Consider the following 288,358-nt stretch of genomic DNA (forward strand, 5'->3'; position numbering starts at 1 on the left):
TGATGCCTGACTGGCATCCTCTCTACTTTTCCTGCTTTGTACCGAACTGGGGTCCAGATCAGTATTTCCTAATGCCGAAACGACGGGGAAGGAGTGCTGCTGGGGCTCATGGCACCCAGAACCTGCGACTTTGGGTTCAATAGAGAGTTTTTTTAGAAGGCTACAAATGGAAATGTCATTGGAGAGCATTCTTCTGGAGACGCTGGCATGGAGTGGAGGCTTGGCTGAGCTCCCTGGGATGGACACCACACTCAGCCCCGACTATAGAGCTTCTCCCCCTCAGCCTCAGTCTCTGGACTGATCAGGACCTGGACCTGTTGTTAATTTCCAGTACAAGGTTTTTCAATACAAGATTTTATCCTAATTATTTGGATCCTTCTCTATGAAGTAAACATTTCTCAGAAAGAAAAGAGAACTGAGAAATATCTACTTCATAGAAAAGCATCCAAAAATGTATTTTTTAAAAATTTTATGTTTGCTCCCTGCAGCATGATCAGGATGCACTCAAGTTTGTGGAAGCCCCTGATCCAGAGGCCCAAGTTAAATCATCTGCGGGTTTGGATTTTATCCGCTTGGGGGACATTTTATCTATGGAATCTGAGAAGTTTCAAACATCCTTGAGGGAGTTGGTAGACTCCACTGGAGATATTTGGGAAGATCCGCAGCTTGGTGAGCAGACTAAGGGTTAGATTCATTGAGCCCATCAATCAAGTCCCGACCACTTAGCAACCCCTTTGTGACCCAATTTTCCTCTGACCCAATTCATTAACCTCTGTCCCGATCATTCTCTGATCCGCGCTTGCAAATGAGGGGGAATGGCATTCAAATATAGGCAGGCAGAGATTCACTAAAAAAAATGAGGGACTGGGCTGACCGATCAAAAATAAGCGACTGCTGAGGACCAGTCACTTAGGTCCTTTCCGACTGCCCTGCTCTTTGCCCCGATCTCCTGCGCTCTGCCCTGACACTGCTGCCCTTCCCCGTAGTGCAGGTCCGTGGTTTTAACCCGCGGGTTAAAACCACGGGCTCAAAAGTGCAGTTAAAAGGAAAACAAATTGCTGCTTTTGTAAGCATGCGCAGACCATCTACAGGCAAAGAAGATGGCCTGCGCATGCTTCAGGTTGCTCACTAGCGATCCTTGTGGTTGGAGGGGGGGAGCGTTCCTCCGATCGCCCCCATTTAAATACTGACCTATTGTGGATCAGTCGGCCTGCTGCGGATCGGGCACGATCGGCAGATTAGTGAATCTAGCCCTATAACTTTACAATTGCCAAAATTTTCCTTGACTAAAGCTTCAGAAGTAACACTAGACTCATTATGGAATTTAGTTGCAAATCTGGGGAAATCTTTGTGTCGCCAAATTCAATGTCTGGAGGAAAGAACAAAAAAGTGTGAAGAAGAATTTAAAGTAATGAAAGTTTAAAATCCCAATTTGATAAATTTAATAAAGATTTAAGTAAGATATGGCAAATGCAAGAGGTTATGATAAGATAATGTTAAATTGAGGAGAAAAATTGAATCTTTAGAAAATAACTCATAATAATAATCTATGTTTCTTGAATTTCTCTCAGGTGTTTTCAGTAACACAGAGAGATGTTGAAAAGATATTTTGTGGAAATACTTTTATTACCAGAAGACACAATTTCTCTTTTCTCTCAAGTTTATTACATACCAATTTTAAAAAAATCAAAAGGAGCAACAAAATCTTAATCAAGATGAAGCATTTCCAGATAGTTCAACTATTTTAGAAACCTAAGATAGAGAGGCAGCTAAATCTTCAACATTAGTGGCTTCGGTGGCACTGTGACTGGATAAGATGTGGATCTTAAAAGGGTTCTTTAAAAACAGACAGAATTTTGGGGCTTTAAGATCCTGATATTCCCAGATGTTTCTTGGGATACACAAAAGCGAAGCCATCAGTTTTTGCTTTTGAAACCAGGGGCTCCTTTTACAAAGGCGCGCTAAGCGTTTTAGCGTACACTTAGCGCGCACTACAATACTGCACATGCTAAATGCTAACGCCTCCATAGAGCTTGCATTCGTATTTTTCATTTAGCGTGTGCTAAAAATGGTAGCGCACCTTAGTAAAAGGAGCCCCAGGACTTACTCTTATCGGCGGAACTTTCTATTTAAAATATCCATGCAAATGTATAGGGAGATATCAATCACTGAAATATGTTTTCTTTGAACCTTCTCCCCTAACTGTTTTTCTGTCCACGAAAACGCCTTGAAGGAGTATGAAGTTTTGAGCTCTTAGAAATTAATATCTCTGTTTCCAGGCATTAGATGATGTATGTTGCTTTTTTCCTACGTACTCTAGTAATTTCCAGAAATACTCTACTTTGTGTAATCTTGGATCCAAATGGTGGACTTGAGAATGATTAGTCTATTGCTTTCCTTATTTTTTTCCTTGATATGAATTAGACTATATTATTCTTTTCTGCGCAAGTGTATTGTTTGATATAAAGAATGAAAATTGATAAATGAATTTAAAAAAAAGCAAAAAAACTTGCACTGAAAGGATAACTATGGCAAATTGTAACCTGTGATCTGTATATTAGTATGTTGTTAGGATAAAAACTTGTACTGTAATTATGGCAAATCATAACCTGTTAACTATATAATATGTATGTTTAACCTGTAACTGGTTCTGAGCTTTTTGGGGACAACAGGATAGAAAACAAAATACATTTTTTTAAAAAAATATATCGTTATTGTATTTAAAAAAAATTGTTTAGAATCTAAATGATGTCATTTATGCATTTAATGGTGAATATGCAAATAAAGAGCCTGCCTGCTTTTCTTCAGCCCCATACCTTGCTTAGCCCCTGACTTTAGAACAGAGCTTGGCTATAAAGCCAAACGTCTTGCATTGAATCAAGGCTACATTGAAGTTCTGATAGAAGTTTGTCATAATGCTGTTAATTGGACTGATTAAAGACCCGTCTTCAAAAGCTGGCCCAGACTGAGGTGTCCAGTAAACTGTGCAAAATGCAGCGTCTCCCCTCTCACATGTTCACTTAGAGATGAGACTTCTCAATGGGAAGAAAATCACACCTTAGGAGTTCATTATCCTGGCACCCTGCTCTCCTTTGAACTCTTCCCCCTCTAGCACTTCTCTTGCTCCATAAAAGGGTTCCCTCTCTTTCGAAGGCATCAGATTTGGAGAGTTCTCACTCTTGACTGCAAGGTCGCTGCAATGGCTAAGTTGCATCCACCTGTCACCGACTGCATGCTGGACTCTGATCCCGACGCTCTTTTCTCCACCTGGAAATGGAAATTCAATCCGGAGACCTGTGTGTTAAGCTTAGTCTCCTCTCCCCAGAGCCTGTCTCCCTTGTCGGATGCTTCCTTGGAATCCAGCTCTTCCCCCTCTTGCTCGGCAGTGGCGGAGGTGCCCTGCGGTAACCGGCTGGGCTACGGCTTTGTGGATTTTCCTCCCGGCCATCTGCAGAGCTCTGGTCACGACAAAAGGCACCAGAGGAGCCCCAAGCGCAGGATGTCGGTGCAGCGGAGGAGGAAAGCCAGCGAGAGGGAGAAGCTCCGGATGAGGAACCTGGCGGAAGCTCTGCTCACCCTTCGCAACTTCCTGCCTCCCATCTACAGCCAAGGAGGCAGGCCTCTCACCAAAATCCAGACTCTGAAATACACCATCAGATACATCCGGGAACTGTCAGAACTGGTGAACACCCTCAAAGAATAAGCTTCAGCAAGCCTTCATTGGACCTTGAAAACTCTTCCCCCCCCCAGGCCAAACACAATAGAAGACTTACAAAATCGCTGATTTAGTGTCTCAACAAGAAGGCTTTTTTTTTTTTCCTGTGTACTGTACAGTGACTCAAATTTTTACCTTCAGTCAAGAGAGGAGTCCTGCAAATATCAAAGCATCCTTAAGGGAAACTTTTGGACAGACTTGCACTTGTTTTACCCTTAGATTCAAACGAATATGAATTAAATCAGCTGGCCCTTTCTGTTAAGAGAAATTGCTTGGTTAATGCTCCAATGTCTTCATTGCAGAAATGGTCTGATCTCAAAGCATATTTGATGTTGAACTCTGACTCTTGTAAAAATCAATCTGTTTCTTGAGTAACTTGGTTCATGTCTGTATGTCCTTTCTTACCGTTGTATGAAAAAAAAAAAAAAATCAATCAATAAATCAGCTGGCCCAGAGACAAAATCTCAAGGAGCCAATAGTCAATTATCTGAGAAGCAGGAGAAAGTGGGGTGACGCTGCTCGAATTCCGTTCATAGCACCCCTGTGATAAACTGTGTGTGATCCTTCCTTGCCTCGGTATTAACTGCTTGTACTTTTGTGTGTAACCTGAACTGATGTGAAATATCAAAAGGATGGAATGAAAAGGATCCAACTTTTTCTGTGTAGTTTGATATTTACATATTTGCAACTGAAATAACGCAGGTTAGAAAATCTGGCCTTATTTTAAGTGACAATATCGGGTTAGTTCATTTAAGATATTATACAGTAACAAATGCCCAGGCTGACTTCTCTTAAAAGCCATGTAACAAATCTGCTGAAGTGCTTTTGACGTTCCGTTTGATAAATGTCATAGGTCCAGTTGTTCCCCGGCGGAAAGTAAGACGTTGTGTTGTAAATTTCATTACAGATTGTTTTGCCTGGATTTTATTTGACATTTAGAGGCAGTGCGGCAGAAACAACCACAGAACGTGATGTGCTGCACCAGAGAGACCACCCTTGGGGGGGCGTTATTTTTGGAAGGGAGTAAAACCAAAAAGGAGAATGATTAAGGTGGTCAGGCAAAATTTAGTGGTGTCAGTGGTCCTCCAGCTGTCAGTATTGAATGCTCACTGTTTTAGAACAGAGCTAAGGTAACAGGGAAAAAGCAGCCAAGTGCCCTGCAGGATGGAGCAGTTCTGTTGATTTCTAATTTTTTAACCTTTACATATTTAGCATGAAACCACTTCACCTTATTCATATTTTTTTTTTAAACTGACCCTTGGCTACACAAAAACAGATATGTGGTGTGCAGAAGTGTTTGAAAATGAACATTCAGTTTATTAAGAAATATTTTAGTAACACATGGACCAAATGTTTCATGCTAATATATTTTTAAATATATGAATGTTCCAACCTATATGTTAGAAAGCACAGTGAAAATTATCTTGTTAAATTGGCTGAAAATCCACGTTTGTTTTCTACTACCAGAAATAGCTGTTTAATTATATGTATGTGTGTGGGTATGTATAGATCTGTAGATATGTATTGTACTGTATATTGGTAAAAGGTTGCCTTGAAGTATGAACTTTGTATATAATTTGAAGTTTCCTTAGTCAACCAATCAATTAATTTAGCCAATAAACTTGGACCATATGAAACTACTTTTTACTTTTTTTTTGCTTGCCTTAAATGTCAGTTAAAAATGATGGGTTGCATTTAAGTCTTAAAATTTCAATTGGTGGATCAGCCCAGTGTGGTCTTTCGCTGCACTAGGTGAATTGGGACCGAGGATGCAATGGGGGGGGGGGGGGGAGGAGAGAAACTGCTTAAGGGTTTCATCCATGACAAATGATTGGAAAACTGCAGAATCCAACCTAGTGCAAGCAACCTTCCACCAACCCTTACAGCACTAGTGTTAAAGGGGCAGGTGGATAAAATGATAAGGGGAAAAATGCACTGGTGACTGTAATTACCGTTCTCTCTAAACCAGTGGTCTCAAACTCAAACCCTTTGCAGGACCACATTTTGGAGTTGTAGGTACTTGGAGGGCCTCAGAAAAAAATAGCTAAATGTCTTATTAAAGAAATGACAATTTTGCATGAGGTAAAACTCTATTGTTTATAAATCTTTCCTTTTGGCTGTCAATAATAATATTGAAATTTATAACTGGACATATGATCAAGAAACTGTTTTATTTTACTTGTGTGATTATGATAAACATACCGAGAGCCTCAGAATAGTACATGGCAGGCCGCGAGTTTGAGACCACTGCTCTAAACTGAGCATTTTGCATGCTTCCTTCTTCAGGAGAATACCCGATACAAAATAAAAGGAAAAGAAATCAAATTCCCTTTCCTTCCTTCCAACCCTCCCCCTACAGGTGCTTCTCTCTCCCTCCAACCCCTGTGGGTACTGCTCCCGCTCTCCACAACCCCCTCTCCTGCAGGTTCTTCTCTCTATCCCTCCCTCCAATTGCCCCTAGGGTGCTTCTCTCTCACCACAACAAACCCCGTTCACCCCAAGTTCTTCTCTCTATCCCTTTCTCCACAACTCCCCTCCCTTGCAGGTTCTTCTCTCCCTCCCCCAGGTACTCCTCTTTTCCTCTCTCCAACCCTCACCCTCCCCTCCAAGATAGTGCTTTTGTCACATCCCTGTTCCCCACCTACCTCCTTGCCAAAATTGAAGCTTCAAGCCAAGCAGCAGCAACAGCAAGATGAGCCTACTGCTGTTAGCCAGTGCCTGCAGCCACCTTGCTGGCGTGACTTCCTGTTCCTGGATAGGCAGACTTCTACGCCAGGCAAGCTTCTGCAGCAGACTGATGGTGTTATGTGCACCTTGCTGCTGCTGCCAGTTAGCCTGAAGCTTCAATTTCAGCAGAGGAAGGAGGTACATGGGGGAAATGGCAGCAAGTTAGGGCTTCAGCAGCATGACACTTTCTCTCTGCACATGGGAGAAAGTCATCCACCAGACTGTTCTCTAAGAAAAGGACATGTCGAGGTAAATCCAAACAGCTGGTAACCCTAGGAAAAGGCAATTAAAGTTACAGAAGTTGTTTAGAGTGCCATCCACTGGCAAATTAAACCAACTACCTGTATTTGTCTTTGCAACTTAACATATGTAAAACACCTACCCCACCCACTACCAGCAATGACAGATACATGCACCCTTATCCCCCCCCCCCACCCCACACACACACACAGGATAAACAGATTACATAAGACTCCTGCTACCTCTAGCTTTACCCCACAACTAGCAGTGGAATGTTTTTATATTTCACTCATACATTCTGCTATTACATTATTTTACTCATACTGTCATGATCTGAGAGATGTGGGTTTGACATTCAAAGTTTAGTCAAAAAAAGCACTTGCGATTCACCTAGCACTGTTGAGGTACTAGCAAGATCTATGAGCTAGATGTAATGGGCAGTGTTAGACAAGCAAAGTGGTATAGTTTATTATAATTTAATATACAGGGAGACACCAGGGTAATCTGCTATATTACTAACATTAGCTGAGCACCTGCAGATGGGATTTCTGTAAATGGGTTGGGGGTGGAGAAGAGATAAAGGCTATGTTCACAAAGCTGCCAGATCAGGTCTGGTCTGATGAATTCAGAAAACTGCAATATGCAGATGGGGGCTATCAGAGGAACACCCCCATCTGCCTGCTCGGATTGCTCTATAGCAATCCCAGCGCATGTGCAGACCATTTGTAGATTGTCTGTGCATATGCTGTCACTCTGGGGCTGGACTAGTTATCCCCCCCCCCCTTTTTCTTCTTTTTTTTTTTTTTTGAGCCCATGGTTTTAACCTGCTTCAGGTTAAAACCACAGGCTGGCACAGGGGTGGGCAGGCAGGCACAATCAAGGAGATCAGCTAGGGCTGGTGGCAAGACATGCAGCCCTGCTTGTAACCCACAGGTTAAAAACATGAGCTCACTGCAGGGCATGGCCAAAGAGAGCATGGTGAAGGAAGGAGAGTTGCAGAGCTGGGCACTTTTTGGATAGTTTCCAGGTTGGAATTTCAGGCAGAGAGCAGGACAGTCTCCCCAGCAGTCACTTCTTTTGATCAGCCAGCCCAGTCAGTGTTCCTGAAGTTTTCTTTTGTGAATCGCTTCCTTCCAATATTTGCATGCACATCCCCCCCCCCCTCATTTGCATGTGCAAATCAGTTCTGGGAGGAGTAAGGTTAGGTAATGGGAGTAGGGGTCACCAAGTGATCGGCCAGCCTGTCGGTATGTCAGGAAAAAGGGTAGTGAATCGTGTCCTTGCTGCTCTGCATGCTGATTCCCCTTGTTTGCATGCATGGACTGGATCAGATCGCTACTCAGGTCAGAGGGAAATCAGGTCACATAGGGCTCACAAACCAATCCGCAGCAGATGTAGGCTCTGAACAAGCTTGTTCACTGCCTGGGCTGCCAGGGCTCCCCTCTGCTACATCAATGGCAGAGGGAAGCAACTAAGGCAGGGGTAGGGAACTCCAGTCCTTGAAAGCCATATTCCAGTCAGGTTTTCCCCAGTGAATATGCATTGAAAGCAGTGCATGCAAATGGATCTCATGCATATTCATTGGGGAAAACATGACTGGAATACAGCTCTTGAGGACTGGAGTTCCCTACCCTTGCACTAAGGGCTAGATTCACTAAGCAAACTGATCAGTTTGCAGGCCCTATGCAACCTAATTTCCCTCTGACCTGAGTCACTAACCTGTGTAGCGATCCGATCCCAATCCATGCATGCAAATGAGGGGGAATCAGCCTGCAGCACAGGAAGGACCCGATTCACTAACCTTGTTTCCTGACACACCGACTGACTGGCTGGCTGATTCAAGACCAAGTGACTGGCGAGGACCAGTTGGTTGTGCTAAGAAACTGCTCTCTGCCCTAATTCTCCTGCTCTAGCTGCCCTGCTAAAGGTGCTATTTTTTTCCATGTCTGAGGCTCCATTCTAAGTACTGCCTGCCCTGACTTCTCTCTAGCACCCCAGCTTTCCTGCTCTTTGCCTGCCTCAACTCTCTGGTATGCCTGCCTCAACTCTCTGGTACTCCTGACTCTCCTGCCACAATCTGCTTTCTCCCTGCCTAGTGTGACCATATGGCTCTAGAAAAAAGGGGACGGATTAAGACATCTGGGTTTTACTTCCATTGAAAGCAACCAAGATGTCTGTAATGAAAGGATAGATTTTCTGTCTCTGTCTATGAAAGGACACATTTTAAGTTTTCTGTCTCTGTCCATGCTGGAAGTAATCAAATGTAGAATGTTGGGTGTTTACTCTCTTAAATGGTTTGGGAAGAGGTCATTTAATTTATGTTAACTAGGTTAGTTGTCTGAGACATGAAGGCTCAACCCCCCACAGCTCTTAACACCTTTAAGATTTAAACAATGAAGTACATATCCTGCTCACACACCCTCTCCCCTCTCTTGTCCATCCCCCTTTTCTTGTGATGGTTACCATTGATATGTAACAGATATATAAATGTTTTGCAGACTCATAATAAACCAGGCAAAAATCTCTTCAGAATACTGGCTATCTATCTTTCTTTCTGGGGGGAATTGCCTCCAGATGACAGAATGTTATTTCGGGACCTAGAAACGAATCTTGTCCGTTTCAATTTGGGGGCTACGTCCGGGATGGACTTGACATTACCAATATTTTGTGAGTATTTCTGAATTTTGAATTCTGTTCTTTAATACTCACAGGTATTGGCATCATGTTCCAACCCTTTATTTAAATTGTAGGGTTTTCGGTAAACCCGCCGCGGTTATTGTCCTTTTGGCAAGGACAAATATTAATGTGGAGTTTTCGGTAAATTCCTGCCGCGAAAATAAGCAGCTGCCATTCTTTCGGGAAGAATGAAATTAAGTGAAGACTTTTGGAAAGTCTCTATTGTGGATTTATAGAAACGTCTGCGCATTCTGTCATCTGTGCTATTCTTTGCATGCACTTTCTCGTCTATTGCTTAGATAAGATTTTATAGAGTATAAGATTATATTGTATATTATTAATGTACCTCGCTTATAAGGTAAGGTAAGCGAAAATTTCTGCATTGTTACATTGTTTGTTTTATTGAAAAAATTCCTGCATTGTGATATTGTTTTTCTAATGGGTCATAAAGACACTTAGGATTTTCCACCTCCTAGACAGATGAGACTTTGTTCGCTTCAGTAATAATAATAATAATAATAATAATAATAATAATAATAATGGTAATGGCTTTGTTCTTCTATACCACCACAATCTTGCGACTCTGGGCGGTTTGCATTTAAGAGAGCTGAACATTCAGCGATTTACAATATGTGGAGGGAGTACAGAGTACAGAGACTATTAGGAATCAAAATTACAAAATATAATGTTTGCTAAGAATTTCGGAGCTGACCTGTAAAGAAAAATCACAGCTTTCCTGGAAAAAAAAAAAAAAAAAAAAAAGGGAAAAAATTACAATGTACAGTTTGTTTAGAGATTCAGAAACAGCAAGAATTAGGATTTCAGAGAGCAATGTGAAAAAAAAACAAAAAAAAAAAAAACAAGAGTACTTGGTGAGGTTCTGTTTAGGTGACGTATCTGTCCAATAGGGTAGTTTTTATGAGTTTTCTAAAGGCATTGTAGGTCAGTTCGGCTTTATTAATGTGACTGTCTAGCCAATGTTGTGGTTTATTTGCTTGGAGCATGAAGGTTCTGTCCAGAAAGGTTTTGTATTTACAATTGGTTATGCTTGGGTTTGTAGAAACATATGCAGGAGAACTTGAATAATATTCTTGCCTCGACTGACAGCCAGTGCAGTGGTTTGTGGTGGGGATGACATGGTCATTCTTTTTTTAATCCATATATCAAGCGGACAGCTGAGTTCTGAATGATACCCAAATAAACGATATTACAATAGTCCAGGGTAGAAAGCACTAGTGATTGCACTAGTAATCTAAACGAAGGTCTTTTATATGTAGCGTTGAATTGGTAATTTTATCCGTTGGGCTTGCAAGGAAGATTTTTGTTTTTTCTGTGTTAAGTTTCAGTTTGAAGTTGCTTGTCCAATGTTCTATTTCAGTCATTATATGAGTAATGTATTTTGAGATTTCATTTGTTATGCTGTTAGGATGGAGATGTCGTCTGCATATATTGTGGCGGGGCCGGGGTTAAGCCTAGCGCTGGCAACCCAGCTCCCGCCCCAGGCGTAAGGACCAAGCGCTTCCAGGAGGATTCCCACTGGGAAACAATGAAATAATTAGTGGAGGCTGCGTTAGTGGTAAAGTTCAGCTTTTCTTTTATTTCCCTCAGTTTGCAGCACTGGGGTTCCAGCAGTCCCTCTGTGTTGAGGAGACTTGGACAAAAGCATACTTTCATACAGTCCAGCCTGCTGTCCAGGCAGAAAAGCCAAAAAATAAAACCAAAAACGTTTTCTCCTGATTTTGCTTTTTCTGTTTGAAAGATCTTTGGGAAGCTTTGGCACTGTCCCACCTGAAGCCCAGTGCCCCCGCTGCCCCGGGCTCCCAGGGTGGGGTTGGGGAGCTTTGTTACCCAGCCGTTTCGGACTGCTCTTGGTCCCCTCCCAGAGTTTCTGCTTCAGGGTTGGGAATTCTCGGGACTCTGGGTTCCGTGCGGGCTTTCGGGAGAGGTTAATTACAGGTTCTCACCTCCTTACCTATCTTCACAGGCTTTCCTCTCAGGCTCTAAGTAATTTATTCATACTAGTTCACAGTTAGACTAAAGGAGAAAGAACGCTATGGTTTCTGTCCTTGCCTCTCTGCCTTGCCCTGCCTGTTGGCTCTTAGTGATGGGCACAGGGTTACTGGGCAGTTTCCTGGGCTTAGGAATAGGGACAGCCCTTTGCAAGGCAGGGTTTAAAACCGGGTTTAAACTGCTGACAGGCACTTCCCTGTCACAATATGTATTGGATCAGGTTTGGTTTTTGCAGTGGGTGTCCTAGAGCTGATTCTGTGGCAGTCCTTGTCCTTTGTTGTAGTGACAAGCAGGCTGACTAGTTTTCAGCACTGTCTGTAGGCCAGTAGGTTTCAGGTTTGTTTGGGGAACTTACAGAAACAAAATGAAAAAGGGTAGAAATACATTTGTGTAATTATTAAAACAGACAGTCAGAAAGGCATATATTTAAAAACAAAGCAAAACAAATTATAATGAAAAAGAAAGAGAAGGATGAAAACAAAAGGGAGGAAACAAAAAATAAATGATCTAGCACTTTGTAGAGGAGATTAAGGTGAGTGAGAAAAGCAGGGAGCAAGGTCCCATTGCAGTCCTTAAGGGGACTATTGTACTCCAGATGCGTCTTTGAAAGGAAAGGCCTTCAAGCTAGTTTTAAATTTATCAAGTGATGAACTTTATTAGTATGCACGGTGCCAAGGTGTTTTAAAGAGGGAATGGATAACAGGTTTTGATAAGAAGAATGTAATGTGCGATGCAGGTTGTGGGAGATTAATAACCTGTTGATGAAATCAGGTAGACCGGAAGCTATGGTTTTATGTATCAGTAACATTATTTTATAAGTAAATCAATGATCTATGGGAAGCCAATGGGAGTTAATCAAAAGTGGTGTGACATGATCAAATTTTTGAGCTTTTAAGGTGAAATAATTTTAATGGCAGTATTCTGAATAATTTGGAGGCAATTGTCTTAAAGAGGGTCAGGATAAATTAACTTTAATTAATACAGGTGCCAGAATTAGTTTTACAGATAGAGCAAGAAAGATATGGAAATTTGTGAGATTCAAGTTTCAAGTTTATTTTTAACTTATTGAATAGCTTAATTTAATTTGCTAAGCGATTTACAAATCAAGTTTCAAGTTTCAGGTTTATTATTTTTCTTGATTAATCGCTTAATCAAATTCTAAGCGATGAACATATTAAAATATAATCAAATAAGGACAATACAATACAAAAACAAACTTTAAATAATAACATTGGGTAAAATAAATTTTCCTAAATCCTGCTCATTCCGCAGATAAATGGGAAGATCATTCCAAGTTTGAGGAGCAGTTACAGAAAAAAAATAAATTGACGTCTAGTGTTAATAATTTTAAGTGATAGAATGGTTAATAAGTTTTGCTCATTAGACCTCAGGGTTCTGTTTGAATGATAAGGAATTAAATGTTTAAATATGAATGCTGGGGTCTTATGAAGAAGAGATTTAAAAACAAGCAGACAGAGTTTGTACGTTATCCGAAATTAACTGGAAGCCAATGTGCATCTATCAAAAGGGGTGTAACATGGTCATATTTTCTAGACTTAGTGATGAGTTTAATGGATATGTTCTGACATAGGAATTTTGCAATAGATCGTATCCTACGTAATCTGTAAAATGTAGATTTAATTATAGTGCTAATATGATCATAAAAAACAAAAGGTGTACACATATGCTTATTTATAGTAAATTACATAAGCCTGACATATTGACATACAAACTAACAGATGCATAAGGAAGAAAGGGCAGAACTACAATTGTATTAATAGAGCACAAGGGAAGACGTGAATGGTGAGGGCAATAGGAATAGGGAATAAATAAATTAAAGGCGTCTTTAAAAAGGAAGCTCTTCAGATTGCTTTTAAAATGGTTTAGGTCATTTTCTTCTTCAATAATTTTTTATAATTGTTTCTAATCCTACAAGTTTATATCTTGGTGAGAAAAGTGGCACACTCACCCCTGAGATAGAAGGGAAGTCCAGAAACTAAACAGAAATTTTCCTACAGACCAAAGTGCCAGGTGCCAAGAGCTAATTCAGTGGGAGAACTAATTCAGAATGAATTTACCTACCTATTTTACTTTCAGTGATGGAATTGTTAAGTTTTTGATTAATGGATCTTAAAGAACGTGATATACTATGGGGAGTAAATAGTTATTAATGAATTGGGGTTCGTTCAAAGACAGTGTTTTAAAAAAACTAAAAGTAGGATTTTAAAGGTAATGCGATGAGTAACAGGAATCCAATGTGATTCGATTAGGACTGCAGACAGAGCTTGATAGGTGTGGAAGAGGCTTAATGAGTCTTAGTGCCCATGCAAATATGGATTCCCTACTTATTCAGACTTTCCTTTCTAACCTCCGTTCTCCTTTGCAGATTCTGGTCAAACAAATGATTTCAGAATGGCCCACTAGTTCTCGTGCATAATTTCAGATTGAAAAAAGGAGCAGTGCGGGGTTTGAACCCCCAAGCCTCAGGTTCCTTAGGCTGTAGCGCTAACCACTACGCAACACTCTCCTACGCTTTGAGATCTCTAAGCCTTGGGAAATCCTGCATTATTAGGGCCAGCTACCTACCTGGGGACCGCGCCTGTCCGCTCCTCGCGGAAGAGGGGGTCACGGGTTTTGTAGCAGGCGGGCCCCTGTCTCCGATTGAGATGGTAATAATCCATCTAGAAGTACTGGATGTTTTAATTGCGGAGACCCTGGTCACTGGCTTAATCAATGCCCATCTGGCCGGTGCCCAAAGCCGCCCTTCGGACGGACTTTGGTGCAAAGAGGGGAAACCCTGTATACCAGCTGCCCTTGTTATTGTTGACATGTTCTCCCGATAACCTGAAGTTTTTTCCCACTACAAATGAAACTGCTCAGACTATGGTGAACATTTTACTTGATGTCCCACACACATCAACAGATAATGGTCCTGCTTTCACTGCCAGAGTATGCAAAGATTTAGCTATCGCATTCCGCATTGAGTGGAAATTTCATCTCCCATATCACCCACAGAGTTTCGGCATTGTCGAACGCATGAACAGGACTATTAAAGATAAAATCTGGAAAGCCACAGCTGGCACATTTGTGATTTGGAAAAAAATTCCTTCCTATTGTTTTAGCTGAAATTAGGATGTTGCAAAATTAGAATGTGTTTTTCTTTTCTTTTTCTTAGCAGCGGTTCGGATATATGCATGCCCATCCCAGTTTTGGCACTAGGATATTTCTGGTGTTTTCCAGGGATCCTCTTTGTCACTGCAGAGATAAAGACGATCCAAAGAGACATTAGCTTTTCTAAATATGAGATGGTTATGATATGCATTTCATCTCTGTTTTGTTTTTCTATAACAATGTGTTTATTTGCAGAGTTAAATTCAGCCCTGAACACTTGACAGATGGAAGAATAATGCCGACACCTCAAAATTTGTGTTTTATGTTGTCTGTGCTATGTGGTCTGTCTCTTGTCTATTTGTTTTAGTTTAGGGGGTACCCCAGGATATATAATATTGGCCATTTCTAAAGCTAGCTCTTTTCCCCAATTTTTTAACTAGCCAAATTGCGCAATGTTCTTTTTTCCCTATAATTTGCATATGCTAAATGTAGCTTAGTTAGGGGTTATATTTTAAGAAAAGGTTTTATTCTATATCTATATTCTATGGTGCTCACTTGATATGAACCATTCAGTACACATTTCTGACATAATTTTTTAAATACATTCAGTACAGAATTATGGTCTCTCTGAATTGCCATAATAGTTATATGCAGCACACAAAAAACATATCTTTTTGAAATGTCTGATTAAGAACCTTAAGTACCTGATTATTGTCTGTCTTTTGCCATAACTATAAATGCATTAATATTGTTACATGTTGCCACATTCAGTACAGGCAACTAGTCTCTCTCTCTCTCTCTCTATGCATTCAGTACAGGCAACCTGGTTTCTCTCTCTCTACATTCAGTACAGGCAACATGGTTTCTCCTCCATTTTCTATCACACTGGAGTACAGCTGCTGAATGATATCGGGACTCTTTTCAAATCCCTCCCTGTATGCACAGACATCATTTCATCTCAAGGGTGAACACCACTAATTTCCAGTGATCCTGTGCAAACAACAGATCCTGTACAAACATCATTTCATCCCAAGTGTGCATCTCACCAGTTTAAAGAGACTGCCGGTTCCTGCTAGACTGTAATTCATCTTCCTGCACCCTGACTGCAAAGACTTTTCCACACATGCTGTACACAATGTTTCCTGTTCATCGGAGAAAGCCACCTTCCTAAGAACGCTTTGCTGTACAATTCCTCCTATTTAACCTATTCTATGGACATTTCAGACTTTACTTCATATGCTGTACATCCACTACCTCTTGGAATGGGGAATGAGACATTCCAAAAGCTGCTGAACTTTACTGAACTCCATACTTACATTGAACAACTTAAGAAAACCTCCAAAGAAGTGAATCATACTATCACTTTTGAAAATGGACAGATTGCACAAAATTTGCTCCAAGATGCTCATGTCTCAAGCTTTGGAACTTTTCTTTGAGTATTCGCCCACTGCAAACCATGTATTTAATGTTTTAATTCATCCTATCTTAACTATTCTACAAATTTTGCTATGTATTGTTATGATTCTCCTTTGCTGTAGAGTGAAACACGTGTACATTTCTTTTCTCACAAAGTTCCCTCTAGCTTTTAAGGCAGTTATACATGAATTTCCAGTATCTTCTCTGACAACTTGCTAATTTGGTTCTAATTTGGTTTTAATTTGGCATGGCCTATTGCATTACCATTACCAGGGTCAGAGATAATATTATCCCATACTTACATACTCTCTTATGACATCTTTGTATCTTTTTGCCTGGGCCTCCTGAGAAAGTTTCCTACAACCCTTATGCATGTTCACTCGCTCAACGACGGGTAAGATATGGGCATACTGGGATCCCCGCCCAGATTATGGCCTATACGACCTAAGACAGAGGTTTGAACTCATAATGGGAACTGTTCATCTTCATAGCTTGGAGGACAGCTATGATATACTGTTAGAGATTGGCAAGGCATAAGCGAGGCAAGCTGGCTAAGGGTACCACAAGTTTGCTTTCATTTCAAAGAATATGGAAGATGTCAGCATAGCCGTTGCAGGCGTTCAGCATTTTCGGTTGGCATAGCTGGTGTCACCAAAAGCCTATGGGAAATTGTATCAATCTGACTCTGGCATGGGGATGCAGATAGACCCTGAGGGCAGGAAGACGGTTTCAAGTAGTCCTGATTAAATCATGATTAGCTAAAATGTGTTAATGTATTAATCAGAAACTATTGTCCGAGGCATACTGGAAATTTAACTACAGCCTATTATTCTTTTTTGGAAATTATAGGTATGCTTCACTGTTGCAGCATTAGATTTTGCTTTAGGTGATATTTACTGGCTCTGTGGAGACCTCCGGCTCCGTATTAAACTACTCAGCCAGTAGATAGGCCAGTGCACTTTAGCTATACATAGATGAGATAGGGGTCCCAGATGAATTCAAGGCCCGAGACCAGGTTAAGGCTAGGTTTGAGTCCCTTATTACTATCAATAAGAATGTTGAACTTAGACCTTCTTATTGTTATAATCTTTATTATTATCTGCACTCTTGTTGCTTATATAATTTTTAGACTGTTCCTGTGCTGTTTGACTCATTGCAGCCCCTAAAACCCCTCCTCAAGAGACATATCTAGAATATCTCTCCCTCCACGCTCATGCTGTGCATTTATGACGTCATTTTCATGACGTAAGAGGGGATTGTAATGAAAGGATAGATTTTCTGTCTCTGTCTATGAAAGGACACATTTTAAGTTTTCTGTCTCTGTCCATGCTGGAAGTAATCAAATGTAGAATGTTGGGTGTTTACTCTCTTAAATGGTTTGGGAAGAGGTCATTTAATTTATGTTAACTAGGTTAGTTGTCTGAGACATGAAGGCTCAACCCCCCACAGCTCTTAACACCTTTAAGATTTAAACAATGAAGTACATATCCTGCTCACACACCCTCTCCCCTCTCTTGTCCATCCCCCTTTTCTTGTGATGGTTACCATTGATATGTAACAGATATATAAATGTTTTGCAGACTCATAATAAACCAGGCAAAAATCTCTTCAGAATACTGGCTATCTATCTTTCTTTCTGGGGGGAATTGCCTCCAGATGACAGAATGTTATTTCGGGACCTAGAAACGAATCTTGTCCGTTTCAATGTCTCAATCTGTTCTCCTTACTTCCATTGCTTTCAATGGAAGTAAAACCCGGATCTCAATCTGTCCCCTTTTTTCTGGACTATTAACATATAAAGGAACAAAAACTACTTCAAACGTCTTTTAACATTCAATGGTGCTCAGATTCCAAGATGGAGGTTTAAAGTACTCAATAGGGGCATACAGCCCGTGAGAAACTTTTTTCTGGAGCCATATGGTCACACTATCCCTGCTCCAACTCTCTGGCTCCCCAGCTCTCTGCTGTGACTTGTTCTCTCTGGCTCCACCACTACCTGCTCTCTTGCTACCCTTTCCTGCATCATGAACCTGTGGTTTGAACCCATGGGTTAAAATCATGGACTCACCTGGGGGGGAAGGGCATCAGAGAGCAAGAGTCAGGGCCAGTAAACAAACAAAAATCAAGCTAGACAGCAAACATGTGCAGACCATCTACAAGCAAAATAGATGGTCTGTGCATGAGTCAGGATTGCTACTTAGCAATCCAGGTCAGCAGATGGGGCGTGCCTCTGATCACCCCCATTTGAATGTTCTTGGGTTCCTGAATCAATTGGATCGGACACAGATCAGTCACAATTGGGCAAGTTAGTGAATCTAGCCCTAAGTGTCTGCACAGTAGTCAAAACAAGATCATAAAATAGGCCAAATTAAGAGGTAGTTGTAGATTAAGACAGTTCTTGTTTCAACCCTGTCCTCTAACTTCACCAAGCCTGTCAGATTTTTAGGATATACACAAGTTATATATGAAAGATTAACACACAAAGGAGGCACTTAATGCACATTTCTCAGCTGCATAGTTGTGGGTAGCCTGAAAATGCAACTGGATAAGGATGCCTCAAGGACTGTCTTCAGGCAACACTTGGCTCTTTTTATAGGATAGCAGCTGACAGACTAATGCTACATCAAAGGAGTTGCTAAGAATTTAGCACACACTTACTTTCCATTGATCAATACTCTTCCTGGGCTTTCAAAGCACAAATAAGAAAAACAATCACGATTTGCACCCATCTTCTATTAAAACAGAAGTATCCAACTTTAATTGTGGAAGGCCAGAACTCTGGTCATCAGTGCAGGATTTCTCCAGTGAAGATGCTCTGTGTGTGCATGTATTGTCACAATTGTATACAGACCATAAGGAGGTGCTCCCAGCCTTGGAGTCATGGTCTGCAAACTTTCCCTTCTGGCAGTGCTGAGGTTGGGCCTTCCTTTCTGCCAGCCAGGTTGATGGAATTGATGTACCTCCCCATGATGGCTACCTCCAAAAACAGCCACAGCAGTGCGATTGAGTTGTTAGAAGCAGCGCTCTGAACAGATTGCCTGTATCCTGATGACAGAAATGCCCTGGGAAAGTAGGCCAGACAGCCTGTTCACAGCAACTGCTTCTAACAGCCCTGCTGCAGTGGTGGGGGTGGGAGAGCTGGCATTAGGTGTGGCCAAACAGGACAGCTACTTAGGCCTTAAGGCTCAGGGGGCCCTGTGGCCCAGTAGGTCTTCCCCCTTCTCTCCACCGTGGTCCATTGTCACCCTAAGTCTGCTAAAAAAAAATGTACCAGTCTCAGTGATTCAGAAACATTGCACAAGGCTACCCTTCTTCTGCTGCAATCCACGTAGCTGGAACTAGGACATTACATCATTGGAAATGGACCACAGCAGCCAAAGCAGGGAGATCCATGGGCAATGTTTCTGAATCATTGCTAAGGCCAGCTGATTGTGCAGCAAAGCAGAAGGTGAGGGTGACATCAGACAGGTGAGGAGAGAAGGGGAGATATACTGGGCCTTGGAATCTTCCTGGACTAACTTTTTGTTATTTAAAGGATAAAGGGGGGGGATGATATTAAAAGAAGTGCCAGATTTGGGCTTGCGGGGAGAGCTTATGGGGCTGGAAAGAGATGGTGGGGAATGATCTGAAGGGAAAGAAGTTAGACCTGAGGTGGGGGGATATGGATACTTAAAGGGAGAACAGTTGGAAAAGGAGAGAAGTTGGACCTGGGGCTGGGATGCAGCATCTCTTTTTTTCCCCCTCCATCTCAGTGCTCAGCAACATGCTGAGAGGAACAACAGAAGAGAGCAACATGTTGGACCATGGAGAGAGATGGACCCATGGGAGAGCTGTGAAAAGAAGATGCTAGAGGATAGAGAGAAATGGACAGGGAGATATAGCCTGACCACTGGAGAGAGGGGGAGTCTGAAAGTGGTGAGCCTTGTGGACGAGCTCAAAAGGGAAAAAAGATGAGTGAGAGAACAGCGAGTATAGTGGTAGAAATGTGGTAATGGGGAGTTGATGGATGGGAAATAGGAGAGCTAGGGACTGAGAGAGATGGAGAATTGAGAGGCAGTTCAAAATTTAAAAAGAAGGGTGAGAAAGGGCATGAATGAGTGGACAGAGGCAAAAAAGAAAAAGGTCAAGAAAGCTGAAAGGGAACAATCAATACATTGGAGACAGGCATAAGTAACTAATAATAATAACTATTTTTTCTATACCGCCATAGTAGGGAATAGAACAAGAGACGAGGAGAAAAAAAATGGACAGCAGACACAGGAAAAAGAATTAGAAGATAGACAAAAATCAGAAAACAAAACTGGGATCAAGATGGAGAAACAATGTCCAGACAAGGTAGAAAAAATTTTCTTTTGAATTTGACTGGAATGTTAGCTTCACAATTAATTTTGTATTGTATTCAGTGACAGTCATATACAGCTGATTTGGGGAGGAACTGGAGCCCCAAATTAGTGGATGGGCACCAAAGTTTCTCTCCATCTGAGTGCAATATAAATATACTTGAACTAATGGAGATTCCCAAGTGAGAGACCAGAAATGTTGGATAATGCAGTGGAAGGGAAGGTACAGAGATTGAAGATGGTGAGAAAGAAAGTCAAATGGACAGGAGACCCAAATAGAAACCAGTGGATTATCACCAAAGTTTCTCCACACCCGAGTGCAATATAAATATACTTGAGCTAATAGGGATTCCCAAGTGAGACAGGTAACAAATGTTGGATAATGTAGTGGAAGGAAGGTAAATTTCTCCTGCCGCGATCCCCTAAACCCTCTGCAATGTTCTCTGGCAGGAGGGATGCCTAGTCCCTCCTGCTGACTTCCCCCCCCCCCCCCGAGTGTTCACCCACACCTGGACCCCCCCCAACCCCATCTGGAACCTCACCCCACCCCCACTAAGCTGGTTTAGTTGGCTGGCCGGCCCACCTTCAAAGGAATGGTTGGATGCACCAGGGAGGAGGCTAAGGGCCTCATTGGCCCTAGCCAAGGTGCTTAAGGCTCCTCCTGTAGGGGGCTGCTGGAATGTTAGACCCATTTCCCAGTACATTCTGGGATGCACTGGGAGTGATTTAAGATTCCAATTGGCCAGATCCCATAGGCCACCCCCCATAAGACTGACTTAAAATTATTCTTTAAAAAATAAATAAATTATGCCCGTGATCATTGTGGGGGTGGGATGGTTCCACGATTCTCTAACCAGTGTTAGACAGATGCCGGTTAGAGAATTGTGCTTTTAGGCAAAGGACTTGTCCCTCCCATGTCTAAAAGGTCTTGTTTTGAGCATTTGGGGTCTGGGCGATTAAAATCCTGAATGTACAGAAGGCAATCCTCAAAACACACACACACACACATGGGGGCCTAGGGCCTTAGGCCAAAAAAGGGGGGACTTTTTTTTAATGCCCCTCTAAGTGTTCAAAATATCTCCACAGACAAGCTATCCAAACCACTTAATGCTAGGTGGCACTGGACATTTAGGTGAAACCATTGCAAGAAGCCCTAAAAGGATTCAAGACAAAGTTAGACAAGTTCCTGCTAAACCAGAACGTACATGGGTAAGGCTAGACTCAGTTAGGGCACTGGTCTTTGACCTGGGGGCCGCCATGGGAGCTGACTCCTGGGCATGATGGACCACTGGTCTGACCCAGCAGCAGCAATTCTTATATTCTTATGAATGCTGTAGCAAAATTCTTTATAATTATTTCACCATTTCTAAAGTAGTATGGTCCAGTTGGTTTAAAGCATGATCCTAAAGATTAATCTCCTATTAGCTCAGAAGGCAAGCAGGTAAAATTTTTCATTGTAAAATTAATCTATTGCTTTTTATATTTAGATACAGGATTATACATTTGCATCCTATTCAGCAAATCCAAGTTGGGTTTACCTCTAACAATTGTCATTGAAGAAAATAAAAAGTAGTTATCAGTACCCATATACATACCCATAGCCTTAAGCCAAGAGACCCTCAACCTGCCTCATGTTCAAAACATTTGAACTACCACATTTACTCCAATGGAATTTGGTTCAAACTAATTTGAGAGAAAAGATGCAAGCAATCCCCATTGTAACTTAAATCTTTTATTGCTGCCGATTATACATATGTTTTGTTAAAATAGAGGCTGCTTTTCTGGATCAGGTTTTCAGTCAACTGCAAAACAGAATATATAAAAGTTAAAAAAAAAAAAAAAGTTAACTTGCATAACAGTTTCTCAAAAATTTCCTCCTCCTCCTAGTACCTGATTTGGTTATCCTATCATTTTGCTCTGTTCCATCCACCACTAGTAAGATGGCACCAGATGATACATGGCCAGACAAATAATGCATTTCAGTGCTGCGACCTAAAGGAGGTAAACATCCATGATAAAACAGACAAGCATATTTACCTAGCAGGTCAAGAATATTAAAAAAAACCTGAGTAAATGCTATTTCAGTTTGCGAGCATAATTCGTTCCAGAAGCATGCTTGTAATCCAAAATGCTTGTATATCAAAGCAAAGTTCCACTGACTATACATCTCTCCTCCCTCCCCCCCCCCCCCCCGACAACCCAAATCCCTTCCAAAACTTCTCCCACTGCTGTCCTCCACTTTGATACCCCACCCCCAGGCCACAGGCGCTACTCTTTCCCTTTGCAACCATCAGTACAGCTGTCCACCTTCTCCCCTGTGTGCCGGTGCTGAAAGTGCCTGCCGCTGGTTCCATGCTGGGCTGCTGCAGGGCCTTGAGCATCTGCACATGCTCAAGGCCTTCTGGCTCTCACCTGGGGGGGGAGGGGAGGGGGACAGCAGTACCGATGGTTGTGAAGGGAGGGAGCAGTGCTGGTAGCCTCAGGGGAGAAGCAAAGCCGGTTTCTGGAGTGGCAGCTTGCTTAGTCAATGCTCGGTTTGCAAGTTAGTTTGCTTGAGTGTTTTGCTTGTCTTGGAAACACTTGCAAACCATGTTAACTTGCAAACGAGATTCGACTACTTTTGTACCCCATTCCTCCCAATGAACTATTTTGAATTTTGATAAGTTACGTCTAGGCGCTTGCTAGGTTTTCATGCTGATGGAAATAAAATGCGCTACACTTGAGAAATTGCACATCTCTTGAAAGCCAGAATTTTGTGAGGTGTTTTAGTCAAACAAATTTTCTAGGCTCCTAATAAAATGCAAGCCTTACCAAATCTCTGCTTGTCAGGAATACATATTCTTGTACAGAGCAGGTCCATCGATGGGTCTCTGCCATCACATATCACCACACTGCAGTGGAAGTATATCTACAAAGATAGGCAACTTGCTACTTAAGTTTTACAAGCATTTGCATTCATCCAATTGTAAAAACAAACCACTTACAAAATAGAGCTAAAAAATGCCACTTAACCAGTTTGCTCTAGAGCTGTTTCCTTACCACCACCTGCACCACTAATATGCACTAAAATTTAGTCTTAAGTAGATCTCAGCTCATAATTTCAAAGCATAATTAAGCTAGTTATATTAAAATAAACCATCATCCAAAAGTGATCCTCCAACTGCTTAAAGATTTAATCTTTGTAAAGTGATTTATGAAATTCTGGATATTTCAAGAAAAGAATTTGAATGAAGGACATGATTGAAGTAAAGACTTCTTCCTAAGCTTTAACTGAAAAAGGGATCTGCTCCCTCCAATGAGAACATGGACATGTCATACATACCTTGCCTGATAGTGCCTTTGCATCATGCATAAATGTAAACATTTTCACTTCAAATCTCTTTACATGGTTAGCAAACCTTATCCTTGAATTATTTGTTACAGGATGAAAGATGGTTTCATGGGTATCTTCAGCATTTTCACAGCTTTCAGGGAAAGACAAAAAAAAAAAAGTTACATTGACAAAGTGGAAGTATTTTATACAATGACCAGCACAGAGGGACAGAGCACATCAAATACAGAAAAATCCACACAAAGAGCTTCAATGAACAGGGACCTGTCTATTGACTCAATACGAGTCATGTTTTGGCACACACCACCTGTTATCAGGGTTTGGCCAATAAACAAAATGACTAAATTTCAGGAATCAGAATCAGTCCTAAAGCCCAAGAACAGAGAGCACTCAATCCTGTGTTGCACGTCTATATAAAATTAGAAGATGGACCATGCAACTGTGAAGATGCACATTATAAAACCACCTACAAGTCTGAATGTTTTAAATTAAGCAAGCTACCTCAGATTTAGTACAGATCAAGAAAATCAATTGGAGATTAGTGTTGGACAGACCCAATGTTAACAAATTTATGAAATTCCTGAAGCGTAGAACAGTTTGGCTTGCACAGTAACAGGAAGGGAGAGATTTAAAAGCCTCACCTGCCAGTCTGATAGTTTAGCGCTGTGTTCAACTGCTGGTCCATGAAGTATTAGTGTCCCCTGCAAGTGCGTGCCCGTCTTCCTTCCGGCTTGGCCGTTCCTTATCTTCAGTGCTAGCTGCACTCGTTTGCTAGGACAGCGCACAATGGCTCTTGCATGCTGCACGTGGCTGACCCAGAACCGGGATAGCAGCATGCAAGAGCTGCTGCGCACTGTTCCGGCAAACAACTGCAGCTGCCGCTGAAGATAAGCAGCCAGGCTGGAAGGAAGACAGTGTTCCCTGCAAGAGTGTGTCCAATTCTGCTTTGGCAGATGATGGCATGCCCAGCAATAGCCCAGAACAAGGGAGAGAAGGGATAATGTGGGACAAAGGGAGAAGGGGGGGGTTCACAAACTCGGGACGAGGCATGAACTTGGGACACAAGGGAGGGGATAGAAAGGGAGAATTGTTGGGGATGTGTGTGTAAGTGAGGGAAAGATGGTGCATGTGGGGAAAGAAGAAAGAGGAAAATTGTTGAGCATAGAGAGGAGTGAGGTAGAGCTACATGGAGAAGAGAAGGATGAGAGAGAAATGTTGGATATGGTGATGGAGTGAACAGATAAAGATTGAAGGGATGCAAGGGGGAGTAATGTTAGGACATAGTGATGGAGGGAGAGGCATGGTATGGTGCTGGAGAGGGGCGATAGGAAAAATGTTGGGCATGGGGATGGTAGAATAGTGAAAATGCTGCACATGATCTGGGGGAAGAGGGAAAAGTATTGGATATGGCAGTAGAAGGAGTGGGAGAGATGCATCATGGCTCTCTTCCCTCACTCCCTGTACACGGGATGGAGCCAGGGATGGTTTTTTTAAAATTTCAGTCTTAATAGTTAGCTAGTCCATGCAATAATTCTTTTATTTCTGCCGGTCCAAAGGTGTACAAAGGTTGAACACTGGTTTAGCAGACCCCACAACTCTCCCCTGCTGTGCTTGTTGAAAAGCAGGGGTAATGCCTACTTGCTCTTACCTTTGCCCCACCATATTCTAAAAACATCATAGAAGCAGGAATGAGTGGGCATCACCCCTGCCTTAAGATATGTGGGGGTAGGTTTCACTAGACTAATTTTTTGGTGTATGATATGAATGGTGGTGATGGGGGATTATCTTTGGTCAATACACAGAAAATTGAAATACTATGCCTGGAGGTGGAGTGAATGCTCCTTCCTTATGTTCAGCCTAAGTCTTCTGTGTGGTTCTCTACATGGGGGAGGGGGCAGAATAGCAAGAGCTCAGTCTATACAAGTTTGAATGGAAAAATTTCCACTTCACACAAAACCATCCAAATTATAGCACATCACATAATGGCTATAAGTCAGATAAGTTAAATTTATAATACAGAGCCAAATAAAGACATTGGTGTCTGAAGGGGTGCCAAAATCACTTAACCTCCATAAACTTGCCTCAACTCAGCATTGAGTCACATCCTTGATCAGAGAAACTCCATATACTGTCTATCATTCAATAACCATGCAATATCCTTCTGTAATGCTTTGTTTCACATGCAGAAAAATCATCACACACAAAAAACATGTTATCTATTTGAAGTCCAGTATACTGTGGCACTAAGCAGAGGAAACCCGAGTTCTTATAGCTTGGAATGTATATACAATCTTCACAGCTAACAGCCGCCACTGCCAATAACAAAAAGTCACTCCATAAGATTTAAGGATGTGTCTCCTTGTTTAATGTTGAGTTCAGACAAGTTTATGTGGAGGTTAAGTGATTTTTGGCACCTCTTAGGACACCAATGTCTTTTCTCCATTTGGCTCTGCATTAGAAGGTTCAGCTTATCTGACTTGTATCCATTGAATCATGTGCTATAATTTGGATGGTTTTGTGTGAATAGCAATAGCATTTCAATATGTTGTGCTCTCATGTCCCATATATGAATTTCTGCAACATCTTGTAATTCTAAAGCTGTGCAATGTAGAAGCATTTCTCCTAGAAGCTGCACCAACTCCAGCCTAACATCTAAGCTTTCTGCATTGTCCCTTAAATACCTACTGTAACTCACTCATCTTGGAGTGACAACTGAAAAAGGTGCAAGCCAAATTAAAAATACAAGAATAACCAGAGACACTGTACTGTATATAGCATTCATAGGACCCCCCCCCCCCGAGAAAGACAGTTTTGTTGAAACAGACCGTGTTTGGTCCATAGTCCCAGGTATCTCTTCATGTGGATTATTGGACTGTACTTTCAATAAAGCCTGCATCTTGATAATCATCTTCTCCTCAGTGTTTGTTCCTGTATATAGCACTTGCCATATGTACTTATAAGCCACTATGAACGTTGCAAATGGTTTTCAGATCAACTGCCTAAAAGCAGTACATTGGAGCAACCTCCTACTGCACTCACAAAAGGCATTTTTGCTTGTAATTGTTACATTTCTTCTGTCTCTTGCAATGATGTCCACAATTGAATCATGTACCTGTTTATCACAACATCCCACTGTGGACTGCTCCTTTGGTCAGAGGAAGTGGTTGACCAACAGTCTACTAAAAATAATTCAAGTTGGGGATCTTCACTACGCAGGAGTTCAACTTCAAAATACAAAGACTCTCTTAAACATCTTACTACAGGGTATTCCGCATCCTCATAGAATTTAGAATAGGTGGAGTCTAAAAACAAACATACAAAACCTCAGTGTCATTCAACATTCAGATACAGTAGAAGAACTGGTAATAAAGTTAAGCTTTAGAGCAGTGTCTCAAACTCTCTCGAGCCGGTAGTGGCCATGGCTTGAGGCACCCGGAAGTGCTTGGATGTTACCGTGATGACATGCACATGTGACATGTCGACATCCACGCATGCACAGAGGCCCTACTGGCATTTCAGGGCCGTCGAGGGCCTCTGCGCATGTGTGGATGTCAACATGTCACATGTGCATGTCATGGTGACATCCAATTAGTAAAGGGGGCGTGCATCTCTTCCTCTCCCCATGTCCAGCAGTACCCTTTCTCCCTACCATCCTCTCCCTTCCTCCTGCCCAGCAATACCCCTTCTCCCTTCCATCCTCCCTTGTCCAGCAGAACTTTTCCTGTCTCTAGCAGCAATTCACTGTGCGCTTTTTAACTTGGTCACCCAGCTGCCGCTAGGATTAATTTAGACACCGTTTCATCCAGGAGCCTCGGGGCCTTTGCTAGGCCGGCCCGCATCATTGAAACGGGCCGGCCTAGCAAAGGCCCTGAGGCTCCTGGATGAAACGGTGTCTAAATTAATTCTAGCGGCAGCTGGGTGACCAAGTTAAAAAGCAAGGAGCTTTTGTGGGGGGGTGTGCAGAGAGAAACGCGACTGCAGCAGGAAGATGCTGCCTGTAAGGTGGTGCGCACATGCAGAGAGAAATGGGATGAGGTGCCTCAGTGAGAGGCAAGTCAGCTGGCCGGCACTTCCCTTCCTCCTCTGAGCCGTGGCACACCTGGAATCTCAGGAGGCACACTGGTGTGGTCGTGGCACACAGTTTACAATACACGGCTTTGAGGAATAACACTTAATCTTTATCATTTGTAGAGGCAAGGCTATCTTGAAGCATAAAATTAACACAAAAGCAATCAATTGCTGCAGATATACTTTTATGAATTATTTTACAATGGGAATGGTCAGCGACGAGTCTGCTTCTTGTTTAAAAGGACAGATGTAAAACAAATGAAGCCATTAGAATCTGTAGTAACATCTGTTACTAAGCCCAATATTGTGTCATTTAACACAGACCTTCCAAGAAGGTAACTGAAAGATTTGCCAAGATACTACCTGTTCAGCTTTTACCTTTATATAATCTCATGAAAAGATCAAGTGGTCCAAATCCTGGTTGGACAGAAGGTGCTGGGTTATTTTCAACTCCATATGGAACAACAATGGTCTCATTTGTGGTGTACCAACATGCAACTTTCAGTCTAAAGAAGTAAAAAGAAAGAAAAGGGGGTGGGGTAAGGAAAAAAGATTGCTCTTTTGTAAGTCACAATATGGATACCCTTAGAATAATTCTAGGGGTATCTAAAATGGCGAAAACCCAACGTGTCAAACATAGTTTAAGAATTTTGTTAAAAAATATGGTGTATAGGGGGTATTTGATACAGTGCAAATTAGATTAGGAAAAGTGCACATGAGTTTTTGTTGAGGGTGTGTAAGGACCCAATCCCTTATGACAAGAATTTTTAGTTTATAGAAGGGCAGGAGGTGATTTGGGCACTGTGGTGGAATGTATGGAGAAGTTGTAAGCTAGTTTTCTTGTTGCTGGTGTGGTGTCATTTTAAGGTAAAAAATAAAGGGGATAGGACTTGATATACTGCTTTTTCTGTGTAGTTACACAATCAAGATGGTGTATATATATATACTTTTGCTGGGGCAATGAAGGGACTTGCCCAGAATCACAAGGCACGGCAGTGGGAACTAAACATTAGGGTGCCAAGGCAGCTGCTCTAACCACACCTCTACTCCCATTTCATCAGTGAAATGTTCATTTCACTGTGCCATTTACCGGGTGGACAATTTAGCTGCTGTGACCTGGCAGTAGTGTTTCTCTGGCTCGGTTTGGCAATTGTTCTTCAGTTACGGCAGGCCCAAAATGCTGTGTCAACCTCCAGAGCTGACCAAGTTTTTCTCCCAGTTTCAGAGGCCTGTGGAGCATCAGGGAAAATTTTCAAAACAATCAGTGTTCCTGTTGGTTTGAAAAATTTCCCCGACGCAGCCATTTTCTGGCAAAACAAGGGCTTTGTCAGAGGCTTTAATTCAGCTTGTGGGGTTTCTCCATTAAGGCATTGCAGTACTGGAGAGCTGAGGCTTACTGTTTAAAAAGGGTCACTTATGAGGGAGTCAACGCCCTTTAGCCAAGTAAAAGATTTTCTACTGTTCTGTTTAAACCCTGTGCACAGTGGTAGGCTTAGTCCTTATTTGAGAGGCATATTATTGTGTGAAGTTTATTGCCTATGATAAGCAGCGAGTGGCTTGAAATCATTGTTCATTGCTGTTAAGAGTGCTTGAGGCATTTTCTCCACTTTTTGTTAAAGAAACATTTTTCTGTGGGCAAATCCATTGCTCGATGGCAACATGATATTGTGTATGATAAATTGTTGCCAATTTACGAATACTTGCGAGTTGAAATGTTATATCAATTAGGGCCTGGCGTGGTCATTGCAAAGGCAGATATTGAGTCTGCCTTCCCATCTTTCACCAGCGAGTCCTGATGCCGTCTGCTGGGCTTCTATTTGATAGCCAGTATTTTAATCACTGAACATCCCGTTATGAGTAGCCTGCAATCTTTGCGATTAGTGGTACCTTGGTTTTTGCTGACAATTCGTTCCACAACCCAAAAGGTGCCGAGGAACTGAAGTGGTGAGAGGTGGGCCAGGGGTGTGTACCTGTTGGGTGCTGCAGTGCCGCCTCAAGGAAACGCCTCCTCCGTCTTCCAGCCACTGGAGAACCCTTGAACCCACACAGTGCCACTTCAGGGGGGATGCCTCTTCCGTCCGCTGGCTAGCCTTCCACACCGGGTGCCTTCTGCACCATTTTGGAGAGCCTGAGCCCACGCAGACGAGTGCCGTCCCACCTGCACGTTGCGTATGATCACACAATGTTGATGATTGACATTGTGTGTGATCATACATAATGTGCAGGCGGGACGGCACTCGGCTGCATGGGCTCAGAGGCTCTTCAACATGGCACGGAAGGCTGACCGACTGAAGAGGCATCCCCCTGAAGTGACGTTGCCCGCAGCTGTAAGTGCTCGTTTATCAGGACGGTGCTCAGTTTGCGAGACAAATCTGCTGAGTGTTTCACTGTACAGTGGTACCTCGGTTTGCGAGTGTTTTGCAAGACGAGCAAAACATTTGCAAAATTGGTGCCTCAGAAACCGAGCATGGCTCGATTTACGAGCACCCCCCCTGCGATCCGGCACCCCCCCACCCCCCGACGCTTCTTACCCTCATCTGGGCACTCTTGAAAATCGGCCTTCTCCTCTGCTGGGCCTTGAGCATCTTGCTCAAGGCCCAGCAGAGGAGGAGGCCGATTTTCAAGAGTGCCCAGATGAGGGTAAGAAGCAGCGGGGGGGGGGGTGCCCAATTGTGTCGGGGGGGGGGGATGTCTGATCGTGTCGGGGGGTGCCCAATCATGGCGGGGGGGTCACCGGTTCGCGGGGGGGCCTTTGAGGGGAGCAATGATGGTTCTCGGGGGGGGGGGAATGCCTCAAAGCGAGTTTCCATTATTTCCTATGGGGAAACTCCCTTTGATAAACGAGCATTTTGGATTACGAGCATGATCCTGGAACGGATTATGCTCGTAATCCAAGGTACCACTGTATTTTGAAACCTTTTTGTTAACTGGGTAGTTAACAAAACTGAGTAGTTAAACATCCAAGATGAGTGCTCTTGTGCGTTATCTCTATTTCCTTTTTTTGCAGGGTGGGCTGGCTGGCAGTTCCCAGTGTGCCAATTTGGTAGCTACTTTCTGCAGGTATTTTGCTGAAGAAAAGGTTTGAGGGCTCTTGTTTTAAGCCAAGAATGGAGAAGGACTCTGCCTATGGAATTTCAAATTCTGTTAGATGCAGCCTCAACTGTATTTAACAAATCAGACTTATCTTCTCACACAAAATGTTGAGTCTGCTAGAGAGCCAAACGCTGGGAGATTTCAATTTTGCTGCCTGGGAAATGCCAGTGGCTTGAGTTTTTGTCCCATTATTTGGTTTTGCTATCACAGGTTATGTAAAAATTTTGTAGCACACTTGAAATCAGGGAGTCTGGCAGTAGTTGCCATTTCCAGTGCTACCAGAAATTTTTCAGATGGTGGTAAATTGGGGGGGGGGGAGGGTAAGAGCGGGAAAGAACCTCAGGTGGGGATGGCAAATTTTCAAGAATCCTGGTGTACACAACCTTGACCTAATTGGTGGTGACCTAGGCTGGTGTAACAGAAGCTTTTTTCAGCGTCAATTTTTCTATGATAATGCTAAAAGTGATTTTGCCACTTGAATCAGCACATTGTCCTTTATTAGAAGGCCTGGTCCCGGTGGGATTAGGCAGAGGACTTGGGAGGGGGTAGGAGTGGGGTGGCAAGAGAGCTAGATTCATGTGACCAAGAGTTGGTTGATACTCGTGTATGCTACTGCCCTGAGTGAGAGCACAACCCTGTGACACCACAGGTCATGCATTTATACCGTAATGAGATGTGAAAGGTTTGAGACAAGTGGATAGTTCATGACAATTCAGCTAGTTGGTAATGGGCATATGAGATCTTGACAATTCATAAGTTATTGCTCATTGTGTTATGAATAAAGTTGTGACCAATATCTTGGCCAGTTATCACATTTTGTTAACAGTATTTTTGGTATTAAGATTGTTATTGAATGTTTTAACTTTGAATAGAGGTGGTACGCGTTACTCAAGAGCGCTTACTGGTATGCTGGGACTGTCATTCCTGGTCTGAAGTATAGCACATCATTCTCATAGATCATTGCTGTTTGTTTGAACTAAATTTAAAAAAACAAACAAAAAAACCGAACATAAGCAGGCTTTGACACAGAACATTAAAGTCCTCCCTAACTCAAGTTTAGCCTTAAACATTAAACAATTTTATGGACAGATTTGGGCTTTAGCTCACATCATACCAATGTATATCTGAAAGAACGGTGGGCAAGTGACTTAGGTGGTTACTACAAGCTTCAGTGACATTTTAACCCCAATGTCCCTCCTCAGACCACCCTCCTTACCCGATGGAGCACAGCCTTTGAAAGCCAAATAAAAAAATGTATCCCCTCCAACTCATTTGAGTTTTCCTATGTATCCAATTAGAACAGTACAACCTACTTTATGTGTAACCAGAAAACACAATATATTACCTTTCTAACTGTTCCACAGCTATTGACATTAAACATAAATGTTGCCCGGTCTTCTGTTGCTAGAATAGGTCTGCAATTTTTGTCTCTTAGAACTAGTTGGCTGGGATCCATATCTGGGACACCTACTAGTTTCACAGCTGTAACAATCATTGTTCCATTAGGTAGACACTCTACAGAAGAAAAATTAAGACATATAAAGGCAATGCCATTGGCAAATGACTGAATTTCCTGTTTCCAGAACACAGCTGCAAGTACATTCTTAAACTGCTCCAGAAGATTAAGATAGGCATCCTAGGTCAAAACAATTTAAAGAGAATTATGCTAATTTTAGATATTCTGAATGGGACACTTGCCTATGAGATCTTTGGAGGAATAACTGCAGGAAATTGAGAAATCCCTCTTCGTAATCCCAGAGCGGTCCCTCATGTCTAGAGGAAGTGTAATCATGATGCTTGAGCTCTGGAGACTCTAGAATGGTAAAAAAAAAAATAAAAAAAGTATAACAAAAATCGATTTTTATACCACATAAGTTTAAAGTTTTATGCGGTTAACAAAATAGGAATCGACAGTAAAGTAAAAATATCTGTATCCTAAAATTTAGAAACAAATAAGTTTAATTGCTTCCTAAAATGTTGGTAGAACAAAGTTGAATATCATGGGCTTTAAGTCTTTATCCCAGGAAGCTGCTTGAAAGGCAAAAAGGTGTTGATGTTTTTAAAACTGGCAAACTAACTGATGGAAAAAGTGAAAAGCGCACGAGAACTATGTTCGAGGGACCAGTCAATATTCATTTAATCTTTCTATAGAACCTTACAAACAAAGCTAGTTCCTGGGTTACCTCATTTGACAAAAAGTACAATTCAAAACACCTTTTACAAGTGCTTACCTACCTAGGGAAAAAAAAAAAATCCAGATTCTAAGTAGATTCTTCTCACACACCATATTGTAAAAAAAACAAGCATGCATTAAAATAGATGTTCACCCCCTTTGACTACCTCTAAGTCCCACAGGTGTCAAATAAACCCGAGTCCTCAGTATGGGCACCAAAGTGATGAACTGGGTCAGGAATCACTGAGGAAAGGGAAGTTACCAGTGGTTTACCTCAAGGTTTGGTTCCTGAACCTGCTCTTAACATTTTTGTAAGCGATATTGTTGAAGGGTAGACATAAAAATTTGCCTCATTGTGGATACCAAAATCTACAATGAGTAGATACCCTTGATTGTGTGAACATCATGAGGAAGGACCTAGCAAAAAACTTAAGAATGGTCTGAAATTTGGCAGCTAACTGGTTGGGGAAGGGAATGAGGTCTGGAGGAGAGAAAGCGTGCAGGAGGCAGAAAAAGAAATATTGGATGCACAGTCAGAAGGAAGTGCAACCAGAGACTCATGAAATCAGACAAAGGAAAAATGATTATTTTCAATTTAGTGATTGAAATTTGTTAGTTTTGCAAATTTACATCTGCGCCTATATTTTGCACTATATTTGTCTATTTTTCTATAGCTGTTACTGAGATGACATTGCATATTTTAAGTCATCTGCCTTGACCTCTCAAAAAGAACCCGAATATAAATCATTTTCTCTGCGTACAGTGTTTTTTTTTTTTTAAAGTTTTGTGGTTATCATATATTAAGAGTATATTGTGTGTATATGAAAAATGGATGGAAGAAGTTGCATTATTATGGTACTATTATGGGGGTGGGGTCTGGGGTGGAGCTTGGGCGGGGTACTCTGCTTGAAGAAGCTGAGAAACACTGGTTTACATCAAGGTGTATGAGGACAAACTTAAGATCTCAATATGTATATTCTTTGGAGGAAAGTCAGGAGGAGGATATATGACAGAATGAGAGGGCATTGGATGAAACTAAGAGGCAACAGGTTCAGAAGTAATTTAAAGGATTTTTTTTTTTTTTAACAGACAAGGTGGTAGATGTGTGGAATAGTCGAGGTGAAGACCAATACTATATGGGATAGGCACGTGAGATCTTAGGGAAAGGAGGAGGAGATAGTGGATACTGCAGATGGGCAGAATGGATGGACCATTTGGCCTTTATCTGCCATCATGTTTCTATATTTCTGTGTTTCATTCAGGAAGGTGTGGCTTGAACTGTTCAGTTCATAATTGAATTTTGTTGAGTATTCAAACATAACAAATAAATGAATATGGCAAAATCTCTTTCCAGGTTATTTTAAACTGCTGTAGGACCTTGAACTACAGATTGAGGAATGTTTTATAAGTTTAAGGAATTTTCTTGAAGTCTTGCCTTATGGCAGCCAATTATGGCAGAAATTGATGTTGTCTACCAAATCTAAGTTGAATTGACCTTTCAAGAGCCTGAGCATGGAGTTATAATGCACAGGAAGTTAATATATACAGTTTTACTTTAGTTACTACTTTTAGACCATTGCAAAACAAGTTCTATACAACTTAGACAACTATAGCAATTCAAGCCTGATGTCGTGAAGAGTGGCAAGAAAAATTAATGCATGGTGCTTAAGCTACAAAAATGTTTTGTTTCAGCAGTTGTGCTAACTTGACAAAACTTGTTATATCTCTTTAACCCAGCTAGTTGGGCATCAGGCTCTTCTCATACCAGCCAAAGGTGCCCACATTGTGTTCACTCCTTGTCCTTCCCCCAAACTGCATCTCTCATATCAGCATTCAACAGCCCTTACCTCATACTGAAGCAGAGATGAGTGCCTAGACACCTGAAGCAGGAAATGTGTTCCATTATCATGCAGCACATAGTCAGAACGTCGTGATGTTGTCAGTAGTATGTTGGAAAGGAAAGGGAGCCAGTCCTCATCTACATTGCCATGAGTAACCATTAAGGAAAGATGCTCTTTATCACAGTATCCAATTGCGTCAGGTAGGACTGCAATATTAAAAATGTTGATAATGTTCTGTAAGAGGCCCTTGTCCATATTTTTAGATGCTTTAAATGTTGCTAGCATTCTATGAGTGCCATCTTACACAGCAGGATATTAACATTGCGTTTTAACATTTGATATGGGAAATGAATAAAAATGGCCGACATCCTAGATGGGGAAGCACCATGGGACACTATGGATATCAACTATGTAATATTAGGCAGGCATAGGATTTATATCCCAGTCATGGTGCATGTGCTTGCATGCATCTGAGAAGCTGAAGCTATGCTGTTAATAGTTTTACTACCAGCAAGGCCTCCCACAGCGGACAGGTTTCAGTAGAGATAGACTAATGATGTACGACCCATCTGGGCAGCAGCAGATGAGCAGTGGTGAGGCAGAGAATCGCATTTCATGCAACGGTGACGTTGAATTTATACTGCGCAGAAGAAAGGCCCAGAAATCTACTTCTGTATTCTGCCACAAAAACTTGATGTTTCGAAGTTGCTATAACTTGAACACAAGTTGATGGCACCCATTGTAGGATTTATCTCAGCTTTTTGTAGACAGCAGTAAAAGTAACCAAACTGGAGTTTTTAGCTGGAAAATCTAAAGCACTAAACTTTTTTTAAGATCAGTTCTCAATTGTAGCTAACAGATAGACATCCCAAGTCCAAGAACCTGTCTTATAGCAGTAGTTACATTATCTATAAAACCACTCCAAGGGGGGGGAGGGGGAGGTCTTACCCGCATCAGGGACAGGGCATGAGATGACAGCTGTTTCAGTAAACCCCTGGTTCTCTGGAATAACTTGGAATTTAAAGGTAATATTCAGAGTATATATTCTGTCAATACCAGTGCCATACTAAAAGAAAAAATACATATTTTAAATACACACACAAGAGACCACAAGGGTTGTGAACTTGTGATTTTGTAGCGCCTACCGTTTTCTCAACATTAGGAGCATCAAAGGGGACAGTTACTATGTAACTTGTGCTCCCATTGGGATGCTTCATTTCAGAGACATTGTATCCCCGCTTGTTTGCTTTGGTGACAGTTAAAGTTTCAGAACCAATAGTCAGGCTCACTAGTTTGGTATCTGTGAGGAATGTCCCAATGGTCACATTGAAGAGCTTCCTACTTGGAATTGTATCTAAAACAAAAACAGATTTAAAAAAATGACAAGTAAGACAGGTGTAGTACTGCAATCTAATGTACAGCCATTAGGTGGCATGATTTGATTTCCAGGACTGAAGATTGAACAAAATACCAGTTCCTGACTCGGGCAAAAAAGTGTGCGGATACGAAGGCAGAACAAGAGTATAAACTAAAGGGTTTTTCCCCAACATTTGCTTCAGATGCCAGTCATCTTATTTCTCCACCTCCTAAAAGCTACTGCAATGCAGGGTTAATAGACATCCAGATTTGCCCAGACATGTCCTCTTTTTAGGAAGACATTCAGGTATCCAGATGGCTTTTTGAAACCCAGCATTTTGTCCAAGTTTTGAAAAGCTTCTAGCTTGGGGTGTGGGATCTGTACATGCAATGTGATGTCATCACCTCCCAACAAGGCTCTGAGCAAGAGAACAGGTTGAGGGCAGGGCATTGGGAAGTGGCGTACCTAGCATGTGCGACACCCAGGGCCCTCATTTGACACCCCCCCATCTGTATGAAAAACATGATTTTTAGTAACAATCCACATGTCACACAAGAGTGTACCTATGAAAAGCAGCATCTTACATACTGCAATGAGCAGTACATCAATACACCCATTGTAAAACTAAACAAGCCAGACTAGTATATATCAATCCTACAATCAATCCTAACAGAAAACTGTCTTTTCAAACACAGAATCAAACTAACCCCTCCCCTTTTATAAAACTGTATTGTGGTTTTTAGCCACCGTGGTAACAGCTCAGATGCCAACGCTAAAAAAATGCTGTACAGTTTTGTAAATGGAGAAATAGAATAAAAATACGTAGCCAAAGGTTAAACTGAAGCACCAAGAAGCTGGACTCTGCATACAATGCAACACCACAAACAGTGATGCATCGCCCCTAAAGCAAAAAAAAAAAAAAAAAAGAATTCTACCTTGTCTTCTCTGGTTTCCGATTTCCTCATCTTCTTGTCACTCTCTTCCTTTCATCCATTGTATACCCTCTCTCTGCCCCTTCTATATGGCATCTTCCCTCCTATTCCCCCTCCAGAAACTTTGCCTCCCCCTTCCATCTCTCCCTTCACCCCCATTGGTCTGGCATCCATCTTCTTCCCTTCCCTCATCCAATGGTCTGGCATCTCTCCTCTCCCACACCCCCATGGTCTGGAATTTCACTCTCCTCTCCCTTCCCACCCCACTTCCATCAGCATCTGCCCCTTTCTCTCCTTCCACCATGCTTCCATACCACCCTGACCCTTTCTCACCCTCCATATCCTTCCATACCACCCTGACCTCCTTTCTCTCCTTCCACCACCCTGCTATGCTCCTTTCTCTCTCCATCCAAATCAGCAAGGTCTCGATGATTACTTCTGCTGCCTCTGCTCTGGAAGAGGCAAGTGATGTCAGACGGCGGGTGGGCTGGCAGACGCAGGGAGTTGCGGCATGGTCCCGCGATGACTGCAGCTGCCGGTCCACCCCCATCCGACATCACTTACCACTTCTGGAGCAAAAGCAGTAGATGCAGTCATCGCGGGATCTTTCTGTACTTCAGCGTGGTTGCCGAGACTGCTCTGGAATAAGTACGGCAACTGAGCTGAGGTGCCGTTTAGAGTAGCGCAGGAGGTTCTGGACCCGGCCAGCTGCGCACACCCTTGGAGTGTGCACCTGGGCTGGACACCCCCCCCCCCCCCACGCCACTGGCACTGGGTCTGGATTTTACAATCTGGTAACCCTATCTCAATGCATTTTAGTTTTGCATCCCTACCCAATCTCCAAAATTCCCCTCATTGTCAATCCATTTCCATCTCAGTTAAAAAAACAAACTTAGAATGTTACAAGCAAGCCTCTTACAAGTGTATAATGGAACTTGTACAAAATGAATACTTACTGTTGTTTATAATAGGAGGCATGTGTCTGAAAGGTGTGGTTATTTCCTTTATTATAGTATGTTTCGTAGTTCCCCACCTGTTGTCATTCCACTGATGCTCCAAGAACACATTAATGCTATATGTTATTCCATGTTTTCCCTCTCTCACGTGACTCTAAAATGAGGGACAAGACAAAAATTACAGCAGCTATGTAACTGTTTCATGCAATTATGTTGGCCCTGTTAATATTTACACTATAAGAACAGTTTAGCTTTTAACATTTTTAGAACAGTTAAAAAAGGTAGATTTGTTAGCATTTGTGGTAAAATTCATAAGCAGATTAAATTAGCACTCTTAACATGTAAGCAGCAGCTTCCCATGGGAATTCAGGAGGAGGGGATTTATTCTTCACTCCCTCCCCCCTTAGACAAGTGTTGGGTATAGCTAGTGAGCAACAGTGCCTGGAGCAAAAAGGACTCACTAGATGGATCTACTCAGGTGGCTCAGCCTTTTTCCTATTCACATACTGTATTTTTTGCTCCATAAGAGATTTTCCCCCAAAAAGTGGGTGGAAAAAAGGGTGCGTCCTACAGAGAGAATACTCAAACCCCTCCCCCTCACCTCCGTTACTATATCAGGGTTTCTCACCCGCTGCTGCAAGTAGAGGAAGGGAAAGGCCAAGCGATTGCAAGGATTATATTCTACTGGCCCAGAAGCCTTACCTCCCCCCCACCGTCAATTCTGACAGAGGTAAGGTTTCTGGGCCTGCAGTGTGCAATCGCTGTACCTGCCTGGCCCTTCCAAGCAATTCATTCTGTGCCAGCTCCCCGCTCATCCCAGAGTGAGGCCATGGCTTGCAGTGCCATGCTGATGAGTTTGACCAGCTGCTGAGACAAGTGTTCCCCCCCCCCCCCACGCTGCTTCTTCGTCCGGCCTGGAACACTCGCCTGGTGACGTCTTCACAGCAGTAAGTAATTAAAGGTTTCAAGGTTTCAAGGTTTATTTAAATTTGATGGTTCGCTTAATATTTCTAAGCGAATTACATAAATATATAATTGGGATAAAACATTAAATTTAGATTAACATTAATACATTAGATAAGTAAACAGGGGAATATTAAACTGACAATACAGACATTAAGGACAAAACTGGAATACATTGGTAAAAACGTAAGGGAAAAAAGTTGCAATATTTTATATCTTAAAAGAAGAAAAGAGAACGTAGGTAGGGGAGGGGTAAAACACTAGGGTTGGGTTAAAATACTGACGTTGTAAGTGATCTTGAAGAAGGAAAAATTTTAGAGGCTAAATGAAGCTTTAAAGAGGAATGTTTTTAAGTTGGTTTTGAATAGGTTAAGATCTTTAATGTTTCTAATATATAAAGGGAGGGTATTCCATATAAGTGGAGCCTTAACTGAGAAGATATCATGGCGTCTGGTCCCTATTATTTTTAAAGATGGGACCATTAATAATTCTTGAGCATTAGACCGGAGAGAACGATTTGAAGTAAGTGGAATTAGAAGACGATTAATAAATTGTGGTTCATTAGAAATAATTGTTTTAAATACAAGTAAGGCTATTTTGTAAGTTACTCTTTGATTGATAGGTAGCCAGTGTGAGTCTATAAGATAAGGCGTTACGTGATCGTATTTCTTTCCGTGATGAATTAATTTAATAGCAATGTTTTGTATTATTTGTAGTCGTCTTTGTTCCTTGCATGTAATATTTAATAATAGTGAGTTACAGTAATCTAATCTAGAAATAATGAGAGAATGAACTAAAATATTCAAGGATTTTGGCTCTAGGTGTTTAGACATGGAGCGTATTAAGCGTAAACGATAGAAACAACTTTTAACAATATTATTGATGTGCTCATAAGACAATTTTGCATCAATTGTTACTCCTAAGATCTTAAGTGATGTTACAAGTTCAATTGGAGTATTTTCAATTGAGAAAGGGGTAGAAAGTTTTATATCTTGTCTAAAAGGAAAAAATAATGCCCTTGTCTTGGATATATTTAGAGCTAATTTATTTTGAGTAAGCCAGTTTTTAATTTTTTCCAGTTTTAGATTGATTTGATTTGTATCATTAGGATTTTCTGGGTTGAAAGCATGAATTAATTGGATGTCATCTGCATATGCATAGGTGGTAAAACCTATGGATTGACTTAAGTTAAGTAATGGAGCTAGAAAAATATTGAATAATAAGGGGGATAAAATTGAGCCCTGAGGAATTCCGTAATTGTGAGAAAAAGGTTTAGAAACAGTGTTATTGAAACGTACAGTAGAAGTTCGGTCTGATAGAAAAGAAGTAAACCATTGAAGTGATACTTCGCCAACGCCTATGGATTGCAGTCTGTTTAGAAGAAGAGAATGATCAATGGTATCAAATGCGGCTGAAAGATCTAGTGAGAAAAGAATCACAGAATTATGATGGTCGAGATTGTATATGATATTGGTTGTAAGTCCAATTAATGAATATTCAGTGTTATGGTGTTTCCTGAAACCCGTTTGGTTGGGGTGCAATATATTAAAAGTGAGTGAGCGGACAGGCTTGTGGGGAGAAAAATAAAAAAGAAACTAAAACCATACCAGAGGGGGGGGACAGGGTGCAGACCCTGGCAGGGAGAATTTGGTTCAGAATGTTTTTCCTCCTCTAGATCTAGGGTGCGTCTTATGGAACGAAAAATATGTAATACTCAAAGGGGAAGTTTAGGAGGGACTTTTGTTACAGCTTTTAGAAGGGGCCCTAAGCCCACTGTCTTTCTAGAGCATTTTAGGAAACACATTTAGTGTTTTATATTTTACTATGCTGAAGTGTTCAATGCAATGCTCAGACACAGGGGGTTTTAACTTCAGGTTCAGATGTTATTCAGTTTTCAAATTTATAAGGGCAGAGAAGACACAAGGGCAACATATGCATCCGTTAGTAGCTCTTACAATACAGAGTTGTACTGCCAAGAGAAAAACTATACTAACTGTACAACACTATAAATATTAGACATGTTCATGAATTTTCCAAGTCCTGGGTCCTCGTGCAGGTTCATTATTTCGGCGATGTGGTTCAAGAAGAGCCTGAAGCGGGGGCTGTGGTGCTGCTGCACGAGCCGGGCGTAGGCATTCTTCTGGGGAGGGGGCGGCGTATCCATGGGGGAGGAGCGCCCATCACACTCACACCAATGAGGCCATTTTCCTCGGGGCGCTTGACCTGAACCTGTCGGCCTCCTGGGCCGGAACCTGCCCGTTGTTGGCTGCTCACTGTTCAATCTTCTGCTCTGCTGCAACTTCCTGTTTCCGGTTACATCAGAGCAGAAGATTGAACACTGAGCAACCGCGTGTGCGCGGCTCTTTGAAAGCGTGCAGGTCGCCGAAAATAAAAACCTGCAGACTAAGGTGAGGTGAAGGGAGGGAGCTGGCTAAGATCCATTGGGCAGGCAGGGACCGCGCGATCCTTGATGCCTCACTGTGGAGACAAGACCATTCACCACTCCACGGGGCGGTGAATGGCCTTGTCCCCGTCCCCGCAGCGACTGCTATTTTTTCTTTCCCCGTTTTGGTGGGTTACCCACGGCTAAACGCGGCTAGCCGTGGGTAACCGCCACTGTGTCATTCTCTAACCTGGGGCAATGGAGAGGTAAGTGACTTGCTGTAGATCAGGAGTTGCAGTTCCCAGTTGAACCCAGTTACCACACTAACCACTCCTCTAATTAGTCCACTAATTAAATCCATTCTAATCCTCTAATGAAGGGAAAAAGCAGGGGTGGTGGCAATAAGCAGGGAAGATGACAAAGCAGTAACATTTTAAAGGCTTATAACATTGTTTGGGCTGTTAAGCTAGTTAAGATATACATTGATGGGAAAATTCTAAATATGGTGTCTTGAGGCACTTCTCTCCTGCCAATCACACTTAAGTGCCTATTATAGAATCACACCTAACTTGGGTCACCTATAATGCAGGCCAGGGTTTTAAAGGTCTATATTATAGGCACTTAAGTCCTATAGGTAATTGCACTTAGTGGCCCAAGTCCTTCTCCATTCCTAAAACATGCCTACTTTGGAATTATATCACAAAAACATTCAAGAACTTGCAGTGTGATCTATACTTTCATGTCTTCAAAGGATTATATTCTACTCATAATCCTAATAAAGTTTTAGGAGAGTTTTAAGATTGCCCTTCAAGGTGCATAACTAGCTCCAAACCTCATTGATCCTCTTCCAATTTACATTTAGATTTGATCCAAGTTTTCAATTTTTTTTTCAAAAATTGTATTGTGCAAATAAGCCAAGTTACTATAACACAAATTAGTGCAGCAACACTTCTTCCGATGCGTTTCACCGACTTCAGAGTCGAGGTGTAATGAATCAACCAGCATTTGGTGCTTAACCCTTCCAGTTTAATATTTGCCGCATAAAGTTTAAACACATTAAAAACTGGAAGGGTTAAGCACCAAATGCTGGTTGATTCATTACACCTCGACTCTGAAGTCGGTGAAACGCATCGGAAGAAGTATTGCTGCACTAATTTGTGTTAAGTAACTTGGCTTATTTGCCTAATACAATTTTGAAAAAATTGGAACCCCCAACAGAAAACCCCCCAAAACAAAACAAACACAAAAAACATGTTGTGCTAGTGGACGCTTTGCTTCCTTTTCATCTAGTTGCCCATTACGCAGCCTTGTAGGTCAAACATGCCATGTAGGGCTTTGCGATTTCTCATGCAATTAAAGCTTTTGTTTACCATTGGTTTACTCAGTGCCACTATTAGGCTGCACATATTTCATAACCACTTGAAACAGTGTATTATGTGTTCCTAATCATTAAACATATTGGTTTTAAGAAGACATGTTAATACTGACCTTGAAATAGCCACCTTTGGCACCTACCGGTATCTGGATAGTAATGGCCACATGATCATGGGAAAATACATAATTCCTCTTACTAATGTCTGCAGATGTCATTTCGTGAAGGTTTACACCCATTACAACTCGAACATCATTAAAGTCATTTGCACCAATCAGAAGTGGACCAATATTTTTTGGAATGCTCCATATAATGGTATCCATTGTGAACTTTATATCATCTAAGAATTGAGATATAATGTGCATAGTATATAGTTCAAGACAGATTAAGAGACTTGTTATACTTCAAGGTGCAGGGATGCATGAACATTATGCAAATATTTCAGGCTAAGCCCATTATGATAATCTAAGTTCCTTAATCACTCTCTTGACTTGTGTTTGTAATATCCATCATTTAAGGGTATAAAATATAAAAATTTACTCTGCTAGCTTAGTTTTTTTATTTTTATTTTTTTTTAAATAAAGTTCAATGTTGAATTCCCTTACAGAGAACCAAGACAGACTTTTTGCTTTTTGAAATTTTGCCAACTTTTTAAAGTTTCCTTTTCAAGAATATTTGATATAATTTATGTAAATTTTGCTGGTAATTAACTAGCTTGAAAATTCTGTAAAAAAAAAAGTAAGGGTGGTAGAGGTGGTGGGAGACGGACTGTCTGAATTAAAGAAAGTGTGGGACAGGCACACGAGATCTCAGGAAGAGATAGTGGATGCTATGGATAGGCCATTTGGCCTTTATCCACCATCATGTTTCTATGTTTCTAATCTACACTGATCCAAAACCTTTGGTATGTAGTGGCAAATACAGTAATTGCATGCAAAAAGGTCATGCAAGTTACACCACTATATTAAAGGATAGCCTACCTCAGAAGAGGTATACAAAGGAATTGACTTATCTCCTCCAAACATTAGAAAATGGGAAACCCACTCAACATAACTCAATAAGTATACAATACCCCCAAAAAACTCCTGGTGTAATACAGAACCCCCCCATCCCCATCCGCAAGAATCAGACAATTTAAAATCTGGCTTCTTGCTCTATGTGAAAGACATTAGATATGCATCTTAAAAAGCAAATTTTCTAAAAATGTGTAAAAAAAGGCTGTGTGTTCTCCAACCGCATGAGTTAATGGAGACAATTCCCCCACACCCAATAAGAGGGAATAGAATCATTGACTCAAATACCCAAGATAGCAGGATTAGTGGTTATAAAACTTAGGAAAAGATGAGCTATTACAAAAATATGAAAGACTTCATTTATCCAAGAGTCCCATTGGTGACAATGGAATAGTACAACCTAAATATGTGCTCTGCATATTATAATACAAAGTGTCAAAAGCTCAGGATCTTTGGGCAGGTCCAAAAAGCATGGAAAAATGAATTACTCTCCTGAGCACATTTCCCCACAAATAGAAGATATCCTACCAGATTTAAAGACAGTTGCTTCTAGGTGAAAAATATGTCCAATGCCAAAGTTGAAATTGGCATTTACAAAATCAGCATTTTTTGTATAGTCAAGAAATTAAGTGAATCATCCTGTTAATATCAATGTCCTCTGCTAGGCTACCCAACTCTGCACTCCCATTTTTGCCTCAGAATCTCCCATGATTGAACTACAGAATGGTGCTAATCTAGAGAAACTGAAAGACCATCTTCCATAATCTTTGTGAAAAATGTTCTAGGTACCCCCCAAGGAAAAAGCCAAATCCTCAGGGTCCAATGAGCTAATATAATGCTGTAACCATTTAAAGCTAGAAAATCCAATGGTTTCAAGAGCCCCTTTCTTTGTATATCTGCCCTCACCCTGAAGAACATGGTGGGAAAGTGTCACTCCATTCTGCCCCTAAGAGCCAAAGCTAGGATTCTCCATACCAGGAGAAAAATGTATATTACATTGTATAGGCAACTGATCAGACCGATGGAATACCACCCTTAAGCTTCACTAAAAAATGGCAAGCACCATGAAGAGGTACAAGTAAAATTACTCCTCCATAGATAAGACAGCAATGAGACCATCTAGGCAAGCACAGGAGAAAATTCCTTCTCACACAAGAAAGAGCACAGTGAAGGCGACCTCTGGGTTCTAAAATCTGTCATTTATTCCAATAGAGACTTGATATGTCCATGTTTCGGCTAAGTGGCCTGCATCAGGAGTCTCAGCCAAAGAGAACTTCTGGGTCCTGAAGTCAAGGAGTATGCTGGCCCTACATCTTCCTTCTACTCTCCTGGGCTTGGCATCAGGGTGTAATGTCATCAACAATGTACCACCACAGAGTGGCTTGGACAATTATGGGCAAAGAGTTTTATATTGTTAAATTAAGCCTGAGGGGAAGTTCTTTAGGCTTTACAAAAATAGCCAAGGCCTAAACTCCCCTGGGGCTCAGCTTATATTACCAGCTGAAATTGCACAGATAACAGGCAAAACGTATCTGGGTCCCATTGATACACAGGTATGAATTAAGAACTTCTGAAGATTCGCACTAAGCATCAATGTTGAAGTAACAGGCAGATGATGGGGAAGATGTAAAATGACTGGCACTGGTAAAGCCAGGTTTCACAACTTCAACCTCTTACCAGGCAGGGTACTGGGGGTGTAAAGCAGATCTGCCAAATAGAAAGGTTAGAACATAATCTGTTCGGTTGTGTCAGACTGCCATCTTTAAGTCATCTCTCTTTCTCTCCACAGGGGTTTTGCTTACATAGCCAAAACTGCACACCATATAGTGGTTTCCCCTCTGAATAAGGAAAATCTGATGAAAGGGAGAGGTTTTGCAGTCTTACCATTTTTCAATAAATGCCTGGGAGCTTGTCTCACCTACACCTGCTCTTTAGCATAGCATCATGTGACGACCTCAGTTCATGGCCATTTTAGATTTTCTAAAGTCACTATACCAGAATTTCCCAGAGGGTGCATCAGGACACCAAATGGGGGGTCACAAAAAAGCCCACATTTGGGGTGGGCTCTCCTTAGGTAGAACATTCTGCACCTCTGATCAGAATTATTTGGCTATGTTGGATGGGGCAGACTGGATTGCATCATGTTTCTATCAAGGGTTCACAGCTACAAAAAGATAAAAGAACCACACTACACCCTGTATATAGTTTATGTAAATGATACCTGATCTTTCTAAAATGATTTAGCTTTTGGTTTTAATACTTAAATTAATATTGATCACATCTCTACTCTTGACTATGTGTCAACTCACCCACAGGGCATGCCACTGCAGTGTCTACCAGCAGAATCATCCATCGCTGCTTGTAGAATGTACTTGATCGCAAAACAGAAAAAGTTACCCCTTGAACCTACAATAGAATTTAAATTTAAGAGGTACTTTAAAAATAATAAAAAAAAGGTACAAATCATTTTGTTACTAGACACTTTAGAGAACCATGATGTACTTGCATTTGTTTCCTGAGCTTCACTTGCATTGAAGGGCGCTCTCAGCAAAATCCTGGAATCTGTTGTATTGATGCCATAGCCGACACTCTGAGCTTCACTCACTAGCATTGCTCTTTTTGCAGAAGGGAGATGGAACACCACTTGCCAAACTGATGCAGCACCTGAGACTGCCTGGAAAATCAAAAAATGCAAAGTACTTCTATAGCAGAGACTGCTTCAATTAAAGATAAATAGGAATCAAGGCTTTAGAGACCTACATCCTAACTTCAGTGTTCCTGAACATGTGTAGCTTGAATCGGACCATGGCCTGATAAGACTTTTAAACAATTTTGTAAATTAGCCAATCAGAATGCGTAGGTCACTAAACTATAAGTATCAGATATACTTCATGTGTCCCAGAAACAGCTACAAGCTGCAGAGTTATTACAAGACTTAAGCAAATATAACAGTCAGAACATTGAGGGACTTAAGCCATGTGAAAAATTCCATTCTTATCCTATTGGATTTGACTATTAAGAACATAAGAATTGCTGCTGCTGGGTCAGACCTGTGGTCCATCATGCCCAGCAGCCCGCTCATGCGGCAGCCCTCTGGTCAAAGACCAGCGCCCTAACTTAGACGAGTCCTACTTGCGTACGTTCTGGTTCAGCAGGAACTTGTCTTAACTTTGTCTTGAATCCCTGGAGGGTGTTTTCCCCTATGACAGATTCTGGAAGAGCATTCCAGTTTCCTACCACTCTGGGTAAAGAACTTCCTTATGTTCTTATGGAATCTATCCCCTTTCAATTTTAGAGAGTGCCCTCTTGTTCTCCTGTCCTTATCTACTAAGTCTATCCCCTTTAGTACCTTGAATGTTTCGATCATGTCCCCTCTCAATCTCCTCTGTTCGAGGGAGAAGAGGCCCAGTTTCTCTAATCTTTTGCTGTATGGCAACTCCTCCAGCCCCTTAAACCATCTTAGTCGCTCTTCTCTGGACCCTTTTTGAGTAGTACCGATTTATTGAAATTACATGTTGGGACTTCTGACTGGACGCATGGATACATAATTATACTGTATAGAGATACGTATAAGCTTTGAACATGTTTTGCAATTCATTTTGATGTTATTTGTTCAGTTAAATACAAAAACTGCAGTGATATAGCATGCTAGTGAGGGTTTGAAATGTCTTTCCCATTATACAGCAAGAACTAATTAGTTAATGGCAGTACAGTGTTCAAAAATTCAAAGAAAAGAATCCAAAACTGCAGTAGATGGGACAGGATTCAAAAGAAAATGCTGCCAAAGCAATCCCTTCTCTTGTGCCCAAGCTTTAACTCTTTTTAAGTGTTAGAAATTTTTAAAAAGTCTCATTTTAGGTCATTTTCTGACTCAGCATTTAACTACTTAATTCTTCAGACTGGTTCATTCCTGAAAGGTGCATACATGTCAAGAAATAAAAGGGGGAATTAAGGACTATGGAAAGCGACTTCTAAAGCAGCTAGTCAAAAAAACCACATACCCTTACTGTTTTCTGTGATAAGTTTTGCCCTATATTATTTACATCTCATGATCTCATGTTATTGGGGGATGTCTGAGAACCCAGATGTTTTACTGCTCAGTGGTGCACATTAAAGATCAGCAAAATCTGCATTAACAAGACTCCTTAGGATTTTCCTTTCAAACCAGTAACCTTTCCTTTACCATTATTCCCAAATGAATATGTTTCCAGACTAGTAACCTATTTGAATTTTAACAAATCTAAACAGAGCTTGGGGAGGTGATATTAGGGGACAGGACACCCACCCAAACCTTACCTCAGGAAACACTTCAGTCCAGTCATCTGGTTCATCTTGAATGAAGTCCTGAATCTGTGGAATTTCTCTCCACACAGATACCTTTGAAGTCAAGAAAAGCAGTCACACCCTCACATTCATCATCTCTCAATGGACACTATGGGGCTCATAATCGAAAGAGAAAAATGTCCAAAAACCGGTCTAAGTCAGCACTTGGACGAACATTTCTCAAAAACGTCCAAGCGCCGATAATAAAACCGGATTTTGGACGTATTTAACGACCTAGGCCTTTATAGTGCCACTCAACGTCCAAAGCTAAATGGGGCATTTCGGGAGGTGTGTTGAGGGCGGGAGTTGGGCGGGACGTGGGCCGGCTTAGACTTAGTCAAACTTTCGGTTTTACAACAGAGCCTAGACGAACTTGGACGTTGTGACTCAGATCATGTAAAACATGGTCTGTCACAAAAACCCACTTAAACTCACCAGATAAACACTGAAAACACATAAGACCCCACACACTACCCCAGTGATCACCAACACCCCCCAACCCCCATAAAAATTTTATTCACAACTTTTAAATTTCAGCCTCCAGACCATCATCACCTGGCTGCCTGGCATAGGAAAGTCTAATCATCCAGCCCAGAGGCAGCTTAAGTCATCTTGGGGGTGGGTTAGGGACCCATAGAGAGGAGGACCCATGCCCATAAGCCCCTGTAATCACTGCATTGATCCTTAAACATGTGCATTCCCCTATACACCCCAAAACTCTTTTGTACTGGCATATAAGTAGCTCCTGCAGCCATAAGGGCTTGGTAGATAAGTGGGTCTAGGGGATTCTGGAGGTGGTTTGAGGGGCTCACTGTCACCTATAAGGGAGCTGTAGTGAGGAGAAGCCATGGTACCCTTTTTGTGAAGTTCATAGCAGTGCTCTGCAAGGTATCCCACTATTTAGGTGCCATGTCTGGGTGTGCAGTCCATCACTTTGCAGACCCCTCCCACATCCAACAGGGCTTGTTCTAGGCGTTTTGGACTTAGACGGAAATGTGGTATAAAGATGGACGATTTAGTGGCTTGGATGATCAGATCGGCAGGACATATTAGACAATTTTCGAAAGTACAAAAAAGTTGGACATATCTTTCGAAAATGTATCTTAAGCTCTTTTTAACTTTGGATGGCTTGCGAGATGGACGTAAACGGACTTAGACGTCCCTTTTGATTATGCCCCTCCATGGGTTTAAGTTTAGGCATTAAAAAATCATTTTCAAATTAGAAAGCTAAATTTGGCTAGGTGCATATTTATCCTCAAGACCACTGTGGCCTTGTAGACCACTCTGAGTCATATCCTCATCATGTATGATTAAATATTTAAAAAGTAGTAGTTACATTTTTGATGTTAGAACATTTTGAAACGGGAGAGGAAGCACACCGAGCCTACTCTGACCTAATAATGAAACCAAATACTGGCTTCCTGTAGACTCTCAGCATCAGAACTTATAAGGAAAAGAATATACCACCATCATTTCTAGGGCAGTTAACTTGTCTTTGTTTCCCCAAAAGCCCTCAAACTATCTTAACCCCTTTACATCTGCATTCTGTTAACTGTATCTTTAGATCCTTCGTAGAATAGAGCACATTTAGAATAGGATACAGAATACAATAGGTCAAGGATTAAAATGCAATGGCGTTATATAGCCATCCAGATGCATCCATAGAATTAAGTACATTTCCGGGAGCTTAGTCAGGACCAATGCCTACACTATCATTTCACATGCACATCCTATGCACTCAGTATAGATGTCAGTTGTCCAAATAGAGGTCAGAGAGCATACAAGATAAGGGAACACAGTAACAGAATGTGTGTGGGGGAGGGGGGAGAGACTCCTAGTGGCAGAGAGCTGGAGGGATAGGTTATGTTTTTAAAAAAACACACACCCTACCCATCTACAAAATCTAGGCGGCTTACAAATTCATATACATACATAAAACTTGCCACAATAAAGAGCACATTACAAACTACTGTAATATACATACAATATATGGCAGAAGTAAAAGCTTGGTGAAATAAGTTTTTTAGCTATTTACTTTTCAGTGAATCTCTGCTCATTTTTCATAAAGTTGATAGTAATGAGTTTCATAATAAATTGGCCAGGAACTGAAGATTCCTATATGCTTTGAATCTAAAATGCCCGAAACTGGCAACTTCCCAAAAGGAGGTACCAAATACTAGATCTCAAAAATACAGGTTAGCACATGGATCCTTAAAGTGGCAAGACAAGGATGGTTCAGTGTTGCTAGCAACTCATGTTTCTCCTCAAAAAGCAAAGAGGCCAAGGGGAAAGGATACCCGACTTATTTTGTTTATATGCTTATCAATAGTTCAAAGCAGTTGCATTCAAGTATAGCAGGCATTTTCCTGTCCAGAGAGGGTTACTATTAGATACCTGAGGTAACACAGGGTTAATCGACTTGCCCACAAATCACACAAGTCGATGAGATTTTAAACCAGGGTTACCTGGTTATTAAAGTTTCTTAACTATTAGGGCTACTCTTCCTGTCCCAAAACTTTCAGAAAGTGAACCAAAGAGGAAGTGATCTCCCTTAAACTTCAATGAAACAAGCCCAATAATGGACAGAGGTCACAAGGAGACTAGCCTCTTCCCCCCTCAGCCCACTGTACCTTTAACAAGGTCATAGGGCTTCTCAGGGAAGACAAGGCCATAGCAGAGAGATTAAATGTTAAAGTTACCAGTGTTATTTTATATTGGAAGAGCAATACAACTTTCTAATTGTTGGATCTAATCATTCCTTCTTTACCAGATTAGAATAATGATGCTTTACCTCCATATAGTTTGTTTCACACAGAATCTCTCTCGGCCTCCAGGAGAAATAAGAGCATGACAAAGATTTCAAGTAGCTCAAAGCATCTTTCATGTCAGGTGTAGTAGCTACATCGATTTGCACCATTATAGTAAAGTTCCGGTCATCCTAAAAGGGAGTGAAAGATATTTCATTTTACACTCTATTGTACATCAAGCATTACTGTCTGGAGAAAAAATGGCTTTTGCTATTTACTAAAGAGCAACATTGCTGAAAGACTGTCAAAGAGTCAATGTAGACCAGTGGTCTCAAACTCAAACCCTTTGCAGGGCCACATTTTGGATATGTAGGTACTTGGAGGGCCGTAAAAAAAAGTTAATATCTTATTAGAGAAATTACAATTTTGCATGAGGTAGTTCATAGCCAACCAGGGCCGCCATCAGGGCAGTACCACCAGTCCTGCATTCAGGGGCCCGGGCTCCCCCAGGGTCCTAGGCCACAGTCTAGGGGGAGGGGCGGTCCGCCCCACGTGGACAGGAGAGAGCTGGATGGGGGACCCGCGGAGTTCAATACATCTCGAGCCGCGAGGCTCGTCTTCTGTTCCTGCCTGCCCTGCCGCTCACATATAGCCGATCGCAAGTGTTCCCCGATGTCAGCGCTGACGGAGGGAGGGCTTAAGCAAAGCCTGCCCTCCGACGTCAGCGCTGACGTCGGAGAATACTTCCGGTCGGCTATTTGTGTGCGGCAGAGCAGGCAGGAACAGAAGACGAGCCTCGCGGCTCGAGATGTATTGAACTCCGCGGGTCCCCCGTCCAGCTCTCTCCTGTCCACGTGGGGCGGACCGCCCCTTCCCCTAGACTGTGGCCTAGGATCCTGGGGGAGCCCGGGCCCCCTGTCAGCTCCGGGCAGGAAACAGAAAACAAGCCTCGCGGCTTGAGCTTCGTTTTGCTGAGAAAGTTGCAAAGATGGGTTGGGAGGCAAACGCGGAACACAAAAGGGGGGAAGGAGTGCATTTTGGAAACAGAAGGCATGGACTTGGGAGAGAGGAAGGGAGGGAAAGAGATGGTTGTGTACACGGAATAGAAGAAAGGAGAATTTTTGGTCATAGGGAGGGAGTGAGGTACAGAAAGTGGCATACCAGGGTGGGGGGGCGGTCCGCCCCGCCCCGGGTTTACGTCCCAAGGGGATGCACAGCTGGCCACACTCCAGTGTTCTCCCTAGGCCGGCAAACTGCGTCTCTTTAGTCACTTGAGTGCCACCGCCGCCATCGGGAACAGGCCGGCGCCAAGTTCTCCCTGCTTTTCCCTGTGGGGCCAGCCAACTCTCACCACTCGCGTCAATTCTGACGTCGGAGAGGACGTTCTGGGCCAGCCAATCGCTGCCTGGCTGGCCTAGAACGTCCTCTCCGAAAGAAGGGAAGAAATATTGGATGCACAGTCAAAAGAATAAAGTGCAACCAGAGACTGATGAAATTACCAAAGGTAGGAAAAATGGTTTTATTTTCAATTTAGTGATCAAAATGTGTCTGCTTTGAGAATTTATATATGCTGCCTATATTTTGCACTATGGCCCCCTTTTACTAAACCGCAATAGCGTTTTTTAGCGCAGGGAGCCTATGAGCGTTGAGAGCAGCGTGGGGCATTCAACGTAGCTCCCTGCGCTAAAAACCGCTATCGCGTTTTAGTAAAAAGGGAGGGGGAATATTTGTCTATTTTTGTATAGTTGTTACTGAGGTGACATTGCATAAAGTCATCTGCCTTGACCTCTTTGAAAACCCGCGGAATATAAATGATAATTAACATTTTCTCTGCGTACAGTGTGCTTTGTGTTTTTAAAATTTTATTGTTGGTAGATCATTTTGACTTGGCCACAAAGGTAAGGGGGAGGGAGGGAGGGGAACTGCTGAAAGACATCTAGTAATCCTTGAAGGCTTGACTGTACAGGGAATTTAATCATGTTTTGTTATGTGACTGGCATTATTTAGACTTTAATTTCTATGAATGAATAGAATGAAAATGATATAAATTACTTGCTTGTTTTTATGTGCATGTGCTGAAGGAAAGTGGAGAGAGAGTGGGCTGAGGACGCTGAAGGGAAATGGGGAAGAGAGAATGGGGAGAAGACGCTGATTTATAAATTGACAATTGTACAGAATATTGTTTCTTTTTTATATTCATCCATAGCTGCATGTTAATGATGTGCTCATATGCACTTATTTATCATCATAACATATACATCATCATTAACATGCAGCTGTGGATGTGTAAGGACAGGCTGAGGAGGATGGATGGGAAGGAAGGAAGGTGCACATATCAACATATCGTAAATTTTTAACATGCATGATGCAGCTATAAGCAAGCAGAGGAGGATGGGATCATACAGATGTGTATGTTCAGATATGCGCTCAGATGTGTAGTTTTTTCTGATATATTTATTAAACTTACAGTATTTATAAAAACACATTTAATACTTGTTACAAAAAATATTGTGCAATTGTGATCTACAAAGGTCAAAAGAAATCCTTAACTGAGATTTTACATTCAAAAGTGAATTATAGCTACTAGCACTATTATTTATTAGTTATTTATTATGCAGATGTTTGTTAGTTTGTTATTAGTTCAGTATTAGACATGTTAGTTTAGAATAGATAGGTATAGATTAGTTTAACTTAGGTTAGGGCCCTGCTGAAAGAGTCTACCTTGACGTGGTTGCAGGCTTACAAATCTTTTGGTCAAAGAGTGCGGCAACAGAGAAAAGTATGTGTGTATTCGGCCCATGGAAGGAGGGGGGGTCGGGGGGGGAAGGGGTGCATGGGGGGCCCAATAGGATTGCTCAGTAAGGGGCCCAGAAATTTCTGATGGCGGCCCTGTAGCCAATTACATACCTGTCTCAAAGCCAGAAGAACAGCCAAGTGTGTGGATCGTTTTCAGAGTTTAGCCCACTACAGCCCTCCGTGCTCCTCTCTCCCATGGCTGAGGCTGTGGTAGGCTCTTGCCAAAGCGAAAGCTGCTCTAGTCACAGCCAAAGGAGGGGCTGAACTGCAAGGGCTATGGGGGAAGCAGATCTCATGGGATCTTTGGGGAGAATCAGTGGAACTAGCAAGTAGTCTGGAGTGGGGGTTGTTGAAGAGGATTAGGGCCAAAGAGTGGAAGGGGGGGGGGGCAATGTGGATGGTTTGCTGTCAGCTGGAGGAAAAGAAATGGCAGTAAATACTAGTGTGGGGGCACTGGCTAATGGAGAATGAGCAACATGATGGCACTAGAAGAGTGCATATACTTGTTTAGGTTGGTGTCTCTGGAGAGAGAAAACAAAGTCTTGTATACTGTGGATGGGCTGACTAGATGGGCCATTTGACCTTTACCTGCTGTCATGTTTCTCTTTAAAAGTCTTGGTTGGAATGAAGAGGTTCATTAGAACATGTGCACATATTACGTGCAAGGGAAGTTTCAGTTCAAGGAATTTGGACAAATTCCTTAAAACAATGTTCTAATACTGCCTATAGCCTTCCAGAAACATTAAAAAAAAAAAGCCAACCAAAAACGACCACTCACACAACTAAATATTTTTTTGTTTTCCCATTTGTGAACTTTTCCACTTGTATGAAATCTTGTACACATTGGCCTTAATCCCACCCTTGGAATCTCTGGTTTGTACCAGAAGCGATGGAGAATGAAAATGACTTGCCCCAGCTTCCCCAATTCTCAGCTCACTGCTACAGAGCTACTAAGTTACCCAGCTCCAGGAGAGACTTTGGTCAGTGTTTTTGAATATCCCTTCTGTTTGTAGTTCCCAATAAGACCTATTGAAAAAAATAAATTAATTAAAAAAAAACCCCAGCCCTTCAGGTCTCATACAATACCAGGACAGGGTTTCAGAAATTCAGGACTAAAATTTCCCTTATGAATTAGTTTAACTTGGCTGCTTTCCAGCTTTACCTATTAAGCTTTTCCATTCAAAAGAATGTGCTTGATGTACTTGGCAGACCAGGAACCTGGAGCGGAGTACTCCATTCTACAGCCAGATCACCCCTTTCCTCCAGGTAGCAGGAAGGTGCATGGATCAGTCACAGGATGCCTGCACACAACTTTTGGCTATGCTTGTTCTGGAACAGGAAGTTGATGTCAGAGGGGGTAAGGTAAGCAGACCCCAGAACCTTGACTGCTCCAGCACCCTCAATCTCCCTTGTACTTATGAAGGAGGGGATCCCTGGTGAGGGGGGGGCTACAAATGTGTTTGCCACTGGCCCAATAGTGTTAATCTGGCCCCGTTTTATCTCCAGAATATATTCTTCAGAAGACATGACTATCTGAGCATTATACTCAGATCAAACAAAGATTAAGTGACACTATCTGGACCGGCAGTCCCAGGGAGGTGCCAGAAGCTTTAGCAAAAGCTGCATTTAATTTTATTGCCACTGCTGCTAGTTTGGGAAAGCAGCAGCAGCAGCAGAGAAGGGTGAGAAGTCCTGGTGTGCTGGCTGAGTACCCTCATAGTGCTTGCATCTGAGGCAGACTTTCACCATGCCTTCCCTTTGGTACACTACGAGGGCTATGTTGCATTTGCTGTGCAGGATTCGCTATTGCAGTTTTGTAAAAGGAGAATAAAGTTTAATTCACTAGCAAATTGAGTACAGCTCCTCTGAAGCCCCATGACCCATTAGTGCAGATAGTAGATTTGAGCATTGACCACATGGGCTTGCTCCTCAAAAAAAAAAAATATAAAATGATATCAGCTGCCTTCTGTGTGCAGACCCTTACAAGAAATACTATTTTGGGATCACTTTTTTTGAAGTTAGAGCCTGTTGACATGTACTGTACTAGTACAATAGAGTTAAATTAGAAAGAAGTACTGAATTTGTTGTTGCTGCTGGTCTGATGGTCATCCTACAGTCTGAATTGCCTAAAAGTTAAATAAGCAGCAGTAAGTTTTCTAGATCAATGTCTCTCAACTCTGTCCTGGATACCCCCTTGCCAGTGAGGTTTTCAGGATATCTATAATGAATATGCATGAAAGATCTGCCTCCATTATATGCAAATCAAGTTTATGCATATTCATTGTGCATGTCCTGAAAACCTGACTGGCTTACATCAAATAAATTGAAAATTCTCATAAATTGAAAATTCTCAAAAATAACTGCAGTGTTACTTTCTCTTCAAGTACCCCATTTCAAAATCCACCAAGTTTCGTTATGAAAGGTGCTAACATTTTCAACAAAAACCCAAGATCTTAGGAATTAGATAATGCTTTATCTTTTTTACTCTCGTATTTCAAAGGTGGTTTCTGTTTTGTTTATTTCTTCAACCCAGTGGTGTACCTAGCATGTGTGACATCTGGGGCCCATCATTTGACACCCCCCCCATCTGTATGATTTTTAGTAAATCTACACGTCGCACAAGAGTACCTAGGAAAAGGCAGCATCTTACATACTGCAGTGAGTAGTACAACATCAATACACCCATTGTAAAACTAAACAAGCCAGACCAGTACAGATCAATCCTAACAGAAAACCATTTCTTTCGAACACACCTTTGCCTAGTATGGAATATGTAATCAACGAATCCCTCCCCCTTTTACAAAACTATAGTGTGGTTTTTAGCCATGGTGTTAGCAGCTCAGATGCTCATAGAATTCTGAGCAGAGCTGTTACCACCATGGTCAGCGCTAAAAAAATGCTCTACAGTTTTGTAAAAAGGGGATAAAATAGAAATAAATAAGAACATAAGCATTGCCCCTGCCGGGTCAGACCAGGAGTCCATCGCACCCAGCAGTCCGCTCCCACGGCGGCCCCCAGGTCCATGACCTGTAAGTGCTCTTTACCTAAAACGTTTATACCCTATTTAATGTCCTGTAAGTAACCTTCTCTCTGTACCCTGCAATCCCCTTCTCTTTCAGGAAGTCATCCAGTCCCTTTTTGAACCCCAACATTGTACTCTGTCCTATCACCTCTCCTGGAAGTGCATTCCAGGTGTCCACCACCCTCTGAGTGAAGAAGAACTTCCTAGCATTCGTTTTGAATCCGTCTCCTCTCAATTTTTCTGAATGACCTCTTGTTTTTGTTGTCCCTGCTAGTCTGAAGAATCTATCCCTCTCCACCTTCTCTATGCCTTTCATGATTTTATAAGTCTCTATCATGTCCCCTCTAAGTCTCCACTTTTCCCAAGGTAAAGAGCCCCAGCTTGTCCAACCTTTCGGCCTATGAAAGGTTCTCCATGCCCTTTATCATCCTTGTTGCTCTCCTCTATACCCTCTTGAGTATTGCCATATCCTTCTTAAGGTACGACGACCAGTATTGGACGCAGTACTACAGATGCGGGCACACCATCGCTCGATAAAGCGGCAGGATAACTTCCTTCGTTCTGATAGCGATACCTTTTTTGATAATGCCCAACATTCTGGTTTGCTTTCTTTGAAGCCGCTGCATATTGTGCTACCGGCTTCATTGTTTTATCCACCAATACCCCCAGGTCTTTTTCTAGGTTGCCTTCCCCCAGTGCCCTCCCTCCCATTGTATAGCTCCCTCCCATTGTACATGGGGTTCCCTTTCTCTATGTGCAAGACCTTACATTTCTCTACATTGAAGCTCATCTGCCATCTATTTGCCCACTCAATTTGTTCAGGTCTCTGAAGTTCTTTGCAATCCTCAACAGTTCTGACCCTGCTGGAGAGTTTTGTGTCGTCCCCATTTCCAGGTCATTAATGAATATATTAAACAGCAGCAGTCCCAGCACTGACCCCTGTGGGAAGCCACTAGTGACCCCTTTCCAGTCAGAGTAGCGTACCTTTACTCCTACCCTCTGCTTCCTGTCTGCCAGCCAATTTGATACATCTGTGCATGTCCCCTTCCACCCCCGTGGCTCCAGTTTCTTCAGTAGGTGCTCATGGGGTACCTTGAAGGCTTTCTGGAAATCCAGATATACAATGTCTATGGGGTCACCTTTGTCCAATTGTTCTCTTATCCCCTCAAAGAAGTGCAGAAGGTTCGTTTGGCATGATCTTCCTTTACAGAAACCATGCTGGCTTGTTCTCAGATTATTTTTTTCTATATGCTCATCGATACTTTCCTTGATCAGTGCTTCGGCCATCTTCCCCGGAACTGAGGTTAAGCTCACCGGTCTGAAGTTCCCCGGGTCGCCTCTCGATCCTTTTTTGAAGATAGGTGTAACATTTCACTATCCTCCAGTCCTCCGGGATTACCCCTGTTCAAGGATAGGTTTCAAATATGCCACAGTAACTCCGCTGTTTCGTCTGAGCTCTTTCAGTATTCTTGGGTGGATTCCATCTGGGCCCTGAGATTTGTCAGTTTTTAATCTGCCTGTTAAGTCTTTGAGGCTTACCTCCATGCATGATAATTTTCCCTCTTGATCCCCCTTGAAGATTTTCTCCGGTTCCGGCATGTTAGATGTCTTATTGTGTAAAGACCGAGGAGAAGAACATGTTTGTCTATCAGCCACCTCTTTTTCCTTCTTCACCACTCCCTTCCTGTCCCCCCTCATCCAGAGGTCCAACCTCCTCCCTCGCAGGCTGCTTTCCTTTCACATATTGGAAGAATAGTTTAAAATTTCATGCTTCCTTGGCTAGTCTCTTTGTATTCTTTCTTGGCTTTTCTGACCACTTCGTGACATTCTTTTTGATGCTTCCTGTGCTCTTTCCAATTTTCTTCGGTTTTGTCCTTTTTCCACTCGAAACTATTTTTTTCTTGTCTCCTATCATTTAACTTCATTGGTTATCCATGCCGGATCTTTTGTTTGATTCTTTTTGCATCCTTTCCTAAATCTGGGTATATACAAGTTTTGCGCCTCATTTACCATGTCTTTGAATAAGGACCAGGCTTGCTCCAGTCTGAGCTTTCTTGAATCACCCAAGAAGCTGGACTCTTAATACCATGCAACACTACAGAAACAGCACGATGCATGTCGCTTAAAGTAAATAGATAGAAAATTTTTCTGCCTTTGTCTTCCCTGGTTTCTGCTTTCCTCATCTTCTTGCCCCTTCTATTTGGCATCTTCTCTCCTATCCCCCTTCCATCTCTCCCTTCACCCCCATTGGTCTGGCATCCATCTTCTTCCCTTCCCTCCTCCAATGGTCTGGCATCTCACCTCTTCCCTTTTCCACACCCCCATGGTCTAGCATTTCACTCTCCTCTCCCTTTCCCCCACTTCCATCAGCATCTGACCCCTTTCTCTCCCTCCACTACCCTTCTATGTTCTTTTTCTCTCAAGTCCTGCGATGACTGCTGCTGCCGGCTCTGAGGGGGCAGACCGACAGACATAGGGAGTTGCGGCAAAGTATCACAATGACTGCAGCTGCCAGTCCACCCCCTCTGCCATCACTTCTTCCAGAGTAGAGCCAGCAGACGCAGTCATCACATGACATTCCTGCACTTCAGCGCGGTTGCTGACTCTACTCCGGAAGAGTGGCAGCCATGCTGAGGTGCAGATCCTGTTGAAGAGTAGGGCGAGAGGTTCCAGACCTGGCCGGCTGTGCACCTCCCAGGGCATGTACTTGGCTGTCCTACCCACCCCTAGCCCTTTGTACGCCACTGCTTCAGCCCTCCTCTATTCATGTACTCACATAGAAACATAGAAACATAGAAGATGACGGCAGAAAAGGGCTACAGCCCATCAAGTCTGCCCACTCTGCTTACCCACCCCCTGTCCCAATGACCCAATTTCCTTATCTTGACCCTCATAGGGATCCCACATGGGTATCCCATTTATTCTTAAAGTCTGGCATGCTGTCTGCCTCGATCACCTGCACTGGAAGCTTGTTCCAATGATCAACCACTCTCTCTGTGAAGAAATACTTTCTGGTGTCGCCATGAAATTTTCTGCCCCTGAGTTTGAGCGGGTGCCCTCTTGTGGCCGAGGGTCCCTTGTTTTCTCAAAGCTCGATTACTGCAATTCCATTTTACTTGGTCACCCATATTATCAACTTCATTGGTTAGTTAGTTCAAAACACTGCAGTTCGGTTACTTTCATTGCTCTAAGTTTGACCATGGTCACTCCTCTTAAAAGCTGAGCATATTCTTCCAGTTTATCAGATTTCATTTACATATATTCTAATTTTTCAAATTCTTTCCAGCAGTCTTCCTTCTTATGTTCTTATTTAGTTTAATATTCCCCTCAGAACTTTATGATCTTCATCTCAACCCTTGACTGTTCCTTCATTTAGACAGTTACTTTTGGATATTCATAGAAATTCTGCCTTTTCAGTCATGGCTCCCGCTCTCTGGAACTCCCTTTCTTTATATCTTCGTACATAAACTTTTTGTGACATTTAAAGTTCAATTAAAGCCTACTAGTTTGCAAGGACTTAACACATAGCACAGGGGTGTCCAATGTCGGTCCTCGAGGGCCGCAGTCCAGTCGGGTTTTCAGGATTTCCCCAATGAATATGCATGAGATCTATTTGCATGCACTGCTTTCAATGCATATTCATTGGGGAAATCCTGAAAACCCGACTGGATTGCAGCCCTCGAGGACCGACATTGGACACCCCTGCACCTTAAATTGATCACGGACGTTTTTATTCCATTCCCTTCTTCCTTATGTTCCTATTCTTGTTTGTAATTACAAAACTGCAAGAGTGGTTTTTAGTTCAGCTGGCATGCCGACTGCTCTGTGCTGCTCCCGACACTCGGTTCCTATGAACATCGGAACCAACAGAGCATTCAGCATGCTGGCCTGTGCTAACTGCTTGGGCAGGAGTGTTTGTAGTTTTTTTGGCTTTTATTCCCTTGCCTCAGGTTTTTATTGTAAACCGCTTACATTTTAACCTCTGTTTTATATTGGTGGTATATCAAATATATAACTTGATCTTGGCACTCCAGGTAGTGGTATAGCAAGGTAAGAGGCACCCAGGGTGGTGGTTCCCCCTTGCGCCCTCCTCTCCACTTTCCCTGCTCCTTCCACAACCTCCCCCCCCCCTCCTCCTGGCACCTTCACTTCTCACCTCCATACATCTAAATCTTCACCTGCATGAGCAGCTTCTCTGGCCTGCTGCTCATGCTGTCGTTCCCTCCGATGTCACTTCTGGGCCCCACGATGTGGAAGCCATTTCAGAGGGAGCCAGGCCGGTGCGAGTGGCAGGTTAGAAAAAAGTGGTAGGTGGGGAGGCGGTGTAGGGAGAACACGAGCATGGCATGAGGGGGCAGAGGTACCGGCGCCTAGGGCGGTCCACTCTCCCACTACCCCCATACTACACCAACGACTCCGACAGTCGAGAAACACTGATTGTTTCTTTTTAGCCTAAATATCCTCTCACATTTATCTAGAGCAGGGGCTCTCAACCCAGTCAGGTTTTCAGATCTCCATGATTAGCAGGCATGAAATTTGCCTACAGTGAAAAACAGTGCATGTAGATCTTCTCATGCATAGTCATTGTGGAGATCCTGAAAACCTGGATTAGCTGATTATATTCCAAAGACTGGATTGAAAGCGAGAGTCCTGCTTATACCTAAACTACAGGTAATTTTGAAGACAAGTTTTCCAGGGAAAAAAAGGGGGGGGGGAAGGGAAGGTACAAAGATGGAAGATAGATGTTGAGTATGGAAAAAGAAAAATGTCAAATGGGCAGGAGACCCTGGTGAGCGAGTTTAACAGAAGATAAACAGAAACCAGAGCCTGGTACCAACATGATTTTGAATAAAATACTAACAAAAAAATAATTTTGATTACAATGTCAGATTTGAAATATGTATCAATAGCTTTCCAGAGCTAGTGAGCGTGAGCTAGGACCTAACAGTGTTTGTGTACACATGACAGTGCCAGCATGGGGTTGGAGAGGGCAAAATTGGTGGGAAGGGTGAACTCACCAGCTAAATTTTAAAAGCTATAGTATATCATAGAAAATGAATCAAAACTGTAAATAGAAAAATTGACTCAATTGGCAAAAATCAAAATTTTTTTCCCTGAATTGAACAGCTCTGTTCTAAACCAAGTGTTCAGTCCAGTCCTTGTTTAAGGAATCTGCAGTGAATATGCATAACAACTTTTGAGTACAACTAAGGCAGTGCACATAATCTGTGTTTGTACATTTTTGTTATGGACATGCTGAAAATCTGACCAGTTGTCAGGAGGATTGGGTTGAGGAGAACCACTTTAGAGGTTCTTATGGTCTCTCAATCTGAGGACCAATTCAGGCAGAAAAACCTCCAGATGAGGGCTACTTTATTTATAGTTAACTATTTAACCCTCAATACTTTGACTCTTAGAATTTCAAAGGAAAAACAGGTGTGAAGCTTTTGCTCTCTTAACCTAAGGATATCATTTCTATGAACATTCATGAAAGTAAACTTGGACTTACCACAATCTGAGAGTAGCAGCTTATAAGGGAAGCCCGAAATTCAATGTTGCCCCTAAAATCACTTGAGATAGTGTAACCGCACTGTGTGGCCACAGCCCTGTCGATTTCATGAACTCTTCCATGTTGATCTGGAAGTTGTGTTGGGAGGTTGAGAGAGAGAGAGAGAGAGAGAGAGAGAGAGAAAAAAAAATTCAGATAGTGCTCCCCTGTGAATTCACTGCTGGTGGTTCGCAGTCCCGGTCATATGCGGTATTTTCTGACCATGAATGACCGAGCAGGAGAGTGCAGCTGGAGCGCCAGCGAGTGAAGGAAATCACTCGCTGTATGCTCCAACTGCTTCTTCCTGTACTGAAGTCAGGCCTTACCAATCAGGAGCTGTGTGTCGAAGCAGCTCCTGATTGGTGAGACCCGACTTTAGTACAGGAAGAGGCGGTCGGAGCATACAGCAAATGATTTCCTTCACTCGCCGGGACTCTGGCTGCCCTCTCCTGTCTCCCCTGCCTAAAAACTGTATTCGCGGTTTTTCAAAATTTGCGGGGGGTTCCTGGAACGTAACCCCCGTGAATGTCAGCGGAGTACTGTAGATATAAGATCTTGAACAATGAACTTACCCCTCCTTTTACAAAACATAACGCAGTTTAGCGCCTGCAGTGGTGGTAATAGCTCCAACACTCAGAATTCCTACGAGTGTCTGAGCTGTTACCGCTGGCGCTAAAAAGTAAAAGGAGGAATTAATTTGGTTAACCCAAGATAGAATGAAAGGTATATCGGCTGTGCTCCAATTCACCTAACCGTACAAACGAGACGTTTCATGGCAGCTTCCTACCTTATCAAAGGACTTTCAAATGCGCCGATTTTGAGTTTCTCATTCATTGTATTTGTTTATATTTGGTCTTTTTACTACTTCTGTGCTGTTAAATTATAAGTTTTATGTTGAATTGTACTTGCTTTACACCACATTGTATGAATCTCTTCATAAAGGTGGTTAATAAATCCCAATAAAATTTTGATAGGCCCAAATTTTGTTAAGGGCTAGAAACACTTGCAAAAACTATGAGACACATCTAGAAAAGGACTGCATGCAAATTCTGTTTGTTTTACAGGATCCCCAAACCTCCCCCCCCCAAAAAAAAAAACCCCAAAACAAAAACCCACACCTACAGCACAATTTTTCCAAAAGTCAGAAGTCAGATCAACTAGCAAATATTTTTGCCATTCAGGTATCTCTACTTTGATTAGCTATCAGAATGTTAAGGGAAACTAAAATAAGAATCCAAACAGCTAATCAGTTAGTTATATATGGATTCTGCACATTTCTAGCCCACTGAACTGTAAAGAAATTAACACTAGGTCAGTTTTAATACTAGGCAAGGCTTATCCCCCAACACTGCCTGAGATTTGCTGCAGTTGTGAAGCACCTGTTTACAGTAAGTCAAACTGTATTTCCTGTCTAGGTGTAAAGGGTTAAATTGAGGGGGAAAAAAAGTTAACCATAACACATTGATCATTAAGGGCTCCTTTTTATCAAGGCGTGCTACGGGGTTTAGCACGCCTGACATTTCATCACACGCTAACCCCCGCGGCAGCCTAAAATCCTAATGCCTCCTCAATGGAGGCGTTAGGTACTAGCGCGGCAGGCAGTTTAACGCGCAGTATTCCGTGCGTTAAACCGCTACCGCGCCTTTTTAAAAGGACTCCCCCCAAGTCTTGACGTTAAACCTCAGTACTTAACACTTAAAATTCCAGCATCATCTCCCATACCGTTTACAGCTTTCCTTAAAGGTCATAAGATTATCTATTTGACAAATCACTTATTAAGTGGTAACACAGGTCTCCTTCCATATTCATGGGTTCGGCATTCATGCCTTTCGGTTATTTGCAAGTTAAGAGTTTTGCTATCGGTATTTTCTTTTACCATTCCAATAGGCTGAAATTTGCTATGGTCTGCTTGCTATGAATTTATTCTCCGTGAATCAGCCCAACATGGTCGAGCCTCAGACAGAGCTGACTTTGTGCTCTCCCCCCGTCATCATGACTAATGATAAGAGATTAATTGCAATACTTACTGCTTTTGCGAGTTACACTATTTTGAAAATATGGAAAAATGCATCCCTGCAATCGTTTCAATTTTGGTGGAACTCAAGTTTGCTTAATTGGGAAATATGAGGCAGTCGTAATGGAAAGAGAGGCAAGAAGGCTAAATTTAAAAGGTTGTGGTCACCTATACAAGAATAAGTGGACAATGGTTGAATGTTGAAAGAATGGATATGTACAGTATGTCGTATATATGGATGCTGATATGATTTTTCACTCTCTACATATGGGGGATGGGTATCTTGTCTTAGAAACCATGACTATCCATATGTTTATGGTACAAAATTTTGGAACTATAAAATAAACAAAACCCCAACTTTTAATACCAGTTATAATTTAATGATATTGAAAAGGTCTTTAGCTTAACTGCGACTTAAGTACAATATATCCCTGAACAAACAGGCTATAATAGAAAAAGTACCCCCCCAACATCCCAAGAACTAAGATACTAAATATCACTAACCTAAAGATAAACATTAAGGTAGTTCAATAGAAGCCTGTACAACTATTGATCATTTTTTAGACTATTAAGATAACATAGTACCTTTTCTAGCCAAGATTTAGCCTTTCAGTCTTAACACCATTGTATAGGCAGCTACCCACTGAACAGCTAGGCAGGCTTAGACCTCACATGGAAAGCTTTAACTCTAATCGAGAGTGTAAAAGAAGACTTCATTCCCTCTATTTATTCTTACCAACTGCGGAAAATCTCACATGTTTGTTCAGGAAGTATCCGGCAGGCAAATAAATCCGTGCAAGGGACAGTGTAGGTACACACTCCAGCGTTATGAGCTCTAAAAGCACAACCCATAAAAAAAAAAAGTGGTCAGTTTTTGCAAACACGGCCCACAAGCTGGACTCAAGACTAGGGTGTCAGTTTACCTGGGGCTACCTCGCGTGTCCATACTTCAGAAGCAAATACGCCTATAAAAAAACATAGTCTGGAGGGGGGGGGGGGGGGAAGGGGAGAGAGGGAAGAAAGCAAACACAGAACAGGTTTCTTAAGTCTCAGGAATTTCCGTCTACACGCCCTCCAAAGACCTCCTGTTCCCCCCCTCTAGGTTCCATTTCACGAAGTTAACATTTTAATGTACCTAGGCAAACGCCACTAGCCAAGTCGATTGTAAGCTCTTCAGAGCAGGGACGGTCTAGTGTATGTTAAAATGTACAGAACTTTAAAAATAGTCGTAGTAATGAGCATGGTGCTAATGGAACTAAATGAATGCGTACTGAACAAAGCGAGTCAAAGGAGTCAACTGAAGATCCCTGCCACCTTTTAATTTAGCGGAAATAAACTAGGGAAGCCGTCTACAATACATTTGTTCACATTTTTAGCCAGCAGTTCCCCAAACCCCCATTACCTAAAGAAAAGATTGCCCGCCATAGCTCAACTGCATGCCAAGAGTCAGGCTGGGTTATTTTACCAACTCTACAGCGGAGCTCAGAAACGCACGGAACTTAAACCCAAAAACGCTGCTAAAGAAACGGAGGAGCCCCGCAGCCAAGCCCTTTATCTCTTCAGGAAAACAGCAGGCAAGCGATGAAGCCCAACCCTCCGCCCCGCCCCATTACTTGTGATCCCTACAATCAGCCCTTCGCACCCGGCACCCAATTTCGTCTAATTTATTCATCGTGCTCTCACAAATTTCCCTCCTAGGCAATTAACCTTTTCTTCACCCAGTGATGGATATGTTTTCAGTCCTACTTAATACCGTTTATCCTGATCCCAGCAGGAAGCCTGCAAAACATTTATAAAATAACAAGATGTTTGGGATTTAATTTTTTTTTATTATTATTACAAGGGATGAACAATAAACCCCAATATTTAAATTTATACGTTATCTGTCTATAAAACTGGATGAATAGAATTGATGATTGCATTTGCATAATAATACTTTAACAGATAAATAAGCTGTGCTAGTTAATCCTTTCAATAATATGATTCTTCAAACGTGATTATTTGTTCAGCTCTCATATCAATGGATGTGCAACACCAGACATAATTGATGCAGGCATACTATTTTGCCAGCACTAACCCGTTTTTTTTGAAAGCTGCCAAGTTACCCTGATCTGGTTATGTGATTTAAAGCAAGTTGTGGGCGTTAGATAGCCTCATCCTAATGCGAGGCCCAGTTCAATGGGTAAATTCAGGGACTGCAAAATCACCCTGTTTTGGGGGGGGGGGGGGGAGGAGGGGAATGTAAATTCAAAGCCAGGACTGGCCAAAAATGATCCCTCCTGCAACTGGGTGGCTTGGTAGTATACTTTGCAATTGCATTGTTACCCATCCTAATCCATAAATTTACAACTTCACCCCAAGTCAATGAACTAGAGGTGAAGAGGAGGAAAAGCACAATGCACTGGGTTCATCATATCCCAGAAGTGATGAAACATGTCCTTCCAGAAACCAGAGTTTCAAAGTTACCCAGTTCCAAGAGGGCAGGGCTACTCAGTTCTTCTTCTTGAGGTCCACGGGCAAAGCCAGGTTTTCAGGATATCCATGAGAAAGACTTGCATATCAAGAAGGCAGTGCATGTGCTTTTTTTTCTCATGTATATTCATTATAGGTAGATATCCTGAAACCCCAGCCACCTTGAGGACTGGAATTGAGTGGCCCTGTTTTAGAGCAACAGTCCTGGCTTGCTGTCAAGATGCATTATGGGACCTACAGCAGGATTTCAATGGTAGAATCTGGGAGTATAAATCCCACGCAGCTTTGGAAGGTAATTTCAAAGCCATGATTGGCCAAAAGGTTCCCTCCTGGAGCTGGGAAACAGCAGCTTTGGTGCAGAAAGGGGCTCATGGTGCCTGAGCCAATCAGGGCCTTTGGCCCCTCCTGCTGCATTCCAGGATACACTGGGAAGGGGAAGGCCTACCTTGTCAAAGAGGTGGACCTGCAGACAGGAGGGACTAGGCATCCCTCCTGCTGTCATCTTCTTTTTAAGGTACTGGGGAAGGTTGGGGAGCATGGGGGAGCCAAGTGACAGAGGCAGGAGGGAATGGGCATCTCTCCTGCTGAGGATTTTCATGGGGAGGTGTCCAGGTGGCCACGGGAGAGGGAGGGGAGTGTTCGGGTGGCTGCGATCTTTGCGTGTGGGGGGTGGGGGGTGTCTGGGTCAAGCGATCTTCATGGAGGGGTTCAGGTGGCTGAGGCAGGAGGGAGTGGGCATCTCTCCTGCAGAGGATCTTCACTGGAGGGGGAGGGTCTGGGTCATGAAATCTTAGGCCCAATTTTTACAAAAGATTCATACTAGTTAAAAATGTCAGCACTTTCTTGGAGGTTATATTTTTCTCTCTGAAGTTAATATGTGTATGAAATGTGCAGTTTGACTCATTTAGGGGGGTCTTTTACTAAAGATTAGCATGTTATCTACATCAGGACCCATAGGAATAAAATGGGTCCTTAGGCAGATAACACACATTAATCTTTAGTAAAAGACCACCTTAATGTCTTCATTATTGGGGTATTTAATAATTCAGGGTGTTGCTATCCTGTTTGTCAGCAGAAATTTTGGATAAAGTGATGTGGTAGTCCACTTTTAAAAGCGATAAATAGAAATAAAACAAAACAAAGAAAAAAAAGGACTAACTTAATATTTATAATTATTCATTTGTTTTCTATCTTTTTACTAGCATTCATTACCTTCAACAGAATCCAAATTGAGATTGATCTATTACATAAAAGTATGGGCAGAATCATTTTAAGGCCTGTGCTCAGAACTGACCAGTGCATACTTAGGGCTCCTTTTACTAAGCCGCATTAGGGCTTTAATGCACGGAATAGCACGCGTTAAATTGCCCCCCTGCGCTAGACCTTAATGCCAGTATTGAGCTGGCATTAGTTCTAGCCACATAGCGGGGGGTTTAGCGCACGTTAAAATACTGCGTGCGCTAAAAACACTAGCGCAGCTTAGCGAAAGGAGCTTCTGCCTTCTGAGATGCATGTACACACGAGTCTTTGCCATATCCAGCACAAAGCTGAAAAACAGGCTATAAAGATGCAGAATGAGCCCTGCAGTAGTGATGCTAGCTGCAGAAGAGATGAGTCCCAGGGTAGGGGCTGAAATCCAGCCAACCACAAAAACGTAAGAGAAATTCAAGAACTTCTGACGAGATGAGCTCACCAATGAGAGAACTTCTACTGGTTGGCAATGAGTTGTGGGAAGAGTAAGTAAAGGAAATACTGACTTTGGGAAGCATAGAAATTCCCCTTGTATATTGGTGGGCAGAAGGTGAATGAGGCAGCCTATATCAGTGGTTCCCAACCCTGTCCTGGAGGACCACCAGGCCAGTCGGGTTTTCAGGATAACCCTAATGAATATGCTTGAGAGAGATCTGCATATAATGGAGGTGCCAGGCATATTCATTAGGGTTATCCTGAAAACCCGACTGGCCTAGTGGTCCTCCAGGACAGGGTTGGGAACCACTGGTCTATATAACCTGGTGGTCCAAAAGCTAAACACTGATCAATGCCCTCACAGGCAGGAAGGACATGGAAGGCTCTGCAGTTACCCCGAAAAGGAATGAAATTTAGGGTTATCAGACGTCCAAATTTCCCCGTGACCTCCATTTCAGGACATATCCAGGGTTCTGGATGGCTTTTCAAAGCCCGACACTTTGTCCGGGTTTTGAAAAGCCTCCTCAAATTGCATCGGGCAAACAAAACAAAAAACCATGAAAAAATCCTTAGTATACTGCCATGGTAAATCCTGGATTAGTGCATGGAAAAGTCCCACAATTAGAATATGCTAAGCCCAGATTTTGCCACGGTTTAGTAAAAGGGCTGCTAAGTAAATAGTTGGATCAGAGTAGAGAATGACACGGGGACAAATTTATCCCTGTCCCCGCGAGCTCTGTCCCTGCCCTGTTGTTCATCTGCGCAAGCCTCCAACACACTAAAATCAAGGCTTGTGCAGTTAAGGCAGAGTTTGCAAGAATGGGACAGGGACAGGGACAGAACTCATGAGGCAGAGATATAGAGACCTTGTGGGCATAAATTTGTTCCCGTATCATTCTCTAATTCAGAACTAATATCTTTGGAGTTAGCTGAGTTATTGAGTGAGTGGATTATCTGAAAAGTCTGAAGCTGTTTATTTGGCCTTCCAATATACACCAGGTCCAGCCCTGGTTCCAATCAAAAATACATTCTTTTTTCCTGCTGGCTTCCCACTACTCAGTGCATGTACTAGGTAACCACTTAGGTAGTATACAAACCCAGAGTTACATAGGGTTTTTGTGTGTTTTTTTTTACTCTTTAGCAAGCTTCTTTCCTTTCTTATTAACACATTACATCTAACTTGTCATTCAGGGGTGTTTATGCTTTAACCAATTTTTTTTTCATTTGGATCTGTTTTCCATTTTTTGAACACCATTGTTATGACTGTCTATAATAGCTCTTTCAACTTTAAACCATGTCAGCAGTCATTTGACATTCCATCTTCATTGTTAATGCATGGAATACATTTAGTCTGGACTAATTTTATCAAGTCTTCCTTGTGAAAGTTAAATGCTAATGCAGTAGATTTCCTTGGTGTCCTCCCTCCAGTTAAGTCACATTTGATCACATTAGGATTACTATTGCCAGATAGCCCCAACACCTTTACCCCTTGCACCAAATCCTGGGTTCCAGTAAGGACTAGTCTAAAATAGCTTCCCTCAGTTCCTGAAACAACTGCTCTAGGAAGCAGTCATTTATTTCCTCTGCAAGATTTCCCTCCTAGCATGTGACATTTATACAGTCTAGCGGCATAGCTATGGGGGCCTGGGCCCCCTCACATTCAGCGCAAGCCCCATCTGCCTCACTAACTGAAGAAGTCTCCTGTGTGTGTCACACCTGCACTGCCTGAGCAGCACTTCATTCGGGAGGTGTGCCTAAGCCCCCGATGCTGGCTCTCCTTCTGTTAAAATAAAGCTCCACTCCTCCACCAATTTGATCCATTGTACCATCCTCTATAATAAAACCCTAAGCGCACATGCACACTTAGGAGGCCGTGATCCCTGCTGCCGTGCAGTGTTCTTCTGTGGCTGTGTTTGATTTGCGTCGTGTGTGGCCTGGATGAAGCGGACAAGGTGCGGGTGCTGCGAGGCGTCCGGCTGCTACTGCTGCACAGGGAAGTGGACAGGGAGAGGGAAAGGGGGATGCTTTGGGGGGAGGGGTGTGGTGGGGGGCAGGCAGCAATCTTGGTTTGCTTGGGGGGAGACAGAGGGGGGCCATGGAGAGACAGGCAGGCATGGCTCAACAGAGAGATAGGCAGGCAGGGGGCCAGGGAGAGAGACAGAAAGAAAGACAGACAGGGACGTGGAGGGGGAGAGGGAAAGGGGGCTGCTTTGGCAGGAAGGGTATGCTGGGGGGCAGGCAGCAATCTTGGTTTGCTCGGGGGGAGAGGGGTTAGAGACAGAAGGGGCCCACGGACAGACAGGCAGGCATGGCACAACAGTAACAGAGAGAGATAGGCGGGGGGGGGGGGCAGGGAGAGAGACAGACAGACAGACAGAAAGACAGACAGATAGACATATCTATTCTAGCACCCGTTAATGTAATGAGCTTAGAGACTAGTTACAATATAATTTATATGGCAGCATTGCAGTGTCCTGTTGGTTCTCCTTCTTTCATCAGGTCTCTGAAATGCCTGTTATATCTACCTAGACATAAAGAAAGAACTGTTTTCACAAAAACACAATCAGGAGTAGCAGAGACAGCAAACAACTGGAAAGAATCATATAGGATCAATGAAATAAATGATTGAGGTCTTTGTTGAAAAGACCTTAATCATCGATCCTGCCATTCTTTCTGCTCTTTGGCTGAGCTCCTGCTCTTGTTCTTGTTTTAGCTACCTCTTCAACAAGTCCTCTTAAATGCACCAATATATTATTAAGACTTCAGAACTCTGCCACCCTATTGGGTCTTGCTCATGAAATGAGGAGCATTTATTAGAATTGCACCATAGAGGCTGAAATTTACCACTTGATTTCAACTGAAACCCAAGCTGCAAGCCTGTCTCCACAGGTCATCTTTCCCCTCAAGAGAAAACCCATCCCCCTGGGCAACCACCAACTCTGCCCTCCACCCACCGCCTAACATAAGCCCTTCCTGGGTCTATCTTCAAAAAGCCCTGGTGGCTTAGTTTACGCTTTAGTGCAGGAGCGATCCCAAGTTGCTCTTGCCCCACTCAAAGCATAGTGAAAATGGCAGCCATGAATTCCAGCCGACATTTTTGAGATTGGAAATGACATGAGCAGGAGCGACTAGGGATTGCTCCTGTACATGCCAGTTCTAATCCCACAATTGTGGCTATGGCCACCCAAAGCAGTCTTGTGAGGCTGCAATGGGAAGTCAAGGCCATTATTTTCACTACGCAGTAGGTGGGGGCAGAAGTGACTTGGGATTGCTCCTGCTCTAACAAGGCTACTAGACCACCAGGGCTTTTAGAAGGGCCTGTAGGTGAGGGATGGGGAAGGCAAAATTTGTGGGTGGCCTGGGAGGATGGGGTTACTGGATTGGGCTTGCAGAGGCAGCACAGATTAGTCAAGGGGGTGGGGACAGGGAGTTTTGGTTTCAGTCAAAAATGCACTGGCATTTTTGGCCACAACCCAAACCTGAATTTTGGGCTAGTTTCGGTACCAAATCTGAAACCAAAAGCAAAATTTGGACGACCTCTACTGAAGGATCTGGATTTCAGTTTTTCATTTATATTTTTATAACAGCATGAGTTTGGGTAGACCTGGAGCTGTGCCCCTCATACGATAGTGTGCTGAAAAGTTCTCAGCCCAACCCAATTTCCTAAATTCTGAGCGTTATTTTGCCACTGTAGCTGAAAAGAGTGTTATCTTATTTCGTTAAGTGCCAATTTGCATAAACAAAGTTCTATGTTTTTGACATTGTTCCAGATCATTGTTTGAACCATATCCACATCATTCTCGTCTTGGTTGGGCTGAGAACTTTTCAGCATCCCCTCGTATTAATTCACTGGGGACTATAGGGGTCAAATGAATTGTTACCGTGTTGTTGAACTTTTCACTTCCAGGTCAAGAGTTCAAATTTCAACTCAGGGGAGACTTATGAAAGCTGGGCTATGTGAAATCAGTTAGTGGTCTCAGTCCAGAAGCGTTCAGGTAGCTCCTGCCAGCTCCTTAGGAACTGGCGAATTCTGCTGCACACCTTGTCATTGATTTGAGAGAACTCGAAAGATTATTTATTCATGGTGTACTGCTCTGCATGCTGAGAAGATACAAAGCAGCCTTTAGCAAAATCAATATCCAAAGGTTACGGTACTTAAAAGCATTTTAGCTTGTAGTTATTAAAGTAATCCTCATGAGGGAGACTGTGACTCTTCCACCAGTCCTCTTTTCTCTTTTTCAGTAGTTTGAATCCAGCACTAAGATAAAAACAATCTTATAGAAGGCAGAATAACCTAAGACAGATAATATTATCTGGTGAAAGCACATCTAGAGAGATCAGGGGGCGTGGGGATGACGGTGCATCAGTAACTTCATCTTTGAATACTTTTTTTCCTTGCCCAATAAAAAGTATTACAAACTGCTAAGAGAAATCTAATCTGATTTTTTTTTTTTTACATTAAATAATAATAATAATAACTTTATTCTTATATACCGCCAACAATCTTGCGACTTCTAGGCGGTTTACAATAAAGAGAAGTCAATATAGAGAAACTGTTTACAATATAGAGAAACTGTAGATACAATAAAGAGAAACTGTACATACAGCGAATTAAAGGGTATAGCATTGTACATCCGGTAATTCCAACATTTCTAATCTAATCTAATTTAATCTATTTATATATAGCCTGCTTGATCCCAATCCCCCTCCTTTTATGAAGACGTGCTAGGCTTTTTTATCGCTAGCCGCAGCGGTAAAAGCTCTGACGCTCATAGAATTTCTATGAGCGTTGGAGTTAATACTGCCATGGCTGGCGACAAAAAAAGCCTAACGTAGCTTCATAAAAGGGGGCCAACATTTGGTCCAAAGCGGTTTACAAAAGAGAGAGAATTACCTAAGGAAAAAAAAAATTAAAAGGCTAAATGACCCCCCCCCTTTTTTTACAAAACCATAACGCTGTCTTTAGCGCCAGTCGCGGCGGTAACAGCTCCTAGGAGTTGTGTAAGCATCGGAGCTGTTACCACCATGGCCGGCGCTAAAAACTGTGCTACGATTTTGTAAAAAAGCAAGCCCGAGAGCTAGTCTCGACGGGCGACCCTAACGCGGGGCTGGGTGGCCCGCTGAGTCGCTCGTCGGGCTAGTTAGTTGTGAGGGAGTCGTGGATAGGCAGGAAATGAGAGAGCGGGGGGGGGGGCGGAAGGGGGTGCGGTCCGTGGTCGCGGGATCTCTTCCCCTCCTCTCCTCGGGGCGTCGCAGCCGAGGGGGATTGTGGGTGGGAGGGGTTATAAGGGGAGCATGCTCGGAGGACTTAAACGGTTTGGTCCTCCGAGACAGCGTTCCCACCCGCCCGCCCTTTAATCTTTGGGGTGCCTGGGGATTGGATGGGGTTGCGGTATCCCGAGCTACTGGCTACTGGGGCTCATCAAGGGATGAGCGGTGGGCCGGCTGGGAGCCGTGCCTGGTGGGTCGGTTGACCCTGGAGAATGGGGCATGTGTGGGACATGCCACCCCTCAGACACTAGCTTGGATGGCGGGGTCGGGGGCCAATTACTTCGGAGGGTAGCTCGGGATCAGGTAACAATGGTGATACCATTGTTAGGGGGGTTTTGTTAATGTTTTGGTTTTGCTGTTAACTTATGTATATTTAATTGTGTTGCATTTCTTGAATATGTTATTATTCAATAAACAGGGCTACGGCCAGGCATTTACCAACCAAGGTGTGTTTGTCTTCTTGGGATTGGTAAGAGGTATACAGGGACGGGGAGGGGTGTCAAGTAACAGGAAGCGGGCCACTCCAGGTGCCGCTGTTAACAAGGGGTAAATATTTTTGAAACAAATGTTTTTAATTGTTTATGAAAAATAGCATAAGAAAGTGCCCGAGTTAGAAAAGGCGGTAAAGCATTCCAAATATGAACCACTTGATAGAAAAAAAGAAAAAAAAATACCTTTCATAAATTCCTCTGTGTACTGAATAGATTTAGATGATGGAAAATGTAAAATAGAATCTTTCAGTCTAGACGAATGTCTAACAGAGTGATGGAAAATCAGATTAGAAAGAAACTGAGGAGCTGCATCATCCTGAATCTTAATAACAAAACAAGATAATTTAAACTCCACGTGGGCTTTCAGTGGCAGTCAATGAAGAGAACTCAAAAGAGATGTAATGTAATCCTAACTTTTTTTTAATCTAAAGATTAAACTAGCCACTGTGTTTTGTAGCAGTTGGAGCCTTTTCATTAAAGTAACAGAAATACTAGTACGGAGAGCATTGCAATAACAATTTGCAACAAATTTTAACTTTTTTTTCTGGGGCAAGAAGAAAATGAGGTTTACTTTATAGAATTTGACCTCCTGTGTATGAAAATAACCTCAGTTTTCTCCTATCACATATAGTTTTTGAGCAAATCGCAAATATTTATAGCATGAGACGTCATAAAACAAGTTTACAAGTTTATTTAAAATTTGATAAATCGCCTATACATAGGGCTCATTTTACTACGGTGCGCTACCGTTTTTAGCGTGCGCTAAAGATTAGCACGTGCTAACCATGCGCTAAACAAAAAAATACTAACACAAGCTTTATGGAGGCGTTAGCGTTTAGCGCATGCAGTATTGTAGCGCTCGCTGAAACCACTAGCGCACCTTAGTAAAAGGAGCCCATAGTTTCTAATGTAACGCATTGCGCCGATTTAAGAGTTCCTATAAATATTCTTTTCTAGAATCGTTTTGCTGTTGAAGTGCATTTATAAACGCGATTAGGAGCATCTCTAATGAAAGTCCAACAGTCAGCCAGCATTGATGAATTCCATCTGCCCTGATATTGTTTCTCCATTGTAGCAATGTCCTGGTGCTTAAAAATCTAATTTGGGGCAAACTGTTTAAATATTTCAGAAATTGTTATAACATTTATTCTAATCATTAGAAAATATAGCGAAAAAGTTAATCTTTGCATTATAATGCTCTTTTGCTAAAAATCAGAGGGTTATACCGAAAAATTAAGGTCAGGTTTGAATTCAGCGACCCCAAATCATTAAAGAACACTCACTACAATTCATGTCCCAAAACCTCTGTTGCACGGTGTTAATTCAACTGAACTTAGATCAGAGCCTGGATAACCGCGGGAAACCATCTTATGGTCCTTCTACACCAGCATTCTTCAATGCAAGGCTTGAGGGTCAGTGGCTGTGCCCCATTCATACTCTGATTCTTCCTTATCTCCTTAAAGAATGACACGTGGATGGTTTCCCGTGGTTAACTGCAGGGACGAGGATGGGGCCAAATTCTGTCCCCGTGTCATTCTCTAGGGCCCTGCACCAATTTGACAAACTGATTATCAAAAAGTATGATTAAATAGCTTTCAATTGTTTAATTTTAATGAAACATCTTTTATATAAATTCTTAACCTGAGAATCAAAAGACAGGAAGGAGTCCACAGTGACCCCTAGGACTTTGGAAGAAAGTTCAATTTTCACCTAATCATTAATGTTCAATGGCAGAGTATCAGGAATTAGCCTGGGGGTTTTGGGGTGTTTTAGGGGAGCTCACCATGACCTGCAGGGAAGTTCTGGTGAGATGGTTATGTGGCACCCTTTTTGTGAAGTTCACAGCCGTGCCCTGTAAGGTGCTCCACTGCTGTGTTGCCATGTCTGGGTGGCCAGTCCATCACTTTACTGGCCCCTCCCACATCCAAAAGGTCTTGTTCTAGGCGTTTGGGACTTGGACAATTTTTTGGACAAGAATGTTATATAAAGATAGATGTACTAGCGGTCTGGACGATCAAACGGCTGGACATAGAAGTAGACAATTTTCACAAAAAAAATATTTTGGACGTACTTTACGAGAATGGACATGTTGCCACTGCCAACTTTTGACGTCCAAATTGAACTTAGATGTTTCTTTTGATTATGCCCCTCCACATCAACTGGGCATAACATTGGCTACCCTCCAATCTTCAGGTACTATGGATGATTTTAATGACAGATCAGAAATTTCATGTTTGAGTTCTTTTAGTACCTTAGGGTATTTACTATCCAGGCCAGGTGATTTATCACTCTTTATCTTGAAGTACCTGAGCCTCTTTTTATCAGTAAGGAGACTGATCTTACCAGAGTCTGAGGAGTGAACAATCAGTCCTAGAAAATCAAAGCTTAAAGCTTAAAGGGTAGATTCAAGAAAGAGCCAAAATTTAGGAGTCAGGATGATGGCACTATGCACAAATTCTATAACTGCAGTTCCATGTGGATTTGACATTATAGAGTATTAGCATAGGTCGGCAAGTTTGCACCTAACTTTAGGTGTGAGCACTAATGCAAGGTCAAAGGCTGGTGTAAGTGCTTGACCCAACTTGGCAGTTAGGGACATAACTCCTAGTATTCCATAGCCTAACTCCTTGGCATGCCCTAGATCCATCAATATCCTTTCTATGCCCACACTCCCTACAAGTTGCACATGACGGACTGGGCACACGCAGCTTCTAGAATAGTAATATTTTATCATTTTCTTTTCTCTGCAATATTGTTGTTCTTTTCTTCCTTGTATATTATTATTTTACTAGTCATTAAGCCCGTTACATAAACGGGTGCTAGAATATATGTATGTATGTCTGTCTTTCTGTCTCTTTCCCTCCCACTGTCTCTCTCTCTCTCCCTGGCCCCCTTTCTCTGTCTTTCTGTCCCTCTCCCTGTGTCTTTCCTCCAGGTATTTCCCTTCCCCTCCAAATCCCTGTGCAGCAGTATCAGCATTTTCCCCCACCCCCCTTCCCTACTCTTAGCACGATGTGGCCTGCTCCTTTTGGCCCCTCCCCCTTCCCTCCCGCAGTGTAGCCTGCTCCAAGGGCCCCCCCTTCCCTTATCGTGTTTCCCGCAGGCAGGCCCAGCTTCTCCCTGCACGTACCCTTTTTTGTTTCTGTTTCCCTCCTTCGCGTGGCTGCCCGCCTGGTCCCACTGAGCGGCTTGCAGCTGGAGTCTCTTTCGGCGCTTCCCTGCCCGGCCCGCGGTCTGGCCTGCTCTGGGCGAGTGTCGCAGGGCTCCTCTCGATCCCCGCCAGCGTCGGAAGCCTTCTCCGACGCTGGTGCGGCTCATGAGAGGAGCCGACACCGCGATCTGGAGAGCAGGGAGTCCAACGCTGGTGGCTGGGAAGCAGTAATAATAATAATAATTTATTTCTTATATACCGCTATAAGTAAGGCTGGGGACTCGCGCATGCGCACTCCTGAGGCCACGGACCTACATCTCACAGATCAGAGATCACGGAAGCATGCAGTTGAGTGTGCATGCGCGGCTAGGGGTTTTATTATTTCAGATTGTGAAACATTTAGATCAGTGTATCTCAAACTGTGTGCCGAGGCACACTAGTGTGCCTCCTGAGATTCCAAGTGTGCCGCGGCACACTGAGGAGGAAGAGGGGCGTCTGCCAGCTGACTTCCCTACGCGGTACAGCGCCAGCTCTGCCCGATTCACCGAAGGCCTGCATGTTTCTCCAAAGAAAGTATTGAGAAAATTGAGAATAGTGCAGAATACGACTGTCTGACTGATATTTGGATTGAAGAAAAATGACCATATTGGTCCTTACTATCATTTGTTGCATTGGCTGCCGGTGGAGGCGCGAGTACTAGTGAAATTTTCTTGTATCTGTTTTAAGTTGATTTGAGGATTGGCCCCCAACTTATTTTTTATTTCATTTCGTGTTGTACAGCCCAACGAGGAAAACTAGGAGTTTACATTTATTCGCTTATCCAAAAATTACTGGCTGCAGATACAAGACTTTTTTGGATGACTCTCGCATTTCAAGCAGGTAAACAGCAGTCCTGGCTGGGTAAATACATTGGTGAAGCTATGTTGTCTTATGGTACATTTCGAAAAGAAATTAAGTCAGTGCTATTTGACAAATTCATTTCCTAAATGTGGGTACTATTGTTAACAAAACTATACTGAGTATATTTTAAGAAACTTGTATTTTTAACTACAGTATTTGTAATTTCACTGTGTAAATCGCCTAGAAATCGTTTGGTTATGGCGGTATAGAAGAATAAAGTTATGTTATGTTCTCTCTAGCATCCTCTGGCTTCCCCCCTGGTCTCCCGGTCTCACCTTTAAAGCTAATTACAGCAGCCTGCAGAGAATTGCCGGTAGGTAAAATGATTTTATTTTCAATATAGTGATTGAAATGTGTCAGTTTTGAGAATTTATATCTGCTGTGTATATGAAAAATGAATGGAAAAAATTGCATTACAATTAGCAAAGGGGATGGGATCTGGGGCAGAGCTTAGGTGGGCCTAGGGAGGAGGTCTGTGGTTGGGATACTCACTTGATATTTGATTTCTCCTCCAAGATTTTGGGAATCCTTTTCGATTCCTCTTTCACCTTTAAGGATCAAATAAATTCTTTGGTCAAGAAATGCCTTTTCAGTTTACGAATGCTGAGGAAGGTTAGATCTCTTTTCCATCAATGCCATTTCTCAGTTTTGCTTCAATCTATTATATTATTTCGGCTAGATTATTGTAATGCTATTTATCTTGGTGTTACAAAGACCTGTCTCGGAAGATTACAGTTGATTCAGAGTACCGCTGTGAAGCTGATTTTTAGAAAAAACAAGTTTGACCATGTGACTCCATTGCTATTGAGCCTTCATTGGCTCCCGGTTTATCTCAGGATTCAATTTAAATGTGCATACATTACTTTTGAAATTTTACATGGTGTTTTCACTCCTCTTGTCCCTCTGCTATGGAACATTTATAGATTTTCCTATGCTAGAAGTGCTCAACAATTCAAACTTTCTCTTCCATCTAGAAAAGGAATTAAAGAAATCAAGAACTTCAGCCTTTCTTTGCTTTTTACATTTTTTCAATTATGGAACAAACTCCCTTTAGCTTTGAGAAGCCCTAGCTCTTCCCTAGTGGCAACATGTCCATTCTCGTAAAGTATGTCCAAAATATTTTTTTTGCGAAAATTGTCTACTTCTATGTCCATCCGTTTGATCGTCCAGACCGCTAGTACATCTATCTTTATATAACATTCTTGTCCAAAAAATTGTCCAAGTCCCAAACGCCTAGAACAAGACCTTTTGGATGTGGGAGGGGCCAACAAAGTGATCTTTAAAATCTTTTTTATTCGCCAAACATTTCGGAAATTAATCCTTTTTTAATTCTTGTTGTTCTCTTTTAGTGTATCTTTTCTATAATTATTATTAACCGAGTCGAGCTTCCTCTGGTTGATGACCCGGTATATAAAGCTAAGTTTTAGTTCAGTTTAGAAACACTGCTGTAGGCAATCAGCTGGCGCCAGTGCCTCTCTTTCTCTCCGGCCCTCTTCCCTGCTGACACCCCCTACTGGCCTCTCAGGGCCCATCTGGAGGGCCTCTGCACATGCATGGATGTCAATGTGATGATGTCAACATATGTGTGATGTCATCATGACAACGTCCGCGCACTTTTGGGTGCCTCAAGCTGTGGCCACTACCTTTAGTGTGCCCCGGCTCGAGAAAGTTTGAGAGACACTGATTTAGATGGTACTTGCCAATGTGTGGTATATCAAGTTCAGAATAAACTTGAAACTCGATTAAGATTAGTTGCATACAGAAATGCTAACCACTACCAATTAACAGCGATTCATGCCAATAATTGGCTGTTGATGCCAATTAAAAGCCAATTATTAAATTAAGGCTTAGACAAGTTTCTGGAGGAATAGTCTATAGTCTGTTATTGAGACAGACATGGGGAAAGCCACTGTTTGCTCTAGGATTGGTAGCATGGAATGTTGCTACTATCTGGGTTTCTGTCGGGTATATGTGACATGGATTAGCCACTGTGGAAACAGGATACTGGGCTAGATGGACCATTGTTCTGACCCAGCATGGCTGTTTTTATGATCTGCCCTTATTCTATAAGTGTGCATGCAAAGCTGAGTTATGCATAAATTTGGGCACAGATGTTTATAGAATCTGGAGATTATGTGCTAATTCTTGCACAATACTCAGAACTGTATGTATAGAGAGACCCTATGGAGAATTTGCTGCCTCCATATTATCCATTATCCATGTGTAGACAGGGTTACCAGATGTCCGGGAAAACCCGGACATGTCCTCTTGTTTAGAGGACTGTCCAGATTCCTGGACGGACTTTCCCCAAAATCCGGCTGTTTGTTTGGGTTTTGAAAAGCCCCGATGAGCTCTGGCAGCATCTGGAGTTCTGAGCAGGCGTGAATGACGTTACATACATCCACACATGCTCCAGGCCCTTTAGACGTGGCTGGAGCTTGTCGGGGAAGAGAGGAGGCAGTGTGGGGGGCGTAGCTGGGGGCAGAATGGGGCATGGCTGGAGACGGAACTGAGTGGGACTGGGGTGGAACAGGGTAGGGCGGGAGGTGGAACAGGGTGTAATTATGTGTCCGAGGTTTTGCGGAAGAAAATATGTATACTTGCTAAAGGGAGCAAGGGTAACCCCAGAGACATTACACTAAAGGAAAAGACACTAGCACTTTAAAAACAGGGGATATAGTAGTAACTCTTATATGCAATACAGTAAAAGCGTTATGGTAGAACAGAGGAGCCAAAACTTCAAGGACTCAGCTGGTGAATAAAAATGCAAAATTTATTTAAAAAAAAAAAATCATCTTTATTGATTTTCAAACTTTGACAGTGCAATACAATTAATTGAATATAAAATAAACGCACAATTAACTACACAAATAATACATAAAACAATCATTTTCTCTCATCCTTCTCCCAATTATTAATATAATAAGACATATGATGTGATTACAATATTATAATTAAGTAATTTTAATCCTCAAAATACATTTCCCTCCCCCCACCCACCCACCCTGGATGTGTAAGGAAATCTAAGAAAAGGAGAGATACATGACCCTTATTGCGAGGTAACAAATGTAGTCAATGGGCTCCACACTTTATTAAATGAACTACTAAACCCCATACATTCCGCATTCATTCTCTCATATTTAGAACGGAGGAGCCAAAACTTCAAGGACTCAGCTGGTGAATAAAAATGCAAAATTTCAAAAAGAACACTTGGGCATCAAGGTTATCATTAGATAAAAACATCTTTACTGATGATCCCCTACATATAATGCAAAATAGGGTAAAAATAATATGAAAACCACACCTGCAATGTCAATCAAAATCCTGAAAAGAATCAACAGTTAAAGTGCTAAAACATGCAACAGTTCCTGCGATTCCCTCTTCCTCGCTCTTTTGAGTCCTGGGCTCTGCTCCTCAAAATGTCCTCAGTCTCTGCAAGAGAGGTGCAAAGAAAAATAGAACCTCCACACTCTTGTCCATTAAGAATGCACTTTTGTTACAGAGGACTCTGGGAAACGGAAATTCAATGTTGGGATCTGCACTTCAATATCATTCACACAAAATACATCACTAGAATTCTCTTTGGTATCAGGAATTTATTCTACCAAACTATCAGACAATTACATTAAGTTATGAATTATTACAACGGTTGTGATGATAGAAAGCCACACAAACACTCTTCATACATAAAATTTGAAATTCACTTCACACTATTAGAACACTGTACATATCTTACAAATGCAAAGTTAATAACCTTGTATTTATAAAGCAGGTGGCATAGGCCTAAAAGTAAGAACATAAGAATAGCCTTACTGGATCAGACCAATGGTCCATCTAGCCCGGTATCCCGTCTTCATGGAGGCTAATCCAAGTCAGAAGTATCTGGCAAAAAGCCAAATTAGGCAATGGCGATCCAGGGCAAGCAGTGGCTTCTCCCATGTCTTTCTCAACAGCAGATTATGGACTTTTCCTCCAGGAATTTGCCCAAACTTTTTTTAAAACCAGCTACATTAACCACTTTTACCACATCCTCTGGCAAAACATTCCAGAGCTTAACTATTCTCTGAGTAAAAAAATATTTCCTCCTATTGGTTTTAAAAGTATTACTCTGTAACTTTATCGAGTGTCCCCCTAGTCTTTGTAAATCTTGATGCAGTAAAAAATTGATCCACGTACCCGTCCTATACCACTCAGGATTTTGTAGACTTCAATCATATCTCCTCTCAGCCATCTCTTTTCCAATCTGAAGAGTCCTAACCTCTTTAGTCTTTCCTCATATGATAGGAGTTCCATCCCCTTTATCATCTTGGTTGCTCTCCTTTGAACCTTTTCTAGCACCGCTATATCTTTTTTAAGATAAGGAGACCAGAACTGAATACGTCTTGTTTGCTATTTTGGCTGACGCCACATATTGGGCAGAAAGTTTCAGTGTATTATCTACGATGACACCCAGATTTTTTTCTTGAGTGCTGATCCCTAAGGTGGGCCCTAGTATCCGGTAACTATGATTTTGATTATTCTTCCCAATGTGCATCATAAGAACATAAGAACATAAGAAATGCCTCTGCTGGGTCAGACCCGAGGTCCATCGTGCCCAGCAGTTCACTAACGCGGCGGCCCAACAGGTCCAGGACCTGTGCAGTAATCTTCTATCTATACCCCTCTATCCCCATTTCCAGTAGGAATTTGTCCAATCCTTTCTTGAACCCCAGTACTGTACTCTGCCTTATAACGTCCTCTGGAAGTGCATTCCAGGTGTCCACCACACGTTGGGTAAAGAAGAACTTCCTAGCATTTGTTTTGAATCTGTCCCCTTTCAACTTTTCCGAATGCCCTCTTGTTCTCTTATTTTTCGAAAGTTTGAAGAATCTGTCCCTCTCTACTCTCTCTATGCCCTTCATGATCTTGTAAGTCTCTATCATATCCCCTCTAAGTCTCCTCTTCTCCAGGGAAAAGAGACCCAGCTTCTCCAATCTCTCAGAATATGACAGGTTTTCCATACCTATTATCAGACGTGTTGCTCTCCTTTGAACCCTCTCGACTAACGCCATATCCTTCTTAAGATACGGCGACCAATATTGGACGCAGTACTCCAAATGCGGGCGCACCATCGCCCGATACAACGGCAGGATAACTTCTTTCGTTCTGGCTGTAATACCCTTTTTGATTATACCAAGCATTCTATTCGCTCTCTTAGCGGCCGCTGCACACTGTGCATTTGTCCACATTAAATTTCAACTGCCATTTGGATGCCCAGTTTTCTCATTTCCTAAGGTCTTCCTGCAGTTTTTCACAGTTAGCATGCATTTTAAAAATTATGAAGAGTTTAGTGTCATCTACAAATTTAATCACCTCACTCATAGTTTCAATTTCCAGGTAATATATAAATAGGTTAAATAGCACCAGTCCCAGTACAGATCCCTGTGGCATACCACTGTTTACCCTCCTCCTTTGTGAAAAATGGCCATTTAACCCTGCCCTTTGTTTTCTATATGATAACCAATTCTTAATCCACAATTCAACATTGCCTCCTATCCCATGACTCTTTTCTCAGGAGCCTCTCATGAGGAACTTTGTCAAATGTTTTCTGGAAATCTAGATACACTACTCAACTGGCTCGCCTTTATCCACATGTTTATTCACACCTTCAAAAAGACAAGACCTCCCTCGGCTGAACCAATGCTGACTCTGTCTGTTTGCCTACATGTTCCACAATTTTATTTTTTATAATTGTTTTCACTATTTTGCCCGGCACTGAGGTCAGGCTTACCCAGGGATCTCAAAGTCCCTCCTTGAGGGCTGCAATCCAGTCGGGTTTTCAGGATTTCCCCGATGAATATGCATTGAAAGAGTGCATGCAAATAGATATCATGCATATTCATCGGGGAAATCCTGAAAACCCGACTGGATTGTGGCCCTCAAGGAGGGACTTTGAGACCCCTGGGCTTACCGGTCTATAATTCCCTGGATCGCCCCTGGAACCCTTTTTAAAAATCAGCATAACATTGACCACCCTCCAATCTTTAGGTACTACAAACGATTTTAACGACATGTTACAGATCACTAACAACAGATCAGCAATTTCATGTTTGAGTTCTTTCAGTATCCTGGGATGTATACCATCTGGTCCAGGTGATTTATCACTCTTTAACTTGTCGATTTGGCTTAGAACATCTTAAGGTTCACCGAGATTTCTTTCAATTCCCCCGCCTCATCACCCTTGAAAACCATTTCCAGTTCAGGAAGATTTCTTACATCTTTATCCATAAAGCCCAAAGCAAAAAATGTAATCAGTTTCTCCACTATGGCCTTATCCTCCCTGAGCACACCTTTTACTCCTTGATCATCCAATGGTTCCATGGATTCCCTCACAGGTTTTCTGCTTTTGATGTACCTAAAAAAATTGTTACTATGAGTTTTTGCCTCCGACATGTTCTTCATAATGTTGTTTCAATGCTTTCCATTTCTATATCAATGCTATGCATCTAACTTGCTAGTGCTTATGCCTCTTCCTATTTTCTTCATTCAGATGCACTGGGCCCTGCATGTTTAACACCAAGGACTCCTTTTACAAAGCTGCGATAGCGTTTTTAGCGCACGCAGAATTTTAGCACACGCTAAACCCATGTTATGCGGCTAGAACTAATGCCAGCTCAATGCTGGCATTAGCATCTAGCGCGCGTGGCAATTTAGCGTGCGTTAAGCGTGTGCTAAAACCGCTATCGCAGCTTTGTAAAAGGAGCCCTAACTCTGGTATAGAGAATGGCACAAAAAAAGTTAATGTCTCAGTCTCTGAAAACTGTATAAACACCATAAAATTAGCAGTTAGACAAAAAAAATAAAAAAAAAATCACTGGCAGGGTGACCATTGCAGAATTATGGAGATAAAAATATCGTGATAACCTGGACCATTCACATTCCCACAGATAAAAAGATCAATGCACTAAAATTGACCTTTGTGGTAAAAGAGAAATGCACGAGAATGTCATTATTAATAAATGTGTTGGTATCTTGGAGCTATTCTGTGCTAAATGTGAAGAAAGAAGATCATCAAATCAGAGACCAAAAATATGTAGTAGAAAGATAGAAAAATTGTCCCAGTTGTATCGGTACTATGAGTCTGAGTGAAAAGAATTTCCAAGGTCATTGCAGTAATGTATGCTGCCCGTGCTCACAGAACTGAAGTTCCTTTAATCTTCTGGCCAATTTGGGAGGGTCATCAGTAAGAAAGGAAGCAGGGGAAGGCTCTAGCACGTGCCTGAGCTGTGCTACTGCTTCCCCAGTTCTACCATCCTCAGTGGCCACCTAGTTTGCCCGGACAAAATGACGGGTTTTGAAAAGCCTTCTGGAGCCCCGGACATGTCCTCAAAAGGAGGTCATGTCTGAAGAAATCCGGACGTCTGGTAACCCTATATAGAGTCTTTGGTGAGAATTAGTGGAACTAGTGAGTGGTCTGAGGATGGGGTTTATTGAAAATGACTGGGACTGAAAAATGGGGAAATGTGAAGGGTTTGCTGAATTTATGCCTGAATTTATATGATGGTGGGCAAACTTGGTGGGGGCAATGTCTGAAAGAGCATATAAGCAACAGAACAGGACTAGAAAAGCGAGCTAGAGTACATGCACTTGTTAATGTTTCTGTGTCTCTGGAGAGAACAGTCATATAAATGAAGGTTCCATTTGAAAATCTGGGCTGGAATGGAGAGGTTCATTGGTGCCTCTGCACATATCAAGTGGAGGGAAGTTTTAAGCCCAAAGAATTTACTCCATGAATTATTCCTTAAACACTATCCTAATACTGCCTCCACTCTGCCATCCTTTCAGAAGCTTAAAAAAAAATCAACTATTTATTTTATTTTGCATTTTCTCTTTGTGAACCTTTATTCACTTGTAAAACTTTGCAAATTTATATCTTTTTTTTTTTAAATATATGTTTCTTAAATGAACAAAGCACAAGAGAAATGTACATCGGCCAAGCCGAAAGCACCACAAGATAAATAGCAATACAGAGGAACAATTCAACCATTCAAAAATCAGATAATCAAACAAAGAACTCCCATGCGAAGTCCAAGGTTTTATACAGAAATACAGAAATCCCCCCCCACATCCATTCCCCCTCAAAGCCTTCCCCCAACCCCCCCATTTCTTGGAATGCTCTTTTGTGGGATCTTTGTGAGTGCAGGTGCTTCGGGAGCTGGAGGATGTTCTGGGGCGGTCTTTGGAGTGGTCTTATAAGACTGCTGCTTGGTGTCACAGGTCCCCTAGGTGAGGCGGGTATTTCAGAGCCTTCGCGACGCTTTGTGTTAATAGCTCTGGGGATTACTAAAAAGCTTATTTTGCAACACTGGGTGGGAGAGGTGCGTCCTACGTTCCAGCAGTGGAGAGCTAGTATGTCCCAGATGGCGACTTGGGAGCGCCAGTGCAAGAGGGGTGCCACTAGTTGGCAGTCGGTGGCTTATTTGGAGTGTTGGACTTCTTTCTCAACTGGGTCTGATTTCTAGGATGCAAATTTATATCTTGCATACATCTTTTGAGTAGTCAACCCTTAGAATCTCTGGTTTGTACCAGAGGCAATGGAGAGTGAAAACAACTTACCCAGCTTCCTTGATTCTCAGCCCACTGCTGCAGTTGCCAAGTTACCCAGCTCCAGGAGGGAGATTTTTTGGCCAGTCCTGTTTTTGAACTTGCATCCCAATTAGATGTTTTGTATGTAGTCCTTGATACCACCAATTAAAATCAGTGCTTTGGGTCCCATAATGTACCAGGATAGGGTTGCAGAAATCCAGGACTAAGTTTACGAGCCTTTTCCTACCCCAATCCGATTCACTAACCTTCTGCCTGATCCGATCCGCACATGCAAATGAGGGGAAATGGCATGCATAAGTAGGAAGGCAGCGATTCACTAAACAGAAGATGGAACACCGATTGGGCTTGCTGATCCAAAATTTAGCGACTGCTGAGGACCAGTCACTCACATCCTTGCCGACTGTCCTGCTCCTGAAATCCCAGTATCAAAAAGTAAAACCATCAAAATAAAACATCTCCCTTGTGCGAAAAGCGCCCTGATCTCTGCCGTCCTGTGAGCCCGTAGTTTTAACCTGCAGGTTTAAAGCGGGGGCTGCACTATTATGGTGTGTTGTGTTCTGTTTCAATTATTCTCAAGGGGCCGAGTGCAGCCACCCCTCCCCCTTTCGTTTTGACCTCAAGCTTGTGCGGAGAGCAGGCGCATGTGCGGATCACATCTGCAGGCAAAGAGGATGGTCTGCGCATGCGTCTGGATCACTCTGCAGCAATCCATGGGGGTTGGTAAGGTGCGTGTGTCCGATCACTTCGTTTGCATGAGGACGCTGTAGTGAATCGGTCGCTCACCAAGACTCGGCCACGGATTGCCCAGATCGGTGAGCTTTAGTGAATCTGGGCCATAGTGTTAATCTGGCCCTGGTAATCCCACTTTCTCAGCTCCTGGTGCTGATCTGCCTTAGGTATGAGTGCATGTACATTCTTACAGGACTACTGCTGAATTTTTTAGCAGCTGCACCTTTCCCTGCACAGGAGCTATACCAGTGTGGCAGGAAAAGTAACACCTTTCTCCACACAACAGTGTCGCTGATTTGGCTGAGCCTGACCGCAGTGCCACTGCTTTTTCATCTTGTTTGCAGGTACTAGTGGCCCAAGGCCACAGCGGAGTCTTGCTCTGTTTCCACTGTTAAGGACATTTTCATAGGTATTTTAGGCAGGTGTGCCAATGGTTTGGCCCAAAGTTGCCAATGACTTTGCTTTGTTTACTGTCACTCCTATGAGAGTATGACTTGAAGAAGGACTGGGCGACAAGGCAAAGCTTATTTTATTTTGTTGCAGGCAGCCTGGAGCTCACGTGTCTGCTGCTTTCTGCTTTTGCATCTTTTTGGTGAGTACACCAAAACTTACTGCTTCAGCCTCAGAATATCACAGAAAGTCTTTGGGAAACGTAAATTTGATCACGTGACTCCATTGCTCCAGAGTCTCCATTAGAGTTCAATTTAAATGTGTTTGTGTTGTTTTAAAAATCCTTTATGGTATCTTTACTCCTCTCCTTCCTTTATCTTGGAATGCTTACAGACTTTCTTTTGCAAGAGGTAACCAACAATTTAAATTATCTCTTCCTTCCAAAAAAGGGATTAAAGGAGTCAAGATTTTTAGTCAATCTTGATTTTTAAGTGTTCTCAACTTTGGAATGATCTTCCATTTTTTTTTAATGTGTTTCGGCTCACTTCAATATTTTCGCAAATCTTTAAAAACTACTTTATTTGCTAAACACTTTGAAAATTAATTTCCTGAAATTTGGTCTTACTTTTTATGGTTTTTATTTGTTAAGTTAATTATTGTAAACCGAGTCGAGCTTTCTTAGAATGATGACTCGGTATATAAAGCCAAGCCTAGATTAGATTAGTTTTTGATGGAACGTGCAGCTCTACACCCCATAAAGCTAGTCCACGTAAAGCTCTGAAAAATACATTTTGGAAAGGTGGTGGTGATACAGAACTTCTGTTTCTTCTTATCAAAACAGAAGCCAAAAGAAGAAGTGGCAAATATGGGGGACTCTCAGAAAGAGACCAAGATGTGACATCGTCCAGCACAAACAATATACAGTATTAATCTTGGTTAAGGTTAAGCACATCTACTGAATCCCCTGCTATAGATGTCACTGCCTTATTCTGTATTTGGTAAGAATCTGTTGGTGTCATTTTTTATTTAGGTGAAGTATCTGGGTGTAGTTTCTGTGTAGAGAGATCTCTAGCAGTTCTGTTGTCTATGTTTTGAAGCTGTGATAGGGTCAGTGCATCCCTCTGTGTCCCCTCACCCCCAACTTCCTCTGCACCTTGTAGGTGGGTAAAAAAAAAATGGGAAAAGCATGGTCACTAGCAGTAAATCTGAGAGCTTCAGATCACTCGAATATGCTCTGGTTTAGGAATGAGGTTATTTATTATGGCATGCACAACTCATTTGGAGACATTATTCTGACATAGCCCCCCCCTCCTTCCACAATCCATCATCAGCACTGCAGGGCACAAGATCTGTGTTTTTTTCTCTCGTGTAACTGTAGCAGCAGTTTGAATTGAATTGCACCATACAAAATGGCATGCAGTCCCAAAGTCTACATGCTTTGAAAACATTTTCCATATTTGCGCTATCAGTTGTGGGAAAAGGAAAAAAGTTTATGCAAATTTAGTTTTGTCTCATTTATTTTAAGCCGAGTTCCAAAAGGATTCGACTGAGAAAAAAATATATTTTATGCTAGATTTTCTAATCCTCTTTCTAACACACGGCAGACAACCTATACCCCCCTCCCCCTTAAACTTGGAAATCATGGTTAATATTTTTTCCCAAAATCTTGTAGAACGGTACCTGATGATATTAGGGAGTAGATGTGCTCAGGAGAATTGTTAGCATATCCTTAGCCATTCATTTTTATCACTGATTTTCCCCATTTAGGTTTCAAATTTCTGGTGTCCCTCATGTTTTAATGTTTGTGAATGTTTGATGGGGGAGGGGATTTCTTTTCTTCATTTCTGTAACTTCTCTTACAGTGCATATATATATATATATAAATTTTTTTTTTTTTAATTCTTTATTCATTTTGAGACTTACAATAAGTGTGACAATATGTCTAAACAAATTAACAATAAATATATCACTTAATAATCATCAATGGTACAAGTAATATGCTCTTATCTCCTACCCTTCCCTGTCATATAATCAAATACCTTGTACAATATGTAATAATAAAATTACCCCTCCTCTCCCCTTCACAATTGAACTTGTAAATTTAAGGGAAACAATGTCATCTAATCAGTACAATACTTCGTTAATGGCTCCCACACATCTTATTCTTATTGTGGCATGCTGTGTTTCCAGTCAGGAAGAGTAAAGTTCCTTGTTCAGCCAGCCTTCAGCTTCTGTAGCTGCCTGTGCCCTGGAGTTTATCTGCAGTGAAAGACACTCTGCATCGGGTCAGCTCAGGCTGGGGGGAGGACGGCCCACCCGCTGGCCGACCAATAGACACATTGGGAGGATCGGGAGCCCGCCCCTCCTCCCACAGCATCTTGCCGGCTCGTGCCAGGCGAGCGGAGAGAGGGCTGCGGACTAGGGAGCTTTCACTGCAGGTACGTATTCTGCACGTTCAATTACTCTGCTCTAAAGGATAAAGCAGAACTTTTCGGCTACTTTCACAACAAGGTAAAAGCTTTTTTCTAAGGGTCCAGGAGAGTTGAGAGAGCTCAGCTAGTTTCGTGTTTTTTCGTGGCAGCTTTTGTTACAGAGAAGATAAAGCATGCTGGAAAACCTGTGATAAATATGGACCTTCAATGCATGATGAGTGTCTAAAGGACTCTTGAGCAACAGATGCTGCTTTATTTTGTGCATGAAATGTGTGTTTATTTCACTGAATGGGTTTGTGGGAGATGGGGCTGGGAAAGAAGGCAGGACAGACCGGTAAGCAGTTTAAGAAGGTAGGCAGCTTACCATACCATAGCATACCATAGCATACCATACCATAGCAAACCATAGCAATAGAAATGCCAGCTTCATTTTGGAGTCCAAAGCAGGGGAAGGGGTAAAACACGGACCTCGCGGATCTAAATGGCACGGACCTCAGATTTTTAAGGACGCACGGTTTTAGGTCCGCGAGGTCCGTATGGTCCTTGAGGTCTGCGTTTTACCCCTTCCCTGTCAGAGCCAGAAACTACAAGTGGCACGGACCTCAGATTTTTAAAGATGTGCGGTTTTAGATCCGCGAGGTCTGTAAAGTCCGTGTTTTACCCCTTCCCCTGTCAGAGCCAGAAACTACAAGTGGCACGGACCTCAGATTTTTAAAGATGTGCGGTTTTAGATCCGCGAGGTCTGTAAAGTCCGCGTTTTACCCCTTCCCCTGTCAGAGCCAGAAACTACAAGTGGCACGGACCTCAGATTTTTAATGACGTGCAGTTATAGATCCACAAGGTCCGTAAGGTCCGCGTTTTACCCCTTCCCCCAAAGCAGTTCTATCATGCCTTGCAACCAGATAGTCAGCCTTAGGTTCTGAATTTTCTGCCTCTGTAGACCTCCTCCAGTCTCTGGGAGGAGATTCAGGCTGGGAGGTTTAGGCGCTGTGGAGGGAGTCTGAGCAGCTGAACGACTCAGGGGCTGATGTTCAGAATTTGTGCTAAAGCCAACAGCGCCCACCCCATACTGCCTGAATAGCACAAAATAACTAACTCCCCAGTGCTCAAAGGCAATGGCATTCGAATTATATGTGCGCTGTAAAGACGAAAGAAAAGGTGGGGAGAAATGTGCTTTGTGCACGCACAGAAGTGTTTCACAGTGAGCTTTTCCATTTTTATATTTTTTTTAATTGGAAGGCTTATATTTTAGTGCAGTAAACAGGCACCAATGTGTACTTTCAGTGGCGTACTAAGGGGGGGTGCAGTCCACCCAGGGCGCAGTCTTCCTAAGGGTGTGGCGGCACATTTCCCGTTCGCTTTCTTGCTCGCCCGCCCGCTCGCTCCTCTCCTTGCCGCGTGCGCCCCTTGCCTTCCCCCGTACCTTATCAGCGCTCTCTCTGATGTCACTTCCAGGACCTGCGCCTTGGAAGTGACATCATAGCGGACCCGACACCGACGTGGGTAGCATGTTGCTCACGCCGGAGAAGTTTAACAGGTAACGGGAAGGGGGCGTGTGCGCGGTGGTGATGGGGTCAGGGAAGAAGGCACCACCGCCCCCCCCTTACTACGCCACGGTGTACTTTCACTTTCGGACTTGGACTTATGCACGTTTCTTTCTCAGTGCCAGTGCTATCCGGCTTCCCAAAGAAATGAAACCAGGCAGATTTTAAACTGAAAAATCAAATGAAATCCTTTCGTCAGGTCCCCCAACGCCAGCTTTGAGCTGGTGGTAGGTAGGTTTCCAGGGGCTGGTTTGTACACTGTTGCCGGAGCATTGGGAGGGCATAGCAAATGAGCTCATTAACATCCACTTGACTACATTTAAATCAGGGGTCTCAAAGTCCTTCCTTGAGGGCCGTAATCCAGTCGTCTTTTCAGGATTTCTCCAATAAATATGCATGAGATCTGTGTGCATGCACTGCTTTCAATGCATATTCATTGGGGAAATCCTGAAAACCCGACTGGATTACAGCCCTCAAGGAGGGACTTTGAGATCCCTGATTTAAATAGAGTTTGCAGTCTTCTCTGGTGTGCACATTGCTCTCTGCGCTAAAGCCCTGTTAGCATTCTGCGCATGCTATTCTGGTGCTGACTGGCCTTTACACTGGTGTAGGTTTTGAGATTCAGTCCTTCAGTTTGTGAGAGAAGGAATAGCCTAATGGTGATTGCAGTGGCCTGAGAATCTGGCGAGCCAGGTTCAGTTCCCACTGCAACTCCTTGTAAATCTGGTCAAGTCACTTAACAAAATAAGTATGTATGGGACTTGCTATACTGCTTTTTCTGTGTAGTGTACACAATCAAAGAGATTTACATGAGGCAATCCCAAGGAGCTGCAGTAGGAATCAAACTTACAACCTCTGGGTGCAGAGGCAGCTGCTCTAACCACTAGGCCAGGGGTCAGCAACCATTTTAAAGCAAAGAGCCAATTTATCCTAAAAATTTGACCCAAAGATTTACAAAAAGCCGCAATGGGTAGAGAAGAGAGTTTGAGATATTCCAGGTTTTTCACTCTCCTCTTCCCTCCCCAAGGTCTAGCTCTTTTTTCCCTTCAGCCACTCGCAGGTCTAGGCAATTCTGTTCCCTGCCTCCCTCCGCTGCCCCTGTCTGTCCCCCTCCCTCCCCAACCTATAGCAAGGGTTCTCTCCCTTCTCCAGGTCCCAACCCTTTAATCTCCCTCCCAGCCCTGTGATCCCTCCCAGGCCTACCAAGGTACCTGGTGGTCCATTTTGGCAAAAGCATGGCCCTCTTGCTCCTGACTCCATGCAGCTGCCTTCTAAAATGGCTGCCTTTTGCAGCTACTCACGGCATTTCCTGAAGTATCGCAAGCTGCCACAAGAGGTTGCGGCAGCCAATGTAGAAGGCAGCCACAAAGAGGCAGGAGCAAGAGGGCCGCACTCCTGCCACAAAGACCTCTGCAGGACCACCAGGTACCTTGGTAGGCCTGGGTTGAGGGGAAGATTAAAGGGTCTGGGCCTGGAGATCCGCAGCCACCTAGCAGAAGAGCCTCATGTGGCTCATGAGCTGCAGGTTGCCAACCTTTCTAGTAGGCCATTCCTCCACTTTGACTATAACCACAGAAAGGCGGTATATCAAATCCCATCCCCTTTCCCTTAAGCTCCAGTGTCCTCCTTAGAACTGGGTCTGTGATAGAGCCTTAAATGGCAACTCTATCACTGCTCACCCACAATATGCATATATGCAGAGGTAATTAGTACTTGCATGCTGTTCTGTAAGGGCATACGTAAGTACTATAGTCCATAACTTCAATGGGCAGAGCAAAGGCAACCACGTATGTGAGAACTGATGCAGCCATTCAGAAAGCGGGGCGGGCCCAGGCAGCTGCGCAGAAAGCACGCTGGACCACCAGGCTTAAGAGGCGTTTAAAAAGGTACGACGGGGGGGTGTTTTGAAAGGAAGGGCTGGCTGGCGGGCGGGGGTGTTTTAAAAGGAAGGGCCGGTAGGCAGGCTGTGTTTTTAAAGGGCGGACGGTGTTTTAAAAATGTACCGGGAGGAGAGGGGGAGGGGAGGGGGCATCTTTGCTCCATAAGACACACCCACTTTTCCACCCCTTTTTGGAGGATGGAAAAAGTGCATCTTCTGAAGCAAAAAATACGGTATACTGATATTTGTCGACATTTGCTTTTTTTCTGATCTGAAGAAGAAGGGTTACCTTTGGAAGCTCATCATAAAATGCATTCAGTCAGTCCAATAAAAAGGTCTCACCTTATTTCCTTTGTTTTATTTCTTTATATTGCTTTTGGAAAGTGGACTAACACGGCCGCCGCACCATTTCACTAACAAAGGCTATAATTCAGTGTCACAGGCTTGAACCCTGTTATATGCCCTCCTCCCTTTTAGGTCGTTAGTCTGTGTTAGTCGTAGCTGGAATGTGGTTGTCCTCTGGCAGAAAGACCTTGGTTGGTGAGCTGCGTGACATTTCTTGATTCAGTATTACCTGCAGAGTGAGTTTTCTTGTATAGTCAAAACCAGGCTCCACAGTCCTACTTGAAAGTCTCTGCCTGTTCCCAGTTAGGGCTCCTTCAAAACATTTATTATTAATTTAGAAATGTAGTTAGTGGCCTGGTACCTAATGCTTCTTCCGTGTAAAAATCTCATGTCCATTAGTTTCTGTTTGCAAGAGGGGACTCTTAGGTGAGCTCTTAACAATTTTCTCATCTGAGCTCATTGTGAACAGCTCACAGCTCTTATTCCCTTCTAATTTCATGGCTATTTGTTCACATTTAGCAGCCAGTGCTGAGGACACATCAGAAAAACTTTCCACAGGCTGATCCACAGTTTCTGTTACCTCTACCAAGAGTTGATAACACCACTACCTTTGGGGCTAGATTTAAATATAATGCACTTTTAGGCCACAGGGCCTTTGGCAGCTTTCTCTCCCTCCCTCATATAGCAGCAAATGAACTCAGAGCAGGATGCACAAAGCTCCGGGCAACCTGGCAATGAAAGCTGGGATGGGAGCAATTTCTTTTTGCTGGGCTATGCTCAGCACAATAGCATGCAAATCATATATGCATGCTAATTGTGTTGAGTAACCTGGTAAAAGAGGGCAGGAACTGTGCCTGGCACCTGAAAGCAAAGCGGCAGGCATTGCTCTCCCCTCCCATTCCAATCAGATGAGCAGGCAGGGGAGAGCAGGGCTACCCAAAGCCTCAGAAGGACTCTTCTTTTGTTTTCAAATCAGCATGAAATGAAACAAACCCTAGGCTGTGCTGAGCAGGGCTGCTGGCTCTGCTTCAGTCTTTTTTTTTTTTTTTAAGCTGCTGTTTTGCGTGTGTTGTGTGTATGTGTGTTTGTTCTGTGCTTGTGTTAAGAGCATTGCATACATTCATGCAACACATGCACAAGAACTATGGCAGCTCCAAACCTACCATACAAAATTTCCTGGTAAGAGGTGGTTGTTCCCTCCTTGTCCCTTTTGAGTATTATAAGGAGTGCTCATTTAAATACTAATGAGCTCCTTGTAATGCTTTTGCATAGAGATCATGGTGGCTGCTACCAGTATTGATAGAAACCCTGGAGAACCCATTCGAACACAGAAAGTGGAGCCTCCTGGCAAGTAAGACTGGTTTTAACTACTCTTACTTGCAAGGAAAACCTTTGAGCAGGGCAGGATTAAAGCATAGGCAAACTAGGCATGGGTTTAGGGCCCAACTATTTAGGAGGGGCTCTCTCAAATGTGTAAGTCAAGGCAGAGTTTGGCCTTGGTATGTTAGCTGCTGCCACAGAGAAGAGAATCAGAAGGGTTCAGAGCCATTGTTCACCACAGAGGTCTGTCTATTCTTCCTTACTCCCTGTATACTGCCTTCTAGTCAGCAGGGGGAGCCAGCGAGCAAGGCCTCTTATCTGCTGTTTCCTCATCTGCCAGTTTTCCTCTGCAATGAACAAAACAGACTGACTCAGTAACAGTATCACAACCCTGGAGGAGGACCCGTTGCAAAAAAATTTAGCTCAGAGATATAAAACTCTGAAGAGGGAGAGGTAACCCCCTCTTAGGAAAAGAGTTTATCTTCCAATCATTGCTTCATAATATGTAACAAGCGAGTCCAGCTCAAAGGTATAAAAGGTTCAGCTGTGTATATATCTTAATGATGATGCAATATGCATTCCAAAAGCTTTCAAAAAACAGGTAAATTTTGCATTCAGGTAGGCACTGGAATATTCAGCATTCATATAAATAAGTTTCAAAAAATACTTATCAGGGTCCCGACACGGCCCCGTTTCGGTGTCTACTTCAGGAGACCCCGTCCAACTAATTGAATTCTGCCATAGGTTAATAGCTATAAGAAATTCAAGAACAAGTTCTGAAATGCAAAAACAAAGAGTCAGATTGCAATAGATATGGGCTAATGCATTCAAATAGCCACAAACCCATGCAAAATGTAACAAAACTTCCAGCTAGCTTAAAGGACAGGAGCACAAAGATGTACATACCGTTTTGCAGTTGAAAAATCTCCGTGCTACAAAAGTCGCCCGCCCCCACTTCGGCATTTAAACCGGAGAAAGGCGGGAAAACGAACGTAGCAGGCGTGATGACGTCACTGTAGCGCTGAAAAGTCAATACAGAGCAAAAACAGAGCAGAAAAACTTCCATACGGAGCAAATAACTTCAGATATGCCTAGCGAGTGCCAGACATGATCAGAGGAACGCTACCCACTCGATTTCATTGTTGAGGCCATAAGGATGAAGGGTGTTGAGATCATAAATCCATTTTTGTTCCTTTCTCCACAGCATACGGGCTATGTCACCTCCCCTGGTGGTGTAATAACAATCCAGTACTGTAAATCTTAAGTCTGTTATGGCATGATCATTTCTCTGCCAATGCTGCACCAGAGGGGCCTCTTGCACTGCGGTACGTATGCGACTCATGTGTTCTCCAATGCGATGTTTCAAACTTCGGGTAGTTTTCCCCACATAAACAAGCTGGCACGGGCATGATATAGCGTAAATAACGTGATGAGTGTTGCAGTTAGTCACATGCTGGGTATATTTACATCGAGAAGGTAATGACATTTGTGAAGTTGTGACACTGAACTGGCAATATTTGCAATGGCAATATTTACTGGCAATATTTACCTTCTCGATGTAAATACACCCAGCATGTGACTAACTGCAACACTCATCACGTTATTTACGCTATATCATGCCCGTGCCAGCTTGTTTATGTGGGGAAAACTACCCGAAGTTTGAAACATCGCATTGGAGAACACATGAGTCGCATACGTACCGCAGTGCAAGAGGCCCCTCTGGTGCAGCATTGGCAGAGAAATGATCATGCCATAACAGACTTAAGATTTACAGTACTGGATTGTTATTACACCACCAGGGGAGGTGACATAGCCCGTATGCTGTGGAGAAAGGAACAAAAATGGATTTATGATCTCAACACCCTTCATCCTTATGGCCTCAACAATGAAATCGAGTGGGTAGCGTTCCTCTGATCATGTCTGGCACTCGCTAGGCATATCTGAAGTTATTTGCTCCGTATGGAAGTTTTTCTGCTCTGTTTTTGCTCTGTATTGACTTTTCAGCGCTACAGTGACGTCATCACGCCTGCTACGTTCGTTTTCCCGCCTTTCTCCGGTTTAAATGCCGAAGTGGGGGCGGGCGACTTGTGTAGCACGGAGATTTTTCAACTGCAAAACGGTATGTACATCTTTGTGCTCCTGTCCTTTAAGCTAGCTGGAAGTTTTGTTACATTTTGCATGGGTTTGTGGCTATTTGAATGCATTAGCCCATATCTATTGCAACTTGACTCTTTGTTTTTGCATTTCAGAACTTGTTCTTGAATTTCTTATAGCTATTAACCTATGGCAGAATTCAATTAGTTGGACGGGGTCTCCTGAAGTAGACACCGAAACGGGGCTGCGTCGGGACCCTGATAAGTATTTTTTGAAACTTATTTATATGAATGCTGAATATTTCAGTGCCTACCTGAATGCAAAATTTACCTGTTTTTTGAAAGCTCTTGGAATGCATATTGCATCATCATTAAGATATATACACAGCTGAACCTTTTATACCTTTGAGCTGGACTCGCTTGTTACATATTATGAAGCAATGATTGGAAGATAAACTCTTTTCCTAAGAGGGGGTTACCTCTCCCTCTTCAGAGTTTTATATCTCTGAGCTAAATTTTTTTGCAACGGGTCCTCCTCCGGGGTTGTGATACTGTTACTGAGTCAGTCTGTTTTGTTCATAGCATAGTGCTTTTTCTGACTCTTGGTTATACTTTTCCTGTTTATAGTAGAAACATAGTTTTCCTCTGCAGTCAGAATCATGTAAGGCTCCATTTGTGGGAGCTTTAAAATATATTTAAATTACAATGAGCGTCCACAACATACCTGTTTGCCTAGGGCCCAACAAAGAGTTAATCCTACCCTGCCCTTGAGTATCTGGGCCTCAATACCCTCCTTCCCTAATCACTATAGGAATGATGAGACTCTTTGGCTCCAACATAACACCCTCACAAGAAAAGCAACAGGAGTTTTGTGGCAGTGGCAGAGTGAGGGTAGGAGGTGTCTGGGGTGGTGGCCCCCCTCCCCCCATCTCCACCCCACCACCACATGAATGCCTTTCTTTGCTCCCCATACCTCTTTAACTCTTCACTGGCACAAGCAGCATCTCCAACCTGCTGCCTGCGCTGGCCTCGGCTCTCCCTCTGAGGTCATTTCCTGACCCCCAAGGTGGGCCTTAGTATCTGATAACTAAGATTTGGGTTATTCTTCCCAATGTGCATCACGTTCCATTTGTCCATATTAAATTTCATCTGCCATTTGGATGCCCAGTCTTCCAGTTTCCTAAGATTTGCCTGCAGATTTTCAGTCTGCATGCTTATTAACAACTTTGAACAGTTTAGTGTCATCTGCAAATTTAATCACCTTACTTGTCATCCCAATTTCCAGATGATTTATGTATGTCAGCCTTGTTACACATTCTGAGCTCATTGGGGAGGACAAGATAAAAAAAACTAATCAAATAAATTATAAATAAGTTAAATAACACCGGTCCCAGAACAGATTCCTGTGTCACTCCACTATTTACCCTCCTCCATTGAGAAAAATGGCCTTTTAACCCTACCCTCTATTTTCTATTCGATAACCAGTTACTTATCCACAACTGAACTTTGCCACCTATCCCATGACTCTTTAATTTTTTCAGGAGCCTCTCATGAGGAATTTTGTCAAAAGCTTTCAGAAAATGTAGAAACACTACATCAAACGGCTCACCTTTATCCACATGTTTATTCACACCCTCACAGAAGTCGAGCAAATTAATTGATTAATGATTTATTTTGATTTCTATCCCGTCCTCCCAGAAGCTCAGAACGGGTTACAAGGAAAATATTCACAATAAAATTAAACAATCACAGAAAATCAGGGACATGAGTGGACAAAGACATGGAGAGCGGAGACTTAGAGGAGACATGATAGAAACCTTCAAAATCCTGAGGGGCATAGACAGGGACAGATTCTTCAGACTGTGGGGAACCACAAGTACAAGGGGTCACTCGGAGAAATTGAGAGGGGACAGGTTTAGGACAAATGCGAGGAAGTTCTTTTTTACCCAAAGGGTGGTGGACACATGGAACGCGCTTCCGGAGGTTGTGATAGGCCAGAGCACACTACAGGGTTTCAAGGAAGGTTTAGATAGGTTCCTGAAGGATGAGGGGATTGAGGGTTACAGATAGATGTAGAGGTAGGTTACAGAAATGGTCAGGAACCACTTCACAGGTCACAGACCTGATGGGCCGCCGCGGGAGCGGACCGCTGGGCATGATGGACCTCTGGTCTGACCCAGTGGTGGCAACTTCTTATGTTCTTATGAGGGATTATACAAAGAGGGGTCTGTCTTCTGGTGTCCGTTTAGTTGAAGGGGAGGGTCTTTTCTGCTTTTCGGAATGCCATTAATTGAGTTCTGTAATCTTATCTGTTCAGGCAGCTGTTTCCAAAGCTGAGGGATAAAGTGGCTGTAGGAGCGCTTATGTGCCATTTCCATCTGGAGAGATCTTCCTGGGGGGTTTCTTAGTCAGCTCTTTGCTTCTGAGCGAAGGGGGTGGTTGAGGGTTTACTGGTGTAGTTTGGATGTAATGTAGGTAGAGGTTATGTTGTGGAACCTTTTGTGAGCTATTCTTGAAGTACCTGTAAACCACTTTGAGTGTGGTTGTAAAAACTACAAAGAGGTGGTATACAGATCCCTTTCCCTCCCTCAAACTGGTGAGGAAAGACCTCACCAATATAACCCATATCCTCTCCTCTTTCTCCCTCTCTCTCCTCACCCAGCAGATGCCTAGGAACTCCAGTCTTGCTTTACCTAACACTGGTGTTGTCTCCTTAGCATTGTGCCCTCTGGAATCTGGCAGCTTTAGACATGACTTCTCTCCAGCACACAGCAAGATTGCTGGGTTTTCAGCTCCAGCATGTACCACTATAGGCGGCTAGAAAATCCAGCACCAACTACAGTAGAATTTGGATTTGATTTAATTATTCATCTTTCTAGTTTGGGATCAGAGTAAGGTATTTTTAAGCGCAGTCGGCGTTTCTGTACTCCAGAGGGGCTTATACTCTAGATTTGTACCAGAGGTAATGAATAGATAGTGAAGTGACTTTCCAAAGCCACAAAGAGAAATTGAACTTGGCTTCCCTGGTTAACCTAGGCTACTTTTCCACTCCCTAAATTTATGCCCAGGATAGAAGAAATCCATGAGGCTTAGACTCTTCTTTTTTTCAAAATATCCCATCCATATTGGGGTGTGGACATAATGTAGCACTAGAAGTTTAAATATCTTGGGTGTAAGCAATTATCTTTCATCTGTGTTTAGTACCCATTTTGTTCCAAATTCTCTATATAGCATCCTAAGTTGCATGCGCAGATCAGTGCTGATTTACTTGCACAGCTTAATTGTTTAACAAGCCAATTGGCACGATAATTGACAATTAACATGTAATAATTGACGCTAATTTGCACTCATTGGAAGTTCTGTGCACGACTTTGTAGGCACATCCTATAATATTATGCGAGTCACTTCTTTTTTTTTTTCCATTAAATTTTATTGAAATTTTTATCAAATTACAGAAGTGCGTGAATCTCAAAAGGGAGTATGACCCTGATTAATTTAGATGCCATATAAAGAGTTTGGGCCTTTTTGGACTTCTCTTATAAAAACAGGAAGTCAAGAATCATTAAATAAATAATAATTCTGCCTGTCCATGCATAATCACCTGCAGACACAGGTTGTTTATTAATTCATACTGGGGAGCCACTGGGTAGAGAATGACATGGGGACAAATTTTTCCCCATCCCCGCGGGAATTCATTTTCCCATCCCACCCTTGTGAGTTATTTTCCTGTCCCTGCCCCATTCCTGCAAGCTCTGTCCTCATCTGCACAAGCCTCAAACACTTTAAAATCATAAGTGTTCGAGGCTTCCGCGGTTAAGGCAGAGCTTGCAAGAATGGGGCAGGGACAACGACAAAACTCGTGGGGACCGGATGGAGAAATTGAGTTCCTGTGGGAACAGGGTCAAATTTGTCCCCATGTCATTCTCTACCACTAAGCCCTATGTACCATGAAGGGTACTTTTTAATCTACTGTCTGCTGGTAAACCTTGTTGAACATAGGGATTTTTAAAAAAAATTCTTTATTGATTTTCAAAACTAATAAAAAGTGCAAACAAATATACATTCATTATATAGAATTACAGCACTTATATTTTTACGAACAGTTAAAACATCTTAACCCCACACATCCCCTCCCCGTTCCCTCCCTCCCTACCTGAATGTGTGCAGAAATCAAAGAAAAACCAGAAATTAAGGAATCAATCTATTGTCTGACAAAAACCTCTAATGGACTCCATATCTCCTTAAATCTAGTTCCCAATTGTTCTGAAATCATCCTTTCATATTGACAAAGAGTTTCCCACCAAAACGTAAATTTCAATTTGTCCCAGTTCTTCCAATTTCTCGTTATTAACTGCATGGCCACCCCCGTCATAATCAAAAGTCTACTTTTATGTATGTCGATTGGATTCTTGGATTTCGACAATGTCACAAATAGAACTACATCATAAGACATTGGTTTTGAGACACCGAGTACCATATTAATTTTCCCCATATTGATTTCCAAAAATTGAGTATCAACGGACAATAGAATAAAAGATGATCCAATGTCCTTACATCAAGATGACGGTGCCAGCATCTATTAGACTTTAAATTATCCAACTTTTGTAAACGAACAGGGTCCCAAAAATTCTATATAAAAGAAGAACCAGGTTTGTCTCATAGATGCTGACGCTCATTCTCCAGAACATAGGGATTAATGTAGCAAATTATTGGAGATCATGGACATTTTCTGTTCCAAAGGAGTCAGTTCTCTCATTTTTTCAGACTATTTATTTATTTATTCATTCATTCAGTTTTCGATACCATTCTCCCAGGGGAGCTCAGAACAGTTTACACGAATTTATTCAGGTACTCAAGCATTTTTGTATGGTCTTTTAGACATTTCTTCCTCCTTTTTATTTATTTATGTAATTTCAACTAAATGCAAAGCATTATACTTTGAAAGGAAAACAAGAAACTAATACAACCAATTTTCCATTGGATTTTAAATTTAAACATAAAAAGAAATTACTATAACTTAATACATAGTCCTCAAAAAAAGAAAGGAGGCAAGAAAGAACACTCTTCCAGGACAAGAGATTAATACAATCAATTTAAAGAAGCAATAGAGGACTTTTCTCCCTCCTTGGCTTCCTGGAACAGCAAGCAGTCAAATACCCTATAGACCTAAAGGGAAAAACCTAGCCAAGAGCCACAACTTTGACCTTCTTGGAGAAAGGAAGAATGGAGAAAAAAAATGGAGATTTTTTTTTTTTTGCCAATAGGATTTGGTTTTTCCTGAGCTAAGGAAAAGTCCCAGGCATTTGGCCCTGGGATTTGTTTTCAACTGCATGCCTTAGGGAGATGGGAAGAACCTGTCCATGTTCTCACTTTGGCTCTTCTCAGGCTCTTTTAACTCTGTGCGTTTGTTATGCTCTTCCAGCAGGAAAGCAACATGTATGCTATGTCACATCAAAGTACATCGTGAATGGGAAAGCAGTGGGGTGGGGGCTGAACTCAGACACATGTATGTAATTTTGTTCTGAACAAGGAATTGGTAATATAAGTGACTCTCCTTAATGCTGATATCTCCTAGATGCAGAGTGGAACATAAGAATAGCCTTACTATGTGGACTCTGATTAGTCATATATGTGGAATTATTATATATAATTTAATGTAATTATTTTCCTTTTCAATTGTTAATTTCTTTAGATTGTTGTTAAACAATTTGTGAAAATTATTAAAAAAAAAAAAAAAAAAAAAGAATAGCCTTACTGGGTCATATCAAAGGTCCATTGAGCCCAGTAACCCATTCTCACGGTGGCCAATCCAGGTCACTAGTACCTGGCCAAACACCCAAAGAGTAGCAACATTCCATGCTACCGATCCAGGAATTTGGTAAAAATATGTATTAGCCAAAGGACTGGCTTGTACTGGGCTAAATCTGTAAGTAGGTGGCTGATAACAACCTATTCTGCAAAAGCACTTTCTTTCCTTTATACTAGAGCAGTGGTTTCCAACCCTGTCCTGGAGGAACACCAGGCCAATTGGGTTTTCAGGCTAGCCCTAATGAATATGCATGAAGCAAATTTGCATGCCTATCACTTCCATCATATGCAAATCTCTCTCATGCATATTCATTAGGGCTAGCCTGAAAACCCGATTGGCCTGGTGTTCCTCCAGGACAGGGTTGGGAATCACTGTTCTAGAGTAACAGAGAAAATACACTCCTATATATGAGGCACAATAATTTGGGCCAGCCAAAGAGCTGGAGTCAGTATATGTGCCTAAATTCCAGTAATATGCACATAAATTATAGTACTCTGTAAGTTACAGGTGTGTGTCTTGCCCCTAATTTTGCCCTGATACTGCTTGTAAAAATAAGTACTGCTTAAGATATGTAGGCATTTGACAGAATAGGTGGCATTTTGGCTGATTGTACATAGGTCTCCAAATCTTTATTGAATTTTCAGATCTTACAAAAAGTGCAGCATAACATACATGTCATAACCATAAACAATTAAGCACTTATAAACATTCAGAGTCAGTTCATCAATACCCATATGTACACTGCCGTGGGGAGATTCCACCACGGGGAAATCTCTTCTTCTTTATTTTTTTTTCCATATCTTTATTCATTTTTAAAAATCAACATCAAGTGCAACATATTATCGAACAATGTACAAAATAAACAGCACTTAATTCTATCATATGATATAATAAATGCATATCCTTCCCCCCCTCCCACCCAGCCATCCTTTCATATATTATAAAGATAAGCAAAAGTAATACAAATGATCAAGACCAAACAAATTACAATCTCTTCATAAAGGAGGAGGGGATGCTGGCCACAGGTGAAGATAAGGGTACTGATCAAAAGGATGAAGGCAGAGAGAGGGTGAGATGCTGGACAGGAGAACAGAATTCATATTCCGGGAGAGCCGCTTTACTCATGTTACTCCTCTCCGAAAGTCACTTCATTGGCTTCCCATCCATTTCCAAATACAAACTCTACTTACTGACCTGCAAATGCACTCAGTCAGCTGCCCCTCACTATCTCTCTTCACTTATCTCCCCCCCCCCCCCCATGAGCTCTGCTCAGCTGGTAAGTCCCTTCTATCTGTGCCCTTCTCTTTAACTGCCAACTTCAGACTCTGTCCCTTCTGCCTTGCTGTACCATATGCTTGGAACAAGCTGCTCGAATCCCTACGGTGGGCTCCATCTCTGGCAGTATTCAAGGCCCGTTTAAAAGCCCTCCTCTTTGAGAGTGCTTTTGACTCCTAACTCCTCTCACCTTGGGTTCTGCATCCCCTACCCTCTATGTCATGTCTGTCTGTCTGTTCAAGTTAGATTGTAAGCTCTTCTGAGCAGGGACCATCTATAAATGTCAAAATGTACAGCACTGCATACACCTTTCAGTGCTATATAAGTGATTAGTAGTAGTATAAAGCTGGATACAACACTGACAAGAGAGAGGTACCTTTTAGATGAGAACATGGGGATGTGAAGGAGTAGCCTATTGGCTAAGACAGCCTGCTGTGAACCAGAGTAGAGAACAAGGGGCAAACATAAAGGTAGTTAATTGAATAAATAAATTTGTTCACAAACACTTATGTAAATGCCATTTTTCTAATAATGGAAGAAACATTGCAAACGGAAGAAACATTCCCAACTTCGCTAAAGGAGACCCTCATGATTCAGCTGTTCTCGGTGAAACATGAATTCATGTTGGGGTTAAAAATGTCTCCAACTTTTTATTTCAATTTGAATTGAACTGGAAAAGAAAAGATAAGTATATGTACTTTTCATTGAGTTTTCTTTTGTAATAGAAAATTGTAAAGTTAATGAAAAATTGACCTAATGAAGATGTTGATAAACTCCTTCAAGAGTTAGCATTCTTGCTCTAAAAGCTTAAAGGTTATATCGCAGAAGGTTGAAGATAAATAAAAAAAAGTTTTTCTGATTTATATTAGGGTATGTTTATGAGTTGAAGTTGGTGTATTATTCTTTTTCAAGTTCAATATTCTTTATTCAGTTTTTACAACTTTCAAAGTTCTATTGACCTGGTTCAGTAACATATGGTAATACAGGGTCAATAGACAATAAAGTAATACAAATAGAAAAAACCTGTAACAAATAACCTAGACAGCCATGAGTGATACAAAACAATGTTGTAACGAGCGCCGAGATATTATAAGTCACACTTATATATTACATGATAGATAATACATAGTGCATAAGCTATGATATACACTGTATTTTAGGATGTGATGTTCTAGCTCACTGGAAAACTGCAGTCACTTCTGTGTATTATTTTAATGATTTACATATATAATTGGCCCATGGCTCTTAGCATGTACCTTATAGAATTACCCTGTAAGAGACTGGGCAATACAGCATTATCCCAGGTGGAAGCAATAGAGATTGAGCCGAAGCTGCCGTAATAGGGGATATGATGCTACATTGCAATTTGTGTTTTGTCTTGTCCTCTATTTTTGAAAATGATGCCTTTGTTAACCGCTCTGATGTTTTATGCAGGACAGTAAATCAAAAGATTAAACTAAATCACCATCCTTGCATAGGGACCATGATCCTTTTGCATACTAAACTAAACTAAACTAAACTAAACCTTGGGTTTATATACCGCACCATCTCCACGAATGCGGAGCTCGGCACGGTTTACAGGAAGAAAGATGAGAGAGGAACTACAGTGGAGAGATTAAAGAGTTAGGTGTAAAGGGGGAAGGTGAGAGGCCTAAGAGGGGGGAAGTGTTACAGTTTTGAGAATAGCCAGGTTTTTAGGTGTTTGCGGAAGAGTTGGAGGGAGCTTGAGGTTCGGAGAGGGGAGGTGAGGTTATTCCAGATCTCAGTGATTCTAAAGGGGAGGGATGACCCAAGTTTGCCTACATGGGAAATACCTTTTATGGAAGGGAAGGATAGTTTAAAAATTTGGGAGGATCTGGAGGAAGTAGGATCTCATACCTGTGGGTGGCGCTGGATATAGATACTGAGTCAACTAGGCTGAAACTGTCATTCTCTGCTGCTGTGATCCTTTTAGGAAGACGGTGCTTATGACTTCCCCCCCATGTTTCATGCAAAAGCCTCACTGATGTAATCCGCTATCTCATAATCTCTCGAGCTCTGCCTCTTTGAGACATATGATCCTTTGTAACTTTTTTTTCTTTGTGTTTGGATCTCCAGGACAGGATTTTTAGAGGTTATGTTTCCCTATACTTGGCTTTCTGGAAGTTCCCAGTTGCAATTCAAGAGGAAATACACCATTTGGCTGCACTGGTTAAGGGCCTTCTTTGCTTCTTGGCACGTAGCCCTTTCCCACAGAGATTCCTGCTCGGGCTCTGCATGCAGGGAAGAGGCGTATTGCTCTCTTTCAGGACATTGGGAGCTTGCACTAGGTCCACGAGGCTATCCGCATATGGAGGAAGAACAAACTGCTAAGAAACTTATAGACTTGTGGTGAGCTTTTCTTCTCTTTCCTCCTGCCCTCCCTGGATATCCTGCCAGCTTTGGCTAGGAAGACAGAGAGGGATGATGATCCGGAGCTGTCCCTTCAAGAGGAGCCTAGTACATCCTACAGGTATGTGCTTTATTGAATCCTGATTAAATTGTACTCAGCATAAAAGTGATGGAGTAGAAAAACTTTTCAGTCACTTTCACTTCAAGGAAAAATTAGATCAAACTGATTTTATATGATGGGTCCTGGATACAGTCATTCAGGCACCTATTCTAAGTCCATTTTTAAACTGAGTGTTTTATGATGCAGATATACAGTATAATGAGAGAACATCTTTGATAAATGGACCACTGTGATTTTAGGAAGTGTTTTATATTTTGTCTAGAAAATGTATGTCTATTCAGGTGACAGATTTCATTTTATAAGTAATATGGAATGCATGTTACTGTGCTTTGAGCTAGCTACATGTGGGCTTTACAGTGCGATAGAAAGCCCTACCTTTGCTCTCCTTGTAGACGTGTTTTAACAGTGAAATTTCTGTCAAAAACTAATAAGGGTACCCCAGAAATTAAGCAATTATAAAAGTTGGTTTGCAGATTCTCCTCCCCCCACTAGGTTAAGTAGCAGAAGAAGGGTGGTTTTAAGGAAGGTTTGGACAAGTTCCTGGAGGAAAAGTCCATAGTCTGTTATTGAGAAAGACATGGGGGAAGCCACTGCTTGCCCTGGATCGGTAGCATGGAATATTGCTACACCTTGGGTTTTGGCCAGGTACTAGGGACCTGGATTGGCCACCGTGAGAACGGGCTACTGGACTTGATGGACCATTGGTCTGACCCAGAAAGGCTATTCTTATGTTCTTATCTCACGCCTTTTCAGTGGTAGCTTAAGACAAGTTACATTTAGGCACAATAAGTATTTCCCTGTCCCTCGGGGGCTTATAATATAAGGGGTCCTTTTATTAAAGTGCACTAAGAAATGGGTCTAGCATACCCTTATGTGGGCCTTTCCCATGCGCTAAGCCCATTTCTAGTGTGGCCACCAAAAAGTGCTTTTTCAATTTGTTCTATTTCTGGCCTTGCACTAATGCTAGCATTAGCTTGTGGCCATTTAAAACAATTACCATGGGGGCGCTTACCACCTCCTGTTTAGGAGGCCCTAAAGGTTCCTGTGTTATAGATGGGTTTACCAGTTAGTGCAACAATATTGAATATGTACTAACTAGCTGATTATTCCATCCACACCCATTCTCTGCCCCCGACATGCTCTCTACAGAAAAAAATTACATCCAAAATTACCATGTGCTTAGTGCACACATATGCCAAAACTAATATGGAGTGTTTTAGCACATCCTGTGTTAGGCTATTTTTGCTGCATTAGGCATGCCTTAGTACTTAACACATGGGAGCACAGAGGTTAGGGCAGGCCCAGACTCTAAACTGCAGGGTGCCCACAAACACACTCCTTGGTTTTAAATGGTTACAAAACCAAAATTTATTGGAATATTCTTGCACCTTTGAGGCTACAGTTTCATCAACTCATAAAGTTTCATATGGTATCTGTTGATTACATACACTCGATGTGTGCCCCACCTGTTACTCGACAAACAACGATGCGATAATTGAGCTTGATCCAGACCCTCCGAAGCATATCCGGCGTGATCGCGTTTATAGCTTCAGTGATGTGTTCCTGCAGATCATCCATAGTTGCGGGTACTTACACTCTGTCTTTCACGTACCCCCAAAGGAAAAAGGTCACAAACTGTAATCACTGGTGATCTCGGGGGCCACTTGAGGAACACCTGGTCATTTTGTCTCTTTGCATTGTCTGAAGCCAAAAATTGCCATGACAAACACACTACACCAAACACTAGAAACAGTAGCGACCAGGATGAAAGATTACAAACTGAAACTCAACCCAGACAAAACGAAATTCATCCTCCTCAAAAATGACAAAGTCCCAACCAAAACCAATGTAGAAATCAACTCAATCAACTATCCCATCCAAACCACCATAAAACTACTAGGAATGACTATAGACAGATGCTGCACCATACAACCGCAAATAAATAAAACAATTCAGAAATCCTTCGAAGTTATGAGAAACCTAAGACAAGTCTGCAAATTCTTTGAAAGAACACAATTCCAGCTTATAGTACAATCCCTAATCCTAGGCCTACTAGATTACTGCAATATCCTCTACTTCTCCCCCTGCTACTATGACAAAACAACTACAAACAATCCAAAATACAGCCCTGAGATTCATCTACTCATTGAGGAAACATGACCATATTACAGAAGCATACATCAACTCACACTGGCTACGGATCCAAGAAAGAATACTATTTAAATTCTACTGTATGTTATTTAAAACCTTAAATGGAGACAGCCCAACCTACCTGAACAACCGCCTCATCTAAACCACCTCAATCAGACATAGAAAAACACACACCCCAATCAAAGAAGTAAAATGGAAAAAACTATACGATGGCCTCCTAGCCACTCAAGCAGCAAAACTAGATAACCAGATCTCCAATCTACTGATATCTACCCCAGACTACAAGATGTTCAGAAAATAAATAAAAACTATACTCTTCAAGAAATTCCTGAAACAGTCCTTACATCACATATATTGTCCTTCCTCCCTCTTCCCATCACACTGAAACTACTGGACTTCTCTTTACCTCTCTAGAAATGACATATGATCTTCCATTGTAACCCACCGTTTATAATTCTTTTGTAATCCGCCTTGAACCGCAAGGTAATGGCGGAATAGAAATCTCTAATGTAATGTAATGTTATAACTTCTGCACCAATTGCAGCTTATAAGGGTGAAAGTGCAAGCGATTGTGTAAGATCTTGCCAATTGTGCTTTTGAGGACTTGTAAGTTTTGATTTTGTAACCATTTAAAATCAAGGAGTGTTTTGGGGGGGCATCCTGTATTTAAGAGGCCTCCTTAATTGAGAAGAAAGTCAATTTTAGGTTTAATAGATGATAAAACATAAAACAACCAACAATAATCAATGATGAAAATAATAACTATGATGATTTCTATATTCTAATTTTCATTATTTACAAATGCTTTTTTTTTTTTTTTTTTTATGTGTGAGGCCTTTTATGATATGAGACTATTAAGTTGTAGCTCTGGCTATAGCTCCAGCTCTGGGAAAGGAAAATATTTCAGGCATGGAAGACTGAAGGGTTGGTGGAGGAAGGTGTTGAAAGAGTGATAAAGAGAGAAGGAATTCCTTTCAGGTGCTCTATTTTTAAGGAAAATACAAAGGTTCCAAGTATGCATGTACCCAGGGCCACAATTCTCTTTAATTCACCCATCTCATTTTCTGGATATCTAAGCTTCTACCTCTGGGTTTCTACCTGCACTTCCAAGCATCACTCATTCAGTAGTAGAGTTTGGTACTGGTTTTCACACACTGCTTATGTGGGGCTTAGAAAATCAGCACAGACTTATTCAATGGGGCATGTGGCTTCAGGAGAGAACCACAATAAGAGATGCTAGGATGGGAAGAAAGGAAGAAAGAAATAAGGAGGTGGAAGAAGCAAATGAAAAGGAGATATAAGAAAGTGTGTGTGGGGAGGGGTGGAGGGGGGAGCAGGCAAGGAAATTGGAAGGAGTGAGGGGCAAAAGAATGAAGAAATCCTGAAAAAAAAGCAGTAGGACAAAGAAGAATGGGGAAAGGAATGAGGAGGAAAAGAATGAAGCAGGCTGAGGAGGGAGGAGAACCCCCCCCCCCGCCAAAAAAAAAAGAACAAACCAGCCAAGTCAGAGGAGAAGGAAGATGAAGAAGAAAGATGAAGAAATAAACTGGAAAATGGAAAAATGCAGAGTCAGATGGGACAAAGATAGAACGTGACACACAGTTTGAAGAAAGAGAAGGCAAAAACAGGAGAGAGTCTGAAACCTAAGAAAGTTAATAAAGAGAAGGAGTGAGAGATAGGTCAAAGACAGAGCAGACCAAGTAGACAGAGGAACAATACATCAAACCAACCATACAAAAGATTAGAAGAGAGTTCATTTTCATTTTGATGTTGCTTGATTTTTTTTTTCTTGTGCCAGGTGATGTGATTTGCCTGACAGGTCTATCAAATTCTGTGGCTAACCAAGTGGCTTGGAGGGGCAAAATCCAAAAATCTGCCTAAATCAGCACTTGGATGTCCTAATGACCAGGACATCCATGTGCCAATAATCAAAACATCTAGCAAGATGTTCCAGCCTCTGTACATTCAGAGTGCGAGATGGGCATAGTGGGCCGTCTTAAGGGCGGGATAGACATGGACGTCTTGCAGCAATAATCAAACATTTTGCAAGATATCCTGGACAGAACTTATACATTTGGAACTAGACCTGTTTTAGAAGGATCTAAGTGTCACAAAGGTGCCCAAATTGACCATATGACCACTGCAAGCATCAAGGTAAGATACCACCACACTCCCCCAGTGCTCACTGACTCCCTTCCACCACACAAAAATGAGAACAAAAAGGTACATACCTGTCTTCAGAATATCAGCACCTGGTATAGGAAAACCTAGTAAAGCTGCACATCACTGTCTTAAGTAGCCTAGTGGGTGGGCTAGTGAACCGTAGAGAGGAGTAGCAAGTTCCATAAGCCACTCACTACATTCATGGTGGAAAATGTGAACTGACAAAACCCCCCCAAATACCCTACTCTACTACCATATAGGTGCCACCTGCAGCCATAAGGTCTATTGGGGGTTGTAGAAAAGTGGGTATAGTGGGTCAGCTACGTGTAGCATGTAAATCGCTGCCTGCTGCGCATCCCCCAAACAAGTCGCTGATGGCAAAATGAGCAAGGAGGTAACTAGGACCTCCCTTCCCCCCCCCTTCCCCGCTGACCTGGAAGGCTTTCCTCTGACTTCAGCTCTGACGTTGGAAGGAAGCCCTGTGGGTCGGCTTTGGGAGAGAGGGAGGAGCAGGGAATCCTGGCAGTGGGTGAAACGGGAAGCAAGGAGGGATCGGTTTTGATGAAATGGCAGACAGGGACAGGGATCTCCGGCAGCAGCTTCAGCAGGTAGGGCAGGCTGCAAGGAGGGATCCCCGACGGTGATTGCAGCTTCAACGGGCAGCAGGGAATATATGCTCTACGGAGGCAGGCCATGTACCCCCAACAATCAGCCTGCGTACCCCTAAGGGTAACGTGTACCGTGTGTTGAGAAACACTGCCCTAAGATACTGGTCCTGCCTCCCTTTCAGCTTATTGGCTAGCTGAAGAGATGGGAGCAGTAGCTTCAGAGACACAGCCTTACTTCCTGCTTTCCCCTGCCGCTCTACATCTGGAAGATTTCAGTTCTGATGGCTGGGCAGTGCTAGAAAGAATTTTGGGGGTGCTAGAGCACCCAGAGAGCTGGCACCTTTGGCAGTCAAAAAATCAAAATAAAATCATAAATTGCTATAATAGAGGTATCATTTTTACTAGTCAATGAGCAGAATGTTGACTTGTTAAAGAGAACCTGCTGGATGGATCATATGCTAGCTGGCTCATTCCTCCCTCCTCTAGTCAAGACTGGCTTATTTCCAGTGCCTTAAAAATGATTGTCTTCCCCAGTGGTACTAGTGTAGAACTCTCCCAAATTTGATTATTTTTCTAAGGATGCTCAGTTTCCTCCCTATCTCTCATTCAGGGCTGATGTTAAACATGCTGGGGCATAAATTGGGAAGGACCTTCCAACTCTACTAGAAAGCCATATGTTACTATGTTAAAAATTTATAATCACAGAAGTGCTATGTCTAATGCTATGCACTTTAATCTTATTTTTGAAGATTTATTTGAAGTAGAAGAACCACTATAATATATATGTAGAGAAATGTAAAGTCTTGCATGTAGGAAACAGAAACCCAAAGTACAGCTATACGATGGGAGGGCTGGTAATGAGTGAAAGTAGCCTAGAAAAGGACTTGGGGGTAATAGTGGACAAGACAATGAAGCTGTCGGCACAGTGTGCAGCGGCCTCTAAGAAGGCAAATAGAATGCTAGGTATTATTAAGAAAGGTATTACAACCAGAACGAAGGAAGTTATCCTGCCATTGTATCGGGCGATAGTGCATCCACATCTGGAGTATTACGTCCAGTATTGGTCGCCGTACTTTAAGAAGGATATGGCGATACTTGAGAGGGTCCAGAAAAGAGCGACACGATTGATAAAAGGTATGGAAAACCTTTCATATGCTGAAAGATTAGAGAAACTGGGGCTCTTTTCCCTGGAAAAGCGGAGGCTTAAGGGGACATGATAGAGACTTACAAGATCATGAAGGGCATAGAGAAAGTGGAGAGGGACAGATTCTTCAAACTTTCAAAAACTACAAGAACGAGAGGGCATTTGGAAAAATTAAGAGGGGAGGAATTCAGAACCAATGTTAGGAAGTTCTTCTTCACCCAAAGGGTGGTGGACACCTGGAATGCGCTTCCGGAGGGTGTGATAGGACAGAGTAAGGTATTGGGGTTCAAGAAGGGATTAGATAATTTCCTGAAGGAAAAGGGGATAGAAGGGTATAGATAGAGGATTACTATACAGATCCTGGACCTGATGGGCCGCCACGTGAGCGGACTGATGGGCATGATGGACCTCTGGTCTGACACAGCAGAGGCACTGCTTATGTTCTTATGTTATGTTCTTATATTTTTTCTATGTAGCAGAAAGTGTGTATTCTTGGTTTGCTTTGTAGCCCTGACAAGCTTCTGCCTGTTTTGGATTTTGGCTAAAAGGTACCTAGTTGGCCAATTGGCTTCTGAGATCCAAAGATCTCATTTCTAAAGTTCGGCAGTTCCAGTTGCATTGCATTAGCCCTGTTTTAACTGGGATTTCTTAACCATAGGTTACAGAATACAGGGATAATAATAATAAAAAAAATCAATGTTGACTCAATCTGTTAAAATACAATGTTATACAATCTAATCAGTGAAAGCACAAATCAAATAAACCCTGGGGACAGAAGCAAGCCTCGCACGTTTGCAGTGTCTGAAAATGCAGTTCAATTTCTGTAATCAAATGCTGCCTAGGCAATAATATTGGCCTCTTTTTCATGTTATTCAGTGACATGATCTCTAGATATTATAAATCTCATCTTACTTTAGTGAAGGTTTTAGGAGAAGCAGCAGCATTCACACTGCAGAGATTCTGACTCTCTCTGTTCTGCTATATTAAAAATCAGCCCCAATCCCTTCCATGTACTCATTCTATAAAGCTGCTGTATAAAGGGGGGGGGGGGTTCAAGCTGATTATTATTATGATATAGTATTCCTTATTTCTGCCCTTCCCTTCTCATTTCTCTCCTTTCCCTAAAACTTCTTGTATGCCCTCCTGGTTTTAGGCTTTTCTGTTATCAGTGGTGTTCTGCTTTGTTTTCTTAGCCAGTGATGTACAACCAGTGTTCTTCAACCTTTTTACACCTATGGACCGGCAGAAATGAAAGAATTATTTTGTGGACAGGCGGTTGAAGAACACTGGGCTAAGTCGTGGGCCAGACCCCACCCATCTCCACCCCAGACCCCGCCCTCATAATAGTACTAATTGTAACACTATTTTTCATATAAACACACAATATAATCTTATTAACAACACATAATGGTTAACCACAAAATTAAACTACACAAAGCACACTGTATATATGCTTCTCAACATTCATTCCTACCAGAACAGAGATAACCCCTATGCAAATACGGGATCAAAAACTAAAAGTACTAATATATACAAATGAAACTAACCCTATGATGCAAGAATGTGCATGCAGTACAACCCCAGAGAAAAGAAACAAATGCATTTCTCCCTGAACAGTGCAAAATACAGACAGTAGATGTAAATTCTCAAAATTGACACAATTCAATCACTAAATTAAAAAATAAAATCATTCCTCCTACCTTTGTTGTTTCCCTCCCCTCATGCTGTGCCTTAGCTTCTAGCCTGCTCCCGCCTGGCCGTTTTATGCCACCCCCGGTGTTATCTTCGGGCCTGCTCCCTCTTTCACACTGACGCAGTGCACAAAGTGATGTCAGAGAGAAGGCTTCCGGTTCAGGTGCTGGCTTTGTTCACTGCGGCAGTGCGGAAGAGGGAGCCGGCCCGAAGATCACGCCGCATCAATCGCTCTGCGGACCGACGATTGAAGAACACTGTCTCGGGCCCGATGCACTTTCCGGCCCTGTGGACCAGCTGGAAATTTCTGCGGATCAGCACCGGTCCGCGGACCGGCGGTTAAAGAACACTGCTTTGATTTTAGTGAAAGACAGTATATTAGAAGACTTTTTAAACATGAAACCTTATTACTACTGCTATTTTATGCTTCTGCATTCTTATGCAAGCCCAAGGTTCTCTCTGAAAACATTTTTAAAGCTCTTTTAAAGAAACTATGACCAAAAAACTAACTTAAGGGTCCTTTTACTAAGCAGCTGGTGCAAGTTTTTACCAGGTGATAGCTATTAGCATGGACCTGTGGTAACAGCTACCATACTTTAAAACCACCAGCATGGTAAAAGTCTGCACTAGCTGCTTAACACAGGCTGGGGTGGGTCATGGGTGGTTAAAGGGTGGCAACAAGTTGTAATCTGCTTTGACAGCTAGTGTAGAGGTCGATGACGAGCACTAGCTGTCACGGTTGCTGATTACGCAGCTGCAGTTAATGCCATCTCAAGAGATAGCGTTAAGAACATCCACACTACTGGCAGTCTGGTAGTATGATTGCTGCCCAAAGTTAAACAAATAAGAGTCATCACCAGCACAATTTCACTGTGTCCTGGTTATCTCTCTAGTACTTCTTTCACCCACTTCCAATCCTTCCTGGCATTTTAGTACTTTCCTCCAGGACAGTTCCCTCTTACAATTTACCTCACCAGAATAGCTCAGGCCCCCTTTAGAATAAACTGGGGGTTCCCTGGTAGTCTAGTGGCATAGGGCTTGATTAGTCCCCCTGTGCTCCCACCCTGTATTGCTCTGAGTTTCAAAATGGCTATCCTGACCCCCTAGTGGTTGTCTTGTGGTACTACAGCTAGGGGGATCATCCTTCCATATGAGGGCCATCGCTCCTTATATTGAAAGATGACCCCTAGTTGTAGTACCATGAGACCTCTGATAGGCATCAGGAACTGTACCAGGCAGAAACAGAAAGGGACTGCTCCCATTTTACTACACTACCAGGGAAGTCCTTAAGGTGGGTGATTGTGCTCTAGGGAGGATGTGTTTGGGTGCAGCAACTGTCCATCGGGGGTGGGGAAGGGGAATGCTGAAGATCAGGTGGGGTGGGGAGGGGAGTGCTGAAGATCAGAAGGGGGTACAACCACTACCATCAAATTTGTTAGCATTGAGGCCCACATTCCATGACCGGGCAGGTAGCATGGGTGCACCTACACTATCTGCCAAGGCATGGAACATGGGCCCATGTTGCAAGTGGCTGCCCTGTGTAGTAAATGCAAGGTAGGTGTAGTTGCTTAGGCCAAAACTGGTAAGTCAGACCTGTTGACTTATGCATTGCTGATTCAGTGACACATAACATATTTGAGTCAGGCCATCTGTGATTTTGGCCACACATTGGAGCAGTTGTTCTGTTGTGCACACGTGTCTTTTAAAATTAGAAACACTATGTAGTTCAGGGTCACATGCAAGTGATTTGGGGCTGGAACCGGGCAGCTGGAAGAGACCCACCTATGGAGTCTGTCCAGATTTCTTTTTCGATCAGTTATCTAATGTTGTAGTCATGCAAGAAGCATAACGACCATGTGAGATGTGTGCCAGCCAGCAAAGGCACTAAGAGGAGAGAAGAAAATAAGCACCCAAGCACGAAACCACTTGCACCAAGAAAGCCACATAAGAGATTTTATTCATTTTTTCCTGGAATATTTAAAAGTATATTTGTACCTCTCCTTTAAACGGGAAGAAAGAATTGTGCAATCTCATTAATTTTTGAACAGCTGCAGGATGAAAATATGGGATGTTAGTAAGAGCAGTTAATTGCAAAAGAGATAAATGGATTAAGAGAGCAAACAAATGTCATAGGAATGCACTTGCTGTGTGTGAATGCTGGAACCTGGATGGTCAGGGTGGATTTTCGATCACAGCGTATTTCAGTAAGCAACAGCTCTGAAACTCGGCAAAAGTCTGCGCTGTTAAGAGCAACATGCAGGATTGCTTATCAGTTCTCCCTTCCTCTTGACATCCTTGGGAAGAAGGATCCTTCTCAGGGATATGACGGCGGGGGAGGGGATGTGCCCACCAGAGGATGGCCCACTCTCAGGAATGGTACTTTTTTATGTTTTTAGTATATGCTGTTTTGCTAGTGCACATGAAAAGGAATTGATGTGCAGCAGTGGTGTAGCCAGAACTGATTTTTTTGGGGGGTGAGGGTCTGAGGGGCACTGGGCATGTTGATCTGACGTATGTCAGTAATACATTTAGTGACAAGTAATTTCTTCAAGTACAGCTTTGACAGCTAGTGTAGAGTGTGACATTTCCGCTCCCCGAGACGGTCATGTCCGAGGGAAACCCCCAGCCTAAAACCTGTGTCCGAGACCAGGGAGTGATTGAGAATGAACAGGCAGGGGATACCGAAAGCAGAGCTGCCTATCCTGAGCCATCTGAACCTGATCAGGAGCCAGAATACAAGTTAGCTCCACGGCCCAGTAAAAACCCCAGCTACACTAAGAGTTTAATCAGGCTCCCAAGGGTATTCTGCCCAGCAACCTAGGGGGGAGCCCAAGAGCACGAAAGCCAGGCACACAGACACATAGTACAGGGTGTGGCCCAAAGACTCTTAAGCAGCTCTCCAAGGCAGTAAGACAGGCTGCACACGAGGACCTGGCAGAGAAGGTTCTCCGGGCCAGGCAAAGGCCAGACCTCGCTCAGGAACCCATGGAGGATTCCGTTGCTCAGGAGCCAGCAGAGCAACTGGGTATTCCAGAAAATATGGACACGGATGATTGGACAATGCCTGAAGCTGACATCGAGGAAGCCATGGATGTGAGCTTGGCAGCTTCTCACTAAGTACTGCAGGTACCAAGCTGTATAAGAATGTAGTGGTGAAGATTGATAGAAAACTATTTTTGTTTGGTGTGTAAAGCCAAGCTCAGAGCAGTGCTGCACTAGCTTGATTACGTTGCTGAACTCCAGCTGTGCAAAAGCCCAGAGAAACTGAAGAAAGTTTTCTGGCTTGTGAAGCAGTTTCCCGGTTAGCTATCTAAGTTCCAAGGACTCACAGAATTGGGGTAGGAGCCCTGAAGATCTGAGGGTTGGGATTCAGAGGGAGCTTGTTAAAGCTAAGTAATAAAAGGGGAACCAGCAATTCTGTGGCCCAACAGTGGGAAAGACTGAAAACTGATTATTGCTGGAATAACAAGAGCCTGCAGTAAGGCTTTATTTTTTTTTTTCTTTTCACGATTAAAGTTTGCTTTACAATGTGAAATGTAAGTGCCTGGTGAAGAATCCGGATGTTTGGATTGAAAGTCCAGGACTCAAGAGGATTCGTGAGAACTTCTTATGGGACTAGTTTTGTGTGCTTTTACAGAGACTGTGGTTCAGTGCAGGGTGAAGCACTAGAACCTTGATTGTGAACTTACCTAACATAAACCCTGCTGTTCTTTCATTGAACTGTTTGGAAGATAAAAATCTGTTTTTTTTTTTTTCTTTGGGGAAAAAGGAAGCTGGGATGCTACTGCTTCTTCGTATGATTTTTTGGTTTTCTAATCATGGTGTTTTGGATACAAATTAAACTTTGGACATTGTTTTGATTTGACTTGGCTCGCTGTACTTTATTGTAGCGAAGCCCAAAGTATTGGGACACCAGTGAGGTCTTCCACTTTGGGAGCCACGCCAGGGTCCCTGTCGGGGGTCTTTCCCTTGCTTCTAGAGACCCCGGCAGGTGACAAGAGGTTGATGACGAGCTGATAACAGATTCCTAAGTAATCTACAATAGCTACTGCTACTACTATTAATTATTTCTATAGCACTACCAAACATATTCAGCGCTATACAGAGTCACAAAGAAGGCAGTCTCTGCTCAAAGAGCTTACAATCTAAACAGACAAGACAGACAAACAGGATGTCATGGATATAGTTAAGGAGAATGGTTAATCTGCTGGCTGGGTTGGAGGATTATGAATTGAAGGCTATATCAAAAATGTGGGTTTTCAGTCTGCATTTAAACAAGGTAAAGGAAGGGACTTGGCGAACAAACTCGGATAATTTATTCCAGGCATGGGGGGCAGCTAGATGAAAGGAACAAAGTCTGGAATTATCCGTGGAGGAGAAGGGTAAAGCTAAGAGCGGCTTATCTGAGGAACAGAGTTCTCTGGGAGGTATATAAGGAGAGAAAAGAGAGGAGAGATATTGAGGGGCCGCAGAATGAACACACTTGTGGGTCAGCAATAGGAGCTTGAACTGTAAGTGAAAGCAGATATGGATCCAGTGAAGTGATTTAAGGAGAGAGATGACATGTGTAGCGAGGTTAGTAGAAGATGAGTCGTTCAGCAGAGTTTTGCACAGATTGCAGGGGGGAGAGGCGGCACTGCGGGAGGCCAGTTAGAAGTAGAGTGCAGTAATCTAAGCGTGAGGTTACGAGAGTGAGAACAACATAAGAATTGCCGCTGCTGGGTCAGACCGGTGGTCCATTGTGCCCAGCAGTCTGCTCACGTGGCGGACAAGGGTCCAGATAGTGTATTCAGAGAGGAAGAAGTGAATTTTGGTAATGTTGTAGAAAGTTTGTAAAATGGATGTTCTTGCTGGATGTATGTAGCATATGGATGTCCATCTCAAGTATTTTCAAACAGGTAATCTTGATGTAGTTGCTGTTTGAAGATACATGTGAGCTAGACATCCATTTGAGATATTTTGTCTTTGATGTCACTATTCTGACTTGAAAAAAAGAAAAAATCCAAGTTTGAATGTTTTAAATAACAAAAATTCAACGATAATACATTCAAATTAACAGCCAGTAAGGGGAACTATTCCAAAACAGGAAGTAGTGGAGAAAAAGACCTCAGTGTCACACAGGATAAATATAAAGCAATCTATCCTGGAGACAATCTAGCTTCAAATCAATATTTGAAGAAGAAGACACATCCTTGGTCATAAAAAATAACTCCACTCCAAATAGCAATACTCTTAATTTTCTGATTTTCTGATTTTCAAAACAGTATGGAAATAGTCAATCTAAACCAAATAGATAGAAAGTTGAGTAGCAATAGATCAACCACAATTATCTTCCCAGGATGTCTCCTCAACCCAGCTTCATAAGAAGGGTACTTGTCAGGAATATCGTGTCTGGTAATATATCTTCAGCAGCAGTCTCAAACTCACGGCCCATGGGCTGCATGTGGCCCCCCCGGCTGTTATTTTGTGGCCCGCAGTCTAGTACCCGAACTTTCAATCTGGGCAACTGCAACTGGGCAACCCGATCCCGCAATCTGGGCAACTGCCTGCTGCCGTCGCATACGCCGGGACTCCTGCCTTCACGTATCTGCCGGATACGCAAAGGCAGGAGTCCCAGACAGAGAGAGAAAGCGTGCAGGAGGCAGAAAGTGTTGGACTCGTGAAGAGGGCAAGATGGATGGGGAGGACAGAAAGGAGGGAAGGAGAAATGTTACACTGGGGAAGGGGGAGAGGGCAGAGAGTGAAAAGTTGGACTCATGGAGGGAGAGAGAGATGTTGTTTGGTTGAGGGAAGGAAGATCAGAGGAGAAGCATGCAGGAGGAAGAGAGAAAAAAAATGTTGGACTGGTGGAAAGGAGAGAGAAATGGTCTGGGAGGGGGGCCAGAAAGGAGTAAGGAAAGGAAGATGGACTGCAGGGGGCAGAAAGGAGGAATGAAAAGATAAATGTTACACTGGAGGGGAAGGAGGGAAGGAGAGAGATGTCAGACCATGGAAATAGGGAGGGAAGGAGAGAGAGAGAGGAAGGGAAGGGAAGATAAGACATGGAAATGTAGATTTTGAGCAGAAAGCAGAAAAAGGGAAAAATTGAATGTTAAGTTAATGCCAAAGATGGATACAAGGCAGAACGTGAAGACAGAGAGAAAAACAGTCAAAGGACAAGAAGGCCCTGGAAACATAGTTAAAAGCACAGAAAAATGAAGTCAGCAGACAACAAAGGTAGGGAAAATATTTTATTTTCAATATAGTGATTGAAATGTGTCAGTTCTGAGAAAGGAAAGATGTCTTATTAAAGAAATAACAATTTTGCATGAGGTAAAACTCTTTATATTTATAAATCTTTCCTTTAACAGTTAAAGGGCACATTTTGGATTTGTAGGTACTTGGAGGGCCGCAGAAAAAATAGTTAATGTCTTATTAAAGAAATGACAATTTTGCATGAGGTAAAACTATTTTTTCTGCGGCCCTCCAAGTACCTACAAATCCAATATGTGTCCTGCAAATGATTTGAGTTTGAGACCACTGATCTACAGAGACCACTATTTTGACTCTGTGGATGCATTACCAGATACTGATTTCTGCTTCACCTAATGTTAGGCCTCAGACTCATAGTCAATGCATACTTGACAACATTGGATTTTTGATTTTATGTAAGACCATGTATTGCCATTTAGCAGTGATTTTATAATCATTTATTTGGCTTGGGTTTTATTGTACTTCGGCCTGGACCTTTATGATTCTTTTAGGTTGATTATTGATGTTTCTGCCTTATTGCTGATTTTTGTGGTATTGCTTAGATGTTTTGCTGTTTATGCATTCATAGATCACCTTGGGTCCCGATGATCCTTTCCTGTTTAGTTAGGTTGATGGTGAAATAGACTCCATTGAAATTATTTCTCCTCCAAGGGGGGGGGACTGTAGGGCTGATTCCTGCTTCACCTAATGTTAGGCCTCAGACTCATGTCAAGCAAGTCATGACCATCTTTGCTGCTTGAAGCATCCTGGATGTGTTTACAAGAACTGTGTGTTTGCAGTCAAGGACATGTGCCCATCCCAGTGTGTCCATCTCCTGTGTGAACCTGGAGGCATGCTGCTTTATGAACTATGCTTTGTGCTCTTATCATCTCTGGCGTCTACCAAGGCCTCTGCACAAGAAGATTTCATTCTTGCTGTTCTGCTTTGATTGGTCCTTTAGGGTCATCTAACACAATCTAAGGATAGAAGTTTTGCTAGGAGACAGACAAGTGGGGATTTGGGTGAACTCGGATCTAAACTTGTATTTCTCCTACTTTGCACCGTTTTACAATAAGAACTGATAAAGGTTCCCACTTGTGACTAACTCTCAGAGGAGAGTGAAGACGCAGAACTGTCTTTTAGATATATCTGAAAGTGCTCTGGTTTACAAAAGAAACTCTAAGAAATATATATTACAGATAGTCCAGTGATAAATGACCTTGGCTGACCGGATGAAGATCTACAACCTGCTCTGCTGAAGAAAGAGAAATTCCATTCCCATGATTCGCTGAGGCTCTATCTAGTGGTGAGACCAGAATTATCTTTTTCAGTCACTGGGTTAGATAGAATCTTGCTTGCTATGGACGGGAACGTTAGGTCCCCTAGGTCAGTGTTCTTCAACCTTTTTACACCCGTGGACCGGCAGAAATAAAATAATTATTTTGTGGACCAGCAAACTATTAAGACTGAAATTTTAAAAAACCATTTCCGCCCCGTCTCCGTGAGCTCAGTCCCTGCAAACCATCTGATCCCATCTGCACAAGCCGCAGTTATGATTTTATATTGAACGTATTTTATTAAAGTAAAAAAGAAACAATATTCTGAACAATTGTGATTTTATAAATACAAATATACAGAGCACGGACCAACAAAACCCCTGTCTCCCCTTCCCTTCAAGTATATCCCCTCTACTATCAAGAAAACTGAACAAGCCAAGTTATTATAGAATGCTACACTGAAATATCATGTTAACAGAATACTGCAGTCCCATTTATGTCTCTAGCAGGATATATATTTCAAATTTAATTTAAATTTAATTTATTTCTTATATACCGCTATACCGTGAGGTTCTAAGCGGTTTACAGTAAAGATACATTAAAGATACAATAAAATAAATAAAGATAGGTACTTGGAAGTTCTGATATATTCTGATAAAATAGAAATAAAATTATTTTTTCTTCCTTTTGTTGTCTCTGGTTTCTGCTTTCATCTTCTTTTCACTCTTTTCCTTCCATCGTCTGCCCTGTTTCTTCAATCCAGCATCTGCCCGTTCCATCCACTGTCTGTCCTCTCCCCCTTCCATAAGTATCTGACTTCTTTCTATGCCCCTCTCCCCTGTCCATCCAGCCTGTGCCTCCTCTCTCCTTTTTACATCATTCCAGCTTCACTGCTTTCTTCATTTTTATCTCTCCTACACTAGATCTAGCATCTTTATCCCTCTCTCATTTCTCTGCTGACCCCCCCTTTCTAGCATCAATCTCTCTCTACTTTCTCATTCCTCTCTCTCCTTTCCCTCATCTGATCTCTCCATTCCACCCTGACCCCCTTCCCCTCCTGTAATCTCCCTGCCAGCTGTTTCCTTCCTTTTTTCCTTCTCCCTTCCCTCCTCCCCTATCCAACATTAACACTCTTCCCATCCCTTTCCCTCCTCCCATCCCAGCAGCATCTCTCATTCTATCTCCCTCCAGGTCCAGTAGCAGCTCTCTCTTTATCCATCAGCTTCCCACCCTTCCAATAGTTCTCAGTACTTGCCTGCAGCAGTGATTTACTTAGGTAGCCTTGGGTCCGTTGCCGCTTCTGAGGAAAGAGGAAGTTGCTGGTGAATCACTGCCCTGGCAAGTAGGAGAGCTGCTGGGAAGGGAGACAGCCACCGCCGAAGGCTCCCCAGGATCTTGCTTCCGCACATGCTGACCATCTCCCTTGTACCTGCAGCTCTCTCCCTGCAGATCATTGATTGAACCATATTCCTGTCATTCCCTTCTTGGTTGGGGTGAGAACTTTCAGCTCTTCTTGTAGAATGAATTAAATGTATCCCACATGGAATTATTTATAAATCCTATTTGTCAATGTGTGTGTATCTGTGTTTTGGGGGGCTAGGTTTAGTTGCAGGGGGGTAGTTTAGGGGTGGGGCAGATGGTAGAGCAATTACAAAGAGTAGATTTGTGGGGTGATAGAGTTTGGGGTGATGGTGGTGTGGGGGAGAGGTTTGGGATGTTAGAGGGCTGGTTATAAGAGTGAGGGGAAATTGCTGGGGGTGTTTTGTAGGTTGAACAATTTGGGGTAGTAGGGTAGGTGCAGGATGAGTAATTTGGGGGGTTGAACAGTTTGGGGGAGTGGTGAGGCAGTTGCATTGGTAGTTTTAGGGGTGGAGCTCTTTGGGTGTAGTAGGAGGGGGTAGTTCCAAAGAAGTACTTTGGGGTGAGGATAGTTTTTTGGGGGGTAAGGAAGTTTTAGGGATGATGGGACAGTAATGGGATAGTTTGAAGGTACTGCGTTTCCTCCCAGCATCGGGCGATCAAGACAGGCTGCCGACGTCGGGACCTTCACTCTCTGAGTCCCGCCTATTTTGTTTCAACTTCCTGTTTCCGAACAGGTGAGACTCACAGAGGGAAAGCCCTGACGTCGGCAGCCTGTCTTGATCGCCCGAGGCTGGGAGGAACGGCAGTTGGCAGGAACCGCAGTCGGCAGGAACTTGAACTTGAACTGCCGACTCGATCTCGCTGGCCCTGTGCGGACCGGCAGAAATTTTCTGCGGTTGAAGAACAATGCCCTAGGTGATAGCTCTAATAAATTGCTGCTAATTTATCAGGAATCAATATTGTAAGGAATTATACTTTGTGTGTAAGAATTAGTCATATTTACTAATTTACTTAGTGATTACTATGTTCTAATTGTGTGCTGACATTTATAAATATGTATTCAGAGATATTGTGAATAATTATTAGTTGTTATTTACTGCTGGCTTATGTGAATATTTTTTTTATATCTTTATAATAAACTATTTCAGATATTTTGGGTGTCTGTTTCACTCGTATAAAGAGGCATATTGTATACCTGTCAGCAGTCAGTGGTGTAAACCTAGATACGAGGTGTTTATGTGCCAGATATTTATCTTCACTAATTAGTTTATTACACCATAAATCTGCTTACAACATGATATTCCACACAAGTACCCTTCTTGTTTTCCTATATGAAGCCAGGTTGAGGAGACATCCTGGGAAGATAAGTGTGGTTGATCTATTGCTAATCAACTATCTATTTGGTTTAGATTGACTATTTCCATATTGTTTTGAAAATCAGAAAATTAAGAGATTGCTATTTAGAGTGGAGTTTTTTTTTTTAATGACCGAAGATTTGTCTTCTTCTTCAAATATTGATTTGAAGCTAGATTGTCTCCAGGATAGATTGCTTTATATTTATCCTATGCAACACTGAGGTCTTTTTCTCCACTACTCCCTGTTTTGGAATAGTTCCCCTCACTGGCTGTTAATTTGAATGTATTATCATTGGATTTTTACTATTCTGACTTGGACATCCTTTCAAAAATGCCCCTCTTAATCTTGTTGAGTATAAGCAGTGAATGAAAAAAGAGGGAAAGTATAATTTCATTTCAGCTATAGGCGCTGCTACCTCTTGCCAATATATCAGAGATAGGACAAAATCTAGTTGGTTCAGGAGATTGGAATTTTGAAGAAGCTTTGCAGCCCAAAACGCATATTTTCTTCATATATCTCATATTAATAGAACTTAAATATAAGGCTAATTGTGCAGTTGCCTTTATTATATTGCCTAATGATCTGTTGTTTTTCTTCTAGGTGCAATGTGACCTTTTAACCAAGGATCCTATACTGTATTCAAAATGGTTTATGGCGAGATTTTCCACAGAACAACAAGAGGGGAGGCAGTGGTTAAATTGAATGTGGGAGGATTTAAGCAGTCAGTCGACCAAAGAACTCTCCTACGCTTTCCTCATACCAGGCTTGGGAAATTACTTAATTGCCACTCTGAAGAAGCTATCTTGGAGCTATGCGATGATTACAATGTCACAGACAAGGAATATTACTTTGACCGGAATCCTTCATTATTTAGATATGTTTTGAACTTTTATTACACGGGAAAATTGCATGTTATGGAGGAGCTGTGTATTTTTTCATTCTGTCAGGAAATTGAGTACTGGGGCATCAATGAGCTCTTCATTGATTCCTGTTGCAGCAACAAATACCAGGAAAGAAAGGATACCATTTCAGACAAGGAATGGGATCAAAAAAGTGATCTGAGAAGCATGGACTCTTCTACTGATACATCATCTGTGTTTGAGAAGGAGCTGGAGAAGTTTGATACACAGCTGTTTGGTGACTTCAAAAGGAAAATATGGATTAGATTGGAAAATCCTGCTCATTCTTTATCAGCCAAACTCTTTGCAATTTCTTCCTTGAGTGTTGTCCTAACCTCTATTGTGGCTATGTGTATCCACAGCATGCCAGAATTCAAGCAATTTGATGCCAACGAAAGAGAGATTGAAGATCCTGTTTTAGAAGTGGTGGAGGTCATATGCATTGTATGGTTCACAACCGAATTTGTGATAAGACTTGCAGTGGCGCCCTGTCAGAAGAAATTCTGGACAAATCCAATGAATATTATAGATTTTGTCTCTATTATTCCATTTTATGCCACTTTGGCTGTGAACCCCAATGAGGAAGACAGTGAAGGTTTAGAAAATATGGGGAAAGTAGTCCAGATCCTGAGACTGATGAGGATATTTCGCATCCTGAAGCTTGCAAGACACTCTGTTGGCCTTCGATCTTTGGGAGCCACTTTGAGACACAGTTATCATGAGGTTGGGCTTCTACTTCTATTTTTATCTGTAGGGATCTCCATCTTTTCAGTTCTTGTTTATTCAGTGGAGAAGGATGAGTCATCGTCAGAACTAAATAGCATTCCAATATGCTGGTGGTGGGCAACTATTAGTATGACTACTGTGGGCTATGGGGACACTCATCCCGTTACAGTACTCGGAAAACTCCTTGGTAGTCTTTGCATTCTCTGTGGTATACTTGTAGTTGCCCTTCCTATCACTATTATTTTTAATAAATTTTCTAAATATTATCAAAAGCAGAAAGCCATATATGTGGGAGAATGTAATGAAGAAGAAAATGATAGACATAATGAACTACCTTATTATAATATTAGAGATATCTATGCAAAAAAGATGCATTCTTTTATTTCTAGCCTGTCTTCTGTAGGAATAATTGTAGGTGATGAAGATTCCACAGATGCATCTAGCATCCAAGAGAATGAGAATGTTTGTAAACCAAACTCTTTAGAAAACAGCAAACTGAATTAAATTGATCTTTCTTTTGTCTCTTTCTGTTTCTCTCTTCCTTTATCTTTGCATCTCTTTCCCCTGATGACACTGGGTTATTACAGCTTTAAAATCTCGTCTGGATATATTTGTAAAAAAAAATGCTTCTTTTCTCAGGATGTGATTTTTAGCCATAATTCAGCACATTCATTGCTCAGTTAAAGGACTACAAGATGCATTATTGCTTGGATGAGGTTTAATAATTTGCCTCATGGATGCTTTATTTTTATAGATCCTTGATGTAATGCTGTTTATAAAAATAATAATAAAAATAAAAAGAGGAGTGTGGTATTTCTTGCAAGTGAAATGACTGTTAACTGTAGCCTGGCAGCTTTTTTTTTTTTTTTTTAACATGTTTGTAATTTACTACTGATCAGGCCATTATGAACTGTAGCATATAAGAAAAACGAATTGCACAAAAAAAGTCACAAGCATTCACAGCATGTACTGTATGTATACCTAAAAAGGAACAGCGCAAAAGCAGTGAACAATAATGCATGAAGAAATTCTTAATGGAGCTGTGAAAGAACGGAGCCCAATAAACTTTACAAACTGGTGAACAGCATTATGGGTACATTGTGTTATTTGCTTGTGGCATTTATTATTTAAGGAAAGCATAATTTGAGGGTAATTTTATAAGAGAGAACCTAATTTAAGGGGGCAAGTAGGCATTTACTTGGTGCCTATGTATTTTTATAAAATAGTCCCTTATATTTTTTTATTTATTTTTTTAAGGAATTCACTAAGGGCAGTGTGCAACAAGAATAAGGGAAACAGGCAATACAGCAGGAAAAATATTCAAATAACAATACAAGGAATGGCATAATATGCTACTTTACAATATCCACACAATACCCAATAAAACATTTATTAGCTAGCATAATAGAAACATAGAAAGATGACGGCAGAAAAGGGCTATAGCCTATCAAGTCTGCCCACTCTACTGACCCACCCCATTAGGTCTGAGTGCTAATGTCCTAGTCCCTTATCTCGACCCTCGTAAGGATCCCACGTGGATGTCCCATTTATTCTTAAAGTCATGGGAATTTTATGATCGTTGGAGCATTTAGCACTTTGGGTTGCAGTAGAAACCTCTATCGTGGCTTAGTAAAAGGGGGAATTAGATAGATAGAGTAACAGGAATAAGAAAATAAGGGGACAGTTGAACACAAAGTCAGAAAGGTGCTTACATATAATTGCAGCTAAGATAGGAGAAGATAAGCAAGTCATGCTATACAGTTTGTGCAGCCGGTTTCATACATTGTGCGCGTAACTAGCAAGCTAGTGACTTTTTCTAATAACAGCCTGGGCGAAGAGCCAAGCATATAAGTCTTTAGAAAATACTAGTGTAAGCAGCAGAAATCTGATCGACTTGGTAGCCATGGACATTTGCACCTGTCCAAGAGTATGCATAAATTAGTATATTGTATAATCCAGTGGTCCCCAACCCTGTCCTAGAGGACCACCAGCCAATTGGGTTTTCGGGGTGGCCCTAATGAATATGCATGAGAGAGATTTGATAATAATGGAGGTGAAAGGCATGCAAATCTGCCCCATGCATTAGGGCTATCCTGAAAACCTGACTGACTGGTGGGCCTCCAGGACAGGGTTGGACTCTACATGTCCTCTGCCCAAACTCTACCTCTGTATTAGAGGATGACACGGTGAAAAAATTGGTCCCCGTCACCGCCCCGTCCCCGTCTCACCATCCTCTGCACCGCCCCGTCACCGCCATTCCCTTCACCGCCCCGTCACCGCCACTGCCATCCCATTCACCGCCCCGTCACCGCCACTGCAACCCCATTCACCGCCCCGTCACCGTTGCATACATAAAAGCCTCAAACGGGTACGATTTTATATACTTTTCTTTATTTACGTATAAAGGAAACATTCTGTAAAACTTTAAAACTTAGTTATATATTATTTAATAACTATACAAAAACACGAATATAGGTGAAGCAAAATTCATCGTGCCAATTTCTCCACTTCCACGATTCTTTCCCTACACTCACCCCCAAGCCAGCAGCCGATTTCACCCTGCTCCTTCCTCGATGTCCTGCCAGCAGCATTCACAATTCACTTCTGTTGCCCGCTTCAGGCCTTCCTCTCTGTCGGGTCCTGTCTTCATGAAAACAGGAAGTAGGCAGGACCCGGCAGAGAACAAGGCCGAAAAAGAAAACCGGCAAACTAAGGAAAGCTGGAGAGCAGTAGCATACCAAGGGGGGGGGGAGGGGCGAAAAAGGTAATGGCGCCAGGCCTTGGAGCACCGAGGCAGACCGAACCCCCGAACCTCCTCCCAGCCGAACCCCCGCCGAACCTTTCCGACTTTCCCAGCGAAAGCAGCAAACCTCCCAACAGTAGCGTCATCAGTGACGCGTCAGAGGGAGGAGAAAGCCGCGAAGGAGGTTTAATTACAGGTGTGGCAGTAGCGATTGGTCCTCTTCTTAGGGGGCGGAGTCAATGCGGCAACGTGCAAGTCGGGTTGAGGAGACAGACCACGCGAAGACAAACATGGCCGCCGGGAAAAAAATGACACCCGGTCACGACCAAAGACTCACGGTGAAGACACGGTAAATAGCGGTTCTTTGAAGGGGGTACATTGGCCTGCGGGGACAAATCTTTTCACCTGCGCCTGCGGGCGGTGAAAACTTTTTTCCCCGTGTCTGCGGCGATTTGAGTATAGAGTCTCTGAAGCCCGCAGCCAAACCGCAGGCTCCCCGCGGCTCACTGCGGGGATCTCTCCCCGTGTCATTCTCTACTCTGTATATACCTACTGGCAAATTAAGGTCCTCTTTTGCTAAGCCATAGTAGAGGTTTCTATCGCTGCCTGGACTGCTAAATGCTCTGACACTGCTCTGACGCTCAGGAATTTTATGAGCGTCAGAGCAGCAGAGCATCTAGTGCTCTGGGCCATGGTAGAAGCCTCTACCGCAGCTTAGTAATTGGGGGAGGGGGGAGGGGAAGGGGAGCGGAGTAACTAATTCATCTATTAGTACATTGGTTCAAATTTTATACCTTATGATGTGCAAAAATGATAAAATTTACCCCCTCTAAATATGTTTAAAGAATAAAAAAGCTTTGGCTATACTTTTGGCTAAAGAAATATATCTGATGAGGTATTAGTTGAATTACATGCTGATAAGAGTCAGAGTGACTAAACCATGAAAAGAAGTAGAGCAAATTTGGGCATACTTTGTACAATGGGGGAATAGTAAGGCAAGAGACATTGACTGGAAATTGAGCAGGGCCTGTAGTGTCGATAGACTAAGAGGTCCTTTTCATCCAACCAGTATTATGCTGTGCTTTATTAGAGTAACTAATGTTGTAAAAGGTAAAATGTGTCAGACAAAATCATAATTTTATAATAGAATGTAAAATGGGAGGACTTCAGTGTCGCTGAGCCGCTGTAAAAATGATGACATGTCAAAACCGTGGACAATGGTACTCCGACAATTCCGTGGCAACATTTGAATGCAGGAGAAAAGCATGCTGCCGCTTCCGCTGCTTTGAGGCCTTCCCTTTTGCACTCTAAGGGTGTGTGTGTGTGTGGGACCTCCCACTACACCTAGAAGTCCTCGCGCTCCTGCTGGGAGTGGGGGGGGGGGGGGGTACACTGAAAACTCCCAAAGACCGAAAATGGGAAGGAGAACGGGAGTTTTGAGTGCACTGGAGGGGTTCCCCCAACCCCCCCATACGGGAGCCCGAGGACTTTTAAGTGTAGTTGGGGGTACCCCCATGCCCCCCTCAAAGCATAAAATGGAATGCCTCAAAACGGCAGAAGCAGCGGCACACTTTTCTCCTATGTTCAAATGTCGGCACACTGTTGTCCTCCGCGCTTTTGATGGCGTACTGTAAAAACTAGCAGGGCTTACTAGAGCTTAATGTAAATGAACACGTTGCTTTTGAAGCGGTCACTCATTCAATGCTCTTCACCATCATTGGTCCATCCCATACATGTGAGAATGCTAGAATGTGTAATTGTGAAATAAAGTTTTTTTTTTAACTCAATATGTCTCTCCAAATTCAAAAAGTTCATATAAACAATACACACGGGTAGCACTAAAATCAGTCATCAATGCTAAAACCTGTGCTAACATGAAAGATGTATGTCCATATAAAGTGGAAAGTGTGATCACTTTCTCAAATAGCCTTCTAGATCTCTTCATACTAAACAACAGATAATAACAGTAGATGCCTCTGATTTGACAAGGGGCTTTGTTTCGGTTGCTGCTTCAGGAAGTGGCATGTAAGTCTTCAATGATGGCATCTGCTGACTTTATTATGCTGAATAGCATGGGAACTCTTCCTGGCCAATGCATGCTGGAAGAATACAACTTAATGATGTCATAATGTTTTGAATACAACAACTTTATTGCAGTCAAATGTACTGAGCAAAATAAATAAAAATCACGATTGCTTCTAAGTACATGAATATTGATAAGCTCTGTCCTGGGGTAAATTTGGGAACAGTCATCCCAAATGGGCCAATGTACCAGAATAGTTTACATATAAGAGTGAAAAAACATCTACTCCAATTAATTCTTTGTCAATTTTATTCAGACAATCATTCATGTTTAAATGCTATCCATGTCTTACTGACAAGAAAACAAAAATGGAAGGAAAAAGCTTCATAATGGAATTTCAAAGACTATTTCAAAACCTTAATAATTTTATCTTAATTAAGTAGCGAGTCCTGGTGCGGCAAATGTGATGCAGCCCATAGAAATTGAATGGACTGCATTGCATTTGCTGCATGGTAATCACTACCATGGCCTTGTAAAAAGGGCCCTAAAGCACTTAACTTTGGGGTCCTTTTATTAAGCACTAATGTGTGCTTATTGCAGCTAAAAATGACTTTGCATGGGGCATGCTCATATATCCAGCAGTAACTTTGGGATCAGGGCATGCTACTTACAGGCTAAAAAATAAAATTCTTTTTTTAGAACGGGTGGGTCTGGGGGTGAATATTGGGAATGCTTTGTGCTAATCAGTTAGTGCAGCTATATTGCTATACACCACCTGATTAACGCATAATTAGAATATGAGCTCTTGCCGCCTACCAAACAGGTTGGGGTAGGAGCTCATGCGCTAATTGCCATGGGCTAATGGGAGAATTAGCCTGTGGCCATTAATACCGAAAATTGCACTGCAACTCCTTGGGTCCCTGGGCAAGTCATTGAGCCCTTCATTGTTCCTGGTACAATTGTGAGCCTACTAGAGGCTGAAAGTACCTGAATATAATTGTAAACCTCTGACCGCTTTACAGAAGGTAGTATAGTATATACTTGAATATAAACAGATTTCTGGGCTAAAATGTCAGCGCTGACCCGCCCCCTCCCGAACCTGTTGCAGGCCTCTTCTGGGCCTGCTGTGAGACCTGGTGGTCCAGCGGTGGCTGTGACAGGAGGGATCCCTCCCACCTCCTGTCCCAGACGATTCTAAGAATTTTTGCCTCCCCCATGTACCTTTAGTATCCCTGGTGGTCCAGCGGTGAATCACAGCAGGAGCGACCTTCCTTCGCTCCTGCCCATGCAGAGTCGCTAGCTGATTGACTGCTGTGAGTTCTCACAGGGCCACAAGAACTCATAGCAGCCAATCAACTAGCAGCTCTGCACAGGGAAGGAGCAAAGGAAGGTTATTCCTGCTCATGCAGAGCTACTAGCTGATTGGCTGCCCCGAGTTCACAGCAGCCAATCAGCTAGCGGCTCTGCATGGACAGGAGTGAAGGTCACTCCTGCCGCGATTCACCGCCGGACCACCAGGGATACTAAAGTTACGTGGGGGAGGTGAAAGGGAGGTAGAAATTCTTAGAATTGGTTGGGATAGGAGGCAGGAGGGATACCTCCTATCCCGTGCCAGGTCTCATGGCAGGCACGGTGGAGGCCTGCAAGTCATCAGGACGGAGGGGGGGGGGGCAGGGTACAAAACCTGGCAGAGAAGGAGGGGGCTGGGTGCAGAGACTGGCAGGGCAAGGCAAGACACTGCACTTGAATATTAAACCCCTGGTTTATATTCGAGTCAACCTTTTTTCCTCCTTTTTTAGGGGATAAAAGATTATCTCAGTTTATATTCAAAAATATAAGGTATACAAAAGAACTACTTAGATTTCACTAATTTTCAATATGTATTTGTATATACAGTATATGCTAGAGAATGAGGCTATTTTTTTGTATTCATTTTATTGAATGTATGCAAAAAATGTTTAGTGCAATTTTTAGTACACAAGTCCCATAATTTTCTAGAACAGCAAGTCTCACCCCTGTCCTTGGGATACAGCCAGCGGGTCTGAATTTCAGGATATACACAATATAGACAAACAAGATAGATTTGCATGTCCTGCCTCTATTCCATTATTTAGAAATGTGGCCAAAGCAATTCAAAATATTAAACAGTGTGCTCAAAGGCAACCCCCCAGCCCCCCCCCCCAACATAAAGATAAGCCCAGCTATTAGCCGAAACAAGCAAGAAATCAATTGCCAATAAGGTTCATTTTTGCTATCTACAATTCCGAGACATTTCATGTATAGAATGTATGTATATTGACTACATGTCAGTGTAAATAGTAAATATTTGTGTGACCGCCATAGCTCTAGAGACACTTTCTGCTGGTATATTCCATTGGCATCCTTGTAAATGTTGCTGCATTGCAGGAGTGTGCAGTGCATGTAAAGTGGCTTTTTTTGCACAGTGCCACACGAGTTCTGTTTCAAGAGACTAACTCTGCATTGCAATAAACTTTCAGGCAGGATACTTAGTCATTCTCAGGTGTAATTTGCCTGATGATTACAGAAATATACATTCCTTGGGGCTGTATCCATGGTGCATTTCTATTACTCCTCATTCACATATTTCAAGCTATTGCCCCCTAGGTCTGTTTGATCATTTGTAGGCCCTCTGAGGCTCTCCAGGGTGTTGGAGGAAGAGAATTGTAGTCAGTTTTCCAGCAGCTCACAATTAAGGCTCGTACCATTCCATCAATCTGTCTTCTCTAGTTGGGAATGAATAATTAGATTCAATCTAATTTAAACTGAGATCCAAGCTAAACTTATTAATCTTCAGGGATAGTTAAGGGAGGGAAAGGTAATCAGGACTTAATTTGCTGTGAGTAGTGAATGAATAAATATGTAACAGAGAAATATACAGTTATTTCTGTGTGCATTTTTACTCTTGGGTGTTCCTTAAAGCAGGTTCATTTATCCAGTAAGCAGCTGGCAACTTTCTTTAGATGACAGTTTGCAAATGTACATTATTAGTACTGTGGTTATTCTTTCAGCTACCTGCAGCCCTAGTAATTAGAGGTTGCAATTTTGACCTCATATTTTTTCCTGTGTAAGCTTCTTGCACCTGCTCAGAGCAGGGGGAGGGGGTTCAAAGGGGATTTTGCAGACATTGCAGCACTTGGACTTCTTTATATTTTGCTGGTTTGCATATTATGTTTTTGTATGTTTTTTTTTATTATGTTTGTAAATTTTTTGTTATCCATCTTGGATAAAGGTGGAATATAAATTAATAAACATAAACATTATGGCACCAGTAGCTGTCAGTGACTCATGTCAAGGCTTCTGGTAACTTCTGTCTTGCAAATTTGCTTGACTTCTTTGAAGGTGTGAATAAACATGTGGATAAAGGCGAGCCAGTTGATATAGTGTATCTAGAATTTCAGAAAGCTTTTGATAAAGTTCCTCACGAGAGGCTCCTGAGAAAATTAAAGAATCATGGGATAGGTGGCAAAGTTCAGTTGTGGATTAGGGATTGGTTATCAGATAGAAAACAGAGGGTAGGGTTAAATGGTCATTTTTCTCAATGGAGGAGAGTAAACAGTGGAGTGCTGCAGGGGTCTGTACTGGGACTGGTGCTATTTAACTTATATATAAATGATCTGGAAATTGGAATGACGAGTGAGGTGATTAAATTTGCAGATGACACTAAACTGTTCAAAGTCGTTAAAATGCATGTGGATTGTGAAAAATTGCAGGTGGACCTTAGGAAATTGGAAGACTGGACGTCCAAGTGGCAGTTGAAATTTAATGTGGAGAAATTCAAAGTGATGCATATTGGGAAGAATAACCTGAATCACAGTTGCTAGATGTTAGGGTCCACATTGGGGCTAGCGCCCAAGAAAAGGATCTGGGTATCATTGTAGACAATACGATGAAATCTTCTGCCCAATGTGTGGCAGCGGCCAAAAAAACAAACAGTATGCTGGGAATTATTAAAAAAAGGGATGGTTAACAAAACTAAGAATGTCATAATGCCCCTGTATCGCTCCATGGTGCGACCTCATTTGGATACTGCGTTTAATTCTGGTCTCCTTATTCTCAAGAAAAATATAGTGGTGCTAGAAAAAGTTCAAAGAAGAGCGACCAAGATGGTAAAGGGGATGGAACTCCTCTCGTATGAGGAAAGACTAAAACGGTTAGGGCTCTTCAGCTTGGAAAAGAGACGACTGAGGGGAGATATGATTGAAGTCTACCAAATCCTGAGTGGAGTAGAACGGGTACTAGTGGATCAATTTTTCACTCTGTCAAAAATTACAAAGACTAGGGGACACTCGATGAAGTTACAGGGAAATACTCTTAAAAACAATAGGAGGAAATTTTTTCATTCAGTGAATAGTTAAGCTCTGGAACGCGTTGCCAGAGGATGTGGTAAGAGCGGGTAGCGTAGCTGGTTTTAAGAAAGGTTTGGACAAGTTCCTGGAGGAAAAGTCCATAGTCTGTTATTGAGAAAGACATGGGGGAAGCCACTGCTTGCCCTGTATTGGTAGCATGGAATATTGCTACACCTTGGGTTTTGGCCAGGTACTAGTGACCCGGATTAGCCACCGTGAGAATGGGCTATTGGGCTTGATGGATCATTGGTCTGACCCAGGTAAGGCTATTCTTATGTTCTGGAATTAGACTGAATTAGAAGTCAAGGTAGTTCTTGGATTTTCTGAAGGGGTGTTCTTGGTGGTAGAAAGTACACTCCCAAAGAGGATTTAAGCTCTGCTTTTGGTGCTAAATTTGTCTTTAGAGATCTCTCCGACACTGACCATTCATCTAAAGGAGAGTCCCCTGACTGCCTATACCAGAAGAAGACATCTGAGAGAGTTAAGATTCATCCTGTTTATACCACCTAAGTTAGACATAGGCACCTGCCACAGCAAGAAATCAGTGACTGAGGCAAGTACTAGGCCTAAAACCCGGTTTTATCTTGCTTTAATGAGAAGGTGTGGGGACCCTTCTCACCCTATGGAGTCTGATTGGAAGGAGATAGGGAATCTCAGTTTGGACTGCTTAGGGTTTCCATATTTCTGAAGCCAAAAAAAAGGACACATGGTACCACCACTGATACCACTCCCTTGCCTCTCCACTCCCCTAGGAAGTTGCCTGTTGTGTATAGTCAGGGTCGCAGCAAGCTATAATTGCACTCTGTGTGACTTGCCCTCCATGGTGCCCCCATTCTTTCTTGAGCTGTGCCCCTGATATATCAGACTTTTCAGTTGTGAGTCTATAAAATACAGAGTAGACTAACTCTTGAGTTGATAGCCATATGGACACAACATTAAACAGTCCTCCAGCTGTAACAGATCTGAAGCGTCAGGGGCAATTGCAAACATCAAACCAAACAACAAAATAGCAGGCTCTGTGGGCTTTATTTCAAAGCCTAGCCAGGGAAACTAGTTCTCTTTCCTGACCATAGTCAGGTTCATTACCTCTCCCTCTCAACATTTTAAAAACATTCTGCAAATGGTCATGTACAGTATAACAAACAATTCTAGAGGTCTCAGCAGCACATGAAGTGCACAAGTTACAGATTGTCAAGCCCCCCCCCCAAAAAAAAGAACCCCAAACAAAACCCCCTCTACTGCTGCAGCATCAGGTCTGGAACTATGAGTTCAGCTGGCTAGCATATTTGACACCAAGGGCCAATCATTAAAAAAAAAAAAAAAAATCTTTATTTAAGTCAACTTGAAACACGGTACAGGCATAAACAGCATATCACAGTGCAAGCACAAGGTAAGATACAAAGACAAAACCTAGCCAAATATCATCAAAGTGGAGGCATCCAAAAACAATCTGCACCAGCCTCAAGCAGACCCAAGTTTTTACAGTTTGCACCCAACCCCACCTCCCAGCGCCCCCTCTTCCCACGCCCCCCAACCTAACAGCTCCCCCAACCCCCAAAGCTGTAGAGGAAATATGGTAAAGAGGCCGAAACCGTTGCCTGAGACATAGGCCTTCATAGGTAACCCCCGCTGGGTACATCGGCGACACTCCCAAGTCGCCATTTCTAACATGCTATTGGTCCAGATTGGCAAAGCCGGTGGCGTAGCGGCAATCCACACTTGTAGTATAGCTTTTTAGGCTAATAAAATGCCCACCATTAGAAAACGGCATTCAGCTGCACAGTAGCCCTGCTGTTCCAGTTTAGAAATGAGCCCCAACATGAGTATCCTATAAGACCATTCACAGAGTCTGTCCACCGCCATCCCTAGCATGTGAAACAACCCGTTCCAGAAGCCAGTGAGGATGGGACATTCCAAAAAGTGATGTAGTAAGGTGCCCTTCCCAGTCTTGCATTTAGGATAGCTATCATCATCCCACAATCCTATCTGCTGGCCCCTACTTTTGCTAATGTAAGCATTATGGAGGAGTTTGTATTGTAGCTCTTAGAGGGTTGTGTTAGGGCCAAGGGAGGCTGCCAAGGTAAAACCAAGGGCCAGATCATGATCTAAGACCTCCTCTCCCAGAAAGTCTTCCCAAAATCGCGCGAAGGTGGAAAAGGACTAAACTAAACTAAACCTTAAGTTTATATACTGCATCCTCTCCATAATTATAGAGCTCGGCAAGGTTTACAAAAGCTTAATATAGGAAGGAATAACATAATGTGTTTGGAGGTTGAGTACAGGGGAGAGGAAAGCATCACATTTTTGTGAAAAGCCTAGTTTTCAGGTGCTTATGTAATAGTTGGAAGGAGCCCTGATTCTGTAGTGGGACAGTAAGCCCTGTGATTCTGAAGCCCTGTGATTCTGAAGCCCTGTGATTCTGAAGAAGAAAGATTTTCCCAATTTTCCCACATAGAGGATACCTTTTAGTGAGGGGAAGGATAGTTTAAGTTTTTGGGTGGGCCTGGTGGTGTCAGGACTCGAGGAGTTCCAAGATAGTTGGATTAGAGGAGGGAGGATGCCATGTAGGATCTTAAAAGCTAGACAGGGGCATTTAAAATGAACCCTGGAAATTACTGGGAGCCAGTGGAGTTTGGACAGAAGTGGGGAAACATGATCAAATTTGCATTTTACGAAGATCAACTTGGCCGCAGTGTTCTGAATTAGTTGAAGTCTTTGAAGACTTTTTTAGTTATACATAGATAGATGGAATTACAATAGTCTAGTCTGGAGAGGATGCTAGATTGAACAAGGACGGCAAAATGTTATTGGCGGAAGTAGGATCTCACTTTCCTCAGGATGTGGAGGCTAAAAAAGCATGATTTTACCAAGGAGTTGAGGTGGTCGTTGAATGAAAGAGAAGAGTCGATAATGATGCCTAGAACTTTGCTTGAGAACTCAAGCTGCAGTGTGGCGCCAGAGGGCAATGCGAAGAGGGTAGGCAGCTGTTCTAATTTTGGGCCGAGCCAGAGTAGTTTCATTTTGGACTCGTTCAGTTTCATTTGAACTGAGAGGGACCAGGATTGGAGTTTTGTTATGCAAGCTGTTATGTTCTCAGAGAGGTTGGTAAGGTTCAAGTCTGTCTTGAGAAGGACAAAGATGTCATCAGCCTATGTAAAGATTGTTTCAAGGGAAGATAGATGGAAGAGTTTCAGGGAAGACATGTAGATGTTGAAGAGAATAGGGGATAGGGATGATCCCTGCGGGACTCCACAAGTCGGTATCCAAGGAGCGGACATGGTGCCATTTGTGTTGACAGTGTAGGAGAGGGAACTTAAGAAGTTCGAGAACCTCTTTAAGACTGTGGAGTCGTTGCCTATCTCGGAAAGTTGATAAATTAGAATATCATGGTGGATGACATCAAAAGCTGCAGAGAGATCGAATTGTAATAGGAAAGCAAACTTATTACGAGAGTGTAATTGTTGCACCTTTGAAATTAATGAGACCAGTAGGGATTCAGTGCTGAAGTTGGGTCTGAAGCCATATTGGTAAGGTAAGAGAATGGAGAATCTCTCTAGGTTAGATGAGAGCTGGGTGGAAATGATGGCCTCTAGCATTTTAGTCAGGAGAGGGATATTTGCTATGGGACAGTAGTTAGAAGGAAGGGTCAAGATCAGCTTTTTTCAGTAATGGGGACAAGGCAATATGTCCCATTTCTGCGGAGAATAGGCCCGATAGTAAAGCAGAGTTTATAAGTCTGGTGAGGGATGAGATGGCCTATGCAGGAATATTCTCGTACAGGAAGCAAGGGAATGGATCCAGGGCACATTTGCAGGATTTTAGTTTGAGACAGAGTTTAGAGATCTGGGGTTCAGATACGAATTCAAAAGCAGTCCAGGATCTGTCTGCTGGGATAGGGTTAGAGTCATTGGGGGCCAGAGAATTGTATGAGACTGCTGGAGGGAATGAGCTCCTTATGGTAGTAATCTTTTCGTTGAAGAATTTTGCTAGGTTGTCTGCTGATGGGGAGGAGGGGGGAATGGTGGAATTATTTTTTGAAGTTGTTAAACAGTGTACTACTCTAGTTGTTAGATCTGGAAATTTTATCACCATAGAAGTTCTTCCTTGCTTTCTTTAGTATTGAGTTATAGAACTTGATATTGTCCCTCCAGGATGGTCTATCTGAAGGGGATTTGGATTTTTTCCATTTACGCTCCAGTGCTCGACATTTCTGCTTCAGTTCTCTGTGGTACGGAAGATACCAAGGGGCCTTACGGGAGTAGGAGATAGATTTAATAGATAAAGGGGCAAGAGCACAGTAGGTAGTCTCGGAGAGGTTTACCCAGTTGCGCCAGTTGGATTCTTGGTCAACAGGCTTAGGACAAGTTGAAAGTTGGTTGAGAAATTGGGTCCAGGACAGTTCGCTCTCAATTTTTTTGTGGAAGGTAATAGGATTTGTGGAGAACCAAGGTGGGACACGAAAATGGGGAGGCAGAAAGAACCTAAAAAGTGATTGGACCAAGGGACATGTTCTTAACGAGCATCTTCGGCAGAAGTTTTGTGCTCGGTCAGGTCGAGGAAGCTGATGATGTCTAGTGTGTGCCCCTTTTCGTAGATTGGGGAGGACACAGGAGAGGGGAAACCTAGAGAAGTTGTTGAATTCGGTTGCATCCTTGCTGGTGTTATCATCTAGGTGGAGATTAATATCGCCAGTGATCAGTAGTCTCTGAAATTTAAGGAAGGCGCTTGTTATGGTCTCAAGGACTAGTTCGGAGGATTTATTCCAGGGGGTTGGTGGCCGGTATAGTAACAAGACAATGCAGAGTGTCTCTCTTGGCTCATGGTATACCACACCGACAGGCGGTTATTGTAAGCAGGAATTCCCATAAACAAATGATCTAGCTCCATGAATATGGGGCAAGCACCCGCTCCTCTAGCCAACGACAACGCATAGTGACGCATAGTCTGCAAATTTGCAAAAAAGATGGGTAGACGGCACTCCCCACATCATCTGGTTGGCCAAAAAAGAAAGAAGGGTGCTACTATCTGTGGAAAACAACTGGCCAATGAACCGACAACCAAGACGCTTCCAGCTCTCAAAGGGCGACCAGAAAAGGCCAGCAGGAAAGGATGGATTGCCCACCAATTGAGCAAGGGGGGAAGGCCAGCTGGCACGACCAATAGAGCCCCGCCACCAGTCCCACGCCCGTTTCAAGGCCCAAAGTGTAGAGGTTAAACAAATCTGGCAATCCTTGACTTGTAGAACAGAAAATACAGAATATGGGTGAGCCTCTAACTGCCACATATGAGAGGGAGCAAATTTATAATTCCCGGTGTAGAGTTCGTGAAGCCAGCGCATCAACGCTGTCACATTATATAAGCACAGATCTGGTAAAAGCACCCCCTCTAGGCCTGTCGTGTGTCAATTTGTGATACCCAATTTGCGCTGTGCAGCCGCGCCATAGAAAGGAAGAGATAATACCGTGATATACTTCAACATCTCTGTGCCACACCCAAAGGGGCAACATTCTGTAAAGGATATAGTATCTTCGGTAAAAGGACCATCTTGGTCAGTGTGACCTTCCCGAAGAACAAGACTGGCAGCTCTCTGCACTGCTGGCAGAGCGACTTGATAGAGTCTAATTTCTCAAGAATATTTTTATGATGAAGGTCCTCTCCTCTATTTGAAAATATATATACTTTTAGTAATACTGTATATACTCAAATATAAACTGAGATTTTTGGGTCACATAAAAGGTCCAAATATGGGGGTCTTGGTTTATATTTGGGTCAGCGATGACCCGCCCGCCTCCCGAACCTGTTGCAGGCCTCTGCCATGCGACCTGGTAGTCCAACAGTAGCTGGGACATGAGGAATCCCTCCCGCATCCTGTCTCAGCCAATTCTAAGAATTTTTACCTCCCTCCCACCTCTCTCGCAAACCTTTAGAATTCCTGGTGGTCCAACGGTGATTTGCAGCAAGAGCATTCTTTGCTCCTGCCCTTGCAGAGCCGCTAGCTGATTGGCTGCCGCGAGTTCTCTAGGGCACTCGTGGCAGCTAATCAGCTAGTGGCTGTGCATGGGCAGGGGCGAAGGAAGGTCGTTCCTGTCCTTGCAGAGTCACTAGCTGATTGGTTGCTGTGAACTTGCAGTAGCCAATCAGCTAGCAGCTCTGCACAGGCAGGAGCGAAGGAAGGTTGCTACTGCCGCGATTCACTGCTGGACCACCAGAGATACTAACGGTTTGTGGGGGGAGACGGGAGGGAGGTACAAATTCTTCGAATCGGCTGGGACAGGAGGCGGGAGGGATCCCTCCTGTTCAAGCCACCACTGGACCATCAGGTCTCACGGCTGGCCCAGTGGAGGCCTGCAAGTTATCGGGAAGGAGGGGAGACAGGGTACAGATCGTGGCAGGGAGGGAATGGGGCTGGGTGCAGAGACTGACAGGGCATGGGAGTGAGTGAGTGAGGAGGCTGGATGCAGAGCCTGGCAGAGCAGCGAGGGAGGGGGAACAGGGTGCAGAGCCGGGCAAGGCAAGGCACTGCACTTGAATATTAAACCCCCAGTTTATATTTGAGTCTTCTTTTTTTTTTTTTTTGGGGGGGGGGAAGGTTACCTCGGTTTATATTCAAGTATATACAGTAATCCACAAGTCACTCCTAGGAAAAGGCAGCATCTTAACCACTGCAGTGAGCACTAGAACATCAATATACCCATTGTAAAACTGAATAAGCCATAATAGCACAGATTGATCCTGCACAGTTAATTCCAACAGAAAAGCATGTCTTTTTTGCACACACAGAACACAGATACCGGTACTTATTCTATACTGGGTGAGAGTGCAACTGCAAAGTAAAAATAGAATATGTAGACAACAATTAAGAAACCAGTTTCTGCATAGAATGCAGCACCACAGCTGCTCCCTGTGACCTTGTCAAGTCACTTAATTAATTTATTTAATTTTCTATACTGCTCTCCCAGCAGAGCTCAGAACGGTTTACACGAATTTATTCATGTACTCAAGCATTTTCCCTATCTGTCCCGGCAGGCTCACAATCTATCTAATGTACCTGGGGCAATGGGGGGATTAAGTGACTTGCCCAGGATCACAAGGAGCAGCGTGGGTGTGAACCCACAACCCCAGGGTGCTGAGACTGTAGCTCTAACCACTGCGCCACACTCTCCCCAATTGCCTGAGGTACAATATATAGATTGTGAGCCCATTGGTGCAGACAGGGAAAAAATGCTTGCGTACCTGAATAAATTCATGTACACCATTCTGAACTCCCTTGGGAGAATGGTATAGAAAATTGAATAAATAAATAATTTATTTATTTAAACATTGATATACTATATATTACCTATACGGTTTATATAATAACAGGCGTAAAATATTAAACAAACATGCAGAGTTAAGTTGTTGAACAGCAATACTCCTAAAAATGGTCAACAAGCATTCACAAACAGTTGCTTGTCCCCTAGGTACTGTGCAAAATATAGACAGCAGATGTAAATTTGAAAATACTGAAATACCAATCACCACATAGAAATAAAACAAAAATGGAAAATAAGATAGAAACATAGGGCTCTTTTTACTAAGGTGCGCTAGCGTTTTTAGCGCACGCAGCACATTAGCATGCACTAATCTCATGCTACGTGACTAGAACGAATGCCAGCTCAATGCTGGCGTTAGCATCTAGTGCGCGGGACATTGTAGCGTGCGCTATTCCGCGCGTTAATGCCCTAATTCAGCTTAGTAAAAGGAGCCCATAGAAACATGACAGATAAAGGCCAAATGGCCCATCCAGTCTGCTCATCCACAGTAACCATTATCTCTTCCTCTCTAAGCGAAGCCAGGTGCCTATCCCAGGCTTTCTTGAATTGAGAGGGAGAGCCAACAAATATGTTCCTACTTTGGGCCCATGACACAGTACAGTTTTGATAAGATAAAAATATATTATTTAAATAATATGTAAACAATTCAAGTTATGATGTTAAGCGTTTGAAAATAAGATCATTAGACTGATGAAGAGGCTGACTTTGAATAAACTCATAATTTATGTGAAGTGTCAGTTATGAGTGAAGCTGCTGAGGTCTGATGTGCTACATCCATCTTTCAACAACAAAAATCAATGGCTCGAATCTTACAATAACTAAATGAATGTGTGAGTCGGATGACAGTGGTAATGGTAGGTGGAAGCTATTTGTGACAGATTGTGTTCTCAATATTTATGGTGATAATAGTAGATGGGTGAAGAGATTTTAACTTATTTAATACTATTTATTGTAGAGTGGATCCCTGACGAAACTAAGGCAAAATGTAGGGTCCAACCGCTAAAATCACCAAATTGTGAAGAAGGGTGACTATTATTAAGATAAGTGAAAACACAAAAATATAAAAAATATAGATAAATGAAGAAGTATAGTAATTTATGAAGTTAATGATTGAGGACTTATATATAAAAAATTGATAAAGCTGGAAGCATCGACCAGTGAGGATTTAACACAATATTCTCCCCGGAAAATTGCACCTATATGGGACGGAGGAGTGGTGTTTCTGAGGTCTTTGGCTAGACAGCATATATGAGTGTGATGTATGAAAAATGAAGGAGGTGGCATTAATTTTTAATATTCAACTTTCTTCAATTTTTCTGCTTCTTTCTCAAATCTATCTACTTTTCCATGTCTTCTCTTCTCATCTATTTATATACACCATCTCTTCCTTCTCTCTGCCCTTCTCCTCCCCTCCATCCAAGTATACCATTTCCTCCCTCTTTCTTCTCCACTATTCCCAGCATTTCTTAAACAGCATTTTTTCCATTTCTCTACTGCAGCCTTTGGAGGATCTTTGGGTGGTGTGAATGAGAAGCTGCATTGATGCCAGACCCAGTTGTGGAGTGGGGAGGACCTGTGGTGATGCTGGGCACGAGAGGGAGAGAAGCTGAAGTGATGCCAGGCAGGGGAGTAGAGAAAAGAGAAATAGACCTGGACCAAAGAAGAGATAAAGAGAGATACCCACCCAAGAAGACAGACCCTGGGCCAAGGAGAGAGAGACACACACACACACACTGAGACCCTGGACTATGGGGGGAGGGGAGGAAAAAGGAGAGACATCCTAGTGTAAGGAAGGAGGGGGGAAGAAAGATTGAGACCCTGGACCAAGGAGGAAGAGAGAGAAAGAGAAGAGGTAAAAGAAGAGATGCTGGACCATGGAGGAGGGAAGTCAGGGATGCGGGTTGCAGTAAGAAGGGAAGTAAACAAGAGAAAGTGTACATGGGGAGGGACACAGAGATACCGGGCATGGAAGGAACATAGAGACTGGGACACAAAGGGAGAATGCTGGATACAAAGGGAGGCACATTGACATGGAGGGAAATGTTGAACAGAGTAAGATAGGGACACAGAAGAGATAGTGAATAAGGAAGGATAGGGGCACAGAGGGAAGAAGCTGGGTAGAACAGATAGGGACAGAGAGAAGGAAGGATAATGAACATAGTGAGAGAAGAAATGTTTAAAGGACAGGAGACCCTGGCAAAAGTTGAGAAAAGCAGGAGACATTTTTTATTTATGTATTTATATACCACTTATAACCTAAGTGGTTTACATTCAGGTACTCAAGCATTTGTCCTTATCTGTCCCAGTATGCTCACAATCTATCTAATGCTCAGTCAACAAAGGTGGAAAAAAAATATTACTTATTTAAGGTTTCAGAAATTGCATTCAATTTCTATTTCTGTGACAGGTTTCTTTTCACAGGGTTTATTAACTGGAGTTCTGAAAGGGTGTCCTCCTCTTCTCCTGCTTCCTACCACATCAGAAGACATGGAGGCCCATCTCAGTTTTCTGCCCAGGTTCAGTCCTGGTTATGTCACTGAATGTGAGCATGCTATTTCTACGAGTTTTACCATATGCCTGCTGCGTCTTTTTACTGAAATTATGGCAAATCCAATGCAAATCGTAACCTGTTAACTGTGTATTATGTATGTTTAACCTGTAACACGTTCTGAGCTCTTTGGAGACAACGGGATAGAAAACAAAATAAATAAATAAATAAATAAAAAAGCAGGATGATAGCTGAGTTATAATCAATTGCCTGAGTCGAGGGAACTTAAGTGAAACAATGTGAAAGTCTATTTCGAAACTAAAAAAAAAATCCATACAATGAAATGTCAGTAACTTGGTTTCATTAAAAGAAACTCATTGGAGAAACAAACTAGGATTAATTTACACAGATATCATATTAAAAATTGCAATGCCAACCAGGATATCACCTCTGTGGGACAACACTTCAAACAACCAAAACACCGTATCAATGATTTTATGGTGAGAATATTAAAAGGAAATTTTAAGACAATCCAGGATTGCAAGACCTTTGAGACTACCAGACATGAATTACCATATATACTCAAATGTAAGACAATCTGAATATAAATTGAGGTACTCTTTTTCCCCAAAAAAGAAGGAAAAAAGGTTGACTCAAATATAAGTGGGGGAGGGGGGAATTAATATTCATGTACCCTGCCCTACCTGAATCTACACCCAACACCCCCCTCCCTTCCTGCTAGGCTCTGCACCCTGTCCCACCTTCTTGCCCTGTACCCTGTCCTCCTTCTATCCCGATGTCTTGCAGGCCTCCATAGGGTTACCAGACGTCCAGATTTCCCCAAACATGTCCTCCTTTTGAGGACATGTACGGGGGTCTGGGGAGGTGGGTTTAGGTGGGAAGATGAGCAGCTACATTTTAGCCATATTTAGTTTTAGTGAGACATCTAGGTGGCAATGCCGGACAGGCAGGCTGAGACTCAGGTCTGGGTTTCGGTAGAGATATCTGGTATAGAAAGGTAGATCTGGGAGTCATCAGCATGGAGGTGATACTGGAAACCATGAGAGGAGATCAACACTCCAGGTGAGCAGGTATAGGTTGAGAAAAGGAGTGGTCCCAAAACAGAGCCTTGAGGTACACCAATGGATAGTGGGAAGGCTGTGAAAGAGGAACCACCATTGCATACACTGAAGGTGCGATGGGAGAGATAGGAAGAAAACCAGGAGAGAGCAGAACCCTGGAATCCCAGCGAGGATCTTTCTTGGAATCCTCTAGAGTAGTGGTTTTCAATCCAGACCTCAGGGACTACCTAGCCAGTTGGGTTTCAGGATACTCACAAAGCTTGAGAGATTTCTATATGCAATAGAGGAAGTATGTGCCAGGGGAGAGTGTGGCGCAGTGGTTAAAGCTACAACCCACACTGCTCCTAGTGATGCTGGGCAAGTCACTTAATCCCCCATTGCCCCAGGTACGTTAGATAAATTGTGAGCCTGCCGGGACAGAGGGAAAATTGCTTGAGTACCTGAATAAGTGCAAGTAAACTGTTCTGGGCTCCCTTGGGAGAACAGTATAGAAAATTGAATAAATAAAATAAATACATTTGCCTCTGATCTTTTCTTAAATAAGAAGACCTCATGTATGTAAAATTAAGATACACCAATGAGAATAACTGGATACTGACCTGAACTAGTCCACCACCTCCACGTTGTTCATTCAGGACACGAAAAGTCCAGCCCCACATCTATGCAGTGTGATCGGTTTCACTCTCTGCACACATACCTGCCTCCTCTCTCCTTGTGAAAAAACAAAAGGATTGCTGAAACCAGGGACCTTTAGTCGGTTATCCGCGGGGACGAGAACGGTGATGAATTTTGTCACCGTGTCATTCTCTACTTTCCAGTTAAATTTCAAATCTCAATCTATTTTCTATTCAGTTTGGGGTCAATATATTCAGACATTGGCTTCCAGAGCTCAAAGCAATATATAGGAGAGGGTGGTGGATGCCTGGAATGCGCTCCCGAGAGAGGTGGTGGAGAGTAAAACTGTGACTGAGTTCAAAGAAGCGTGGGATGAACACAAAGGATCTAGAATCAGAAAATAAGATTACATATTGAACTAAGGCCAGTACTGGGCAGACTTGCACGGTCTGTGTCTGTATATGGCCGTTTGGTGGAGGATGGGCTGGGGAGGGCTTCAATGGCTGGGAGGGTATAGATGGGCTGGAGTAAGTCTTAACAGAGATTTCGGCAGTTTGAACCCAAGCACAGTACCGGGTAAAGCTTTGGATTCTTGCCCAGAAATAGCTAAGAAGAAAAAATTAAAAAATTTAAATTGAATCAGGTTGGGCAGACTGGATGGACCATTCGGGTCTTTATCTGCCGTCATCTACTATGTTACTATGTTACTATGTATCTTCAGTCTATTGCTGTTCCCAATCCGAGATATTTGCAGCTTAATTTAAAAACCCCTCATCGATCTCTCTCTCTCTCTGCTTTAGAATAACCAAAGGCTTGATCACACAGAAAGGAAAAAAGCTGGTTACACACATACACATACTGAATGTGTTTATTGACTAGAAAAAAGTTACAGGAAAGCAATTTTTTAAAATGAAGTTAGTTACAGAACAATACTTTATACATGGTTAGCAGTATTTCACAAGTACAATAGACACGTTCTCATCAGTAGCCATATAGCAACATACATTTCTCCCTCCGTATTCGCGGTTTCAGCAATCGTAATTTCGATTATTCATGGTTTTTAGCTTGCTGGCTCCTCCCCCCCAATTACATCAGCTTTCATAGAGAAATTGCTGATTCCAAGCATTTACAATGAAAATCGCTGATTCCCAGCACTTTCTTCACCATGTTTTGCCTCTCCTTCAGGTACAGGCCAGGTCTCCCACCATGTTATTCACGGTTTCACCATATTCACTATGGTTTTTAATAGAAAACAGCGAATAACATATGAAAAAGTTATTTGCGATTTTTTCTGTATTTGCGGTTCTGTTAATCCCCTATCACAGCGAATACGGAGGGAGAAGTCTACTAAAATTTTGAACCAAAACTCTTTGGTCATACATCACCTTCAGAATCTTTTTTTTAAGCACCCACTGCAGCTCCTAAGCCATGGGCTTTATCTCCTTTTGCTGGACGAATATTTTTGTTTGTTCGGCTGCTGGCATTCTCGGGTCATAATCCAAAGCTATTTCTTTTAGACTGCAAAAAAAATATATATATTTCCTCACTGTATTCACTGTTCAGTATGATTCCTTTTACCTTCATGTGTGTCTCACTGTTAGATAATCTAAACTTGTAGGTTTTGGGATCAACCAAGACAAACATGCTTTACAGAACAATTTTCAAATTTTTTTTACATAACTTGTTTACTCTAGTAATGTGTTTTGTTTTTTTTAAAGCAAAAACCCCATTCGCTGTTTCTTTTTTTCATGTTATCAAAGGGGCAGGGGTATTTCTGCTTCCGCCTCCTGTTCATTGACTTATCATAATGATCCCCAGCTGAACTGGATAGCCTTTGTGGGGCCAAATTTCTCTCCAGCATTTTCAGGAAACAATTTTAAAACTGGTATGGAAGGCGGACAATTTAAGTGACACATGTCCACTTTGTGAAAGGCTGACCAGATGACGCTCATCTTTTTCCAGCAGTAACCATAGAGCATATCTTAAGTGTTTATTTCTTTTGCATTCTTTTATGTGACTCTCAATCATGACAGAAATAGGATATCCTTCACTAACTGAAATACTAGCAATGTATTTTCAAGGTCTTGTTATCCTGTCCAAATGTCTTCCTCATGCTCAGGATTAATGTAACGCTTGTTTTGATGTTACATGACTGGAACCAATTTGAATTTTATATGAAGATAAAATAGATTTTATTGCAGGAGATAAAAAAAAAAGGCAGATGCTGCAACCACAGCAAAAGTACAAAAATCAGTTCATTTGGAGCGAGACATATTTATTTCTAAATAGGCCCTTCCTGCAAGGAAGGTCTTTTGAATGTTAATGTGTGTGGTTGAGGGGGTGAAAGATGTACTGTACATTATACTACATCATTATAAACTAGAATCCAACACTATTTTCAAAATGATAATATTTGAAGGCTAATGCTGGAAATTCTCAGGATCTGTTTCAATTTATAGTTTTAGGGAACTTATAGATTAAAAAAGAAGCAAACTATTACTGCAGGAGGTTCTCAACCCAGTTATCGGGACAAGCCAGTCTGTTTTTTAAGATATTCACAATGAATATTCATGAGTGGAAGAGTGGCCCAGTGGTTAGAGCTGCACCCTGAGTTTGTAGGTTTGCTCCCTGTGACCCAGGGCAAGCCCCAGGTACCATAGTTACGAGGGGCCACTGAAAAGATCTCAGTCCAACCAAGAAGAGAATGATGTGGAGCCATGAAACTTACAAGTTATTCCACACTTTTCTTGATACTTTTTGTTTCATTTCATATCATTGAAATGAAAGTAACATAGTAAATGACGGCAGAAAGAAACCTGAACGGTTCATCCAGTCTGCCCATTAGTTATACCCATTACAAACACAAGATTAAATTAACTTGTCTCTTCTTTGATATTTCTAGGTCATACGACTGTAAAGCCCACCTGGTATTGTCCTAGGTTCCAAATGCTTAAGTTGCCGTCCAAGCTCACTCCAGCCAATCCAACCATCCTGTTTGCAGGATATCTACCATAAAGTCTGGCCAGTAACATCCTCATGTTTCAAGTTAGTGGAGTTCCCATTGATGCCCTCCCCAGCTCATCCTACACCAAATCACCACATATGGGACACAGACCGTGCAAATCTGTTTAGCTCTTTAATTTACATCCTTTGTTTTCTAATTAGAGATCCTCTATGTTTATCCCAAGAAAAGTGTGGAATAACTTGTAAGTATCATGGCTTCACATCATTCTCTTCTTGGCTGGGCTGAGAACTTTTCAGCAGCTCCTCGTAGATGTCTGCAAAATCCTGAGTGGTGTAGAAAGGGTAAATGTGAATCGATTGTTTAATCTTTGGAAAAGTAATAAGATGAGGGGACACAATGCAGTTACATTTGAAATGAATAGGAGGAAATATTTTCTCATTGAACCAATGGCTAAGCTCTGGAACTCATTGCTGGAGGATGTAGCTACTACAGCAGTTAGCATATCTGGGTTTAAAAAGGTTTGGACAAGTCACTGCTTACCCTGGGATCATTCGGTAGCATGGAATGTTGATATTATTTGGGTTTCTGTCAGTTACTTGTGACCTGGATTGGCCACTGTTGGAAACAGTATATTGGACTAGATGGACCATTGGCCTGACCCAGTACGGCTATTCATATGTTCTTGAGAACCCCCTGCAGCTCCTGTCACTTAACCTTTCATTGCCCCAGGTACAAAATAAGTACCTGTATATAGTATGTAAATCACTTTGATTACAACCATAGAAAGGCAGTATATCAAATCCCATCCCTCTTCCTTTTTATTTGGCCCTTATTATAGGGTCACAGCCACATAAAATTGATAAACACTACATAGCATATGCTATATGCTATCTATTGAGATGTTCTAATGTACTGTGTATTGTGTTGGCATTGTAAGTAGAATAGTAGGCCATAATGTGCATTGTTATGCAAATATTTTTGAGGTGAATTTGTCTATTGCTTATGTTTGGCTTATTCTTCTGCACCCCGCCTTGGGTGAATTTCTTTAAAAAGGAGGTAAATAAATAAATAAGAAAATTTATAAGAAAAAAAGTTGCTTTGCTTCTTATCTATAGGTTGTGGGCTGTGATGCCTCCTGCCCTTTTTTGTTTTCTTCTCTGTTCTTGCATCCTTTAGCTCTGTTTTTGCTATCCTGGGTTGTTTTGTTTTCTTTTTGACTTGGTCCAATTGAGTGATCTTTGTTTGATCATTTTTTTTCCTTTCTAGCTGGACTGCCTTTACCTGGCCATTAACGGCAGAGTTCTTCCATCTGTGGTGGTGTTCTCCTGTGATGGCATCCGTCTCTGTCTGGTGGTATGGATGAGCGGCAAGTGGTATTGTGCATGTGGTCTGGTTTCTGCCTTCTCCCCTGCTGCTTGTGGCTGCTTGTCGGATGCACAACATCAGGCCCTACCCTTCATGCTGGGGCGGAGTTCACTTTGGCAGTGGCTCGTTGACTTGGTTCTGGTGTCGGGGGAGCAGGTGCTATGGTGGAGGCATGCTGGTCTGATCCATTGACAGCTGGCTGGTGCAGGTGCCGGTGCTGGTGGAGAGTTCATCCCTGGGTCCTTGATCTAGCATGCAGCCGAGGGCCGTGGCACATGGCCTTGTCTGGTGTAATTTGATTTGGAGCTGCCTCCTGCATCGGTGTCAACAGCCTTGCACAGAACAGAAACAGATGTGGGTCTTTACTGGATTGGATTGATGCTATGATTTTTTTAGGCTGGATTTTATTTTTCTGCTAGGTTTTTGTTTATCTTTTGCCTTTCTGCTTTATTTCTTTTGCATTTGAGATGGGGTTTTTCTATTCTTCTATATATTTTTATAAACTGTACTTCTCAGGCACTTTAGTTTAGATTGTGAGCCTATTTGGGACAGAGAGGGAAGTTCTGTATGCCTTCAATACTATAAATACAAATGAATTTGCGCGAATTATACTTTATTGTATGTAACCCATGCAGAACTGTGGATGCAGTGGGCTATAATTCTTTTAAATAAATAAATACATATTAAAACCTATTAAGGAATCAATGTGTTCTTTGACACAGTGCCAAACCATAAAATACACATCTGGGAGAGTCAGAGTTTGTGCCCCCTTCCAAATACTCAGCCTAAAGAAAACTGAGGAGGTGATTTTATCTTGCTACAGAGCATTATATCCATTGGATTTCCAGTACCATGAAATACTCTAAACCATATAGGGAATTCCAGAATCTGTAAAATAATATGTAAAGAGATCTGAACAGTTGTGGCTTGTGACTGTGTTAAAGGAAAGAAGCAGATTCATTTCTATGCTAATACACATAGAAGGGCATAATCAAAACAAAGGACTAAAGTCCATTTTGGGCCTAGGGTGCTAGCAGCCCAAAGTCGGAAGCATCCAAAGTCCATTCTCAAAAAATACATCCCCCAATTTTTTTCCCCAAAATCATCTACTTCTACGTCCTGCCATTTGATCATCTAGACTACTAGTACGTCTATCTTTATACCACATTCTTGTCCCAAAAATTGTCCAAGTCCCACACGCCTAGAACAAAATGTTTGGGATGTGGGAGGGGGGCCACCAAAATGATGGACAGTCCACCCAAACATGGCAACAGAGTAGTGGAACACCTTATAGGACACTGCTGCAAACTTCACAACACAACTGCTTTGCAGGTCATGGTGAGCCCCCCAAAACCTACACCTGTCTAAAGCCCCAATAACCCTTATGGCTGCATGTGCCACACATATGGCAGTACAGTAGGGTTTGGAGGAGGGGGGATTGGTGGACTCACATTTTCCATCATGAATGCAGTGGTCTCAGTACAGACCCCTGCGGCACTCCACTGTTTACTCTCTTCCATTGGGAAAAATGACCATTTAACCCTACCCTATCAAAGCGAATTTCCCCATAAGAAATAATGGAAACTCAGGCGATTCGTTCCACAACCCAAAAACTTTAATAGAAAATACTATACGTACTCGTATTGCAAGACCTCGCTCATTTAAAACAGTCACTACACTCCCGCAGTGTCGGAGAGAGAACCATCGGCTCAGTTGTGATAATTACATTACATTACATTACATTAGGGATTTCTATTCCGCCTGTGCCTTGCGGTTCTAGGCGGATAATGTGACGCGTGTATACTATATGTACTTGTATTGCTCATCTTGTAAAACATGTGCAAACCAAGTTACTTGCAATCCAAGGTTTTACTGCATGTTTAAAAGTTTCATGCATTTTCAGGAGAATGGCATGCTTCTTCAATTTGCAGGATGCAGTATTGAACACCTGGGTAGCATATATTTCTGGTCATTGTCACTGTTTCCCTTCTGTGACCTCTGGCATTCAGTATCTGCAACAGCATGCAACTGGGCAAAGACCATATCCTGCTCATTGCTAGGCCATTAAAGAAAGCACAGATTTGTTTAAAAATTACATGGAGCTCAGCTTTCATTGCTACTGATCAAATTAATGCAGATAAATGCAGAATAAATGCACAATAACGAGTAGGGAATCAAATAAACTAGAGGAAAGAATATACAGCAAAGTGCATCAGGAAAGACATTTTACAGTTATTAGAGAAAACAGTGCAGCTACGCTGAAGTTTTCCAGCTCAATTTCTAGGTTTTTGTGTCCCCACAGAGAGGTTTGTCTGTACCATTAAAATCCGATTCAGCCTCCTGTTTGACCATTTTGACCTTTGCCTGTATGGAAATCCCATTTACAGTATGCAACACACATGCCGTACATATAACAGCCTGAGTGAGTCCAAAGTCAAAAATACAGGGAAATTGATATTCAAAAGGATTTAACCACAATAATCCATTATTTACTTACCCCCACCCCTTTTTACAAAACCACGATAGCGGTTTCTAGCGCAGGCCGGTCGGTGTGCTGAATGCTCTGCGCTGCTCCGGACACTCATAGAGCTCCATTCAGCGCACCGGCCTGCGCTAAAAACTGATATTTCAGTTTTGCAAATGGGTGGGGAGTGGGGGGGGGTAGTTATTTTGGGACCCTTTTACCTAACAGTTGTAAAAAGTGGTGTTAGCACACCCATATGTGGGTCATTCCTGTGTGCTATGGCTTTAGGTATAATGGTTAGAGCTACAGCCTTAGCTCCCTGAGGTTGTGGGTTCAAACTCCGTGCTGCTCTTTGTGACCCTGGGCAAGTCATTCAATCCCCCATTGTCCCCAGGTACATTAGATAGATTATGAGCCCACCAGGACAGACAGGGAAAAATGCTTGAAGTACTTGTATGCAAACTGCTTTGAGTTTGGCTGTAAAACTACAAAAAGGCAGTATAGAAGGCCCTATCTTTTTCCCTTTTCCTTTTTTTACTGCTGGTAAAAAAATGCCAAAATTTCTGTTTTTGGTATTAATGGCCATGTGATAATTTTGCCATTACCACATTGCCAATAAAACAGATTAATGCTTGTGCCCCTACTACTACCCTTTATATAGGTGGTAAGTGGTCATGCACTAAATTTGCGCTAATGAGTTAGCTCATGGCAACGTAGCTTCACCAACCCCTCCTTTTACAAAGCCGTGCTAGCGACTGATGCTGCAGTTACTGCCCCAAAGCCCATAGGAATTTAAAGGGCTTTGGGGGTTTTGCTGTGCGGCTTTGTAAAAGAGGGGTAATTGATTATTGCAGAATATGCCCCTGCACCAAAAAAGAAATATAATTTTTTAGTGTGTGGGTAGTAATGCTGCCTGATTCGCGATTCAAATCGATTTGTTCTGGCAAAAAAAATTGAACTTACCGATTCGTCGGCCCCCTTGCTAGAGACCCGTTTGGGCTTTCCCTCTGCCACCAGGTTCCTTCCATCTAATGTAGCTTCCAGTTTTGCGAAACTGGAAGTTACATCAGAAGCAAGGACTCCAGTGGCAGAGGAAAAGCCCAAACGGGTCTCTGTGTGCAGATTATTGGCAGCAAGGCTCTCTCCTCCCCATCCGGAAGTATTTCTCCTCTCCTCCCCAGCTAGGCAAAAGCGGCGGTAGCGAATGTGATTCACTACCCTGCCTCTCCTCCGGGCGTCTTCTCTCCATTCAGCCACCCAAGCAGAAACAGGAAGTTTTCACTGAGGGCGGGCTGCAGTGGAGCGAAGACGCAAGGAGTGGTGGTAGGAGTGGATTGTTAAATAACTACCGCCACCGGCAACATGTTGTAATGTCAAAATAAAAGTAGATGGGGGAGAGGGGAGATGGACTTGGGGGAGGGAGAGATGAACTTGGGGGAGATCATGGAGATGGGAGATGGGGAGGGACAGAAGAAATAATGGATCTAAAAACAGGGAGAGAGATGGTGGACCATGGGATTTAGGGAGGGAAGGAACAAATAGGGAGAGAATTTGGACACAAGGGATGGTATGGGGTGGGGGTGGGATAGAGATACTGGATAGGAGGGTAGTTAGAAAAAGAAAGGGAGCGCTGGTGGGGAAGGAGGGAGAGATGCTGGATATAAGGGTAGTTGAGAAAAGGAGAGCTGGTGGATCTGGGGATGGTGGGGTCCATCGTAGCAGCTAGAGGAATAGAGACTAAAAAAAGGAAAGATGCCAGACCTTCGGGGGAGGGAAGGGAAATGGAAGGGGAGGACAGAGATGGAAGATAGATAGTACGGAGAAAGAAGAAAATGACAAATGGCCAAGAGACCCTATCAAGCGAGTTATCAGAAGACGTTTGTCGCAGAGCCTGGACCAAAATGATTTGAATAATGACCAGACAAGAAAAGGTAGAAAAAATAATTTTATTTTCTGTTTTGTGATTACAATGTGTCAGATTTGAAATTTGTATCCTGCCAGAGCTGGTATTAGACCGTGAATGTGAGCTAGGATTTAACAGAGAGAGGAAAAGTCTTTTTTGTTTGTTTATTTTGTTTATACCACAGCGCCAGTGTAGGTGGGAGAGGGCCAAGGGGGTGGATGTTTGAAAAAAAACATCCCACCAGGATGTTTGAAAAAAAACACCAAATTGGGCAGGAAAATCGAATCGAAAAATCAATTCAATAGGCTAAATCGAATCGAATTTTTTTTTCCTGAATTGGGCAGCACTAGTGGGTAGTGTGTGCACATGACAAAATTACTACAGGATGCCTCAGCATGCCCCATGGTATACCATTTTTTATTACTGCTGTAATCATGGATTAGTGCTTACTGCAGCTTTGTAAAAGAACCCCTTAGTTATTTAAATAAAATTGGGAACTAACCAAATCATAACTTTTGACCAGGCAAATGTTCAACCAAAAATAGTTATGCAGTTAGGAGGAGGCAGACCATGAGGCATTCTGGGAAACAGAGTTAAAGGTTAAGCAGGTAAAGAGCAATTCTCTAATCTAGGTAGTCACATTTATGTAAGTGTTAAGTACATATATGTTTACAATACTAGTATTTACTATATGTGTGTAAGTGTGTTAATATGCCCACTTCTTTTACTTAGCATGTATTTACAAGGGAGTCATACACAGTGACAGGATATGTTATACGTATAACAGAGAATATTGTTATGTTCTACGGCTGATGTATGTGCAAGTGCTTAAATTTTAGGCATACTGATACCAGTTAGTCAATAAAAGAATTTGAAGCAAACAGGGTGCTAGGAATTATTAGAAAAGAAATGGTTAACAAGACTAAGAATTTTAAAATACCCCTGTATCGCTCCATGGTGTGACCTCATCTGGAGTATTGCATTCAATTCTGGACTCCTTATCTCAAGAAAGATATAGCGGCACTAGAAAAGGTTCAAAGAAGAGCAACCAAGATGATAAAGGGAATGGAACTCCTCTCATATAAGGAAAGGCTAAAAGGGTTTGGGCTCTTCAGCTTGGAAAAGAGACAGCTGAGGGGGAAATATGATTGAAGTCTACAAAATCCTGAGTGGAGTAGAACGGACACAAGTGGATCGATTTTTCACTCCGTCAAAAATTACAAAGACCAGGGGACCCTCAATGAAGTTAAAGAGAAATAGTTTTAAAACCAATAAGAGAATTTTTTTTTCACTCAGAGAATAGTTAAGCTCTGGAAAGCGTTGCCAGAGGTTGTGGTAAGAGCAGATAGTGTAACTGATTTTAAGAAAGATTTGGACAATTTCCTGGAGGAAAAGTCCATAGTCTGTTATTGAGAAAGACATGGGGGAAGCCACTGCTTGCCCTGGATCGGTAGCATGGAATGTTGCTACTCCTTGCGTTTTGGCCAGGTACTAGTGACCTGGATTGGCCTCCGTGAGAATGGGCTACTCGGCTTGATGGACCATTGGTCTGACCCAGTAAGGCTGTTCTTATGTTATGTTTTTATGAATGCCTAACTTTCTTTATAGAATGGTTTCCTAATACATGCTTTCTGGGTACCTTATTGGAGGCCTCCAGTTGTACAATTGCCTTCACGGTGCCGATATTCAGTGTTTTCCAGATAACTTTATCCATTTATACAGGACTACACCCACAGCTGTCGTAACTTAATGGATAACCTATCCTCATAGTCAGCAGTCAAACTTAAGAGAGAGGTTGGCTGAAAATCTGGCAGAAAAGTAAATGGATAAGTCTTGTGTTGAAGCTGCATTATAGGCTGATTTTGAGCTGGTATGGTGAACTTATTAATTTAAGCACATGTGATATCTTTTTTAAATGGGTGGGTTGGAACATATGTTTAATTTCTTAATTTGAGTGTACTTTTTGAATATAATTATGGGGGAGTGATATATCTATTTGTCGTAGATTACAATTTTAATTGTATTTAAGTGCTTTTATAGTGTAATATGATTGTATTATATGTTGCATTTATTTATGGCTTCAAAATGAATTAATATATATAAAAAAAATAACATGTATATTTCTTGCTGCTTTAGGTATAAGCAGTAATACTGAATGCACAAATTGTGCTGGCACTATCCATTTAGTTTAAGTCTGTTATTCAGCAGGCCTGAATGAAATGTGTAACTTATTTTGATAGTGGCTGAATATCACTGCTAGCCAAATAATTCCTAAGCCTAGTGGCATATCTGGCTTGGCTGCTACCCGGGGCTGAGCACTCCCTCCTTCAACTGGAGAGCTCCACTCCTCCAGGCAGTAGAGGGAGGGTTACCTTATTTAGCGACATAAAAACCTGGACACATGACCCTGCCCCATTCCACCTCAGACCCAATTTGCGCCAGCTCCAGCCCCGCCCCTTTCTACCCCAGCCCCCACAAAGCCTCATCCCTTTTTCCCTGGCCCCCGGGCCGCATTTGAAGTTTCACATGAACAAAAATCTTTCTTTTTATTATGTTTGCCTCACACTAAAATACAAAAGGGGTTGGCTTGCCTTAGCCAAGCTGCTTCACTCATGGGCACTCTAGGGAACCCGGGAGCTCCTCTTTCTCTCTCAGGAACGATCACGCATGCACACATTTTAAAGAGAATTGAGTTAGAATATCAGTTTAGCACTGGGGCTAGTGGCAATAATATAGTTTGAAATATTTTTATCAACGCACTTTAATTTTTTTTTACTTTGGCACTTTAATGCCCTTTCAATTTAGTGTGATCAATGGAATTATCACGCATGCGCACATCTGTAAGATAATGGAGTTAGAGTATATATGATCAGTTTAGAACTGGGGCTAGTGGCAATTATACAGTTTGAAGGGGGGGCGTCACGTGCCTGCTCGTAAGATGGCTGCTTAGCTCCTCTCCTCTGCTTCAGCCCCGTTAAACTTTTTCCACGCTCGGCCCCGAAGTGATTAGTGTGACCGGAAACCGCTCTTAAAACACTGCAGAATGTCTTCTAAACAGGGTAAGACAGATTCCTCCTCTGCCGCGGCTCCCAGCACGCCGCATTCTGCCTCAAAGTGCTCTAAACATGAGCCGCCATCTCCCGCCAAGGCCTCATCCTCCGGCGCGCCCAAAATTAACTCCTCAATCTCCCAAGACCTGCAAGTTCTTCGTGAATTAATGCAGGAGAATCTCGCTGCCACCGCTGAAATTAAAAGTGAGATGGGTACCATAATGTCCCAGCTAAAACACCATAATGCCCGCCTTGATCTAGCTGAGGAACGGCTTACAGCACATGATTCTCAATACCAGGCAATCCAGCGTGATTTACATAAGATCACCTCCTTGCAGTCTGACCTGGAAGATTTATCTAATAGAATGCGTCGGAGCAATGTACGCCTCATTGGATTATCAGAATTAATAGAAGGATCTGATATGATGGCGTTTTTACATACTTTCATCCCTGACACACTGAAACTTCAGTTTTCTCCACCACTAGAGATCGAAAGAGCGCACAGGGTTCCCTCGGGCCCTCCATCGCCTGCCAAGCCACCCAGACCGGTAGTTTTAAAATTACTACGCTACCCTCAAGCCATCCAAATTCTCCAATCTGCAAGGTCTGCCTCAAATTTAATGGCAGATGGCAAACGCATTTTGTTTGTTCCTGATGTCTCAAAAGCAACTGCTCAGAAAAGAAAAGCTTTTCTCTCCATGCGACCTCAGCTAAAGTCCATAGGTGCGCAGTATGGACTATTCTACCCGGCCCGCATGAGGGTGACATACCATAACCAGACCAAAAATTTTGATAATCCAGTGGATCTTCAAAAATATCTGGATGAAACCATAGGAGTCATGACCTGATCTCCTATACTAGTCTGCTTAACCCACTTTTCACTTTGCGGGGCTGCACCCAGCATTTGCTCTGACAATGGGGCTGATTGCGGAGAGATTGCTGAGTCTCTCTTGCCAGCATGCGATCCCATTCTTGGATCTTCATTTGTTTTATTCTTCTCAGTGACTACAAGCATGTTTCCTATGTTGTTTTAGTTTTTTCCTTCTTCGCTTCCTCCCTTGTGGATGAGATACCCACCATTGCTCCTACCCGTATTCCACTCTCCTATCTCCAATATCATCTGGATTACACAGCCGCAAAGCCGCCTTGATGACTAAACTTCATATTGTCTCTCTCAATGTCAAAGGGATCAATCATCCAATTAAAAGGAAGAAGATTCTACACTACTTCAAGCACCTTGCTGCGGACATCTGCTTAATACAAGAATCCCACCTTACTCTGGATGAAGCACAGAAACTAACTGGTGGTTGGGTAGAGCATTGCCTTACCGCTCCAGCTCAGAACAAAAAGAATGGAGTTATCACCTTGATAAAGAAAAATCTAAATTTCCAGCTATCCTCACACAGCTTTGACCCTAATGGTAGATGGTCTCTAATCACGGGATCCATTTTAGGCAAACCTCTGAACCTCTTCAATGTCTACGCCCCCAATGCGGATGACCCTTCCTTCTTCCAAGCCTTTCAATCTCTCAACACCTCCTCTTTGACCTCCAACACCATCTTTGCAGGAGACCTCAATTTTCCAATAGATCCCTTCATCGACCGCTCCTCTACTTGCCGACCTGCCAAATTGAGGGTTCGAGCGGCTCTCACCAAGCTCATGGACCTCCATGGATGGTCGGACATTTGGAGAATCCTCCATCCCACCACTAGAGACTACACCTTCTACTCTGCTCCCCATTAATCCCACTCAAGAATTGACTATATTTTGGGCTCCAAAGACATTGTGAACCTTGTCACCTCATCACAAATTCATGATATCACAATTTCAGATCATGCTGCTGTATCCTGCACCCTCAACTGGTCTGCCAATCCTTCATTTCGACAATGGCGACTAAACAACTTTCTTCTACACGACGAGACCTTCCTCTCTCACATCAAATCAGAATCTCAAACTTTCTTCGCCAATAACCTTAACTCAGTATCGCATTTATCAACCGTTTGGGAATCCTATAAAGCCTGGCTTAGAGGTGAAGCAATCAGCTTTTCAGCTTTCCACCTCAAAAAACGTAAATCTACCTTGCACCAACTTGAAACTGATATTCACACAAGTGAATCCCAAATATACAATCGACACGACCCTCTTCTATATAAGAAACTTCAAAAATTAAAATTTCAATATAACGAAATCTTTAGTTCCCTTGCATCAGCTTCCATCTTTCGTCGATCTGCCACGTATTACTCATCATCCAACAAGACTGGTCACCTCCTGGCTACTTACCTAAAAGGCAAACGCTCAAAAAACCGGATCACCCACATCAAGTCCTCTGATGGTAGCATTCACACTTCCACCAAAGATATGCTAAATGATTTCCGCTCTTTCTATGAAGAGCTCTACTCGTCTGATAATCTTTCATCTGATAGTTCCATCACTGATTTTCTTCGTCCACTGAACCTGCCTGCACTAACAGAAATACAGCAATAATCCCTTCAACAGCCAATATCGTCGGATGAAGTTATTCAAGCCATAGCCTCCCTACCTTCAGCTAAAGCACCTGGTCCTGATGGCCTCTCACCGGAATTTTTCAAATCATTTTCTACCCTCCTCACGCCTCACTTACTCTCCTACTTTCAAGATCTGCAATCAACTCCACATGGACTCAATCGCTTTCTAGAAGCCAATATCATCATTCTCCCAAAACCGAACAGAGACCCTCAGTTAGTAAAGAATTATCGCCCTATATCTTTGTTAAATCTAGATTATAAAATATTTGCTAAAATCCTTGTGTTTCGCTTAGAAAAAGTTATGTCTTCCTTAATTCACAGAGACCAAGTTGGTTTTATGAAGGGTCACTATGGAGCTGATAACACTAGACTCCTATGCCACGTACTACACTTTGCCCGGACGAGCACTACTCCAGCTGTTCTTGCTTCGCTAGATGCTGAGAAAGCGTTCGACAGGGTAGAGTGGAAGTACCTTTTCGCTGTCCTAGCTCAATATGGTTTCCCTCCGTCCTTCATTCATTTAATTTCACTGCTTTACCAGTCTCCCACTGCTAAATTAATAGTCAATGATGAAGCCTCCTCGCTGTTTCCACTCCATAGAGGCACCCGTCAAGGTTGTCCAATGTCTCCTCTTTTGTTTAATTTAGCCCTCGAACCCCTCCTCACAGCCATCAGGCAGTCCACAGACATCAAAGGCATAACCATCGCCAATATTGAATTCAAAATCTCGGCTTATGCAGATGATGTCCTCCTGTACTTGTCTGACTCGGAACCTTCACTGACCTCTTTAATGCAATTGATTACTTCCTTTTCTTCGGTCTCAGGTTATAAAATCAACTGGGACAAAACAGAACTCATGCCCCTCAATGATTCTTGCATCCCCTTTATTTTCTCCTCTCAACCTTTCACGTGGGTCTCTAAGGGAATCAAATATCTTGGAATCACTTTCGATAGGGATCTCCCTTCCACCATCCAAGCAATCTGCTCCACTCTTCTAAGTCAGATTTCCACCACCCTGTCATCTTGGTCTCCCTTACATCTCTCTTGGTGGGGCCATCTCAACTCTTTAAAAATGGTTGTGGTTCCGAAATTAACATATATCTTCAATATGTTTCCTCTATTGCTTCCCCCTATTGTATACAAAAAACTGGAAGCTAGAATGCTTAGTTTTCTATGGAATGACAAACCCCATAGAATCTCCCTTAAAAAGTTGAAAACCCCTACTTTACAAGGTGGAGTCAACTTTCCAGATCTCTTCAGTTATCATAAAGCCTTTGTCCTCAGACAAGGGGCTGAATGGCTTGTATCTCCTTCCCCCAATGGTCACCCCAATTGGTTGCGCCTAGAAATGTCTTTGATGTCTCCCTTTCCGCTGATAAGACTTTTGGGCACTAAATACTTCCCAAATCTTTCCCGAAATCCCATCATGGCGACCACTCACAAAACCCTCATGGACCTTGATGCCCACTTGGACACACCTTGGAACAAATCTTTCTTTTGCCCTTTATGGTATAATAAATGTCTTCTAATAGATAAAAAACCCATCTGCTGGCCTTCCTGGTTTCAGCAACAAATTTGGGACCTTGGATCCTTATGCCGTCCAGATGGATCTTTTCTTACCTTCCGTGAGGTCATGGACTCCTTCTCAATCAAAGATTCACATTTCTATAAATGGTTACAACTGAAATCTTCCCTCAATAAATCAGGCCTCTTACCTATTCCAGTTAACTCTACTCCCTCTTTATATTCCCTTTCTCATCAATTCTTAGCACTAGCTCATACAGCATCACACTTTTATAAACTTCTCAAATCCCTCCTTCCTTCCTCGTTAACTCCATTACAGTCCTCGTGGGAAGTGGACTTGGGGATTCCAGTATCCGATGAAGTCTGGAATATGGTCTATAAATCCACTTTTCAAACGTCCCGCTCTGCATCAATCCTTCAACATATGTTTTTCTTGCTTCACAGGACTCCATGGACCCCAGTCAAATCTCATAAAATCAACCCCACTTACTCCAACAAATGTTGGATCTGCCAAACTGAGGTTGGTACTCTGAAGCACCTTCTTTTCTCTTGCACAGCAATCAACTCCTTCTGGTCCTCAGTTTGGGCTACAGTTTGCACAGTCTTTCAGATCAATATTCCACTGACTTACCAAATGCTCTTACTAAAATCTTCCGCAATACCTGACAAACTTTTAGACTCCGATCATTTTCTCTTTGATATTTTACTCACCTTGGCCTTAAAGACTATTCTCACTTATTGGAAGGATTTATCCAAAGCTTCACACTCACATTGGTGGAACCTCGTTTGTCTCACATACAGAACTGAAGCGTATTTGGCTAAGTCCTCCAATAGGTTTCCTCGATTCCAGCTCAGATGGAATCTATTGAAACTCTACCTGCACTCTTCTCTCCCTTGAGTGGACCCTTCTCTAGTCTTTCTTCTCCCTTCCCCCCTTTCTTTTACTCATCCACTTATTCATCTATCTACTTATTCATTTATTTGTTTATTTATTTATTTATTTTCTTTTCTTTTTCTCTTTCTTTCTCACACTTATTTCTCTCTCTCCCTTTATTATACCTGGAACGTGCTTGTTTAGGTAGTTAGGATACTGCTTGTTGTATTAGATATGCTATGGAGGAAATTTCTTGATGAATGTTTGAATCCATGTTCATGTTTTGCATTTCATTTTCTGTCTTCATTGATTCCATTCATTGGCATATCTTTTGTCTTCCACTATTATGGATTGTTTTATTCCACACTTTGTAATTTTGCAAAAATTCAATAAATAAACATTGATTAAAAAATTATACAGTTTGAAGTATTTCTATTATTTGTTCTTTTAAAATGTTAACATTATGTATAATGTTTTAGAACAGGATTGTTTACAAGGTCGCTATGAACTTAAATGAATTACGCATGAGCTAGCAATATTGTTCGAAAGGCGCATGTGCTGGGGAATTTTAAATAGAACCGCGTCATGAGCAGATTCTTGCAGCAGAAATCAATAGCCTAAATGAGGCGGGAGATTAAAATAAGTAAGTAAATCGTTTAGGTTTGATTCTCCTGTGTTCAGCGACTTGTTATGATTGTGGCAATGAGTGAGTAAGTTACTAACTTGGTATTAGTAGAAAATTTTGAAACGCTAAACTCGTATCTTGTTCAATGGTTGTTGGTAATTTACTGGCTATTGCTTTCTGAGAACTCCGTACACATATTTGAATAGTTGAATAACTTCATATAGAGACAACTTATTATATGAGGACTCAATGCATTAGGCAATAGGCATGTTCTGAATGAAATGCACTTCTCCCTTGGTATTCGCGGGAGTTAGGGGCAGAGCTGGACCGCGAAGTGTGAAAAATCTCAAATAACTTTGCGCTGGTTCTGAGCCACCCCGGACCTTACCTGGTGGTCTCCACCTACGATCGCCTCCCTCTGTGCGTGTTGCGTGTTTGAGGGGGGCCAGGGCGGGTGCTTCGGTCTCCTCTTTTCCCGCTTCGGTGTCGGGCCGGGGGAGTGAAGAGGCAGCGGTGGGAGAATGCAGGTAAGAGGCATTTGCCGGGGGGGGGGGGAGGTGTTTGATAGCTAGGGTTATAGAACGCTGAGAGTGGAGATCGTTCCTATTTGAGTGCATAGGACCTGGGCCAGGCAGCCTGTGTCGGGAAAGCTGGAGCCTGCTTGTGTGCGTGTGTTTAGGTCTGTGCGGGCCCCGACCGCTCTCTCCAGGGTCCGGCTCCTTAGTGATCTTCGTTTCTCTCACATCGCTGCGAAGATGAACCGGTTTGTTATTGTGATGAGGCCCCCCTCCACCTCTGATCGCCTCCCTCCTCACCCCGATCTAAGTCCCGGGGCCATTTTTTTTTTTCAATTCTCGGGGGGGGGGGGGGGGGGGGGGCTGGGGAAAAAAACCTGTGAATAAGCGAAACAGTGAACGTCGGAACCGCAAATAGGGAGGGGGAAGTGTAAATACATTAATCCTTTATACGTATGTAAGTTTACCATATAATGTTAAATGTAAAGCTCCTTTTTGATGAAATGGGATTTTTATATAAGATATATATTTAAATAAATCTGTAGTTTGAATGGAAGTGAGAGCACAGTTTAAGGGTGTATAGAGTGAGATTATTAATTTTGGTTTGTGTTTTATATTTTGGCAGTGTCCTGAGAACCCTTGAAAAAGCCACGTTAAGCAGCGAAACGGGTCCCCGTCGGGCTTGTCAGTATTCTGCACACTTTACTCTGCTGTTTGTAAAAAATAATTAATTGATGATACAGTACAATTTGGTTTACACAAATTAGGAGGTGGAGGTAATTTGGTCAGTGATGGAAATCATAAACCTGATTGTAAAAAAACGCTTAGATAACCTTGATAGGCGGTATATAAAATCTTAATAAACTTGAACTTGAAACTTGATAATTTGGTATTGGATTAAAATATCCTTGGATTGAAATATCTGTATCCAAGTAGGTTTCTGAGACCATTTTTCTCCACAATCTCTTTTGAATACCCTTCAGTGGGATTTATTTCATATTTGAGTATTGTTCCTAAAGAATCCCACATACCATCTTCTACCTGCCTGAGTTCCGTCCCCTGACTCAGCAGTGAGCTCTAAAGTGCAGGGTACTCTGGGACATGTAGTTCATCCCTCTCCAGTTAGTGCTCCCTGCTGCCTGGTGGTGTTGGAAAACCCCTTAATCTGTCACAGGTATCTTGGTGCCAAGGAGTCATTTTAGAATTGGTGTTAAGCACATGGGCACTGGGGCAACTAAATCTTGGCATCAATTATAGTGTGCACAAAGTCAATTTAAGCATTCGACAAGGTACCTCACAAACGGCTACTAAAAAAGCTGTGGAACCACGGGGTGCAAGGGGATATCTACCGATGGATCAAACACTGGTTGGCAGGCAGGAAACAGAGGGTTGGAGTAAAGGGCCAATACTCAGACTGGCAATGGGTCACGAGCGGAGTTCCACAGGGGTCGGTGCTGGGACCTCTATTGTTCAATATATTTATTGACGATCTGAAGACGGGGACAAAATGTGAGATTATCAAATTTGCTGATGACACCAAACTCTGCAGCAGGGTTAGGAACACGGAAGACTGTGAAAACCTGCAAAGGGACCTAACGAGACTGGAAGACTGGGCAAATAAGTGGCAAATGAGTTTTAACATAGAGAAATGCAAAGTCATGCATGTAGGGAAAAAGAACCCGATGTTCAGCTACAAAATGGGGGGAACACGGCTAGGGGTGAGTAACCTTGAAAGGGATCTGGGGGTGATGGTCGACACATCACTGAAACCATCGGCGCAGTGTGTGACAGCCTCGAAGAAAGCAAACAGAATGCTGGGCATCATCAAAAAGGGTATCACAACCAGGACGAAGGAAGTCATCATGCCGCTGTATCGCGCAATGGTGCACCCGCACCTGGAGTACTGTGTTCAATACTAGTCGCCGTACCTCAAAAAGGACATGGCGGTACTCGAGGAAGTGCAGAGGAGGGCGACTAAACTGATAAAAGGTATGGAAAATTTCTCATATGCTGACAGGTTAAAAACGCTGGGGCTGTTCTCTCTGGAGAAGAGGAGACTTAGAGGGGACATGATAGAAACCTTCAAAATCCTAAAGGGCATAGAGAAGGTGAATAAGAACAGATTCTTCAAACTGTGGGGAGCCACAAGCATTAGGGGTCACTCGGAGAAATTGAAAGGGGACAGGTTTAGAACAAATGCTAGGAAGTTCTTTTTTACCCAGAGGGTGGTGGACACGTGGAACAAGCTTCCGGAGGAGGTGATAAGCCAGAACTCTGTAAAGGTGTTCAAGGAAGGTTTGGATAGGTTCCTGGAGGATAAGGGGATAGAGGGGTACAGATAGAACTTGAGGTAGGTTATAGAAGTGGTCAGAAACCACTTCACAGGTCGCGGACCTGATGGGCCACCGCAGGAGCGGACCGCTGGGCGGGATGGACCTCTGGTCTGACCCAGTGGAGGCAACTTCTTATGTTCTTATGTTTTTAACATGGATTCACTAGAAGTAGGTCTTGTCAGTCAAATCTGATCAATTTCTTTGACTGGGTGACCAGAGATTTGGATAGAGGATGTGCGTTAGATGTGGTATATTTAGATTTTAGCAAAGCCTTTGACAGTGTTCCACACAGACGTCTAATAAATAAATTGAGTGCCCTTGAGATGGGTCCCAAAGTGATGGGCTGGGTCAGGAACTAGTTGAGTGGAAGGCGACAGAGGATAGTGATCAGTGGAGATCGCTCTGAGGAAAGGGATGTTACCAGTGGTGTGCCTCAAGGTCTGTTCTTTTTAACATTTTTATAAACGATATTGCTGAAGGGTTGTCAGATAAGATTTGCCTCTTTGCGGATGATATGACAATCTGCAATAGACAAGCTGGATGGTGTGAATAACATGAAAAAAGACCTGGAGAAACTTGAAGAATGGTCTGAAATTTGGAAGCTAAAATTTAATGCTAAGAAATGCAAGGTCATGCATTTGGGCTGCAAAAGCCCAAGGAAAAAGTACAGATTAGGGAGTGAAAAGTTTATGTGGACGACAGAAGAGTGGGACTTGGGTGTGATTGTATGTGATGATTTTAAGGTGACCAAAAAGGTTGAAAAGGTGACGGTGAAAGCTAGAAGGATGCTAGGTTGCATAGGGAGAGGTATGGCCAGTAGGAAAAAGGAGGTATTTGATGCCCCTGTATAAGACTTTGGTGAGGCCTCATTTATGTACAATTGTGGAGGCTGCACTTCTAAAAGATATAAAAAGGATGGAGTCATCCCAGAGGAAGGCTATTAAAATGGTATATGGTCTTTATCATAAGGCGTATGGGGACAGACTTAAAGATCTCAATCTGTATACTTTGGAGGAAAGGCGGGAGAGGGAAGATATGATAGAGACGTTTAAATACCTATTTAATGTAAATGCGCATGAGTCGAGTCTCTTTAATTTGAAAGGAAACTCTGCAATGAGAGGGCATAGGAAGAAGTTAAGAGGTGATAGGCTCCGGAGTAATCTAAGGAAATATTTTTTTACAGAAGGGTGGTAGATGCATGGAACAGTCTCCCAGAAAAGGTGGTGGAGACAGAGACTGTGTCTGAATTCAAGAGGGCCTGGGATAGTCATGTGGGATCTCTTGGAGAGAAAAAGAGATAATGGTTACTGTGGATGGGCAGACTAGATGGGCCATTTGGCCTTTATGTGCCTTCATGTTTCTATGTTTCTCATAATAACTTGAATTTGCAAGCTGGCAATTTGCTTCTTGAATATGAGTTGACATCAATAATAACTATGCTCCTACCCTTGTCAGCTGGGCATATCACATGGAGCTATCTTCCGACAGGGAGAAGATAGTTTATCTCTCATCCATGGATAAATTATAAGATCTTATTTCAGAATTTAATTCATTAACAGCAGAGTTTACTAAATTCTCACATCTGGAACGTTTTCTCAAAATTTGTATATCCTGGGAGATGGATGGATATAGGGCAGAAAGTGAAGGAGAGAAATCAGCAAATGGATAAGAAGGTCCTGGAAACATAGACAGAGGGAAATGCAACCAGAGACTGGGAAAAATAAAATCACAAGTCAACAAAGGTAGGAAAATGATTTTATTTTCAATTTAGTGATTGAAATTTGTCAGTTTTGAGAATTTACATCTGCTGTCTAACATAAGAATTGCCTCTGCTGAGTCAGACCACAGATCCATCGCGTCCAGCAGTCCGCTCCCGCGGTGGCCCCCCAGGTCAGTGACCTGTAAGTGATCCTTTATTTAAGACATTTTGTCCTGTGTAATACCCCTCTAACTATAGCTAAGAAATGTAAGGTTATGCATCTTGGTAGCAGAAATCCATGCAAACCTTACACCTTAAATGGAGAAACACTAGCTAGGACTTCAGAAGAAAGAGACTTGGGAGTAATCATCAGTGCAGACATGAAGGCCGCCAAACAAGTGGAGAAGGCCTCATCCAAAGCAAGGCAACTTATGGGATGTATCAATAGAAGCTTCGTTAGCCGCAAATCTGAAGTCATAATGCCACTGTACAGAACCATGGTGAGACCTCATCTGGAGTACTGTGTGCAATTCTGGAGGCCACATTACCGTAAAGACGTGATTAGAGTTGAGTCGGTTCAGCGGATGGCCACTAGGATGATCTCGGGGCTCAAGGGTCTCTCGTACGAAGAAAGACTAAACAAATTGCAGCTCTACACTCTGGAGGAACGCAGGGAGAGGGGGGACATGATTGAGACATTTAAATACATCACGGGATGTGTCGAGGTGGAAGAAGACATCTTCTTTCTCAAAGGACCCTCGGTCACAAGGGGGCATCTGCTCAAACTCAGAGGAGGGAAATTCGATAGTGACGTAAGGAAGTATTTCTTCACAGAAAGGGTTGTAGATCACTGGAACAAGCTTCCAGAGCAGGTGATCAAGGCCACCAGCGTGCTTGACTTTAAGAATAAATGGGATGCCCTAGTGGGATCCTTACGAGGGTCGACTTTAGGAAATAAGTCATTAGTACTCAGACTTAATGGGGTGGGTCAGTAGAGTGGGCAGACTTGATGGGCTATAGCCCTTTTCTGCCGTCATCTTTCTATGTTTCTAATTCCCTTTTCCTTCAGGAACTTGTCCAACCCTTTTTTGAAACCAAAAATCGTGTTCTGCTCTACCATCTCCTCTGGAAGCGCATTCCAGGTATCCATCACCCTCTGCGTGAAGAAGAACTTCCTAGCATTCGTTCTGAATCTGTCTCCCTTCAATTTTCTTGAGTGCCCTCTTGTTCTTGTTTCCCCCACCAGTCTGAAGAGTCTGTCCCTCTCTACCTTCTCTATACCCTTTATGATCTTGTAAGTTTCTATCATGTCCCCTCTAAGTCTCCGTTTTTCCAGGGAAAAGAGCCCTAGTTTCTCCAGCCTCTCAGCACATGGAAGGTTTTCCAATCCCCTTATCATTTTTGTTGCTCTTCTCTGGACTCTCTCGAGTGTTGCCATATCCTTCTTAAGGTACGGTGACCAGTATTGAATGCAGTATTCCAGATGCGGGCGCACCATTGACCGATATAGCGGAAGAATAACTGCTTTGGTTCTGGTATTCAGGAAGAAATGCATTTGTTTCTTTTTCCTCTGGTGCTGTACTGCATGCAGAGTCTGGCATCTTAGTGTTTCGCTTGTGCATTAGGACTTTTATTTTGTATCCTTTATTTGCATAGGGTTTATCTGTGTTCTGTATGTGTGACTAAGGACAGGTGTTCTTGTAGGAATGAATGTCATGAAGCATTACTGATGTCATAGCCTCAAGTAGGAAGATATTTGTTACCTCTCCTTCAACCCTTTTGACCCCAAAACGGCCCTCACTTAAAAATTTGCGAAGACTACCAAGTAGATTGTAAGCTCTTTCGAGCAGGGACTGTCTCGTCCATGTTTTTGTCGTACAGCGCTGCGTATGTCTGGTAGCGCTATAGAAATGATAAGTAGTAGTAGTAGTTTTAAAGTTTTCTGTGTTTGTTTGTATTAATCCAAATATATGTCACAAACCAAAATTAAAAATAGGTAGACAATTTCTGAAGATTCCAAAAGCAAACCAAAATTATTTTGCCTATGGTAGCTCTAACTGTCCAAGGAAATCTGCTGCTTTCTACTGACCTACGCTACAGTATATTGTAGAATTTGATAAGCCCAGGTTGACAAGTAGACATATTATTATGGTGAACACTTTCATTTTCTTGCATCTAGCATGTGCTAATTGTCTAAATTCAGCATTCTCAGGTCATTCCTTTTTTATTCTCATCAAATGTTAATTCCTTTTCGAAGGTCAAACAAATGTCAAGTCTCTTTTAATGATGCGAATTGGAAAAACCCTCTGGGAAGATAATATTTCTGTAAATGCTTTATAATACATTGATTGGTCTTTTTAATTTTTTTAAAGTGTCATAGTGAGCTTTTCTGCAGGCCGTAGTGCAATGTTCAGATGCTTCTTCATGTGCATACCTTTAATGTATCAGACAGAGCCTTAATGTATCATATGACCCAGTCAGATGAGTAATTTAATTACCTGTACTATTCTGTCCTCACAGCTTGTATATACAGTATGGGGCAAATTCTATAAATGACATCCTGATTGTAGGCAGTGGTAGGCAGGGCCGGATTAAAGGGTGGCCCAGTATGTATGTGCCTAGGGCCCGAAATGGTCAGGGGGCCCGCTGAAGGAGGGTATCAACTGAAATTTTTTTAAAAAAATGGCGACGGGCCCTCCCCTCAGCATCAATCGACAACGCAGGCCCCCCTCCTGATCAACACCGTGGGCCCCTTCGACGGACCAATTGGCAATGGGCTCCCCCCATCAACAGAAAGTAAAATCAGCAAGCAACGTGGGTAAGATTAGCAAAAGCAACTGTAATTTTGCAAGCGTTGCTGCTTGGCCAAAGCATCCTTCTGGCACGCCCAGGCAGAAACAGGAAGCTGCGGCAGAGGGGAAGCTTGGGCTGAGCACCACTTGCAAAATTACAGTTGCCGTTGCCAATCTTTCCTGCATTGCTTGCTGATCTTATTTTCCATCGATGGGGGGCGGTGGCCCGGGTTGCCGATCGGTCCGCCGATGGGGGAGGATGGCCTGTATTGCCGATCGGGAGAGGGGGGCCTGCGTTGCCGATTGATGCTGGGGGGGCATCGCCGTTTGAAAAAAAAAATCTGAAAGGTGAGTGGTGAGATGGGCCTGTGGTAGAGGGGGAGAGAGAGAAGGGGGCAGTTAGGCAGATGATGGAAGTGGGGAGAAGGAAGAGAGATAAGGGGCAGGGCAGATGATGGAAGTGGGGAGAAGAGAGAGAGAGAGAAGGGGGCAGATAATGAAAGTGGGGAGAAGGGGCAAATGATAGAAGTGGGGACTGGAGAAGGGGGAAGATGATGGAAGTGGGAGAACTTGTGCCATCAGTGTCAGGCGCATATGGGAAAGCAGCAGCAGCGGTGAGGAGATGAGGGGCCCTCACCTCCTCTCCACTGCTGATTTCCCACATTCTGGGTGGGGGGCATATGCTGGATGGGGGGAAGAAGATAGTAAGAAAGAATTTAATTTAGACGGAGGCAGAAAATAGAGAAGGAAGACCAGAGAAGGAAAGGGAAGAGAGAGGAGAGCGAGATGCCAAAGAATGGGGAAGGAGACAGAGATATCAGATCTGAGTGGAAGAAATGAGAAGAGAGAGAGATGCTAAAAACCACAGGGAGAGGGAAAGAGAGATGGAAGGAGAGAGATGCCAGACCATGAGGGGAACAGAAAGAAGATGAAGGATGCCAGACCAAGGGGGGGGGGGGGAGGGGGCAGGAGGAGAGATTGCAGAGGGAGGCAGACATTTTCTGGAAGGGGCAGACAGTGGATGGAAGGAAGAGAATGACAAAGAAGATGAGGAAAGCAGAAACCACATGACAAAGGTAGAAAAAAAATTATATTTTTTATTTTTTTTGCTTTAGGATAAAGTAGTATTGTAGCTGTGTTGATAAATGTTTAGATATAGAAATGGTGATCCTTTCATTGGACTAATTTTAATACATTTTTGATTAACTTTCAGAGACCAAATTCTTCCTCAGGTCAGGACAGGATACTGTAACAGCAGTACACTGTACTAACCTAAGGAAAGAGGTTTTGAGTTTGACCTCTGAAAGCTAATTAAAAAATGTATTAGTCCAATAAAATGGTATTATCTTATTTTCTATTATTTTTTTAATTTTTATTTGTAAAGTAATTTGTTATTTCTCTTTTATCAAATTTATATCTGCTATCTTTATATTTTGTTCAGTATTGGGGGATATGCACCACTGTTTCTTCACTCCCTAAACTGTACTGTTCTTTCAGTTTGAAGCACAAGCAAGCATGCTGAATGCTCTGCACTGCTTTGATGGTCATAAAATTCCTATGATTGTCAGATCAGCGCAGAACATTCAGCCCACTAGCCAGCGATAAAAACCTCTTCCATGCTTTTGTAAAAAAAAAAGGAGGGGGGGGGGGGTTAGTCTGTGTCCTGTATGTATGAAAGACATGGTTTTCTGTTAGTCATGATTAGCGAAATGCAACAGGCATGGTTCTTGGGAGCACCATGAATAAACCTGATTTGAATCTTCTTATTGTCTGTTGATCTTTTGTTCCACGTTGGATTTTTTTTGGTGGACCACTTGCCTTGTTGTTTTGTTACAAATTAACGTACATGGAGTGGAACGTACCAGAGGAATTACAGATTTGGTTGTTTATACATACTTATGGGTTAAAGTTGGACAACACAGAGTGAGTCAGTTGAGAGGAGTTGCAAACTTTGTTATTAATATAGACTTATGTTTTGGATAGTATTACTGCTTGAACACTTTTATATATGTATGGAAAGGGTTCAGAGTTAAAGTCCTGGGCAAGTAGGTGGGAAGGGGAGGGGGGATTTGTTCAGAGATGTTTGGACTTGCATAGAACTAAAACTGTACACTGGCACTGGTAAGGTAATCTTTGTTGTTTGTTTTGAATTTTATAATAAAGAAATAAAAGAAATTCAAGTGGAAATAAAGAAGTAAATAAGAAAACAGGTAAATAAATGGGAGTGGAGCAGTGGGCGGGATGGGGCTATGGGGCCAAGTGTACTTGTGTGCCTAGGGGCCCTTGAATAATTAATCCTGCCCTGGTGGTAGGCATCCTACCACTGTCTAACCAGCCAATTGGGGCACACGTTAAAAAAAAAAAAAAAAACCCCGAGGCAGGCCACAGGTGCAGGGAGACTTTTCTGTCATGGGTGCAGGGAGACGCATCTGGATACTTACACTCACCCAAGGGTGGGCGTGGGTGTGGTTTCACCTGGAAGTGGCTTTGGTTGAGCTTACGTGGTCCTAGGCATCTCCATAGGGCCCCGATAGATGCTTGAAATGTAGGCCAGCAAAATGATTGCCTACATTTCAAACAGATACAGCCGCTGAGCTGATTACAGCAAGGAAATCTTCCTGCCACAATCAGCGGAGCAGCCGAGGCAGGGACCTCCCTGCAAAGTCAGCTGGCAGGAGGGATGCCCACTCCCTCCCACTGGAACCCCTAAGCTTCCCAAGAAATCCCCCAGCAGGAGGGATGCCCACTCCCTCCTGCTGGACCCGCCAATGTCCCCCCCTGAAATCCCCTGGCAGGAGAGATGCCCACTCCTTCCTGCTGGAACCGCTGACAGCCCCCCCGCTGAGAAATCTCCTGGGAGAAGGGATGCCCACTCCCTACTGCCACAACCCCCCCGGAACTACCCAATCCCCTCCCACTCAGTGAGACCCCCCCAGCCCCGCCACCTTTAGACCTCCCCCCAGCCCCCCCATTTCAAAATGAAAGTCCAGCCAGAAGGATGCATTCTAGGATGCACCAGGGAGGTTAAAATTTTTTTAGTGATATTTGAGAATCAAACCAGGTATCTGAACCTCCGTTTGTTGAATTTTTCCAAATTGATTAGTTCTGTTAGATGCCTTTAAAGAATTATCTTATTTAAATATTACCAGGTCCTCAGGACTCTATGCCTCCAGTGAATAGACTATTATGTGCTAAAGAAGGTTGAAGGAGGACAGGATTTATTGGTTTTGGATGTTTCTTCAATCCTTAAGGTCCCAAACTGTGTTATATTCTTTAGTTAATTTTGTTTTCCAACAGGATTTGGATATAGTAATGTATTTATATTTTCACAATTTACAAGGTATATTTTATAGACAAAAGATATGGATATTTCCGAATGTACGAGGGGTCGCTGAAAAGTTCTTAGCCCAGCCGACAAAGCTAGGGCAGTCTCCATAGAGGGCTATACACGGGCTGGATTATGTAACTGGTGCCAATATTGTCAACTGCCTTAAAAGCGACCGTTGATCACGTGTCAATCACGCATTGGTGCCGGTTTCAAAATTGCACCTACAGGAAAGATAAGCGTCGGAAATGTAGGCCAGGGTTTTCTGGGCCTACATTTCCAGCACCTATCTTTGTGTGAACCGCACCTACATAGGTGCTTTAGGCCACTTAATGCCACTTCTGGCAGTGGCCACATCTACTTTGGCGTGCGGCAGCCTAAAGCACCTATGTAGGTGTGATTCTGGTGCCTTTTATATAGTCACCAGTAGGCACTTTAACCTTGCTGGTTTTTTTGCCATTTCTAATGGTGTTTTTCAATTAATTTAGGTGTCGGTAGGATGCCTACCAGTGCCTGTGTTTAGGCACTGGTTTTAGAATTTCCCCCTTAGTCCAGTGGTTTTCCACTTTTTTCATTCCATTGGAAAAATATGGAATGAAAAAAGTGGAAAATCACTGGACTAAGGGCTCCTTTTACAAAGGTGCGCTAGGGCCTTGTAGATTTTTGGCTACCGCGCAGTAATTTTGTGCGTGCACTAAATGCCCTAGCACACCTTTGTAAAAGGAGCCCTAAGTGTATAGCCCTCGATGGAGGCTGCCAACTTTGACAGTCGGCCTGAGAACTTTTCAGCAGCACCTCATAGCTTGAGCTACCCAAAAAAAGGCGTAAGGCATGTTTCTCAATGTGAAGAGACTTTAACCCTGCATGCGAGTACTATCTTTTTGCTGTGGTACCCTTGTAAATGTGTTGTTAAATATTTGAATTAGAGCTACTGCAGTCTTTCCTAGATTTATAGAAGTTAATTGTAAGACAGCCATTTCAGTCCCCTTTAGAAGAGATTCATTAATACTCTTAGATTGGGTACTGTTCTAAGAAGATAAGAATAGCCTTACTGGGTCAGACCAATGATCCAACAAGCCCAGTAACCTGTTCTCATGGTGGCCAATCCAGATCACTAGTACTTGGCCAAAACCCAAGGAGTAGCAACATTCCATGATACCAATCCAGGGCAAGCAGAGGCTTCCTCTACTATAAACCAAATGCAAGAGAGTGGGTTTCCTTCAATGCAAAAAAATATATACCAACTCAACTCTAAAAAAGATTTTTTGAAAATCATTTTATGAAAATCTTTTTAGAGTTGAAGTGGTATATATTTTTTGCAAGCAGAGGCTTCCCCCATGTCTTAATAACAGACTATAGACTTTTCCTCCAGGAATTTGTCCACACCTTTCTTAAAACTAGCTATGCTATCCGCTTTTACCACAACTTCGGGAAACGTGTTCCAGAGCTTAAGGGGCTCATAATTGAAAGAGAAAAACATCCAAAAACCGGCCTAAGTTGGCACTTGGATGAACATTTCTCAAAAACGTGCAAGCGCTGAAAATAAAAACAGGTTTTGGATGTATTTCTAAATGACCTAGGCCTTCATAGTGCCGCTCAATGTCCAACGCAAAACAGGGCATTTCGGGAGGCGTGTCGAGGGCGGGAGTTGGGCGGGAGGTGGGCTGGCTTAGACTTAGTCGTACAGCATGTATAACCAAAAGTTATACAGCCCAGGATCGACGGAACTTGGACGTTGTGACTTAGACCATGTAAAACATGGTCTAAGTCACAAAAACCCACCTAAACTCACCAGATAAGCACTGCAAACACATAACACAGACCCCCACACACTACCCCAGTGATCACCAACCCCCCCACCCCCATAAAAATTTTATTCACAACTTTAAATTTCAGCCTCCAGACCATCATCACTTGGTAGCCGGGCATAGGAAAGCCTTGTCATCTAGCACAGAGGCAGCTTAAGTCGTCTTGGGGGTGGGTTAGGGACCCATAGAAAGGAGGACCCATGCCCATAAGTCCCTGTAAGCATGTGCACTGCCCTATACACCCTCCAAAACCCATTTTACTGGCATATAAGTGGCTCCTGCAGTCATAAGGGCTATTGGGGTGGTAGATAAGTGGGTCTAGGGGATTCTGGAGGTGGTTTGGGGGGCTCACCGTCACCTATAAGGGAGCTGTAGTGAGGAGAAGCCATGGCACCCTTTCTGTGAAGTTCACAGCAGTGCTCTGTAAGATACCTCACTATTTAGGTGCCATGTCTGGGTATGTAGTCCATCACTATGCAGACCTCTCCCACATCCAACAGGGCTTGTTCTAGGCGTTTTGGACTTGGACGGAAAGTTGGACGGAAATGTGGTATAAAGATGGATGATTTAGTGGCTTGGATGATCAGATTGGCAGGACGTATAATTAGACAATTTTCGAAAGTAAAAAAAGTTGGACGTATCTTTCGAAAATGTGTCTTAGGCTCTTTTTAACTTTGGACGACTTGCGAGATGGACGTAAACGAAATTAGACGTCCCTTTCGATTATGCCCCTCCACGTATTCTCTGAGTGAAAAAATAATTCCTTTTATTGGTTTTAAAAATATTTCCCTGTAACTTCATTGAGTGTCCCCTAGTCTTTGTAATTTTTGACAGAGTGAATAATCGATCCACTTGTAGCTGTTCTACTCCACTCTTAATATTATGCCTTCACCTTGTTTTCATGCTAAGTTTTGCTTTTTTTTTTGCACCTACTTTCTTCCTACCCATTATCATATAATGGCCTAATCATGTATCCACATTTTAAAGGCTTGCATCTGTGCTATTTTATTATATTTCCTACAACTTTGTACATATTTGTGTATTATATTTGTGACTCAAGTGTATGCTTGTAAAATATTTGTTTAATTGATAAATATAAAATGAAAAAAAAATTGCTGCTTGAAATAGCTCATTTTACAGTAGCCTAGTAACTGTCCCTGAAAATGAGTTGCTGACATTTCAAGGAGAAAGAAGCTATTTAAAGAAATCAAGAATAGCTAACAAAAATTAATAGCATGCTTGAAGATCCTGACATTGGTGTTTCTCCAGCGTTAGTCCTAGAGGAAGTCAGAATCTTTCTGAGAACAGAACTACTAAATGAATACTTCTGCTCAGTCTTTAATAATAATAATAATAATTTTATTTCTTATATACCGCTATACCATTTACCTGCGAGGCGCCAGGATCTGGTCCGCAGCTGCAGACAATGGAAAGCTCGGAAGACCCATTTTGAGATTTTGAGTTTACGTCCAGCAGCATCTACTATGAACTTTCAAAGATCAAAGTGAACAAAACCATGGGACCAGACAAACTACATCCCAGGGTGCTTAGGGAGTTGAGAGATGTCCTGGCAGAACCGTTATCCGTGCTCTTCAATCTTTCCCTAAGTACAGGAAGAGTCCCATTGGACTGGAAAACAGCTATTGTCATTCCGCTCCACAAAAAGGGATGCAGGACAGAGGCTGCAAATTACAGACCAGTGAGTCTCACATCGATAGTGAGTAAAATTATGGAAACACTAATCAAACACAAATTTGATACGATCCTGAACGATGAGAATCTACGAGATCACCATCAACATGGATTTACAAAGGGAAGGTCCTGCCAATCCAATCTGATCAGCTTCTTTGACTGGGTAACGAAAAAAGCTGGATATGGGGGAGTCCCTGGACGTCGTGAACTTGGACTTCAGTAAGGCTTTTGATAGTGCCCACACCGCAGGTTATTGAGCAAGATGAGTTTGATGGAATTAGGAGAAAAATTAACTGCATGGGTAAAAACTGGCTCAGAGGTAGACGTCAGAGGGTGGTGGTGAACGGTACTCTCTCTGAAACGTCGGAAGTGATCAATGGAGTGCCGCAGGGCTCAGTCTTGGGTCCAATCCTATTTAATATTTTCGTAAGGGACCTGGCTCAGGGGCTTCGAGGTAAAATTACACTATTCGCCGATGACGCCAAACTATGCAACATAGTAGGCAAAAGCACAGTGCCCGACTGTATGACGCAGGACCTACTCTTACTGGAGCATTGGTCCTCAACTTGGCAACTAAGTTTTAATGTCAAAAAGTGTAAGGTCATGCACCTTGGCAGCAGAAATCCATGTAGAACTTACACCCTAAATGGTGAGACCTTAGCAAGAACTGCAGCGGAACGAGACTTGGGAGTGATCATTAGTGGAGACATGAAGACTGCCAATCAAGTGGAGAAAGCTTCATCCACGGCTAGACAAATGATGGGTTGTATCCGAAGAAGTTTCGTCAGCCAGAAGCCCGAAGTTATAATGCCGTTGTACAGATCCATGGTGAGACCTCATCTGGAATATTGTGTATTATTCTGGAGACCACATTATCAAAAGGATGTGCTGAGAATTGAGTCGGTTCAGCGAATGGCCACCAGGATGGTTTCAGGACTCAAGGATCTCCCGTTTGAGGAATGGCTGGGTAAGTTGCAACTATACTCACTCGAGGAATGTAGAAAGAGGGGAGACATGATTGAGACGTTCAAATATGTCACGGGCCGTATTGAGGTAGAAAAGGATATCTTTTTCCTTAAAGGACCTACGGCAATAAGAGGACGTCCGTTGAAACTTAGGGGTGGGAGATTTCATAGTGACACCAAGAAATATTTCATCACTGAAAGGGTGGTTGATCATTGGAATGGTCTTCCACTGCAGGTAATTGAGGCCAGCAGCGTGCTGGATTTTAAGAGAAAATGGGATAAGCATGTGGGATCACTTCAAGGAAGAAATTAGGGGGTGGGTCATTAGAGTGGACAGACTTGTTGCGCCGTGGCCCTTTTCTGCCGTCATCTTCTATGTTTCTATGTTTCTTTGTTTCTAATGGAAGAAATACAGAGGCATTATAGTATTTTTGGTCTTATTTACTGCAGACATGCCAAGTCACATGTACCATGCATGTGACTCACATATTTGGGCCCCTTCTCCAGCTCACATGCCTAAGGGCTATAATCTCATGCATTGCCAGACTACTGGTGGGAGCAGAAAGTCATCTCTCTCTTCAGTTTCTTTCCCTTACCATAGCATTCTGACATCTCTTACTTTCTCTGCCCCCACCCCTGTTTTCCTCATATCATGACTTGTTTGTGGCTCTAAAGGGATGTGGAGCCTCTCCTCTGATGCTATTTCTGGCTTTGTTGCTCTTAAAGCCTTGCTTTTGTGCCTTCCTCCTCACTGAAGGCCAGATTCTCAAAACTTCAATGAGCTCATTAAACTGGTTTTTGACGGTTTAGCCTGCACATATTTTAGCGGCAGATTATCAAAATGGCTTATCTCGGCATTTAGCAAACTTTCCAGCAGTCTTCGACACTGCCATGCAAATGGGCTCTTCAATATTCAAATGAGCACTCCTGTGGATTCTTAAAAATCACCGAGCCATTCTCCTAGAATGGCACTGGCTTTTGGCGACAAAAATCAGCAACTGGTCCAGGGATGCTGGTACAGTGACAACACTGTTTAAAATCCCAGCAGCGGGAGAAATGCCCATTCTCTCTCACCGCAAAAAACACCCCCGCTGCAGCATGAGAGATGCCCACTATCACCAGCAATGGGCACATCACCAGCAATGGGCACTTGTAAATTTAATGAGTCTTCACTACTCTCTGCCAACCTCATTTGCATGAGCGTTTTTGGGAGAATGACTCGCTTTTTAAAAATTGCTACCAGAATGGCTGCAAAATCAGCCCGCTGTGTTTTAACGCTGCTTTTTGAGAATCTAGGCCTGAGAGCAGTAACAATCAGATCAGAGGAGGATTTCTTGTTGCTCCCTGCTTTCCCATCCCCTTGGGAGGGACAGGTTGGAAGGCAGGGCTGTCAACAGGGAGCTTCAGAAGGTCAGCAGAAGGCAGGAAAAAATGTTCCAGGAAAATCATAAATTTGCTGCCATGTCCTGTAGCAACTAATCAAGTAAACTGGTAATATAAATGGATATATCCAGTTTTTTCAATTATTTAAATCTTTAAAACTTTTTGTTTGACTAATTTTTATATGTATTTTGCTGGGCTATTGTTGTGTCTCTCCTATACAGCACCTGCCATGGTGGCAGTGAAGTAGCAAGGGTAGGACGGAGGCATCTTCTCCACCCCTGCTTCTTCCCTGCCCCTCCCCCCCCCCACACTGCACGCATGCCTTCCCTTCCGCTCTTGTACCTCTTTAGATCTTCACCAGTGCAAACAGCAACTACAACAAGTGACCAGGAAGAGACTTCAGAGGGAGAGCTGAGGCCAGCACGAGCATAAGAACATAAGAATAGCCTCACTGAGTCAGACCAATCAAGCTCAGCAGCCCATTCCCACGGTGGCCAATCCAGGTCACCAATACCTGGCCAAAACCCAAGGAGTAGCAACATTCCATACTACCAATACAGGGCAAGCCGTGGCTTCCCCTGTGCCTTTCTCAATAACAGACTATGGACTTTTCCTCCAGGAACTTGTCCAAATCTTTCTTATAACCAGCTACGTGTAGTAAATGGGGGGGGGGGGGGTGAGTCTGCCCCAGGTGTCATGTTGATGGAGGTGCCAGCACTCCTCCACCTCTTCACCCCACTTCTTCCCTCTCCTCCCGTTGCTACGCGCACCCCCTTCCTTTCCCCCCTAACTCTAGTTGCTCACTGCTGCGAGCAACAACTTTGACATGCTTCTCGCTGACATCACGTCCGGGCGCCACGCATAGCGAGTAACATCAGCGGGAAAGACGACGGGGGTTGTAAGTAGCCCATTGAAGTTCTTGTCGCTCGAGGTGATGAACAACTAGAGGTATGGGGGAAGGGGAGGAGGGGTGCACATGCGGCAGGGGAATCGGGAAAGGAGTGGGGGTAGGGTGGAGATGAGTACGGGAAAAGGGCACCACCTCCATGGCGCTTCTCACCCTCGCTAAGCCACTGGCTGTTTATCCACAGAACTGACACTACAGCATGTAGGTGGGAGGTGAGAAAGATAGTGTTGGAGGAGGGACAGAAAGGTAGACTATTGTGGGGGATAGGGACTTTTTATAGGTACTGTATATAAGTAAGAATCCAGGACAGAATTAGTTGGATCTCTAGATGACTGAGGGGTAAAAGGGGCGCTCAGGGAAGACAAGGCCATAGCAAAGAGATGAAATAAATCCTTTGTTTTCGTCATCACATTTTATCCTGACCAAGCTTAATGCTCATAAGCCATGGTAATATAGCTTTAGAGTAAATTCAAATTATGGTGAGCCACAGTAATGGTAGATTGTTTACAGACCGTTAAACTGATCACTTGCTCATAAGATTCTGCTAGTATATATTTTGTTATTCATGTTAATATTGGCAGCAGTAAATGAGCTAACAATAGTGAAAGCCATTAGCAAGGATAAATACCTCGGTGTATTCATGCAGAGCGGCAGGCATACTATTTCTTTTGTCCGGTAAGTCTAAAGAAATAAACACCCAGGGGTAGCTCAAGGCAATCTGCTGCCTGAGGTGAGGGATGAGCTGACATCCCCCCCCTTCCCTAGCATCCAAAATAGGGGTGGGGCAAGGGTTGCCTCAACTATTAGGCAAGACTGGCCAGGTGCCTATAGCAACAGCTTCTTAGAAGGTGGTAGCTTCAGTAACATAGTAAATGACAGCAGAGCCTCGCACACCACTCCTTTTAGGCCCATTCCCCCTTTTTTAAAGCAAAACAATAGATCCTGCCAGACAAACTCAAAGAACCATGTTTCTTGCCACACGTACTTTAACCTGCTTTTCAGCAAAAACATAAAGGAGATAGATGATATTCAAACAACAAAGAGCAAAATGAGAAAGAAAGCAAAAGAAAAGATCAGTTTAGTACACCATAATAAAATTATTATATGAGAGCTGATATTCTACCTTCCCACAACGTGCAGATCAGAACTAGAACATTTCTCTTTGAAAGTCACCATACAAAGAAAAAAAAAAATCCTGATTTTCATGTTATCTGAGCAATAGCAACACAAAGCTCTCCACTACCAGGCATATTGTGAAATACAAAACCTGAAAAAAGGCTCCATATTTTGTACTAAAGTCATCTGCAATTAATATTTCCCAAGCCTAACATATTTCAATTAATAAATTCTAAATAAAACACTTTATTCTACTGTAATATTGTGAAAAATATAAAGATAGCAGATGTTAATTTGAAAAAAATTGAGAAATAGCAATCATCATTTTACAAATTAACAAACAAAAATAAAACAAATAATGAGAAATAAGAAAATATCATTTACTGGATTATTCCATTTTTCAATTAGCTTTCAGAGGCCAAATCTTCCTCCCCTATGCTCTGGCATCACTCTCTTTTCCTTTCCTTTCTTCCCATTATACCCCACGGTCTGACATCTCTATCACTTTTTCTTCCTTCCCTCCCCTATGCCCTGGCATCTCTCTCCTCTCCTTCCCTTCTATCTCCCTCTCCCCCTCCATGTTCTGGCATCTCCTCTCCTTCCTTTTCCTTTGTCTGGCATCTCTGTCTTCCCTTCCCTCCCTCCCATGCCCTAGCATCTCTCTCTCCCCCTCTATGGTCTGGTATCCTCTTTCTTTCTTTCTGTCCTTTCCCTCCCTCCCTTTCCCATTGTCTGGCATCTCTCTTTCCTCTTCTCTCCATTCCCTGATCTTCCTTCTCCTTCTTTCTCTCCCTTTCCCTAATTGGATGCAGCATTTATCTCCCCTTCTCCTTCCCTCTCTCTCACTCCCCCCCATGTCGGCTGTGCAACCTTCACAAATTGCGTTTTTTGACTCAGCCTCATTATAGGGCCACCCCTGAAAACATCTATTTTAAATGTGCTATAGAGAACTCTAGGAGGAGACTTAATAATTTACAGTGACATTTTTTCACCTTACTTTGGTATTTTGGGCTGATTCAAATGCTCTCTTTCTTTTTTTATTAATAGGCAATACATTAGAGACAGTTGCACCATCAAAACAATCAAACAAACAAAAAAAAAAATAAAAGAAAGCCAAAGAATATCAGAAAAAACTAGGAGTGTACTGAAGCTTAGATAAGGTTTCCTGTTCCCTCTAATGAAGACAGATAGATACACATATTGCAGTGAATGAAAGCAGAGAGGTGCAGAGGTCAGACACAGTCTACTTAAGATTGCAATCTGAGAAGCATGTTTACTTAACATTCAGCAGAAAGAAGAAATGTGTATAATTAAAGATCAATTTTGATTGTGTTGTTAATGTTTCAAATGACTTAGGCATTAAGCCAGTTCAGTTTGCTCATTGTTTTTGTTGTTCAAGTATTTTCGCGCTGATAATGCCTGTTCAGGTTAATGTAGCGTATGCTCGTTCAAGTTTACGGTTCTTTTTCTTTTGCAAGGCAGCGTTGGTTTAAAATCTTCCCTCGAAGAAGACCCGTGTTCGGGTTGAAACGCCCATATAAGTTAAAGGTGTCGGGAGTTCTTCCATCATATCAACATTGATGGTGGCAGGTTCCACCACACAACAAGCTAAGTGTTGCCTTTTCAACAAAGATTAGTTACATTGCACATAATTTATTTATTCATATTTTCTAAATGCACATCTTAGGAATATATTTTTAGTCCTATTTATACATAGTGACATAGTTACCCTTATTAATATTAATTAATTAGATTTCATGCACATATACTTTATGCATTTCATATTCTTAAGTTTATATATTCATTGTATTGTAATTTAATGGAAATTTAAAATGAAATTACAATCTAGTTTTTTCACACACACGCGGTTATTATTTATTATTTAATATTTTAAAAGTATTTAAGATTAGTGTTTAAAACAATAGCAAATTCAATAAATTAAGTAATTATAATTATTAAATGTAATTAAAATAAATAAATTAAAAGGTTTCTCATAGGTAGGAGGTGGTGGACATAAATGATTACAACGATATACAAGACAGGAACTTGGAATTGTTTACATCATAAGAGGTTCCAAAGATTGAAGTCTGTATAATTTATGATATGTCTACCACAGTTTTCTTTAAACACTTAAACACTCAATCAGGATTATAACTTAATTTTAACCATATTTTGAATATTTATAACAATATTTTGATTTAGATTTCTCATATTAGATGCTGTAGTGGCTTTTATTTTAATTTTGAATGGTTCTAGTTTTGATGATTTGGTCATTTCATATATTTAATAGATTTTCTTCCCTCCATCTATTTTGTTAATGTTATCCTTGTCACAAACTGAACTCCTTTGGAGCCACAAAGAGCACTGCACGTACAACCGCCCTTCTCTTCTCTGGGAATCATCTACCATAATCGCCAAAGACCAAGTACATAGCCTCGGGGTACTTCTCGACTCTAACTTATCACTTACCAACCACATCTCTCAAGTGGTCTACCTCTTCACCTAATTCTTCAGCCTAAGCAACCATACAGACTGTAACTCCCAAGACAATCTAACTATTTGCGAAACTAATATCTCTCTGGAACTGCTAATATAAGATGAACTATCCTCAAGATGAACTATAAATCCGCATTCTGTGTCAGCTAATTCAGGATGAAAAACTGTATTAGATGAATATCACTGTGGTCCATATTTCCTTAGTCCTCTGTGCCTTGTTTGTTAAATGATTATTATCCCCCATTTTTATGAACACAGCGTGAGTTTTAGCACCGTAACTGCTCCAATGCTCATAGGAATTCCTATGAGCATTGGAGCAGTTATGGTGCTAAAACCCACGCTATGCGTTCATAAAAGAGTGGGCATGTATGTTAGCTTGTAACCCATTCTGAGCTCTCTGAGGAGGATGAGATATAAATTGAAATAATAAAAAAAAGAAAATCTGCATTCCTTAGCAACAGCAGCAGATAAATCCAGAGACAAATGGGATAGCACACATCTACCAGCAGGTGGAGATAGAGAAACTGATTAACAGGTGGTCCTATTGGCTGGCACTCCTCCTGTATCTTCAGTATTCTCTATCTCCCAGCAGGTGATAGTCGCTATTCAACTAGCTCCTGGATTCTGGCTGTGACTGGAAAATTATTTTCTCCTGCTGAGGTTTCTCTTCAGTGGGACAACATTTATATTTCTCCTGTTGAGGTTTTCTCTTCAGTGAGACAGGGGTGTCCAGCTGAACGGTCCCTGCCTCACCCTCCCATTGCTAGGGGGTCTGAATGGTCTCCATTTTTTCTTCTTTCCCTTCTCTGTTAAAAAAAAGGAGACCACGGTTACTACATTCTGCCTTGTTAGTGCTGCACAACCAGCACTTACTGGCTTCAACCGGGCCTAACAACAAGCTTGTGAGTATATATGTGTTTTTTTTACTGTTGTTTGAACTTCAGGTTCTGTTTAGGAGTCTTAGTACTGTGGGTTCGGTCAACGTATGTTTAAGTTCTGAGCTCTCTGGGGAAGATGAGATATAAATTGAAATAATAAAAAAAAGAAAATCTGCATTACTACTAGTCAATTACATTAACTCTGTAAATGATAATAGATCTGTTAATAGCTTAATATATATTTTAGCTGCTCCTACTGTACCTGATGGTGGCTATTCTCTTTCCAAACTTGATCTAAGCAATCTACTGCAAAAAAGGTACACAGATATTCTGTTGTAATGTTTGTTTTAGGGTCTACTTAACATTGAAAGTGTGCTTGGGAAGTATTTTGATAAGAGTTTGATAAAGTCCATCTGCTATAAATTATTAGCCACCTTCGTGAAGTCTTGACATGTTCTAATTTTCATCTTGTAGTTCGCTTAGATTTCTGTGTTTTGACTACTGTAATGCTTTGTTGTTAGGCTTGCCTAAAAAATCTTCAGAGAGTACTTCAAATAGCCCAAAATGCTGCTGCAAAGGTTTTGACTAACACTCCAAAATATAATCACATAATCGCAGTCTTGATTTCACTTCATTGGTTGCCCTTAAAGCAAAAGATTTAAGATACTGCGGGCCCCTTTTACAGAGCTGCGGTAGCAATTCTGCTGTGGCAAATGCACCGAAACCCATTCAATTCCTGTGGGCTTCGATGCATTTGTTGTGGGAAAATTCCACGGCTTTGTAAAAAGGACCCTATGCATTGTTTTTAAAATGCTTTTTTTTTTTTTTAAAAAAAAAGAGTGACTTCAACAGTAATAGCTTCTATAGACAATCACGTTTTTGGAGATTCCCTCCTTTCAGTTGTTCTGGTTAGAGATTCATAGAAAATCCTTGTATAGTGTGTCGGTTCTAAATACTGGAACTGTTTGTCAGCTGAGTTCTATGATTTGTCCAGTTTTATTTAAGATCTTAAAAAAATTTTGTTTATGCGTGCATTAGGCATTACTTTATGACCTGCTCTAAGATTAGCGTTAATATCAGTATTTAGGATGTTGGTTCTGCTAATATTTTATTTTATTTTTCTCTTCCTTTCTTTATAATTTTTCATTTTAACAATCAAGCATATCACATCTTGAATACAGATCAAACATTTCAAATCAGAAAAATAGTCAAAATAGGAAAACAATTCTATTTAGTTATTTAGTCCACAATAAGAAGGAAAATCAAATGGTAACAGAAAATTTTTAAAAAAATTTTCATATAATATTGAAAGCTGCAACACTTATCAATGTTTAAAGCCGGTACAGCAAATTACATATCATTTGTTACGGACATTCCTCTTTCCTTAGATTGAATAAATTCTACCAGCTGTTTGGTTTAAAAAAAAGATAATTTTTGGTTTGAGAGATAACAAAACATTTTACTGGAAATTTTAACACAAAAGTTCCTCCCATGGCCAGGATTCTTGGCCTCAAGGCCAAGAATTCCTTTCTATGTTTCTGGGATTTTTGAGACATATCTGGAAATATACAAATCTTAGAATGCAAAAATTGATCATTTAAGTGTCTGAAATATAATCGTAGTAAATAATCCTTATCACTTTCCAAAGTTAAAGTAACTGAGTTCTCCTTTCTGTTACAACCTCCAGCGAGCTCTCCAAGAAGGCTGTTAAATCCATATCCACCTTTTTATCTCCTTGATTTCTGCTAATATTTTAATAGATATTTTATGTGTTCACATTTTTGTGTTTATATTGTTTTGAAATTATGAATTTTTTTGTAACCTGTTAAGAACTTTGGGTTATGTGGGATGCAAATTTAATAAATAAATATAGTTACAGATGTCTCTCTTATTAGATTTTCTCATGACTGACCCCTGTGCTATCAATGCTGCTGTTATGAAGCTAATGATTTGCTTTGGTTTGTCTATGTTTGTAGAGTTTTTGGTAGGAAGGCAGGGTGTTAGGCTGTAACAGCATGTATCCGTGCATAATTGGTGGTGGTGGTGGTGGTGGGGAGAGCGGGAAGAGGAAATAGATACCATTTCAAATCTATTTGTCTAGTTATGTCACATTTATACACTTAACCAACAATGTATTCAGGAACACACTATCACTCGAAAAAATAAATTGCAATCACCAGTGGAGAAAAGACCTCAGTGTCACGTTGGATCAATATTTTAAAAAAAAAATTTCCGGACATAACATCTTCAGATAATAATCTGAAGATGTGAACACATCCTTGGTCTAAAAAACTCCACACTCATACATTCAATGTTTGAGTAAAAATGCTATGTTCATCAACTGCTTTTCAAATTAGCTGAAGCATACAAAACTCAAAACAAAGAAATAAATTGAAAAACGTATCTGTTGCAAAAAGTCTTCTGAATGTAGTGTGTAAGCAGAGGCTAAGGCAATAGAGGGTCTGGCAGTTATCCCATCGATAATGATGTTTATCCAACGGACCCCTTCAATAGTTCAATAATTTCCTGACAGGGCCCCTGTTTTGCTTCAATAAGCTTCGTCAGGAGAATGAGCTGCCATCTTTGCTCAGCATCGTTTCCCCCTCTGTTTTATAGCACTTCCTAATCCCCTATTTCTCACCTCCTCTTTTCTGTCTTCTGGTTCTCTTTGCCTCAAAAGCTTAAGCTCCTACTCCATCACTCATCACTTCCCAATAACATACAGTTGATCACATTAAACCTTATATAATATACCCTGTGAACTGAAAAAAACCCCACACCAAAATGTTTTTTGTCATATCTTCCACAAACCTCGGCCAATTCTTTTGAAATTTGGCGTGTCGTATCCTGAATAAAGTTGATGTAAAATGTTGTAAATATTTCCCAACGCACCACAACACAACACTACACTCTTGAGGTGCGTAGGGAGAGGTGAGACATGATCGAAACATTTAAGTACCTCACGGGATGTGTCAAAGTGGAAGATGATATTTTCTTTCTCAAGGGACCCTCAGCCACAAGAGGGCACCCGCTCAAACTCAGGGGCGGAAAATTTCATGGCGACACCAGAAAGTATTTCTTCACAGAGAGAGTGGTTGATCATTGGAACAAGCTTCCAGTGCAGGTGATCGAGGCAGACAGCGTGCCAGACTTTAAGAATAAATGGGATACCCATGTGGGATCCCTACGAGGGTCAAGATAAGGAAATTAGGTCATTAGGGCATAGACAGGGGGTGGGTAAGCAGAGTGGGCAGACTTGGGCTGTAGCCCTTTTCTGCCGTCATCTTCTATGTTTCTATGTTTCTACCATGCGAAAATGAATTGTTGCTATGGGATATGCCCAGAAACACTACCTTGTGCAAATAAATTCATACTATGGGATTCGCACTGAAGCAGACGATAGTATGTAAACAGTCTCTGTATCAAAATGGTTTTCATAGCAGAAGACCGAATTCTGATAAGGTTACAGCAGTCGATGACTGTTGAAAGAGTTCCCACAGAAGGGTTGGAACAAAAACAGCTTTGATGTGCTGCTACATAGGATCCGAGCAACAGGCACTGTGGATCATAACTCAGGCAGCAGATGACCACGCTCGATTTGCACACAAGAGCACATTGACACTGTATGCAATCTTGAGCTAGGACATGCCACAAACACAGTGAACAACTTGCCAAATAGTAAGAGAAACAGGAATAAGCCAGACAGCTATGGTTAGGATAATTCATGATGATCTGAAATTAAAGTGTCTTAAAAAGGTTCATACCCATGAGTTAACCTCGTTTAAAGAATGGAAAAGATCAAAAATGGATGAAAACTGGAATAAGCACAAACAATATCAACGCAGGTGCCATAAGGCGGTAAAAGGGGCCAAAAGAGACTACGAGGAAAAAATAGCCAAGGAGGTGAAAAACTTCAAGTCGTTCTTTCGATATATTAAAGGGAAACGACCCACGAAGGAAGATGTGGGACTGTTGGATGACCAAGGAATAAAAGGAACGCTAAAGAAGGACAAAGCATTCGCCAACGGATGGAACACGTTTCTTGCATCTGTATTTACCAATGAGGATTTACACAGCATACCGGAACCCATCAAGCTATATGCTGTAAGGGGAAGAAGTAAAACGCGGACCTCACGGATCTAACGGACCTCGCGGATCTAAAACAGCACATTCTTAAAAATCTGAGGTCCGTGTCCGTGCCGCTCATAGTTTCTATCTCTTACAGACCTCTATGACATTTTAGCATTGACGGATCCGTCTCAGCATAGGGAGAATGCAAATAGGGATCCGTCTCAGCATAGGGAGGATGCAACACTTATCAATGCTTAAAGCCGGTACAGCAAATTACATATCATTTATTACGGACATTCCTCTTTCCTTAGATTGAACAAATTCTACCAGCTGTTTGGGTTAAAAAAAAGATAATTCTTGGTTTGATAGGTAACAAAACATTTTACTGGATCAGTGCAAAATCTCATTGAGGTCTGTCAGAGCCAAATTCTATGTCGGGCTTAAAGGATAAGCAGAGCGCAAAATGGTAATAATAAGATCCGGCAGACTTAAACCTATACATAAGAAGGCTTCTGCTCTGCTGCTCCAACACTAGTCTCTGGCTCTGACAGACCTCTATGAGATTTTAGCGCTGACGGATCCTAATACTTTTCCCTCCCTATGCTGAGACGGATCCGTCAGAGCTAAAATATCATAGAGGTCTGTAAGAGACAGAAACTACGAGTGGCACAGATGTGGACCTCAGATTTTTAAGGACGTGCGGTTTTAGATTCGCGAGGTCCGTCAGGTCCGTGTTTTACCCCTTCCCTGCTGGAAGTGAAAACGGGAAACTGACAGGGTTTTTTTTTGTGTTTTTTAAAATTCTTTATTCATTTTTATATCAAATATTATTATTATTATTATTATTCTTTATTCTTATATACCGCCATACCCAGTGAGTTCTAGGCGGTTTACATCAATTAGCAAATGATCTGCATTGAATAGCAGATTTACAACAAAATTAGAGGTAGATTTACAAAATTAGAAGCAGATTTACAGCGTTGGATATCAGATTTACAACAGAATTAGCAGTAGGTTTACAAAATTAGAAGCAGATTTACAGCATAATTGGAAGAATTTTTGACAGAAAATTGCAGGCTGAATTACGATAAATTACAGTGATTTGCCACAGTCAGCCGTGAAGTTACAGCGATTCTTAACTGTCTGCAAAGAGGGCAGGTTTACATCAATATTACAGAAATTGCGGGTTTGACCGAGCTAGGTAGGGGAGGTAGAGAGTGGGGGAGGGAGGGACTGGTGAAGGAGGAAGGGGGCAGCGGTGGGGTAAGTGTCATGTGAGGTGAATGGGTTATTAAGGGTCGTGTTTGCTGAAAAGGTACGTTTTTAGTAGTTTTCTGAATGATAGGTAAGTGGGGGCCTCAAGTATCATCTGAGCTAGCCATGGGTTCGACTTGGCTGCTTGGAAGGCAAAAGTTCTATCCAGGAATCTTTTGAGAGGGCAATGTTTAGGCGAAGGGAAGGCGAACAATTGAGTTCTCCGTGATGTCCTGTTGCTGCAGTAGAGGTTAAAGTGTGTGTTTATGTAACTTGGGGAGGAGCCGTTAACCGATTTGTAGCAGAAGCATGCAAATTTAAAAAGAATTCTAGATTCAAATGGTAGCCAGTGTAGTTGGTGATAGAAAGGGGTGACATGTTCCCATTTCTTTAGGCCAAAGATGAGGCGCACCGCGGTATTTTGGACTGTTTTTAGTCTTCTGGTAGTTTTCTTAGTGGCGTTAAGGTAGATGATATTGCAATAGTCGAGGATGCTGAGGATGGAGGATTGTACAAGTAGGCGGAATGCATTGTCATAGAAGTGTTTTTTTATGGTGCGGAGTTTCCAAAGTACCGAGAAGCTTTTCCTAATTATGAGGTCGGTATGGTTATCTAGAGATAAGTTTTTGTCCAGCGTGCAAACAGAAGAACAAACAAGTAATATAGCATACTGTATTCTGTTCCAATCAAATAATATATAGTTCTTAAATCCCATCTCCCAACCTCCCTCCCTCTCCCCCTCCTCTCCACTCTTTCACAAAACGAAGGAAAATAATATTAATATATCATAACTTGCAGTAATTTGTTAATGGGACCCAAATTTCCTTAAATTTACTATGATGTCCCCTCTGTATAGAATAAATGTTTTCAAACTTATAAATTTGACATAAGGGCTCCCACCAAAAACAATAATTCAAGTTATCCCAATTTTTCAGTATCATCTGCATGGCCACTGCTATCATGAAGAGGAACAATTTATTCTGATTTGCATTTATAGGTTTCTTGGTTAACAATATCGTTCCAAATAATACAACATCATATGATAGTGATAAAGGAACTTCCAATATCGTAATAATTTGATCCCAAATGATTTTCCAGAAGTTGAGTATCAAAGGACAATAATAAAGCAAATGATCCAACGTCCCTATATCAAGATGACAATGCCAGCATCTATTAGATTTAGAATTATCCAATCTTTGCAACCTAACCGGGGTCCAAAAAGATCTATGCAATAAGAAAAACCAAGTCTGTCTCATAGATGCTGACGCTGTACATCTTATCCTTCAATTCCAAATTCGTGGCCACTGAGATGCAGAAATCTGCTGCTTTGTCTCAATGCTAGCCCAGGAGGAACTGCAGTGGCTTCACCTGTTCCCTGGGTCCTCAGCAGGCTGCTTCCTAACTCCACTGACACTTGCTGTATCCGTCTTACGAGATCATCAATAGTGCTGACAATGGGCACCCCGGAGCGCCGTAAGGTGGTAGCGGCACTTTGACCCTCCGTTTCGGCATATCAGGTAGGAAAAAGTTCTCAGAAGCACAACTCTAGGACAGAGCTCTCAGCGTACTTCCCTTCAAGTCGCCATCTTGGATCACCTACACCGTTTGTTGAATCTTTGTAACGTCTTGTGGACTCGACACAGCCCTGTGTTTTGGCTCAAAAAACTGCATCAGGAGTCTGAACAATTTATGGAAGTGGTTTTCAATATCCATGGTATGATTTAGAGGATAAATCTAAGCGCAAAAAGATGCACACAGGGTGGTGCAGTGGTTAAAGCTACAGCCTCAGCACCCTGGGGTTGTGGGTTCAAACCCACACTGCTCCTTGTGACCCTGGGCAAGTCACTTAACCCTCCCCCCCCATTGCCCCAGGTACATTAGATAGATTGTGAGCCCGCTGGGACAGACAGGGAAAAATGCTTGAGTACCTGAATAAATGCATGTAAACCGTTCTGAGCTCCCCTGGGAGAACAGTTTGGAAAATTGAATAAATAAATATATAATCTCAACAATATGAAGTCTTTCTCAATTCAACACGATAATTACTTGAATCTGAAATCCAACTCGGAGCTTCAGCGTTTCTCATTGAACATCATTGCAAACAACGCTACACATATGTACACCTGGGCTTTAAATAGAATGACACCGACAATGTAAAAAAGCAGGAATGCCAAGAGGGAAAAAAATGCAGGAACGCTCTTGCTGTTAGTTCCATAAGGTGCACACACACAATGAGCAGACTGCACCAGAAGTGAGGAATGAATCCAGATAGTTACAGCACATTCACCCCTCTTCATAGCTCTAGAAGTGAGAAGGCTAAAGGATTCACAATCCCAACTAGCAATGGTGGGACATGGGCTTATCTTCCATTTATGCACAAAACTTACAGAACACTATAAGTTACCAACACCCTTGCTGCATTTCGGCGTGTTCGGTTACACCAGTTCCAGGGCTGGTTTAATTGAGAGCACCTAAATGTAAAGTGTACAGATGCATGGCTAGACTAGTATCCTATAATGTAGTGTTTTTCAACCTTTTTACACCTATGGACCGGCAGAAATAAAATAATTATTCTGTGGACCGGCATTGGTCCGTGGACCGGCGGTTGAAGAACACTGGGCTAAGTTGTGGGCCAGACCCCGCCCATCTCTACCCAATCTCCACCCCAGATCCCGCCCCCATAATAGTACTAATTGCACCTTGCACGTCCCGTGCCTCATCTGGAAGCCTTCCCTCTGACGTTGTAACATCAGAGAGAAGGCTTCCGGGTCAGGCACAGGATGCCCGTAGGAGCCACTGCCCATGGCTTTGTGCACTGAATCAGTTAGGAAGAGGGAGCTGGCTTGAAGATAACGCCATATTGATTGCACCATGGACCGGCGGTTGAAGAACACTGTTATGGGCCTGATGCACGTGCTGGCCCTGTGGACCTGCAGGAAATTTCTGTGGACCGGCACTGGTCCATGGACCGGTGGTTGAAGAACACTGCTATAATGGAATTCGGGTGCTCAGACGCGGTTACAGAAGCGCTCCTCACAAAGCATCAGGGTACTTATAAGGAGGTATCCAGTTAAAGATTTACCATCGCACCGGGTAATTTTATAAACCATCAACCCAATATTCAAAGCGATTTAAGCAGGTAGGCGATTCTCCTGACCAGTTAAATCACCTGTTTCTGCCTATCTGCTGATATTTAGCAATGCTTAACCAGACAGTGCCACTGAATATCAGATCTAACTGCCCCTGCACTGTCTGGTTGGTGTTGGGGCATCTGTGATTGGAGCTTGGGTGAAGCCAGTACTTAAATAGTTAGCGACGATAATTACACCACTAACCAGTAAGCAGCTAAAGTTAGGACAGCAAAAAGGCTGTTCTAATTTTAGCTGTTGAGCTAGCTGGGCACTGTTCTAAATATTGGCCAGTGGCTAGTTTAACTTTGAGGTAGCAGCATCTGTTTTTCTGATGCCCCCTCCCTCCCCTGCAATGATTAAGATCCCCCTTCTCCCAACTCTGATGATAGAAAGTTCTGGACTGGGTACCCCCTCACCCTATAGGCACCCCTGGCCTACCTTGTATATTGCTGGTGGTCTGGGGTGGTCCTACAAGCAGGATCGATACCCACTTGCACCTGCCCATTGTGGCTCTCTTCTCAAAATGGCCTCCACGACCTCTAACATCAGCATCATTGTACTTGCTAGTTCTGTGAGGCTGCTGATAGAGGTCATGGTGGCCATTTTCAGAAAGGAGCCATGATGGAATCCTCTCCCATACCTTGTGAGGGTGCAACTCCATTACATCTGCTGCCAGGCCTCCATCTAATCTGGAAGGGGCATTTCCCTGATGTCTTTGCTGCTAGGCCCTGCAGCTTTGCTTGAGCTGCCTGGAAACTTCTTCTGCTGCAGCCCTGCCTCCACCCTCTATTCTATTGTTTCTATCAATGGACCCCATTGCTCTGCCTGAGCAAATAGGGCCTTACTCCACGGCTGCCCTGCCTCCAAGTAATATCTTCTAGGCACTACCTCTCTGCTGCTGCTCTGGAATGTGCTTTTTTCAGGTGCCATCTCTCTATCTCTACCTCCAGGCTATGTTTTCCAGGCACTGTCTCGCTTCAAAATTTAGAAAGCCTTTCTTCATCAGGAGAGATTACTGTTAATATGGGTAGTCTCCCTGCTAAATCCAAGGCTCACTACCTCTGGCTCTATTGTGAGATTCCAGCTGTTTATGATACGAGCTCACAGAGTCCATGGACTGTAGTTCTGATTCCCCAGTATGGAAGGACCCTTTTCATAGGGTTACCAGACATCCGGATTTACTCGGACATGTCCTCTTTTTAGAGGACTGTCCGGGCGTCCCGATGGTTTTTTCAAAACCCGGCACTTGGTACAGGTTTTGAAAAACTGTTGAGATTGGGGTAGAGTCTGGAGATGCGACGTGCTAACGTCACATTCATGCACGCATGTGTACGATGTCATCACGTCGCATCTGTGCATTCGCAAATGCACTCCAGACTTGGCCCGAAGAGATGAGGTTTGTGTGGGGCTGAGACTGGGGGGCGGAATGGAAAGGGGGGCCACGCGTCCCTCTTTTTCCAGATTCAAAATCTGCTAACCTTATCTTTTCTTCTCACACAAAAGGCCAAGAGTCAGGCAGAGACAATATTGCAAGGGCTCACCTGAATTTTCTTCTTTCCTTTTGAACACATATGCAGCTCTGAAAACAGAGGCTGAAGCAAATATTGTAGCTTGTCTCACTATTGTTTTTGGCATTAGGTTATCTAAGTGGTTTACAACCAGGTACTCAAGCATTTCCCCTATCCTGTCCTGGCGTGCTTTCAATCTATCTAATGTACCTGTGGAGGATTGAGTGACTTGTCTCAGATCACAAGGAGCTGCACAGGGTTTGAACCCACAACCTCAGGGTGCTGAGGCTGTAGCGCTAACCTCTAGGCCACTTCTACTGCGGATATTCCTGCCATTCTGATACATACATTCAGCTTTGAAAAACATCATTACTTATGTACTTAAATGTTTTTTGCTTTTTAAATAATTTATATTCTGCATATCCTACAATTTTATGCAGATTATGTTTATGTTTATTTAAGATTTGATATACCGCTCCTGCATTTTACTGACCTAAGCGGTTTACAATGTATAAAACTAAAATGAAATTAGGTACTTGAGAAAAACTACCCTATCCATGGAAAAGGATCTACAAAAGTTAGAGGAATGGTCTAAATATCTGGCAACTAAAATTCAATTCCATATATGCTGGGAGGGGAGAGGCTGATATGCACGGAGGGGGAGAGGGACCTTGGGGTGATAGTGTCCAAAGATCTATAGGCAAAAAAAACAGTGCGACAAGGCGGTGGCTGCTGCCAGAAGGATGCTGGGCTGTATAAAGAGAGACGTAACCAGTAGAAGAACGAAGGTGTTGATGCCCCTGTACAGGTTGTTGGTAAGACCCCACTTGGAATATTGTGTTCAGTTTTGGAGACCGTATCTGGCAAAGGACACAAAAAGGCTTGAAGCAGTCCAGAGGAGGGCGACAAAATGATAGGAAGTTTGCGACATAAGACGTACGAGGAGAGACTTGAAGCCCTGAATATGTATACCTTAGACTTAGAGGACAGGAGGGACAGGGGAGATATGATTCAGACGTTCATATACTTGAAAGGTATTAACGTAGAACATAATCTTTTCCAGAGAAAAATGGTAAATCCAGAGGACATAGTTTGAGGTTGAGGGGTGGTAGACTCAAGAGCAATGTAAGGAAATTCTTCTTTACAGGGAGGGTGGTGGATGTCTGGAATGCGCTCCCGAGAGAGGTGGTGAAGATGAAAATGGTGACGGAGTTCAAAAAAGCGTGGGATGAACACAGAGAATCTAGAATCAGAAAATAATAGTAAATATTGAAGAACTAAGGCCAGTACTAAGAGATTAGAGAAACTGGGCCTATTCTCCCTTGAAAGGAGGAGACTGAGAGGGGACATGATCGAAACATTCAAGATAATGAAGGGAATAGACTAAGTAGATAAGGGCAGGTTGTTCATCCTCTCCAAGGTAGAGAGAATGAGAGGGCACTCTCTGAAGCTAAAAGGGGATAGATTCCGTACAAACGTAAGGAAGTTCTTTTCACCCAAAGTGGTGGAAAGGTGGAACACTCTTTAAGAGGCTGTTATAGGTGGAAACACCCTCTAGGGATTCAAGACAAAGCTAGACTAGTTCCTGCTGAACCAGAACAAGTAAGGCTAGTCTCTATTAGAGCACTGGTCTTTGACCTAGGGGCTGCCACGTGAGCAGACTGCTGGGCATGATGGACCGCTGGTCTGACCCAGCAGCGGCAATTCTTACTGGGCAGACTTGCATGGTCTATGTCTGTATATGGCCGTTTGTGGGAGGATGGGCTGGGGAGGGCTTCAATGGCTGAAAGGGTGTAGAATTGTAGGTGGACCGGAGTGAGCTTTGACGGAGACTTCGGTAGTTGGAACCTAAGAACAGTACTGGGCAGAGCTTTGGATTCTTGCCCAGAAATAGCTAAGAATAAAAATCAGATTGGGCAGACTAGATAGACCATTCAGGTCTTATTTGCCATCATCTACTATGTTCTGAAGGCCCACAATCTAGCTAATGTACCAAGGGCAATGGGGATTAAGTGACTTGCCCAGGGTCACAAGGAGCAGTGTGGGATTTGAACCCCAAGCCTCAGGTTGCAAAGGCTGTATGTCTAACCACTGCACCACACACGTGTAACTAATAGAGGAATGTGATTTTTTTCCCAATAGCATCAATAGTTTTCATGTTCTGTCCCTAATCTGAATATGATGATTAATTAGTTATCCACTGATTTCAGATTACAGTTTGAATATCCTGATCTCTTGTGTTGGCAGTTTATTCCAGCTTCCAGAAAGAGCCCTTTCCTATATCTCCCACAAACAGTTTACTCCAACAAAATAATTTTTCACTTTCTAAAATCCCCCTGGGGCAGAGGAAGGGGTTCAGGCATAACCTCCAAAAAATAAACCTCATTAAAATGCACTGTATACACGCATCTGAATCCTAGGATGATTAAATCTAACAGACCCACACTTAATCAAAAGCCTCGTTAAGCAAAAAGACTTTCAGCAATTTCTTGAACTGCATCAAATTACATTCAGTTCTCAATTTATCAGGCAATGAATTCCGTAAGTGAGGCCCCGCTTTCATAAACGCCATAGCAGGAGTCACTGACTGCTTTGCACATTTTAAAAAGAGAACAACAAGTAAATTTGTCAGCACAAGGCAAAGAATGTTGTGACAGATGGAAAGCCACAAGTTTTCTAAGGTAATTAGGAGAACGATGATGATCTCTGTCAGCCTTAAAGACCAACAAACACATTTTAAATATGATACTTTGCACAGTGGGCAATCAATGTAAGGATACAAGAACAGGAGCAATGTTCAGGAATGATGCCTCTAGCAATAAGTCTGGCCGCTGCATTTTGCAAAGATCATATTTGCACACCTGGCAAGCCTAAGCATGACGGTAATCCAAGCCATATAGAAGATGGAACCATAGAAAGTCTGCAGGTGCCAGAAAATATTTCAAACATCTTAACAGACAGACAGACATTAAAGATAGATTTGCAACTTTCCTCTATCAGATAAACATGGACACAAAAACACTTCTTTGGGGGTAATTCTCAAAGGTTTATTGTTTATAATCTGCCTATATCTAGGCAGAGCACAAAAAATACACACAATCAATTAAAAACAGATAAAATACACAATCATGAGTCATGTGTTAAGTATTAAGATGCCTAGATTATATTAGGATAATAGAATCCTAGTAGATACATGGAAAACCTTAAAATATGTGAATAATTTAACACCTATTTCAGTTCATAAATCAACTCATCAGACCCTATGGCTGAACTCCAAGATTCAAATTGGCGGATTTAAGGTCATCTGGAAGTATTGGATGAAGGCGGGTATATGTACTTTGGATGATGTTATTTCAGATGGTAAGCTGCTTGATTTTTCACAATTGCAACACAAATTCGGTCTTAACAAATCACAAAATTATAGATGGTTGCAGTTGAAGCAGGCCATTCGGGTTGGGTTCCCTGAATGGAAAAATCTCAGTAATCAGTATAGTTTGCCGCTCTTATGCTTTCAGGTGGACTTCCTGAGACATCATTAATATCTGGTATAAATTAATATCTAGATATAAATTAATATCTGGATTTTTAAATAATTTCTGGATTTTTAAATAAGAAATCAAAGACTGGTCTTCAGGACATTTGGAGCATTGATATCAAGCATCAAATTACTGCATCTCAATGGCCACGTATTTGGGCTTGGAGGATGAGATGTACAGTGTCTGCATCTATGAGACAAACTTGGTTTTTTCTGTTACATAGAGCATTTTGGACCCTGGTTCATTTACAGAAGTTAGATAGCTCTAAATCTAATAGATGCTGGCACTGTCATCTTGAAGCTGGGACATTAGATCATTTATTATTCTATTGTCCATTGATACTTGCTTTTTGGAAATCAATATGGGGTCAAATACATAGTTTGTTAGATAATCTGGTGGCATTATCCTATGACACTGTATTATTTGCCATGTCAATGAGGGCTAAAAGCCAAATATCCTCTAATAATAATAAGCTTCTACTCATTATGACAGGAGTTACCATACAACAGATTACGAATAATTGGAAAAATTGGGATAGGCTGAATTATAGTTTTTGGTGGAACTCTTTGTGTCACATATTCAAAATGGAAAGGATAATTGCCATGCAGCAGGGAAATTTTAAGAAATTTCAGGTTATTTGGGAGCCATTAACAAGATAGTGTAAAGATTGAAATTACTGCATAGAATAAATATTAATTTTTCCCTTTTGTTCATGCTCGTCCAGGGTGGGGTGGGGGTGGGTGGGAATATTTCATGATTTCTTTTGCTTATGAATAATTGTTGGGTATAAGGGATTCAAGGCTTCAAGACAAAGTTAGACAAGTTCCTGCTGAACAAGAATGTGCGCTGGTAGGGCTAGTCTCAGTTAGGGTGCTGGTCTTTGACCAGGGGCTGCTGCGTGAACAGACTGCTGGGCATGATGGACCACTGGTCTGACCCAGCATTGGCAATTCTTATGTTCTTATGGAATATTTGATGAGAGTTCGAATTTGATGATATATTAAGTGATGTTAAAATATAAAATGATTATATTTTATGTTACACTTTTTGTGAGTTTTAAAAATGAATAAAGATTTATAAAAAGAAAAAGATAAAATACACAATCCATCCCATGCCTATATTTAGACACATCACAAACCATCATACAAAGACACAAAGTACAGTACTTGCTGCTGTTCGACGTGAACTCTCAGGCCTTGAGCATGCGCACATGCTCAAGGCCCAGCACAGGAGGCAGATCTTTGGGCACCGGCACCAACGCACAGGACATGCTGGTACCTGTGCCGGTGCGGAGGCTACATCAAAGTAAGAAGAGGATTCGGGTGGGTTGGGGAGACCTCAGGTCACGGCGGGGGGGGGGGTGGTGCCCGATGGCGGCGGGGAGGTGCCGGATCGCGGGGGGGGGGGGGGGAGGGTGCCGGATCGCGGGGGGAGGGGGGCGCTCGCAAATCGAGGCGTGCTCGGTTTCCGAGGCGCCAATTTTGCGAATGTTTTACTCGTCTTGCAAAACACTCGTAAACCGAGGTACCATTGTATATGTGGAATAATCATCCAATTTTCTTCTCGCCTCCATTCTGATAAGAAACAACTTATGCGCAGCTTAGAACAACGTATTCATGATGCAGAATTGATACATTCATCAGATCCCTCCAATATCTCTACCCTTTTGGAACTCCGTAAACTTCACCTTGAATACAACTCTCTTCTTAGTTCCTCAGCAGCCCACTCGGATTTTGTACAGGCTTCCACCTATTACGCAGACAATAAGACTGGCCACCTCCTGGTGAATAATAGAGACTTTTAACCACCTTCATGGCATACATGCACAAGAAGAGAGTGTCTTTTAATTGAATGGAAGCTCTGGAATAAGGAAGAATAGGATGAAGGTGAAAGAGAACAGACTCAGGAATAGCCTAATGCAATAATTCATGGGAAGCCTGATGAATTTGTAGAATGGCCTTCAGTTGGAGGTGGTGGAGACAGTGGAGTACCTAGGGTATATGGCACCCGGGGCCCATCATTTTTTGACACCCCCCCATGTAAAAAAATATTTTTGGTAATAACCATGAAATGGAATAAAAGGTCAGAATAGAAACAGGCAGTGAAAATTTTCTTTTATTGAACCTCATATATGTAACCATTATTCCAAATATAACATAACAGAAATTATGTCTGAATTGTCATGACATTAGAAGTACATATGGAGTAGTTGCAGGTGATGCTTGGGACATTTCTGATTGAGTTAGTTCGGTTTTATGTGTTTTTTTGAATAGAAGGGTTTTTATTTCTTTTTTGAAGGTTTTGTAGTCTGTGGTCGATGTGAATAGGTTGTAGAGTTGGAGGTTGAGTGTTGCAGCTCGAGTTGTACAGTTTTTTTCTTTTGACGTTTTTGGTTGGAGGGTGTGTGAATGGTGTGTGGGCTCTCCTATGTCTGGTTGAGGTGGATTAAACTAGTAGATTGTTCCAATAGGCTGGGCTGTCTCCGTTTATTGTTTTAAATAGTAGGCAAGAAAATTTGAAGTGTATTCTCGCTTATATTGGGAGCCAATGTGAGTCGTGGTATGCCTCTGTGATGTGGTCGAATTTCTTCAGTGAGCAGACCAGTCTTAGGGCTGTGTTTTGCATTGTTTGTAGTTGTTTTATCATGGTTGTGGAATCTTGACTGTTTTTCCTCCATTTTCTTTCTAGTTGTCTGCATTGTCTTTTTAGTAGTAGTTCATTGCTCTGGAAGTTGGGAAGTATGAGAGGGAAAGATGAATGTAGGCAAACTTGTTGGAGACAAAAGACTTTTCACAGGGTACATGAGAAAGAGAGGAGGAATAGGAATAAGATTGGAAAGGTGGCAATTTGAACCAGTGAGGTAAGAGTTAGGATTGGGACCGATAGCCCAAGCAGAGGATAACAAACAAGAGAGAGAGTATGGAGAACAGAACAGAGATGGTTGAATGAAAAGACCAGTAAAATCCATCACATTGTTTCAGATCAACTGTGAAAAATATGATCTACTCTTTGGTATTTACCAGCTACTTATGATGCAGACTGCCCAAGGAACTTGGCTTGACATAGCATGGCTTATCTTAAGAACATGTGAGGAAAGTGGATACTGGGAGGGGTGAAAGAAAGAGGAAGATAAGTAAAAAAGGAGACATTAAAAAGTTTGGGAACCTCTATTCTAGGGATCCTATACTGTTAGTATATTTTTAATGGCCTGGCTTCTGAACACCGAAGTAAACTTATTTAGCTGAAGAAATTAGTTACCCCCCCCATTCCACACACATGAAATCTCTTCCATTTTTGTTCCCATTATAAAAAACACTGATAAGTTCCCAGAAAAAGAAATACATTAAAATAAGAAGTGAAAACAAAGGCCCCTATAAATGAGAACATAACATAAGAATAGCCTAACTGGGTCAGACCAATGGTCCATCATGCCCAGTAGCCCATTCTCATGGTAGCTAATCCAGGTCACTAGTACCTGATCAAAACCCAAAGAGTAGCAACATTCCATGCTACCGATCCAGGGCAAGCAGATGCTTCCCCCATGTCTTAATAAAAGACTATGGACTTTTCCTCCAGGAATTTATCCAAACCTTAAAACCAGCAATGCTATCTGCTTTTACCATAACTTCTGGCCACTTCATTTTTAAGCTTAGATCTTTCCTTCCAAACAGAGACCTTGCTAGATGCCAAATACAGAACAAGGTAACTTCACACGGACTTAGCTGTGCAGGAAATGTGAATCTCCTCATACACCCACCATATATTACAAAAATGTGCAAAAGTCTGTTTTTTTCTTTCGATCACTACATAGCCTAATGCCACACAAGCAGCGCTGTTACAAACATATTCTGAAGGTCAATCCTAAGGTTAAGAAAGTTTCCTTCCTTGGACCACAAGGAGATACTGACAAACCACTGGAAGAGATCCCAAAACAACTACCCAGGCACAACACCCAAAGACCCACTCAGTGTGTGAACCAGTTGAGTGGAGTGGACTAACTGGGGGGTGGAAATGGGCCCAGAGTTTGCTCAGCAGAATTTCCTAGACCATCTCTTCCTCTCAATACACTGTCACGCTGCCACCACCACCACCACTACCACTAGGAACACCTCACCGGGTAGGCCAGCAATATTTATAAACTTTATAAAACAAACACATTATTATATTTTCTTATAAAGCACATATTTTAACTGAACTCTCTGACATCCTCAGCCTTGTCATTCACAAAAACAGAAGGAAGAAAAGTTCCCATTTCATGCTGTCTCATGTCCCCGGCCTATACAATATTTTTCTTCTGCAGACCCTTCAAAAGTCTGACTAAATCCTCGTTTCACTTGCACTTGCCATCTCTCCCCATTCCCAGGTCCTAAAGTCTAAGACAGTAGCGCAAACTAGTGCTGCCCGATTCAGGAAAAAAAATTTCGATTTGATTCAGCCTATTGAATTGGTTTTTCGATTTGATTTTCCTGCCTAATTGGGTGTTTTTTTCAAACATCCTGGTGGGTTTATTTTATAGCTTTTTCACTCCCTTTAACTTCTCCTAACCACATTGGTTCTGTGGTGTAAACAAAATAAAAAAACAAAAAGGACTTTTCCTCTCTCTGTTAAATCCTAGCTCACGTTTGCGATCTAACACCAGCTCTGGCAGGATACACTTTTCAAATCTGACATATTGTAATCACAAAACAGAAAATAAAATTATTTTTCTACCTTTTTGTTGTCTGGTCAATATTCATATTGTTGTCTGGTCAATATTCAAATTGAACAGAACACAATACAGGGATTCAAAGTGGGTTTGGATAAATTCCTGAAGGATAAGGGGATTGAGGGGTACAGACAGAAGTAGTGATAGGTTATAGGATGAGTTCAGGTACCACTGACAGGTCATGGACCTGATGGGCCGCCGTGGGTGCAGACTGCTGGGTGCGATGGACCTCTGGTCTGACCCAGCGGAGGCAACTTCTTATGTTCTTAAATCTTGTTGGTCCCAGGCTCTTGTTTGTCCCAGGCTCTGGTTGTCTTGCTTGCCAGGGTCTCCTTTCTTCTTTCTCCATGCTAACCATCCATCTACCATCTCTGTCCTCCACTTCCATTTCCCTTCCCTCCCCCAGAGGTCTGGCATCTTTCCTTTTTTTTTCGTCTCCATCCACAAATTCAACTTTTCTCAACTACCCTTTCATCCAGCATCTCTTCCTCCTTCCCCACCACCCCAGGGTCCACCATCTCTCCCTTTCTCTTCCCAACTATCCTCCTATCCAGTATCTCTATTCCCCTCCACACCATCCCTTGTGTCCAACTTCCCTCCCTTTCTGTTCCTTCCCTCCCTAAATCCCATTATCCACCATCTTTCTCCCACTCCTCTGTTTTTAGATCCATTATTTCTTCCCCCCAAAGTCCGGCATATGCACGTATCTTTGAACCCCCCTCCCTCCGTGTACTTCATTGGAGGATTGTCCCCCCTGAAGGCCTGTCCTCCCTGAAGGCCTGCACCCCCCGAAGGCTTGTATCTCCTCCCCAAAGGTCTGTCCCCCCCTAAACCCCTGAAGGCCTGCACCCCCCTCTGAAGGCCTACACCTCACCACTGAAGGCCTGCACCTTCCCCCTGAAGGTCTGTCCCTCCGAAGGCCTGCACCCACCCTGAAGGCCTACACCCCACCCCTGAAGGCCTGCATCCCCCGAAGGACTGCACCTCCCCCTGAAGGCCTGCACCCGCCCTGAAGGCCTACACCCCATCCCTGAAGGCCTGCACCCCCACCTGAAGGCCTGTCCTCCCCCCGAAGCTCTGTCCCCCCTTGAACCCCTGAAGGCCTGCACCCCCTCTGAAGGCCTGCACCCGAAGGACTGTCTCCCCCCAAAGGACTGTTTCCCCCCCCCGGGAAGGCCTGTGTGTTCCCCTCTGGCCTCCTGTGCCTCCCTTTACCTGACTGCAGCAGAAAGCAACCTGCAGAAAGGATCGCGAGTACTTTAGCGATCCTTGCAGGTTGCCATAGGCCTTTGGAGTTGTCGTCCCTCTGCCGCGGTCCGATTGTGGCAGAGGGAGACAACTCCGGAGGCCTATGGCAACCTGCAAGGATCGCTAAAGAACTCGCGATCCTTTTTGCAGGTTGCTTTCTGCTACAGTCAGGTAAGCGAGGGTTGGGCCATGAGAAGGGAAGTTCCCGGGCCATGACTCCAAGGCCGGGAGCACCCCCCTCATGGCTTGCACCCAGGGTGGACTACCACTCTGCCTCCCCCTTGGTACGCCACTGGGTAGAGACAAAGTATTATTACACATATGACTCTCTCTTTTGGAACAAATCCTCTTATAAATTGGCTTCTCCTTTTCTGCAAGGCACCCAAATGTATGTGCTTCTTTGGTAGCACTACATGTATTTTATAATTTTGCATGGCCAAACCTAAATGTCTGTTTTCCATCCTAGATGACTATTTACAAAGTTAACCTCATCATCATTATAGTGTTTCGCTCAGCTATAATATTTTATATTAGTCATATACCATTATAGCCATATCACTTTTTTTCTCTGTGCTCTCATACTTACATAGCATTAGAAACTTGTTTAAAATCTGGTTCTTACTAGCCCTAGAAGCCTTGCTTAAAATTTATTGATAGAATGCACTAGTTTTGAAATGTATCTGCCAAGGATCCATGATCGGCTGATAAAATGAATTCCATGTGGAACACAAGGTCGTGTTGTCAGTTTTATTATAGATTCTGAATGTTTCGTAGGTCATAGGGGCTACATTTTATTTCATAAGTTCATTGCATACCCCTGGGAAGTAGTAAAATAGTCTGGTCTCACAGTCTTTTAAAAAATAGCACACCAGTAAAAATGTTTAACATGTTTTGTTTTAGCAGTTTTATTTATTTATTTTAAACTAAAAATGTTGTGGAGTAGATCTTTCCCTTAGAGCAGTGTTTCTCAACTCGATCCTGGAGTATCCCCTTGCCAGTCAGGTTTTCAAGATATCCACCATGATTATGCATGAAAGAAATTTGCATATAATGGAGGCAGTGTATGCAAATTAAGTTTATGCAAATTCAATGTGGATATCCTGAAAACCTGACTGGCAAGGGGGTACTCCAGGACCAAGTTGAGAAACACTGCCTTAGAGCAGTGGTTCCCAACCCTGTCCTGGAGGACCACCAGGCCAATTGGATTTTCAGGATAGCCCTAATGAATATATATCCATTATATGCAAATCTCTCTCTTGCATATTCATTAAGGCTAGCCCGAAAACCCGATTGGCCTGGTGGTCCTCCATGACAGGGTTGGGAATCACTATCTTAGAGGACCCATCATTCCAGCTGAAGTATGCTAATAAACAATGGGAAATGTGCTCTTATAAGCTATTTTCATATTTACTCAAAGGAAAAACTCAACTGACAGTAGGAGCAGTCTAATGGTTAGAGCACTAGGCTGGAAATCAAGGAAACCCAGTTCAAATCTTGCTGCTCTTTCTTGTGGTCTTGGGCAAATCATTTAACCCTCTATTGTATCCAGTTCAATCTCAGATCATAAACCCTCAGGGGACAGGGAAATACCCAGTGTACCTAGGGTTACCAGATTTTTTTTACAAAAAGGAGGATGTGTAGCCCCGCCCCATTCTGCTCTGCCCCGTTCCCCCCACAGCCCCGCCCCATTCCATCCACCAACCCTGGTCCCCCCCAAACCTCATCTCTTCGGGGCCATGTGACATCATCATGCTGCCTCCACACAAGCACAGATGTCCTCCAGGTGCGTCCCCGAGCTCAATGGTTTTCGAAACCCAGACAAACTGCTGGGTTTTGAAAATCCATCTGGACTCCTGGACAATCCTCCAAAAAGAGGACATGTCTGGGTAAAACCGGACATCTTGTAACCCTAAGTGGAACTGAACTCACCATGAGCCGCTAGTGAAAAAGTTGTGATCTTCATAAATTTATCATTTTGTGATACTTCATCTTCATAGTGATGACATCATAAAAAGGATCATTGGAGTACTTTGCATCTTGAAGCATTCCCACATTTGTAAAGTACCATCTCTAGCCATTAAATCTGCTGTTTTCTTTCAGCTAATATTTTATAGTCTTGTTGCATTTCTACTTTCTGCTAACACAATCTTCACCTGTGCATGCCTTTTTCTTTAGGGTGACTGGACATTTTTTCTGATGATTGGATAAGGAAAGCATGGTTAAGGATACCGTGAAAGTAACAGTAAGGACAGCAAAGAGTAGAAAGTCCATAAAAGTAACTCGAAGAGAACTCAAATGTATGTATACGAATGCTAGAAGTCTAGGAAACAAAATGGGGGAACTAGAGACAATAGCAAGAAATGATAAGTTGGAAATCATTGGCATAACAGAAACATGGTGGAATGAAGAAAACAAATGGGACACAGTACTTCAGGGATACAAACTATATAGAAGAGATCGAGTAGGGCAGAAAGGTGGAGGTATTGCCCTATATGTGCAGGAAGGAATAGAATCTGTTGAAGTGGCTACGATGGAAACGAAAGAGAAGCTAGAGTCCCTCTGGGTCAAGATTCCTGGACAAAACAGTGCAGCCACGAAAATTGGCCTTTTTTATCGTCCCCCGGGACAGGCGGATGAAACTGACTTAGAAATGATAGAGGAAATCAAACGAGAATGCAAGACGGGCAATGTAATAATATTGGGAGACTTCAATTTCCCGAGGATAGACTGGAAACTAGGAACCTCCAACTGCGGCAAGGAGGCCAAGTTCCTGGAGGCGCTAGGGGATTGCTTCCTGGAACAAATGGTGAAAGAGCCGACAAGAGGCAACGTCACCCTGGACTTGGTGCTAAATGGCCTCACGGGACCGACAAAAGAAGTAGAAGTTACGGTACCGCTGGGGACGAGCGATCACAATGTGATCATCTTTAAGCTTGACATCGGGAATAGAAAAAGTGCCAAAACCTTAACCAAAACCTTTAACTTTAAAAAGGGCAAATACGATCGCATGAGAGCCATGGTGAAACAACGACTCAAGAAAAAGGTGGATAAAATTGAAACAGTAGACCAGGCATGGTCCCTACTGAAAAGTACTATCACAGAAGCACAAAACCTACACATTCCGAGGATCTCCAAGGAAGGGAGAACAAAAGGTAAGGGAGAACCGGCATGGCTTACCAGACAGGTGAAGGAAGCCATAAAAGAAAAGAAGGACTCTTTCAAAAAAATGGAAACACATCAAAACGACCGAAGCATGGAAAAAACATAAAGACGAACAGAAGAAATGTCACAAGGCGGTGAGGGATGCCAAAAAGGACTATGAAGAAAAAATAGCGCAAGAGGCCAAGAACTTCAAGCCCTTCTTTAGATACGTGAAAGGGAAAAAACCCGCAAAAGAGGCGGTGGGACCCCTGGACGACCAGGGAAGAAAAGGGTACATTAAGGAAGATAAACAAATTGCGGACAAACTAAATTCCTTCTTTGCGTCTGTCTTTACGGAGGAGGATACTGCAAAAATACCAGAGGCAATGAAAGTGTTTAATGGAGTAATAGAAGACAGCCTCACCACAGTTGAAGTGGAGTTGGACCAGATATACTACCAGATCGACAAACTTAAAAGTGACAAATCCCCTGGACCGGATGGAATTCATCCGAGAGTCTTAAAAGAATTGAAGATTGAAATCGGAGAGTTATTGCAAAAACTCACCAATCTGACAATCAGAACTGGACAGATACCAGATGACTGGAAGATAGCGAATGTCACGCCAATTTTCAAGAAAGGATCGAGAGGAGAACCGGGCAACTACAGACCAGTGAGCCTTACGTCTGTCCCTGGAAAGATGGTTGAAGCACTGATCAAGGATAGCATAGTCCGGCACTTAGATACACACGACTTGCTGAAACCCAGTCAACATGGGTTCAGGAAAGGGAAATCATGTTTAACGAATTTGCTTCAATTTTTTGAGACCGTGAACAAGCAAATTGATAGTGGAATGCCGGTGGACATAATTTATTTGGACTTCCAGAAAGCATTCGACAAAGTTCCGCATGAAAGACTTCTCAGGAAACTACAAAGCCATGGAATAGAGGGAGATATACAAAGGTGGATAGGCAAATGGCTGGAAAACAGGAAGCAGAGAGTGGGCATAAATGGGAAGTTCTCAGACTGGGAGAAAGTGACTAGTGGTGTGCCCCAGGGCTCGGTACTTGGGCCGATTCTATTTAATATATATATCAATGACCTGGAAGGCGGAATATCCAGTGAGATCATTAAGTTTGCAGACGACACAAAGCTATGCCGGGAAATCAGATCGCAGGAAGATAGCGAGGAACTCCAGAGCGACTTGTATCAGCTAGAGAAATGGGCAGAGCAATGGCAGATGAAGTTCAACGTGGAGAAATGCAAAGTAATGCATTTAGGTAGTAAGAATAAGGAACACGAGTATAGAATGTCAGGAGCAACTCTGGGTAAGAGCGAACAAGAAAAGGACCTGGGTGTACTGATAGATAGGACCCTGAAGCCGTCGGCACAATATGCGGCAGCGGCAAAGAAAGCAAACAGAATGTTGGGCATGATAAAGAAAGGAATCACGAGTAGATCGGAGAAAGTCATAATGCCGCTTTATAGAGCAATGGTCAGACCACACTTGGAGTACTGTGTACAACATTGGTCTCCCAACCTAAAGAAGGATATAAAACTGCTGGAGAGGGTGCAGAGACGAGCAACGAAACTAATAAGAGGTATGGAGAAATTGGAATATGAGGAACGACTCAAGAAACTAGGATTGTTCTCCCTTGAGAAGAGGAGGCTGCGAGGGGACATGATAGAGACGTTCAAAATACTGAAAGACATCGATAAAATAGAGCAGAAAAACAAATTATTTACATTGTCCAATGTGACACGGACAAGAGGACATGGTTTGAAGCTAAGGGGTGACAAGTCCAGGACAAATGTCAGGAAGTTCTGCTTTACGCAGCGAGTGGTGGACGCATGGAATGCTCTTCCACAGGAGGTTATTAAGGAATCCACTGTGCTAGGATTCAAAGGCAAATTAGATGCACATCTCCTTATGAGAGGCATAGAGGGATATGGGTGATTAGAACAATCAGGTGTATACCTGACTGGGGCCTCCGCGTGTGCGGATCGCCGGACTCGATGGACCATGGGTCTGATCCGGAGATGGCAATTCTTATGTTCTTAAGTATGAATTAAATAAAGAATTTTGAAGGCACATCTACTCAAAATGGTGGAGTTGCTAAGGAGGAAGGCAACTAATACTGTCCTAGATTGGGACTGATAGCTTACTGTCATGCTTTCCTGTGAGATGTATCTTTAACTAAATAAAGAGATAGAATAGTTGGTAAATTGGATAGACCAATTGTCTTTTTCTGCCATTGCTAATAAGTTAGTGTGTTTAAGAAATATCATTCCCAGATTGTTTCACTGGGGTCAATATTATCCCGATCTCATTTTCACCTAGGATTACCAGATGCAGCGGCGTACCAAGGGCAGGGTGAGGGGGGCAGACCGCCCAGGGTACAAGCATGGGGGGGGGGGGTGTTCCCGGTCTTGGAGTCATGGTCCAGGAACTTCCCCTTCTCACCGCCCAGCCCCAAGGCTCTCACCCTACCCTACTCTCCTGTTCTCACCCTTCTCTCCTGTCTGGTCCGCTGCCACCAAGCTGCAGCAGTGATTCCGTGACATTGCCCGTGACTTCTCTTCCTGCTTTCCATGTCTGCCTGGTCTTTCTCATTGAAACCTCATTGGCCCCACACCCCCTCCTGCCAAGTAAAGTTTGTTCAGTGCTCATTTAAACTGTCCGTTGGAAAAACAACTCACTATTCAAAAACAATTCATCCTTCAAAAAGCAAAGCAAAGACCTTAGCTTAGGCAGGGCTTCAATTGTATGCTGCAGGTGTAGTAAATCTCCTGCTGTTTTGGCCGATCCGCTTTTGCCAAAGTGAGCTAGCAGGCGTTTCGCTGTACAGCTGCGTCAGGGCAGGAAGAATGGAAAAAAACCACACATCTTTTCTGTGTCTGGCTTACTCGGTGTTACTTCGTGTTCATGTAGGCAAAGATGGCCGCTGCCATGAACCGCTCTCGTGTATTAGGGTAAGTTGTTGACACACTGACAGCTGATTTCACGCTGCCGGCTAAGGCTCGCAAAGAGCAAAACAAACAATGTTAGAGTATCAAAAATCAAAGCAGCAGCCAATGAATGGCGCTAATGGGCTCATTTCTCAGTTAAACTGTGTGCGCAAATTGGACATACACCTAAATTTGCGTACACAATTTTAGTGCCATTTATAAGAATTTGGGAGAAAATGTCAAAAGCTCTTGTTTTTATTCTTTTAATTTTCTTTCTGCCTACTCATAGTGGTTTCATACTTCCTGTTACAGCAATAAGTTTACGAGTGGCAATGCAGGTATTATAATAGCCGCACTGCATTTAAGATGTACAGTACGGGCTACTTTGTATTCTCTGCAAGCCTATTACTTTCCTTTTGGCAGGGAAGCCCTATCTAGCTGCAACCATTACCAGCCATAAAAGCACACATGTGTGATGAAGGACAGGGTGATATAGTGTTCTCCTTTCAGGATGCTCAGCAAACTGCTTCCTCCTCAGCCTTGGCTTCAAAATTTGCTTCTTGGTCTCCATAAAAACAGCAAACATTGTGGAATGCAAAGGACTGGGGCTGACTAACAGATCTGTTAGGGCTTACTATGTATTTACAAATTTCAAGGGCCATTAGGTTTTCATAGAATTTATTGTGGCACCTGTTTTGCCATCTGGCTTTTCATATCCTTCTCTAATGGCCAACGAAATTGAATCTAAATTCTGCAGGCACAGATAAGTGTTCTTTTACCCGCCTGTGCACCCAACCTGTTCATTGTAACTGAAGGTTAAAGAATGATGGCTGCCTACATCACCATTAACTTTTGTCACAGGATAGCTGACTTGGCAAGATGGTTTTAATTTATCAAGCCAGTTAGTCTTTTTTAAATTGAAAATGCAACAGACCCTTGCACGAAACAGGGACTATAAGATATGGAGAAAAACAAAACTCAAGTCAGCAGAACACAGTAGAAGCAACTGGAAAGGATACACCACCTTCAGTTCTTCTTTCAAAGTTAATGCAATCTTTTAATTAATAATAATAATAATAACAATTTATATACCACAGGACCGTGAAGTTCTATGCGGTTTACAATGATTAAAGATGTTACAGATTGAGTGGAATAAACAAAGTACAGACTTACAGATAGAGGAATAAACAAAGTACAGACAGTGATTAACAGTTCTAGAGATCGTTTGTTGAGGTCTAAGATTGTATAGGTTGGTCTCCTAAGTATTTCAGGAACAGATGTGTTTTTAGGCGTTTCCTGAATTCCCTATAAGTGGTAGGCATGAGTAATTGTTCTAGATCTTTACCCCATAGTGCTGCTTGATGTGAGAAGAGATGTTGGTGATGACTTTTAAATTTACAACCTCTAACCGGTGGAGAAACAAAGTTCGGGTGTGAGCTTCGCCTATGTTTGTTGGTTGTGAAAGTGAAAAGGTTTGTTATATATTTAGGGGCTAAGCCATAAAGTACCTTGAAGCAAAAACAACCAAACTTGAATTTCACACATGTCTCCATCGGCAGCCAGTGTAGAAGTCGATAGGAAGATGTTACATGATCAAACTTCTTCAGTCCACAAAGTAGTCTAATCGCTGCATTTTGTACCAGTTGCAATTGCCGCATATTCTTCTGAGAGAGTGCCAAGTAGGCGATGTTACAGTAATCGAGTTGACTCAGTATAAGGGATTGTACCAGAATTCGAAATGATGAGACATCAAAGTAAGCTCTGATGGACCGAAGCTTCCAGAGGGTGAGAAAGATTTTTCTAATCAAGGAGCCTACCTAGTCTTTCATGGTCAGACTCTGGTCCAGTGTTACTCCTAATACCTTCATAGTGGGTTGAATGGGATAACTAAAGTTATTGATGCACATTGATGCTTTAGTGTCAAGTGTGTGTGTGGCAATGCTATGAAAAATTTTGTTTTCTCTGAGTTTAGTTTTAGTCTGAATTCAGTCATCCATTGCTCCATCCGATTTAGTACTTCTGTTGCTTTGGGGGTTACTTCTGAGACAATTAGTGAATGGGATAATTATCGTGAAGTCAGCGTAGCTAAATAGTTTTATTCCAGCTGGGACAATTGCGCATCCAATGAGGACATGTAAACATTGAAGAGCAAAGGGGATAGTGGTGATCCCTGTGGCATGCCAGATGGATTGCTCCAGGTGTCAGAGAGATCGTGATTAAAACGGACTTGGTAGGTGCGTGATATGAGGAAACCTCGAAACCAGTTCAGTACCTCTCCTCTGATTCCAATTGCGTCTAGGCATTGTAATAGTTTTCCATGGTCCACCATGTCAAAGGCAGAGCTCATGTCAAATTGCATGATTTAATTAATCTTTTCCAAATCAATTTGTGTGCAAAAAATGTTAAGGAAAAATATCCTTACAGCTGTAACTTAGGGCTCCTTTTATGAAGGTGCGCTAGCGTTTTTAGCGCATGCACTGGATTTGTGCTATTACGTGCGTTAAGGCCCTAGTGTACCTTCGTAAAAGGAGCCCTTAGTAGTATAGTAAATGATGGCAGATAAAGACCTGTGTGGTCTATCCAGTCACATTCATTCTCAAGGCATCAAACCAGTAATTATCCATTTAACTTGTATAAGATGTTTTCCCCTCCCCCCTGAAATAAGTAAGACAATTTGAATGTGGTATAAAATACTTATAATCAGGGCAGGATTAACCAATAGGCCAAGTAGGCACATGCCTAGGGCCCAAAATGGTCAGGGGGGCCCAATGAAGGAGGGCATCAACATTGTTTTTTTCAAATGACGATGGGCCCTTCCAGCATCGATCGGCAACGCGGGGCCCCCCCTGATCGGCAACACGGGCCCCACCCCGATCGGGAATGCGGCCCCTCCCATCGACGGAAAGTAAGACAAGCAAGCAACGCGGGTAAGAAAGGTAACAGGAACTGTAATTGTGCAAGCGGTGGTGCTTGCCCAAAGCTTCCCTCTGATGCAGCTTCCTATTTCCGCCTGGGCCCATGGTGGGCTGGGGTGGGGCAGGGGGCTCAGTGTACTTGCGTGCTTAGGGGCCCTCGACAAATTAATCCTGCCCTGCTTATAATTGCTCTTGATCCTTTTTGCCGCATATGGGACGGAGACTGTAGAAATCTTTCTGACATCGGATATACTGCCCCACACCGACCCACTGCTGGAGTCACCATCACAGCTAACGTCAGCCCCTGCTCCCGATCCATCCTGCCATATACGGGACACAGACCTTAGAAATCTGTCCGCCATCGTCGTCCTTCCCCGCTGTTGGGCTTCTATTTAATAATAATAATTTTATTTCTTATATACCGCTATACCATAAGTTCGAAGTGGTTTACAAAGAAGGTCGTGCAGTGTTTACAGCAGAAGACATATGTTTACAACAAGATACATATGTTTGGAACAGGAAATAAGCACCATTGTTGCTCATCATAAATAAAGATATTGTTTTTGATCTGTTGAGTTTTGTGATGATACTATCCTCTTTCTATTTAGGGATCCTCTGTGTTTATCCCATACATTTTTTAACTCCATCACTGTTTTTGCCTTTATCACCTCCACAGTGAGGTCATTCCAGGCATCCACCACCCTCTCTGTGAAGAAGTATCTCCTGATGCTACTCCTAAGTCTACCACCCTGCAACTTAATATTATGTCCTCTAGTTTTACTGCTTCTCCATCTCTGAAATAGATTTATTTGTAGATTCAAATATTTTAACCCTTTTTTCCTCCAGGGTAAACATATTTAGGTAATCAAGCTTCTTCTCATACGTCTCTTAGCGCAATCCTGTTATAATTTTTGTCGCCTGCCTCTGGACTGCCTCAAATCTTCTTACATCCTTAGCAAGGTATGGCCTCCAGAACTGAACAAAATATTCCAAGTGTGAATGTGTGTGTGTGTGTGTGTATGTGTGTGTGTGTGTGTGTGTGTGTGGGGGGGGGTGTCTCACCAATAACTTGGGGCATCAACACTTCTCTTTTTCTGCTAGTGTTTCCTCTCTCTATGCAGCCCAGCATCCTTCTGGTTACGGTCACTTTTTAGTCACATTGTTTTGCAGTCTTGAGATCCTCAGACACTATCACGCCAAGGTCTTTTCCCCTGTCCGTGCATAGCAGCATCTGATCTGTAAGCATGTACAACTCCTTTGGATTTTTACTCCCCAAGTGTATCACTCTGCACTTCCACACATTAATCTTTAACTGCCAGACATTAGACCATTCTTCCAACATTCGCAGGCCTCTTCTCATGTTTTCTATTCCTTCCAGTATGTCTACTCTGTTGCAAATCTTCATCTCATCTGCAAAAAGACACACTTTTCCTTCTAATCCTTCAGAAATATCATTCACAAATATATTGAGCAGAACGGGCCCTAATCCCAATCCTCGGAGCAAATTCCATTCACCACTACTCTCTGTCATTTGTCCATCAAACAATTTCTGATCCAGGTCACCACTTTGGGTTCTAACTTCAGCCCTCTAAGTTTATTTATGAGCCTCCTATAAGGAACCGTGTCAAAGATTTTGCTAAAAATATAAACATGTATAGAAAAATTAAACTGAACCCCCAAAAAGCCAGACTCTGCATAGAGTGAACACCAGAGAAGCAATGATGCATATCCACTTGTGTCAACCGACACATATTACAACTTTAGGAGAATGCTAAAGACTCATCTTTTCAAAGCTATAATTCAAAATGCAAAGACATTTCTACTAGAGAATGACACGGTGACAAAATTCATCACCGTTCCCGTCCCCACGGATAACTGCGGGAAACCATCTTCATGTCATTCTTTAAGGAGAGAGGGAAGAATCAGAGTATAATTGGGCACAACCACTGACCCGCAAGCTTTGCTTTGAAGAATGCTGGTGTAGAAGGACCGAGGTTGAAATAGACACTAGAAAATGACATGGGATTATTTCCCACGGTTATCCGCGAGGACGGGAACGGTGATGAATTTTGTCACCGTGTCATTCTCTAATTTCTACTTCTTCAAACCTGTAATTCATTGTGTATGACCACTGACTAGAAATCTTCTTGTAAACCACATTGAATCGTTGTTGAAACTTGCGGTATAGAAGAAAATGTTTGGTATGGTATGGTACAGTGCAAAATATAGGGCTCATTTTACGAAGGTGTGCTAGCGTTTTTAGCGCATGCACAAAATTATTGCACACAAGGCAAAAAACTACCGCCTGTTTAAAAGGAGGCAGTAGCGGCTAAGCGCGCGCTAGAACCGCTAGCGCACCTTTGTAAAAGGAGCCCATAGAATCAGCAGATGTAAACCTCAAAAGCTGATGTATTCCAAGCACTACATTATAAATTAAGAAATACAAATGTAAATAAAGAAAAAAAAAAAAAAGGAAAAAAAAATGACATTTTATTGGACTAACAAAAACATTTTTCAGCTAGCTCTCAGAGGCCAAGACTTCCTTCCTCAGGTCAAGACAGTTAACTGCTGTTATAGTATCCTGTCCTGACTTGAGAAAGGAGGTTTTGGTCTCTGACAGTCAAAAATGTATTAAAATTTGACCAATGAAAAAAATATCTTTCATTTAATTTTATATTTGTATGTATTAACCTGTATAAACATGGGCATCACACTATTTTATCCTAAATTAAAAAATAAAGTTCTCTTTTCTACCTTTGTTTTCTGGCCATTTACTTATCTGGTTCTGCTTTCCTCCATCTCGTTTTTGGCCAGGATTTCCTGTCCATTTTACAGCTTTTTCTCTCCTCCATATTCTTTCAGCTTTCTTCAATTTATTTTTCGGCCTCTTTGTCCAGATTTAATTTGGTTGGGCAGACTGGATGGACCATTCGGGTCTTTATCTGCCGTCATCTACCATGTTACTATGTAAATTTATAAATTCTTTTTTTTAATAAATCTTTATTCATTTTAAAGCCAAAAATAAGTGCAACATATTATACAGTCATTTACACTTTAACAGCACTTAAATTCACTCAGAATTATATTCTATGACAAATATATATATCATCCCCCCCTTCTACTTATTCAAAAATTTGCACTCAAAATTAAAAAAAATAAATAAATCTTCCCACCCTGGACATGTATTATCAAAAGGGGAAAATCAACAATCATTCCTTACAGAATTTTGTCAATGGCTCCCAAATATCCATAAATTTCCTATAATGTCCTTGCTGTATGGCCACCTTATGTTCCATTTTAAAAGTGTGACATAGAGATTCCCACCAAAAAGTATAATTTAATTGATCCCAGTTTTTCCTTTTCCTCAAAATAAGTTGTATGGCAACCCCTGTCATTATAAAGAGAAACTTGTTATTCCGAGCAGATATTTGGCTTTTAGCCCTCATTTAATTCATTCTTGCTATCTAGTCTTCAAGTTCCCTCCTTTTTACTGAATATACTTGCAGCTTTCCAACTCTCCCTCATCCTGGCTTAACTATTTTGCATTTATTTATTTATTTTAAATATTTATATACTGCCAATCAAGGTTATCTAAGCGGTTTACAATCAGGTACTCAAGCAATTTCCCTCTTTGTCCTGGTGGTCTCATAATCTATCTAACATACCTGGGGCAGTGGAGGATTTAATGATTTGCCCAGGGTCACAGGGCGGCCTTTATTCCTAGGCTTTCACTAACTAATTTAGTGTGTGCTATTTTGTGCGTTAAAGCCCTAGTGCAGTGGTTCCCAACCCTGTCCTGGAGGAACACCAGGCCAATCGGGTTTTCAGGCTAGCCCTAATGAATATGCATGAAGCAAATTTGCATGCCTATCACTTCCATCATATGCAAATCTCTCTCATGCATATTCATTAGGGCTAGCCTGAAAACCCGACTGGCCTGGTGTTCCTCCAGGACAGGGTTGGGAATCACTGCCCTAGTGCACCTTAGTAAAAGGAGCCCTTTGCCTTCTTTTTCTCCCCTTTTATACAGTATTTGCCCCCTATATCACCCCCTTTCTTTCCCCTTCCATCATAATTTCCTTCTTTTCTGTCTCTGCCCCTCAAACATCTTCTCCTTTCTCTTTTCAATCCAGCACCTACCCCTTCTATACAGCATTTGGTCTGCCTCCTCTCTCCTTCTTTCTATCCAGTACCTCCACTCTCTCTCTCTCTCCTTCCATCAGCATATCCCATTTCTCTCTTCCCCCACTTCCATACAGGGGCAGGACCCAGAGAGGGATACTTCTGTCCAAGACTGGATTCATTCTAGAGAGGTCTCCCAAGGGTTAAATAGGAACTCTCGAGTTTTCCCTAGATATAGGCAGAGGCAGGTTTTGGGAAAACAGACAGATGCCTGTAGCAGCTGGCTAAGGTAAGCCACGGCTATATTCTTTGGTTAGTATGAGCCAAACAATAAAGCACAGTGTGTTTGTGTGCTAATTGCTCCTAGGAAGCCAGGCTAGCCTGCCAAACCAGGCTAGTCTGCCACAAGAGGTAATATGCTTGCATAGTTTTCATGAACACTTCTCACCTGATAGTGTAACTTTCTATCAGCTTTGTTGCATCCCTTAATCTATTGATATTGTATGGGATCCTCAGCGCCACCACTCAGAGCTCAAATAGATTTCATAGCTCTAAGCTTTATGTGCCAGCTCCTCATTGGTTCCCTTTATTTAATATCAATCTCATATGATTATATATTTGCTTTTGTGATATTTTATTTTTTATATATATATATTCTTATAATAAATTATTTTAAGTACTTAGCTTTAACTTGTGGTCTCTGGCTAGGGGAAACATCACACCGACATGTTTCGCTCCTTGAGCTTTATCAAGGCTTTACCCCTATAGTTTTCACCGCCAAACCTGCGACCACTCTGTCCTACAGCATAGTTTTCATGCACATTTATTAATGGTATTCTGAAGATCGGAACTGTTTGTGGCTCTTAAGAACTGCCAGTGAATACCACCAATTTAGAACATACTGTAGTATAATGTATATTTTTTGAGTTTCATTTCTTATCTTATGATTTTATAATTAATGTTCTTAGAGCTTGGTTTTTTATCAACTCTGACTGCTTTTATTAAAAATTTCCCTACTGTGGTAGGAAAGCGGCTCCTGTTGACTAATATAGCACCATAATATTGTTCTGCTATACAAAGGAAGGAGAAAAGTAGGGGAGGCCCTTGGAAGATGTGGAGGAATGTAGAGCCATGTGCAGAGACTCATTGCAGGAGGAGCTGAAAAACAGTGCAGAAAAGTGGGACCATGTTTAAAAAAAAGTTGCAGAATGGCAGTTCTGGAGAAAAAGTTGCTGATATGATAGTTACGTGGCAAATATAGTACCCATTGCTAGAACTATTCAGGATGCGTGTAAATATAATATACATAATTAAATTGGTTAACATTACATTACGGATTTCTATTCCGCTTGTACGTTGCGGTTCTAAGCGGATTACATTGGAAGATAACTGGGCATTTCTAGGAAGTTACATTACATTGGGAGATAGCTGGACATTTCCAGGAAGATACATTGGAAGAAAGTTGGACATTTCCATGAAATTACATTGCATTAGAAGGTAGTTGGTTTCAAGTTACATAGTGAGATTTCAGGTTATTTTGTGACATAGAGGAGAAGATTCTAGCATGATGGGATTCGTGTTAGGTTAGGTTAACCGAATATGTTTTTTGAATAGTAGTGTTTTTATTTCTTTTCGGAATGCTTTATAGTCTGTTGTTGTAATCAATAGGTTGGATATGGATGGTGTATATATTGTACTATTGTATATTAACTATAAACGTTGAACACCTTACATTGTATGTTAGCATTATTTAGGATGTTTTTGAATTTAGAGGCGTATTTTCAAAGCACTTAGACACACAAAGGCTATTATGGTATTTTGGGCTCCTTTTACGAAGGTGTGCTAAGTGTTTTAGCACACATACTGGATTAGCGTGCGCTAGCCAAAAATCTACTGCCTGCTCAAAAGGAGGCGGTAGCGGCTAGCACGCGCTGTTCTGCGCGTTAAGGCCCTAACGCGCCTTCGTAAAAGGAGCCCTTTGTGTGCCTAAGTGCTTTGAAAATAAGCTCCATCGTACATAGCTAAAATAAGAGCATAAGAATAGCCTTGCTGGGTCAGTAGCCCGTCCTCTCAGTGGCCAATCCAGGTCACTAGCACCTTGCAAAAACCCAGAGAATAGCAACTTTCCATGCAACCAATCCAGATTAGAATAGTTAACTATACACTTGAACAACTTGTATTAATGGCTAGAACACAGCATAATTAGTCAGTAGAAACGGTGACGGGATAATCACGCGCCAGACGCCAGAGCGCCGACAATCCAGCAGAAGACAGAAGCGCACGGGGGAAAAATAATTTTTAAAGAGCTCTGACTGGGGGCAACCCCCCTCTCACTTTATTGGTTAGTGTTCGTGCTGCCATTGTGGGGATGTGTGGGGGGTGAAACCCCACACATTATAGCGAAAATGGAATTTTTCCCGAAAAAAATCAAAAAAAGTTCCGTTTTCGCTATAATGGAGGTGTCCAACCCCCCGAACCCTCCTCCAACAGCAGCGCGAACACTAACCAATAAAGTGGGGGGGGTTGCCACCCCAAACCCCCCGTCGGAGCTCTTTAAAAATGACTTTTTCCCCCGCGCGCTTCTGTCTTGCGCCGAATTGTCGGTGCTGGATTGTCAGCGTGCTGACGTCTTGCGCTCCACTGTCTATGAACCATAGAAACATCCGAATCTGTTTTTGAAAACCATCTCAGATAAGCATGAAAACCGCTCTGAATTGACTCCCCAGTCATTAGTAGCAGTATAGAAGTTTTCAATAAAGATAGTTATTCTCAGAAGTTAACTTGAAAGGCATTACGGGTACCATTATAGGAGGAAGAACATGCACAACATTCCTGAAGAAATATATAAATTGAGAAACTTTTCATTAATGTATAGCACCAATGCTATAATGAAATATATGCTGATATCACCAATGCTGATAATGAAATATATGCTATAATATAAACAAAGTCCCCCATTCTATAAATAGTGCTTAAGACCTACGTGCCGTGAAATGCAGCACATAGCGGGTGCCAAACTTGTTAGGCACCATTTATAGAATCACGCCTAGCGGTGTCTAAAGTGAGCTTAGGTACTGGTAGGTTTCTGAACCTTAGGCACACTCTATTTAACCAGGGTTTTCTTATCCTAAATGCCTAAGTCCAAAACCAGTGCCTACAGACAAAACACACCAATTATTTGCCTCTAACTGTGCCTACTTTCTCTTTATGTAACAACACATGCTGACCAGATTCAATGGCATTTAACTGGCTAGTGCTGCTGAATATCTTCTCAGACCTCTTTGGGGGGTATCTGGTTAGAGTGTCAGGTCAAAAGCGCGTTGGGACAAATTGAGCGCAGCGCAGAGGCGCGCACCGCAGAAAATTACTGTTTTTAGGGCTCCGACGGGGGTGTGTGGGGGGGGGCGTGGGGGGAACCCCCCCCACTTTACTTTATAGAGATTGTGCCGCGTTGTGGGGGCATTGTGGGGGGTTTGTGGGGTTGTAACCCCCCACATTTTACTGAAAACTTCACTTTTTCCCTGTTTTTTAGGGAAAAAGTTAAGTTTACAGTAAAATGTGGAGGGTTACAACCCCCCAAACCCCCCCTAACGCTGGCGCAATCTCTATTAAGTAAACTGGGGGGGCTCCCCAACAAAACCCCCCGTCGGAGCCCCTAAAAACTGTAATTTTCTTCGGCGCACGCCTCCATCTTGCGCTCAGTTGTCGGCGTGCGCCTTTGTCTTTCGCGGGGTTGTCTATAAACCTCTGGTTAGTGTTGGGGCAGTCTATGGGCAGAGCTAGCGGTTAATCTCTTAATGACGATATTCAGTCATTCCTATCTTTATCCATACACCAGTCTGAATATCGTTGGCAGCTGTCTAATTGCTGAACATTCAGTACTACGGTAGTATCCGAATATTCAGGTATAAAATGCCATAGGTGGCCAGTATTTTTAAAAATGCTGACCACCATAAGCTGAATAAAAAAAAAAGATTCAAGAACAATCCAGAGGTGTGTCACAGCAAAATTCTTTTTGATTAATATAAAAATCTAAGATAAAATATAAAAGGTTTATTCATCCATTAGCTAGTACTAGCTTCCAAATTCTCTGTCATCAGGTTCTTTTTCATTAAAAGTTGGCATACAAAGACTGAAAGCAGCACAATTTTCGTTTTGCTTCACTTCATTTCCTTTTGTAAGCTGCCTTTGGGAATTCCACTTCTTGAATCATTTGGGGAAAAAATAGAAAAATAATCAATAGCTCACATTTCAAGTAATGGAAGCCATTGATTTAGTTATAGATTTTATCCACTGAATCAGCACTAGAACACCAAAGTCGCTGCCTTACAGCGCAGGCATGCACAACTTACTGAACAGGGGAACGGGACTCTGTTCTCACTAATGATATTTCAATTACACTTCTCCCTCCATATTCGCAGTTTCAACATTCGCAGTTTTTATTATTTGCGGTTTTTAGCTTGCTGGCTCCTCCCCCTCCCCCCATTACGTCAGCTTGCAAAGAGAAATTGCTGATTCCAAGCATTTACAGAGAAAATCGCTGATTCCCAGCACTTTCTTCACCGTGTTTTGCCTCTCCTTCAGGAACAGGCCAGGTCTCCCACCATGTTATTCACAGTTTCACCATATTCACAATGGTTTTTAATAGAAAACAGCGAAAAACACAGCAATTAAGATAATTTCAGGTGCTAAAAATTTGATCATGAAACCCCTTTGCTACAAAAAGCTCATTGGTTACCTGTCATACATAGGATAACATACAAAATTGCTCTTCTCGTTTTCAAGCCTATTCAAACCAAAGCCCCAGCATTTATAGATAGACTTTTGATTCCGTATGATCCACCTAGAGCCCTTAGATCTACTGCACAGTTCACCCTTAACGTCCCTTCCCTGAAAATAATTGGAATGCGACGCAGTGGGGTACCTAGGGTATTGTGGCACCCGGGGCCCATCATTTTTTGACACCCCTCCCATGTAAAAAAATATTTTTTGTAATGACCATGAAACGGAATAAATGGTCAGAATAGAAACAAGCAGTGAAAATTTTCTTATATTCCAAACATAACATAACATAAATTATGTCTGAATTGTCATGACATCAGAAGTACATATGGAGTAGTTGCAGGTGATGCTTGGGACAGTTCTGATTGTGTTAGTTCGGTTTTATGTGTTTTTTTGAATAGAAGGGTTTTTATTTCTTTTTGAAGGTTTTGCAGTATGTGGTCGATGTCAATTGGTTGTAGGGTTGGGGGTCGAGTGTTGCAGCTCGAATGGCTAGGAGGTTGTCGAACAGTTTTTTTCTTTAGACGTTTTTGGTTGGAGGGTGTGTGAATGGTGCGTGAGTTCTCCTATGTCTGTTTGAAGTGGATTGAATTATTTAGCTGAAGAAATTAGTTACCCCCTCATCCCACACACATTAATTCTCTTCCATTTTTGTTCCCATTATAAAAAACACTGATAAGTTCCCAGAAAAAAAATATATTAAAATAAGAAGTGAAAACAAAGGCCCCTACAGATGAGAACATAACATAAGAATAGCCTAACTGGGTCAGACCAATGGTCCATCATGCCCAATAGCCCATTCTCGTGGTAGCCAATCCAGGACACTAATACCTGGTCAAAATCCAAAGAGTAGCAACATTCCATGCTACCGATCCAGGGCAAGCAGACACTTCCCCCATGTCTTAATAACAGATTATGGACTTTTCCTCCAGGAATTTGTCCAAATCTTTCTTAAAACCAGCTACACTATCTGCTTTTACCATAACTTCTGGCCACTTCATTTTTAAGTTTAGATCTTTCCTTTCAAACAGAGACCTTGCTAGATGTCAAATACAGCACAAGGTAACTTCACATGGACTTAGCTGTGCAGGAAATGTGAATCTCCTCATACACCCACCATATAGTGCAAAAATGTGCAAAGGTCTGTTTTTTTCTTTCGATCACTACATAGCCTAATGCCACACAAGCAGCGCTGTTACAAACATATTCTGTAGGTCAATGCTAAGGATAACAAAGTTTCCTTCCTTGGACCAGAAGGAGATACTGATAAACCACTGGAAGAGATCCCAACACAACACCCAAAGATCCACTCAGTGTGTGAACCAGTTGAGTGGAGTGGACTAACTGGGGGGTGGAAATGGGCCCGGAGTTTGCTCAGCAGAATTTCCCAGACCACCTCTTCCTCTCAACACATTGACACGCTGCCACCACCACCACCACTAGAAACACCTCACTGGGTAGGCCAGCTATGCTATAAACTTTATAAAACACATTATTATATTTTCTTATAAAGCACATATTTTAACTGAACTCTCTGACATCCTCAGCCTTTCCATTCACAAAAATAGAAGGAAGAAAAGTTCCCATTTCCTGCTGTTTCATGTCCCCGGCCTATACAATATTTTTTTTTCTGCAGACCCTTCAAAAGTCTGACCAAATCCTCGTTTCACTTGCATTATAAAGTACTGAGGATGCCATCTCTCCCCAATCCCAGGTCCTAAAGTCTAAGACAGTAGCGCAAACTAATGCTGCCAGATTCAGGAAAAAAAATTTCGATTCGATTCAGCCTATTGAATTGGTTTTTCAATTCGATTTTCCTGCCCAATTGGGTGATTTTTTTCAAAACTCCTGGTGGGTTTTATAGCTTTTTCACCCCCTTTGGCTTCTCCTAACCACACTGGCGCTGTGGTGTAAATAAAATAAAGAAACAAAAAGGACTTTTCCTCTCTCTGTTAAATCCTAGCTCACGTTTGCAGTCCAACACCAGCTCTGTCAGGATACACATTTCAAATCTGACATATTATAATCACAAAACAGAAAATAAAATTAATTTTTCTACCTTTTGTTGTCTGGTTATATTTCAAATCTTGTTGGTCCAAGGCTCTGGTTTTCTTCTGATAACTTGCTTGCCAGGATCTCCTTCTTTCTTCTTTCTGCGTGCTAACCATCCATCTGCCAACTCTGTCCTCCCTTTCCATTTCCCTTCCCTCCCCAGGAAGTCTGGTATCTTTCCTTTTTTTCATCTCCCTCCACAGATCCACCTTTTCTTAACTACCCTTTCATCCGGCATCTCTCCCTCCTTCCCCACCACCTCAGAGTCCACCATCTCTCCCTTTCTTTTCCCAATTACCCTCCTATCCAGTATCTCTATCCCTCCTCCACACCATCCCTTGTGTCCAATTTCTCTCCCTTTCAGTTCCTTCCCTCCCTAAATCCCATGGTCCATCATTTCTCTCCCTCTCCTCTATTTTCAGACCCATTATTTCTTCATCCCCCCCCCCCAAAGTTTGGCATATGCACGTCTCTTTGAACACCCCATTCCCTCCGTGTACTTCTAAACCAGGGTCCCCCCAAAGGTCTGTCCCCCCTTAAAGGTCTGCCTGTCCCCTTTGAAGGCCTGCACACCCCTTGAAGGCCTGTCCCACCCCCTTGTAGGCCTGTCCCCCCCTTGAAGGCCTGTCCCTCCCCCTTGTAGGCCTGTCCCCCCACCTTGAAGACCTGCCTGCCTGTCCCAACCCTTGAAGGCCTGTCCCCCCCTTGTAGGCCTGTCTCCCCACCTTGAAGACCTGCCTGCCTGTCCCCCCTTGAAGGCCTGTCCCCCCCTTTGAAGGTCTGCACCCCCCCGAAGGCCTGCACCCCCCTGAAGGCCTGTCCCCCCCTTGAAGGCCTGTCCCACCCCCTTGTAGGCCTGCCCACCCCCTTGTAGACCTGTCCCCCCTTGTAGACCTGTCCCCCCTTGAAGGCCTGCCTGCCCCCCCTTGAAGGCCTGTCCCTCCCCCTTGAAGGTCTGCACCTCCCCCCGAAGGCCTGTCCCCCACCTTGAAGACCTGCCTGCCTGTCCCACCCCTTGAAGGCCTGTCCCCCCCTTGTAGGCCTGTCCCCCCACCTTGAAGACCTGCCTGCCTGTCCCCCCCTTGAAGGCCTGTCCCCCCTTTGAAGGTCTGAACCCCCCCGAAGGCCTGCACCCCCCTGAAGGCCTGTCCCCCCCCTTGAAGGCCTGTCCCACCCCCTTGTAGGCCTGTCCCCCCCTTGTAGGCCTGTCCCCCCCTTGAAGGCCTGCCTGCCTGTCCCCCCCCTTGAAGGCCTGTCTCCCCCTTGAAGGCCTGCACCCCCCCTGAAGGCCTGTCCCACCCCCTTGTAGGCCTGCCCACCCCCTTGTAGACCTGTCCCCCCTTGAAGGCCTGCCTGCCCCCCCTTGAAGGCCTGTCCCTCCCCCTTGAAGGTCTGCACCCCCCCCGAAGGCCTGTCCCCCCCTTGAAGGCCTGCCTGCCTGTCACCCCCCTCCCCCTTGAATGCCTGCCTGCCTGCCCACCCGCCCCACCCCGAAGGACCGCCCGCCCCCCTGGCCTCCCCGCACCACCTATGAAGCAGCACTACCTATGCTCCCGGCCTTGCCGTTCAGTCCCCACCACCACCACCACCCCCGAAGGACCGCTCGCCACACTGACCTTCCTGCACCACCTATGAAGCAGCCGCAGCAGGATCGCGACGTCAGCTATCCCTGCGCTGCTTAGGCGCTGCTTCCTGCGCCGCGTTCCCGCCCCTCCTCTGAAGTCAGAGGAGGGGCGGGACCGCAGCGCAGGAAGCAGCGCCCAAGCAGCTCAGGGATAGCTGACCTCGCGATCCTGCTGCTTGCTGCTTCACAGGTGGTGCAGGAAGGTCAGTGGGGCGAGCGGTCCTTCGGGGGTGTGGGGGGACTGAACGGCAAGGCCGGGAGCACCCTTCAGGGCTAGCACCCGGGGCAGACCGCCCCTCCCCCCCCCCCCCTTGGTACGCCACTGATGCGACGTAATCTTATTTTTTCCGTAACAGCTCCGACGACTTGGAATTCCCTTCCTTTATATTTAAAAACCGAACTAAACCTGCAGAAGTTCAAAAGCAGTTTAAAGTGCCTTCTTTTTAAAGATGCCTTTAATTGTTAATGCACTGCTTTTAACAGTTTTCAACACTGATATATATCTATGCCAGCAATTCTCCAATCCCAACTCTTATGTGTTTTCCATCTATGTACCTTTTTTCTTAAAATAAAATTGTAGTTCTTCCCCTCTTTCCTATTGTTTCTCATGGCTAATAAAGTAGTCACCCAAGTATGTCTTATTAAGAATTATGTATGTTTAATTTTTTTTTTTTTTAATTTAATGTCCTTGTTATTTTTTTAAATTTTTGTACAACGCTTAGTACCTCTAGATAAGCGTTTAATCAAAAACATGAATAAACTTGAAACTTGAAAAAGTTATTCACGGTTTTTCTGTATTCACGGGTCTGTTAATCCCCTAGCACAGTGAATACGGAGGGAGAAGTGTATATCTAATTTCTTAATAGTAGAGATAAGAAATATTACAGCAGAAGTATAGATGCTATTTACAACTTTTAAATGTATTATTAACTTTATATGGCATCCTTAACCAGGGTGTCTCATGTAGAGAGGAGATGTGAAAAAAGCAAGTTAAAGAGGATCCCAAAAAACAACAAGGCAATTAGCTAACAAGGTCCAGTGTGGAAAAACCAGATAACAGTAAGCTGATGAGAAAGCTAAACTTTATCTTTATTCACTATTTGCTCTGGGTGGTTAAGAACAAATGTCCAATGTGGCCATATTATGCCTAGGGCTGATTCAACGGGCACATTAAAACATGTCTCCCACCCGAGCTTCAGTATAGTGCAGCTCAGGTTGGAGACTTGTTTCATGTGCCTCTGGAACAGCCCTAGATGAAACATGGCCAAATTCTAGTTATCATTCTAGCTGCCATCCTGCTATAGTGAAAAGAATGAAAACAACCTCATTAATGGCCCCTTTTATCAAGCTGCACTAGAGGTTTTTAGCGTGGGCTGGTGAGGTAAGTGTTCTGACACTTATAGGAATTCTATGAGTGTCGGAGCATTTTCCATGCCAGCCTACACTAAAAACCTCTAGCAGAGCTTGATAAAAGGGACTGTAAATAAACTGAGTGTCCTTGATGGGCCCTAAAGTGATGGGTCAGAGTAGGATCAGGAACAGGTTGAGAGGAAGGCGACAGAAGGTAGTGTTCAATGGAGTATGCTCTGAGGAAAGGGATGTTACCAGTGGTGTTCCTCAAGGTTCGGTACTTGGGCCTCTTCTTTTTAACATTTTTGTAATTGATATTACTGAAGGACTGACTGATAAGATATGCCTCTTTGCGGATGATATAAAAATCTGCAATAGAGTAGACACCCCTGATGGTGTGGAAAATTTGAAGAAGGACCTAGTGAAGCTTGAGGAAGGGTTTTAAATTTGTCAGCTAAGATTTAATGCTAAGAAATGCAAGGTCATACAGAAACCCAAGAGAATGGTACAGTTTAGGGGTGAAAAACTTTTGTGCAAGAAGAGCGGGACTTGGGTGATATAGTATGTGATGATCTTAAGGTGGGCAAACAGGTTGAAAAGGCAATGGCAAAAGCAAGAAGGATGCTTGGATGTATAGGGAGAGGAATGGCCAGTAAAAAAAATGGAATTATTGATACCTCTTTATTAGACTCTGATAAGACCTCATTTAGAATATTGTATACAATTCTAGAGACCGCATTTTCAGAAAGATATAAACAGGATGGAGTTGGTCCAGAGGAATGCAACTAAAATGGTTGATGGTCTACATCATAAGGCATATGGGGGGTCAGACTTAAAGATCTCAATATATATATACTTTGGAGGAAAGGCAGAAGAGGGGAGATATGATAGAGACATTTAAATACCTATGTGGCATAAATGCACACGAGGCGAGTCTCTTTCAATTGAAAGGAAACTCTAGAGTAGAGAATGACATGGAGACAAATTTTTCCCTGTCCCCATGGGAACTCATTTTCCCGTCCCATCCCGGCGAGTTCTTTTCCTGTCCCTGCCCCATTCCTGCAAGCTCTGTACAAGCCTGAAACACTTTAAAATCATAACTGTTTGAGGTTTGTGCAGTTAAGGCAGAGCTTACAGGAATAGGGCAGGGACAGGAACAGCGACAAAACTGGTGGGGACTCTGCTGTTGTTTCCAGGAGGGTGGGAAGGGGGAGTGGGCATCGTATATCAGAACGGGGAGTTATCATGATTCAAAAAGTTAACAAGCACTGGCCAATATTTAGACTGGTGCCCAGTTGCCTTTGTGATATAAACTTAAGACAGCCTTTATTCTGTCTTAACTTTATGTGGCGCTCAGTCGATTCGCAGATTGAAAAACTGTTCATTTGCTAGCTTTATGCACTGCTCTGTCTCCTCCCTCCCTCCCTTCTCCTCCACACTGCCCACAAACTAACTGGTTTTGGCGTGGGCAGCTAGAGATGATATTCAGCTGCACTGTCCAGTTAAATATCTTTGGGTAGCTCCAGAAAAGTGATTTAAATACCATGGAGTCTGTTGCGTATTATAATTTAAGGATATGTAATCCCAATCCTTGAAGGCTATACACAAATATTCATGAGACGTATTTGCTTAGCATTGCTTTAGTAAACAGGCTACTTAGCATATTAGAGTCATCTTGAAAAATAGACTGGCTTGTAGCCCTTGAAAACCAGTTTTATGTCCCTATTGTAGACTATTTTCAGCTGAAATTAATTTTGGGTTGGGACCTCAACCGGAAAACTAAACGACCTTATTTTTAGTATTTTTTTGCAAAATGAAAATTAAAAGACAATGTAGCTGCTTCATAATTCCATTACTAACAGACTGGTATAATGAAAATATGGACATATGAATGTTAAAGTAAATTATTATTTTTTCTTTGTAATATAAATGAATTCTATTTTTACCTAATACATGTGTTAAAACTGCTATTAAAATACTAGGCTCCAGGGAGGTAATATATCAATGACGGTGCATTTTTCATACACAGTTATAAATCTTGGATTAGTTCTCCAGAAGAATTGATGGGAAAAATGTACTAATTGTAGACAGGCATACTATCCATTTGGTTGCATGCCTAGGTAAGTCTGGGTCTTCAGTTCCCTCAGTAATTTCAATTAGTCTCTCATTTCACAGGCCCTTTTCACATTTGATATGTGCATAAGTCAGCACTTATATGTTTATCTTGCATAGTGGTTGAGGTATGGTCGGTCAGACCCTGGTCCCCTTGTGATGAGGTGCTCTAGCTAGAGATTAGAGCCAAAGGCAATGACCCTCTCCCTGGGATGGGCATTTATAGGAGCCTCATTTCCTATCCAACGGATGGATCCGCTCTCTCTGTTAGTCAGACACTTTTCATTTCAATGATACGAAATGAGATGAAAAGTGTCAAGAAAACTGTGGAATAACTTGTAGGTTTTATGGTTCCGCATCATTCTCTTCTTGGTTGGGATGAGAACTTTTCAGTGGCCCCTCATATTGTAATGTTATAATGCCTCATCCCATCAATGCCTACGACCCAGCCTCATTGGTGATGTCACAATGGCTTGGTTTCCCAAAAGAAAAACGTACAAACTGGCATAGTAAGGGGCGGCGAGGGGGGCGGTCCACTCTGGGATCTGTGTGTTACGCTATCTAACTTTGTGTAGGTTGTATTGATTCCTGGCACAGGCTATTTGCAAAAAAAAAAAAAAAAAAAGTCCATGTGATATCATCAATAATAATAAAATTACCAAACTTGATTGGATCCTCTTGCTTGGTGGTTCATTTTTTTGCCTTTTCATGTAGTTACATACACATGAGGTGGACATCTTTTTTGTTGTCTACTAAAAATACCGCACACTCGATGTTGCTAAAAATACATCGTGTTTTTATGAGTTTGTATGGTTGACTGAATCAACTCTTTGCTGCCTCCTAAAGGCTGGCACTGGAGAATGAGAGGGCACTCTCTAAAGTTGAAAGGGGATAGGTTCCGTACAAACGTAAGGAAGTTCTTCTTCACCCAGAGGATGGTAGAAAACTGGAACGCTCTTCCTGAGTCTGTTATAGGGGAAAACACCCTCCAGGGATTTAAGACAAAGTTGGACAAGTTCCTGCTGAACTAGAACGTAAGCAGGTAAGGCTAGTCTCAGTTAGGGCACTGGTCTTTAATCTGGGGGCCGCCGCGTGAGCAGACTGCTGGGCATGATGGACCACTGGTCTGACCCAGCAGCGTCAATTCTTATGTTCTTATGTTCTTACTTTTTCTAGATGCATTGAAATGAAAAGTGTTAAGAAAAGTGTGGAATAACTTGTAAGTTTTATGGTTCCACATCATTCTCTTCTTGGTTGGGCTGAGAACTTTTCAGTAGGCCCTCGTAGTGTTGTAAGTAAAATAAAAACTGCTCTTCAAAACTTCATATTTGTACTCTACTACTACTACTACTACTACTATTTAACACTTCTATTGTGCTGAAGGGCGTACACAGCACTGTACATTTTGACATTAAATAGACAGGCCCTGCACACAAGAGCTTACAATCTAACTTGGACAGACAGACATGACATAGAGGATTGGGGGATGATGAACCCAAGGTAAGAAGAATTAGGAGTTGAAAGCAGTCTCAAAGAGGTGAGTTTTTCACTTGGACTTGAACTGCCAGAGATGGAGCCTGTCATAGGGATTCAGGCAGTTTGTTCCAGGCATAAGGCATAGAAAAATAGAAAGGACAGAGTCTGGAGTTAGCAGAGGAAGAGAAGGGCACAGATAGGAGGGACTTAGCAGTTGAATGGATCTCGCAGGGAGGCAGGGACATAGGGGGAGAGAAGTGAAGGGAGATAATGAGGGGCAGCTGAGTGAATGCATATGTAGGACAGTAAGAGGAGTTTGAATTGTATTCAGAAACATATTGGGAAGCCAATGAAGTGACTTTAGGAGAGGGGTAACATGAATATAGTGGTTCTCATGGAATATGAATCGTACAGCCAAATTCTGGGTCAATCAGGGCCTTAGGTCCCTCCCCGGTGCATCGCAGGAAAATACCCAATGTTTTGAAGAGGCAGGCCTGCCAGCTGGAGGGAGTAAGGTAAGGTCCTTCTGGCTGGCCTTGCTTTGAAAGGCAAAATAAAAAAGCAGTAATTCCACAACCAAATATCAAATACACAAAAAAAGTGGAATGAAACAAAAATTAACTTTGTCAATTCAATTGCACTGATAGATCATAAATGGAAGAAGGCAAAATCTCAGACCGTATTGCTGCGTTTCATAACAGTTGAAGGCTATTGACAAATGCCATGTTAGGTTTTCAATCATTGGTCCGCCTCCATCCTTTTTATATGAATGCAATAATTCATTAAGTGCTATAATTGATAGTTAAAAAAAAATTTTCAGTAAATTTTATAATTTTGTATAAATAAAGTTATTGTGATTGTCAAAGTTAATAATAGAGTTGTATGAGGTCAAATAAAAAGTTCTGTGCAAAATGGCAATTCCGTGCAAAAATAGCAGTTTTGTAATAAATAGATAAAGATTTCAAAGTTTATCAGTGAAACTGACTGTTTGTACTATCAAAAAATTCATGAAACATAGAACCACTTATCTTGGTGGCACAAAAACTGACTCTGAAAGGTACAGGGGGTGGGGGTATTGGGGTGGGCTTAGGGATGCCGGGATGAGAAGTTGGGGTTTGGGGGGGTATCAGAGTGGGATGTTTGGAAGTTCGGGGGTATTGTCAGTTGGAGCGGGTGTTCGGGGATCGAGGGCCAATGGCAGGAGGGAGTGGGCATCCCTCCTGCCAATCTCTGATGGGGGGGCGTGTCAGGGGGTATTAGGCAGGATGGAGTGGGCATCCCTCTTCCCAGTTTCAGGGGTGGGTGTGGGTGTTCCTCTGCTGCAGCTGGTTCAGATGATCGTGGCAGGGGTATTTCCCCCCAATCAACTTATCTGGCAGGACTCTCCAAAGTGTGGCTTTGGGGAGTCCTGCCGGCTCAGCTGATTGAGGTTTCCTTTGCCGTGATCAGCTATGTCGGCCGCGTCTACTTTTAAGATCTAAAATGTAGGCCAACATTTTGCAGCCCTACATTTCAGATGTCTGTCACAACTCTAGGGAGATGCCTAGGGTCGCTTAAACAAGCCCAAGGCCACTTCCAGGCAAAATCATGTCCATGCCCAGCCTTGGACAAGCTTAAGTGTCCCTACACATCTCCCCAAAACTGCAAAAAATGCCTAAAGTATAGGCATCCTGCCTTGGAGAGCTTCTTTCTAAAAACATGAGTCCCAATTGGCTGTCAAATGGCGGTAGGATGCCTACCACCACCTATAATTGGGACACCCATTTATAGAAAAAAAAAACCCTTAGTCCAGTGATTTTTCACTTTTTTGTTTCATATTTTTCGATGGAATGAAAAAAAGTGGAAAATCACTGGACTAAGTTTATAGCCTCGATGGAGACTGCCCCAACTTTGTTGGTTGGGCTGAGAACTTTTCAGCGGCCCCTCGTATGCTGACACTGTTAATGCATATTGATTTACCACAGATCACATTTTATGTAATGGGACCTAGAAACTTCTAATGTGCATTAATTTACATTAGTAACTCTAGTTGGAAGTTCTTTTCACTTATTTGGCTGGGTCACCTGAAGCTGAGATTACTGGAAAAAAGAGGCACTTCACTAATTCTACATAGTCCTCCTGTCCTGGAGTCAATATTAGGCCTGTTCTAGAAGCAGGGATTGCTACTTAAATCTCAAGTGACCAAGAATTACCAAGAACATGTGTACTTAACCTCTTCTGTGAGACTTCTAACACAAAATATTTTAGAATATAAGCATTGCCAATTGGATCAGACTAAAAGTTCATTAAGCCAGTATCCTGTTTCCAACAGTGGCTAGTCCTGGTCACAAGTACCTGTCAGATTGCCAAAAAATAGTTCCAAAGAGATCAAAGTCATACATATCCTGGACAAAAAAAAAGGTAAGGTACATCAAAAAGTATGGTAATGCCTAATGTGACCATTTATTTTTTTCCTCAAAACAGAACATCCCTGCCCCTCCCCCCTCACATACCGCCCCTTCCTGCCCCCCTCCCTGCCCCTTCCCTCTCTCCCCTGCCAACCGCGAGACCGAAATACCTTGTAACAAACGACAACGTTGGCAGCAATCTAGACAGACTGCTTCGCTTCTCCCACCCGGGCGTTTCTCTGCCGCATCACTGATGATATCATCAGCAATGCGGCACACGGAACATCCCGGCGAGAGAAGGCAGCATGCCTGTCTAAATTAATGCCGATATTGCTGTTTGCTACAAGGTATTTCGGTCTTGCAGTTGGTGGGGGAGAGATGGAAGGGTCAGTGTGTGTATGTGGGGGGGGAGATACGCACGGGGGGAGGGGGGGCGGGGGGAAGCGCTGCTGCCGGCAACTAGGACTTATTTTCAGGGGTAGAGCTTATATTAAGACCTACCCTGAAAATCATGCTAGGGCATATTTTTGGGGTAGGTCTTATTTTTGGGGAAACACGATAGGCAGGTTACTCTCTTTCTGAAATCGGGACATTTCGGCATCCCGAAGCTGTGCTTGGGGACAATGGGACAGGCTACCTAAAAACAGGATGGTCCCATTCAAAACAGGACATATGGTCAAGTTAGTAATACCTGATCATGTTGTGTCCTTGAGCTACAAACAAATCTATATATATAAAATCGGAGGTATGTATGTGTGTATGTATGTGTGTGTGTGTGTATGTGCCGTGATCACGCAAAAACGGCTTGACCGATTTGAACGAAACTTGGTATGCAGATCCCTCACTACCTGGGATGATATGTTCTGGGGGTCTCTCGGCCCACCTGCACACGTGGGCGGAGCTACAAACATAAAATCAGATTTCACCCATTCATGTCAATGGAAAAAATGTAAAAAGCTGCCATTCTCACAGTAATCCAAAAACGGCTTGACCGATTTGAACGAAACTTGGTATGCAGATCCTTCACTACCTGGGGTGATATGTTCTGGGGGTCTCGCGGCCCACCTGCACACGTGGGCGGAGCTACAAACATAAAATCAGATTTCACCCATTCATGTCAATGGAAAAAATGTAAAAAGCTGCCATTCTCACAGTAATCCAAAAACGGCTTGACCGATTTGAACGAAACTTGGTATGCAGATCCTTCACTACCTGGGGTGATATGTTCTGGGGGTCTCGCGGCCCACCTGCACACGTGGGCGGAGCTACAAACATAAAATCAGATTTCACCCATTCATGTCAATGGAAAAAATGTAAAAAGCTGCCATTCTCACAGTAATCCAAAAACGGCTTGACCGATTTGAACGAAACTTGGTATGCAGATCCCTCACTACCTGGGGTGATATGTTCTTGGGGTCTCGCGGCCCACCTGCACACGTGGGCGGAGCTACAAACAGAAAATCAGATTTCACCCATTCATGTCAATGGAAAAAATGTAACAAGCTGCCATTCTCACAGTAATTCAAAAACGGCTTGACCGATTCGAACGAAACTTGGTATGCAGATCCCTCCCTACCTGGGGTGATATGTTCTGGGGGTCTCGCGGCCCACCTGCACACGTGGGCGGAGCTACAAACAGAAAATCAGATTTCACCCATTCATGTCAATGGAAAAAATGTAAAAAGCTGCCATTCTCACAGTAATTCAAAAACGGCTTGACCGATTTGAACGAAACTTGGTATGCAGATCCCTCACTACCTGGGATGATATGTTCTGGGGGTCTCGCGGCCCACCTGCACACGTGGGCGGAGCTACAAACAGAAAATTAGATTTCACCCATTCATGTCAATGGAAAATATGTAAAAAGCTGCCATTCTCACAGTAATTCAAAAACGGCTTGACCGATTTGAACGAAACTTGGTATGCAGATCCTTCACTACCTGGGGTGATATGTTCTGGGGGTCTCGTGGCCCACCTGCACACGTGGGCGGAGCTACAAACAGAAAATCAGATTTCACCCATTCATGTCAATGGAAAAAATGTAAAAAGCTGCCATTCTCACTGTAATTCAAAAACAGCTTGACCGATTTAAACGAAACTTGGTATGCAGATCCCTCCCTACCTGGGGTGATATGTTCTGGGGGTCTCGCGGCCCACCTGCACACGTGGGCGGAGCTACAAACAGAAAATTAGATTTCACCCATTCATGTCAATGGAAAATATGTAAAAAGCTGCCATTCTCACAGTAATTCAAAAACGGCTTGACCGATTTGAACGAAACTTGGTATGCAGATCCTTCACTACCTGGGGTGATATGTTCTGGGGGTCTCGCGGCCCACCTGCACACGTGGGCGGAGCTACAAACAGAAAATCAGATTTCACCCATTCATGTCAATGGAAAAAATGTAAAAAGCTGCCATTCTCACTGTAATTCAAAAACAGCTTGACCGATTTAAACGAAACTTGGTATGCAGATCCCTCCCTACCTGGGGTGATATGTTCTGGGGGTCTCGCGGCCCACCTGCACACGTGGGCGGAGCTACAAACAGAAAATTAGATTTCACCCATTCATGTCAATGGAAAATATGTAAAAAGCTGCCATTCTCACAGTAATTCAAAAACGGCTTGACCGATTTGAACGAAACTTGGTATGCAGATCCTTCACTACCTGGGGTGATATGTTCTGGGGGTCTCGCGGCCCACCTGCACATGTGGGTGGAGCTACAAACAGAAAATCAGATTTCACCCATTCATGTCAATGGAAAAAATGTAAAAACATAGAAACATAGAAACATAGAAATAGATGGCAGATAAGGGCCCACGGCCCATCTAGTCTGCCCACCTTAATGTCCCTCCCCTACCTTTGCCCTGTGAATAGATCCCATGTGCCGATCCCATTTGGCCTTAAAATCAGGCACGCTGCTGGCCTCAATCACCTGTAGTGGAAGACTATTCCAGCGATCAACCACTCTTTCAGTGAAAAAGAATTTCCTGGTGTCACCTCGTAGTTTCCCGCCCCTGATTTTCAACGGATGCCCTCTTGTTGTCGTGGGACCCTTGAAAAAGAAGATATCTTCCTCCGCCTCGATGCGGCCCGTAAGATACTTGAACGTCTCGATCAATAGAAAAAGCTGCCATTCTCACTGTAATTCAAAAACGGCTTGACCAATTTGAACAAAACTTGGTATGCAGATCCCTCACTACCTGGGGTGATATGTTCTGGGGGTCTCGCGGCCCACCTGCACACGTGGGCGGAGCTACAAACAGAAAATCAGATTTCACCCATTCATGTCAATGGAAAATATGTAAAAAGCTGCCATTCTCACAGTAATTCAAAAACGGCTTGACCGATTTGAACGAAACTTGGTATGCAGATCCCTCACTACCTGGGGTGATATGTTCTGGGGGTCTCGCGGCCCACAACTCTATGTTGCTTGCTCAAGGGTGGGTTCACCCAAGAATTTATATGTTCTTGCTCCAGGAGGTGAAACTAAAATTGTTGTTTATAATAATGTTTTGCGTTAGTTGTATTGTATTCATTTTGTCAAATATTTCACATTATAATTTGAATATTGTACTTTTTATTAAGCTGTAAAAAAATAATTTCATTCACCACTATAAAGTATCTTTATTTGAATCCATTTACAGTGTTATTGCTATAATTAAATACCCGTGCAACGCCGGGGCATCAGCTAGTATCCCTATAAATCAAATACAATTTAAATATAGAAGTCCACTGACTATCCTTGCAGCACTCTGTGCTCTACACTCCTTCATCCTTTTCACATTGCATGAACTATTTAAATCTAGGCTAAAAGTAGGTAACATTAAAATAAAAACCAGTGCAAGATAATAAATGTAGGAATATTTGGTGTGTGTGTGTGAGAGTGCTTTGAAATTAATTTATCATAATGTCAAGGTTGCTAAATTGCTGGAAGGGGTGTGAAATTTCTACATAGCTTTGCTAATGCATTCCATTTCAGACACTATTGACATTCTGATCCTGAATTTCCCTAGGCATAAAATGTCATTGAAAATATAGTACGGGTTTATGGTATGGAGAAAAATAGAATAGATCAAATACCTGATTCTGTTTGAAATCTACAATAGATTTGAAGCTATGGACCCAAAGTTTTTTAGGGCCTAGCAATAAGTGAACCCTGTATTCATGAAGTTACACTGCTTCTCCCAAGGATGTAACATTCTCTCACAATGCACAGGCACAAAACCAGTTGCAATCATTCTCGTGAATCGATTTATGAGGTCAGCTGCTTTGATCTGAAGGAGAGGAGAAAAGAAATGCAAGGCAATAGATTCAATTGACTTTCATTTGTTGGCTGCCACCTGAAAAGAGCAGAGTGCCTATAGTATCACCCATACTAAAAGCAATCTTTATATCTGCATTTAAATCTCAGCAATATAAGAAATATCAATTGCATTTCCATCTAATAGAAGCCCTATTTTTTTTTTTTTGTACATCAGGAGAGGTCATCTAGATCAGTGTTTCTCAACTCGGTCCTGGAGTACCCTCTTGCCAGTCAGGTTTGCAAGATATCCACAATAAATATGCATGAAATAAATTTGCATATAATGGAGGCAGTGCATACAAGTCAAGTTTATACATATTCTTTATGGATATCCCGAAAACCTGACTGGCAAGAGGGTACGCCAGGATCGAGTTGAGAAACACTGATCTGGATCTTTTATGAAGTATGTACATGAGGGGCCACTGTAAAGTTCTCAGCCCATCCAAGAAGAGAATGATGTGGAGCCATGAAACTTACAAGTTATTCTACACTTTTCTTGGCACTTTTTGTTTCATTGAGTCAAATGCATATAGTAAAAGGGCACAAGTATAGGGAAACCAAGCCATTGGTTCCTAGGCACTGGTGGAATGAGGCATTATGGCATCACAATATGAGGGGCCACTGAAAAGTTCTCAGCCCAAGCAAGAAGAGAATGATGTGGAACCATGAAACTTACAAATTATTCCACACTTTTCAGGATACTTTTTGTTTCATTTCATATCATTTAAATGAAATGTGTCAAGAAAAGCATGGAATAACTTGTAAGTTTCATGGCTCCACATCATTCTCTTCTTGCTTGGGCTAACTTTTCAGCAACCCCTTATGTCTTTATGCCACTACTTACAGTACCTGATACTAAGGGCTCCTTTTACCAAGGTGCGCTAGCATTTTTAGTGCATGCACTGGATTAGCACACACTATAGTGCACACTAGCTGAAAAACTACCGCCTGCTCAAGATGAGGAGGTAGCGGCTAGCGTGCGTGGCATTTTAGCGCACGCTATTCCATGCATTAACGCCCTAATGCGCCTTCGTAAAAGGAGCCCTAAAACTTGTTCTACACTGCCTTAGGTTAATCACTTCATAAAGGCGGTTAATAAATCTTAATAATAAATAAATACACTATTATTATCTGCAGGAAATATAGCTATAAATACAGCTATAAATGAATATTTTTTTTATTGTCAATTTAAAGAAAATCATCATTTAAATATACATGCTCATAAATGGTTGAAAGACTGCCACTAACATAGACTCAACTGTATATAATCATAGCACTTAGGACATATCAAAGTCTTAAAATAATTCAAAGAATATACACTTATCTTATAGCACTGTTCACTGCACTTCAGCTTCCACAATCAAAGGGTCCTGACATGGTCTATGTTTCAAATGCCGTTTTTTCAGTGAACCCATTTAGGACATCAACTTCGTTTCCAAAAATTAAGGCACAAGTCTCTCAAGCACTATATTCATTGCAGCAATAAAAATATAGGTTGAAAACATTTGCAATTTACAGTTTACGAGCATTATGTACTTGAAAAGTTATTTACCAACGAGAGTGTGCTAGAAAAGTTCTCAGCCTAATGAAGAAGAGAATAACATGCATATGGTTCAATCAATGCTCTGAAACAATGTCAAAACATATAATTTCATTTCACACATTGGCATTTAACGAAATAAGATAACACTCTTTTCAGCTACAGTGGCAAATTAATGCTCAGAATTTAGGAAGTTGTCTGGTTGGGCTGAAAGCCTTTCAGCACCCCTTCGTATGTAGATTGGATACCTCCAGTTACCACATTGCCACTATCCCTTATTATTTCTACAGCGCTACCAGATGTACACAGCTCTGTACATTAAACACGCAAGAGAAAGTTCCTGCTCCGGGAGAGTGTGGCGCAGTGGTTAAAGCTACAGCCTCAGCACCCTGAGATTGTGGGTTCAAACCCACACTGCCCCTTGTGACCCTGGGCAAGTCACTTAAGGGCAAATTCTATAAGAAGCGCTCAAAAGTTAGGCGCCTATATAGGCACTGTTCAGCACGATTCAAGTATAATGGGGTGCTGTTTAGTGAATCACGCTGATCGGCACCTATTTTGGAGGCGCCCATTAAATAGGCCAGCTCTAGGCATACTTAAAAGTTAGGCGCCTAGCTGAGTGCTTAAGCTTGCTTAAGAGAAGTGATTCTGTAAGAAGGCGCCTAACACATAGCCACGCCCACACCTAACATGCATAGCACCTATTTTTTAAAGGCCGCCTAAATTTTTAGAGGCATCTTTTTACAAAATCACACTTTCTTGATAGGCGCCTAAGTTTCAATTATTGCTGATTAAAAAGCTTAATTGGGCTTGTTATTCAATTTAGATAGGCGCTTATCAAGGTAGGCGCCTCTGAAATAGGTGCCTAACTTTAGGCGCTGGTTACAGAATTTGGGCCTTAATCCCCCCCATTGCCCCAGGTACATTAAATAGATTGTGAGCCCGCCCGGACAGACAGGGAAAAATGCTTGAATTCCTGAATAAATTCATGTAAAACCGTTCTGAGCTCCCCTGGGAAAGCGGTATAGAAAATTGAATTTAAAAAAATAAAAAAATAAAGAGCTTACAATCTAATAATGACAGACACACAGGACAAAAAGGGTGAATCTATACACGCGACTCATGTAGGGAATTACAGAGGAAATGATAAGGCAGAAGGGTAGAAGACAACAGAGGGAATGACAAACAAGGGTGCTTTACAAGTGGGTTGGGCTAGACTTAAATGCAGCTTCATAAAAAAGCTTTAACCCTTTATTTGGCTTTGTTGCTCAGAAGCAACATGTGTCTTCTATGGCTCTTATGGGAGGCATCTCCAAATGCCTGCTACTTGGCACTGTTGCTCTCGCTGGTATATCAGCCACTACAAGTACCATGCAAAATTCTGCTGGTTTTATTCCAAGTTTCAAGTTTTATTAAAACTTGTTATACTGCCTTATCAAACTTCACCTTCCTTTTGGTTATGATCATACTTACCATTTCACTACTTCCCATTCATTTCACAATAGCGTTTCACATTCACATTATGTATTTTTGTTCACAATCACGTTCACCATTTGCACTTCTCATTTATTCACCATTAGGCCAATATTAGTACCTCCTGTACAGATGTACTCACTTTACGTTCCTTAGGACCCCTGAAGAAGGCTTGAGAAGCTGAAACACGGACAGTGTTGGGTCCACAGCAATCTAATTCTGGATGTTTTTGCCTTTCTGGTTTATAATAAACATTTGCATCAAGAACATTGTTCCCCTATGTGGTGTATGGCCATAGGGGCTTTTATTTTATTTCATTGGTTTTAAACAACATGGTCAATTACGGTGCCATTTATCACCAATTAAAATAATTAAGTTAGGCTGTGGTAGGATGCCTACCGCTGCCTAACGTAGGGGTCCTTTTACTAAGGCAGGCTAGCCGATTTAGTGTATGCTAAATGCTAACGCGTCCATTATATTCTATGGACGCATTAACATTTAGCACACGCTAAATCGGCTAGCCTGCCTTAATAGAAGATGGGGTTAGAGCGCTGTTACTAGAATCAGGGCCCTACTGCCTAGAAAATAGGTATCGGTATGTGCTTATGCGCTAATGGTCACGCTCTAATGGGGACATTAATGGAACATAGGGCCATTTTACTGTTGCACTAAAGTGGCCTCAGCGTGCAGGAAAGAACCTGACCTGCACTGCTCACTGCTCACTGCTACGTGATCTCATCAGACCTGATGCAGACATAAACATTCCAGAATTCTCACTCTCAGGCAGGCAAATACAGCATTAAATTACCCAGCTAACAAACAAAACTTTTCACTTCAAAATAAAAACTTCTATCAGATCTTCTGTCCTATAAACTATAACATATTTCAAACTTATTTTTGTAACCCATGGTTACAGTGGTAGGATGCTTACTGCTGCCTACAATCGGGACACCATTTACAGAATCCAGGCCTTAAGGTCTATGACCCAGAAATAACAAAGAAAAAAGATATTTTAATTTAATCATGAAGTTGTAATGCATGTAATTACAGGGCAGAGTGGATGTACAGTACCATTCAGATCTCTATCTGCTGTTTACTATGTTACTATGTATTCAAAGATATAGATCGATAAGACCCTATGTCATGGGGATTCCTATCCTTTATAAGCAAATAACCTTCAAACATGAGAACATAAGAATAGCCAGTCCAGGTCACCAGCACATGGCCATAACCCAAGGAGTAGCAACATTCCATACTACCAATACAGGGCAAGCAACGGTTTCCCCCATATCTTTCTCAATAGCAGACTATGGACTTTTCCTCCAGGAACTTTTCCAAACCTTTCTTAAAATCAGCTACACTATCGCTCTTACCACATCTTCTGGCAATGCGTTCCAGAGCTTAACTATTCTCTGAGTGAAAAAAATTTCCTCCTATTGGTTTCAAAAGTATTTCCCTGTAACTTCATTGAATGTACCCTAGTCTTTGCCATTTTTGACAGAGTGAAAAATCGATCCACTTGTACCCATTCTATTCCACTCAGGATTTTGTAAACTTCAATCATATCTCACCTCAGCCGTCTCTTTTCAAAGCTGAAGAGCCCTAACTGTTTTAGTTTTTCCTCAAACAAGAGGAGTTCCATCCCTTTACCATCCTGGTCGCTCTTCTTTGAATCTTTTCTAGCACCACTATATTTTTCTTGAGATAAGGCGACCAGAATTGAATGCAATACTCCAGATGAGGTCGCACCATGGAACGATGTAGGGGCATTATAACATTCGTAGTCTTGTTAACCATCCCTTTTAAAATAATTCCTAGCATCCTGTTTGCTTTTTTGGCTGCTGCTGCACATTGGGTGGAAGGTTTCATTGTATTGTCTACAATGATACCTAGATCCTTTTCTTGGGTTCTAATCCCCAAAGTTGACCCTAGCATCCAGTAATTGTGATTCAGATTATTCTTCTCAATGTGCATCACTGTCCACATTAAATTTCATCTGCCACATAGTTCCCCTGCTGCAGCATATGATTCTTTAACTCTTTTGAAGACCCACCTACACTAAAACTCCAGAGTCTGTAAAGTTGAATGGAATGTCTACACTTGAGAATCAGAACAGAAGGATTCCCACTGTTGGTTTATCGGAAAAAAAAACAATGCCACCATTATTATTGCAGCTGACTTTTGTGATCAGGTTCACATTTTTTTCAGTTCAAATATTTTATTAGTTTTATAATATAAATAAACCAAGTGTACAAATATTAACTAGGACATGAAACTATCCAGCTATACAAACCATGGTATACAAGGTAAGATTATTGAGTAAAAACAATACAACCAGATATATATCATGTCAAACCTATATAACAAGGCCAGTACATATAATTTAACCAAGGATATGCATGCAAAACATGGAAGGAAATTCCCAACGAGCACCACAGGATAGCTTGAATTAAGCTAAGGAGAAGTTCAGTATAACCTTAAACAATACACTCAAAAAAAAAAATATATATATATATTTTTTAAATTTGATAAAACGCTAATCATAAATTCTAAGCATTTTACTATATGTCAATGGTCTAAAGCAGTGCTTTTCAACCTTTTTATACCTATGGACCGGCAGAAATAAAATAATTATTCTGTGGACCAGCATCGGTCCGTGGACTGGTGGTTGAAGAACACTGGGCTAAGTCGTGGGCAAGTCCCCGCCCATCTCTACCCAATTTCCACCCCAGATCCTGCCCCCATAATAGCACTAATTGCACCTTGCAAGTCCTGTGCCTCATCTGGAAACCTTCCCTCTGACGTTGCAATGTCAAAGAGAAGGCTTCCGGTTCAGGCGCAGGATGCCCGTAGGAGCCACTGCCTGTGGCTTTGTGCACTGAATCAATTAGGAAGAGGGAGCTGGTTCGAAGATAACGCTGCATCGATCGCACCATGGACCGGTGGTTGTAGAACACTGTTTTGGGCCTGATGCACGTGCTGGCCCCGTGGACCGGCAGGAAATTTCTGTGGACCAGCACTGGTCCATGGACTGATGGTTGAAGAACACTGGTCTAAAGCACAGTAAGTTTGAACAGGGCTCCGTATTCTATGGAATGAGCTAGTAGAATGATGTTTTTCCACAATGACACATTTTTTAATCTACCTAGAAGGAATAGGTTTGTTGGATTTGTCAGAGTGAGTCAATATTGCTCACATGCTACTATTAATTGATGACAATACTTTGAGGAGTTGGATTCTACAGTATATGTGTATGGGGAACCGGAGAAGAAGAATCACCTGCTGATACACCATTTGTGTTTTTTTTTTTTTTCTCCAGAGCCAAGAAACAGTGCTTTATTTTTATGCTGTTGCTGCTAAAATCTTTACCAAAGTTAATAGATGTATTTACATCATTATGTTACATATTAAACTGTAAATTTTTAGACCATCAGTGCACATTGTGCTAATCAATCACAATTTTAATTACAGGAATTGCCATCTTTAAAAAATAACCATGCAATTTAATACCATATGATGGCAATTTATAATCACCTATGCATGAACTAAATTTCAGCCTTTAATCCCCCTTAAAAGTGCTGAATAGTGTGATGGACGAATGGACAGATGATGGATGGTTTGCATGAATTTTAATCTTTTTTATGGCAGCATATTTTATAGCTATCCTTAAAGTATAAAGCAAGGCAGTGTAACAAAGGAATTAACCTGGTAAAATCAGTCACTAAAAATTGTCATCCCCCTCCCCCTACCAAATATGTTAGGCCTTCTTGGCTATCCAGTACCCTTACTAGCTTAGACCCACTTTTATCATGCCGTGTTAGGGTTTTTTTTATTTTTAAATCACCGGTCACTGCAGTACAAGCTTCAACACTCATAGGAATTCTATGAGCGTTGGAGCTTTTACTACAGCAGCTGGTGATAAAAACCCTAATGCGGCTTGGTAAAAGGTAGCCTTAATTTCCAGTTTGAGTCTAACTGTGTAATTAATGTTCCTTCCATCTCAGCAGTACTCTGATTTATCTTCTATTCCTCCTAGAAACTTGGACAAGGTATTGGAAGACTCTGGAATTGCTTGCTCTTTGACAAATTTCTCTGACTGCCACCTCAACCTGATGTTCTTTCAATATACTTCCAAATAAACCCGACTCAACTTAACATGCCAATGTAAATGTCGCTGTCTGTATACAGTCTCTTCCCTTGTAAACTGCTTAGAACTGTTTATGGTATGGCGGTATATAAAAATAAAGTTATTATTATTATTATTATTTTGAGGCCTGCCATACTGGTAGATGGTTGCTCACGGAAAGTAAAAAAAGAAAAATAAATAATAATTTGCATGTTTCTGCATTTAAACTCATGAATCCATAGTCCTTCCTAGTAGGTGAGGGTCGTCAGATTAGAATGAGACAATAAATATAAAAATGAGTCTGCTTCTTGAATATATGTACCGTATAATTTTCTCCCCCTTTCTGTCCACCCTTCTGGGTACATTTTGAAAAGTATAAGGGGTGCCTCTCCCGCTGGATCAGAAGCAAGAGAGGCTCCTAACCCTTAAATGCTCACACCACTTACCATGCTCCCAGGATAGCACACATAAAAGCAAACTAGATACTCATTCAGCAGCACGCTCAAGAAATGAGGCCAAAAAATACCAGATACTAAAAATCCATTTTCCTTCTTTTATTCTATCTTGTGCATCAGCATGAAATGTATATTTGAGCAATGGTTCCCCTAACAGCACTAATTCATCTGTCATAGTACATAAGTCACAGTAGACCAAGACAAAGGGAAATACCCAATGGTGTGCATTTGATCACAAACATCTTTGCCTATGGAAGTGTGTCCCCCTTCCACCCCTTATCCTGATATTCACAGTTCTTATACAGGTATATCTTTTCTTACATAGAGTTCATTACATTAGCTCAGCAGCACTTAGTAACAAATTGCAGATAGTCTCCTTTTTGTATCAAAGCATTTTTTTTAGGGTCTTTTCATCACTAATCTTTCGCTTTGGTATTTTGTTCCAAATCATATTTCAACACATCACCTATGCCAGTCTTCCCCTAACTTCTTCTTTTCACTTATACGTACAAATCTCATGACCCTTGGCCTAATACTTGAAAAGCTTTTGCTTCTAGCCAGTTCAAACAAGTTTCTTCTTAGTTCTTACTTCTACCTAGCTAGTTTCCTGTCTTTCCATCTGATATACTTCAAATGTGAGGGGGAGGGGATCAGGTTCTCTGCTTAACCTTAAAATAGCAGATATTTCTAAGATGTTTTTAAGCACATAATACATTACATCTTTACATTCATCACACTATTATTTATAGGACCCCTGAAGAAGACATTCTTGTCGAAACACAGACCGTGTTGGGTCCAGGGTCCGAGGTTCTCAGCGGACCGAGTCCTAGAGGTTTTGTATGTGATTTGTCAAGTTTTATCATTAATAAAGTCCATCTTAGGAACATTACTTCTCCACAGTGGTTTTTGTTTCTCTCTAAGATGTGGAGGGTCATTTTAGAAAAAAAGTCCAAATCCAATTTGGACATTTCCCGCTAAAGAGCCAAAATCGGAAGCACAAAAACATCCATTTTCGAAAGCCGAACTGCTAAATATTAAAAAATATATTTTTTTGAAAATTGCCTACTAGTATGACATGGTCATCAAAACATTTGAAGTTTTTGCTTGTATGCTCCGGCGTTGTTGCCGCCTGACTGTATGTGTTGCTTCACTGTTAATAAACATATGTTTTAAAAAAAAACATTTGAAGTTTTATTAAAATTTTGATATATCGCAATATCGTGAATTCAAAGCAATTTACAATTAAAAACAAGGTCTTAATTATTAACTACAATAGACACACGAACATTGCAGACCGATACATAAGGGTAGTGGGGAGAACTTCAATAAGCATAGTAAAGAGAACATGAAAGGTAAGTACAAAAGGAGATTAAAAAAGAAAATTAAAAGGTTTTTTTTTTTTGTGTTTGTTTTTTGTTTTTTTAAAAAAAAATTTTCTCAGAACCTAAGACAGAGGAAACATGAGTTTCTGTGGTGAACGGGGTCAAAAGAAAATCCGACAATTAGGTCTTAAAGGCATCCTTGAACAACCAGCATTTTAACAATCCTTTAAATTTACTTAATGATTTTTCTTCCTTAATAAATGATGGTAAGGAGTTCCATATTTTAGGCACTGTAACCGCAAAGATCATATTTTGTCTTGTATTTATTGTACTGAGTGATGGAATTATTAGAAGGTTTTTGTCCTTTGATCTCAAACTTCTAGTAGGAATATATGGAATAATATACTTTTCTAGGAATGATGGGGCTTTAGTTAATATTTTGAATATTAATAGTGCTATTTTATAGGAGATTCTGTGGACAATTGGAAGCCAATGAGCTTCCCTGAGCAGAGGCATCACGTGGTCAAATTTTTTTCTTATTTGCTATCATTTTAATTGCGGTGTTTTGAATTAGTTGTAGTCGACGGATTTCTTTAAGAGCGATTCCTTTGTAGAGCGAGTTGCAGTAATCTAACTTTGAAATGATCAGTGAATGTACAAGGACATTCAGTGATGATGAGTCCAAGAATGAAGCAATTGATCTGATCATTCGTAACCTCTGAAAACAACCTCTCAGTACTGCACTAATCTGATTGTAGTATGTCAATTTTTGGTCAAGAATAACCCCCAACACTCTAATCTTAGAGACTTCCTGTAATTGGATATTATTTATTTTGATTGGGACGGTGAGTTTTAATCCTTCTTTCCAAGGGAAATGTTTTAATCCTTCTTTCCATTAGGACATCTAACTTTTTTTGCCATTTTCGACCACAAAAATGTCCAAGTTAGAAACGTCCACATCAGCACCACTTGGATGTGGAAGGGGCCAGCATTGTAATGGACTGGCCTCATAGATTTCCCAATAGAGTAATGGGGCACCTTAGATGGGCACTGCTGTGAACTTCACATAAAGGCTGCCCGATATACACCTCACCATAACCTCCTTATAATATATTGTATGGTGAGCCCTCCAAAACGTCCCCAAAACCTACTATACCCACCTGAATCCCACCCCAATAGCCCTTATGGCTGCAGGTTGCACTTACGAGGGGCCACTGGAAAGTTCTCAGTCCAACCATGAGAATGATGGTGAGCCATGAAACTTACAAGTTATTCCACACTTTTCGTGACACTTTTCATTTCTATGATATGAATTGAAACAAAAATTGTCAAGAAAAGTGTGGAATAACTTGTTTCATGGCTTCACATCATTTTTTTCTCGGTGGCTTTTTTTTTTCTTTCTCTTTCTGGCATAGTGGTTAAAGCTACAGCCTCAGCACCCTGGGGGTTGTGGGTTCAAGCCCACGCTGCTCCTTGTGACCCTGGGCAAGTCACTTAATCCCCCCATTGCCCCAAGTACATTAGATAGATTTTGAGCCCGCCGAGACAGACAGTGAAAAATGCTTGAGTATCTGAATAAACTCATGTAAACCGTTCTGAGCTCTTCTGGAAGAACGGTATAGAAAATAAAATTATCATTCTGTACTTTTTAAAAATTATTGTTAACTGAGTTGAGCACTTCATTTGGTGATGACCCGGTATACAAAGCCAAGTTTTAGTTTAGTTTAGTATAGATCTGAGAACTTTTAGCAGTAGTATAAGGCATTGGACTCGTCCTCCTTCCCCAAATATGAATAAAACAGTACATACCTATAACAGCAGCATCTAGTATGGGAAAGGTTAGTAGAACATCATACAGATGTCTTAAGTAGCCTGGTGGATGGGATAATAAGCCATAGAGAGGCGGACTCAGGCCTCTAAACTGACCACTCTAACCACTAAGGGTGAATTTTTTAATTACAATTTATGGATCACTAACAGCAGATCAGCAGTTTCATGTTTGAGTTTTTTTAATATCCTAGGGCAGGGGTGCCCACACTTTTTTGGCTTGCGAGCCACTTTTAAAACGACGAAGTCAAAATGATCTACCAACAATAAAATTTTAAAAAACATAAAGCACACTGTATGCAGAGAAAATGTTAATTATCATTTATATTCAGTTTTTTTTTCAAAGAGGTCAAGACAGATGACTTTAAAATATGCAATGTCACCTCAGTAACAACTATACAAAAACAGACAAATATTCCCTCCTCCCCTATTACTAAACCGCGATAGCAGTTTTTAGCACAGGGAGCTACACTGAATGCCCCACGCTGCTCCCGATGCTCATAGGTTCCCTGCACTAAAAACCACTATCGCGGTTTAGTAAAAGGGGGCCATAGTTCAAAATATAGACAGCAGATATAAATTTGGACACATTTTGATCTCTAAATTTAAAATAAAATCATTTTTCCTACCTTTGCTATCTGGTGATTTCATGAGTCTCTGGTTGCACTTTCTTGTTGACTGTAAATCCAATATTTCTTTCTTTCTGCCTCTCCTCCAGACCTCATTCCATTCCCCAGCCAACATCTCTCTCTGTCCCTCCATGAGTCCAACTTTTTCTTCTTCTCTTCCTGCCCTCTCCCCTTTCTTTCTCTCTCTCTCTCTCCCTGCCCCCTTTCTTTCTTTCTCTCTCTGCCCCCCTTTCTTTCTATCTTTCTTTCTCTCTCCCTGCCCCCTTTCTTTCTTTCTGTCTGTCTTTCTCTCTCCCTGCCCCCCAAAGCCACCACCGTTGAATTCTCCCTGCTTCCCCGATGCCAGGCCAGGTGCATACAAGCACCTTGCCTGGCGATGGGGAAGCAGGGAAAACAGAACACAAAGGCAATGTGAATCTATCACAGAGCCCGGGATGGGCTGTGCGATCGACTCGCATTACCTTTGCGATCTACTTGTCAATCGCAATCAACCTTTTATGCACCCCTGCCCTAGGGTGCATAACATGTGGTCTGGGTGAATTATCACTCTTTAACTTGTCAACTTGGCTCAGTATGTTTGCCAGGTTCATTGAGATTTCTTTCAGTTCTTCCATGCTGATATCCTTGAAAATCATTTCTGGTAATGGAGATCTTTTACACCTTCTTCTGTAAAGACCAAAGCAAAGAATCCATTCAATCTCTCCGCTATGGCCTTATCCTCCATCAGTGCCTCTTTAGCTACTTGATGATTCAACGGTCCCATGGATTCCCTCACAGGCTTTCTACTTCTGATGTATCTTTAGTAAAAGGAACCCTAAGGTATTTATCCTGATAATGTGGCCATTATCCAAGGAAATGGTGAATATTGGGTCCTGTGTTCTTGATTTAATACATCAGCGTTTTTGTCTTTTCCTCTGCATGAGTAAGCATTTTGCTTATGAAAGTCCACATCAAAGCTACTGTTGGCTTGTGTTTATCCAGAGTACATTTCAGAACTGGGAAAACAGGAAGCATCTTATTATTACTGATGCTTGCAATGCAAAAAATGAGAAGCAGAAGCTATAGATGAATTTGTCCTTCAGTTTCAATTAAAGTAACAAAAACCATTACTGAATACTGACTTTCATAATAGGTCTTAAGATTAATTTTAGTTGGATATATGTAGCTATTATCTCATATTGGCAAGAGGGAAAAATATCAGAGTTGTGTATTAGTGTTATTATTCAGAGATTATATTCCAGACCTGAATGCTTACACGACATTAAAACTAAATCATTACTACTGTAACAGTTGGAAATGTTCTGAGCTAAAATTCATAATCTTAAAGTTTTGATCCATTAATTCCTAGGCAAGATTTATGTTTTGGTGAATTCACTTGGTGATTCATGTTTCATACTGCAATTTTAACGGATCATTTGGAACAATTTGATTAAAAAGGAGGTTATTTTAGAAGGGTTAACTGACTTAATGTGTAAATGCCTGATTTGCACATCTAAATTGGCATATCCATATTTAACAAATTATACAAGGACACACAACATATAATATGTTCATATACAGATTCAAAATGTTGTGTGATCGTGGCACTGAGGTACCCCCCTCTTCAAACCCAGCATGCACCCAAAAGAGGGAGAAAAAGCCTCAGACTAATGTAGTAGTATAGAACCAAAAGGTACAAATCAAAACTGCTTTTGATACTTTCATTGGCAAAAAACTCCCTCACAGAACAGCTCAGGTTTAGAAAAGGGCAAAGTCACCTGGAAGCATGTTCAAGGACTTAGCTGACAAAAGACGACTTGAGCTCCAACGCTGTCATGTCTTCTCCAATCTTCCCAACAAGTGACCTTATTTCACCAATGTTTGGCTCATCAAGGGAACAAACAATACAGCCTTGAAAAGTGCAATCACTAGTCACAGAAATCCAAAATAATTAGCTCTTAAACAATGGATTTTTTTGAAAGTTGATCCTAATATCAAATCATATATGCTCAAACAAACTTCACTTTGATATTGAAAATTTTTTATGTTAGTTGAGTGAGAATTGAAGGAGTTATGTTCTGGGCATGGCTTGGATGGACTTTCAAGGTATATGAGTAGTTTATATTTTAGAATATCAGTACATGGATACAATACAATTTATTTTATTTTTGAAATTTATAGACCACTTAAGTCTAAGCGGTTTCCATTCAACACATACATAATATCCAGTCAAACAACACATTACACATGTTATAACCATAATGACAAATTCTGTTACATTTACAATCTAATAAAAAAATGCACAACATAAATTCAAACTTAAAATCCCTTCTTATCCCTCACGTAATCTTCATTTATATGCTCTTAGTACCTTATGGAAGTTCACAGCACTTTACATAAAATAAATGATCTAACACAACATTATGAACAGATTATCTTAAAGTTATACCTTTTTAAGTACAAATTTTTCAAACATATAGGTCTTTAGATCTTTTTTTGAAACTCTTAAAGTTAATTTGTTGATTGATTCTACTAGGTAGCGTTTTCCAGAGTTTGGCTGTTTGATAAGCCCAGGTTGAATTGAAAATCCTGGTATATTTTATATTTTTAATATCAGGAAAATGAAAAGTATGCCTTAAATTCAAAGTTGACTTTTTGGAGAATTGGAGGTATATAATCTGGAGTGTCCCCAAAGTGAGTTTTGAATATTCAAAATAATTTATAATGGATCCTAACTTCCGTTGGTATCCAGTGCAGCTCTAGTAGATAAGGTGTGATCCCATCACTCTTTTTCAGATTGAAAATTAGTTTTAAGGCTGTATTTTGAAGGGTTTTAAGTTTTTTCCCCAATTATTATTATTGATTTAGGACAGTCTAAAAATGTAACATTGCAATAGTTAGTTATACCTGTTTCAAATCATATATAGTTGGTGGCTAACTTCTCATTTAGGCTTAGCTTAGGGGACAGTCGGGGGAGAGATGGATAGTTTACCCTTTTCACATTTAAAGCCATCTTACATTGCTAAAAAGAGTTTTGGATGGCAGTTCCTTAATCATTTTCCTGTAGATGTACAAGTTTCCCAAATCTTCCATTTACATGCATTTGTAGCAGAATTAGCCCTTATGTATTCAATTGAAAATGATAAGATTCTGTGATTATCCCCTTGGTATACTTGTGAAATTCCTGTTATTTGCCTTCCAAGACTAAAAATAAATTGAGCAAATGTTCATTGTTAAGGCTTTCTTTTAAATTGGTAGCCCCCTGATGATACTGGAATTGGATATATGAAAAAAATGTACTAGCCACTGTCAAAAGCATATTAAATAATTATTGCACATCTTGTGGTAGATTGTTCAGCCCAAACATTTCCAGGTGACAATTCTGTACAAAAACGGATGCACGAGACTGAATCCCCTGCCAATAATCTTTCAGAGCTTCACATTCATAAAACATTGTAGCCGTGCAAATTGGATAAATGTTTTATATTGTATTGCTTTGTATACAGTACATTTGCCCAAGGAATTTCACAGACATACAGTGATTAGCTCCATAATTAGTGCACAGTTAACAAACTTGACATTTGATACAGAGTTAATGATGGAGTCAGACTTGCTGGACTTTTCACAGCCCATTCTAGGTTTACTCCACTGTTCCAGGCTACTAGGAACTGCTTTGGAAAATTGGACTATCTCTTTAGCCTCCAGCTGTTGGATCCCTTTTTGACAGAATGCAAAGTTTTAGCACACCATTACTCTCAGAGCCACTGTTCTTTGAACTGCTTTTAGTTCATCTTTATGGTTGGAAAAATTATGGTGTCTTAATGATGTGTATTATAGAGATTAACATTCTTTCCAAAGTGGAGATAGCGTTTAAAGAATGCCTTGAGAATGAGATCCATGCATAAACTGTTTTCATGGCCCACAACATTATGGCATCTCATCCTATTAGTGATGAATGAAGGAACACTGAAGAAAAATACTACTATTTTACAGTCCTATTAGTTGCTCTTATGTCAAAGCAAAGTACAATGCTCTAGAAAATGTTTCTTTAGTTCTTTCTCCCCTTTTACAAAGCCGCAATAGCGTTTGTTTTTTTTAGCACAGACTCGCTTGCTGAATACTCTGCGCTGCTCCTGATGCTCATAGGAATGAGTGTCAGAAGCAGCGCAGAGCATTCAGCATGCCAGTCTGTGTTAAAAAACACTATCATGGGTTTGTACGGGTGGGGGGGGGAGGGGTTATTTGTATATTTTTATCTCACTTTTTTGAGTTAGTGAAACATCCAAAGTGGAATACATATAAAAATCACTTAGTCTGTTAAAATAAATTAACTGCTCAAATCCCTGAGCAATTCTAACTCATTGATTAGTCCCTTAGATCAGTGTTCTTCAACCACCGGTCCGTGGAACAGTGCCGGTCCACAGAAATTTCCTGCTGGTCCACAAAGCCAGCATGTGCATCAGGCCCAAAACAGTGTTCTTCAACTGCTGGTCCACCGTGCGATCGATGCGGCGTTATCTTCGAGCCAACTCCCTCTTCCTAACTGATTCAGTACACAAAGCCACGGGCAGTGGCTCTTACGTGCATCCTGCGCCTGAACCTCGAAGTGAACCCACATGTTTATCCCATCTTTTCTTAAAATCGAGCACGTTGCTGGCCTCTACTACCTGAAGTGGAAGATCATTTCAATGATCAACCACCCTTTCAGTGAAAAAATACTTCCTAATATCACCATAAAATCTCCCACCCTTGATTTTTAACGGATGCCCTCTTGTTACCGTAGGTCCTGTAAGGAAAAAGATGTCTTCTTCCACCTCAATATGGCCAGTAACATATTTGAATGTCTCTATCATGTCTCCCCTCTCTCTGCGTTCCTTGAGAGAGTATAGCTGCAACTTACCTAGACGTTCTTCATAGGAGAGATCCTTGAGCCCTGAGGCCATCCTAGTGGCTATTCACTGAACCGATTCTATTCTCAGCTTATCCTTTTGATAATGTGCCTCCAAAATTGAACACAATATTCCAGATGAGGTCTCACCATGGACCTGTACAATGGCATCACAACTTCAGGCTTTCAGTTGACAAAACGTCTTCGGATGCAACCCAGTCCACTTATGCCTGTCTTTACATTGTCTAACTCAGTGGTTCCCAACCCTGTCCTGGAGGACCACCAGGCCAATCAGGTTCTCAGGCTAGCCCTAATGAATATGCATGAGAGAGATTTGCATATAATGGAAGTGAGAGGCATGCAAATCTGCTCCATGCATATTCATTAGAGCTATCCTGAAAACCTGATTGGCTTGGTAGTCCTCCAGGACAGGGTTGGGAACCACTGGTCTAACTCACAACGTATATGTTTCATCCAGGAAGTCTAGTATAACATTCAATTATCCCTTCAGGATGACTAAGTCTAGGTTGGCCCACATCCCGCCCAAATACTGCCCTAACCACTTCTCCAGAAACACCCCTTTCAGCTCTGGGCACACAGCAGGATTCAGAGGCCTAAAAAGTTCCTCGATATGTCCAGAAATTTGGTTTGATTATCGGCACTTGAATGACTGTCTTTCAGGATGACCAAGTGCTAACATGTGCAGGTTTTTAGACTTGTTTAGGTTTTGATTATGAGCCCCCATAGTGTATTGAAAGTCAAAGAACAAACCTAAATTTATTGACAAATGTTCCTTCTGTCAAAAGAAAAAAACTGTTATAAAATTATATATTTGACTTATGCTACTTGACTGCTTAATGATGTTCTTATTAGAGTGTCAATAATTAAATAATGAAACACAAAAGCACATTGATAAGAATGTTTTTTTGTTTCCTAGAGGCTCATTTTCACCTCACTAGAGTAATGAGAATTAATTTTGAATAATCAGTTTCATTTTAGGTGCCTGAAGCAATATACAATATCCACCAAACCTATTATCTATGATAAGGATGATATTTTGCTCATTAACACTTTTAATAAAGCAACAAAGATGGGAAAGATAATTTTCAAAAGCCTTTTACCAGTGTAAAAAGCAATTTATTTGGGTGAGAAAGTATATAAAAATTGCCCAGCTTGTGTGTGGGTGAAATTATGCATATTGTTCAAGGAAAAAAATGCTCTTTTACCCAAATTCAAGGGAGATGTGTTCAGGAGCAGGGTTATGGCTGAAGCTGCTATGCAGCCTCACATTGTATTTTCAAAACTATGTCCATTGTTTAGTCAGAAAAAGTAGGCACAAAACCAGAGCTGGCTGAAAGGATTGTCACGCCCTGAGTCATCTTTTGCATTGACTGCCTGCTACCCCTCACCTATGATCTGAAATATTTACATCTATTCCCCCTGCCCACAATCCATAATCTTCCCCTCTCTCTCAAATTCTGCCCCTCCCAATCTACCTTCAAAATTGTCTTACTCCTAGAGCAGTGTGTATCTCAAACTGTGATGGCAGTGGCAGCAATTCTCACACACTATCTGCAGCCAGCCCCGAATCCTTCCCTCTGATACATGCTGGAAACAAGAAGCTGTGGCAGAGGGGGGTGGGACATCGCACAGAGGGAAGGCTTTAGGTTGGCTGCAGGCAGTGTGTTCAACTTCAAGTAGCTTTTCTTGTTAGTGATCTGTAGGAGGAAAGCTGGAATGTTTAACCATGGGTGGGAGGACCATAGGGACTTAGAGAGAACAGTGATCTTGGTACCCTTTATCACCCGCACCCTGAGCCAGTGCTTTATCTGGTCCATAAGTTGAGCCAGCCCTGCGTAAATCTTTAATACTTTGTCCTTAGGAAATTTTCAAAGTGAAAGTACATATATACTTTCATTTTGAAAATCTGGCACAGAGACCTAGGTAAAAACATGTTCATGGACTTAGCAGCAATGTGGGTCATTTGAAAGTTGCCCTCTTAAAGGAAATCTTTATAACCGAGGTGCCATTTATGTGCTTCTTGGGTACATAAATGTATAGAATACTAACATACATAATGTGACCAGTCACTCTGTGCCTGATGTGTTCCCAGCTACAAACCCCAGGAGAGGCAGAGACAGGGCTAGGAAAGCTGTTCCCAAGCCCCGCAGAGCCCAGAAGCCTAGGTTCCCTGTTTACACTAGTGAGGATCTGACTGAAGATGAGTTTCTTTCTGACCATTCAGAAGCTGAGGACATGGAGACTCAGCCCAGCTCTGCTAGGTTTGCCCCCAAACCTGTGAGTATTAGGTTTAGGCAAAATGCTCCTATGAGAAAACCTAGCAATTTCCAGAACATCCACAGGGGGAGCCCAAGAGAGCCTCAGAGCAATGCAGGCACACTGGGAGCAGGGCGTGGCTTTCCCCCTGAAAAGCCAGCTGCTTTCTGTTCAGAATTGGAGAGGACAAGGAAGGGAAAAGGTCCTTTCTCCGGTGCTCAGCAGCCCGTCCGCCCAGAGCAACGAAATAGCCTTGAACCCATGGAAGTGGAGATTGTAGCTCCTTGCCAGGAAGCTGAGGCCACACCTCAGGTGGAAGAAATGGAGGTTGGTGAACAGATATTTACAGAACATGAAGCAATGGAAATAGGTATTGCCTGCAAGACTACTAACTAAAAAAACTCTGGGGGTGTGTTTTTTTTTAAGTTTTCCAAACTAGCCATTGCTTTGAAGTGAACTGTTTTTCTATGCTGTTTTGTATTGACAGTTACCAGGGCTTGTGTTACAGCCTGCAGCCTAGTGAGAAAGAAGGTTTTTTTTTTTGGTTTTTCCTTTTTGCTCAAAGCTCTAATGAGGCCCAATGCAAGGCCCCAGATGGGGGCAGGACCCTGTGGCTGGAAGGTTATAAAGGACTGTTGCTTTCACAGTTTGTTCTACTGAAGAAATGTTTTGTTTTGTTTTTTTGAACTGCATGGTTTTTGTTTGAGCACAGTAAAGCCCAGGAACTGAGAACTGTACTAATGGGGAGAAGTTTGTCAACACCTCGGGTGGGAATATTTGAATATTATTGAAGACAAACTTGGCAGTTCTCCCGCCCCCAGCTCAGGAGCAGAGCTGAGGGCTTCCTGAACATTTACTTTTTGCTTTGGTGTTTTGTGGAAGTGATGCACTGTGATAGTTGGACTTAACTCTCTTTTGAGAAGGGCCCAGTTTTAGGGCCAGAACAAGGCCTAGCTTCAGAAAGCTGTCCCAAACTTGCTAAAGTATATCCTGATTTTCTGACCAGGATTTTTGCTTTGAGTTTTTCCTTTTTGTTTCTTGTTTGCCACTCTGATTTTGTCTTATTTGATATTTTGCCTGTGGGGACTGTCTCATTATCGAGTAGCATGCCAGCGCAGTTTTCCTGTGGTCCACTCAGGGCGCGATCCGCCTAGTCCAAGGCCCGGTGGCCACAATGCATATGTGTGTACTTACCCATGAAAATGTCAGTGAGGCTCCTACAGTGTACGTGACTTACCTAGTATGCAAACACAAGGGCTGCCTATTCATGGGTGGGGATCCTACTTACATGCTTTATGTTATACATGTCCTTTCAGCATTTATGCAGCTGAAATTACACCTGGCCTATGGGTGATATAACTATGAGCGTGCCGCTACTGGATTAAGCTGGTATTTAACCCAGATGCCGTTACATAAGAGGCCCCTATTGCACATTCTTTGGACACCAAAAATGGAGGCAACAAGTTGTAGATGTCCCCATCCCTCATTTATGTTTGCTGTGAGGTGGTGCTAAATAACAGAGAAATATTTTGACTAGCTTTGTACTTATTGCTCCAAAGAGCTGAGAAACGACACTGATGATATCGACTGGTGTGCTGAAAGGTAATGTGACACCCTTGATTGATGACTTAATTCCATAAAGTTGTGGAAGGAGGTGGGGGAACAGATTTGGATTTAATTCAAACCTTTTTTCAGGAACAGCTCGAGGTGAGTTACTTTATATATTCAAATATAAACCGAGATTTTTAGTTCAAAAAAGAGGGCCAAAAAGGGGGGGTCTCGGTTTATATTTGAGTCTCTCATCTCTCCACACCACCCAATGACCGGCATTTATTCTTCAACCTCATCCTGCCCTCCTCAGAACTGCGTCGGGAGGCCATCTGCGTGTGCACAGATGCAACGTGGTGACATCACACACATGTGTGCATGCATGTGGCATCATTGTATCCCATCTGTGCATGCGCAGATGTCCTCCTGATGCAGTTTCGAGCACGAGAAGAGGTTTGGGAGAGTGGGGCTGGGGCAGAATGAGGTGTGATTTGGGTGAATAGGACGGGGCTGTGTAGAACTGGGCGGGCCTAGGGATGGGGTTATGGGTCTGGATTTTACGATCGTAAAAATCTGGTAACCCTACACATGTGTGAACAGCTGCACATGCACTGGAGCTCTGGTGGCCCAGACTTCAAATTGGCCATTTTATTCCCCCGACATTCCTCTTGGCTGCATTCTCTCCCACAGCAGCGAGGCAGCTTTTACCTTCCATGATCAGGACCCAACAAGCCCTGAAGAGTCCCCTGTCCATAAAGAGTTCCAACGAAGACCTCACAAGCTGATTTCGACTGGGAACATCCCGGCTCAACCCAGTATCAGTTCTACTGTCCAGCAACCCCAAACCTGGCTCCAGGTAAATTTTTAAATCTTTAAACCATGGGTTATTTAAACCATAGGTTACATGGCTCATGCCATCAGACGCACATGTAGATCTCACTTGTTTTCCTTTCCTGCATTGAAAGGCTGTCTTTACAAGAGATTTCTGGATAGGCCCCTTTTATTTCAAGCTTGTAAAATGAATGATTGGTTAAGTGAAACTATTTTGAAAGCTTTTTCGTACCAAAATTTCAGAAGATTAGTAATGACCTATCTTTTTAATAAATTTGTAACTCTATAATTACGTCTCTGCAGGGCTGTGGAGTCGGTAGATAAATGTTCCGATTCCGACTCCTCAGTTTTTTGTACTTCAGACTCCGACTCCGACTCCAGGTACCCGAAATTTCCCTCCGACTCCTCGACTCCGACTCCACAGCACTGGTTAATTTTCAGATCGTTAAAATGGAATGTCAAGTTGAGAGAAATGAGCATTTTCGACACCACCTTCTTTTTGCTTTTAATCAAGGTTCTAAGGCTGCAGAAGCTGCTCGCAACATTTGTGCTGTGTATATAATGGATGCTATAGCTGAAAGAATCGCTCGTGATTGGTATGCCAAGTTCAAAAATAGAGTCGGTAGATAAATGTTCCGACTCCGACTCCTCAGTTTTTTGTACTACTGACTCCGACTCTGACTCCAGGTACCCGAAATTTCCTCCGACTCCGACTCCTCGACTCCGACTCCACAGCCCTGCATCTCTGTATCTCCCTTGCTGTTTGTAACATCACTGCTTGTCAGTTGTCTCTTTATTGTGAACTGCTTAGAACTGTTATGGTATTGTGGTATACAAAAATAAAGTTATTATTATTATTATACAACTAGTCTTATAGCCCGTTACATTAACGGGTGCTAGAATATATGTGTGTGTGTCTCTCTTTATTTCTTTCTCTCTCTCTCCTTAGCCGCTTTCTTTCTTTCTTTTTCCTTGGCTGTCCATCACCACCCCTTGCCTGCTCCCCCTATCCATTCTCCCTTCCTTTTACCTCCCCTGTGTCCATCACCACTCCTTCACAACTCTCCTTATGCAGCAGCAGCCCTTCTCCCTTTGTTTTACCTCCCCCCTGTCCAGCAGCAACTCTTTCCTTCTCCCCCTGTCCAACATTAGGCCTCCGTTCCTTTTTCTTCACCCCCCTGTCCATCAGCACCTCTTTCCTTCTCCCCCTGTCCAGCAGTAGGCGTCCCTTCCTTTTTATCCCCCCCTCCTCCTTCTTATCCCTATGATACACTTACCTTGCTCTGCCCCTGATCAGAGGTTCCCGACAGCCGCCCAGTTGCACCCATTGGAAAAGTTCCCTCTGCGGCATCCCGCACCCCTCCTGACGCGACTCCCGCTGTCTTTCTTTCTGTCTATCTCTGTCCCTGGCCCCCTTTGTCTGTCTGTCTTTCTGTGTATCTCCCTACCCCTGTGTCTTTCTTCTTTTCTTTCTGTCTCCCTTCCTCCCTCTGTCTGTCTGTCCAAAGCAGCATTCCCTCCCTCTCCATTTCCCTCCCCCCCACACCAGTTCCCTGTGTACCTGCCCCTGTGTATTTCTTCTTTTCTTTCTGTCTCCCTTCCTCCCTCTGTCTGTCTGTCCAAAGCAGCATTCCCTCCCCCTTCCATTTCTCTCCTCCCACACCAGTTCTCTGTGCAGCAGCATTAGCGTTTCCTCTATCCCCCTTTCCCTTCTCGCAGTCGCGACTACAAACGGTCCCGAGTCCTTTGCCGCCCCCCCTTCCCTTCTCTTCCTGCGGGCCCGACTGACGATTTAAGCAGCGTGTGCAGCAGTCTTCACATGCTGCTTCAGGTCCTTCTACTGCCCTGATTTACTCTGGCACGTCCGGAGCAAATCAGGGCAGTAGAAGGGCCCGAAGCAGCGTGTCAAGACTGCTGCACACGCTGCTTAAATTGCCAGTCGGGCCCTCGTGAAGGGAAGGGGGGGTGGCAAATGACTTGGGTCCCGGGCAGCGAAAAGTTGCTGGGCTCCTTGGTGGGGGCGCTGAGCGGCCGTGATCCCTCTCCTCCCAGACCCCCCTCCCCCTGCTGGAGGAACGGAGATCGGCGGCTACAGCCGCTGGCTTCGGCGTCTTCTATCCAATGCGGCCAACCCTAGCGGAAATAGGAAGAGAGGGCGGGCCGCAATGAACAGAAGACGGCAAAGCCAGCGTTAGCGCGGTGCAGCGCTTTTCTCTCCATTTAAAGGCGGGTGAGCCGGCGAAAAGGAGGAGGTGGTGGTTTTGGCGGTGAGTGAGGGCGGGATGGGGGAGTCGCCGGTTGTGCTGTGCTTTCCCGATCTGGCCGCTGCATATGCACTGTGACCACGGACCAGATCAGGGATCATAGATCACGCAGGTCTGAGTGCGCATGCGCGGCTAGCGTTTTATTATATAGGATGGTGTTATATGTGCATATTTCTGTGGAGTGCCGCAGGGTTTGGTGCTTGGACCCATGCTCTTCAACATATTTATAAACGACCTGGAAATTGCAATGACCAGCGAGGTGATTAAATTTGCAGACGATACGAAGTTATTCAGAGTAGTGAAGACACAGAAGGATTGCAAAGACCTGTAATGTGACATAAACACGCTTGAGAAATGGGCTGCAACATGGCAAATGAGGTTTAACGTGGATAAGTGTAAGATGATGCATGTCAGTAACAAGAATCTTATACATGAATACAGGATACTCAGAGAGACCACCCAGGAAAAAAAGTTGGGAGTACTGGTTGACAAGTCGATGAAGCCGTCCACGCAATGTGCGGTGATGGCAAAAAGGGCGAACAGACTGCTAGGAATGATTAAGAAGGGAATCACGAACAGATCGGAAAAGGTTATCATGCTGCTGTACCGGGCCATGGTACGCCCCCACCTGGAATTCTGCATCCAGCTGTACTTAAAGAAGGACATGGTACTACTCGAAAGGGTCCAGAGAAGAGCGACTAAAATGGTTAAGGGGCTGGAGGAGTTGCTGCACAGTGAGAGATTAGAGAAACTGGGCCTCTTCTCCCTTCAAAAGAGGAGACTGAAAGGGGACATAATTGAAACATTAAACATTTGCATGCACTGCCTCCTTGAAATGCAAATCTACCTCATGCATATTTATTGTGGATATCCTGAAAACCTGACCTGGCTCTGGCTCTCGAGGACTGGAATTGCCTACCCCTGATCTATCTCATAGTGATATCCTTGAGTAAATAATGAAACATCAAAATATTTTGACAGAATTTTGTAGGGTATTTTAAAAAATTGATCAATGTTCTCCAGAAAATAAGGAAACACTGTACTTCCTTCAACCTAATCAGTGATAGCCTTGGCAATTGTAAATGTGTTATGACTTACCTGAGAAATGAGAATAATTTCAAAGAACACCACAGCTCCTTCTTCTGTGAAGACATTCACTACAGTCTCAATACTTGATCATAACTGTCTTCTGAATTCCTACCAGAGAACAGGTTTAACCTTAGATCTATCATGGAAATTATGCAATTCATTATAGAAAGACCTGCTATTAGCAGGAGGAAATTGTCAACAAGTCAGTACGTAAAAACCATTCACATCTTTCATGTCTATTTTGCAAGCTTTGGTATCAATGAAGATGACATTTAATTTTTCCAGTGTTCCTTTTCAGGCAGGGTCATAGTTATCAAATTATCTTCTGTAGAACAAATATAAAGTTCCTGGTGACTTAATTTAGGTTATGTGTTTGCACAGTTGTATCAATCATAAACAGTACAAATGCCTAGTTAACCTATTGCTTGATATAAATTCTCCACTGGGGCTAATTTTATAAAAAGGCATCTGTATGAAATGGTTAGAAAGGTGCATGTTCTGTGCCTATTTTATAAGGACATATAGATTCATATGTGCCTTTATAAAAAGGTTTATACAATGACCTCCAGCAGTGCATAAATTCTCTCACTCAAAATTCACCTGCACTGAAATGGAAGAGAAATCCTAGAAGAAATACGGTACTTAATAAAATATTATTCATCAGCTAGAGTTGGGAGAACCACTGATCATGCCTGAAAATAAGCTAGTGGGAAACAGATTTACTTTTTGTGATTTGCTGAGTACTTGCGACCTGGACTGACCACAATCAATGACAGGATGCTGGTTTTGATAGTACCTTAGCAGGGCTTTTCTTAATGGGAATAATTTTATAAAACATTTTTCAACTAAAACCTCGAGGGAGCCAACAGCCACTCTGGAGTGCGTGGTTTGGCATAAGGTTTCTTTGAAGGGTGCTTTCAAAAAAAGGAAGTTAGGGAATCCTGATAGAGAGGCTGCACCAGAAGCAGTGCTAGAGAAGCTCCTAGATGAAACAAATGACAGCTTCACGGAGCAGCTGGTTCAGAAACTGACAGGATAATGAACTACAGTGATACCTTGGAATCCAAACTTAATCTGTTCCAGAACCCCGTTTGAGTTCCAAAGCTTTCGAATTCCAAGACAATTTTTCCCATTGAAAAAAATAGAAACTGGATTAATCCGTTCCTGGGTCCCACAAACTCAAATTTTAACAGAAAATGCACTGGATTTTAAGGTACAATATTAACAAATATTCCAAAGCAGCATTCAGATTCTGGGGCACAAACACACACACATACAATGTGCAGGGTGTTCGGATTCTAAAGCGGAGTTCGGATTCTGGGACAAGATTTGCTTGAATTTTTAGTTCGGATTCCAAGTTGTTTGAGTACTGGGGCTTTCGGATTCCAAGGTATGGCTATATTTTAGATCTAGTCCTTAGTGGAATGCAGGACTTAAGGCTCCTTTTACAAAGGTGCGCTAGCATTTTTAGCGCACGCACCGGATTAGCGCTTACTACCCGAAAAACTACCACCTGCTCAAGAGGAGGCGGTAGCGGCTAGCGAGCGCTATTCCGTATGTTAAGGCCCTAACACACCTTTGTAAAAGGAGCCTTTAGTGTGAGAGGCAATGGTGTTGGGTCTGTTTGGTCCTAGTGATGATAATAGGATCAAATTAGAGATATCTGCTGCATTAACATGCAACTTTCAAAAGGGCAACTTACATTACATTAGTGTCTTTTATTCCGCCAATACCTTTCGGTTTTAGGCGGATTACAAAAGAATTGGTCTGGGCATACCCAGTGAGATTACAAGATAGACAATTAAAGAAGCATTAGGGTCCAGGGATATATTGAGAAGGTTAGTTTGACTTGACAAATTTCCTGAATAACTTGGGTTTTAATTCTCTCCTGAAGGTTTTGTAGTTGGACGTTGTGATCAGCAGGTTGGAGATGTGGTGGTCTAGTATCGCTGCTTGGTTGATAAACAAGAAAAACGGTTAAAAACCAAAGGAGCCCTTTTTACTAAAATGTGTTAAAAATGGGCTTAGTGCATTCTAAGATGGGACTTTCCTGTGCACTAAGCCAGTCATAGTAAAATAAGGCCATTTCATTTTTTAATTTGAAGGTCATGCACTAATCTTGTCGTTAGCACATGGCAACATGGCAAATAATTAACAGGAAATACTAAATGCCCCTGTGCTAAAGCTACATTAGGTAGTGTGTGCTAATTATAGCATGCTGCCTGCATAAGGCTTCCATACCTATTTCCCACCAATGGCACGCCTCCTCTGAAAACATATTTTTGAAAAATAAATAATGCACACTTATCCTTGGATTCCACATATAGGGCCGGATTCTGCAAATGGCACCGTTATCAGCGGCCACCTACAAAAGTGGTGCCATTCGCGTGTCAGTCATTTTTTTTTTTTTTTTCGCCAGATGCAGGCTGCAAATGGTGCCGTTTTTTTCCACAGCGTGATTGGATATGTTTTCTTTTTGAATCATTATTGTGAGGTTGAAATGATCACCAGATGTGAATCATTTGATTCTTACACAGATTTGTGAGACTCCTGAGGCAGGCCATTTGGGCCGAAACATGGACATGTCGAGTCATTGTGTGTTGAATTGAAGAAATAAAGAGTGTTTGTGAAACAGCTTGAGTTCACCAGTCTCTTTTGGACTTTTCCAGTCCTTCGCGTCTGCGAGTCATGTTATGAGGCCATCTGCAGAATTGTAGACCTATCAAAAGTAGGCACCAGAAATATAGGTCAGGGTTTTACAGGCCTACATTTATGGTGCCTACCTGTGATGAGAATCGCATCTGTAGAGGTGCCTACTGGAGCCTATGTCCACTTCTGGCGCAAAACCACGCCTTACTCTAGATATAGGTGCCGGTAGGCACCTATATAACAGGGCGTTGGATGGTATTCTTAAGTTGTAGTAAAGAAACCTGGGGTTTTTTTTTGGTTTGAATGTTGATTCTTCATACGTGCCTGCAGGTGCTTTCTTTTTTTAAAATGAATTTTTAACTGGTTTTAAACAACACGGTCAATAACTGCACCATTTATCACCAATTAAACCAATTAAGTTAGATGGCGATAGGGCGCCTACTGCAGCCTAACTTACGGCACGGTTTTGAGAATCAGGCCCATAGTACCCATAATTGTGTGTCCAACGTTGGACACTCTTCTGAGATGCCTGTGCAAATAAATTGGATAATGAGCCATGAATAATTTGTGCTAGCAATCATTAGTGGTGCTAATTGGCATTGATGTGAATATTAATGCTTAGTCATTATTGAAAAATTCTGAAAATTGACCATTTTTCCCCAGCAATAAAAATGGTCACACATTCATATCTACCACCTTGTAGCAACTGGGGGAAAAACAAAAGCAGTCCCCACAAACACCAGCAGTGGGTCTCAAGATGCCACCCAAATTAGCAAACAGCAGACCTGGCTAGGCAATTACATCAACAGAGCTAGGTTAACCTACGGTGCATTTCGGAAAGAAATTAAGACAGCACTGTTCAATAGATTTATCTCCTAATCAGTTACCATTTCTAAAACGATTAACACCATGCTGATAACTTGAGAAATATTTGTATTTTTACTAATTGTATTCTGTAATTCGCTGACTGTACTGAGATATCTTCGCTATTTGTATTCTGTAATTCGCTGATTGTCCAGCTCTCTTCACTGTAAACTGCTTAGAAGTCGTAAGATTGTGGTGGTATAGAAAAAATAAAGTTATTATTATTATTATCCTTACATTGTTGCACGTCAGCCCTAACCCCTTTGTGTATCTGTTAAACAGGAGAGTGATGAAAGACAGCACAGTGGCCACAGAGGGCCCTCTCATCATCCCTGGCCCCTCCAACAGATATCCACTCATACTCCATTACCCACACTCGTTGGAGAGACCACTATTAGCATCACAGACCAGGATGCTGCTGTGGGAGACATGCCCCAAGAGGTACGTACAAACCCAGGGCCCATTAAATGTCTTCAGCACAGGGCCTCCCAAAACCCACCCACCCCTCTACCTCAATACCCTGGACCCCCCTACACTTTCCCTCCCCCTGCCCCCCATCAGTTAGGGCATGTTCAGCCACCCCCACCATTCTGCTCCCAAAAGCTAGCATGAGTCCTCCACAAATACATGTCCCCAAACCTAACAATCCCACCCTCAAATCCCAACTACACAGTTCTCCAGGGTTCCCTGTTTTACTGCTTGGCATCTAGCTAGGTACTTGGGACCTGGGTTGGCTACTGTTGGAAACAGGAAATGGGGCTTGATGGACTTACGGTCTGTCCCAGATGGCAAATCTTATGTGCTTATGTCATTTCATTGGTGCCACCCCTCAGATCTGTATCCCTGATCCCAAAACAAGACTACACACCTGTTCCCATCCCTGCCTCCCAACCCTCAGCTGCACCATGATATAACTCATGTATCAAATTATGAACACAATTGTAAACCTTTCCCACACATTTAGATTAGATTAGATTAGACATACAGGCTAATTTGAGGAGCAACAGGTAACCCAAGTGCAGTCTGCAATATCCCAATAACCCCAGGAGCAGCCTACTACACCTCATTCACTCCAGGAGCAACCCACCACCCCAGAGGAGGGCCAGAGGCAGGGCAGGAGCCCAAGAGAATAGCTGAAGTTAGACCCTAGAGCTTGAATGGTGCCACTCCAAGGGCAAAGTACGAACAATGAGCAGGAAGAGGACACCTGGAATGACATGTGTGCCCTGGAGGGTGATAAAGGGAATGAGGAAGGCCATTTTCCCCCCTCCTCCACCCAATGTTGGTCCACATACCAGCTGCTGTGGCAGCCCCAACAATTGGACCCAGTCATATTGAGCTCCTCCTGTAGCTCCTGCAACAAGTCTCCCTCGTGTATACAGACTTGCTTCAGAAACTCGGTACACAGAGACAGATCATGCTACAAATGATGGGCCTGCTAAAGAGGCTGCTTGAGCAGCGCTGGCCCCCATACCGAGGGCCATGGACAGAGGAGTGGCCATATTGGGAAAGCCCATCCTTCCAGCCAAGTATCCTGTTCTGCAGCTACGATAACTGCTGTCACCACAGTACCTAGCAATGAATGCCAGAGTCAATGTACATGTTGACGTGCTGTTAAATTGGGGATCTCAGGGTAAATATACTTGTATCAGTGTTTTGCATAACAATGTATGTGTCTCCACTTTATAACAAATGTCTGCACATCATGAGATGCAAGGCTGATGGATGGAGGTCTAGTCCCCTCTCAGGAAGAACCACGCTCCCATCTCCAAACCTGTCACTGCTCCCCCAGCCTGTCTTACAGGAATAGGAGAAGAATGTGTAAGTGAACTGTGCAGTTGACAGTATTCACTGATCTGGACCTGGGACTACAGAGCAGGTCATTGAAACAGCAGTGTGGCCAGGGCTGAAGACTATACCACACACCTATTTGAGCAGTGTACTCTGCAGCCTTTAGGCCAAATCAGGCCACGAGGCAATTCCCATGCAGGCTACAGAGTCTGAGGGATAGGTGAGGGTAATGGGGCTACATAGTGTAAAACAGCAGCTGTGCAGCTTAGCTGGCCTTCTGCACCCCCAGACTGGAACCTGCAGCCATGGTCCACACATGAGTCTCGCTGGCCACATAGGCAAGGTAGCATGTTGGCTTATTGGCTCCTAGATGGGGGCCCATATCCCCAGTTGATGCCCACCTATCTCCCATGGATGCGTATCCTTGCTTGACCTTCACAGCTTTGCATCAAAAAAGCTGGTCCAGCTCTCCTCCCAACATACACTCAGCAGCCCCATCTTCTGGTCACACACACCACAGAGGGAGAAATGGTCAACGTAAAGGGTTGTTGTTTCGCACTATCAACCTGTGAGGGGCAATCCCTCCAGATCTGGAAATGGAGTGCATAGACAAGAGTTTGCTCTCTGTTCAGCATGCATCCTATGCCCCAACCTACATGGCTGTGGCCTTAGAAGATGCAAAAACAGCTGCCTCCCAGAGATATGTTACAATGAAGGACATGTGACATAAGGGACATGTGAATGAATGTTTATTAATCCCAACTTGGCAAAGTCATGGTGAGAAATACAGGATGACAATAACAGAGAAGTGATTCTCATATGACATCAGGCTGAAAATGTCAGAAAATCCATAGCTTTCAAACAATACATACAGATGATAAAACTGTGACATTATATCAGGTGTCAAAGGTGATGCTAACTGATTTCACTTTCAAGTATGACAGATATGAACGATGTAATATCATGTGTAACAGGGTATGCTAACAGATAGATCTCTAAAGAATACACATGCACAAATGAAGGGGGGCAATGCAGGAAATGGGAGAGGATGGATACAAATGGGGGATATATAAATGAGGAGAGCAGGGAACAACTACAGATATGTCAGCTATCCCACCATAGTAAACTGTTAGACACAGACCAGCAGGTATGCCTAGCTAGTGGAGAGACTATAATTTACTCATTATTCAGGGGGACAGAGCAGAGGAGAATGGAGTGGGCAGCAGCCAGGATGCCCCTGCAGAATGGGGAATGAGTGGGTGAGAGAAAAGTAGCAGGTAGGAGGGGTGGGAAAATGGGATGGCAGAGGTCTGGCAGATATGGATGTGGGATGCAGAGGAGCAGGTCTAGTTAGGTGAAGGATCAGCCAATAACTTAGCCAGAAGTTTTCTATCTACATTAATCAAAGAAATAGGCCTGTAATTTGGCTTCGGTAAAACAATAGTTAAAGATTGTGCCATAGTACCCGAAATACAACCTGTATTTAGTTGAGCCTGATATAAATTTAAAAGATGAAGTAATAATATAATTTGGAATGATTTGTAAAACTCCACAGTGAACCCATCACCACCTGGAGCGGATCCAACTCTAAGAGCTCCTTTTACAATGGTGCACTAGCGTTTTTAGCGCACACTGCATTGCTGTGCACGCTAACCCCACGCTATGCGCCAAGAACTTATGCCAGCTCAATGCTGGTGTTAGCGTCTAGTGCGCGCGTGCTAAAACCGCTAGCGCAACTTAGTAAAAGGAGCCCTAAGGGACTTCAATGCTGTCTGAAGTTCTTTCAATGATATAGGCACCTCAAGATCTCCCTTTATATGCTCGGGGATTTTTGGCCCCTTTATTAACTTTAAAAACTCTAAACCCTCAAGTTCTTTATTTGAATAAAGCTCAGAATATAAAGCTTTGAGCATAGTTTTGAATTCTTTTTAAAGTTTTTTTAAATCTTTTCTTTCTTTCATTTTTCTCTTCTTGCTCTTGGGTACTCACCAGGGTGTAGTTGTGGGGGGGGGGAGTGTAGTAAGTATGTATGTGGTATGGCTGTGGGAATGCTTGGTTTCATTGCAGGGGGTTGGATTCTACGGGGAGGATCCATTGGTGGGGGGGGGGGTGGGTGGCTGGGTTTCTTTCATGGGGGGAGAATGGGGGTAGTCTTCGCTAGTTTATTGTCGGGGAGTATCAGAGTACAGCTCGCTGACGAGTGTGCCTGCTGGTTTTCTTCTATCTGGAGGGTTGGGGTTGAGGTTCGTTTTGGGGGATATTTCCTACTTTTGGATCTTGGGGGGGACGAGCATTGTTCTGGACCAGTTCCGCCTTGTTGTGTTTGTTGGGGGAGGTCTCTTTGTTTTTTTTGGGGGGGAGTGGTGTTGCAGGATGTGGGGGGGGGGGCACTTACCATTTGAAAATTCTTGATGACTGCCTCTTGGTTGTATATTATTCCTTGCTTGTTATCGTCGTATGTATTCCTGCAGAGTGGTTTTGAATTTGTTTGGTTTTGTTCGTGATTTGTCATCAATAAAAATTATTTGACCTAAAATATTTCCAATTTGAGAATGAGTTTCACCCTTCTCATCTTTTAAAGCAGCAATCTTTACTTTTCTTTTTTTAGCTTTGAGATAATTAGCACAAAACAAGAATGGATAGAAACCTCAAAATGGTGAATGACAAATGTACATAAACAGGTTTCCCACACAACTATAGTTAACTAAACAAGAGGAAAAGACCTCAGATGCCTGCGCCACGTAGAATATAAATTCACAAAGTGGTCAAAAGCAGGACAGGATCTCTATCGTAGGTCAAAAAACCTCTTGTGGTAATTTTCTCATCCTGTTCAAGGAAAAAGCCTCTCATTATAAAACAGCCATACAACAAACCAAGAAAGAATACTATTCTAAACTTATCTCCTCCACCCGTAATTCTTCAGCTCTCTTCAATCTAGTTCAATCTCTCTCAAAATACTCTATAAAAAAAAATCCACTCCCTCAACTACACAACCATCTGCCAATGAGCTGGCACTATTCTTTGATACAAAAATCAAAGATATTAGATCATATCTAGGACCTTCTTCTGCCTCTCTTTCCCACTCTCCCGATGAATCTTCCCATCTCTCATTCAGCACCTGTTCAAATTTCAAAATGCCCTTTCTAGCTAATCTTCTCCTTATCTTACAATCCTTAAATACCTCCAACAATTTTATGGAGAGTATTCCCCCTCCACTCCTTAAAAAATTATTTTCCTTTTTCGGTCCATTCATCTGGGAAATGGTTTCTAAGTCTCTTTCTGACCACCTAGTACCCACTGCTTGGAAAACAGCACTCGTTATTCCAAAATTGAAACAGCACAACTTAGACCCTTCTCAGCCAGCAAATTACTGCCCTATCACTAACCTACCCTTAATCTCTAAAATAACGGAAAAAATCATTCACACTCAATTTACAGAATTTATCGAAAACACCCATGCCCTTCATCCATGTCAAACAGGTTTTCGTTCTTCACATTCCACTGAACTGTCACTGCTAGGCCTTACCTCACCTATTCATTACTATCATGATCACCAAAAATCTGTTCTTCTTATTTCCCTTGACCTGTCCGGAGCCTTCGACACTATTGACCACTCTCTTCTTATTAATCGACTTAAAGACTGCGGTATTACAGGCCCGGCTCTTCTATGGTTCATTTCACACTTTAATGAACGTAGCTTTAAAGTTCAGGTAAAGAATGAAACTTCTCAATCTATATCACCAACCTATGGTGTTCCGCAAGGATCTATTCTATCTCCACTACTTTTCAACATCTTTTTGTCTCCTCTTCTTACGCTAGCACAATCTATTGGACTTTGAGGTCAACATACCAAAAACTTTTACGAATTCCTTCCGTAAAAGAGTTCTATTATACCCGAAAAATAAATTTTACAGTAATAATAATAACTTTATTCTTATATACCGCCAACAATCTTGCGACTTCTAGGCGGTTTACAATAAAAGAAACTGTAGATACAATCAAGAGAAACTGTAAATACAATCAAAGAAACTGTAAATACAATCAAGAGAAACTTTACGTACAGCGAATTAGATACAATCAAGAGAAACTGTAAATACAATCAAAGAAACTGTAAATACAATCAAGAGAAACTTTACGTACAGCGAATTAAAGAGTATATCAGTGTGTATCTCGTACAATGAATTAGAGAGTATAGCAGTGTACATCTGATAACATTAATAGTGTTAACGTCAGTTTGTGTGTTGCAAGGCCAGGAAGTGCCAAGTTGTTTACACAGAAGTAGAAATATTCCTTAAGTTCATAGAGTGTTCATATTTAATGAATAGGGGTTGGGGTTAACAGTTTGCACGTTCAGGTATGTGGTGATGTTAAGAGGGGGGTTGATGTTCCGGTTTGTTACCTAGGTATTTCAAGAATAGGTAAGTTTTTAGGTGTTTCCTGAATTCTTCATAGTTGTTTGTGTGTGCAATTAGTTTTTCTAGGTCTTTACCCCATATGGCTGCTTGATATGATAGCAGTTGTTGATGGTGTCTCTTATATTTGTACCCTCTAGCCGGTGGGGAGACAAATTTCATGTGTGTTTTTCTTTCATGTCTGTTAGTTGGGAATGAGAAGAGGTCTGTAATGTATTTTGGGGCTAGACCATTTAATACTTTGAAGCAGAGACATCCTAGCTTGAACTTCGTGCGCGCCTCCATCGGCAGCCAGTGCAGGAGTCGGTAGGAAGGGGTTATGTGATCGGACTTCTTCAGCCCGAAAATCATCCTGACTGCTGCATTTTGTATCAATTGTAGTCTTTGCATTTGCTTCTGGGGGATTGTCAGATGGGTGATGTTGCAATAGTCCAGGTGGTTTAGTATTAGGGATTGTACTAGAATTCTGAAAGCTGAAGTGTGGAAGTACGCCTTAATGGACTTAAGTTTCCAGAGAGTGAAAAACCCTCTTTTGATTAAGGAGTCTATGTGGTCTTTCATGGTTAGTCCTTGGTCTAGTATTACTCCTAGAATCTTCATCGTTGGTTGAATGGGGTAGTTTAGATTGTTAATGTGTAATGATATTGTCGTATTCTGTGCGTGTGGCGAGGCTATGAAGAATTTAGTTTTTTCTGAATTGAGCTTCAGTTTGAAATCTGTGGTCCATTGATCCATCGTGTTTAGCGGTTCAGTTGCTGTGGGGGTGATTTCGGAGGGGGATGCTGTAAACGGGATTATGATTGTGAAGTCGTCTGCATAACTGAATACTTTTATGCCTCGCTGGGTTAGCTTCGTTCCTAGTGAAGCTATATAGACGTTGAAGAGTAGTGGGGATAGTGGGGACCCCTGTGGAACGCCTGATGGGTTTCTCCATGTTTTAGAGAGATTGTAGTTGAAGCGAACTTGATAGGTGCGGGTCGTAAGGAAACCTCGGAACCAGTCCAGCACTTCGCCTCCGATGCCGATTGAGTCTAAACATTGTAGTAGTTTTTTGTGATCTACCAAATCGAAGGCTGAGCTCATGTCGAATTGCATCACTAAGGCTTTGTGGCCCTTACTAAATAAGTTTCGTAGGTATTCTAAGATTGCTGCTATCACCGTCTCAGTACTGAACAGAGGTCTGAAGCCTGACTGGGTTTCATGTAGCAGTGAGAACCGATCTAGGTAGTCCATCAGTTGGGTTTGTACCAAGCCTTCCATTATTTTTACGAAAAATGGGATAGATGCTACTGGTCTATAGTTGGTTGTTGAAGTTAGGGGTAATTTATGATTTTTTGGGATTGGGGTGATTATAATGTGACCGTTTTTTGATAGGAATTTTCCGTTTTTGAAATTGTTGGACATATGAGTCCATAGTGTTATCTTAAAGTCTAAAGGGGCTGCTTTCATTATGTTGGGTGGACAGGGATCTAGGATGCAGTTTGATGTGGTATATTTGTTGTAGAGTTTTATGAAGTTATGCCATTCTAGGTCCTGAAAGGAGTTCCAATACATGTCCACTGGTGTTTCGTTTTCGTGTGTGTTGGCTATTTGCTGTTCATCTGTGTTGTTTGTTGGGCAGTTGTTCCTTAGGTTCACAATTTTTGAGTTAAAGTGTTGTGCTAGATCATCTGCTGATGGAAGTTGCCCCAACGTTATGGAATGCCCTGCCACAACAACTTAGAGAAGAACAACTTTTAGATAAATTCAAGACTAACTTGAAGACTTTCTTATTTCGTGACGCTTTTGCCTGTGCTTAGAGCTTCCTCTTTTTTTCTTTCTTTCTTCTCCTAATTTTTTTCTCTATATTTCCCTCTCTTTCTTTTTTCTCTCCTTCACTCTGCTAGTTCCAATTTATTTAACCAACCGCTTTAAAAAAGCGACCCCACCCAATATGTTTCTCCCCATTCCCACTTTCTCCCTTTCTTCTCCAAAACATGTAACTTTCCCCCTCCTTTCCCTCTTATCCTCACTTTCATGTCAGTCAAGTTATGTTTTTGATGTTCACCCATCTTCTTTTTATATCTATGACTCTTTTCTCTTTTTATAATTTTACTGTGAACCGGCCAGATACCTGTTGATGGTCGGTATATTAAAAGATAATAAACTTGAAACTTGAAACTTGGCTGATTGAAAAAACTATTTGAAATTCAGAGGTCTTACTCTTGATTCAAAAATTTTTTGTATGACATTCAAAGCTTCATTCTGGGGGATGGAAGTGTATAGAGAAACAACGTCAAAAGTAACTAATATGAAAGGAAACTCACTTGAATAAATGTTTGAGAGTTTGTTCAAAAAATCAGCTGTATCTCTAATGTAGGATTTTGTTTTAGACACCTCATGTTTTAAAAATTGATCAAGAAAAATAGAGAGAGGCTCCAAAAGTGAGTCTCTTGAGGACATGATGGGTCTCCCTGGAGGATTCCTGAGATCCTTATGAATCTTTGGTAATGTGTAGAAAGCCGGGGTAGTAGGCCATTGTTTATTCAAAAACCGGTGATCTCTCTGTGTGATGAATCCAGAAACAAGACCTTCGTTAGTTAATTTCAAGATTTCTCTTTGCAGTCTTGTAGTAGGATTAAATTTCAATTTTTCATAGACCTCCTTGTTGTTTAACTGCTGACAGATCTCATTATGATAAAAATTTTTATCAAGAACTACAACAGCGCCCCCTTTATCGGCTTTCTTAATGATTATATGCTCATCATCCTTAAGACTCTGCATAGCCTTTCTTTGTTCAACAGTCAAATTACCTTTCACTTTGTTACCGACCTTATTCCATGCGATTATATTCCTAATGACGCACTGTTTAAAAGCATTTATAATAGGGTCAATAGGACCTGATTGTACCCATACCGAATGGGGACTCACCACAGTGTGATCAAATCTAGCTTCTTTGTCGGCAAAAAATAGACGAATCTGAATATTTCTCAAAAATTTCTCAAGGTCAACTGAAAATTGAAAAAAAATTAAATCAGGAGGACGGTACAAATGAAGGTCCTTTCGAGAGAAGGTCAACTTCATTCTCAGTCAATGTTTTACTAGATATGTTAATCACCACTGACTTTGCTTCGTTTGGGACCTCATGTTCGGTCGTGTTCTTGGTGTCCCTCTTCGTCCTTTTGATCTGCCTCTTCTCTGAGGTTGACCTGACCTTAAAAAAGCCTGATTGGTGCTACCTGTGGATGATGTTGAAGATGAAGTATCTTCAGAACTGCTGACATCTCCACCCCCTTGTGTCTTTTGTGTATTGCCTTTGTACATCCAAGGGTAGATGCATTGATTAACATAGTCATTTTCATCACGTTTAAATTTTCTCATTTTGTTTCTTTTTAAGTTCTCCCTGAATTTATCCATGTTGTCATTAATTTGTTTAAGTTGAATGTCAAATTCTTCAGTGATCTGGATATTTTTGATGCTGCTGATGTCATTGTCCAATTTGATTTTTAAATCGTTAATAGAAGACATACTTTTTTCAATAATCAGTAACATCAAATCAAGGGAGCACTTATTAAGGATCTTATTCCATGTGTCCAATAAATTCTGGATCATCTTTAAATGTCTGTGGTGCTTTATTCATCTGCAGGCCCCTAGGTATTCTTTCTAGCTTGCAATATTCAATTAATATCCCACTGTTGGTTTCCATACTTATCAGAGATTTTAAACTTTTTATAATGTCATCCCATATGTTCGATTGAGCCTGTACTGTCAAATTGAGTAGGAGCCTGTAATAGTTTACCAGCTCGTTCATGAGTGAAACTGAATACTGTTTTCCATTCATTCGTAGCTATTCTAACTCGGTATATAACTACCACAAAACAAGAATGGATAGAAACCTCAAAATGGTGAATGACAAACAGGTTTCCCACACAACTATAAACAGGTTTCCCACACAACTATAGTTAACTAAAGAAGAGGAAAAGACCTCAGATGCCTGCGCCACGTAGAATCTAAATTCACAAAGTGGTCAAAAGCAGGACAGGATCTCTATCATAGGTCAAAAAACCTCTTGAGGCTGATTGAAAAACTATTTGAAACTTGCGCGTTATGCACTTAAATAACAGCATTCAGCTAAATTAAATGCACTTATCTCAACTGTTGATAAGAGCCCGACGGAACCTGTTTCGCCAGGATTCTGGCTTCGTAGGGGGACTTTTTTTGAAAAACTACAAAAAATAGAAAGAAAAAGTGCCAAAGCGTGTATTAATGCAATTTTAAATTCAGTTGTTAAGAGCAAATAAACCGAAATAGTACTCACTGCGTTCAGTTTAACTTTCTAGCATATCAAAAAAATGGCGCCGGTAGCTAGATGAATGCCACACATGCGCATTTATGGGTGACCATGATGACATCACAATAACAGCTGGCCCTACTCAAATCCTGGTGATACGGGTCCCGTCGGGTTCTTATCAACAGTTGAGATAAGTGCATTTAATTTAGCTGATTGCTGTTATTTAAGTGCATAACGCACGAGTTTCAAATAGTTTTTTCAATCAGCCACAAGAGGTTTTTTGACCTATGATAGAGATCCTGTCATACTTTTGACCACTTTGTGAATTTATACTCTATGTGGTGCAGGCATCTGAGGTCTTTTCCTCTTGTTTAGTTAACTAAGGCCCAGATTCTCTAAAAGTGCGTCCCGATTTTAAGCAGCTGTAGGCGTCCTACAGCTATCTAATCAGCCAATCGTGATGCACATTTTTTTTAAAAAAAATGCTCCCCAGGCAGGCCTGAAGGCGCCTCCGGGAGCCTAGGGAGACCCGCAAGATGCCTAAGCTCGTCTAAGGGCCTTAGGCGGGCCTTAGGCTGAACCTAGGCGGCCCTACGCGTCTCCCTAGTAGATGAGAAGCTTAAAAATGTAGGCCAGCAAAATGCTGGTCTACATTGTAAGTAAACGCGGCCGCTATACTTATCGCGGCAAGGGATCTCTCTGCCGCTATAAGTATAGCGGGCCGTGGCCCCTGACCGATCACTGGCAGGAGGGTGCCCAAACCCTCCTGCCCGAAGACGCACCCCCCCGACACTACCGACCACCCCCCCCCGACACTACCGACTGCCCCCCCCCCGACATTACCGATCGCCCCCCGACAATATCGGTCGCTGGCAGGAGGGTGCTCAATCCCTCCTGCCCGAAGACGCACCCCCCCCCAGCGCTAACAACCCCCACTCCACCAAACCTGTTCTTACAGATGGGTCTTGCACGTCGAGCATGCAGGCACGCCTCGTCGAAATGAGGCGGGCCCGCCCCTTCCCGGCCCATCCCGCCGAAGCCTAAGGCCTGATTGGCCCAGGCTCTAGAAGCCTGGACCAATCAGGCCTTAGGCATAGCGGGTCCGCCCATCCCCACTTAATCTAAGGCCTGATTGGCCAATCAGACCTTAGACTTAGTAGGGATGGGCGGACCCGCTATTCCTAAGGCCTGATTGGTCCAGGCTTCTAGAGCCTGGGCCAATCAGATCTTAGGCTTCGGCGGGATGGGCCGGGAAGGGGCGGGCCCGCCTCATTTCGACGAGGCGTGCCTGCTTGCTCGACGTGCAAGACCCATCTGTAAGAACAGGTTTGGTGGAGTGGGGGTTGTTAGCGCCGGGGGGGGTGCATCTTCGGGCAGGAGGGATTGGGCACCCTCCTGCCAGCGACCGATATTGTCGGGGGGGGGATCGGTAATGTTGGGGGGGGCGGTCGGTAGTGTCGGGGGGGGGGGCGGTCGGTAGTGTCGGGGGGGTGCGTCTTCGGGCAGGAGGGTTTGGGCACCCTCCTGCCAGTGATCGGTCAGGGGCCACGGCCCGCTATACTTACAGCGGCAGAGAGATCCCTTGCCGCGATAAGTGTAGCGGGCCGTGTCTAATCTAACCCGATTCTCTAACCCGCGTCTGTAACATGGACGCCGGTTACAGAATCGGGGTTTAGTTTAGGCCGATTCTGAATAGGACGCCTCTCCCGGGCGTCTTATACAGAATCAGGGCCTAGGTGTCTTGCGGGCCTCGCCTTCAATATAGGCGGCCTGTCTGGGGAGCATTTTTTTTTTAAAAACGTGCATCCCGATTGGCTGATTAGACAGCTGTAGGACGCCTACAGCTGCCTAAAATCGGGACGCACTTTTAGAGAATCTGGGCCTAAATGTCCAATCCATCATCCTCTCCAGATTGGACTATTGCAACTCTATCTACTTAAGCCTAACTAAGAAAAACCTCCACAGACTCCAACAGATTCAGAATGCCGCGGCCAAGCTCATCTTCGCTAAAAGTAAATTTGACCATGTCTCCCTGCTCCTGGCCAAGCTCCACTGACTTCCGATAATCGCCAGGGTCCACTATAAATGCGCCTGTTTAACTTTCAAAATCCTATATGGTATCCTCCCTCCCTTTATCCCTCTTTCTTGGAATTCCTCAAACCCTAATACCACCAGATCCTCCCACAAATTAAAACTATCCTTCCCCTCGCTAAAAGGCATTTCCCACACAGGAAAGCTAGGGACCTCCCTTCACTTCAAAACCACTGAGCTCTGGAACAACCTTACCTCCCCTCTTCGGAACTTGAGTTCTCTCCAAGTTTTCCGCAAACATCTGAAAACCTGGCTTTTCTCAAAAAATGTAAGTCTCCCTCCAATTTAGGAATCAAGGAAACTCTTATATCTTGGCATCCCAAGTCCTCTAAATTTTCTTCACACTTCTACCTCTAACCCTCTGTTGTAGTTCCTTCCTATTTCTCCTACTGTAAATCGCGTCGAGCTCTACGAACGTGGAGATGATGCGGTATACAAACCTAAGGATTAGATTAGATTAGATTAGCTTTCCTTTTTACAAATTGCTAACCGCAAGGATCCGTAAGGTTTTGTGATATATAAATGTTATGAAAGCAGTGCATGCACATAGATCTCATGCATATTCATTGGGGAAATCCTGAAAATCCGACTGGATTGCGGCCCTCAAGGAGGGACTTTGAGACCCCTGCATTAGTGGTAAAACATGGCTGAGCTAGAAGAGATGCAGTACAAAGCAACCAGGGCTGTCATTCCCATCTGCTATCAAAACAACAATAAATGCAGCTTTTGTGTGATCCTATTTCTCCACATGAACATCTTAAAGGTTTCTACCTGCTTTTAAATTTGCATACTAATAGATTTTTCTAATGTATCACTGAAGAGCAACTAAGGAATGAAGATTACTACCTGCTATCTACTTTGGGAGAATGAATTATGGGCAATTAAACGCTTTATTAAAATACACTACATATCTTCTAGTTTAAGGACAATTAAAGGAAATGGAGCATGGTGTAACATGAAAAATCGTATAGTGGTGGAATGAGAGCAGATCATTTATACCGAACATTTGCTGATGTAGATGTACTTTTAATTGTATCTTTCCAGAATTTTTTTTTTTAAATTAAGCAGGACAGCTAAGTGGGGAAGTTATTAATGAGGCTATCATTAAGGCAGGTTATTTTACCACAGGTTGTGTTGTTTTAGCACATGGACTCATGACACAGGCACTATAAATGTTGAAAGACTGGAGTCAAAACTTGAGTTTAATATTATCTCAGCATAAATTATTGAATTATGTGCACAAGTTCTTTGATATAAGAGACAATTTGTGTAACTGACTATACTTCCCCCTGATCCAGTCACTGTCTGTGGAGAGTATCAGCAGATTTCAAGTATGATACCCCTTCAAATACATTTTTAGAGAAAAAACATTTAGGTATGTTGGCGGTTTATTTAGGGCTTTTTTTTTTTTTTTTTTTACAAAAGTTTAGTAAAATCTAGGCTTAGCACATTCTTACACAGGATTTTTCTGTGCACTAAGAACAGATTTATTATGGCATAAAAGTTGAGCTTTTTCTTTTTTTGCAGGTCATGCACTAATTTTACTATTAGCACATGGCACCTGCAGAAAAATAACTAGGGAACAATTATTACCTTCTTTTTAGGTGGTGATATATGCTTCTGTGTTAACTCTGCATTATCCAGTAAGCATGTTGTAATCATAATGCACTAGCCCTATAATTCAGGAATGTTCTCTCTCTGCCCATGAAGCATCCCCTCTAAAAATATTTAATATAATAGTTAATGTGTGCTTAACACACAAAATACCTCAAAACACTTTAATATGAGTACATTTTGCCTGTGCTAAAGCCACGTTAAGGGCTTAACACTCTCAAGTAAAAGATCGCCTTAGACCAGGGGTAGGGAACTCTGGTCCTCGAGAGCCGTATTCCAGTCGGGTTTTCAGGATTTCCCCAATGAATATGCATTGAAAGCAGTGCATGCAAATAGATCTCATGCATATTCATTGGGGAAATCCTGAAAACCCGACTGGAATACGGCTCTCGAGGACCGGAGTTCCCTAGCCTTAGACATTAAAGTTGAAAATATGTATCAAATCACCATCACTCTAAGATTTGTGTTTAAGGTGCAATTGGTGATTGGATGTGCCACTTCATTGTTTGTGATATGCATATCAATACATGACATCTCGTCAACATACAAACTTATGCTGGCATATTTGGCTGTTCAGTATTATCAGAGCCATTTTCCATGTGAAAACCTTGCATTATAAAATTAAGCCCACTACACGGAAATGTCTGTATGCAAATGCCAGAAGCCTATGAAACAAGATGAAAGGGTTAGAATATATTGCACTAAATGAAAATATAAATATAATAGGCATCTCTGAGACCTGGTGGAAGGAAGATAACCAATGGGACACTGTCATATCGGGGTACAAACTACATCGCAGTGATAAGGTGGATCGAATCGGTGGAGGTATGGTATTATATGTTAAGTAGGGCCTTGAATCGAATGGACTGAAAATTCTACAGGAGCAGAAACACACCTTAGAATCCCTAAGGATTCCATGTGTAAGGGGGAAAAGGATAGTGATAGAAGCATACTATCGTCTTCCTAACCAGGATGAACAAGCAGATGCTGAAATGCTATAAAAAATTAGGAAGGCTAACAAACTGGGTAACAATAATTATGGGTGATTTCAACTACCCACACAGAAAATTATGTAGATTACTAGTAAGCAAAATAACAAAAATCACAAAAAGAAAACCTCTACTCTCTTCCAGAGAAGTGAAAACACTGTTGCACAACTCTCATGAAGCGGAGAAAAAAAAAAAAAGACCTCAGTGAGTACAATACATTGCTATATTTAACCACATGCTACAAGATATTTATTTATTTTTAGCATTTATATACCACTTACAGCCTAAGTGGTTCACATTCAGATACTTAGACATTTTTCCTATGTGTCATGGTGGGCTCACACTCTAATGTACCTGGGGCAATGGGGGGATTAATTGACTTGCCCAGGCTCACAAGGAGAAGCATGGGATTTGAACCCACAACCTTGGGGTGCTGAGGCTGTAGCTCTAACCACTGTGCCACACACTCCCATCTTAATCTTAGGTCATAAAAAACTCCACTTAGAATCCACATATGCACACAGTTTTTATATCAACTCTGGGGACAAAAGACTCTCATCACTTTTAGATTCCAGGGAAACTTGGCAGTCTTTCAATAACAAAGTCTTTCAGCAAATAACATATAAAGGAACACAGTCTCGATCTATATAAAGTCTTATAACACTTATATTTTGCTGATGCCAGTTGCCTAGCTTTCCTCAAGTAGTTGATGATAACACACAAAACAACAATCAATACTTAGCTGGCGATCAGCTCCTATCAATCCTTGGACTTCAATTACTGTTCCACAATGCTACACTTGTCCCACATCAACTGTTTTTCACCTCCAATAGCTCTGTCCCACACATCGAGTCCCAACAGGAGTACCTCATTATGCTATTGTGTCCTGTAGAGAAATCTTTGAGAGAATCCAAAATACCACAAAAATGGCTTCTTCACAATGATGCCTCCCATACACAACTCCTGCATTTCACTTCATGGCATCATGACTCCACTCCCACACATCTACCTTCAGCCACTTGGAGGTGAATAGGAAACAACAAAGAACTACAAAAATGCCTTCCATTCTGTTGCAAGATTTGAAAGCACTAGAGAATTAACAACAAAAAAAGTGGTGAAGTTTCCATATTCATCTGCTAGCTCTGGGAATAGTGATGATAGCAGAACTGGTGAAATGAAATATCCCAGTTGGGGAGATAGGACGAAAGAGAGGAGGTTGGAGAACATGGACAGAAGCACCAGGAGTTCAGGACAGAGACAGCATTTGAATGCAATAAAGGCACAATCAGACGAGGTAAATTTATCATAAAAATTGACGAATATAGAGGAATATGTGTTATGTAAAGATTTGTATTTTGTTCATGTTCTCATGATGCTTTCCAATTCAGAATGGATTTGGAGATCATTATGAGGAAACTTCAGTTAAAATTATTTTTGGGGGGTATCCAGAGTGAAAAAATGGACTGATTGGTAGTAAAAGAACATTCTAACTGGGCCCCCCCAGGGGTGTTGAATCCTATTCTCTTAGATAGTAACACTTTCACATAAATTAATGCATGATGTCAAATTATGTAAAGCCAGAACAGTACAGGATCAACAACAGGTTAAGTAGAAGGAAAAAGCCTCAGAAACGGGCCCTTCCATCTCCACAAAAGTGATTTATTAAAGGTGGTTGAGCAATCACCTCATCGGCAAAAAACCTTCATCAAAATTGAAAAAGATCTGTGCTGTGTTGTGAAAAACTCAAAAAGATAGATGAAAAACTATTCAACGTATCTTCAGCTGATCTGCTGCCTTGGGGTGTAGCACGACCGATCAGACTTTAAAGTGGGACACTAAACTCCTCAATGGGAATCCAGAAAGCTGACAAAGGAGGGGCAATTGTGTTCCAAAATGTACGTGACTGTAGAAATGAGATTTATCATCAGCTAGGGGATGAGTCTACATATACTATATTGGAAGAGGACCCTTCTGATACCATTTTGAAGATGTTATCAGAATTGGTGTCACAGTAGATGAGACAAGGGTTTTTGAAAAAAGCAGAAGTTCAGTTTTTGAATTACATCAAGCTTAAGATCCAAGTGTTTTACACGTTAGGTGCCATATTTTGGTGTTCAGTCCATCACTTTGCAGACCCCTCCCACATCCCAACAGGGCTTGTTCTAGGCATTTTTGACTTGGACAAAAAGTTGGACGAAAATGTGGTATAAAGATAGACGATTTAGCGACTTGGACGATCAGATTGGCAGGACGTATAGTTAGACGATTTTTGAAACAAAAATATTTTGGACGTATTTTTCGAAAATGTGTCCTAGGCTGTTTTTTTACTTTGGATGATTTGCGACTTAGACGAAAACGGACTTAGACATTCCTTTTCATTATGCCCCTCTTTATATACTAATAATCCACAGAATGAAACACTAGAAGTGATTAAAGAAATGCTAACAACATCTCCTCATCCTCATGTGATGCCATCCGGGTTTTTAGTGTGTCCCACAATTATTTTTTGTTTGGACAATTTGTTTTGCAAAAAAGGGGTGACCACTGGAGCATCTTTTGTTCCTTCTATTGCTAACCTGTTTATGGCAGATTTTGAACATTGTTGGGTTTATGTTTCAGTACTTCAGTGGGCTGTTGGTGGAGGTATATTGATGATGTGTTTCTTATATGGACTAATACAGCTGAAACTCTGTTATCTTTTGTTTCTGAACTTAATTTAATTATGCCACCATTAATTTTGAGGTTTGTGGGACTTTGATCAGCTTTCATTTTGGATGTGCAAATTCAGGATCAGCAAGGCCAATTTGTTAGAACTGTGTACAATAAACCCATGGATCACAATACATTATTGCATTTTTCAAGTATGCATCCCAGCCATTCCCTTAAGAATATCCCCTTTTCTCATTTTTTTTTTACAATATTGACATATTTGCTCCTCAGGAAATGATTATCAGAAGAAGACTGAGGGTTTAATACATAAATTCCAAAAGAGGAGTTACCCTAAATCTCTGTTGAAGGAATCAGCTATGAGAGCATGGTACAATTGTAGAGAACATCTGTTACAAGAGAGACAGCAGAAGGAAGAAATGAATGTGTTACCGTGTGTATTAAAATACAATGTGCATACACCTGGATTATGAAGAAGCATTTGCATTTATTGATGGTACATCCAGTGTTTAGAGAATCTGAGATTATATTTTTCATAAAATTGGAATATGAATTTAAAAGATTTACTGTGTCTGGCTTCAGTGTAGACAAGAGAGGGACAGGTGAGGAAGGCACATGGGATAGAAAATGTGGACTGTGTGTTCTCTGATGCTGGAGACTTCGGAGTTTTTTTTTAATGTGAACGCTCAGAAGACGATTAAGTTGAAAGCAATGACCTCTTAAAGTTCTTGCAATGTGATTTATATGTTGATATGTCCTTGTCAGTTAATCTACATTGGACAAACTTCAAGGTAGCTGAAAATGAGACTGATAGAGCATAGTCATTGTGTGACCTCTAAAAAAATAATGGAACCACTTGTGCAACATTGTGTGGAGAAAGGACACACTTTTTCAACATTCAAATGTGTGGCATTGGAGCACATACTAGTTAATGAATGCTGGGGTGATATCAGGACTCAAGGAGGCATGAACAATGCTGAATTTTTACCTTACAGACAATCGTGCCAAGAGATTTAAATCTTGCAATAGAACGGAAGGCATTTCTGTAATTCTTTATTGTTTCCTATTTGCCTCTAAGTGGTTAAAGATAGCCAGGCAACACATTTGTGGCATATTGAGCAGTTTTGGATTTTTAGCAGTCAGCCCAGCTCGGCTGAATAAGGAGATTGAATGGTGAGCATTTCTACACTGATTATTTGAACTTTCTGGCAAACATCTTTATTTATTCCTGAAGAAGTTTCCTGAGAAATGTTTTGGTTTGGCAAATATTTTTTGTGATTTCTGATAAATATTTTTTGAATTTGATTGTTTTTCCCTTTTCACCAGTTTCCTGCAACAGCATTATTTCAATGCACTATTTTATCAAATGAGGTAAGATTCAAAAGCTGTCCAGTGCCCAGGAGGGAACAGTGGGAGTTGAACAATGGCCCTGGGAATGTTGTGTGTTTTGGGTGGTGGCTTTACCCACTGCACCAGGATAACAGTACATGTGAGGAAGCAATACTCTGATACTAAATAGGACTATGTTGGGTTTATTTTCTGAACATTGTGGCGAAACAGGAGATATTACCTTCCCAAAGATAAAAAGACAAAACAACAGTGAAGGTGTTTAGTTACTTTATTTCTTCAGTCGAGACTCAACACATATGGGTTTCGGCCTGAATTGGCCTGCTTCACGATTCTGAATGGTAAACTTATAAAGATATATTGAAAGTTTCAACACCTAATTTGATGAACTTTTTCTTCTAGAATAGTGGATAAAACATATAAACTAGAAAAAAAGAAAGCACTTTCTTTCTTTTAAGCTGTTTGTTGCAACCGTAGCTCACACAAAGGCAAAAAGGAAAAAAGAAAACAATTCACACCACTCCACACCTTCACATCAGGCAGGCAAGTGACCAGGCGATCCTCACACTCACCAGCCACCCAGATATTTCCATGCCTAATGATTGCATCTCCCACTACAACGGTTATCCTAACTCCTCCCTTTTGGGCTGAAGCCCCTGGAGATAGATCCTCAGTGCATCTGCATTTCCTGGTAGGCAGGTCCTGGCTACAGGATCATTTCCTGCATCACCATGGTGATGTTCTCCTTTTAAGAGACTTCCATCCTCTAAGGCAGCACAGGGGCTGCCAGACTGGAGGTGGGACTTCTCTACAACATCCTTGTAGGTTTCCTCTTTGTACCTCTCTATCTCCCACAGCTCCTTCAAATCTGCAACTCTAGCCTTAAGGGAACAGACTCATTCTCTGAGATCCAGGAGCTCTTTGCAGTGAGCACACACATGTGGAGAGGCATAATCGAAAGGAATGTCTAAGTCCGTTTTCATCTAAGTCGCAAGTCGTCCAAAGTTAAAAACAGCCTAGGACACATTTTCGAAAAATACGTCCAAAATTTTTTTTGTTTCAAAAATCGTCTAATTATATGTCCTGCCAATCTAATTGTCCAAGTCGCTAAATCGTCCATCTTTATACCACATTTTCGTCCAACTTTTCATCCAAGTCAAAAACGCCTAGAACAAGCCCTGTTGGACGTGGGAGGGGTCTGCAAAGTGATGGACTGAACACCCAGACATGGCATCTAAATAGTGGGGTACCTTACAGGGCACAGCTGTGAACTTCACTAAAAGGGTGCCATGTCTTCTCCTCACTACAGCTCCCTTATAGGTTATGGTGAGCCCTCCAAACCACCTCCAGAATCCCCTAGACTCACTTATCTATCACCCTAATAGCCCTTATGGCTGCAGGAGCCACTTATATGCCAGTAAAAAAGCGTTTTGGGGTTGTATAGGAGAGTGCACATGTTTAAGTATTAATGCAGTGATTACAGGGACTTATGGGCATGGGTCCTCACCATGAGTCCCTAACCCACCCCCAAGATGGCTTAAGCTGCCTCTGTGCTGGATGACTAGGCTTTCCTATGCCAGGTTGCCAGGTGATGATGGTCTGGAGGCTGAATTTTAAAGGTGTAATTACGATTTTTATGGGGTTGGGGGGGTCGGTGATCACTGGGGGTAGTGTGTGGGGGTCTGTTTTTATGTGTTTTCAGTGCTTATCTGGTGACTTTAGGTGGGTTTTTGTGACTTAGACCTTGTTTTAAATGGTCTAAATCACAACGTCCAAGTTCCGTCGATCCTGGGCTGTATTATACATGCTATATAACTAAGCCTAAGCCTGCCCACGTCCCGCCCAACTCCCACCCTTGACACTTCTCCTGAAATGCCCCATTTAGCTTTGGTCATTCAGCGGCACTATGAAGGCCAAGGTCGTTTAGAAATACATCCAAAACCCGTTTTTATTATCGGCACTTGGAGTGCCAGTTTTTGGACATTTTTCTCTTTCGATTATGAGCCCCATAATTTCTCGCCAGTTGGGAGATAATCATACATGTGACACTCAGTACACAAGACAGACACCTGGTTTGGCAGACTGGATGGACTGGGAAGGTCTTTATTTGCCAGCATAAACTATGGGGTTCATAGTCAAAACTTAAACATGTCTAAAAACCTGCCTAAGTTGGCACTTGGATGACCTAAAAGACATGTGATCCAAGTGCCTATATTCATACTGAGTTTCTGGACGTGTTGCTGGACTTTTTAGACCTCTGAATCCTGCTGTAAGCCAAGAGTTAAAATGGGCGT

The 288,358-nt window shown here is 42.3% G+C and overlaps 3 protein-coding genes and 1 long non-coding RNA gene across 9 annotated transcripts; 3 read left to right on the top strand and 1 right to left on the bottom strand.

Annotated features, from left to right (window-relative positions):
• Nucleotides 1-2,795: 2,795 nt before the first annotated feature.
• MSGN1 (mesogenin 1) lies at nt 2,796-5,329 on the top strand. The gene has a single exon (XM_033935513.1). The coding sequence runs from the start codon at nt 3,200-3,202 to the stop codon at nt 3,701-3,703; it is 504 nt and encodes a 167-aa protein (XP_033791404.1). The 5' UTR covers nt 2,796-3,199; the 3' UTR covers nt 3,704-5,329.
• A 16,618-nt stretch (nt 5,330-21,947) lies between these two features.
• On the bottom strand, nt 21,948-65,761 carry LOC117356459 (zona pellucida sperm-binding protein 2-like). The gene is made up of 22 exons (XM_033935687.1): nt 65,570-65,761; nt 65,091-65,149; nt 64,904-65,002; nt 62,115-62,242; nt 50,832-50,978; nt 48,014-48,094; nt 46,224-46,391; nt 46,027-46,123; nt 42,821-43,044; nt 37,987-38,140; nt 35,887-36,095; nt 35,690-35,807; nt 34,748-34,947; nt 32,426-32,540; nt 32,073-32,242; nt 31,630-31,703; nt 28,013-28,140; nt 26,679-26,868; nt 23,558-23,699; nt 23,047-23,143; nt 22,126-22,227; nt 21,948-22,037 (listed from the first exon to the last, which is right to left on the bottom strand). Exons 1-22 carry the CDS (start codon nt 65,590-65,592, stop codon nt 22,030-22,032), a joined length of 2,733 nt encoding a protein of 910 aa, XP_033791578.1. The 5' UTR covers nt 65,593-65,761; the 3' UTR covers nt 21,948-22,029.
• Nucleotides 65,762-66,872: 1,111 nt separating this feature from the next.
• On the top strand, nt 66,873-127,701 carry KCNS3 (potassium voltage-gated channel modifier subfamily S member 3). Of its 6 annotated transcripts, none has more exons than XM_033938178.1 (7): nt 66,873-66,931; nt 78,019-78,117; nt 78,378-78,451; nt 87,997-88,045; nt 88,685-88,841; nt 106,638-107,031; nt 125,616-127,701. In XM_033938178.1, exon 7 carries the CDS (start codon nt 125,660-125,662, stop codon nt 127,142-127,144), a length of 1,485 nt encoding a protein of 494 aa, XP_033794069.1. In that variant the 5' UTR covers nt 66,873-66,931; nt 78,019-78,117; nt 78,378-78,451; nt 87,997-88,045; nt 88,685-88,841; nt 106,638-107,031; nt 125,616-125,659; the 3' UTR covers nt 127,145-127,701. The 6 variants fall into 6 exon arrangements, with proteins under 6 accessions (XP_033794069.1, XP_033794065.1, XP_033794066.1 ...); XM_033938174.1 differs by lacking the exon at nt 66,873-66,931 and adding an exon at nt 66,958-67,153; XM_033938175.1 differs by lacking the exons at nt 66,873-66,931; nt 87,997-88,045 and adding an exon at nt 66,958-67,153.
• Nucleotides 127,702-257,828: 130,127 nt separating this feature from the next.
• On the top strand, nt 257,829-268,721 carry LOC117356690. The gene is made up of 4 exons (XR_004538693.1): nt 257,829-257,965; nt 259,877-260,042; nt 267,166-267,324; nt 267,871-268,721. It is a non-coding gene; the product is annotated as an uncharacterized LOC117356690 (long non-coding RNA).
• Nucleotides 268,722-288,358: the final 19,637 nt, after the last annotated feature.

This window comes from Geotrypetes seraphini, chromosome 3, assembly GCF_902459505.1.
Source record: "Geotrypetes seraphini chromosome 3, aGeoSer1.1, whole genome shotgun sequence".
NCBI classification, from domain to species: Eukaryota; Metazoa; Chordata; class Amphibia; order Gymnophiona; family Dermophiidae; genus Geotrypetes; species Geotrypetes seraphini.

What these genes read in the sequence shown, in the direction of transcription:
- MSGN1 (XM_033935513.1), top strand. Translation starts at nt 3,200, where the DNA reads ATGGCTAAGTTGCATCCACCTGTCACCGACTGCATGCTGGACTCTGAT.
- LOC117356459 (XM_033935687.1), bottom strand. Translation starts at nt 65,592, where the DNA reads ATGGCGGGCAATCTTTTCTTTAG. An exon ending in GCCTCCTATTATAAACAACA is followed by an intron (nt 36,096 to 37,986) that starts GTAAGTATTCAT and finishes TTTTTGTTTTAG; the next exon opens with ATACAATTCCAAGTAGGAAG. An exon ending in CATCTCTGCTTCAGTATGAG is followed by an intron (nt 32,541 to 34,747) that starts GTAAGGGCTGTT and finishes TTACCATTCTAG; the next exon opens with AGTCTCCAGAGCTCAAGCAT.
- KCNS3 (XM_033938178.1), top strand. Translation starts at nt 125,660, where the DNA reads ATGGTTTATGGCGAGATTTTCCACAGAACAACAAGAGGGGAGGCAGTG.